General features: G+C 49.4%; 12 protein-coding genes and 1 long non-coding RNA gene across 34 annotated transcripts in view; 9 read left to right on the forward strand and 4 right to left on the reverse strand.

The window, feature by feature from the left end:
- Positions 1-5228: 5228 nt before the first annotated feature.
- IKBKE (inhibitor of nuclear factor kappa B kinase subunit epsilon) lies at positions 5229-21401 on the reverse strand. 7 transcript variants are annotated; one of them, XM_035561633.2, is made up of 23 exons: positions 20919-21089; positions 20555-20746; positions 19201-19289; positions 18939-19039; positions 18027-18167; positions 17807-17936; positions 17230-17411; positions 16801-16961; positions 16208-16318; positions 15875-16054; positions 15493-15695; positions 15036-15100; positions 14809-14900; positions 14174-14275; positions 13415-13490; positions 13215-13327; positions 12987-13063; positions 12696-12735; positions 11974-12075; positions 10155-10251; positions 9533-9645; positions 9190-9261; positions 5229-8455 (listed from the first exon to the last, which is right to left on the reverse strand). In XM_035561633.2, exons 4-23 carry the CDS (start codon positions 19023-19025, stop codon positions 8422-8424), a joined length of 2178 nt encoding a protein of 725 aa, XP_035417526.1. In that variant the 5' UTR covers positions 19026-19039; positions 19201-19289; positions 20555-20746; positions 20919-21089; the 3' UTR covers positions 5229-8421. The 7 variants fall into 7 exon arrangements, with proteins under 7 accessions (XP_035417526.1, XP_050571349.1, XP_050571350.1 ...); XM_050715392.1 differs by lacking the exon at positions 19201-19289 and adding an exon at positions 21257-21401 and having other exon boundaries at positions 17807-18167; positions 18939-19028; positions 20919-21000; XM_050715393.1 differs by lacking the exon at positions 19201-19289 and having other exon boundaries at positions 20919-21100.
- Positions 21402-23493: 2092 nt separating this feature from the next.
- On the reverse strand, positions 23494-129712 carry SRGAP2 (SLIT-ROBO Rho GTPase activating protein 2). Of its 8 annotated transcripts, XM_050715386.1 has the most exons (24): positions 129639-129706; positions 128761-128871; positions 128345-128411; positions 94382-94574; positions 85356-85518; positions 72040-72102; positions 68452-68667; positions 67226-67354; positions 62281-62505; positions 60453-60554; positions 59366-59563; positions 54804-54888; positions 52096-52123; positions 50399-50429; positions 49366-49426; positions 47292-47369; positions 45317-45451; positions 43862-43967; positions 42746-42970; positions 39512-39591; positions 35112-35292; positions 34531-34677; positions 32121-32448; positions 23494-29511 (listed from the first exon to the last, which is right to left on the reverse strand). In XM_050715386.1, the coding sequence occupies exons 3-24, from the start codon at positions 128409-128411 to the stop codon at positions 29128-29130; spliced, it is 3225 nt and encodes a 1074-aa protein (XP_050571343.1). In that variant the 5' UTR covers positions 128761-128871; positions 129639-129706; the 3' UTR covers positions 23494-29127. The 8 variants fall into 8 exon arrangements, with proteins under 8 accessions (XP_050571343.1, XP_035417214.1, XP_035417213.1 ...); XM_035561321.2 differs by having other exon boundaries at positions 62281-62502; positions 128345-128871; positions 129639-129712; XM_035561320.1 differs by lacking the exon at positions 129639-129706 and adding an exon at positions 129398-129548 and having other exon boundaries at positions 128345-128871.
- Positions 129713-130123: 411 nt separating this feature from the next.
- On the forward strand, positions 130124-135226 carry FAM72A (family with sequence similarity 72 member A). Its single transcript, XM_035561608.2, has 4 exons — positions 130124-130397; positions 131465-131542; positions 132707-132831; positions 133739-135226. Exons 1-4 carry the CDS (start codon positions 130240-130242, stop codon positions 133831-133833), a joined length of 456 nt encoding a protein of 151 aa, XP_035417501.1. The 5' UTR covers positions 130124-130239; the 3' UTR covers positions 133834-135226.
- LOC118255429 (uncharacterized) lies at positions 134647-145454 on the reverse strand. Of its 3 annotated transcripts, none has more exons than XR_004780942.2 (6): positions 144723-145453; positions 142992-143043; positions 137299-137567; positions 136841-137095; positions 136293-136597; positions 134647-134736 (listed from the first exon to the last, which is right to left on the reverse strand). It is a non-coding gene; the product is annotated as an uncharacterized LOC118255429 (long non-coding RNA). The 3 variants fall into 3 exon arrangements; XR_004780943.2 differs by having other exon boundaries at positions 137417-137567; positions 144723-145449; XR_004780941.2 differs by having other exon boundaries at positions 136841-137567; positions 144723-145454.
- A 10916-nt stretch (positions 145455-156370) lies between these two features.
- AVPR1B (arginine vasopressin receptor 1B) lies at positions 156371-158451 on the forward strand. Its single transcript, XM_050715263.1, has 2 exons — positions 156371-157340; positions 158153-158451. The coding sequence occupies exons 1-2, from the start codon at positions 156371-156373 to the stop codon at positions 158449-158451; spliced, it is 1269 nt and encodes a 422-aa protein (XP_050571220.1).
- A 1728-nt stretch (positions 158452-160179) lies between these two features.
- RHEX (regulator of hemoglobinization and erythroid cell expansion) lies at positions 160180-175123 on the reverse strand. 2 transcript variants are annotated; one of them, XM_050715397.1, is made up of 6 exons: positions 175046-175123; positions 163057-163118; positions 162370-162458; positions 161521-161628; positions 161064-161149; positions 160180-160766 (listed from the first exon to the last, which is right to left on the reverse strand). In XM_050715397.1, exons 2-6 carry the CDS (start codon positions 163071-163073, stop codon positions 160560-160562), a joined length of 507 nt encoding a protein of 168 aa, XP_050571354.1. In that variant the 5' UTR covers positions 163074-163118; positions 175046-175123; the 3' UTR covers positions 160180-160559. The 2 variants fall into 2 exon arrangements, with proteins under 2 accessions (XP_050571354.1, XP_035417378.1); XM_035561485.1 differs by lacking the exon at positions 175046-175123 and adding an exon at positions 164882-164939.
- On the forward strand, positions 169521-172332 carry CTSE (cathepsin E). The gene is made up of 7 exons (XM_035561484.1): positions 169521-169638; positions 170553-170671; positions 170764-170963; positions 171219-171341; positions 171439-171580; positions 171946-172044; positions 172168-172332. The coding sequence occupies exons 1-7, from the start codon at positions 169521-169523 to the stop codon at positions 172330-172332; spliced, it is 966 nt and encodes a 321-aa protein (XP_035417377.1).
- Positions 175124-176116: 993 nt separating the features above from the next.
- RAB7B (RAB7B, member RAS oncogene family) lies at positions 176117-179805 on the forward strand. Its single transcript, XM_035561427.2, has 6 exons — positions 176117-176287; positions 177411-177472; positions 177872-177998; positions 178099-178314; positions 178413-178538; positions 179044-179805. Exons 1-6 carry the CDS (start codon positions 176276-176278, stop codon positions 179122-179124), a joined length of 624 nt encoding a protein of 207 aa, XP_035417320.1. The 5' UTR covers positions 176117-176275; the 3' UTR covers positions 179125-179805.
- Positions 179806-195909: 16104 nt separating this feature from the next.
- On the forward strand, positions 195910-209211 carry SLC26A9 (solute carrier family 26 member 9). The gene is made up of 21 exons (XM_035561538.1): positions 195910-195986; positions 196221-196347; positions 197334-197473; positions 197783-197893; positions 198130-198299; positions 198692-198856; positions 199406-199558; positions 199952-200034; positions 200311-200458; positions 201178-201291; positions 201748-201825; positions 202135-202230; positions 204216-204322; positions 204984-205053; positions 205292-205384; positions 205804-205920; positions 206562-206879; positions 207108-207162; positions 207540-207685; positions 208472-208549; positions 209164-209211. The coding sequence occupies exons 2-21, from the start codon at positions 196223-196225 to the stop codon at positions 209209-209211; spliced, it is 2415 nt and encodes an 804-aa protein (XP_035417431.1). The 5' UTR covers positions 195910-195986; positions 196221-196222.
- Positions 209212-212722: 3511 nt separating this feature from the next.
- On the forward strand, positions 212723-224954 carry PM20D1 (peptidase M20 domain containing 1). Of its 2 annotated transcripts, none has more exons than XM_035561641.2 (13): positions 212723-212989; positions 214776-214862; positions 215449-215681; positions 216704-216790; positions 217592-217725; positions 218146-218265; positions 219055-219130; positions 219365-219426; positions 219671-219749; positions 220658-220729; positions 221468-221636; positions 222350-222449; positions 223234-224954. In XM_035561641.2, the coding sequence occupies exons 1-13, from the start codon at positions 212758-212760 to the stop codon at positions 223361-223363; spliced, it is 1581 nt and encodes a 526-aa protein (XP_035417534.1). In that variant the 5' UTR covers positions 212723-212757; the 3' UTR covers positions 223364-224954. The 2 variants fall into 2 exon arrangements, with proteins under 2 accessions (XP_035417534.1, XP_050571216.1); XM_050715259.1 differs by lacking the exon at positions 212723-212989 and adding an exon at positions 213589-213610.
- A 5359-nt stretch (positions 224955-230313) lies between these two features.
- SLC41A1 (solute carrier family 41 member 1) lies at positions 230314-247912 on the forward strand. 4 transcript variants are annotated; one of them, XM_035561642.2, is made up of 12 exons: positions 230314-230392; positions 230846-230927; positions 231319-232079; positions 237701-237808; positions 241335-241406; positions 241723-241867; positions 241965-242111; positions 242863-243010; positions 243643-243722; positions 244556-244690; positions 245723-245871; positions 247502-247912. In XM_035561642.2, the coding sequence occupies exons 3-12, from the start codon at positions 231702-231704 to the stop codon at positions 247685-247687; spliced, it is 1548 nt and encodes a 515-aa protein (XP_035417535.1). In that variant the 5' UTR covers positions 230314-230392; positions 230846-230927; positions 231319-231701; the 3' UTR covers positions 247688-247912. The 4 variants fall into 4 exon arrangements, with proteins under 4 accessions (XP_035417535.1, XP_050571217.1, XP_050571218.1 ...); XM_050715260.1 differs by having other exon boundaries at positions 230319-230392; positions 230846-230994; XM_050715261.1 differs by lacking the exon at positions 230846-230927 and having other exon boundaries at positions 230326-230392.
- Positions 247913-251886: 3974 nt separating this feature from the next.
- Positions 251887-258152, forward strand: RAB29 (RAB29, member RAS oncogene family). The gene is made up of 5 exons (XM_035561644.2): positions 251887-252350; positions 254171-254242; positions 255486-255667; positions 256791-256912; positions 257593-258152. The coding sequence occupies exons 1-5, from the start codon at positions 251963-251965 to the stop codon at positions 257708-257710; spliced, it is 882 nt and encodes a 293-aa protein (XP_035417537.1). The 5' UTR covers positions 251887-251962; the 3' UTR covers positions 257711-258152.
- A 5004-nt stretch (positions 258153-263156) lies between these two features.
- Positions 263157-279384, forward strand: part of NUCKS1 (nuclear casein kinase and cyclin dependent kinase substrate 1) — a 19790-nt gene continuing 3562 nt past the window's right edge. Inside the window, exons 1-8 of one of the 2 annotated variants that reach the window (XM_035561498.2) lie at positions 263157-263567; positions 270716-270765; positions 271811-271916; positions 274250-274305; positions 274635-274784; positions 275482-275634; positions 276427-276576; positions 277282-279384. The exon at positions 277282-279384 is cut by the window's right edge and continues 3562 nt beyond it. In XM_035561498.2, coding sequence (XP_035417391.1) covers positions 263551-263567; positions 270716-270765; positions 271811-271916; positions 274250-274305; positions 274635-274784; positions 275482-275634; positions 276427-276576; positions 277282-277481 — 882 coding nt within the window. In that variant the 5' untranslated portion in view covers positions 263157-263550 and the 3' untranslated portion in view covers positions 277482-279384. The remainder of the gene's footprint in view (positions 263568-270715; positions 270766-271810; positions 271917-274249; positions 274306-274634; positions 274785-275481; positions 275635-276426; positions 276577-277281) is intronic. The other variant, XM_035561500.2, reaches the window with a different exon arrangement.

Consider the following 279384-nt stretch of genomic DNA (forward strand, 5'->3'; position numbering starts at 1 on the left):
TGCTTGAACACCAACTGAACTGCTTGGAGCCATAAGGGGGCTTCAGACCACTGAGGTAAACCCAGACACGTGCTGAGGTGCTTTGCTGAGCCAGGTCCACGTTGCAAGATGGATCAAAACCTGACCTCAGACACAGAGACCACCAGGAGGTGGGGGCCCCGACCCCTCCTTGGAGCAGCATTGCACAACCGGCCATCCTGCAGGGCAGCACTGGGTGGCTGGGGTGGTTTTCTTATAAAAAGCCCTTTGGCCAACAGCACCCTATTTGGGTAACATCCCGGTCATCAGAGGTACGAGCTCCATCCTGTCGGGCCAGGAGGGCATCGAGCCCCAGCTGCCAGCCAGGCCCTGCTGGGGCCCCCCCAGCTCCCCACAGACCACGAGAGCAAACACACAGAGGTGGCTGTGGTCACTCCGAATGCAAGAGGCACGCCCGGCTTAACCCACCTGGGCCAAGGAAACAATTCCACGGGACTTGATAAACACAGCCCAGGAAATATGTGAGCGGTAACTCACACCCTGAGCTGCCCGGAGCAGAGAGGCCGCGGCGCAGCCCTGCCAGCACAGACACGAGGCCGGTGAACGCCTGGGGCGAGAGCCCAGTGCATAGCAGATGGTGGAAAAAGGCGAAGGAACAAGCACTGGGATGGGTCTGTCCTTGGGTTTTGCTAACGGCTGCAGTTCCAGGAGCAGGAATTTCACAGTCAGCACCTGCAACACCCGTACAGCAAGGATGGGAGCATCCTGCAGGAAGAACCGGGCCACCTCGGGGTGAGCTGGCATGGAAATGCAGTGAAGTGCTCTCAGGAAAAAAGGCAATTTCGAGGCTGCCCCGACAGATGCTTAGAGCAGAGCCAGGGAAATGGGTGGAGGGGATGTGGAGCAGGTGGGGAGGGAGGAGGAGACGCAGCCCCTACCTTTCACAAAAGACCACCAGATGTGATGTAGACACAAATATGTCAGAACTGCACAAACAAAACCCCGTGCATCCTCAGGCTACAAGTCAAAAGCAAACAAGCAGCAACCCTGCACCAGAAGAAAGAGATTCACCAAGGAAGCAAAGCATGCCCCATCTGCAGCTCTCGGGCATTTGTAAAAGGAGCCACTGCTGGGAGAATGACGAGCTCAGAAGATGTTATGAGCATTTCCACTGAAGTTTCCCTCCTTCCCAGCAATGCTGCTTGGCTGTTTGGGGAATTTTAAAGGCAGAACTACTCCCACAGCCTGGATAATTATCCACGGAACTGAAAAGGGAAATAGTTATTTAAGATTGGTTTCAATATAAGTAGGAAAAAAAGTCCTGTGAGAGAAGTCGCTCAAAACATCTATTCATAGCACTCACAGCACCACAAAGTGCTGGGGATTAATATTTTAGATCGGGATTTTCAGAACAACCACCAGGCACCCAGTGCCTCACCTCATGTGCGAGCCCCACGACAGCTTGTGCAGGATGCCTGGTGAAGGACAGGAGCCCGATAACATTTGTTTTGCTTTGAATAAAGCCAGGCTCTTCCTTTCAGCACGTTCATCGCACATTTGCTGGGGTGCAGCGGGCGAGCTCCAGCCCCAGGGAATGCACCGGCCCTTACAGCTCTTCAAGGGAGTGAAGCAGGAAGGGCAGGCAGAAAGCAAAGGTACCACTGGCAAAATGCATCTACATCCCCCCTTTCAAATAATTCAAATAACGTACCACCGAGCAAGCTCACCAGCCCCAGCATACCCCTTCACTGTGCTGTCTGGGTTCCATTTAATTACCAGCAGCCCGTGCTAAGACCTTAACGCGATGCAGCACGGCCATATGGTGCAGCCACCTCCCCGATTGCCCTTCCTTTCCAAATGGCACCAGGAGGCGTGAGTACGAGCCCTGCTCACACTGCGCCACGCAAATCCCTGCTAGAAACATTTCATCAGTTCCTAACTCCAGGAAAGCCAAGCGTAAGGACCAGAAGGGGCTGAGCGTGGCACTAACTGCCCCAGTGAGGCTGGCATTACAGCACGGACCTGGCACAGTCCCCCAAATGAGCAAGAAAATAAGCAACAAAGCCTGCTCCAGAGCTGCACAGGGGGCCCAGCTCATTGCTCTGCCCCAAATAACCACCAGCAACCTGTCATCCATGCTGACACCCAGGGAATCCTGGCCCCACACACCCCTGGTGGGGTATGGATGATGCTATGTGCACGGCTCAAGAGAAGCCTCCAGCCAGCAGCAGACGGATGGAGCAGGCAGCGAGCGGTTCCACCTCGGGCTGCTTCAGCAGCTCCGGCCCCAGCCGTTCCCACACCCACAGCGCCAGAGCAAATTTCCTTATTAATTTCTACTGTCAGCCAGCAACAGAGAAAGGACAAATGGATTCATTACCAAGATTAATTGCACTAGAAATACATCGGCATTCCTCATTTTCCAGTGGTAGTGGCGCTTACCATACAGCAGCAATCAGTGACATTTGCACTACGAAGAAGTGAAAGCTTGACCCAACCAACACAAAAACACCGATTTTTCCTTGGTTACCTGAAGACACACAGCACCTAACCCCAGCTGCTGCTCTAGCCCAGAGTGCTGTTGCCACCATGAGTTTTCCTTGCTCCCGTCCATGCTGATGCAAGTGTGACTAAGCCTGCCCGTTTTGCTCCCTGCACTGCTGGTGCTCAGCCTTTGCTGAGATGAACTGGCTCTGAAGGGCTCTTTGCTGCACCAAACCCTTCCCTTTGGGCTGAGCACACAGCTCGGGCAGGAGAAGCCCCCCGACTGAAGCACCCCACTGACACACGCTGGTAGTTCTGGGGTCGGGGCACTTTCCCTGGAAGAACTTGGCACCAGATGTGACTTTCTTGGTACTTACAGTTGATTTATGGCACCTGTGTTCCTTGTGTCTGGAGCAATCTGCTGCCCCCAAGTTATCAGGGAGGGGGCTTACCAAACCTCCTCTGCCCCAGCCCCCTCGTTCCCCCTCCCTGGGACACCGCAGGGCTGCACCAAGGACACGCAGGGCGCACGTGTGCCCCGTGGCCTGAGAGCAGCCCCAGCCCCAACTGAGCCACCCCATTTGGCGGCTGGGAGCCCCCTCCCACACGACAGAAGCGGTGACCTCCCCTGCAGGACACAGCACAAAGGTGACACGTGCCGGATGGGCACAGCACGCATCTCAGCGACCCTCAGTGGCACAAGCACTTTAACCTGGGAGTCGGGGCAAAGCAAGGTGCCCGAAAAGCCTTCTATTTCTGGAGGGATTTACGCCCCACCGTAAAGCGTTACGGACACAAACCCTTTCCACTAACCGGGGAGATCTGCTGCCCAGGAATAACACCAAGCCCTTCACAGCCCTGGCAATGAGCAGCTAACCCCAGCTTTCCCCGAAAAGCTCCGCTTCCCGCAGCCCTGCACCCGTCACCTCTGGGGCGGTCCCGGGGGGGGTCTCGCAGGGGGCCAGGGGGGTGTGGGTGGCAGCGGGCAGGGGAGTGGGGCGGCGAAGTCGGGCAGGGGGAGGGGAGGGCAGGGAGGGATGGAGACCCTGGGCAGGGGTGCGGGGGGCAACGGGGGGGGCAGCAGGGTGCGGGGGGCAACGAGAGGGGGGGACAGCAGGGGTGCAGGGGACAGCTGGGGGGTGGGCAGCAGGGTGCGTTGGGCAGCGGGGGGGGGTTCAGCAGGGTTCGGGGGCAGCGGGGGGGGCAGCACTCACAGTCGCAGCGCAGGGCGCGCTCCCGCACGGCGGCTCCGCACAGGTCGCACCAGCCGCGGCGCAGGGCGCGGGGCACGAAGCAGTGGCCGTGACCGCGGCCGCTCTCCGGGGGCTCCCCGGGGGCCGGGAAGATGCTGCGCACGTCGGGCAGCAGCCGCGGGACCCCCCCGCGCCGCCGCAACCGCCGCGCCCCCCTCGCCCCGCCGGGGCTCCCCGGCGCCCGGCCGCCCCCCGGCTCCGGGGCGCTGGGAGCGGGGCCCGACGGCCGCCGCATGGTGCCGGGAGGGGGGCACGGCCCCAAACACCCACCCCCCCCCGGCCCCAAAAGCTCGCAACCCCACGGCCACGCCACGGGCTCCCGGGACCGGGCAGCGCAGGCGCCTTGGCCCGGCCCCGGGGAGGAGACAGGGCCGGGGGGGGGGCGTGGGAGCGGCCGCCGTGGGATTCCCACGGGGAACCCCCCGCCGCGAAGGCTGCCCCCAAAGCCACTCTCCGGACCTCTCCCAGCACCCTAGCTCCCCCCAAGGAAAGGGCTCCCCCTTCCCCCGGGGGGGTTCTCCCAGCAGGAACCTTCCCCGTGGGACCCCCCCCGCACGCTCTCCCGAGAACCCTCCCCACGGGACATGGCTCCCCGTGGGCCCGATGCTGGCTGGGGGCAGCGCACAGCACCCCCGGTCCTGGTGCCACAGCTGGGGCGGGCAGCCCTCAGCACAGAGCTGGTGGGGGTGGCAGCAACCCAACCCCACCCCAACCCCAACCCCATCCCCATCCCCAACCCCATCCCCAACCCCAACCCCATCCCCATCCCCATCCCCATCCCCAACCCCATCCCCATCCCCAACCCCATCCCCATCCCCATCGCCATCGCCATCGCCATCCCCATCCCCAACCCCAACCCCATGCCCAGGTTTGCCCCCCCAGGAGCAGTAGGAGCATGTCTAAGGTGCTGCTTTATATACGGTCACTAAAACCCGGGTGCAGCCACACAGGCTGGTGCAAACGCTCTCCTAGCTCAGACTGGATGCATGGACCCGGCTGCAAGGGCAGCTGGAGCGAATTCCCTTTCCCCACTGAAATGCCAGCAGGGCTCTGGAGCGCCGCTGAGGGCTGCGAGCCGAAGCAATTATCTCTCCCAGCTGAGGCTTTTGTGGTTGTGGGAGAAGTGAAAGGGAAAATATTATGGCCAATTTCTGGAGTGGATCTGAGCAGGCTCCAGCACTGCGGTGCCAAGGATAGCCGTGTCTGGTTTGCCAAGCCCTCTGGACACCCTGGGCCATGCAGGACACGCATCGCCCAGGCTTTGGGCTAGCTGTCGAACCACCAGCACATCCCTTCTCTGCAGTGCTCAGTCACATTGGTTTGAAACATGTAGGTGGGGGCAGAATCACGCCTGTGCTCCTCCGGTTTGTGTGAGAGCAGTCAGGTGAAGAGACAGCTGCAGTGAGCGCGGTGCTGGGCTGTGTGAGTCCTGGCTTCGGGATGCTGAGTGTGGTATCTTCATGAATTCCTAAGGACAAGATGAGCCAAAGATATTTAAGTCCTTTTGGAGGATTTTAGTTTGAAGGATGGATTGAAACACTGGCTCTGAGTTACAGAAGACTAGTGCCATAAGCAGTCACCGATAAGAGCTTAAAACTAAAGGAATTATGCAGCCCGCAAAATTCGAGTTTTGTTCTGTGTTAAGTAGCATGATTAATATCTGTAAGGTCCTTTTCTTCCCTGTTCAGGATCCTGATTCACTTTCATGCATCCTCTGCTTCTGCTTGAGAACAGCAGCAGATTTATTCCTGGGCAAGTGTTTTCCCCCAAAGTCGGTATTTCGGCTTGTCCTCTTCCCTGACCATGAGCAGAACAAGGAGTCAGCCTTGATTCTGGGAGTCCCCTTTGCAGCTGCTGTGTTAGGGCAGTTTAAGCACGGCAAGGGCTGTTAGTAAATTTTTTTTTTTTTTCCTGTGCCAAGACATAAATCCCTTCTTGCTAGAGCCAAACGTGTTCCAGGTCAGATGCTCAGCTGGTCCAAATCAGCCCAGCTCCACTGAACCTGAGTGAGTGCCTGGGCTCCCTGCTCTGCGCCGATGGGGGATGTCAGTGAATTTGGGGTGGATTAAAGATAACATTAGTTATAAAACTAGGAGAATCCTAGAAAATAATTTGCAGGAGAAAAGTTTTTAAGTGATGGCTTAGTTCCACCACTTGTACAGTAAGCCGTTGGGTTTGACAGTCAGGATGTTGGTTTTTACAATTAAAATGAATGGGAACGTTCAGGCTTGGTGCCAAATACCACTCAGAAGCAGTTTCCTGTGCAGGGGCAGCTCCTGGCACTCTCAGCCTGTTCTTACAAGAAAGCAAAGCCAGGCACAGTCCCGGAGCTGCTGCTCCTTGCTCCTTCAAGCCATGGTGTGCGCCTTGAAGCCTGCTGTCCCCCTGCAAAATTCACATCCCTGCTGAGACCTGGGCAGAGGTTGGTCAGCTCCAGGGGCACGCTGGTTTTTCCTTGTGCCGCCATACGTCTCCCAGTAGGGGCTGAAAATTTTTGCCATGGTCAATTCGAGGATTGACCCACACCAGGCAGCCCCCTGCCTCTCCGTGGTGCTGCTCTGACCCCCAGCGCTGGCCGAGTTCTGTGGTCCCAGGGCTGGGGACGAGCTCAGGGGCTCGCAGGAGCTCAGGGACCAGAGCAGCCCGGCAGGCCCAGACTTGGCCAAAGGCTTTTGGCTGAGCCAACGCGTGTCACCTCCAGAAAACGTGCTGGGAAGGGAACTGGAGGAAGGGTGAAGGGAAGATCTGGGTGTTTCGTTCTCTGCCGAGGGACAGGTTCGGGCAGGCTCGCTGAGCATCCCCGCCGCAGCTGAGTCAGACGCGTTTGCTTGCCCAGACAATGGCTCAGCCTCTGCTTCCAGCGGCACCACCGGGAGCTGCACGGAGCTGCCCCTGGGCCCTGCTGGTGCCGGCGCTGCCCAAGTCCCGGCTCCGACCTCCCTGAGCACCAGCAGCCAGCGATGGTGACAAGGCAAACACACGGCCATGGGCTTTGTGCAGGGAGAAAGAATGAATCCAAACGTGTCCTAAATCCCCTTTCACCAGCACAGCCACCACCTCGCAGACCACAGGAGCAAAGGGGGGCCACTGGCTGCCACCCCACACCCTGTTAGTGCTCACCCTTCCCAGGGTGAGGAGCAGGATCTGGGACACTGATATGTGTGTGCATGCCCTCAGTGTGTCTGCAAGGGGTGGGAAGAGCCAGGGAACTCTGCCTGGTCTCTGCCAGGAACCCTCTGGGTGTAAAAGCTGCTTGGAGCCTGCCTGACCCCGTCCCCTGTGCTGGGACACGGGTGCCACCCTGCCTGGCTTCCCGGCAGCCCAGGCGCTTTACTGTTACCGAGCCTGGGCTCTCTGCAGCACCACGGGCTGTGGGATCTGTCACAAGCCATAAATCACCCCGGGGATGGGCAGGAAGAGGTGGACAAAGGGGGTGGCACACTCGATGCTTCCCACAAAGAGCTCCTTGATACCATCGCACGCTCACAGTCTGACAACCCAGGCTTCCCGTATCACTGAGCTGCAGGCGAGCAGCTGACTCAGCCGATAACCAGAGGATTACGGCTTCTCGTAACACCCAAGGTCAGAAAACAGTAGGAAATTCGGAGCATAATGCATTCCCCAACAAAGGACTGGGTGCAGCCCTGATGCAGAGCAGCAGGGCCCGTCCTCACCATTCTGGGCGCTTCCTGGCTGTCAATGAGGTGGGAATAACGCGATCCGCATCCGTGCTATTCCTCTGGGGCATAAGAGGAGAGCTTCCTGCTTGCATCCTTCCCAGGGCAGCTTCAGACAACCCCAGCAAGCCCAGAGATTGCCTGCCTTGGTCTCCTGGTCCCCTGGTCCCCATCTCCATCCCGTCCCCATCCCTGCTGCACCCTGCCACCCAGGCTGTCATCACCTCCTCAGATGAACGCACATTTTCCCCTGTATTTATTAATGAGGTGGATGTTTAGGATTTCTTTTTGTCTTTCACCCTAAAGAAATATGCCTGCTTTCTCTCAGGGGAGTCATCTTGCCTCAGCGTTTACTAACACCCCAGGTGAGAATGGAGACGTTTCAGTGAGGGCTGTTTGGAGAAGGCACACACACACAGACGCGTCCATAAACACCGATCTCAGTTACATTCATAGAAAGGCACCAAAACAGAGAAACCTCCCCCAGCTTCCTGCGCAATCTGCCATCAGCAGCCCGGGACGGGGCTGAGCTGGGGACAAGGCCGGGAGGCAGGAGGAGGGCAGGCAGAGACGGCGGCTGCACCCCGAGCCCCCCGCGGGCAGCGCTGGAGCCGTCCTGGGCCGGATCCGGCCTCTCCTCCATCGGGTGCAGCATCCCCCTGCCCTGGGCTCTGCCCCAGCCCGCGAGGCATCAGTGAGCACAGGAATGTTAATGGGGGCATCAATCCCTAAACGGGCAAGAGATAATTCCTAGCCTCTTTATCATCCGACATCGTGCTACAGAGAAGCTAGAAAACCATGAAGTCCTTCAAGCGCTTTTCAAAAGGAAAAACCCTTGCGCTGTGCCAACTTTCTCATCAAGTTTTCACCAGAGAACTGTGCAAAGTGACGGAGCGGAGAGGTAGGATCAGGGGGGAGCTCCTCAGACACGAGCGCCCAACTCGTGCACAGCTCTGGACCCGAGGTGCTGTGGGTGCTCCCTGCTGCCAGCAGCGCTTTGCTTCAGCACCTGCAAATCCGCCGCGTCCTCAGAGGCCGGGAGTGGGGGCAGCCCCGCTCAGCCTGCGGGAACAAAATCAAAGGATTTGGCTGGGGAGGGCTGGGCTGCGCTCGTGCAGTCCCAAACCGCGGCATGGGCTGGGCACCAGTGGCTGGGCTCATTCCTGTGTCTGCTGCTGCGAGTTCTTCGTGCCGTAAGCAGACCAGACCTCCCCTTGTGCCCGCTTTTATTCAGGGTGGATGTGCTGCAACAGCACGCTTGGTCCTACAGAAGCCAAGCTGGAGTGAAACACTGGTTTCCTTTTTTCTTCCAAAATACAATCTGAAGTTCTTTGAGGTTTTGATATGGATATCCATAGTGTTTGTTTGCACTGAGACCCTCAAGAGAAGGTTAAAGAGGAAGAAACCCAAGGGGGGGGGCTGCCAGCAGTGGGATTTTGCAGGGAGTTTCGTCCAGAAGCAGAAAGCATCAGCTTCTGCATGGCAGCCAGCAGCTGACAGCACTGAGCAGCACGGAGAAGGGCTGGAAGGAGGGCGGTAGGCATTGCATAGCATTTGCAGTAGATCATGCTTCAATTTCCAAGAAAGATAAAGCCTCTCCTGCTGCCAGATGATGATGCAAACGTGGTGCTGCTGGAAGAGCCGTGCCAGTGGCTGTGGTCGTGCTCGGCGCCAGGCTCAGCTGTCCCCAACACGGCACCGGGGCGCTCATCCCCCAGCCCCCAGGCAGCACCCGCAGCACCCTGCGGGGCATCGCCGCCTGCCCGCACCCTCTGGGCAGGATCCACCCCACTCACCGCTCGATGATGCTGTTGTTGAACTGGAGGTCGCACGTCACTGACTTCATCTGCTCCAGGAGCTCCTGCATCCTGCCGGACACACAGCGAGGGACTTACACGGGGGCTGCCCAGCGACCCCTGCCCGCTGGAGAAGCAGAAGCAATGGGTGACCAGCAGGGATGCCCCAAACCATGGTCACTGAGCTGGGATGACACCGGGCAGCCCCAGCCCTAGACCAGCCCTACAGAGCTGGAGCCCTCGCCCCAGCGCTGCCCCACAGCTCACGCTGAGGACGAGCAGCAGGCAGTGGCGCTGTCCCCACGGCATCAGGATGTCCGCGAGCCCTCTTCCAAACACTCACTGGAAAGCCATCTCCCGGCGGGCCTGGCTCAGGGGGATGGGCGAAGGCACCGGGGGGACCAGGGCCGGGCTCCGTTTCTCCGTCACGGCCATCTGGGGAAACGTGTCCAACGCCTGCAGAGATGGAGACACTTGGCAGCTCCAGCACCCAGCGAGCTGCTCGCTCTTGTCTCATCCATGGGTGCTGCGCATGCGCAGCCTCTCCGTGGGCACCCTGCTTAGCCGAGGGACCAGAGGTTGACCAAACGCTTGGGGAAATGACACGTTTATGGTCACACCCAGCACACCACCTCTTCAGGAGAAGCAGAATGACCTAACCAAAGGGCATCGACCTGTGGCTGTGCTCCAAGGTGTCAGATAATCCATCGTGACAACTGGAGGTGACGCATCGTCTCTTCTACCGCTGCAATTTCCTGCCTGCTGAGTACAAACTAACTCCCCAGCGCCACGCAGTCAGTTTTGGACTGATAGTGCCACAGCCAAAGGTTTACCCAACCCTTGTTCTGCTCAGTGGAGCAAAGAAAACTCCAAAAACTCCAAGCGTAACTCCAAAAATCTGCCTCAAGTTGTTGAAATGTGCCCAGTGCTTCCCTCCCGAGTAGGGCGGCAGCGCGGGGACCTACGTGCTGCAGGCACTCCTGGCACTCCATCGCCTCCACGCCGCAGGTGCTGATGCGGTTGCTGAGCCTCTTCAGATGCTTTTTTGTCTCACACACCTTCCTAGAAAGGAAAACAGCGGCAAAAATTCCGGTCAGCGTTTGTCAGCGATGGGGGTTATCAGATATATTTTTTTTGTTTTAATTTGCATCACTTTCTGCAAACCATGCTGGATCGGAGTTAAAATGCCGAGGGAAAGCAAATGAGTCACCACGGTGTGGTAGCTGCAGCCACCACAGGTGAGGCCGTCCAAACAGCACCGACAGCAAACTAATTAGGGGAAGTGTGGCTTACATGGGGGCCAGCTCCAGAGCATCGCTTCTGCCTCAGGTGCAGCTCCTCTGTCCCCCACAGAGGACTGAGCTCCTATTGAAGGTGGGCACTGGGCTTTGCACCCCACCGCTGGGCTCTCCTTTCACACCTGAAGCCCGTGAAGGCCAGAAAAATCCCCCCTCAGCCCACCCTGCCCAGGCTCCAGCCCATGGGAACCCCTTTAGGTTTTGGGGCTGATCCCCTGATCCTGCCAGCTCTGGGGCAATGGGGCCGCACAGCCAGCAGGTGCCCCAGGAATGACACAGCTGTAGTATAAAAAAAGGTTTGGTTTGGCCTTTAAAAAAAGGGAAGACTATTTAAGGTGAATGGTCCACCTCTGGTCCCCAGAAAACAGCCACCTCACCGCAAACCCTCGCTGCCAGCAGGAAGAAACTCAAAACAAGGCAATTACAACTGAAGCAAAAACAATTTTTAAATATCCAGTTGTGACTCACAATGCGTCCTGCGTAAGGACAGAAAAACAGATGCAAAAATACTCCGGGAAAACAAGCAGCAGCTTTTCTCCTTCCTCTGAGTAAAAGCAGAAGCCCTGCTTATGCACAGACGGGGCTCATCACTGCAGGGACAGATTTCATCCTGGGACAAAGCTGCCCCCGGAGTCAAGGGGAGATTTAAGAGCAGCGTGAAGGGATGTGGCAGGAGGTGAGCCCCCACCGTGGGTAATAATTTCTGTCCCAAAAACAAAACCTCACCATGGTGAGGGTTTGCAGAGAGAAACCCCCAGCTTCGCCTGCTGAGGCTGGAGAGGGGAGGGCGCAGGGGAATGGCAGCGCCGACACTGCCCGCTGCCCCTGGGGACGTTCTGGGCATCTCAGACAAATCCCCGGCCTAAAAATCCCCCCAGAAGTGAATCTAATGCAGATGCTCCATGCCAGAAATTGGGACCAGGTCAGAAGCTGGGTTCGATCCTAAGGCACTGTAGAAAATCATTCTCCTTCCACCCACGCGTACGGCCCATGGGAATGGACGATCCGCTCTACAAGCAACCTTGCAAGAAAAATGCAATTTCTGCAACACCCTCCTCTTCTAAACGCCTCCCCCTCACCCCGCTCCTTTTGTGCTGTAATAGGCAGTGGATTGTGCTCAATCACTGCAGGTTAATTTGCTCTTTGCATTATTCCCCAAATACCACTTAACATAAAAGCTCTCCTAACAGGCAGATCCCTTTGTCTCAGCAGGAATTTTGTCCTGATAAAATAACCACCAAGGAGGGAATCCAGCTGCATCAAGGGGAGCTGCAAGTTCGTGTTGGACAGGGCTGGTTTCAGCCTTAAAAGAGCCTGGTATAGGATAAAAAGTGGATACACAGAAGGTTTGCTAACAGGCACACAGAGCTTCTCCGAGGCCTGAAACCCTCACTGCTGCTGGAGGGTTACGGGAAGCTCCCCTCGCCCACCCGGTGTCCCACGGGGCTGCGGTGGGATGGGAGCCCCAAACCCCACGTGTTGGTACCTCATCCTGCTGCCGTGCAGGACCAGGACGTCCTGGTACTGCCGCACACACTCGTCCTGGAAAATCAGCAGAACCTTCCTGGCCAAATGCCCCAAATTCACCCTGAAACCAGGAGAGACAAGGGGGGAAGGGAGCAGACGTTATTTCTTGAAAGGCACGAAAATGAAAACCCCAGGTTAAGTATCAGTAGAACTGAAGCTGGCTCCCAAACAAGGGAAGAGGGACTGGACAAGTGGTGGTGCCAAGAAAATGAAACCAAAGCACGACAAAGAACAGATTTCAATTCCCCTCTTTCAACAGAAAATGAAAGGAGAATTTTTGAAGATAGAAAAGCCCCACGGGCACTGTGGCGCCAGGGAAAGTCAGGCAGGTACGAAAGCACTTTCCCAGAAGCAGACACATCCTAAATGAGCATTTCAGTGAATAAACGAGCCCCAGACTGAGCAAGCACAGTGGGAGCAGCTGGCCTGAAATGTTCTTGTCCCCCACAGGGCTCTTTGCCCCCTGGCAGCACCCCGGCCCCAGCTCCGCAGAGATTTTTGCACGGTACAGGAAGGTCCGGCACGGAGGAACCAGCACAGAAACCACCTGCCATAGGTGCTTAGGTCTTTCTCGAGACGAATGACCCAGGAACATTTTGCATCCCCTTGAGATGCACTCAGAAATGCCAAATGTCCGCCTGGCAACAGTTTGGGGCCAGAAGGGGAGGGGGTGCTGCTTACTTGTCCAGCTTGTGTATTTGCTCCTCGTTGTAGCCCAGCCCTGGGGGAGGAAAGATACGGGTCACCTGCTGGAGCAAGCTCCACGTGTTTTTGTGTTCATAACCCAATAAATGGGCAACTTCACAATGCCCAGATCATGGGGGGGGCTTTTCAGGGCTTCATTCCCTGGGACTACTGTCATGGTACAGAAACCAGCAGAAACCATTTGTTTTCCCCCCCAGGTCGGTGCAGGGACGCTGCTGCTGCAGGCAGCTTGGCTGGGCAGCCCCCCAGGTGCACCCCGGGACTCACGCGGACAGTTCCTGGCCTTCCTGAACTGCTTGTGTATGAGCTGCATCTTCTCCAGGCAGCACTCGATCTGCTGGATGCTGCGGAACGGGGACAGGGAAGGAGGTGTGAGGCCACAGGAGGAAAGCTAGGAGGTTGGGGTACCCTCCCCTGGCTACCCAGCTCGGCCCCAAAGTCACACCGAAAACAGCAAAACCTTCACGGGTATTTTGATAAAGCCGCTCTACAAACCTTTTGTCTTCATGCGCTTGTTGCCCATGCTGCACCAGCTCGGACAAAATGCCATCCAGTGCCCCCTGGAAGTCGTAGATGCTGTGGGAGCACTGGGAAAGCTCCTCCATGACCTGCAGGTGGGGAAGGGAAGTGGGAGCTGGCTGCTGCCAGCGCCGCCTGCACCCATGGGTGCTCCCAGCCCCTGCCTTGGTGCTCACCCTCTGCAGCCGGGTCTTCGCCACGGCCAAGTCCTTCAGAGCCGGCAGCCCGCTGCCTCCGGGAAGAGCCTCGTACCTGAGGAAAAGGAATATTCCTGAATATTCAGGGATGAAAATGAATAAACCATCACCTGGGCACAGAAACACGTCCCTGGGGGAGCTGCTGGGCGGTGGTCGGCTCAGGCAATAAGTCCCAGTTCAGGTACCCAACCAGAGCCACGCGATGCAAAGAGCTGATCGGTAAAAACTCACCCCATGGTGTCCCGTTTGTTCCAAAATTGCTAATTTTATATGAGCTGGCTCATGCTGGTTGGAGGGGGAGCACAGCACCCGGGCACAGCTCCCCCCCGCCCCCGCCTGCCTCCTCCTTGTGCTTACTCCGCGGTCGTGGGCTGCAACAGCCCAAAAACCCCGAGCAGGAGCCAGAGCCCAAGGACTCCTTCTGGGCTCACACAAAACCAGAGCCTGATAATTAAAAGCTGAAGCAAAGAGGGAGAAGCAGCCACGGCGGCTCACTTCCCACGCAGTCTGCACAGGGAGCAAAAAAACCCTCTTGTGCTCCAGCTGCCAGCTCACTCCTGGAATTTATTTCTGATTATCCAGGCACCTTCAAGAGCCCCATATCTGAGCTGCGATATGGGGATGACGGCAGCAGCATCGGTGCCTCCCCAGGCTGCTGCACCGGTGCCTCTGTGGGTCCTGCCTGCCCCTGGTCCCAGCACCCAGCACCCACGCCGGCAGAGCCACCCCTGCACTTACAGCCCGCGGGTCTTCACCTCCATCAGCTGCAGGCTGGTGAGCACCGTGTTCACCCCTCTCCTCTGCTCCAAAACCCTTGAGCACTCTGATTTCAGGTTCCCGCTGTCACGAGAGAAAACAGCCCGTCCTGTTTTCTGCCTGCCCCGGCAGTGCCAGGGCTCAGTTTGTGGCTCCCCCCCCCCCCCCCCCCCCCCCCCCCCCCGGCTGCTTGCTGGAAAATGAGGGGCTGGGGGCACTGAAAGGGGTGCAGGGGCTGGGTGGGAGGGTGCTGGTCGGTGGGCATTGCGCAGGCACAGCGCAAGGAGCTCCTGCCCCAGGGGAATAGAAAATATGGTGAAAATGCACAATGAAGATTTTAATAATGAAGATGATGATGATGATGTTTTCCTCAGCATCTCCCAGACTGAAAAAAGTGACCCAAAGGTAGCGAAGGGGGGCAGGAACATCCTCAAACACTGAGCCCCCACCCGGGTGCAGTCCCCTTCCAGCCTGGCACCTGCGTCCCTAGCCTGGGGACGCTGCGCTCCCTCCCAGTGCCCCCACTGCCTGCCAGAGGCTGGAAAACCCCGAGCATTTCAACCCTTAACACAAATTTCCTGGTGGAACAGGGAGGTACGGGCGGCCCCGGCACTCACATCACCCAGTGCAGGCCCCTGGCCACCAGCTCCTGGCAGCGCCGCAGCGCCTGGGCGATCCGCAGCGTCTGGTGCACAGTGCCCACCGCGCTCTGCAAGGCAAAGGGGTTGGACCCGATGATCTCTCAGGGTCCCTTCCAACCCGTACAATTCTGTGATTCTGTGAAAGGGACGGTACCAGTGGCTGGGTCCCCACTGCCAGGCTCCCTGTGGCCATCCCCACCTACCTTGGCGGTGCTGCAGTCGGCCACGACGTCCACCTTGGGGACAAACTTCGGAAAGTCGAGCGCCGCTGGAGAGATGGAGAGCAGTCAGCCAGGGGGCTTCGGGGAAGACCAGCAGGGATGGCTCCTGCCAGCCCTACAAACCCCCGAGCTGCTCAGGATGTCAGGAACGGGAGCAGCTGCGATGCTCAAGGCTTAGAGCAGCTCTCTGAGATATTTTGGAAACGTGGTTGAAGGCACGAGCCGCCTGCAAAGCGGGCAGCCACAGAGCAAACATGGTAACATCTAGGGGGGAACTGACCCTGAAACCTTCTAATCCTGCCCCAGCACCATCACCCTGCCACCTCCTGCTCTGCCTTGGACTCCATCAGGACGATCCTTTAAGCAAACCCCTCTGACATTGCCCACCCCATCCCCTGGACGGGGAACACTGCGGTGCGTCCCTGCCGAGGGTACTCACGGTCTCTGTATCTCACTCCTACCACCTCTTCTGGCTGCTCGGCGGAGCTCAGCAGGGCCAGCGGGTTGTGCTGCGTGGTTCTGCAGAAGCTGTGGGCCTGCAGGTTAGGATCCAGCTCATACGGGTGACCTTCATAAAAATATTCTTGATGGTGGGGAGCTATGCTCGTTTGTTTGAAGACAGCGTCTAAAAACTTGCTGGTACTGAAAATGAAAAACAGAAAATGAAAGGATGGGGAATGAGCTGCAAGGTTTGTGTTCAGATTTCCATCGCTTTAGCAGGCTGCAAGCATCTCCCCGTGGCAAAACAGCGCAGAGGCCAGCGGGGCCTCTCCAGAGCTCAATTCCCAAATTCACCCAGCCTCTCCTGGGGGGGTCCTTACGTGTTGTAGGAGTGGATGTAGATGCGATGCGAGGAAGCCTGCTGCAGGGAGAAGACGTCGACCACGATCCTGTGCAGAATGTCATTGGTTTCTGCAAAAAACTGATCGAACCCCCAGCATTTCTCCTGATCCGCCTCCAGGATATTGGCCAGGATGGGTATGAGCTGGTCCTTCAGCCCCCTGTGGCAGCAAGAGGAGAACGAGGAGAGGGTTTGTGCCTATCGGTGTAACCATGAGCTGTAGTAGGGGGCTCGGCAGGGGCAGGGTGCAGCTGCAGCCCCATAGGGAGTGGGGCCAGGATGCAGGACCCGCAGCACCATTGGGGACACTCACGCCGAAAGCTGGCAGGTGACGGGCAGCTCGTAGCTCCACTCGATGCTCCCGTTCTCCTGCCTCTGCACGCCCGCGATGGCCCCGGGGGGCTTCTCGGTGGTGATTTTGTACCTGGGGGGAGGAAACGGCTCGGTTTGTCCTCACGGGTGAAAGGAGCCGGGAGACGTCCGTCTGGGCACCACGGCCCTCGGGTGCAGCAAAGAGGGAAAGGAGAGTGCATGAGTGGGCTGGGGAGGGCACAATTTACAAAAATAAATCAGAGGTAGAGAATAGCTCAAGAAATAGTCAAAAAGTTTCACAGGAATGTTAACCCTAACTTATCGTTCAACTGTTTAGCCCCCGAGGAAGCATTTGGAGGGTAAGCAGGACAAATGGACACAGACCCCCACCATGCTGTGTATGCTCCCCACACCGCCGAGAGCGTGCGGCCAGCCACGAGCTACGTTTCCAGGCTCTCTGGGTTTTACAGGATCGAGCTACCCTGCAGTCAGAGGGTGCTGCAGGCAGGCACTGAGCCGCCACCAGCTCGTCCTGCAGCCCCCAGCCGTGGCGCTCCCTCCCCAGGGTGCAGCGCTGAGCCCCCCGGTACCCACATGGTCTCCTTGTTCCTGCGGGGTCCCCCGAAGGGGACGAAGGGCAGGCTGCCGGTGGCAGCGTGGTAGAAGGTGACGCCGATGCTCCACAGGTCGACGGTGACGCCGTAGGCTTTCTGCTGCGGCTTGCGCAGGACGGCTCGCTCGTACATGTCCGGGTGCTGGAGGGGCGAAGCAGAGAGCGGTGCTGCCCTGGGGCATTTAAAACTGCTCCTTTGGGCCTCTTCTGCTGCGACCCCAAAAGAAAACGTGGCCCGGGATGCTGCAAGCAAAATGCTGACCCCCTCTCTTCGAAACTCATGGCCCCTTTGACTTGGGGCTCTGCAGGTCGCCGCTCCTCCCCGTGAATCACCCGGCTGTTGGAGGGATGGGGACTGGGTCCCCCCAGGACACCCCAGGGCCACCAGGCCAGCACCGTGCTGTACTCACGAGATACTCCTCTGTCCCATAGACGGACACAAACTTTTCGTCGTCTTCCAGCTCTCGGGCAGCCCCAAAATCCGTCAGCTTGTAGATGCTCTGCCCATCTTCCCCCACCAGCCGCATGATGTTGCCGGGTTTGATGTCCCTGTGCACCACGCCGTTCTCGCGGAGGTGGTTCATCCCTGCCACTGGGAGCGAGGAGGGAAGCGTGGGCTCGGAGCTCTTTGCTCAAGCGGGCTTTGGGTGAATGCAGGGGTAAAAGAAGAACCAGAGCGGGGACAGGCCCCAGGGCTGGCTGTGCATTAATGGGAACCAGCGTGACTTCGGGGAAAGGGAAACGAGGAGCGAGCACGTGGGGAAGCACAGCCCAGTCCCATTGCTGTTAGGCAGGGAGATCCTCAGGTTTCCCCCAGAGCAGTGCTCGCTGACCCAGCCTGTCCCAGGTGTTATCTCTGACCATACAGGCTGCCCTAAATGCCCACAACCCCAGCACCGTGTGGTCCCAGCCCATCCCAGAGCCCCAGAAATGGGGACAGGGATGGGGACGGGGATGGGGACGGGGACGCGCGTGGCCCCTGCTCACCCACGCACTGCAACACGACGAGGAACTCGGGCTCGGCCAAGCCGAAGGCATTCGCTGGGTCCTCGAGGACGTTGAGCAAGCTGCCGCTCGAGCAGTACTCCATCACCAGCACCTTCTGCTTGCTGCTGCCCTGCAGCGGGGAGCGGCGGTGAGGGCGCGGGCGGCTGTCCCTGTCCCGGCACTGCTGGCACCATGGTTTCCGAGCCGCAGCCCCGCTTACCGTCTCCTCCACGGCGAATAACTTGACGATGTTTTTATGGTTCAGCTTCCTCAGCATCTCGAACTCCCTCATCTGCACCTCCTGCGGGCGGAGGTAACTGGCATTGTTGAAGACCTTCACAGCAACCAGCTCCCCTGATTTCTGGGAAAAGAGGAAAAGGAGAAAAAGGAAATGGAGCGTCACCCTGCCTGTGCCCCGAACAACTGCGTTAGCTCCAGCACTGCTCTCACAGCCCGCTCTGGATGCAAACTGTGCTCACAACAGAGCTTGCTTTCTTAACACGTTTCCTCAGCCTTTGCTGTCTACGTTGCAAAAGCCAGAGATGCTGCTCAGCTCTGTTTGCTTCCTGCCTCTGAAGCCCATGTGCTCTGTGGGAGCGTGTTTATGCTGTTGTCACAGGTTTACGGCGGGGCTGGAGGCAGCCAGCCCCCGCCTGCTCTCTGCAGGACAGGGCTGCTTTCAAAGCATCCTCCCAGCCCCGAGCCCTGCAGAGGCAGCTTACTTAATAAACTTCAAAGGCCAGTGGGGCTGAAAGTCTCTGTTCCAGCCCTGGCAAGTGTTTGCATGATGTATGCAAATCGCCATGGATGGGGTTTTCAAAACCTCTGGGCATTCCCCAGAGCAGCTCCTGACGCGATGCAGGGGAGCGCCGGGCCAGCAGCACCCGCACTGTGAGCCCCAGCGAGCCCTAAAAGTGGCCCTCACCCCACAGAGCTCTGCTGGGGGAAGCAGCCGGGGGAAAAAAATGATAATAAAACCCAAACAGCCCCAGCACTGCCGGCAGCTGCGGCTCATGGGAGGGCGAGGGCGAGCGGCGCATCCCCATACTGTGGGGCAGGAGGGCTGGGGCATGGGGGCACCGTGGTCCTGGGGTGGCCGCCACCCCCTATAACCCCCCCGGCACCCCCTCACCTTGTTGCGAGCTTTGTAGACGGAGGCCGTGGCACCCTGGCCCAGCAGGTCGTCCGTGCTCCAGAGGTAGTTGGGGGTGCTCTGCATCGCCTGCACCGCCGCTGCGGGGAAGCACAGAGGTCACCCCGGCGGCTGCTCGCATCCCCCTGCCCGGCCCCACCACCACGCCCGGCTGTTTGTCCGTCCGTCCATCCGCTCCTGGCAGTGCACGGGGACGCCGACGGCACAGCATGGCCCTGGCGGGCAGCTCCCAGCCTCCTACCTCGCCGGCGCCGCTCTGCGCGAAGGGCTGCGCATGAGAGGCAGGGACGACGCCGTTGGTTCTGCCCAAAACCACTCGGCCGCTGGGACCTGTCGGGGCCGGCAGCAAAACACTGACAGATGCAAAAAAAAAAAAAAAAAAAACACACAAAAAAAAACACAACACAAGCAAACAGAGCTGCAAGGTGGAGGGAGGCACCTCCCCGCTGCGAGAATAGAAACCTATGGGATTGCAAAACTCGCTCTGCGAGAATCAGCTGCGGCTGGAGGAGGAAATGCTTCAGCTTCCTGCTCGAGAAAAAAATTCCCAGAGTTGCAGCCAGGCCGAGTTGCAGTCCCCAGGCCGGGGCTGGGACAGCCTCTGCTGAAGGCAAACAGCGCTGGGCACCGGCCAGCACCCAGCCCTGTCTGGGGCGGGCAGACGGGAGGCAAAGGCAGAGCAGGATGCGTGCCCAGGGGCTGTGCTCAGCCTCCGTCAGCGGTGCCAGGCTCCCGGGCACGGTCCTGCTGTGCCCGTTTGGTGCTGTGGGGTCAGTGCTGGCCCCAGCTGCACGGGATGCAGTATTGCACATGGGGATGTGCTCAGGGTGGGCTGCTGGCACTGTTCTGCTTACGGAGCCACCGGGTGCTCCGGCCGGGTGCTCAAAGCCCCACCAGGGGCTTCTCCAGAGCAGAGAAGCCTGCAGCAGCTGGTCTTTTTCCAAGTCTTCTCCATAGCTCCGTGAGGAGATGGATTTATCATGACCTGTCCAGCTCCAAGAGCTGCTTTGCAGAAGTTACAGGTCCCAGAGGCTTCCCACACCCAGCTGCAAGGACAGCTCAGCTCCTCCGGCCCTGCCCCAAAACCTCTCTGCTTGTGCAAGCCCAGCGTGCTCCCGGCAGCCGAGCCACACCGCGGCTGCTGCACGGCTCCAGTGGTGCCCAAGCACCCTGGGACCACAAAATTATCCACGCAACCACGTTCATTCACCCCAGACTCTCCTGTTCCCTGGGGGTGTTCCTGCAGACTCCAGGTCCAGCTCCCTCCCGGCTGTGCCAGCACCGCAGAGCTCAGCAGCTCCCTGTCCCCGCAGGAGACACGGCCCCGGCAGCCTTTGAGCCTGCCCCAGGTAAAGCTGCCCCAAAGAAGCACAGAGAAGGCGAGAGGAAGCAGGTGCAGACAGAGCAAACAAGGCTGCCTCCCTCCCCAGCCGCAAACCCTTCCCCCATGTGTGTGAAGCACCAGATCCGGCCCGGCCCCAGCGCCTGCAAACACTGCCAGCGGCTTTCGGCAGCGAGCAAAGGGCAGAGGGGAGATTTCGGGACATTCCCCAGCCCCGGCTGCTCCCAAGCTGCACCTCCAGCGTCGCTCTCACCGTATTTCAGCGATCAAGGAGATCGAGGACTTTTCATCTCAGCAGGGAAAACCAAGGGGGGCCGTGGCAGGGCTCAGCGTCACCGTCCCCACATGCCCACGGGCTCAGTCACACAGCAATGCTTCAGCGGTGCCTCCGTGGGGTGTCCCCAGAGAGGGGCCAGAATTAGCCCCAGATGCTCAGATCCTGGCCCTGCTGGGGAAAAAGGCAGCGGGGAGGGCAAGGGGGTCACAGCCCAGGCCTGGAGCTGATGGATGAGGGGTGCACGGTGCGGGATGTGGGGTGCTCAGGGCACTCTCCCGCTGCCTGCACACCCAGCTCACTTTCCCTGCTCACTTTCTGGCTTCCAGTGCCCACACCTCACCTTGCCCAGCCTCAGCACCAGCATCCCGGGTCCCTCTGTCAGGAATTTCTTTAGGCTCACAGGGATGTGTCTAGGAGCTTTCCTGGCGGAACGAAGCCTGCATCAGTGTTTGAATCTGTGAGCACGAGACGCATGCAAAGAAAGGATGCGATGCTTCACTGCTCTGCACACAAACTCTGTGCCTAACTCGCTCGCTAATTACGGCCGAGCTTCGTTTCGCAGCCACGTGAGAGGCTGCCCCACAGACTGCGGCACGGTGCTGAGCCAGCAGGGCCCGGCGGCGGTCACGGCAGCCGCAGAAGCAAAGCGCCGCATCGCCGAGATCAAAGTCATCTCACTGCATCTCAGCTAACGGGAAGAGAAAGGGACGGATGACTTCTCAAAGTCGTTTCCAGCCTTGTTTGAGATGGGCTGGGGACGCTTCGGAAACCTTTCCCCACGCAGAAGAAAAACCACAGCTCGTTTCTCATCTCAGGCCTGCACCAAAACCGCGCCGATGAGAGCCGTTAAGGCCAGGAAGAGGCGAAGTGAAACCCGCCGAGGGAAATGCCGAAATTTCTTCCCGAGCTGCCCACGGGCGCCCTGCGCCCCTCGCCTGCTCCCACCCCGCTGCTGCCCCTCGCGGGACTCAGCTCCCTGCTGCAAAAAGAAACCGAAAGGAAGGCTTTAAGGCCATAACCCCCTGCCAGGTGTTCTCAGGTTTCTGACCCGTACGCGTGGGTTCAGCTTTCACCGACAATGAGCCGAGCTGGGCTGGTGATGGGTAAAGGCAGGCAGGAAATAACTAAAACACTTTATAACGCCCCAAAAGGATTATTGTCGGTTGTGCAGCAAGGCTCCTTGCAGTAGCAGGAAGGGAGTTGGGAAGGGAGGATTTGAGCAGGAAGGGAGCTCAGGAGGAAGGGATTTGAGCAGGAAAGGGATTCAGGAGACTGGATTTGAACAGGGAGGGAGTTCAAGAGGTAAGATTTTAGCAGGAACAGAGTTTGGAAGGAAGGATTTGAGCAGGAAGGGAGTCCAGGAAGAAGAATTTTAGCAGGGAGGGAGCTCAGGAGGAAGGGTTTTAGCAGGAAAGGGATTCAGGAGACTGGATTTTAGCAGGAAGGGAATTGGGAAGGAAGGATTTTAGCAGGAACAGAGTTTGGAAGGAAGGATTTTGGCAGGAAGGGAGTTCGGGAGGAAGGATTTTAGCAGGGAGGGAGCTCAGGAGGAAGGATTTAGCCATCAGAGCCTGCTCCAGGCGGGGGCAGCAGAGCCCCACCGATGCTGAAGCTCCCGCAGGGATCCGGCCCCGCGGCAGAGGGGGGTCGGGGGGAGCCGCGCCCTCCCCGGGGCCGCAGCCCCGACCCCGCTCCCCCTTTTTTGCGCTAAAGGTGGGGGGAAAGGAGACGATCGGAAGGGGGCAAGGGGTTACAGCATCCTCCTCTGTGCTGCTGGAGAACCACAATCATTTGTCCCTATCATGTCCCTCCACTTCCTAGCTCGTGGTTATTAAAAAAAAAAAGAAAAAAAAGCACCCCTCAGCCTGCCCCCTGCAAATCAAGGGGGGCTCAGGGAGGGGGCTCCCCCCTTCTGATCCGTTATCACCCAGGGGACTGATCCCAGAGCCTCACGGGTGGCCCAGAGCAGCCCCAAAAAGTGGGGGCCTACAGCTGGAGGTGCCCGGGTGGGGGGCACGGGGTGAGCAGCTGCCCCCAGCCCCGCTGCTGCACCCCAGGAGTGGGGGGCTCAGCCAGCCCCAGCCCACCTCCAGCACAGCACATCTGGATTCAGCATCAGCCGGGCTGTAATTAATTAATCCCCTCAAACCTAAACAAAGGGAATCCAAAATTACAAGCCCCTGATACAGTTTCCGGGCCACGTTCTGAAAAAGGCACACTGAAACGCGGAGATGGGGGGAAAAAATGGTAATAATGTCGGTGACCCAATCCCTAATCTCGATCTTAAATCCTCTTTCCCAGAGAGGGTTTGAGGCCCGTCCTCTCCAGGAAAATGAGGAAGATTAAGCATTTTGCAATCAGGTCATTGCAAGGCAAGTTCATGCTCTGCCGAATCCTGTTATGAGGTTCGCGGGGGCCGAGCAGGAGCAGGGCTGGAAGCACACAAATGTTCCCCGGCTGCCCCCTGGCAAGCAGAGGTGCCCACCGCTGGGGAAGGAAGGAGCCTTGGGAGCCAGGGGCTGCAGACACCACCCATACCCATCCCTCGTGGCAGAAGGGATCCCCACTCGGCTGCAAAACTGCGCCCGGCATCCCCACCCCTGGTGTTACTGAGGCACGCTTTGGGCTCTGGAAAGGGCAAGGCTGGACCACGCTCCTTGCCCACTTTATTCAAGTGCCCCGGCGCTATGAATGGTGACGTGGATTGCTGGATCCTGCAGATTCTTCCTCACTTACCAGAGCCAGCGATAATTCACACACCGTGCAAGGCCCGAGGCTGGTGGGGCTGCAGGGAAGGCACACGCAGGCGATGCTCACCCCTGCTCCCACTCGGGTACATGCACGCACGCCCGCGGGCACACGCACTCACTCGCACACATGCACGCCGCACATCATTTACTGGCGCCCATAGGTCAGTATTTCCACCATACCCAAAACATTTATTTCTCCAAAACTATTGCTAATGACAATGGATACATTTTGTAGCCCCAGTATGGATTTAACATTTCCAACACGTATACTCCTAATACTGTACAATACTGTACCAAAAAGAAAAAAAAAAGGATGTACCTCCATATTGTACAGTTATATATACAAAGTACAATTTTACACAGTTTAATATATACACCATATATATATTGGTGTAGAAGACATGAAACAATGGAAACTGTTTTAGCAAGAACATTCCATCCCACCGAACAACTGCTGTTAATAAAAACCAAAAAGCCAACGCACCACACGAGCCTGAGCCCACTATTGCAGGACTGAGGTTTCAGACCAACAAAGAACAAGGTTTCCAGACTTTGCAATCGAACTTTCTTACATTACAGTAGAACCATGACATCGCTGCTATTCTTGAAAATGCATCAGAGGTGGTTTCAACGATTGCCCTATTTTGGCTACATAGAGCTGGTCTTGTAAAGAACCTGCCGCTTACAAGTATTGCTCCAGCAGTTTGGCACACTCACGAGTCCAGTTCCATCGGACTTCATTTATTCAAATTACAGGGCTCTGCCTGGAGAGAAAGGCTGGTGAAGTCCACTTCAAAAGTAAAGTTACAACAGTGCCTTTAAAATGAAGGGTCCGTCTATTATTCCCATTGCAAACTGCTCAATATTTACCCTGTACGAAGCGTGGTATATCAAGTATTAGCGCAGTCAGGAGCTGCCCTCCCTCTCCGCCTTCGCCTCTTTTTGGCCCATATTCGAAAAATGACATTCTCGTCTCTAACTACGTTATAGGAAGCACAAAATAGAACAGAAAAAAAAAATCTTACATTTTCCAGGCCTTGAACGGCTGCTTTGGCATCTCTTTGTCCACCAAAATAGACTCCGAGAGCCAAGCCTGGAAAGCGCTCGCTCTGCCTCCCGGCGCCTCACCTCGGGCCTTGTGCGGGCGCAGGGCAGCGGGTCAAGTATTCGTTTCAAGTACCGGGTTGTTGCACACATAAGAGACGAGCAGAAAAGCTGATCCGGAGAGAGGATTCTTAAAAAGTGACATGTAAACTCAAACCCAAAAGTTCAGTCCAGCCCGCCAGTAAGTGCTCAACATTTCCTCAGGCCTGCAGGTCGGGAGCGTTCTGCAGGGAACGTTTCGGCACGAGGGAGCATCGCTCCCCTCTGTGAAGGCCTCTGGTGCTACCAGTCCACTACAGAACAGCTTCACGTTGGTAATGGCGGTTGTGGGATGTTCGCCAATGCCAGAGATAAGCCCACAAAAAGGCTTAATATTTTCGTGAAAACTAAAAATTTCAAAATAAATAAATCCCCAGCTTGTTAAGCTCATTTTGCCTGTTCTGTACAGCCTCATTAGTGATGGGAGTGCCCAAAAATGCTTCCGTTTTCTTTTTAGCTTTTTTAAAAAAAAATCAATTTTCCTAGCTTGTGAGCGAGTAAATGCATTTACACTTTGCAGCACACTCCTGTACACCTCGGGCTTGATCCTGCCAAGCGTGGGCACCCCAATAACCTGGTCCACTGAATTAACACAAGCCTCAGCGCTGCCTCCCACAAGGCACAGGCCTGCTGCTGTGCTGCACAGGGACCAGGGAGGTCGGCATCTCACCAAGCCCATCAGACACATCGCCTCGATGGGCATTTTCCCATCATTATGAGAAAGCTGGGCCCAGCTGAGAACATCATCGACCTTGGGTATCCCCTCCGCACACACCTCATGAAGCGGCGGAGCATTCCAGTCCACCAGGGAAATGCATGCAAAGGATCTGAAGTGCTAACTAGAGACATTTATTTCTCTTGAAGAAACTCTCTCAAACGCTTAACGAAACCCAAAACCTATACAACGTTCACTGAATTTGAGGTTCTGACACACATAGGAAAAGAAATGAGGCAGCAAACTCCATCTGCAGTGACCTCTTCTGTCTTAACATCGCTGGAGGGATCCCAAACGTGCCAACAGCCGAGCGACTGCTCGCCCTACACCCAGTGCAAGGTGAGAATTGTAACAGATGGAATTTCTTGCCAAACTCTGAAGTGTTTTGATTCTGTAAAGAAATTTATGAGAACTTGGTTATCTTAACCTACTTTTGTGCAAGAACAATCTTGCCTTAAAAAAAAAAAAAATCCAACAAAACCCCCCAAAATCAAACATATGAGGTATTCATCACAGGAAACCCAAAGACTCCTTTTAAACAGGTATCAAAATACATACATATACAACGTGTTTCTTCCTGCTGTCACAGTGCACTCTAATTATTTAATCATTTTCATTGCAACAAAATATCCAGTACAGATAAAATGAGAAAAGCTCACTCACGTCCCATTGCTTTGACATGAAGAATGAATTTACAATTTATCAACTGTGAGCCTTTGGATTACCCTAGAAAGGCAGAAATTTAGCAATCATTAAAGCACACTGCTCAATTCCCAACAAGGGAACTAAAACATAAAAGGTTAGAGCTTCAGAAACTGTTAAGATTGATCACCTAAAATTGTATTTTATTTTAAAAGTTTTGCTTTGGATTATTTCAATCCAACATTTGATGAACAAGAACTCTTTGTTCATACAAAGCACTATCAAACAGACATACGTTATTCCAGTTATCAAACACTTCTTGTCTTTATATTTGACACATACATTACATAAAAGTCATGAAAGAATTTCCATGGAAGAGCTAATATTTCTTCTGAATATGAAGATATGAATCAACAGTGATACCTCCCCAAGCAAACCACTGTGTCTTATTTGTCCACACTATGTTGGTCTCTTCTACAAGATGCCCACTGGTTTTGCAGGGTGGTGTTGCTATTTCCAGTTTTTCTCTCCCACCTCTCCTGCAACGAACGGTACCAAAACACTCACGGCAATGTCCTCTCAGCCTGGTACATTCACAGAGTGAAGCAGACGAGCTAGAATTTCCTTTTTGTGTTCTCTCTCCTATGTGTGCGCATGTGTGTGCATGTCCTGCTGGCTGGACAGGCCCAGGTCAGGTGGAAGAGGAAAAGTTCTTCACGCTGCCATATTGCTTGCTGTAAGTTTTAAGTGTCAATCACAGTGCACACCAAAATTCCAGTTGAGTTGCTCAATATACAGTTTATGCTGCTAAGCACATTCCCCTTGACAGGATTGTCCCAGAGCTGTGGATGCTAGAGATAAGCATAGTAATTCACATACAGATAGTTGCTGTTACAGTAACCTGACGTCTTTATCTCTCGATTTCCATTCATACTTCAGACCTCGAAGACAGAAAAGAGCATCTCCTCCAAATGTGCTGTGTGTGGCTGGACACTTATTCTTAGAAACGTGAATGCTAGGCATAAAAATATAAAGAAAATAAGGCATTACAAATGAGTCAAAGTAAATTTCACAGAGATCCTGCTCTTGACACAGATTAACTTTGGTCGTTCACGACCAAACAAAACAAAAGCAAAAATTCCCTACGTAAAGTAAATGCCAGAAAGTTCTGCCTGAGCGAAAAATTGCAAGTTTAGTTCTTTTTCCCCAAAAGACCAAGTGATTCCTTGGTGGTAGAAGTCCATCAGAACCTGAGAGCAAAGTTCGCTGGTCGCTGTTGGGGATCCTTCCCTGCGAGGTGATCAGGGCACGGTCCAGTGACAGTCGCGCGTGTACCGCAGTGCTTCCCAGGGAGAACCGCCACTACAGATCAGCTAAGGAAAAATGAATCGCAGAAGTGTTCTCACTGAAACCTTTCTGGTGTCCCCCAGTTGTCATAGGTTCTTAATTAAGAGCACGAAGAAAGTTGGTCTTTTAAATAAACGCCGCTAATATGGGTATATTACTGCTGTGGAGATGGGTATGTGTGTAGGGGAGGGATGGGGACACAGTAAAAACCCTGCTCATTTCTCCAAGCAACATCCTTCAATCAGTCAGAAAAGTACATTTAAGAAATTGTTCTCAGTTAAGTTTTGCTTGTTTTTAAATTACTAAGTGCCAATTATAATGACATTGCAGTCACAAGGAAGCTAAAGTGTGGGAAACCCATACATTTAAAAGAAAAAGATAAATGGAAGAGGAAAATGACTTCTCTTATCTTGTCCTTGCCTGAATTTTTTTGATGAAAACACAAGATGTGCAGCTACTTTTTAAACCCCAAAAAACCTTGGCAACAAGGTGAACTAAGGGTCAGAGTCTCCTCACTCGTGGGACCGCGAGATCTTCTTCACTGTTGTAAGTGGCACACGCCTTCTTTTTTTTTTTTTTAAATTAAATAAATGTTTGCATTGTGGAAAATTCTCAGTAGAGTACAAAAAGAGTTCATGCAGCCTGCTGGCGGCTGAAGCATTTGCTGTCTACCATATAAATACATACACCAAGAATCATTCACATGTCTGCAGAGTCCTACGAAGGCATGCCATCTACCAAAGAACACGCAGGGAAGCCACTCCAGAAGCTGCATGCTGTCACGTCACCGTCCCAAGCAGCGTTTCTTACACCACTCTATAAGAGCAGAGACCCCTAAAGCAGTTCACAGCGGTCACGGCCACTGACCCGAGCATTTACAGCCAGAAACAGGGAGAAGATACAAAGCTTGAGAACTTCTGATTGAAGTTTTACAGTGCTTGTAATTGGGATTTTGGTAAGGATCCATCTTGATATATGATCAAAACAAGAACGTGTGCGTTAGTAAATGAACTCCCATGAGAGTATGCTAGATTTCAGAAGTTAACTTGTTTTTTACATTCAGTCTCCTGAGACCACACACCACATCATAGCCTACGGGCCGAAAATTACACTGGAAAACAATAAAGCTGTTTTTAAATATGGGAGAGCAAAAAGGGGGAAAACAGCTAGATTGTCCATAAGCAACCACTGGGCTCTCTCTTATGCTCCTAAACCCCAGGAACATATTTGTTTATATTTGCACAGACACATATTACATATAACTCCACAAAATCTAAGAGCGTTCCAGAGTAAACTATTTTTCATGACAAGTGTCGTCTAAAGGATGAGGCTGGACAGCCAAGAGCTTTGGCCCAGCGGGGAGGAACGGGGCAGCAAACAAACAAAACCCAAGGATGTAATGGAAGTTGAGACAGACCCTTAACCACAGTGGCACCAGCGGGCGACGTAATAATAATGCACAAGAAACAGGCATGTCCAAGCTCCACGTAACTAGTGGCACCAAAACATGCAATAGACTAAAATCTATCCTATTGTTTCCCTGTGATAAATGAAACACAGAATATATAAGTCACTACACCAGTATTCAGAACAGGATGCCACCAAATATTTCTTTCAGTGGCCAAACACTTTGAACAAGGCATCAACAAGAAACCAAGATCCAACTCATCACTATTTTGTGTTTTCCTCCTCAGCTTCACAGTGACCCGATAGTGGATTTCCTAAGCGTGGCACGAAGCGTTTTGCCTTACAAACATCACTGATGCGGGTACATGGGATGAGGTTGTTACCACTTAATTCACTCCCAGGAAGAGCTCCCAGCAGTAAGTAGCAGTTCACAACTAACCTTCAGCTGAAGTTCAAAAATTAGTTAAATAGGAATTGTGATGTCTTTAGCATAGTCTTTTCATCTGAAACAATACAGCTATATCCACAGTGCAGCATCAAGTTTGTCAGACAGTACAGGACTTGTCAGTAGGCTGCTGAGATGCAGAGGAGGCAACGCCAGGGCTTGTGGCGTTTGATTTGGGGAAAACTGTAGGCTTAGGCCGAGTCGCTGGAGGTTTCACCTGGGTGGCCATTTTGACCGACTTCACTGGCCTGAAGGTGCAGGGTATGTCGCCGGCGGTGCTAGCGCTGCGCTGGAAAGCTGGTTCAGTGTCCTTGAGGATCTGAGTGTGCAGAGGGCTGGAAGGTTCGGAGGTGGGGGCCACCACTGGAGAGGTTTTCAAAGGCTCCAGGGTGTCGAGGACGACATCTGGCGCGTGCTTGACGCTGCTTTGCCTCTCCAGCTCCCGCAGCTCGTTCAGAGCAGAGTTCATCGTAGCTTCAATGTCCTGCAAACACAAAAGAGAAACCGAGTCAGTCACGGAACCCAGACACATAAACAGAGAGATAAAAGTCAGTCTTGAAAAACTACATATTTGTTTTCAGACTGTAAACACCAACGCTCAAATCAATTAGCCGGTTGATGACCTTCAGGTGCCAAAGTAAAACTCATGACAAACTATACGTGCTACATACCATTATATACTGAAGTGAAAAAGCAGGGAACAAAATATAATTGCTAACACTTTCTTGATGCTCATCTAGTCCCTTACTGATCCCAGGGTTTCCAGATGCTGCTTGGAATTCAAAGCTGACTCCAAGCCCAACGTGCAGCAACAAACACAAGAGCATGCTGTTAAAATGCTGGGATCCACTCCTGTATTTTAATGGGTAGGTGAGATTCAGGAGAGCAAACTCTTAAAGAACGGAAAACAAGGGCCTGATGATTTTGACACTGCTGATGGGCCACACTGAGTGCCGAAATCCTCGTGTGATGTTGCCCCATCAGTCTCCCTGCCGCCCAAGCAGCCTTACCTTCCCGGAGCAGTATTACATGGGACGCAAAACTTTAATCTTTTAAAAAACACAGAAATATCAGAAACATACACAGAAGCTCAAGTTGACACTTCTCTGTCCTCTTATAAAATATTACAGTTATTAACAACCGAACAAAAAAACCTTTGTTATTTAAAAAAAAATAGGCTTTTTTGTTCTCGGCTATATGAGGACCTACATGTCTGCTGGAGCCTGCCTGCAGAGCCCACTGGTGCACAGAACTCACTGGAGAGCAGAGGAGCTTAGCCTTTCTGTGACTCACAGTTTGGCTGCAGCTTTTTAGCTTCCTTAGAGGTTTTTCAGGGGGTGGGGAAGGTAAATCAGTCAAGGAATGGTGGAAGAAACCAGAGACAGAAATCCGACACCTCCAAGTCTATCTTGAGGCCAGGCAGATTTTACTTATGAAGTTAGGGAAAAATATGTAAAATGCATGATCATTGTTAGATGGTGTTAGAACAGATACTGCAGGGCTAAGAAAAACTAATTTAACACAGGTCTCCCCAGCCCCCTTCCCCCTTCTTCTTTTTTCCTCCCCAGACTTCTCCAGTGAAAACAATGGACTTAACATTCTGGCAGGAAGAAGAGACAGAACAACTTCAGTTAGAGCTTGATTGAAAAAACAAAAACCGATTTATGTCAACCAAAGCCTTGGAAGGACAATGAAATATGAAGACAAGAACTGTATATTATGATTCCACTGGAACATATGGGGCAAAGATATTCAGGAGGCCAAAATACATCTTTTTATCAGAATGTTGCAGATTTTTATTTGGACCTTATTTATTACTTGATGTTGCTGTCTTGTGAATAAAAACGTAGTTTAATTTTTCCACATCTCCTCTCCACATCTTTAGAAATCTACAGACTGCTGAATGAAAAGAGGCGAAGAAGTCAGGTCCCCCTGGAGCTGACTTTGTAATCTGAGACCCAGGAATTCCTTGGCTTTAGATAGATCCACCACATACTGAAAACAGTTGGTATAGCAAGCATACATGTGCAGGCACATCTAACTCTTGGGAACAGGAGAAAGGGAAGATCCTTCAGAGAACATGGGAATCTGCAACATTTACATCATTCCCCCCTTTAGTAGCTGTCATTTTTTCAAATACGTCCGACTGTCAATTGTTTTCTGCTCTACTTGTGAAGTCACCGAGGTGCAGATGCAAAGACACCATTTGTGTTTCTGTTAACAGGTCGCTGCTGTGGCAGCCTACGGTCACGAACTCAGGGATGCAACAGGTTCTGTGCGGAGATGTGCACTGCACAGAGATGAAGAATGTGTAATAGACTAGCCTGCGTCAAAACCAGCAAAGACTAAGAAAAATAATAAGCACAGCTTTCCCTTTAAGCTGCACAGGAAGAATTTGAGAAGACTGTTTCCTTGTTGTACGGTCAGTACGTGGAGTTAGTCCCAACACAGAGCGCTGTAATGTTGAAGCATAGCTGTACATGTCTTGGTAGCCTGCCCTCATGTCATGGCACTTGTCTAAATGAATAACTAATGAAATCTAGGGGAGTATTACATTCAGAGTTGGTTTCTAATCACACCGGACCCTGCAAGCGTATAAAGATGGCACTGTGAGCACCATACAACTCAGCAGCCTGCTGTTATTTTGATTGTACTACTACATATGCTTCCAATGTCTAACCACAGGCAAGTTTGCACAACTGACAGAAGAATTTAAAATTGACACTAAATACTTCACTTTTCTCATGTCTTGAAGTTATGATTGTTTAATTTTTTGCTGACAGCTTTCGAATCTGCGTAACTTTCTGAAGTGGACATTTTTATTGTTGAAACTGAATTCTGAGTAACGAACAGGGCCAAGTTTTTATGGAGCAAGGACCTGCCTGTTTATCTTCATTCATGAAAGCAGTCTCAGCGGCTAACACAAAATGAGGCTGAAAGATTAAACTCAAGTGTAGTAAGTTAATATTGCATTGCTAGAAGGGAAGGGATAGGAAATCAGTTTGGACTTTGCATTGTAACATTTAGTTGTATCCACCACCATCCTTTAAATCTATAAAAGAAAAGTGTTGAAGGCAAAGCTCTCCCATTTACCTGTGCAATCACTTCAGGGTCCATGGGCCGGTGGTTGTTGAAGCTCTTTGACCTCCCTGCTGTCACAGTTTTCCGGATCTGCGGGCTGTCTATCCTGTTCTTCAGAGATGAGTGTCGGCTGATAGAATTGAGGCTGCCGTGGCCACTGATGGAGCATTTGTCTGGAACCTCCTTGGGAAGACTTTGGCTCATTATGGGCTGAGATGAGGGTCTGGAACCGGCTATGGCTCCTGGGGAGGCTGGTTCTGCCATTGAGCTACCTAGTCCGTGGCTGTCACTTTGACGGAAGGCTCTTCTGATGCTGCCTGACTCTGGTTTCTTTCTTTGCCTTCAGTCACAAAAGCAAAACAAGTCAATAAAAGCAGAAACACGTAACGGGCTGCAATTTGAAGATATCCCCCCAAAACAACACAGAGGACAATGGGAAGAGACATAAAGATGCCCAGATTACAAATACACCCAGGTTTTTAGGAGTCACTGTGAAACAGTAAAGTTATAAACCATTCCATTTAACACATCTAATAACACGAGTCTGGCAGCTGTGCACATTCATAGCAAAAACAGAAAGCTTGGATGGAATGTAATTAACTTGGTCATGAAATAAATCTTTTATATTTGAACAAAAAAAACCCTCCGTGCCATCAACAGGTTTTGATGATGTGCTTTTATTACATTTGAAGAGCAGAGCTACAATTTTTGACTGGAGGACACAGTATAAGTCTACTAAGCTCCTGGCCCAAGGCATCAAGTTATTTTCAGAGATTGGCAAGCAAAGAACCCCATAGTTTGGGGTTAACGATCGTTTCCAGTATTTGCTGGTGGTAACAGAGACTTCTTTTGCATTGCTTTAGCAGGACCATGAGGTATTATTGATAAAGGGCTACAGACAAACCAAAATATGTCAAATGATAAAGCTGGTCCAAACAATTTAGTTTCTACCCCAGCACCATGAGGTCTGACAGCATGATTCCATTCAAATTATACAAAGGCCATCGCAGCAGAATACTTTATGCCATAGGTCTGAAGCTTGGCATCCGTTATACAGGGAAGGATCCATTTATATATAGCACCAGCCCCATGAATAACTGCAAGAAAGTGTTAACTCCAGTAGGATTTTGGCATCCAAATAATAATTCAGTGGGTGGCACAACTGTCATTGCGAAACCATCTGATTTAATTTTGCCCAAGTCTGTTCACACATAGGTCAGAAGATTCATTCCTAAAGAAAAAACAACAAAATGAGTCTTATGCTACTATTGCTAAATATCAATTTCCCTAGTAAAGGGAAAAATACTGGAGTGGACATTACCCAGGCTTCTTACAAACACTACATTTAATGCTACCAAAAATCAGCAGATGGTGAAGCTGCAAAGGTCTGCTCATTATATAAATCTTTCCATAACTGACAGCATGGCATACTTCAATGGCTCATACAATAAATATCAAAGAAAGCACAGATCCCAAGCTGAGGCAGGCTAGTACAGCTTTAGCGATATCAACAGAGCTCTGCTGACTCCCATAAACTAAGGGCCAGGCTCTGTGTAGGACATTAGCTCATAAAAACATTAACAGAAATATATCCTCTTTAAAGGTTCGGACTTGCTACAGTCTGTTAAACTAACTAAAGGTTAAAAATATCCACTCCCATAGAACTGTAACTATCATATTAATACCTTCGCTGCACAACATACAGAGGTGAGGCTTTTTTAATAGAAATGAAATAATCAAAGATTTGGGGAATAATCTAACGCAAAATAATTAAAGATCAAGAAATTTAGTCTCTTAATAAAAATCTGGGAAATTAAGCTGGTAAGTTGACTGTTGGCTAAGGTAACAATTTCTAACTGAGCAGGTAAAGTTGGAGCAACAGGGAGATGTGCTGTTTCACTGCAAGCATATGGTTAGTAACCCAAGGTGAGAAGTGCTGGAGAAACAGAATGTCACAGGCAACGCCAGATGGTGGGACTTAAGGTATGTCATTCAGCACAAAATGTGGTGCTAGTTTCTGAAAGGCTGTCCCCCCACCCCATAAAAAAGCGTGTTAAGAGTAAACGAGATGTAACAAACCACAGGAACACAACAAGGAATGGCAACACACGATTACAAGGACTTATTCCACTATTGCCCTCCGTTTCTCGGTATCTTTAGCTTATAAAAGAGAACATATTTGGGAAAACAGGATCGGATGGCACTTGGGGACGGGGAAGAGAAGCCAGTGGGATTCTAAATAAGCACTGGCCACATCAGTGAAAGAGAGAAGAGGACAGCAAAACATGAGCGAGTTAGAGGAGGCAAAAGCACAGAAAAATGGTGGAAGTGCTCATTAACGTTTTTCAGGGAAGGCAATATTTTACTGGACTCATCACCAAGATCTTTACAATTAAGTAAAATAACGCAAGGCTGTTCTTACTTGTTGATGTTTGCAAGGTAAATATCTGCGACGTGACCCCCACTTGGGCAACTGGCACCAGCTCTAGCAGTCACTTTTTCTTCCGGTGGCTCAGAATTTATTTCTATTTCAGACTTCGGACTGGATCGTTCAGAGATACCATCCTCACTAGGAAGGAGGAGGGAAGGAAATCACAACCAAAACAGGACCAACAGCACCGAACTTCAAATACAGCACTGCGTGTGTAACATACATACAAGACTACAGCACTGTGCTAACGTCTTTCTCTTAAGAATCATTACACATCTTTCAAAGGAGAGAGCCTGATGTCTTTAAGCAACTAGGAGATCTCAGCTCTGCAGCTTCAGCAGGCTGGCAGCCCCAGATCAGTTTTTACGTCACACTGAAGCTGAAGACCTCCAACGTAAGTGGACACCTACGCCTGTGCGGGGCTCTGCTTGTTTCAGTAGGATCCCCTCCTTGCAGGGAAGGCTGAAGGACGAACTCTCCCCCTGTGGTGTCAACACCTTGACACAAATACTCCATTCCACACCTGATTTTAGGCAAGCCCATCTTGCAGATGGACTTAAAGTGTAACATACGTGTCTTGAACGACGATATACTGATGAGGAATAAGGCCGTCAATTCCATTGTGGCGTCCCTCCCACCAGTCATCTGAGGCCCGCTGATAGAGTAAGAGAGAAGCTCCTTTTTTAAAGGACAGCTCTCGTGCAGTCCTGCCAATGTAGTCGAACTTCGCTATTGCTTCTATGGGCTCACACTCTAGGAGATAGAAGGGAATAAACAACAATTCACTAAACACCTGGGCTCAGATAAGTAGTCAACAGTTTACACCTACCACAAAACAGTTTATGAAGAGAGCATGGGTTGTAGGATAAAGTGTTGCTTCTTTAGGTAGCAGAGGGTGGGAGCAGTAAGATTCAGAGGGGAATCCCTAAATTAAGAGATCATTATATTTATATTTAGGGATGTTGCAATTTCAGCATTTACCTGATCTCTGCATGATAGACACATTCACATTTTTTAAGTCATAAACCCACTGCCAGCCATTCAAGTGTACAAAGATGGAAATGACAATGACAAAATTAGCACCTTATTCAAAAAATAAATCAAAACTGGGTAGCAGTAACGTGTCCCAGGCAAAAATCTGCTTTTTGAAAGGCAGCTAAATGAAACTCCATGGGCTGGCAAGCAGGATTTGTTATCAGCGTTCAAGAAGAGAAACCTCCTCTGATTCCAAGCTGCTTCAGAAATTAAGCGTCTGTTCAGAAGGAAGTTTCTGCTGCCTGTGAGGTTTGGCTGACCCAGGAGAGCAGACCCCTGCCCTATCCATCGAGCTGCTGTGGAAGCTGCCAAAGGCAACCAGCATCCAGCACAGCCACTGCGAGCCTGCCGCTGTGTGCAGCTGGGCTGCGCTCGGAGCTGTGCCACATGCCCCAGATCCGACGGTTCCTCCTTGATAAAGCTCACGGAAGAATCACAGCCATGCTGTGTTTGCAGCCGGGCACTGATCTGGGTCCCTGTAGGACTCTGATGTTATGCAGAGGAAGAATATAGGTGTTTATACGCTCAGGAAAATCAATATGAAATTCACGTGGATTATTTTTAAGACTTTAAAAAAATATCTGCTATTGGTTGAGTCCAAATATAGATTATGCCAGCTCCCAACTCTATTCTGGAATCAGGGGAATGGAGATGAGCTCAACCACATGGCCCCAGTGGACTTCAGCTGCTAATTACTTTAAAGGAGCTTTCCACCACAGCCATGGAAACAGAGCTCTTTCTCAGGGGAACAGACTTGTGGTTCCTCTCCCTGGGGAAGGGAAGATAAGCCATTTCATCCTGAGATCTCAACCAGCATTATGGGAAGCTTCTACAGTGCAACAGCCAGCCAGAAAGGACTGGAAAACCAAACAGGAGCCACAGCTTTTAAAATTATTCTTTGGGAGGGCATACGCTCAAGAATTAGGTCTTCCAATGTTGACCCAGGTAGCAGCTGGGCTAGAGAAAAATAAAATAAATAGTGTAAATCCATCTGAATGCTGCCCAAGGAGCCCCGATCAACAACTCGAGTTACACAGTGAGATGAGAGCAGTCGGCCACAGGGTCTAACCAGGCTGAACCCCAGCAATGAACTTCTTCATCACTAAACCAGGCATGCTGAATTCTCTCAAATCACACGTTTCAGGTAAGTCTGTGGTCAGCCTCACACAAATCCCATTATCAGCTCTCAGCCACCAGCAAGGGGGAAAAAAGCCTGGCCACGTTTTCAGCTTGTGATAGCCGCCCTGCTCCAGACTCCCCAAAGCACGCGGTTATCTGGTTTTGGCTCCGCTTCCCTCTCGTTTGCTTTGCCTCTGGAGCCAGCTTCTTCACAACATTCAAAGATACAATAATGCTGTTTTTTGGTGTCCCCCTCCATTTACGAAGGCGATGGGGCTGCGGTTTTGTAAATTCCGTCTGTTTCATTAAGAAGTGTTTATTGTTCCAGATGAGCGCGGCACTCAGGTTTCTTATGTTTCCAATTTGCCTTTTAGGACTCTGGCTTTCATCCAGAGAAGTGATTTTAGACTCTAATTTCCAGTAGCTTTTTCCTACTACACTCATGCCCAGAGCAGAAAGCTGTGAGAATAAAGACCAGGAAGGCTAAGCCCAACAATTAACCCTGCCAGTCTGAGAACCTGTGCACAAAAGCAGCAGTCTAAAATCTTTCCACTCATGCACCCAGTGAAACCAACACGCGACACGCTCGTCTTTCAGCATTTCTGACCTCTCTTCCCATCTCTGGATGCCGTGCCCAGCCCAGAGGCTCTGCAAAGCCCCTCAGCCACCATGCCCCAAGGGCTGAAGCCAGCAAGGGAGTTTGAGCCCTCAGACCCCACCAAGGAATTACCAAGACATTTATTTCACTTGGCAGTCACAGATCCACTCAGAATCAGTAAGGCAGCTAAGAAAGCCTTTATAAAATAATTCTTCTAAAGTTGGGTTCATTTCCCTCCATTTAGCAGTCTTGCGTGCTCCCTTGGTGTTCAAAACCCATCTGCAGATTGTGAAGGGGCTCGCATCCCCCCTTCTGCGGCCTGCCAGCCCCGCCATGCCAGCAGAGGTGGCTGGGGTGAGGCCGTACCTCGGCAGGACCAGGCCCAGCCTCACAAAAGGTCTCATCCAAAAGCGGAATGAGAGAGAAAAAACTTAACCCTGAGAGTGACCCAAGGCACTGTCAGCACTGCTGACACACAGCCTGAGGTGCAACACAGCGGAACCCCAGGAGAACGACGGGAGGGTCCTCACGGAACAAGGCCTCGCTGTTCCCGCAGAAGGGACGGAGGCCCCGCGCTCTCCTCTGCTTCAGTGCCAAGCTCTCCCTCCCAACTGCTTCCTATGGAATATTCCGTGGAGGTTGCAGAACTCCATCCAAAACGCCTCCCAGTTTTACCTTGCACAGGGGCCCCAACGCGATCCGGTTCCAGAGGCTGTAAAACAGTGTCCCTCTCTAATCTCTGGCTGCTCATTTTCCCATCACTGTGTCCTCTTGACTACTTACATGACCTAAAACCCCCCCACAGAAATAACGAGAGCACACCCAGCGGTGTTTCAGCCTGCAGATTTTAGCCCCGGCAGTTGCAGCCCTGGTTCCCTTAATTACAGCCATGAAATTACTCCTCCTTTAGGTACAAACTTGAAAAGGACATGTTTTTGTGCATTTTTTAGAAACTAAAGCTTTTCAGAAAGAACACCCTGTTCGACACAGATAGCAAACTCATGTTTCATTCCTGTATTCTTTGTGTTTCTTCCCAACAACCTTGGTGAGGAGTCGCTGCGACAGTGATTGACCTTGCTGCGGGAGAACTCATTTTCCAGCATTTCTAGCAGTGCTCAAACGGTGTTTACTTTGTTACTGGTGTGTGAACACCATTAAGCCAGCAGGAGCACAGCAATGCCATGGGAAAGGTTTGTTAGGTGACTGCTGGAGCAGAGAGAGCAAAAAGCAGCACGGGAGGATGACGGCGATGAGTAAATTACCGAAGACCAGCTCAGAAATGACACTACCTTGTTCGAAGGGAATGCCACCTTCCTCCCACCTTTACAGCTGAGACCACCACGAGTAAAACCAACACAAAACTTTAAGACAATTGCAAGTGGTCAAAAAGCAAGAAGAAAAATCTCTTTGGCCTGTTTTGGTCAGTTGTCCTTCCACGTTGGTCAGCACTCTGCTGTTTCACATCAGTACCATAACCTTTTCCTCTGCTCTGCATGGGGCTCACGTGCAGCTGTCCCCATTGTAGAAAGCAGCTTTGGAAGTATAAAAAACAGACACCCCAAGACTAGGGTGGTGTCACCCTCTCCTTAGGAAATACCAGGGAATTCTCAGGGTTGGCACCCCTTTTTACTAAAAAGACCACGAGAAGGGGAAGGGAGTTTCCTCAGGAAGACCAAAAAATTATCAAGCAGCGAAACCCGCAGAACTCTACCCTAAAGGCTGCCTCCCAGGGGAAGGCAAGCCAAGCAGGTTCTGATTTTATTTTGTTTGCTTCCGTGAAGCAGAACCGCTGGAGCTTAGGGCACTCACAGCTCCCCTGCCAAAGCTACTGAACGGGGAATTGCCTGGCACACACAGAGGGGAGTGGGAGAGCACGCTGAAGCACATCCAGCCTTTGGCTCTGTGCTTCCCTTGTGTCTTCCAACTCCAAAACCCTTCTAAGGTATAGATGAGCTCAAACAGCACTGAGTGTGCCCAGGCCTGCTGCTAAAATGACATACCCTTGGAATAAGGGATACTTTAAAAGGGTGTGGGATCAATGGGAATTTTTAGAATTTACCTGACTATTTTTACTCTTTGGCATCAAATGCTGCATGTGATGTTTCAAATGATGGTTACGATTTAAATTCCACTTTGGATTTAACTGCAAGGTACCACCTTCCCTGCCTCCCCCAGAGCAGGTTACACCAGCTAACCAGAGAGTTACTGGGCACTGCCTACCATCATCACTGGTGTGGTGCTCAGCCGTGACGTCCTGAACTGAGTCTTCCGTCGAGGCTCTCTCTCCATGAGGACTTTCACTACAGCAGAAGGAAAAACAGACAGTGCTTTACACTGGTGGAAAGTGAGTTTCCTCATTTACAGAAATCAAAGGCAATCAGGAACACCCATTTAGGAAGTCAATATCCAGGTTCCACTGTGACAGAAACGCCATGGATGCATTTGCACATATTCAAGTCAGCGTGTATAAATCAATCAAGCTAAGCCCTTCCTTGCTTAAACAAACCAAACATCTTTGTCAACCTTCTGTATGCTACCAGGAAAGCCTAACTTCAGATCTTACAACCCAGCCCTCTGGAGATATTTAGAAGTCAGACAGCAATGGCATGTTGGGTCTAGCTCCTCTCTGCCATGCCAGAATTATTCCCCCAGCTGTATTCTCCATTGCTCTAATTAGCTCATTACATGACTGATGAGATAGCTGCCACTTCCTGGGGGAAATTATTTCTAAATTCAGAGTGATATTTCCAGGTCTGAGTTTGTCATCTCCCTCCTCCCCTTTTATCACAACCGAATTGTCCAGCCCATTCCACTGAACGGCTCCCACAGCCTGGAACCTTTATTTACAGAGCACCTGAAACACCAGGAGTCCTCGTTTACGTTTTGCATTAAGAAAAGCTCTCAACAGGCACCAAGTGGCACAGGGAGGTCACGTTCTTGGAATAAATAAATAAAAAAAAGTAAAGCAAAGACTGGCTGGTCCCTGGAGACAAGGCTACAGCCCCTGTGTGCCAGACCGAGCCAGCCCTTGCTCCTCTTCAAGGCAATGTTGACTCCTCTTCACACAGTGATAACTTAATCTGTTGGTTTGGCCTTACAGTGGTAAAAGTGATCACTGATGTACAGCGCTCTCCCTTTTAAAAACCACATCATCACCTACTCTTTTAAAGGAGGGAGAAAAAAGGGAAAAAAAGGGGTAAAATGTTTGAATAATTCTGGCGTCTCTTTATGCTCAACCCATGACATGCAGCTTCTCCACCATCTTCTGAGTCAGTGCCTCAGGAATCAGCCTCTCATCCTTCGCAAAGCCTTCATGCTACTTAATAACGTTTACAGAAGAACTTAAAGCCAAAAGGGACTCCCAAGAGGAATACAGCACCGAGGGCTAAAGTTTCACGCAGACTGTGAAGTAATGTCGCACACAGCCAACGCCGGAGACCCAAGCGCTGCAGAGAGGAGGATCGAGTGCCTCCTTCTATCCATGCCTCTTTCTGTCCGTGCCTCACATGGCACTTCCCACCAACAACCCCGCGTTGTGCAGCGACTCAGCCTGCGTCATGCGAGCACCAGAGCACCGCAAGGAGCAGCGCCAGGCTGCTGGCCTTCACCCCGAGGGCTCGGTGTGAAAGCAGTATAGCTGCTGGAGGAATGCAATGCCAGCCGAGCATCTCCACGCCACCATCTCCCCTGCACGCCCACGGTCTCGCTTGCCAGGATGCAAGCTCCTGCACTGAGCACGCTGCTTACACCAAGCCGTTCTTCTGCACCGTCAGATGGACAGGCAGACGCAGCCCAGTGCCAGGCAGTGTTTCAAAGATGCCTGCATCACAGCCCTGAATTTCAGTCTGAACCTTGCCCTGTTCTCCTCTGCCTGAGGCAAGCTGCTCCAAGCCTCCTGGGCAGCTGCTGACCCACGCTGCAAGAGCCCGGGCACACGAGCCATGGCCCCGAGCCCCGGCAGCCCGAGCGCCAAAGCATCGCTTGTGAGCTCCTAGGCAAAAAGATGGCTCGGAGCAGCGAAGTGGCACGATGCAATTACAAACGCGGCAGACTTCATTTCCTGATGAATCAGCTAAACTAAACAGATTCACTCTGCTTCTCGCACACTTTGCAGCAAGGAGCCCTGTGGGCAATCGCTAGCAGCTATCTAAATACCAGGGCTGTGAGAAGGCTCGAATGGAAACCAGATGCTTCTTCCTGGCTTTATTAAGCAGCCTCCTTTGCTCGCTTCTACCCTTCTCTGCTTAATGGGTCTCAGGTCAGAGTGGTTAGGAAGGGCAATGAAAAAAAACAAGTGCCCTCAGAAAAGTGGTATTACCTTCCAGGACACTTTGCATCCTACATACTGATGCTACACACACTAGAGGTTGTGTACACCCAAGTGTTACACGTGCTAGAGGCTGTGCTGCACATTCCACGTTTTTATTCTCTTCACCTTACGTGACGAACACTCTTGTCGATGCATTTCTTGATGGTTTTAAAAATTCTTAAGTTCTTTTTTTTTCCTATACAATTCATTTATATATAACATCAATGAAAAATATCAGAACAAAAGGTAAAATTAAATAGAAGTTTTCCAAAAGAGGCACTGGCAAGTTTTCTGCACACAGCAGTTAGCAGAAAGTAGCTGCTCCTTGCTGCACGTACACGGAGTGATAGTTGGAGCTCCTCTGAAACAAGCTGGGGAACAAGGCTAGCTCTGTCACCAGAGTGACTTCATTTTAAAACATATTTGTTTTAGTGTATGAAAATAATCATTTGCATTCCTGGGACAATGGAGGAGGGAACTGGGGGGGGGAGAAGCAGGACACAATTTAACATTCCTCGTTTTCAGTGGGAGAGATCAGCCTGGCCAGTAGGAAAGAAAACACCTCCTTTCCTTCCCCCACCTTCCACCCCAGATGACAGGAGCCGCGCTAGCTGAATTGTTTCCAGATGTTGCTTTCAGACTGAGCATGCGGCCAGGCCTCCAGAGCTTTAAGCTGGATGGAAATGGTGATTTCGCATTCCTCCCTCCTCCCTCCCCCCACCACCAGCACTGTCCTGAAAATTAAACCATGCCACGGTTCTCTAGGTTCAGCTGCAAGCGACCCTACCTCTGAAGAAAGGCCACTTGAGACACGCAACAAATGCAAAAGCAGGAGGGAAATAAAAAAAAAAAAAAAAAAAAAAAAAAGGAGAACAGAATATCCAAGAAAATCCTTGCACAACCTTGTCCTTCAAGATAAGTGAGCACAGGTTGGAGTAGTCAATAGCTACTTACTAACAGCTTATTTCTTTTCAAGTTTATGACTCTCCAGGGATACCAGAGCCATCTTCTCTTGCGTGATACAGATTTGAGAGGCTAGATGCTTGAATACTGACTTAAGATAACGCAGAACGCATGACTGGAGCACGCTAACCAGTAAGAAAATATGCACCCATTCATTTTCTCCTCAGTGATATCTATCATACCAATAATCCTCAGTGTTTCCACTTCTGCTATAGACTGGACCCTCCAGCTCCCTTGGTCCTGGGAAGATGTTCTCATGTTGGATGATGATGGTTTTGATTAGTTCATTGACATGAGCTTGGCAAGAGACTTGATCATGACCTTCAGGCACAGACATCAGTGTTGGCCCAAAGCAGATGGCTAAATTGTAGGGATCCATCATATTCTCTTCACTGAACTGAGATAAACTGCAGAAGACAGAAGTGGGGAGGACGGTTAACAACAGAAAACGACGTTATCAGTCATCACCATCGTCTGCTGCAGAACACAGATGAGGGGGGAAGGTTTGTTTTGGGCTTTCTGCTGTTAAAGCTGATTTGCTGGGATGTGAATGTTCCGGATTCATATGAAAAAATGACAGACTGATGGCATTTCCAAAGAAATGAAAGAGAAACCCCAAAGGGACTTTAAAAGCCTTATTGATTTGATCCCAGCGCTACTCAAATCCCTGTTTATAGTTTAACCCCCTTATATAGATTTAGAATATTTCTTAATGCAATCTCCTTTCTTTTGTTCTCGCTCTGAAGATGAGCATGATGAAGAACAGCAGCATCGCATTTAGACTCAACACTACCAATCTCAACAGGAAGGAAAGAACATTTAAAGCTGCTAACTTCTAGTTAGGACATTTTTCCTTTTATGCTACCTCAGGTGTCAAGACCATGGTACTGGAGGAAGCTACTGATTTCTTGCCGTCAAGCTGTCCAATGAACCAGCCAGATGTGACGGACAGTTTAAAAAAAATACATTCACTCTCCATCACTCACAATACTTAGTACACACTGCTCCTTGCTGGTGTGGGACCCAATTTCTGATTCCTTTGTATCACTTTTTGATTAGTTTACCAGCACATTATTCACTTTCATTTCTGGAACTCCTTTGAGATTGCATTAATATTAGGATAAATTTCAGCAAGGCTCAAAAGCCCAGGAAGACAGATGCAATAGCAAGCTAATGACATCTGCACCTTGAACTGTTGCTCAGATTGCACACAGCAACACCAGGGATGGTTCTGCCATTTATCCCTTTACACCCAGCACTACATACAGCAGGGCCATGGCGCTCTGAAGGATACTCACTGATTGAGGAATGCGAAGAGGTATCTCATTATGATCAGAGTGGTCTTAGGCAGGTTCAGAAGCACCTTGCGGATGTGGAGCGCTCTCTCTTGCAAATTATCCATTGCTGAAAAGAAGAAAGAGCACCACAGAGTTACAACCTCACCATAGCCACAACTTTCCAGCGACTCCGAGTACAGCCAGTAAAATATGATAGGTCCTCGGCAAAATATGTATTTATTTCTTTATAAAAATATATATAAAAAAGGGGAAGCCAACGCAGTGGCATAGCAAGGAAGGGTCTGCCCATTTCCTGGATTCACCAGCTGCCTGGCATGGGAACAAAAAGGCTGCAGAACCTGCTCGTGATGCCTTTGACGACGAAGGTCCCTGAACACGTGAAGCCTCACTGCAAGCTCCTTCCTAGCGTGGGAGCACTGGATGTCATCTCTTTCAATAGCTCTGACACAATAGCTCATTCAAGTTAGCTTAGAAAGGTGGGTGTTTAAAAAAGAAATTGTACAACAGTCAATGGAAAATTAACATAGTTAAGGGGTGAGGCAAAAAGCTCTGTGTGCAGCAGCCTACTGAGAAATAAGTGGGCAGCATAAATCATCTCAGAAAGGAGAACTTATTTGGAAGCAGATTTTTCTTTTTATATAATGTGAATTCAACTCTGTAAATGCATTTATCAGGAGAAGAAAACCACGAGTCATTTTAGAAGCAGTTATCTTCTGCTTTGCTTCAAAGGCTGCTACCGCAAAAGCTGTTTCATGACTGGGACAATGGAATCATTCATTCTTTCTGAGCAACATGGCAATAGTCAGGCCATTTAAAATGAGGTTGCTCAAGTACAAAAACACAAACAACTCCTTGCCCACCATAATCACTTTAAAAAACAATAAAAAATGTTAACAACTGGACTGTGACTGCCCTCATGATTGAAATTCTTTAACAAGAGTCAATAGATGTACCCTCATGGTCACGAAGCTAGAAGGTATACGACTGCTGCCTTGCTAGCTAAACAGAGTACGCAGGAGCATGGCAGTAGACACATAGCCAGGGTATCCGTTAACTTTAGGGAAAGGACAGGGCAGAAACCCTCCTGGAGATGCTTCCCATTTCCAAGAATGCACTTCTGACACCTCCTGATGAAAGGTCTTAAAAGATTATTTTTCCAGAAGTGGAGGTTTCTATTTTATTCTTTTTAAAAATTACCGTCACAAAGCACTGTCTCAGAAAAATCCACAATACAGCCCTTAAAATCTGTTCATTTCTATCTCCTTGTTCATTTCTATAAAAAAATCCTAGCAGAATAAGGATGGCTGTAAGCAGATAACTGCCCAGCCTCTAGCTAATGACACCTGGGCAGCGCAAAGCCCACCTCAGAAGCCATAAAGACTTACTTTGGAGTCAGGAAAAAGAGTAGGGGGAGTGCAAAAAATCTCATTTCTTTTCAGATCTTCGTATACTTACTGACACAGGCAATCAGATCATGGAAGATATCCTTGGGGAAGAGAGGGTGCTCCAACCCTCGGAAATAGAGCTTCAGAACCCCTGCTATCGAATCCATGTCATGGTCATTCTGGTCCCCAGCCAACGGATCTTCACCTTGGTGCCAAGCAAAAAGAAACAGGCAAGAAAAATCAGAATACTGGAGAAAGGAATCAGACTGGAAGGATGCAACTCAGCTGGAGAAAAAGATTTATGCAGCACGACGCCGATCCCACCTACTCCAACTAAAATCAGCAGAGGGAGAGCTCCCCTGCAGACAGCAGCAGGAAGGGAAGCCTCTGACAGCATCCCAGGAGACCTGGGGTACCTTTCTACCAGCCAGCTCAGTCTGACACGGGCTCACGCCCCCACAGAGGTGCTCCAGATATTTCGGTAGGGTGTGAGCTGCACAGAGCCACCACCGCAGGGAACGGGGCACGGGTGCAGGAGCCTGTATGTCTTCGTGCACACTCACAACTGGAGCTCAGCTGATTCAGTGCACGTGCAAGAGGCCAACGAGCATCTTATACCAGGCTCAGCGGGACAGACACCTCATGCTGAACTGCAGGGAGTGTTTCTGGGACAAATAATTTGTCACTGTAGGTATGCCACTGTTTGCCTGTATCACCAAAAAAAGGTGCCCACTTAAGGAGTTGCTCCCTATGGAAAACTCCCTACCAGATATAATTAGATTTAATGGTGGGGCAAACCTCAAATTGAAGTTATATATATCCATTATGTGACTGGAATTACCAAAGCTTGCCTATTATCTTAATAACACACTGGATAATAAATGGGCCACTATAAACTGGAGCATTATCCTTGATATTAACTGCCACCAAGGGTTCTGGGCGAGGTAATAAACTGCAGAGACATTATTGTTAACTTTGTCAGTTCTGTATATCATACGCTTTCCAAAGACAAGTGAGATGAAGCAAAAAAAAAAAAATCGCCTCTATTTCTGCATGTTAGTGCTGGAACAAGTGGCTATTTTCCCACAATGAGTATTTCCTTCATTTAAAAAGGGGTCTTTCAGCCTCATATCAAGTCTCGACTCACAGACTATGATACACATTTCTGCCTGCTCTGTTCCTGAAGATTTTAATTCTCAAATAGATGGAGACAAAGGCAGATGAAATTAGATGCCACGTTATCCATTAAACTCCTCTCTTCCCAAAAGCAAAATAAACTTGCTATGCTTAATTAATTACTGCTCGTCTCTCCCAACAGCAAGCACAGAAACATAGCAACCGTATTTTTCAGAGTAATGTATTCAGAGAATTAACGTGAGCCCTGTTGTCTTCAGTGACCCAAGTACAAGTGGGGAGAGGGGCTGCAGGATTATCTAAAGAGCAAGCTCTTCTGAACCTGCTCTGCTAGGGAGAACAGCCCAGCTAGAAGTTGATGAGTCAGGAGGCTCCCAGCCATTCTTTGCCTTCGTATGGAATGGTTCTTTACACAGAAAATCAAATCTATTAAAAGCCACATCCAGTTTACTGTGTCTTGAAATTTATTCTCTCCCTTGCTGATATTTAAATGTGGCCAAGCCACCAGAAGATGGAATACACAAAATTTCCTTCTCCAGCAGCCGGTCTATTCACAAAGAGCTTGCAGAGGGTACAGGGAAATAGGTAGAAAAACACAGTTACATCCAATAATGAATTTCCCTCTATACTTTAGTGCTGCATATAATCAATAAATTATCGGACATGAGAGAGGACTGAGCTCAGAATATTTATTATACAGACAGCCTACAAGATATAAAGCCTAATGCCAAACAACACTGAGCGTTCAAGGTTAATGAGCACTAGGGAAGTGTTTGGGCTACAGCCACTTAGGAAACAAAATCTGAAGGAACAAAACACAAGTTGCATTCAAAACATGCCATTTCGGAACACTTACACGAATTAATACATTTGGCAATAATTTCTGAGATAATGGAACAGATCCTCCTTACCTCTCTCAAATGCATTTTTAATGTCGTTCACTTCGACTTGTGACCCAGACACTCTGAATATTCCTTCATGCTGCAAACCTGGGAGACAGTAAGAAAGAGATGTTGGTAAGAGGCATAAAATCAGCTGGCACCCTCATTATATATGATAAAGGAAACAAACCCAGACAAAAGCATGCTCTTCGAAAAGCCATCTTCTCTTATGTGTCCAAGCACATACATAGTATGTAAAAACAGAGCCTGGCACCAATGAGGAAACATATTAGCCCTTCCTAGCGAATTGACAGAATAACTTAGATGTAGCAGTCGTGCCTGTCATCTTTTACCCTGAAGGATCCCAAAGGATTTTACAAGCCAGAGAAAGCCATAAGCTAACAATACATCAGCCAGAAGTAAAATATGGCCAACTGCACAATGAAGCAGTTTACTTTTCAAGAGCAACGCCACAAAGGCCCAGGGCAAATCAGCCAATTGAAATGGAAACATTTAATTCCTCCAGCATGACCCAATATCTAGGGCTCCAGGACAGTCTTTGAGACACTCCTGCTAAAATGCTGGTATTAGCAAAGCCATGAAAACCAATTATCAAGTAGGCGAGACGTTCCAATGTACTGCCATCGCAACAATTCTGTTGCTATGTGTAGGATGAGCAACAACTGCCACAGCTCAAATAATGAGCAAAGTAGTCTTCACAGCTGGAAAATCAACATGTATTCATTCAAGCCTTTTAATTGTGTGCTTTCTGTAACAGGGAATGTTGCAATGTCTCTGCTTTATTTATAACGATGGCTATAAACCAATAAGCTCTCTTGAATGCATCTGTGCCCTGCTATTCCTCTCAATTTCTGCTACTGTTTTAATCACAGTGCCATGAAACCTCTGTAGTATATGGCTGCATCTAGCAGCTCTGACACAGCTACACAACAGGGAAAAGCAAATCCCAAGCACAGAGAAGCAAGGAGGAGAATGACACACATCCCACACCTACACAGTGAAACATGGCCAAACATCACTCAGGCTGCCTCCAACAAAATTAATTCCTGCAATATAATTGTGTCAGGCAGTTTTATGATTTCTTCTGTCTAGGTGTATTTGTCATTTAAAAGCACTTTCCTTTTAATTCCAAACTACACTTTTAGGCCATGATGTGACATTCGGTGCAGACATCAGTTGAGCTTGTTGGAAAATCTTTCCGTTGATGATCTAAGCCAGCCCAGCTGACCAGCAATAAGCTTCTAAAAATAAAATCTCCTGATGGCACTGTATTATCATGCTTTGGTTTACATTGCAACGTGGTTTCAATTATTTCTCTAGCAAATGTCCAATTACAAACTTAGTAAAGGCTTACAGCAGTTGGTTCTTCCAGGTGATGATGAAAATGGGACTCTAGATTATTGTTTCTAAAGTGAAATGGTAATTAAACAAGGAAAATGAAACAGGACCTGCTATCTGGCTCTATGTCTTGGTTAATGAAGATAAATTCAACCTCCTTCTACATATGTTAATTAACAGCTGTTTCACATGCTACTAACAGATGATATTGATTAAAAATGAAAACAAATTAAAATAAACCTATAGAATCTTTCACAGCTTTCAAGGCTATGAAGTCAAAGTCAAACACGGATAAATCATCTCATTGCGGCAATAAGCAAGCACTAAATTGACTACTTGACCTCCTACGTTCAAACACTTGGAGCATTTCTCCTCCTCTAGGAAAAGCATAATTATGATTGATAAAGGCCACATTTCAGACCCCAAAGCAGGTGACGGGAGGTGAGGCATGAGTGGTACTTAAGGATGGGAACCTTACTTCAGAGGAAACAAAAGTGATATTGTTGGAAGGACAACTTATTGCTCCATATTTAGTGTCACTTATTTGCAGTAACCATTTGCAAAAATCACACACACAGTACCAAGAACACAGCCAAAAAGTCAGTGCAAGATTCTTTATCGTGCAGTCTCTAGTATTATTCTGAGTAAGCATCATGTGCCAAGCTACTCAGAGCATTTCAGAAGGCTTCTATTTCTATGAAATGAATGGTGATATAAACAGGATACTTTTTGTCCATAAACTCACCGTGTCTACTAATGAATCGTATGCAGCTCTCCACGACCAGGGGAATGGCTTGCGTGGAATCCTGCACGCACAGAAAAAAAGAGAATAGTCAGAATGCAGAGCGATGGCAAAAAAGATCAGAACACACAGTTGTGAAATACTAATTCAACCATTACAGAGGAGCAATACCTTCGACTAGAAGGTGGGATGGGGTGGTGGGGTTCACTTTATGTGCACAGCCGCATTGCTTGGCTCCTGCCTCTACAGGGAGGAGGGAAGCACCTTTACCTATCTTACCCACCCCAAACCATGTAGAAATAGACAGAATTACACCCAGCAGAAGACTATCTTTTAGAAACAGGACTAGAAATTCTCATCTGGACTCACTGCAATAATTGGTGATGAATGCAAACCTCCTCAAAGCATCCAAAAACCCAGAGCATAATGTGCTCCAAGACAGCAAGTCTGGCCAGCTTACCAAAAAAAAAACAAAAAAAGGGAAAAAAAAAAAAACAGCCAAAAGGCAACAGGAAGACTGGGATTCCCAAACTACTATGTTAGATTTTTTCCCTTATTTCAAAGAAGCACATTACTAAAAAGTAATAGATTATCCACTACAGCCAGGAAACCAAGGCGTTGCTGTTTTAAGTCTTTGTCCAAGAAGGCACAAGCAAGCAGGTGCTGCTTTAACAGCATTCCAGAGAGGAAATAAAGGGAAAGGAGACAAAAAAAATACAACAGCATGAAGCCCATAAACCATGACTGTCCAGACAGCTGAAGACTGTTTGGCTTTTTTGGTTCCAGATCTCTCCAAACCACTGACGGAATAAAATCGTCTTAAAATTTTGTCAAAGAAAACGAATCAAGGCTGTGGATCCATGTTTACTGATTTCAGTTACTGAATTAGCAGACACTAGTTCCAGTTAAACAAGAACGAAATGGCTGATGTAAGGAAAGGAGGGAAGGATAAAAATACTCCTGTTTTCCAACCGTCTTCACCTGCACGCACACACACACGCATCCCTGCCTCATTACTGAAGCCAATGTTTATTACCTGCTTCCTTATCGTGGAGCTGCGTCTGCCGCTGATGAGATCAGAACAGTCGGTGCAGGAGGAAAAACAGAGAAGAGAAAAAGTCAAGACAATCCTCTACTACTTTAGTTCTTGCTCGTTTGGTATTCCAAACCATGCTGATTTTGGAGGAGGGAAGAAGTCAGATATACAAGTCAATCATAATGACTTAGTCTCAGTCAATTTCTGGAACTTCAGAAGATTTTAAGCGACTTTAAATCACTAAAAACCTGAAACAGACACGAGGGAGTCCACTGCTTTGACAAAAGATTACCCTTGACATTTTAATTCCAACCATATGGAAACCTGTTCTATGCGGCTCCTCGCTCGCGATGAAGTTTGTTATAAATTGCTCAGAGCACTTCTCGAGAAGAGCCACGCTGCGGAAAGGGGGAAGCAGGTGGGAGCAGGCTGCCTTCCTGCTGTGCTGCCAACAACTGTCACTGCGGATCCCTTGTTACAGCTCATGAGAGACTTCAAATAAATAAATAAAACCCCTCAAACTCCAGCATGCACCAGCCAGGCTAAGCCATTCCAGTTTAAACCATGATGGTCTCATTCAGTTACGTTGATAGACAGAACTGTAGAAAAAAAAAAGGAAAAAGCCTTCCTTTGCCAGGACTTCCCCTGCAAAATTTATTAATGAGGTTTAAAATTCCTATAGTTTCTGGTAAAAATGAAGCATGAGAGAGAACGGTAGAAAGGCCCTAATGTCTCTCATTCAAGCCAATTCCCTGCAAGGGCAGATGGCTGCTGAATTATAAATAAGGTGATTGGAACTGTGATTTTTAAAAAGACTGTACAATGTGTTAATTCAGGGGAAATTCCTTTTATAAAAAAAATCAAAAACACTGAATGAAAAAAAAATCAGATTCCATGGGCTGTCACAGACAATATGGTCTATTTTAAACTATTAGCAGTAATGATTCTTTGATATTTAAAATTGTTTCATGATGAATAATATTTTATTATTACAGATGTCAGGCTCTAATTAGGACCTGTCAGCTTTGCTTTGCTGTAAGGAATTTGAAAAGTAGTAATGACTCTGGATCAGCAGTAATCACCTTCCTTTTGTTAAACCGGCAGGATGATGCACAGCCCCTGCTCCAGCTCCTCGTGCCCAGTGGAGCTGCTTGAATCCATCAATTTGGAGATGGAGATTTGTTATGTTTTATAAAAACCCCACCAAGAGAAGGTTAGTTATTGCTCCGTGATTGGTCCTAATTATAAATGAGAAGTTAATTCTCCAGGACCTCTGCACTGCTGCAATCCAGTTCCAGGGCAGAGCAAGAACATCACCAGGACAGAGCAAAAAGGCCCTGGGCATCGCCTTCTCCTCCCTGGCTCACAGCAGTGCTCAGCCCTGCACGCCTTGCAGTCCCTGGGCCCACTGCTCCTACAGGAACAGCAACGTGTCTATTAAAATCCTAGGTCAAAGAATACTCTGGATGACAGTGCCAAATTAAACAGTTTCTCACTCGTGCCCATCTCCTTCCTGATTTGGACTGGATGTACCAGCGTGAGAAAAAGTGTTATGAACTAACACGAATTTGGTTATATATTAGCTATACGAATATCTTTTTCGAACACACGCATGTCCTGGGCTGGCCACCAATCTACAGCAGCAATGAATTTGCAGCAGATTTTCCTTAAAAAGTGATTCCTTGAGCCACACCTACCTGGCAAGGGAGCAGTCGGTCCTTTGACCTGTGGGGAAGATGAAAAAAATATAGTATTAGAGAGAGGAACAGGAAAATACCTTTGGCTGCTTTGTAAAGCCACTTTGGGAAGGAGGGGAAGGAGAAGAGCCAGAGGCGGGGGGCTGGACGTGGCTGTCCCCTACCCAGGGGACCACCGGAGCCCGTCTTCCTCCACAGCTGCCCAGGAAATGCAGAAAGCAGCTCGGGCTGCCCGAGGACTCTTTGGAAAGTATTGTTTTTGAAAATTGGTTCCCTGCACACTCTAATTGTTGACTTCTCCTGCCAAAAAAAGCTGGGCTTGTCAACCTCTCCCTGCCTCCCCCCTTCCCAGGGGAATTGGTAGGGAGAGAGATTATACTTTATAAAGCCACTCAGCAAGATTGGAAGCATTCACAGATTTGTTAGCCCACAGACGAACGTGCTAGCATTAGGCTATTTTGGGAGGCAGACGTTTAATGATATTTTCCACAAACATATTTATAAAAACGTTCCATTAACTTGCATTGGGTTTGTGAGGAAGCAGCCAAGCTAACAACTACTGCTAACACAGGCAGCGTTTTAAAATAGCACAGCAAGGAGTAAGAGACAGAAAACTAGTATGTGCTTTTGGGAATTGTACCGGCCAGATCATCATCAGTGAAACCATACTGATTTTACAATAGCTGAAAATCCACCTTCCCCACAATGTCTTCCTGCTCCTGGGGAGACGGAAGAATGAAGGAGGGAAACGTCTAATTGCTGACGGCTGACAATTAGTTGAACGCATCTTGAAAGCTACTTTCCTCTCCGCACGTAAAGCCAAAACAGTGCATAATTTACATGAAAATGTTATTCTGAAGCAGAATTTCCAGCCATCTGTCCCGTTTCCATCATAGAATATTCATATATATAAATTACATGGCTGAGGCAACATCAAGGGGCTCCTACATTACAGTGACAAATGTGTACAGTAGGCAGGGACATAATTACTTGTAGATGGGAAGACTTGCTGCTATTTTTATTACTGGAACTTGTCATCTTTAGATTAAGGTAATTTGCAAGAGGACTAATAAATGTCATCTGAGAATGGGGCGAACAAGAATAAAAATCTTAAAAAAACCCGCAAACCTTCCAGGAACTGAAGACACGCAGCTGTATGCACGTTTTTCAGCAAAGCTTCTAAACATGCTCCTGGGACTTGTGAAAGGAATTTTATTTTCCCATTTCCCATTTAAGTGACATTTTATGAATAAGCCTAGGCAGGGTCCAAGTTCATACCATTAACCTGCTCGCTGGATTTTGGAGATGAAATGTACCTCACTCACTCAGCTCCTTTTGATCTCCCAGATGACGGGAGTGATTTTTTCAGAAAACTGCTGGAGCTCAGCCTGACATACACTGGGTCCCTTCACAGGGTGACTAAGAAAGCCCTGGTATTGCAAAGCAACCCCACAAAAACAGAAGCAGCCTTTAAACCTACACAGCAATATAGGAATCGTTTTTAATTTCCTCCTCTTTTCCCCCCCGCCACAGCTTGAGCTCAGTTCAAGGGGCAGGCAGGTTAAGAGGAAATAGGCCTCGGTATGCAGAGGTCAGCTATGATCCAGGAATGTGATTAGTCACAGGGGCAGCATGGGTGTCATTTGGAGATATTCAGAGGCAGAAGAAAAATACCCTAAGGACACAGATCTCTGGCTTCATCCACCCTCTTTACAGGGCAGATGGAGATGAGGAACCTGAACCAACAATGCATGACGAGGTGACAACGTTCTTCCTTACCTTGTAGGTTCAGGTCTGATAAACACGAAGCTCTTAATTACTGCAGCAATAACTATTTTATTTTTATAGTACATTTTTTAACTGAAAGGAAAGCGCTTAAAAGACCACATGCTGTTTAAGTTTTCATTCAGAAGATTTACACACCATAAACTGTGGGGAGTCCAGTTAAGTTACACAACAAAACACGAGCCCTTGCTCTGGCCTATAAACCCAGGAATGAGTTGAGCCGTTTTTTGCCCTGACATTTAGGCCGTTAAACCTCCTCTGCAAACACGAGGCAGACAGGTTTCTATGGAAACTTGGATGCATAGTTTCAGCGTGTTTGGCCAACAGGATTTGCCCATACCATGAAGGGAAAGAAATCTTCCTTTGTTCTGACACTAATAGCAAATGCATATTCAAGTCTGGCCGCTGCCCCTTGCCTCATGCTCTGCAGATAGGCAATATATCCTACATGCTCTGAAAGTTGTTTGTTATGCTCCCTACAAAAGCCCATGCTCACACATGTTACCTTGGTCTGGACTGAACCACAGAGGCGAGAAGCAGCTCATCTGCCATGCAAATGAAACTTCTGAGCAGCCTAATGAGGCAATGCTTCTAAACTACTCAGTAACCCGTAAATCACAAGGTTCACCCCAATACAGACTATCAGGAGTATGGGGAGGGGACAGGATGAACGAGCGGGCATCCACTTCATGTTAACAAACAAGCGATGTGCATTAGTGACTCATTAAGCATTTTCCGTTCGCCATTCATCAAGCAGCCATGTAGGTCATTTGGCTTCTCCATCATGCAGATTGGAAAAAAATAAATTCATAAAACATGAACGTGTCCACTTTGCACCAGTAATCCAAGGCAGTTGTGCTCAGCTGACTAATGCATCAAGCACACCAGCCTGGCTAGCAGGGGCAAGAAGGTCCCAGACTTACTTTCTCCCAGGGTCTTCTGAAGAAGGTCGTGCTTGGCCTGGAGCTTTGTTATCAGGTTCCTGCCCTCCAGATATTCTTTCATTTTCTGTGAAAGTGGAAAAAAGCAAGATCAGGAGAGGACAGTGGATTTCTTTGATAGCATCTTTAGGTTACTGGATTCTGAACATAACACCAAATACTGAATTGCATCAGAATTTATACAGCACAAAGGAGGCACTAACCCCCCTGGTTTACACGCCTCGCAAATATGAAGCTCGGTCCATACATATCTGCAGAGTAATTTCTATTGTTGCACTGTGCAATCAGCTGCATGTTTGGCATCTCTCAGACATCTGAGAAGCTGTCAAGCATCTCCTCTTCAGACAGGGCGCAGTGGAAATGCACTTCCCTCCCGTGTCACAGCCAGCTGAATGAGCAATCTGTTTTAACAAACTAAAAGGCTGCTACTGTGCTTATTCTCTCACTTAACCTCTCTCACCCCACTTTACTTGTCAAATACTGCGTCTGCCTCCACTCTGGATGATACACAGGGCTGGGTGGGGGAAATGGGACACAACAAATAAAGATATTATTTACATTCAGATTTGTTCTCTCGGTGAAATATTATACAATCATACAGTCATTTTTCCCACTTGTTTCTGATTTTTCACAGCTCTGCAAATGCTATTTTTACAGCTCTTTCATCTCTTTTGCAGCTCAGAACAGCATTATTTATCTTCACTGTGCTGCAGCACACAAACTACTCCGTTGCACAGTAGCCGGCCACATTATAATTAGGATATGTTTACACTCAAAAGTACATGAATAGCACAGAATTCTGCAAATACCACAGACCACTCTTTAGAAATATGAGATATTTTTAAAAATCGAGCTAGGAAAACGAATACAGAGAAAGGATTTCCATTTAATAATGCAAGATTCTGTTCCTGTCTTATGCTTTCCCAATTCTATTCACTTCCTCCCAGTTCTGGCCTGGTATTGCCGAACTGGGCTGCAAATCCTTAAGGTAAAAAATGGCATTTTAACTATGAGAGTGCCCTGGACCATGCTTGTCCTATGCAGGCTGTAAGAATGGCAGCCTATGTGTAGGATAGACAGAATCAAGGAGCACTATGAACAGATACTGAGAAATATTGATGGGGGGAACCTTCCAGGGGCTAGTCTAGTTTCCATCGTGGGCTCCCCAGCAGTCATGTGTACCAACAAGAAAGACGAAAATGACTTAGCTGGGGCTTTAATTAACTGCTGAAGCCTGTGGTTTATGTCCCTTTGGTTGATAAAGCTGGAACACAAATTTCACAAGAATTAAGTCCCTTTGGGGAGTCTCAGCACTTCCTGCTTCCTACACTAAAACTTCAATTTTTTTTTTTGTTGTTCTAGAAGAACACAGGAAGCGTGATCACTGTGGAAAAAAAATATCACTTTTTAGAATTTCTCTGTAGAAGCTGTTTGCCAAGCCCTATGTGTTTTTCCTTAACCGGTTAAATTTTTATGTCAATTTTGACTTAAGAAAACGTGACAAGAGTAAGCTGCAAAAATAACCTGAGAATTTGAAGCGGGGATTTGAGGATAAATCTGACTGTGGAAGGTGCCGAGCGCCCTGTCTCAAAGCCAAGCTCAGGCGAAGAGATGGAAGCACTGGGAGGCTCTTCTCAAAATAGCTCCAGCAGATGCTTAAAAATCTGCAAAGCAACCTGATTTGGAGAAGAGCTGAGCTTCCTTTCGAAGCAGATATAAAACCTGGGACTGCCTTCTGCTGCCTGGGGGCCACGGTTTGGGCCAGAGAGGGCAGGTTTGGATTCCCTGCCTGGGGCTCAGCGACCCGTGGCATGTGTGGCCGCTCCTCCGCCTGCTCAGGCTCTGACGCATTTGCGGCAGTCGCATTGAGAACATCGCCTGCCTATGGAGGAGCAGCAGGAATTGGTTTTCAAGGGAAAAAGGGAGGGTTCCTTTCAATTAAGAACACATATTTCCTCTGTTCTTTATACTTCCTCATGCTTAACATTCTGTACCCTGCCAGCTAGCAGTACACTGATGAAAAAAATAAGTAATTTCAAAATAAGGCTTCAGGCTTTTTGTCAAATGAATTACGAAGATCCACTAGCATTCAGTTCATGGCTTAATGCAAAAAAAAAGTCAAAAGAAATCAAAAGACTGAAGAATTCAGGATTTCATTTCTGACAGTACTGCTGGAGTCGACGAAGTACGATCAGATAAGGCAGGAGAAGCACCCTCAAGCCACATTATTTCCACATTGTAAAGAAGAAAGAGGTGAAGATCTGCTGTTAGCTAGAGATGGTGAGTGCTTTGTACCCGCCACCTCCTCAGAAGCGTACAACTGTCACCCCTTCCAAGCCCAAACTCATTTCAGGATTTCTCAGCAAGACCAAGTGGGCAGGTGGAACGCACAACGAAGCCACACGCAAACTAGGCCTTATCTTCCTTGCAGGAAGTCACGCTTTGGGGGCTATACAGGAAAACAGTTTCTGTCGCTGTCCCACGTCCCTGCCTGCCTCCAGCCCCGAAAGCTGCGCAGCTCCCTCGGCCCAGCCCAGGCACTCGGTTCAGGGCGTGGGGGAATCGGAGCCAGCGGCTGAACGTGGGAGCAGTGGCACGGTGACAGAAGCAGGGTGACATTTCTGTCAGATTGACTAGCAGGGGAATTTTGTGTAATACTTCCTCACGTCTTAAGGGTTAGGTAATAATAAATTTATATTCATTTTTAAGGCACTTCACAGAACGAGTATTGTACCGGGTTTTAATATTTCTAGAGGAAAAAAAAAAACCAACATCTCAGCTGAGAACTAAAATCATCCCTGGCTTCGGAGGTAAGGAGAATCAAATCTTTCATTCTCCTGTTCACCTCCTGGGTAGGGTGGGGAGCCCCGCGGAGCATTGTGGCGCGGCCGCAGGAGGCAGCAGGGCTGCAGCACGCTGCCAGGCGCTGAGGATGTGTCCCCGACCTCCAGCTCCCTGCTGCATCCCCGCTGTGGCTATCTGTGATAGCTCAGCACGCAGTCAGTCATCCTTCCTGCTTTCCACCAGCACAGGGAGGTTTAGGCGTCTACTCTGCATACAAATCTTCCTTCAGAGCTCTGACAACAGAGCTGCCTCAGCACAAGTGCGCAATGATGAGCCTCTAGCACGCAGATGCTGCAGTCTGTGCTTCAATTCAGTGCCCACGATGGCACCGCCGCATTCACCTAGGAGCCCTGCCCAACGAGCAGTACAGCACAGGGCACTTCCAGCTGGGGCTACATCACAGCATGGAGCGTTCTTTCAAACCAGGATTTCCCTTTTTACTTCATATTCCCCAGCAGGTAGCATAGCATGCATGCACTGCTCGTGCACTGTGGTTTTCTCACTGCACAAAGAAAGCCTCGCCCCTGTCGCTGCTCAGCTCTGCCTCTGCTCTCGTTTATACTCATCCGAGCATCTTCTCGCATGCTGCAGTAACTGCTCCCTGCAGATCCACGGCCTGAAACCCATAAAAGGGATATTTGCAAGTCTGCCCAACAGCAGAGGAATCAGGTGCCTGAGCAGGGTGGCTAAAGCGGCCTTTGGTGGAACAGCTTTGCTCCGCTGATGGCTCTTTTCCTGCACCCTGCAGCCCCGCTGCGGCTCCAGCGCCCAGCCCTCGGGGAGCAGGGCGCTAACACGACGAGATGCCAAAGCCACGGCCAGATACAGCCCTGGGCTTGTCTCCTGCCTGAACACATAATAGCCCCTCTCTAGGGAGGGATCACTTAGAGTTCAATTAAAAAATCATTTTTCTAGTTTCATAACCATGGGCAGGCTGGTCAATCCCTTCTTAATTGAATTGGTTTCTCCACCTACTATTCTCAGTTACCAGGTTCACCTTCTAGGGAGGCTTTTTGATTTCTTTTTTTTTTTTTTATTCAAGGCCTGACATACACTAGCTGACAGGTTTAATTTGCACAGAAACTTCAGAATTGGTAGTAAGCAACACGAATTTAGAAACGGAAATGTAGAGGGCAATAACTATAGCAAAGGATGCTCAAACCAAGATAAGAAGTATGATTTTCATCTTCTTTTGGAAAGATTTTTAAAACGGAAGAGAATTCAACAGTTTACCATAAATCTAAATTAGGAAAAACAAACATACAGTCTGGTATGAAATTCAATATAAAAAGCTCTTAGTGTTTTGTACAAATGCATTGGCTCAATTAAAAGCTTATTTGAACTACAGAAATTGTAAGAGGGTAATAAAGAAAGAGCTAAACATTCTTTTTGTTTATATTATGTTTGAAATTGATATTTACAAGCTATTAAGTTTTCTCTCAGATAATTCTTGTTTAGATGGAGGAGAAATCAAATTTTACACAATTTATCCACTCTAAGTTTGCAGCAACAGACGAATGTATCCCAATATATTTGTAAAGAATTCAAAGCACCTGTTTTGAAAACCTGATATGCTAACTCTGCTTGGCCAAAATCAATTACAGAAGCATTTTTGTAAGGTGATAGCATTATTTCGCTCTCTCCTGTGAGTATAATTCTAAAAACATTACACGTGCTCACACCACAAATTAACTCCTTACTGTGAAATAGAACTGCTCTGTCTCTTGCTGGTTGGCCCGTCTCTTGGCAATGCTCGGTTTGCTCATGAACGTTTCTGAGACTGTGGATTTAACAGATTCCATAGAGTTGCTGTACTGAAAGCAGTCTGAGACATCGAAGTCCTCTATTGTGACTATATCCTGGATTGTCTGGAGTGTAGCTTCCATGGTCTTCTTAACCTGTCCAGCAAGAGTAAGAGTGTATGAAAAAAAAGAAGATATGCTGCAAGTGGAAGAAAAAAATAGTTAATGGTACCCCAGAGTGTTTTACTAATAAACAAATATTACTTGTTTCATGTCCTGTGGGCCATAAAAGAGGTACTAGTTCTGCTCACTAACAGAACACCGTTTGTATGAACAAAGGGTTGGCAGCGCACTGAACGTGCCAGCAGTGTGAAAAGAGCTGGAATCCCACAGGCTGGGGTGAGAAAGAAGTAGGGAAATTTAACCTCAAAGCAAAGAGTGCTGGAGGAAAGATGTAAACATCTTACTTCTCTAATTACATCTACTGGGTATAAAAGAAACGTTAGATTACAAAAAGGCTTTGTCGTACTGCAATTGTTTTCTGAAGGCCAGAATCAACTAACTAAACATTAAGAGTTTGCAAGTTTTGCCCAAGGATTAAAAATTCTTGAACAGAAGTGCAGATGAGGCATTTTGACATGTTCATAAACAAACGCCATTGATCTGCTCTTCTCACCCTAGATGACCAATTAAACAAAAAATATCTCTTGCTTTTGGTTATGCAAATTCACCATCTTCACTTCGAAACATTACATTCACCTCTTTCTCGTAACTATCCAAATACAACTTTTGCAACAAAGCCAGTCCTAGCAATTTAAGGATGGGGAAAAGAGAAAGGTGCACGTCTTTTAGGGGCTCCTCTGCGTGCACTCAGCTTTCATGCAAAATCACAACCTAACATACTGCTGGCCTCAGCTGCCTTATTCTTGAATTTTATCACAAGTCTTCATAAAAGAAGATCACAGCAACTCCATTCTTTCTTAATTAGTCCCCACTGCCCTGTGGAGGCAGTAAAAGGCTTGTTGATTTGGGTTGATTAGCTCACCTCTTCATTTTCAATCTTTAGCGTAGATAACCTGGACTGCAGCTGCTGGCACCTTTGCACTAACTCGCTCTGCACTGGCTGTTGGGCACACAGCTGGGACTCCTGGAAAAGAAAAAACAGCACCATTTTTAGGAAAAAAAATGTAATCAAGAACAGTTTAATTACTTCATTATTATTATACACAAACATCATCTAAAATGCCTCATTTTAAATCTTTACTAATTCTGGATTTCAATCAGTAAAAAGGAATGTATTTGACTAAATTCTAGTCCACTTCTTGATTGTCCTTAAAAGTGAATGAAAGAGAGAGAATGTGTACATCTCAAAAGATCTAGAAAAAATTACGTGCTTTTACTGATGCAAGGTAGTCATATCTTCTGGAAGTCTGAGGGTGCTTTATCACAGTGATTAGGCTAAATCACACTCTAAAACCCCAAGGAGAAGTGAGTGTGCTTGTATCACATCGAGAAGAACTTGCTGCTATTAGCCAAGCATCCTGGGGCACAGCAAGCTCAGCATGTTTAGCTGAACTACCTGTACCTACAGGAACAGGTAGAACTCACTATTTAATGAATTCAGAGGAATTTAAATAGAAAAGAATAGGTTGGGCACTTGTCGAAAATGCTAGAACAGTGGGTTGCCCTGTGCTGTTAATAATTAGCTGTCCTACACAGCACGAGGTAGCTTTCCTTCCGGATTTTTTTAAAGGAAAACATTGATTTCATTGTATACGGCTACTTTTAAAGACAGACATTGCTGGAGTTTTATCATGCACATATACAATCACATATTCAATCTGGTATAAGCAGAACCATTTCAACAAGTCTATCAGCCTGCATTTATAAACATTAATTCGGCCTTGAGAAGAAATAAGTGAAATAAGATAAATGACTCAGCGAACGTGAGCAGTTTAACTGAACGACAGTCTGCAGGTAATTTTTTCTTCCTACTATCTTACAGGATACTACCACTGTGCAGAAAAAACAAGAAATGTCATTTGCAGTCTAAGGGATTCACTTAAGAATGCCAGGACAAAGAGGAGCCTTAAGCAGTGACTGTATTTCTTAGAACAAAAGAATGGGTAGCTGCAAGAGACAATCCTTGCAGTTTTTCTTGAATCTTCGGGACAATAATCTAGAAAACCAACTAACTGACCCAAATTAATACACTGTACTTGTGTCCCTATTCAGATTTGTGAACTGGTTTCAATTTCTGTGATTTAAATGGTTCCCAGCCATGTAACTGCTATCTTGGTAAACCTACCAAGAGAGAGATTCTCTTTGCGAAAAGTAAAAATCCTGTCTGCGTTGCCCAACTTTACCTATACTACTTTAATGTTTTAACCCAAACTAGCTGTCTTCCTTCATCTTTGTGACAACAGTATTAGAAAAACTAAACAGCTCAATGCATTGACACAGATGAGACCAACAAAAGCTGGTTTCTGAAGTGTGAAATGAGTATCTTTCAGATCACACTTCACATCTCTAACTTCAGAGTCTGTCTCAGAGTGCAGGAGTTAACGGTGGCTTGAACGAGAGGCTAAAACATTGTTCCCTATCTAAATTTAGTATTATGCCTAATTAAGCATTTCTGTCTTCAGTAGCTTTGCTAATCAAGAAGTGAGAGTCACTTGTACTCAGACATCCATACAATGAGCCACTGCTTACTCTTCCTATCAGCTCCCTTTTCTAAGGATCCCTCCTAGCTCCCAAAAATAGAGGCAAACAGGTGGCCTTTTAGCTGGTCCATCTATCAAAGACGAAGGAAGTGCAGAGAGGAAGCTGCAAGTGTTTACAGAGCTAGAGCCAGAGGACGACCGTAAACTGACCATATCACCCATATGCGGCTGAAACTCGAACTTCATGGGCGGACAGAAGACATTGTTGTACATCTCCATCAGGCGCTGCTTATCACTGTTGGCATCCAGGTTCTCAACGGCATTTTCGATGGCATCCAGACCCTCGTGCTTTGACTGCTCCAGGTTTAACTCAGCAGACAAGAACGTCCTGAGAGCCCTGTTGAGGCTAGCGTGGTACCCCAGGTCACAACACTGCTGGAAAAACACACACAATTCCATATGAATAAGTGAAGACATTCTGAAATGAAAGTTAAAATGTTTCTAGAAGGCTAGACGTTATATAAGTGGTAAGTCATGGTTGCTTTCTCTTCTAGGTACCGAGCAGTCTCCCATCTCACTGATTGCAGAGACATCTCGATAAGGGATCCTTGAAGTCGTCCCTAAGCAGAACTCAGCCTATAATTTCATACAAATTTCTGTATCATGTTACGATTTGCCTCCAAGAAAAGTATTACTTTTCCAACGTAAAGTATTATAACAGTTTGGGGAGTTGTCATGGAGTACCAGAGACCTCCTTTCATTCTGTTTAGAAAAAAAAAAAAGCACCTTAAAAGTGGGCATGTTCAATGGTATAACAGTGTATTTCTTTAAATTCTGATTTTTCTTTCAGGGGCATTGATTCCCATTGAAAGCACTCCAAAATCCTTCAATAAAATTATTCTAAATAAAACAATACACTGAAGTATTATCGGGAGAAACAAGCCACAGGATTTGGATCATCTGCAAAGATTAATCTACGTGTGAATTATTCCACTCAATTTTCTGTAAGGGTAGAGAAAACTGCTTAATTCAGTGTACTTCAGGAAGCAAGAACACGACCTGTACAGTCACAGACATAAAGAACAGAGCCATCCAAAAAGCTAGCAGCGACTGGCTGGGGTGACTTCATTGCTGGGGTGAAACAGAAGAGCAAAAACTTTCAAGCATAAAGTGGTCACGGTCAAGAATTTCCTGGCTACTACCGACATGAGGATGATGTCACTGCAAGACAATCAGGCAGCTTCATCTCCACTGTGGCTGCACAGCCAAGTATTAAAGTACCAGAAGGGAGAAAGGCACTTTTCATTAGCTGATCAGAAACAGCCTGAATTTTTCAGGCATCTAATAAAGTGAGCGAGAAAGGAGCCCACCTTCTTGGAATTACAAACAAGATTACATATGCTAGGAGAATATCCAAAAAGAAAGAAAGAGACCATCTGCTTGATTGCTGTGCTGCTCTGTAAGCAAAATTCACATGAAATCTCCTCCTCACCCATCATTTGGGTCTCATCACTGTCATTGTGTGTAAACGCGGGGGAAAAAAAAAAAAAAGAGAGAGAAAAAGGAGAAAAAGGAGGGGTGGAGGGAGAGAGAAGAGAGCGCCTGACTAGCGGACCATCCCCTGCTCTCCCTGAATTTGTCTCCAAGCACTGCTAGATGCCTGGCTCCTGTGCCAACGCGCTGTGGCAGGTGTGGAGCCTTGTAAAAAGAGCAGCGCTTGCTGGTTAGACTGGAGGCAGAGAATTAAAGGACACTGCATTCAATCAGAAAGAACAAACAGCAGCCAAAAACACAAAAGAGTTGATTGAGAATTTGCACGTGTGGAGGCAGTCTTGGATAAACAGCCTTTCAAAGCCACTGGCTTTGGCACGCGCAGGATAATGCCACCCTCCGCAATAATCCAAAGAAAGCCAGTCCGAGTTGGGCCAACAGGCCAGCCATGATTGGAATCAGCTCAGACTGAAGAGGAGCAGCCTCTCGTTTCTCCCTGCTGCTGTGACCGAACTGTTGTATACCCCCACGGAGAGACACGCTTTCCTCCCTGCTCTCGCTCGCATCGGGAAGGAGAGCGGCTCTGCTGCACGAGGAGTTCACTGGTGGGACCGGAAAGTCAAATGAGACTCAATATTTTATAGCCCACCTCACTGAGCAGCAGGACTACATTAAGATGCCAAAGTATTTTAGCTTTATTTTATTGAAGCTAGTGACAGAAAACATTTTTCAGCCCACTCCCCCACTTTAACATTTTTAAAAGTCCAGCACACTCATTTATAAACCTATCAGTCTTGCCATCCCTTTTCTGGGTTATATAAATGTTTGATGGAATCGCTCTCCAAGGAAATCAATTTTTTATAAGAATTTAATGATAACTCATTCAAATTCACTTCCCAACATGACAGCTGATTAACCCTTTGCCAGTTAGAGGTTTTCAAACAGGCACCAAATTGGAAAGGGAAGTAGGAGATCCCGGAGAAAACGGCACTAATACACTCATTCCTAGAAGAGTAAAGTGAGCTCCAGGACTCATACCTACCCATGCATTTTTAAAAAAAGATCTGTCCTAGTGACCCTTCCATAAATATGAGATACTCGTTTACACAAGCTTCCCCATTACTGTAATATTGCATTAGCATCAAAGAACTGCCTCTGTCCCCAAAGTCAGGGAACTCAAAACTACTGGGCTATGTCAGTTTATTGCTCTTAACACACAATGAAGATATAACTCACTGTTATCCTTCCACAGACACTAGAACACAACGTGCTGTACAAATCTGACCAGTTTAAAGGCATTTGGCCTAACAGGATTTATAAGTAAGTCTGAAGATTGCTTTTATATTATATTTCAAGCTGCAATATCAAACGATTAGATCAAGGAAAAGAATTAAGATCTGACTTAAAAATTGCATTTTTATTTAAGTCAGATGGTTCAGATAGCCATCAACGGTTATCATTGTTAATTTTCAATCCTTCAGATCAAAGGCATTAGTAAATCTATATTCACTGTGTCTTAACGAGGAGATAACTGAATTACATACACTGTGCTCCCAGGTAAGTTCCGTATCTTTCCATGCCTTCTGTAAACAGAGCAGATAATGCTTTTCTTTTAAAGATTTTGAGAATTTGCAACATTCTGATATATCAAATGCTTCAGGGAATGCAAGGGAGTTAATGGACACAGACTCAGAGTCACGATGGCCGCTGTCGAGGAGCAACAAGAAATCAACATACCGCAGAGGCTTGGCTTCTGGTCCTGCACCACTGCCTACCATGCCCCAGACAGCCGAGAGCATTTAGTGAAGAGCACTTCACACTTCCTTCAAAGCTGGATAACCCCTATTTGTCAATGAACTACTTAAAAGATCTCAGGCCTGTATTAAAAATTGTTTGGGGTTTATGGAATCTAAATTGAGTTTTTACTATATGAGTCACAAAACTGTACTAAGGACAGTCTGTTAGCAGACAATTGAAACAAGCACATTTGCAATATTTGGGGGAGGAACTATGCATAGGATTTTCAAGAAAAACATTAAGACAAATTCCACTGATGTCAACGAGATGAATCCCCACCTTGTATGTGTTAGTACGAAGAATATAAAGTTATCATTGGCTAAAAAAGAACAAAAGCAAAAAAAATCCACCAGCAAAACAAAACAAGACGACACAATTCAAGCTGAGCCAATGTTAACCAAGAAAGGTCTTCCAAAGAGGGAGCAGGTATAAAGGAAACAGGTCTCTTTGGCACTGCAAAACATGACATTTTGAAATAACAGCATTTTTCAAGCCACCTAACAAAGGCAATCCTGACCTCCAAAGGACAGATTTTAAATATCTAAATGCCTAATAAGTACCTAGGTGTACTTCATGTGATTTTATGATTAGCTGAATAAATGTATTATATATAACGTTAGGTAATGTAACGGCTGACTGAGTAACAGTGATCCAAGTGACCTTTATTGCCTGTGACTAGACACACTTCTGTTAGCTACTTGCCCACCTACAAAGAAAGTTCCCTTCAGGCTTTAGAACCGAGTGTTTTTAGTAGTGACTGCAGTGGGCTTTCCTTGGCAAACAGAATGAGATCAAGCAGCAGTCAGTGACCCAGACACAACATGTTCACTGCATTTGGTACTCTAGTTCTGCACACTGAAGTGGAATAGTTACGTATTTGTCGGAAATGCTGGGATTCCTAGCAGGCTTTCAAGAGTTTTCAAAGAGGAGAGATTCTTTTTTTCTTTTTCCTTTCCCTTTTTTTTTTTTCTTTGCATTTTACCAAGAGTAGAATTGAGGTTCCTGGAATACTGGGGTCTTTCATTCAGCTACAAAACAGAGTTTGTAGGCAGCTGGGGAACAAGCTCCCTCTGCCTTCTGCTCCGTCACCCTGCTTGTGCAGAGAGCATTCTAAGGAAAAGGGGCTAATTTCTGTAGACAGTTTATTTCTTTGTTCCTCTGCAGAGAGGGACAGGCAAACTGCAGAGTGGCTAGCAGCAGAACTTCCATCATTTTTGACACTCTTCTGACACCTTTCAGAACTGGTCTCACAAAGTGCTCTGCAGTCCCAATGACAGAAAAATGCATCATGTTACTGTAGAGCTGGTGGGTGGGGGTATCAGAGAACGGAAGGTCTGAAAAGCAGGGAGATCCATTCCTCCTGTAAAGTATGCTACCAGAAACATTAACCTTGAAATGCATGGATTTTTTTTTGAAAACCAGTTAAAATCAGCTTCAGAAAACACTTCTGTCCTTGACTTCTTTTACCAACTGGTATACTGATTTTACAGTTAACATTCTCCTTTTTTAAAATGTGCTTTTGAGTTGAGGGTTTGCTTAAAATAGTAAATAGAAAATGTCAAGCAACAGCGTGATACTGAAACCGTTTCATTTTAACTAAGCAACTCTTCCTTCTACAAGTTTCAATGCCAGGTTTATTGTGCAAGCTTCTATCTGTGTAACAGACTGAGTGTGACATCTAAGAAAAGCTCACTTAGCAGATTAATGACAGATCATCATACTGTTGTTACTCTCCAGGCTGCCATCACTCCACAGCTGTAGAGTTGTTGCCAGTTGTGCTGGTGTGTAAGATGTTGGAGAAGGAAAGGCAGGTGTGAGGGTTAATGGCAATGATATTCATTGCGAGCACCCGAGCAGCAGCACTTACATCAATGAGATCAGACAGGTCGTGAATGTAATACTTGAATACAGACGCATTGGTGGCTTCCAGAGCAAGCAGATACTCGTTTCTTGCCTTAATAGCCTTCAGTCTATTTTCTGTGTATTTCGCTTGGCGCTAAAAGAGAAACCAAAACCAGAGCATGTTTTAAAAAGAGGTGCAGCAGCAAGAACAGCATTTTTAGAAACACCAATCAGAGTACACTGAATGAACCTCACCCTGCTCACACAGTTCTAGTTCACTTGGACTCCAGTTTCACCAGGACTCAGAAACTTAGAATTTAGATCAATTATTTAGAAGTAATTAAGCATTGCTATACAAGACAGCTTTGCATTTAAAGCCTTATCTGAAAACAGAGTCTGGGGTTGGGGAAGAATGAAGGAACAAGGTGAGTTTATCAGGTCGCAAGGTGCCTTACAAAACGCGCAGCTTTGGTTAACCTCCACACCTTCAGCAGTAACTGTACCTCTGAGCACTGTCAAAATAAGTCACAGCACAAACCTTAGCCCAACCGTGCTAGTAGGTCCCAAAGCAAGACCTGACCATGTAGCCCACAGTCAATACCAGCTCTACCCATAGCTCATCTGTTCCTGCTGGCTCTTGACTCTTCATTATGGCCCAGCTCCAACACTAGAGAGCAGCTGCTGGAAGCCCATAGGTAGCCTGCAGGCTGCCACAGGCACCCCACCTCTTCGGAGCCCAAATCAATCCAAAACCAACACTGCACCTTCTATTGGCTTGAACCTTAGCACTGAGCTACCTACCTGACTGACCAATTGCAAGGCAACCGGTTCTGCCTATGAAGCCAGTCTGGGACTGCACGCCTCCCTGTACCACAGGGAGGTCAGACATTAAGCTGGCATGAAACATTAAACAAAAGATCTGGCCCAAAATCTTGTACTCTGTACAAGAAAAAAAACATGTTAATCATGACTTCCAAGAAAGCAGATGTTACTTTCATACTCCAACCTTGTTTTAGTTTTTGTGACATGACTGCAAAACCTAGGACAATATAAATGGATATTCAATTATCCTCAAACAAACCTGGTGCTAGCTTTTGCCTTTCCTAAACCTGAATATTTAAAACTTGCACAAAAAATGAGACTTGTGTTTGAATGTCACAAAGGATGGAACTAGTCAGTTCCTGTGCTGAGCTACTACAAAGGGCTCCTCCTCAAGCACTTCACACAAGCAGCAGCAGGACTAGGAAGTACCTTCTCCTTCATTTTCTCTATTTTCTTGACAGAACTTCGTCGAACGTGTTTTTCTTCAAACTTGACGTTGGAAGTTGAGTCAGGGGAGCGTGGCGTCTGCTTGTCCTCTTGTTTCACTGACTTCCCAATCTGCTTTTCTTCCTGCTTCTCTGCCTCTTTCAGTTTGCTCTGGGCACTGATGCTGTCAGCGTTGTACATATGGTAGGTTTTCATAACCTGCAAAAGATGATACACAAGAGTTGTAGAGCATCACATTTGATTTGCTGAGGGAGAAATGAGCTTACCTAACCTGTAGAACTAATCAGGCATACAGAATTTTTTCCTTCCCATGTTACCTGCATTGCCAAGTCTCAGGGCAGAACAGTTACAGCTGTATCTGGAAAGCTCACAAGCTTGGAAGGAGGAAAAAATCCAAAGAAAGAAGTCACATGCTACAAGAAAAGAACATTTTTTGAATTTGGCCAATAAACTCCCCCAAATTAAGTTTGTTTAACTATTTCAAATGGCTGTCCATCACGTTTATATTAAATGCAAGGTACCATACTAACTAGCTGGTCACTGCCCAAGGGTCTTTGCAAGTCAGATCTGGTCGCTGGTTGGGAGTTAGAAGCATTCAAACTGGCAAAATACTCAGGGAAATTTCACATGTCAAAAAGAGCACGACAAAAGACATGAAAGTCTCTCAACACAAATTTGAAATCAAAGTGGATTATTTCGCAGCTGCTTCTTTGTTTAGTTTTGGCATGCGCCTTCTTGTACAGTCCAATAAAGGAGTCATAAAACCCAAAAAGAGAGACTAAATTCAGCCACCTTACTATTCAAAGCGAATTACATGCCAAGGCTCGAAAATGATAGCTTTTCATCACCAGGTACAGTTTCAGAAGGGATGCTATCAGTCTTTCCTCCAGATGAATCAGTCATTTAAACACCACAAGACTCAAGGAACTGTATGCAAATCAAGTCTGAACATAATTGCTGCCAAAGCAACTCTGGTTCAATTTGTTTAAATCAAATTTGATATGAAAAAGCACTTCTCATTTTATCTATTTTTTTTAGATAATTTTTTTGTGTGTCTCCTTCTGCTCAGGGAGACCTGGATCTTGTAATAAATGGACAACTTTTATTATATATACAACTTTTATTATATATCTTATTTAGTAAATAAATAGGGCCAGATAAATATGCCCTAAGACAAAACCAAAATGCATTTGTCTGAGAGGATATTCACATCTAGTTTTGTGTTAAGAAAACAGAACAAAAAAGAAAGGGCATAACATATGAAGTGACATTTTTATCCACAATTACAAGGCAATTCACTTCACACATGGACACCAAAGGAAGCATTTCTGATGTCATTTTGAAAGAGTGCCAAGAACTGCACAGTTACATAAAGACACCCCAAAGTTTCAGCTTCACTAAAGATCCCACTTGGAAATAATTCATTTTAGATGAAAACCCATTTATACCTCTACTACCTTAGCTTGAACTGTACCATAATTTTACGTAAGTAGGATGCATGCTCTCTCTCCATGCAGCGATCAGGAGAGATTCTCAGATACAAAGAGACGTTGTATTTAAACATGAAAGAGAATGTGAATGCAGCCAGTATTAAAGAGACTTCCTGAATAATTTACACACGCACTTGCAGCTACTGCATATGCTTAGACTATAAAGCAGGCATTTATAATAATAGATGCAAAGTACTTTCTTTTCCTCTGTCACTGTAAGTAGAACTGGCGGAAAGCAAGAGAAGCAGGAAGAGAAATCCCAATTTTAATGATTTCATCCTGCTAACAGTGCCACATGGGCAGCCACAACCAGTGCCTGCCCCACGCTTGGCAGCGGGGTCCCTGTTGGGGTCAACAGCACAGGTAAGGGCTCACTGATTTCATGGACATCCATTTTGCCTGAAAACAGAGATGATGCCAATAGAACGAGATTGGCTTGTGGAAATGTTTCTAAAAGTACCAATAAAAGCTGTTCCAGAAGCCCCCAGTGATAGATTCCAGCAGGAATTACTTTTAATATGATTGATAGAAGTGGCTTTTCCAAATGAAAAGGAAATTTTTGGTGAAGGGACAATTTAAAATTTTACAGCAGAAGGAATGAATAAATTTCAAGTTCCTAGCTCTGACACAAGAGAAAAGTTCATATCCCATGTCCTTTTGTTTATCAAAGGCTGAATTCTGGAAGATTTTCCAAGGATAGAGAAATTAACGTGACTCAGTATTTGGCTCGATGATCTCTCAGAACAGGGCATACAGAAATGATCATACACGTCCACTAACCAGTCACCTCAGCAACTGCAGCGCCACGTGAACCTGGACTACAAATAAATCTCAGTTCCTGACAGTCTGTCTTTAGAGACAGCTCTACATTCTCCCTTAGGATCCCATCCAAACACGACTCAGAAGTTGAATCAGATTGTGCCCTCCAATAAAGAATAATTTCTAGAGTAGGCAGAGCTGATGGCAGGTACCGATACATTTACAAAGCCACCTTCATACCCCAAGTAAATTGTCTGCCTTTCAGGAACCTGAGCACAATGCACTTTGCCCACACTGCTGTAAAACAACTGCAGTGACAGCACATCGAACCACAGTTCAGCTTTAAAGTGCCTCCAGCTTCCACCACGCTGCCGCTTCCCAGTCCTCCTTGGCTTTCCTGCCGAGCAACACAAACCCTCTTTGCCCCCAGAGGAGGGTCAGCAAGACTAAACTGGACTCATAATCTCACTGTGACTGCCCGAAGTGACTTGAGAAACACCCCTGGATCATCTTTTGAAGGAGTGAAGGAAAGAACACGTACCTCGGTGTAACGACTCGGCGTGCCATTAAGGACAGACAAAAGACAAGACATTCTGAGCAACAAAACCATGAGCAGGTTCTGCTTCTAAAACACAACTAGCCAGCTCAGTAACAGCTGCTGAAAGGAAAAATTTAATCAAACAACAGGCTCTCCCATTCATCTATGCGAGAAGAAAAATCCCCAAGCAGCAAATGAACTTTCACGAACACATTCCTCTCTGTCCCAAGGCAATGCCTCTTTCCTGAGGTCTCCATTGGATAGACTGAGAAGCAAAAAGCACAGATGGAAGACTATTACTCTAAAGGGAGCTGTTTTGCTCAAAGAGTTGAGGAACAAATAAACACAGAGGGCTCCCTGCTGCTGAAGTTGTTTGCTGTCTTTTGCATGCTCGTTTCCAGAAATGGACCACACGAAACCACTACGCTTATCCAATTCAGGCATGGGGCAACCTGACCAAAGATTTTTAGTGCATTAGGAAATAATTCTAAGTATCTCTTACTCTTTTTAAAACCAACACTGCAGCTAGTAGCAGGTGTGTGTTAAGGTGAGATCTTTGGCAAGTGAAGCCAACACCTATAGAGCTGAAACAATATAAAGGCAGAATGAAAAAGTGAGATTTATGGAGCTATATAGACTGGTGTACACAGGGTGCCTCAAATCACAAAGGCTGCAGGCATTTATCAGTCTTGACGCTTAGTCTGTGCTGTAACAGCAGGCTGGGAGAAGTCAAACACTTCTTCCTTCTGTCTGAAACGATGCCAAGAAGTCAGTTTGATTTACCGTGTAGAGTTCATTCAGGACCTTCATCAAGTCTTCCTGGAGCTGCAATCCCACTTCCTTACTCTGCAACAAAAACAGAGAAATGAAAGTTAATTGGGGAAGATGGCAAAAAGGCGGAGGAAGTGAACATGCTCTGCATCCACAAATAATCTAGGCTCAATTAAGCACCACTATTTATGCTAGCAAATCCACTAACTGCTCTGCCCAGAGCCACTTACGGCCCAATTGCGCAAACAATATTAATAAATTGAAATGTTATATGTGCACAGCCAGAAAAGCCTTTCAGTATGGAGGCAGGGAAATTTCCAAAGAACGTGAGATTTTTGTCACCAGGTCTGGAAACACCTAGATTTTCTGATCTTAGCAGGATTGGGTACGGCTGAATGTAGGACAGCTTGGTATGCACTAGAATATGAAAGGTGAAGAAATGCAGTATAGGAAAGCCATCAGGAACGAACACCCTTCACTTATCATCACAAAAGAGGCAATACTTCAATTTTGCTGGTGTAAGGCGATTCCTTGACAAAGCCAGACTCCATGGGGCTGCGAGGACAAGCCAGCCACCACCTCCTTTACACTCACATCTGCAGTACTGCTGCTACGCTTTCCTTTGACCCTGCATCTCACTCGCAGCCCTGCTGCCCCTCTGGTCCTTACCCTTGTCGCTCAACCACACGCCCATCACGAGCTGGCAGTGCCAACCCATCACAAAACTGGCTCTCTACAAAATGGGGGTTCTCAGACTGGGGCTGGCAAGCATTAAAATATTTAGAGATGCATCCAGGAGGGAGACCTTGTTGCAGTGTCCTCCAGCTCAGAGCCCCCAGTCTTTATTTGAGAGCAATGTTAAAACGTATTTAGTTGTTTTAAATGACAAGGACTGCAATACAAAACAATTTAACCATATCAATATAAATGACGCAGTCCCAGGGGACACCCGCATTAGTGAGATGTGCAGTTAAACCTCAGGCTGTACGATTCAAACTTGTTCACTAAAACGTTAGAAAAAAAAAGAAACTTGCAGATGGACGTGACTGGCTGTCAAAGCTGGCTGACACCTGAACTAGCTTGCAACCAAGTGTCAGATTTTAAAAATATATTCACTTATTTAAACTCCCTGCTAGGTAACGAGCAGCCAACATCTCTGCATTGCAGTTGGACACAAGTGTGCGGAGAGCTGGCGCTGGCAAACGTTTGGCTTCAGCTAAATCCACAAACAAGGAACAGACAAGCTTCTGGTTTTCCAATAAAGACAACTGAAATGCCCGAAGAGTCATATCCCTAATTACTGGAGGATGGCACCTCTGTATGCAAAGCCCTCTTTGAAGAGCCTGCATGCAAAGAAGGGCGAAGCAGCTTCCTTGTGAGTTCCATGGCACTATTCATCTTCTCTTCATCGCAGACACAATTTCACACTCAAACTGTTTCTATTAGCATTCTAAAGAGCTTCCATGAGAAAATTTGAGAACTTGAGGCACATCAAAAGGCGCATCGAGCAAGCGCCCAACAACACACCTTGCAAGGCACGAAGAGGCGAGCGCCACGCTCCAGCCCTGCCCGCCCCAGCCCCGCTACGCAGCGCTGCCCTGCACACGCTGCTCGCCCACAAACCTCTACAAATCCTTCCTCTTCTGTAGCAGGAGTGTCAATGATCAAGAAAAATCTCTGTATTTGTAATACGATTTACACCTCTTAGCCTCCAGTTATTGGAAGAGACTAAAGTCAATGAAGTTACAGTTAGACCCAGACAGATGTTTCCTTTCCCTGCTGTTGAGGAGTCCAAGAAGAGATGTCCCAACCATTATCCTGTTTATTCTAACACGCTGCTGAAATGATTTTAACTTACTGCTTTAACCCTGTTCTACAGTGCACATACTGGGTTTGACAATCACTTTGAAATTCCAGGGAAATCCAAAGCCACGCCGACACCGAGCTGGTCAACAATCGCTGCCTTGTAGCGAGCAGCCAACGTGGCCACATCTTATAAAAATACCAGGGCTTTTGGATTCAGGGTTGTACAATACATCCTTTAAGGTGAAAAAAGGAAGAGGAGGGAAGAGAGGAAGACCAGTCATCAACAGCTTATAAAGTTGTTGCTTATAAAGCATTGGGTGACAAATGCAATGAGAAGCTCCCTCAGAAAGCCTTTAAGGATAACAGGCAATTATTTGGTACTTGAAGCATGGCACAGGCCTCGATGAGGGGTACAAATCTTTGAGGTCCTTGAAAGCTGTGCACCAAATTAGGGGGGAAATGGAAGTGGGGAGAGAAGCATAAAACGGAGCTGCCTTTGTCAGCCATCGGACAAAACACTTCTTGGTTTGGCAGAGGGAACAAGACACCTGAACGGCTCCAGGTACTGCCAGGGAAGAGTTCCTGGGGTGAAGTCTGTCCCTAAGGCTTTGTAATGTCCACCACAAGGAAAAATTAAGAGCATCCCGACACATCTGTACGCGTTACCTTGTCAAAACCAAACAGAAATCCAACGGCACGCGACACCCCGAGGGAAAGGAGGGGAAGGACAAGGACAGACCCACCTGCAAGTGACGTTCATGTACCATGGCCCTGCTCAGGCTGCAGGAGCCAGCCCACTTTGACAGCTTTGCTCCTACAAAACATTGAACCAGCAAAAACTGCAGCAGTTGCTAGCGTTTCATGATAGACAGCTCAGAAACGCAGTCTTAGCCCTGGCAGTGCGATCTTTAACATTTTAAACCCCCTGTAAGTTAATATTTCTAATGATTCTGAGGTGCAGGAAGGAGATAAAGCACACTGAATTCCCCCTTTTCCGAGGTTTTATTAACGAAAGACATCCAGATCAGTAATCAGAGAAAGCAGGGAAGAGAACAGATGGCTGTCTTTTTACACCAATGTTTCTATTCACAAAAACCCAAACCAACAGGTAGGCTCAAACGCTGGATCTAGTATTTCAACCTTGTTTTCCCACTGATTAGAAAAGCCCAAACGCATCTACTGCTACGTGCAACCAGAATAACTTCCCCCAGTTATCGCTGCCTCTTAACGCAATACCTGCCTGATTGAACCCTCATGCTCTGCAGGTTAGGCGTACATAATAGCTACTGAGTTAAGCAAATTTGATAGGTTCCAGATTATTTATGCCTACAAACACAGGAAAAGAAAAAGATAAAAAAGGCAACGCAAACAGACAAACCCACGCTTAACCAGTATTTCTGGCTAAGATGTCAAGATATCAGTATTTTTTTTCCACATGCCTCGATGATAAATTAAAAAGCAAAAAGAGAAAGATTAAATAATTAAAAAATTAAACGATCCTTGTTTGAATGCCTCCCAGCTCAGCACTGCAGGGAGGTTTCTGAGATTGCAGGCACTTTGCTCCAGCCCCCACGGGGCTCCAGCAGCGTGGCTAAGATGCACAAGCAGGAGCATCCCGGCCAGGAGCTCGCGTGCTTTGCATGTTCCTGTGCTCCAGCCTCATACATTAAACCTGCTCCCCAGGCGGCCAGATGGCCTACTGGAAAAGCAGGAGTCTGATACAAGCTCTGGCAAAAGGGAGCATCCTCCTTCTTCTGAGTCTCTAATATACAAAAGAGGGAAAAAAAAAAAAAGAAAAAAGGGAAGCAGATCACTCCCAATCTTCCTAATTCCAAGAGACACCGCAGTAACCATTCCTACATTGCTTCCACCACCGAAAGCAGAAAACAGCTGAAGTTGCTGCTCATCATTACAGCGATCTGAGTCGCAAAGATTTTGTGACTGCCTTTTTCTCAACACTGGATGATTAATGGAAGTGACTGGCGAGGTCTGCTTGAAATGCCCCGAGCGCTGAGCTTTTCACACAGAAGGAGCTTTTCAGCAATCTGCTTCACGGTGCTGCTCGAGCTGCCTGGACTGGACCAATCATCTTCCTTTCACCCAGCTCTTTTCAGCCCATTTGCTTATTTCTTACATAAAATTGCTCATTCATTGTACAAACTGCTGAAGCATCAATTATGTGAGATAGATTAAAATGAATATTTTAATGCATATTCAGGTTGAGGAAGAAAGGAAGACGTGTAAGTGCCAAACTGTCAAAACATGAGAATTCTTTGTGTTTCCAAATGAGCTCTCAAGAAGGCAACTGCCAGATTCCTGGACTGGAAAAAACTTACATTAAGATGAACCTAAGACAAATCACAGGTGTCACGAAAACAAGAGCTAAGCAATCAACACTGTTAATTTAATGTTGCTCCCCAGTACAGGTTTCACCAAAAAATGTTTAGAAGAAAAGTCAAGCTAGCAGAGGCTGGTAAATACGAACTTATTGGAGGAAGCAGCACTGTAAGCTTGGGAAAGCCTAAAGAAATGCCTTAGACATTAGAAAAAGAAACAACAAATAAATATATAGCTTGAGAGCTTTTTAGGACGGTAGACTTGATGCACCAAGAACTCTTAGAATCACAGAATTGCACCCTGATTAAAGGCGCCTGATCTTAACCCCAGCCATACACGGGCAAGAGATTTTAAGACCATGCTAGAAGTGGTGTGCATCAAGAACAAAACGTGCACTGAGGGAAACCAACACCGCAGCCTGTGCAGTTGCGAACATCTCCCTCCGTGCATCAATTCCTATATCACGTTTCTCAAAGGCAGAGAGATTAGAATGATTAAGTTTGTAACCAGTCTTCTAGGAAAAAGCAATAAACGAGAGCAAAAGAAAATCTGATGAATTCTGTTATTATCTATGCCTGGCTGTACCTGCAACAAGAGCGTATCTGTACCCCCTTAAAAACCCCGCGGAAGGGCTTGAGCAACCCAAGGCTCATCTAGTTGGCTCCAATAATAAAACGTGTGGGGAGGGGGCGTCCCCACAAAACTGCAGGGGCATGCGACAAGGAGGGCGATGCACAGGCCTCCTTATGTGCCCAAATCAAAATGACCAGCAGCACCCAAGAGAACCAGAGTTATTTCAGCAAGGTGACAGCAGCAACCACTGCCCAGCAGCATTACCTTCCAACACCGGGATTTTTCTTGCAAGCTGCCTTTTCTCAAGCCTTTCCCTCAGCCCCCCAAAAAGCAGAAGCTGCCCTAAATGTGCCTGCACGCGTGCACACACGTTCTTTTGTTAGAGCTGCGTGTGCCCCGTGTGCCGAGCCGTGGTCTGCTGCCACCCCGAGCTGAACACAGCTCCCCACCGCCGTGCCAGCCTCTCAACGGCCTCTTTGTCCATCCCTCCTCCCCTCCACCTCCCCTCTAATTTAATCAAGATGTTTTTGGGATCTACTGCAGCACTCGCCTGGCTGTTCCGCATTCCACCCAACATTAGCGACTTCAGCTTCAAAATATTTGGGGGGGATAATAAATAAGGGAGCACAGGAATGCTGTCAATATTTTATGCCCCGGGCCTCAGGCCTTGCCAACAGAGCTCCAAGTCGGACAGAAGGATGGGACGGCCTCAAAACAAACCCCAAAGCTCACAGGGAGCTTTCCACAGAGACCCAACAGCAGCAAGGAAGGGCTCCACAGCTGGCGGGGGTGAACACACAAAACACGGTGGTGAGATTTTATCTAAAACTGCCTGAAATTACGTCAGTCTGATGGGGCTGAAGCTAACCCAAGCTTGTCGAGTCTGAGCCGTTCTCTAACAAGGCCATTTCTCTGCATCTCTTAAAAAGGATTAATTAAATTTACATTGGTAGAAAACTAGCATTAAATGCTCTAATGTTTTTTAAATTAACAGTGGGAGTAGGGAGGCAAGCGGATTGAGTTCTTGCTGAGACCAGTGATGAAATTTGCAGAAACATAGGATCCTTTTTGTTCCTGTCTAGATTGCCATTACAGCACAGCACATTTATTATGCATTAGTTAACATCTCCTTACAAAGTTTGTGAAAGAGAAGGCTTGCCAGGTACAATTTTCCAAGATCATACATGTAGCACTTAAATAAAATTTGCTAATAAAAGCTTACAATTCTTCACAGGTAGATTCTCAATAATGTACTTTTTTTTTTTCCTTTTTATACAGGCCTGCCTTGAATTCATTCGCATGCAGTAACAAATATGATTTATCATCTTCATGTTCTCATCTAAACAATCAAGCAGTTGCCCTGTACAGAAGCACTCCATCACCACCGGCCCAGTCCATTTGTTATGAACGTCACACTTCTTTTACAAGGGCATCCTCTCGGTGAAGCTCATAACCTATGCGAAGCCAACGTGAGTTTTATCCAAGTTTCTCCTACAACTTTTATGGAGAAAGTGCTCAGCCATGACTCACATGGCCCTACCGAATAGGAGTTCTGTAAAGACTTCTAAAGCGGCAAACACTCTGGAATTTAAAGAAAAGCTTGGAAAATGAGATCTATGTGATTCAGTATACATGCATATTTTGGGCAACAGATCATCAGTTTCTAGCTTAATGATCCATTATGCACTGGTCAGTCGCATTTAAATTACAGTTGCATTATCTAGTTTTCTCCACCATTTCACTAGTGATTTGTTTCACCACTATGTCAGTAATAAGGAATTTTCTCCACACAGCAGAATATTGTACTGGGAAAAAGCCATTCCTACATCAAACCCTGTCGCGCTGCTGCCTCCCGTACTCTGGGTTTAAATACTTGCTTCCAAACAGCCCCCAGCCCTTTCTTCTCCTTTTTTTTCAGTATTCTGAGCCAATGTTATTGAATTTGGGGCTTCAGGCACTCACTGCCAGCAAACCACACGATTTTATGGCTGGGAGCACTCATTTTTGCTGCGAAGCCAGCTATATTCTCACTCATTGAACGGGGCCGTACGTGAAATGGGCTTCCAAGGTGGCAAGACCTACCTGAAGGTGGCCAGACCTACCAGCGAGCAGCGAAGCCCTGTCAAACACCAGATGCAATGTCCTGCAATTCTGCTCATGGCGTTAGGGCTCCACCGGCAGCTCTCTGCTGCCTGTTTCCCTCAGCAGCCTCTCGCAAAGCGCCGTGGCGCATCTCCAGGACAGACCGACCGGAGGGATCAGTGGGAGGGACGGCTCAGAGTTTAACAGGTGCTGGTCCCTTGCTCCTGGCTGACCTGAATTCAGACTGGGGCAACACACGGACAGGCATTGTTGTAACAGAACACAGCGTAAGTGTAGAGTAAATTGTAAACAAAATGCAGTAACTACAAACAGCTTTCACGCTATTACAGAGGGCCGAATGCAGCATATTCCTTGCCCTACCTATATGCAGAAGTGATATTTTCAGCCTGAAACCCAGGTAAGGAAATTACTCCAGCTGCACCTCCTGTATTCGGTCTGCCTTGCCGGGCTCTGACGCCACCTTACATCGCCCCGGCACCAGGTGCCAGCAGCCCGCCTGCAGCCATCGCGGCCGTCAGGGGCACAGGGAGCCGCAGCCCCACAGGCACGCACGCTGCCAGGCACAGCACAGGCTGCCCAGGTACCCAGCACCACGTCGTCTCGCTCCAGCTCCCTTCCCCCGCACCATTTGCTCTAAAAATATGCAGGTAGGGAAGTGGAGATTTTATTTCACCACCGAGAAATCAGAGAGCATCGTCTCACAACAGGCTTTTGTGTCCTTTAGCTTTTGGAAAAAAAGGTAAGAACTCAGCGTTACTATTTCCTTATCAGAAAACATTCACCGCTATACCTGATACCGGTGAGGATTTGCACGATAACATTGCCTCTTTTCTGGGGGGAGGCACAGAACTAGATTATCCTTGCTACTAATAGATGCATGAAATTGCACTTGCTTTCCCTCAAAGCAAATAACAATTCTACTCCTCAGTGACATTTTATTTATGGCATTTGTGTATTTACCTGTTTACACTGGTCTAGAAAAATATTTTTACAGATGCCCAGCATTATGACCAGTGCATTTTTTTAAGCTTAGTTTTTCCATGTGTGGTATATTTTTAAATTTTTCACATTCTGCTAAGAATGTGGCAAACGAGACATACTGCAGCTGTAAAGTAGGTCATCTTAAGCAAGGACCCCTTAAGAGAATTAATAATTCTTTTTCCTTGATTACTGCCAGGCTTTTAACGAACTCATTGTAGATTTCTCATTTCACATCAAACACTGCGCAGTGCACTACAGATAAACTGATTTTTTCCACAATGGAAGGTATTAATGAGGAAGCAAATTTCAAATAATCATTTTGCTTTCTCCATTCCTTCTTACAGGGCTTTCTCCCCTTAAACATCATTAAGGATCTCGAAACAGTGTACACCAATGCTCTGCTGCCAAAGCAAGACCTGTCTGCAGGGCACGTAGCCCTTCTTGCTGCACCAAGGTGCATGGAGGATGCACCCGCTGGCGTCACCGCTCCAAGCATCCCCAGCGAGCCTCCCAGTTAGCGCTGCTGGAGGCAGCCCAAAGTTAAATATAGAGCGGAAGATAAATGCTTTAAATGCAGGAGCACCAACACGGCGTGGAAGGTTCATGTCACAGCCAGGAACACGGACGCTGAGGAGGTTCTAGAAAGGCTGCACCATGCAGAGAAGTCAAGGGTCACGTTAAACAAAAAAACAGGGCGACAGGAAGCGTAGAGTGAAAAGGGAGAAAAGGGGAAATCAAAAGGGGAATCAGCTCAAACGGAAGAAAATTTTGAACAGATTTATATAAATATATAAATAAAAGGGCCATGCTTAAGACGGATAAGCAGAAAGAAATCAAAGGAGCGCTCCCTACAAAAGCAGATCGAGGAACCAAAAGCAGCGTGCGCAAGAAGAGGAGCTGACATCAAAGCGCTGCAGGCTGCCAAGAGAAGGAGAGGTGACCGGGACTGCGAAGCTGGGCTGCGCACCCACCGGCTTAACTCCAGCCTTGTATGAAACCCAGGGCCAAATCATTAACTGCTGGACAAATAAAACATCATCGTCCCCTTCCCAAAGCGTAACAGTTTGTTACTAAGGCATTTCCACCAGTTCCCCCTGGTTCTGTTTGCACAGGAGAGTGGTTGTTTATTTCTCCATTTATCTTCCTTTTCCTTTGTCCCAGCGCAGACTGCTCCGACCTCGCTGCTCTGCCAGCAGCGCCGCTGAAGCCAAGCGTCAGGTTCCCACTGGTGCCAACAGGACTCATCTGCAAGGCTGCTACAGCCAGCGAGCCCTTTAGCAACAACATCTTTCAGTGCAAGCCGAAAGTGTTTCCTCAATAAAAAAAAAAAAAAGGGAAGCACAAAGTTCATGGAAGGAGGACAGCGTTGGAAGGAGACCTACGACTTCGGCAGCAGGTTGGAAGAACGGCGACCGACACGCACAGTACATCCACCACCACTTCAGAGCTGCCTTTGGCAGCACGCACAGCTTCTCTTATCAGCAAAGATAGCTTTGAAGTGGCTGGCCAGCCTCCAGCCAACACTCAGAACAAATAAGCCCCTTCACGTCGTGACACAGCCCTGCAGAGGGATCTCTTCATCACAAGGCACGGACAGAAAAACTGACGGCGTCAGACCACGCGGCTCTCCTACGGCACTGCGAGCCCAACCACCACAGACAGGAGCAGCCTGAAAACCCGTCTGCGATGCAGGCACGGCCCCGGGGCTGCAGCAGGTCGCCCATTTCCAGGAAGATGTCCTGGCACCGCTGTGTCCTCGTGCAGCACCTGCACTTGTCAGAGGCGTCCAGCAGTGCAGCACATGGGAATCTGTCCCAGCCTGAACATCTTCCACCACAGCTGCTGGAAGGGACAAAATCCCACAGCTCTAACACTACAGATGCTCTCTCATACACAACTCCCAAAGACAGCCCCGGATTTCCCACCGGGGGCTCGGCGCTGCTCCAGCGGCGACACAGACAGCTCCCACCCTGCATCCTCCGCGAGGACGCTTTTCCCTCCAGTGTGGTCCTTATCACGGCCATCCAGGCCCTCTGTAGCCTTCAAGGCTGGATTAGGGCTGCATGCTATACTTAGATCTCCCTCTTGAAAAAGCTCACCACTTCCAACAGTGCAAAACACAGCAGCTCGAGTCTGGCAACCAAAGGGATCTCGAGCGCATCCATTTACCCTGCCTGTCCCTCCTCGCTCACCTGTTTAATCCCAGCAGGATACAAAGCACTGACTCTGGAAAGCCTTAAATCACAAACGGCTCAAGAAAAAGATCTCATGCTTCAGGACTTTATTTCCAGCACCCTCAGCAAAGGAGGATCTCTGTATCACTGTATTTTCTGTATTTCATAGGATTATTTACAACCCAGCCGGTGCGTAGTTCCTCAATATAAGTTACTGTACCCACCTGCAGGCAGCCTGATACCTGAATACCTTAAAAAAAGTATTTTCCAAATAAACGTAAAAGAGTCATTTTTCCCAGACTTTCAAATGACAGGCATTAAATCAGAACATTTCCAGACCTAGCTGGGCAATTTTTCACACAAGGTTATAAAAATAAGGTTTGCGTTAAGTTTCTTACATAAAATAAAATTTGCAGGTTTACTATCAGTATGACATACGCAGCAGAATTAATAACAACAAAGATCTTTCACCAGCAATACTAGGAAATCAGGCTGTACTTCACAACCAGCTTTGCCAGCAGGAAAACCCTTTGGTCCAGCTGGAGAGGGTTCAGGACACAGGGCTGGCTGCAAGCACGGGCAGTCGTAACCTGCTCCTAGCTCTGAAAGTCTTTCTCGACACAAGAATGGGGCAGAAATGAGTCCTTTAATGAAAACAGGGAGGGCTCTAATTACTCTTACAGGAGCAAACGGCATTTAGAAAAGAAGTGGTGCCAAAATTTCCTATTACGCTTTAACGATAAACTGCCCTTGTTTTTAACACAGATTCACTGTTACCTGAGACAAGGACAGAGAGCTCCCAGCTAAGCAGCAAGGCTGCCAGTGCTGTCCCACCAGCTACAATTTCCATCGGTAAGCAGCAAAAAAACAGAGCTCTTGGGTTGAGCCAGACCTGGATGTCCTAAAAGCACTGCAGGGACGGCTCCTGCTCCGGCAAGCTGCTGGTACCTACCATGTGCGCTGGACCAGACAGAAGGTAGCGCAGAGAAATGCTGAAACGACGGCATGGCACATCAGAGGCAGGAAACTCAGGCCTTCGAAGTAATAAAGCCAGCTATTTATTTCTCACTGATGCAGCCTGGCTCGCTAGGTCTGTTGAGAAGCTGCCTGAGTTTGCCGACACGCAGCATCGCTCTGATTCAGCCGCGCTATTCGGAGCTCGTTCGCTTAAGACAGGATGGGAGATGCTAAGGGGAGCGGGAGGAAAATGTTCTCCTAGAGTTTCTCATCAATAGGATTACGCCTTTCATTCAGGCTAGCTTGCTTTCTAGCCTATGGTTCAAGGCCCAAAACACGTGCCAACTTTCTCTATTTATCAGCTGCTATCTCATTCAACTACACGACTCTAGATAAGACAGGATGCAGTTTTGGTTTTTAACCACCCAGCACAAGTGGAAGAGTAACCTAATACCTGTCCTGGCCTTCAGCCAGGTTGGTACGCCTGGCATAGCGTCAGACAAGCAGCTGGGATTTAGTAACCAGCGCCTCCTGCACAAATTCATACGGAGTTCCCATTTGGTCTGCGAGAAAGAAAGCAAAGGGCTGGTGGTAGTAGCTGGTTATTTCTTGGTTTTCTTTTCCCCTCCTGTTAAGAGTCCTAGTGCCCAACACAAAATAAAACAAACCAAGGTAAGACTGTGCTTATACAATGGGCTGAAAATTAAGACGCGAGTTTCCAGCCCAACAGGAACGGTTTCCATTTCCATTTCCATTTGCATCCTTTGCTGAGGCATCTTCTGAGCCACCTTGCTCAGACACAGCCCTTGTTGAAATTCAGAGGAGAGATTACTTCTCCTTTGGAAGGATTAGTGGAATTGAAGAGTAGCTGCCATTCAATAATCCCATGTAAGTATCTAATCAACTGTAATGTAATTACCAGAAAGTTTTAAAAGGTCGAAAAGGCCTTGGTATGATGTTACTTGAAAAAGAGAAGGTTCCTCCTCTACTTGGACAATGGAGAAAAAAAAATAGAATGTAGCATTTCAGTATACTCTAAAAACTCTGTTGCTATCCATTAAAAACTCAAGAAGCAGACACAGCAATGACAGGGAACGCAACACTGCACTTATTTTCATTCTCCTACTATAAATCATTTGCCGACACACACAAACACCTGCTGTAAAAGAGCAAATACACGCTGTCCTCCAGGTACCACACAATGCAATGCTGCTCCTTCAAGTGCATCTTGACATGAAATTCCCTGTGCAGTCCCAAGCAGCGTTCCTTTACCAGCAGTCTAAACCGACTGCAGTACACAGAATCTCTTTATCAGTCAAAGCAACACAGGGATGTTAAAAATATCTGAACGCTTTTTCCTCAACACATTTCAAAAGACTGTCAAAGCCCAGAGAAAAAAGCCAACGAGGCCTCCAATTACTGTCAAGGCTGCACCTTAAAGGATTTTAGTTTTGAAGTCACACACGCTACTCGTGCGACCAGTTCTTAATGCAACAGCAACAGAGACCAACCACCAAAGGCAGACAGACACACATGAAAGCAGCCTAGGAAATTTTAATCAGGAGTGTAACTCACCCACGTCTCTCAGAGGCCGTGTGATTTAGGATGAGTCCCACACCAGCGCTCTTTAGGAAGCTGGAGTCATTTTCCAAGCCCTTTCCCTAAGCAGCACTACTGCAGAAATAACTCTCCGAGATCATGACACATTGCAAGGGGGTGGGCAGTGGGGGAAGAGAAACGGCTTTCCAAGTTTGAATCGCAATGTTTTTAACATGTTAACCAGCAGATGTTACAGCCATTGACAAATCTCTACAGAGACCAGGCATTACTGTTTAATAGGAGTTTCAAAGCTTCCATATCAGGTTTCCTCAACTGGAAGAACAGACTCTTAATAGAAAAATACCCACCCACACTGTCCCACCTTTTTTTTTTTTTTCCAGGTGGAAATCAAGGGGAGAGAAAAGGGAAAATGCTAACCAAAGACACCTCAGTTGCATTCTTTTATTGTCTGGCATAGTAGAAATTCTCCCTAATTTGTCTTTTAACAGTAGTTTCTCCTCCACTTTGGATACAAATTTGTCTTTGGAAGGTTGTTATGGATCATAGAGTTGAAAACCTGGAAGATTTCTGTTTAAAGAAAGTCTCAAAGTGCATACAAATCTGTGAGCAGGCTAAGAGGAAAAACATTGCCTGAATTTAGACTAATCTCAATTGATCACCTTCAGGAAAATCCTAAGATACTAGGGCAAGAAAACTATTAATCAAAGATAAGTCGAGCACAGTTATCCACAAAGAGGAAAAAACACGTTAGGTACAGGTAACAATAAAGCCATCTGCCAGAAGTAATATCTAAAACTTTGCATTTTGGAAGGGCCAAACAAAAAATCCATCAATTACCTTCTTGAAGAGGCGCCCAGAATCCTCGCTGACCTGGACAAAGCGCGGGATGATGTTGTTGAGATAGATATCGCTCAGGGTCGTGTGGTCCCTGCTCTCCCGCTTCACTTGATTTAACAGGAGGTTCCAGCAGTTCACTGGTGATAGCACGTTCTGGTCCTTCCTACAGAGGACGTAAAATAGAAACAAGAATTGGATGGCACTTCACCTCAGGCAGACAAAATGATTCTGTTAATGATGTTCTGTATCTACACACACCAGGAACATAGCTGCAGTGCACATGGATTGGATGAGGGAGATGGGAGCAGAGAAAGGCTCTAAAATGGCATTGCACGTACCCAAAATATGCCCTCAATTACACACGGCCACAGGCTTTTATCCCCCAACAAACAGATCGGGCAAGTGCAAGCTACAAGGATGCCAAATGTAGACTCTAATTCTTCTTTTGAATCCACGAATTTGAGCACAAATTGCAGGGCCTGACGATAGGTTGTGCAGCGCTGTCTCAAGCGTTTGTGCCTTAACCACAAGCAAAAGATTTCCAGCATCCAGTTAGCTAAATAGCATCTGCATGGGAAACAAAATGTTATGTCTCGTATAAAACCAATTCTGCACAAGCAGCTGTATCTGTCCTGACCAACAGAGAAAGCACTATTGGTACAGCAAGCTTTATGCTCTCACCTCCGAACTTTCCCAACCTTATTATGGCTGATTCCCCTCTGCACCCTGCAAACAGGCACCACAAAGGGCAAAACGGGAGACGAGAGGAACCTCGGCTTATTTGGATCAGCCAAACAAACACGGTAAATCATTTTATCTCCTGAAAGGAGTGAGCTGTTTCTTTAGCCACCATTTCATACTAGATGAAAGCAAGGACGTTGGCAGTGAGCGTTGCTGGTCCTCCCGCAGCAATTTGGGGCTGGTGGATCTGGGAGCGCTGACTGTAACGTGCAATTCTCTCCAGATCTGCTTATCATTAGGTTACACTACAGCAATACAGATTTCTAAAAGAGTAAGTCAAATCTCTGGTGGGAAGCCAAGGCTCATCTTGATTACTGGATGACATTCTACCAGATTTCTTTCCCCTTAAAAGAAAGGAGTTTCAATTTCCATTCAAAAAATAGCATATTCTGCACTTGAAAGGACAGCAACCTCTGCTGTAAGAAACGTCTGACATGGCAAAAACGTGAAAAAACTGGCAATGACCGTTTGCCACGGCTTTTCTCGTGACATCAGCGTTTGCAGATGTAGTGTAATATGGATAATTTTAGAGAAAGAAGAACAGTTTCAAAACAGCCGATCCTGATGCTTTATTTCTTTTCCTTGAAAATAAATTAATAAATCAATGAAAAGCTCAGGAAGCCACTGCAGCTTGTCATCTGGATGTTTTCAAGGTTTGGAGTGAGCACGTGTATGTGTGTGTATATATATGCGTAGTGGGAGAGGGTACAGGGAGGATTCTGGGCATTGGGTTCTGGTGTTTTGAATAAAAACGTAGAAAATAAAATGTGAGAAGGCATAGATTTTATTTAGACAATATTTGCCTTTGTACTCCAATGTCCCGTACTGTGGATATTGCTGACACAGGCAAAACCAGATGGAACGATCAAAATGCAGAACTGCACAAGGCTGAAACTGCCAGATGTTAAGCTATATAAATCAAGCACTTGCCCCCAGATCTCCTGCAATCAGTGTTTGCAGCATACTGTTTGTTTTGTTAATATGCCAGATAACTAATTAGTAATTGAAGACCAGGCTAAGAGAGCTGTGAATCTTCCCACACCCACCACGCTGCAGCCAGACCCCCCCCAAGGGCACACACATGGAGCGGGAGGGGTCCGACTCCTGCTGGCACCCGGGGCAAAAGCTGCCACAACAGACGGTAACGTGCACTTAAGTTGTGTTGGTTTTTTTATGATAATCTATTTTTTCAATTTAGACGAGACCAGAAGCAACATCTGACTTCCTTCCAACAAAAAAGGGGGCCGAAGGAGGAAAGGCATCCCCGGGAGGAGTTCCTCCGAGGAGCAGCACTGGCAGGAGGTGCGTGTGCCATCCGCAGAGCCACCACCTCCGCCACCAATTCCGGCAGGAGACGGGAAGCGAGCTAAGATGGCATGTGAAGAGAAGTGTATAAAGGGCAGTATGAAGAGATGTTAAAAGCTGCTTGGTTTGCTCCTTTGCACCAATGCTCTGCAAGTATCTTGCACACTGATTTTTTACCCTCAAAGCTGGAAGGGCCATAACCAATGTCAGTGATGCACTTACCGTAAGAAAGGTTGGGAACGTACCTTCAGCACACAAAGCTATGACTCCTGGCTAGCTGGTCTTGCTGTAGATGTTCGAAATCCTATTGCAATCCCTGAGCAGCCTGTTGCTGCCCCACCACTTCCTAAGAGCAGTGCAGCCCCCCAGCTCACCTCTTTGCACTCCTCCTTGCAAAATGCCAGCCCAGAAGCACCCGGCTGCTTTGATCCCAGATATCCCCCGTGATGTTTTCTGTCTCATTATGCATTTTTGCTGCCCATACCACCAAAAGCACCTGAAAAACCCTGGATGCCTCCGCTCACAGAGCCTTGCCTTGAGCAGTTTGGAGCCCTGAGCACACGGAGCAAGGGCTATAAACGCAATAAGAGCAGGCAAGAAGGTTTGCACGTGAGCAGCCTGGTGAGAGCGCCCTGCTTTTCAAAGAAAAGCAAGGCATAAAATGGGAAACAGAAGAGATGCAATAGTTAACCGGACAATTCCCAGCTGTCCAAGCTGCCGCACCACAACACCCGAAGCTATTCTAGGGCAGCGCATAGCACGAATACCAAGAGCCCATGAAAAAGTATGGTGAGTAAAATTGCTGGTGTCTAATGGCGCCAGATAGGTTGTTGACACACTCCATGTGGTTAGACATGAAAGGCCATCTTGCAGGAAAGACCGATCCCAAAGCCCACATGATTCTAATTTGCGACTGGGATTGTCACCTTAAGGTCTGCGCAGTCAGTGCCGCACCCTAATCTCAACCTCATGCAACCACAGCTCTGTGCTCTCTCAAGTTTTTTCTTTTAAATTCCTTTAATTTCTTAGTGTCTCTCAGTTTCACTAACCCCTTCAATACTTTGTTAAAACAGTCTGCCTCGCTTTTGTACGGGTTTTCTATTGTTATTGCTCGGTTTTTACAGAAAGCGAGAAAAAACTCCCCTCCTTTAATGGCCAGTGACAATTTTCTTAGCCCTGGTGAAAAAAAAGACAGAGGAAGGCCTTAAGACAAGCTGCACAGAAACGAAACAGAAAAGGAAAGAGGCAGTTACTTGCTTCCGAGCTTCCAAATAGCCTTAAAGACTGCACATACATTAACTGTTAAACCACCTCCGAAATGCAGCATTTTCTGGGGTGGAACACGGCAACAGTTTTCACAACACAGAGCAGAAGTTATACAACTGTTTACAACAGACCATTTTCTATCATAACCACAAGCAGATGGCAGAGAAGCAAATTGTGATTTTCATTAACCATTTCAATTCTCGGAGGAGCTGGCAAATATATTCTGTTCCAGTTTCACATCGCCACAGAGAAGGAATGAAAAAGGGGAAAAAAAAATGCAGCAGTGAAGGCTGGGTGTAACTGAGAGCAAGCTCGATTTCCACAGATTCTGCAGAATGTCTGGAGTCGGTATTCTCCCTGATGTAGTGAATTCAGGGAGATACCCCGAGACTTTAGGGGCTGGCTCTGAGCTTTCCAGAAACTGGGGATTTCACATGCAGAGCAACTGTTCGACTCCAAGTTCCCCTCCAAGAGTAGGGGAAAGAAGATGCCAAGCTCCAGGTTTATTTCAAGCACTATTTATACTAGTTTAAAGATCGTGCAATGATAGCGAATCTCGAGAGTTTATTTAGGTTAGCCTAAATTACACCAGATCACAGCAATTGGGGGTGTTTGGGAACAGGAAGAGGAAGTTGTGCGCAGATTTTTAAGGAACCACAAAGTATGAAGCGCTGTGGTTTTTCGAGTGTTATCTTGATCGAGTCCTGTGCAGCTTCCACTTCAAAGGTTTCAGTTGATCTCAAAAGATCAGAGGGGGAGATTGAGTCCAAGTATCTGAAACTTCTTAATTAAATTACTCATTCATACAAGGAACTCGAAGACCAGCAGAGATTTATCTGCTCTACGGCAGGCAGGACAGAGTGACAAAAGCCAGGGACATGTAATTGCGTATTGCAAGGTAAACCCCATTCAGGGCTACAGCACAAAATCTGTCTTAAGAAACAGCCTCCTCCTCTTCCCATGCGAGATAGAGAAGAAAAAACCCACGCCCACAGACCGGGAATGGGAATGCTGCGTTTCCACGAGGAGCGCAGGATGAAGGGATGAGTCACAGGCAAATGAAGAAATTACGAATAGAGAGAAATGCTGAAATTAACATCGCCCCGTCACATCATCTGTGTGAAAAGAAAACTTCTCCAGCTGTTCTTCCTTCCAACGGAAGTTTTTTCGGCAAGTTTCATGGGGTCGCCGGGTGTTAGCATGCTCCAGCAGTGGACAAACAGCAGTGTGCAGGGTTTTACAGTCAGACGAGGCACCAGAAGTCCCCAAGCAGGGTGAAGACATCGATAAGCTGTCCTTCTCCTGACATTTCCGTCGTAGCACTACTGACAAGTGCCTCTCAGCAGCAGCACGACTCCAAAAAAGCTGCTTGTAACCCAGGGCCACCAACAACCTCTGCCCCAGAGTGAAACTTTAAACACTGCAATGGAGGGAAAGAGGGAGACATCACCTCCTCAGAAAGCCGTGGGGCTTTACAGCCCACTGCTCCGGTCCTTGTTGTGACAAACACCACCACGGTCCTGCCCAGGGCTCGCTGCAGTTTGTGCTGGCGATGCATCCCGAGCTCTCCGGTTCAGTGAGGTCACTGAATGAAGAATTCTTCACGTTCAGAAAAATCTTCCAAATCATGTTATTCGAAAGACTCAGAATAAATGTTCCAGACTTCATTCCATCAAAAGGAATCACAGGCCAAAATAGCCTATGAGGACATTTATCTATTACCACTCTAATAATATTGTAAATGAAGTCCGCCTGATCCAAGTGTTTTTGCTGATAGCTCCCTCACAGCCTGCATAATCTCTCCTTTAAAGAAACCATTTCACTTCTGGAGAACTAAAGCTGAACTTCTCTGCAAAGTGCTGATGCGAACCGATGTTTGATTTCCCCTTAAAGTCGTCCTGACACTGCTCAGTGTTAACTGTAAATTTTGAGAATCTGAAGCATGGACATACACGCTGCTCCCTGCCCTTCTCTTCCCAAAGATTCCAGTTATGAACATCTGTTGTTTACAAGTGCTCAGCCTGAAGGTTGCCAGACTTATTCTGCATCTTCAGCTTCAAGGCAAAGGCTGCCAGAAAGCCATCTGAGTTTCACGCTGGGATATCCTGGACACTCTGCTCTCCAGCTGACAATTGCTACTCTGATTTAAAACATGGCCTTGAAATAGCATCTTCTTCCCCCACCCTCTTTAAATTTCACCCTCGGAAGGGCTCACCGAAGATTTTCTAGGTTTGTTATATTAACTGACACGTCAGAAGATGAGTGCCTTTAGAACAAAATGACATGATGCAAGAGCCTGGAGGGGCAGGTGGCAGGGGCTCGCTGCTGGCAGGGACCCGCAGGTCCAGGAGGGAGATGCTCTCTGCTGACACGGACGCTCTCATCTAACTGCTCTGGAAGAGGCCTTCAGTTCATCAGATAGCTAAGGAGCGATGACTATGCCAAATTTTTGACCAACAAGCTCTTGTAACAATAGGAATTATAAGAATCGGGCTGTGGTATGCATTTTTCCCCTCTAGCCCTTATGTCTTGTGTGAGGATATTTTCCAAGGGGTACTGAAGAAGCCTTACCAAATAAATGTTTTATTCTCTTTAAGTCTGTTCTAATTGAAAAACCATTTTTAAGAAGGAGTAGGCAAAGCGAGGTCTAACAGCCATGGTAGAGCAGTTAAATGCAAGTCAAACCTGGGATATATCCAACTGTCATCAACTCGTGTGTCACCTTGGCTAAACCAATCTGTTCCCCCTCTTCGAGGATATAAAATGAGAAAAACATACACCTACCTCTGTAAATCACGTTAAGATGCTTCAGTGAGACTAGCTTCAAACCGTGCAACGTGCAAGCACCCTTTAAGCCCACCGCTGGCTGGAAGCAGCTTGCGTCCGAGACCCAACCACCCAGATTTGAAACCTGACGTGGAAAACAGCCACCTGAGCAGCCTGCCCTGTGATGTGGCCACATGTAAGAAAAGTAAAACCCGTGCCATGCATTTGTTACACCTCACACTGCTCCTTCCTTTACGTGTGTGCTTTTACCCATGCATGCTGCAGGAAGCCGCACGATCCCATTTGCAGGGTCGGGCTGAAGCCTCTCGCCCTTGACAGCGCTGCCTTAAACGAGCGCATTTGGAGCAGCTCGGCAATTACATAATAGCTATCGAGTATGAAAGCACACGCAAATTACAGGGTTACTGCCTGACAAGTTTCCTCCTTGACAGCGTGTTATGAGATCTAAAAACTGCAAGTGACATGGTAAGCAGTCCCTGAATGATATGGTACTTTCCGACATAATTATCACGTTACCGAAAGAACATGCTATTACTGTGTATTTATAGGGTCACAGCCATGCAATTACAGAGTAGCCACCAGCCTGTGCACATCTCAAAGTCATATAATACCAGATCCCTAGGTGGAGAGATCTGATGGCTGGCTTCGATCAAATTGTCTTTTAGGGGGTTCCAGATTAGATTACAGCTTCAGCATCTACAGAACAGATATCGGCCAAGTTACTCCTCACTGTTCAGACAGGGCAGTGTTTGGGATGGGTAACTATCATTGGAATTGCTTCCTTACTGATCCCTGTGGTATTTTGACATATTTCTGAATGTTAAAGCCCTCTGAAGGAAGTGACCAAGCAAGCAGTAGACGGAGCTGCCCAGGGCAGCTTTACAACTGCTCCACTGCTGTGACAAACTCTGCCCGCGGACCCATCGGCCGTACAAAGCTGGGTTTTCTTCCCCTCCTTCCAGCTCTTAACCAAATGAACATATTGGAGAACTGGGACTCAAACCTTGCAGGGTAACGTATTCCCCAAGTGAGCCGCTTTCCTGCTAGGAGCCATCTGCTGCTAACGCAAGCAAAATCGGAAGAGCGAGCCCTGCCAGTCCCATGCAAAGCAAAGCGGAACGATGCTCAGGAACAGGTTCCAGAACATTTTGGGCAGTGCCCCGGACTTGACCAGGACAGCACGGACATCTAAATTCAGAAAATCTGTTGAAAGCTTTACGTGGTGATAACAAAATCACCTGTCCAATTCAGGCTGCACCCAATAGCTAGAATATCTGAGGGCAAATGGATCAAAAAACAGGGCCAGGGTTCAGTGAGGAAACTGCATTAGAAAAAAATGTCTTTTAAATCTGCAATACCACTGCCAGCATATTTAATTAACATGAAGCATGACACCACGTAGCATTCTGCTCCACTGTGGTAACAGCTTCCATATTAAAAATTCAGTCTCAATCTCAAAATAGGAAGTAAACTTCATATGCCTTTCCCAACACTAAAAACTGAACACAAAAGCGTTTCTGCTGGGATGTTTCATATCGTGTAATAGAAATGAAATCACCACAGCAAAATACACTGAAAAGAATAATGTGGTGGAAAATCACAGTTCAAGACATTATTTATTTAGTGCCATCCTAAAAGTTTGTGCAGAGCATGCACAGCTTATAGTTATAAGACCAGTTTCGCTGTAAAGGAAGAGACAAATACCTCAGACAATTACTTTCTGTAGGTATGCAGAATAACTCTGCTCCGCTTCTCAGAGAGCTGCACTTAGGAGTCATGCTTTCCAGGCAACTTAGCACAATGTGCATTTTAAATGAGAACTAAAGCAAATGGCATCAAAGCTGTACAGCAAGGAAACTAAAATGGTGCCTTCTTGATGGTTTTCTCAAAAAGGGGTTTAGCTGAAAGGGAGATCTGATCTTCCCTGCCCCACCGAACATCACAGCCCTCCAGACACCACTGCAGAGATAAAGGCACATCCCCACTGGGACGCTGCACTCTGGGTGGAGGCAGATGAGATGGATCCTGCCAGAGGACAGACCCATCCACCCGGAGCTGAGCTGATTCACATCCTGGGGCTAATCACATTATTCCCCAGCTGCTACCCAACGAGGGAGCCCAGCGAGCCCCAAAGCTGGTGGCTTGCTGCTGCCCCGTAGCACCCCACAGCCCTAAACCCCATTCACCAGGACAGGCACGAGTCTGTACTAGAACAGGAGACCTGATTCCACGGAACCACATCCGACGGGCATTACTCACCCCAGCCCTAATAGCTACGTGGGGAACGACCGAAGCAATACTGCCAGACCTACCTGTACATAATGTTTCCAGCAGGTGAGACAACTGATTGCCAAGGAAGGTACCTTCAGATTGTGATGAAGTCCCATCCAGGCATCCCCCTCCCACCCCCCAAATGGCACAGCTTTATTTGAAAGCATTATTGGCCTTATTTCTCTACTGTTTTAAAGTGACATTCTTTTAAATCCTACACTAAGTACATGCAGGATATTAAAAACAGAGTGCTGCTATGGCGAATTGCAACATGTAACAGATCAGAAACACTTGAAAATCAGAACAAAGCCCCTGACTCTGAAGGAAATTCTGGTTTTGTCCATCAAATTTGGTGTACAACTTTGCCCACCTTCCCAAGAAAATTACGCCTTTCAGATTGTGCCAATTTTTACCATTCTGTCCCCTATGGACAACATATGACCTACTAGGAATTGCTGAAATGAACCTTGCAACCAGGCTAGGCAGAAATGTGAAATGGGTTGTGTGTTTATAATGAACTTGGGAAACACTTTCTTCTGACATTCACAATGGTGCCGATACCTACATTTGCTGTATCGGCTCTCTTTTTGCATTCCTACACTAGCAACCACATATGCGAGAAACAAAAGGACAAAAACAGAAGGCAAATACTCTACTTGAATTGCTGGTCTTTGGTGCTCCTAGTTTTAGCCAGGAATCTCTCAGCCAACTTCTCCAAATTCCTTGAGTAATCCATCTCAATCTCTGCCTTCTTGCGGAAGAAATCCTGCAAGTCCTGCAGTAACTGGACCCGAAGCTCACACTGTTGGTCGAGGCATTTCAGCTGCTCTACCAATTGGGCACGGATCTCTGTAACAAACAAAAGCACTACAGATTAAACAAAATCCCATTAGAGAAAACACCATAAAAATTTGCCAGTAAAATACAGTTAAAAATATGCTCCCTCTTTAGTAATACGTCAGCAAAGCTCCGTTATGATTAACTATATCCACAGACAGAAAATGATTGCAATTGCAGCTCGGATGCACCGGTCACAGGAAAGCCATCCAGCAACCTGCACTGCGGTGCGCCCATCTACAAGCAGAGCTTTACTGCTGAAGAGTGAATCGGTTACAAGTGTCAAGTGCATTTTTGGCATTAAGAAGAAGTGGTCACTGCCTAAAAATGTACTGAATCTCAGTCTGGAAAAAGGACCGAATGCTGCAATCCCCCACGTCAGCCCAGAAAATCACTTCAGGGAATTTCGATCAAATTCCTTTGCAGACTCCTCTTGATGCAGAAACAAGATGCTGTGCGTACTGGGGCACTCCCCGAAGGCACCAGTTTGGGATTATTCAGTTAGTTACCGAGTCCCCAGCTGCGCAGCTCTCATCATAAGCCAGGCCATGAAAACAGACAGACACCCCTTTGGAGAGCCAACGTGATAGCACTTCCCGCTGGGGAATTACCGCCGGGAAGGCTATTTTGCTTTTAAAAGATCTCCAAGTAACATATTTATGGCTAAAGGACCCACAAAGCAGAAACAGATCCAAGTGTTAGTACTATTATACGTAATTGTTACTGAAGACTGCTTTTGTATTTGCACGGTATTTTATCAGCTGTTTTGAAAACATTTTACAACCACGGAGGTTTCTCACGTTGGCCAGTTAGGACAGGCTGTTAGTTTCCTCATCTCACTGATTTGGGATTGAGGGACAACAGTGAAACGATTTCCTCACGGTCAAACAAGGTAACAAAACACAGCAGAAGTGCATCAGTCCCTTACTCTAAAAACACGGAAATGTTCAGTGTTGCAGCTAGGAGAGGTTACTTAATAGGCAATAAACTCAACAGGAAAATAATAAGGTATGCACTTTCATCTAAAGATCTTTGAGCAGCTAGAAACGCCTACTATTGCTAGAGAGCTACTGCTGCTCTGCCCAAGGCGTCTCCCAGCTGTGCTGCTCCAAGTGGAATTCGGTCAGCAGGGAAGAAACCGGAGCTCGTGGCACTCGGGTGCACAGCATTGTCCATGGCCATGCATCCCAACTGCACGCCCGGCTTTGACCACCACCACAACTGAAGATGGGGAAGTATCATTTTCCAAACGCAACTTTTTAATCAACGACTCCACTGCTAATCCCCAAAACACGCAATGACAGAGGCAGCTCGGCATCCTTGGGATGCCCGTCCCTTTGCCCAACTAAAACCACGTTGACCTCTGAGCACTGTTCTCTTTGCCTCGGATCGTGCTCACATCTGCAGGACCAAACAGCTTCAGGGGGTCAAGGATCTTCAACAAAGGAAGCGTGCATCTTTATTTTAGGGACTCAAAAACCCCAACCACGTGTACACAATGATGGCTGCTAGGCAGACTGGCCAACAAAAACAGTCTACAGGAACGTGGGTTTCTCAAACCTGAAGATGACCTTTATGAGCACTTCAACCCGTGCTTCTGAGAAGACCACTTCTCCTTTAGCGCCCTACCTGCGGCCACGTGCAGCCCTCACAGCACGGAGCAAACACAGGTGGCAAAGCCTTCACAACAAATCCGAGCAGCCAAAACCGCCACGGGTGGGCAGAGCTCGCCAACTTCAATTCCTTTCTTGGGAGAGAATTTTAGAAAACAGGAAACTTCTGTCCCCTCATCAGGAAATACAACTACGGGCGAACACACGAGCCCGAGCTGTCCGCATACTTCTTTAATGAAAACCACTTCGGCACATTCATTTCTCCCGGGGAAGGGAAGCGCCAGCGCCACTTCCCCTCCTGCGCGGGCGGCTGTGACACAGGGACGTTGGCTCACTCCTGGAGCCAGGGGGAATCCTCAGCCCCACGGTGCTTGATCCCAGTGGCGTGCGAGGAACCTGCTTGGGAGCGCGGGGGGCAAAGGCTGCAGCACCCAGCTCCCGGTGGGTTTGTCGCCCAGTTCCAGCTAGCAGAAGTAATTCGGGACTAACAGGGGCTGGGAGGGGCACAGGGAAAGAACAAAGGCTTACGTTGCATTAGATCTGCTAGCACTTACTTAAAACGCTTGCTGCCCGATGCTGAACATACGCTGTATACATACAGACACACGACCACGGTGGTGCCACCCCTTCGGCTGCTGCTGGCCCCCGGCCGCCCCCAGCCCTGCAGGGCAGTGAACCAAAGCCTGACCACGAGGGAGACCCCAGCCCCAACTCAAACCGAACGACCGACCCTCTTCAGACCCTTCTGCCCCAACCCAGAAACCGGCTACCAGCAGAAAAAGCACAGCTTCCCAGACACCAGTAGCTCTCAAAGCCCGCCAGGTCAGCAGAGCACACGCGCCGTAGTATTAAAATCAAGTCCCTGGCTCTCAGGGCGCAATATTTCACACACAGCTTTGCTGCTAAAGAGCAGCAAGAACTAGTAACCTTTTCCTTTAGGAAAAAATGTGATATCAGCACTTTCTCGTCATAAATAAACTCACTGTTGGCTTTTTTTTTTTTTGAGGGAAACAGCAGCAGCTGATTGGGCTCCCTGGGGAACAACGCGCGATTCAGCTCCAGCGCATCGCAGCCCCTGGTGCCGCGTGGGGAAGGGCAACCTTGCTCATCTTTCACACACACACCACGCAGGACCTCGCCGCAAAATAAAATCAAGAATGCAGGAATTTCCTGAGGCTTACTGGGCTTTCTCGAGTGCACAGTGCCTGCTTGTTTTCCCGCTGCTTACACAAGCAGAAGATGTTTTTTTCAGACCCGCTCCAGGAACGCAACGCAGCGAGGCGCAGAGCGGGGCCGGGTGCTGCAAGCCGCGCATCGCCCCTTGCACTGCGCCTTTACACGTCTGCAGTCACCAAAATCACTCCGATTTTGAATTCACTGCTTCTCCATCTTTTAATTTACCTGGGCTATGAGGTTAACAGCCGCTTTAAACCACCGGAAAGCCTTCCACCTTTGCTAAAGCTCGCAGGCCTTGGGATCACTCAATCCCACCCGCGGCGAACATTCGAGCCCCGGAGCGGGGGGCTCAGGCTGCGCGGCTGCTGCCAGCTCTGCGGGCCGGGAGGCGAACAAGCACGTTCAATTCAAGGCCAAGAAGCCTGCAGAAGAACTGGGATTAAACATCAGGTATTATTCTCACAGTAAACCTTGCTCTGTATCACAGAGTCCTTGCTATCGTATTTCAAGCCCACGTGCCTGACGAGGACACAATTAAGACGTCCCTAGCAGCAGCAGCGAAGTTTTCCATCCACTTAAAACAAACGCGTTTATTCGCTTCCAGCATCAGATCATAAAGTCACCTAGGTCACGGAAGGACAGAGTATAGTATAATCTGAGACAATTGCGTATTTTATTTTTGTAATCCTTTTTGCAATTAGCTTTCCAGCATTCCCCGTAACATTCAGCAGGCATGTCTAGTTATTAATGAATTTTTTGGTAAGAAATATCTTCTACCTTCTGTATTTTAGGAACATTTGTCATTCTCAGTATTTATAATCTATTTCACTTTTATTTTTCCTCATTTTAAACAAGACAGCCTATGAAGTATTGATAGGCACAAGTGATACTGCATTATCATTAAGGTAATTGTCCCTGAATTAAATTAGAGGAACTATTGCTTAAATGGTTCCTCTAATACTTTCATGCAAAGGTCATCACCGCTAGTTTTCCATCACAGACGCTACATCTCCTTGGGACTTTTACAATACTAAGGTTACAGCCAACAACAGTCAAAAGACTGAACTTGATACCGAATAAAATGCAGACTCCATTGCAAAGTCTGCAGAAGGTAAAATTAGTTCTTTCCCTCTTATACGCATGCTATGGATGACGAGGGAGAACAGGGAAACCAAGACCAAAGATCTCACTGGTGAATCAGAGCCCCCACCAGAGCGGGTACCAGGAGATGGCACGAGAAGCCCAAGCTGCTTCGCAGGACCTCGTCACAGCTCCGCGCATCCATGCGGCAGCTTTCTCAGGACATCCCCACCCCGCTCCCAAACACCCCGCTGCTGAGGAAGGTGACGGCCTTGGGAAAGGAGTGGGATGACAACGAAGCAGACCAAGCCGCCCCCAGCTCCCGCCCAGCTTAAAAGCGATCCTCTCGCCCACACAGCTCCCAGCCTCGCCGCGCTCTCCCCTCGGCTTGGTGGTGCCCTGGGACGGCCCTGGAGGACCCGTCCTCCTCCTGGCTTCGTGCAAACCGAGGACAGGCAGGAGGCACGTCAACATCGAGGCACAGCAGAACCAGGCCACGAACAGGGCGGTGGGAGGCAGCAGGCTCGGGGCCTGAAGGTGCAGCTCCGTGCAGAAGCTGCGCTTACACAGAACTGAAAGTCACCGAGCATCAAACCCCCGGCTCGGCTCTCATCTCAGGCTCCTCAGCAGCATGTGGAAGACGAAGCAGTCCGAAACGAACAAAATCTCCACTTCATACAGAAGACTGGAGCAGTGATTTTAGACCTGATGCCTCGTCTGCAACAAGTTGATTAAATTCCTGTCTCCTGAAATCAGAAGTTTAGGCTAAGAGCACAGCTCATTTTGAAATCAGACCTCCACTTGGTTTCAAAAATTAAAAAGCAACCAACACTACACCTTTGAATAAAAGTTATAACCATCTAAATATACAAATAAGGTTCAGAAAATGCTTTGGAGTACGTATTTTGAAATATTCCCAGAACACTACTCCTTGCTAAGAGCTGTTCACATTTCCCCTACACCATACACAAGAAAAGTTGCAGTCCAAAACTGAACAACTTCATAGCTTTGTGAAAAGGGTCTCAATTACTTTTTTTTTTTTTTATTATTATTTACTTATACGTATTGCTGTGACAAACGACGGCCTGAGCAATCCTGGCTATGGCTAGGAGGCTTAGAGATTTAGAAAAGCCTTTATGCTGTAACAGGGAGAATGTCACGGAAAGAACTGCTTTGCTAGCAGAAAGCTGTTGATCATCACAGACTTAAAAGTCTCACTGGTAATCTAAGAACTCACCTTTGAGGTGAAAACGATAAGAGGAGGAAATACAGTCTTTTGTTTAAGACCAGAGCCGGGAGGGAGATTTAGGCTCAGGTTCATAATCCTGTCAAAAACTGCACGTGCTGGAAAAAGGTAAATTTTCCTTTAAAAATGTGATACTCATTACCCATTGGAGAAATATTAACATTGGGTAATTCACATTATAACTGTAGAGGGATTCTTGTCAAATAGATATAAACATAATTATAGGCATTAGTCACTGAAATTCTTTCTAATATAGGTTGTGGTAAAATTGCTCTGAGATGTAAGATGAGTGCTTGAAGCTTCGTGTGTGTGAAGGAAAAGAAGAGGGTACAAGACATGCCAAAAAGCAAAAAGTAAGGCTAATTTTTAGTCTCAGTGAACTACCGAGGACACTCACCTTTTATTTGCATACCTACATCCTAACATTTGCATCACTAATTACTTGGGTCTGCTCGACTTCCTAGGCACGACAAAAGAGTCACTGAAGGGAGGGAGGCAGCTGGTGCTTGCTGCGTTCAATCCGGTTGTGTAACACCTCAATCACAATGGTGGCTTGGAAATTTTATAGTTTTAAACACTCTTCAACTAGAACCCCATTGAACGCAGCAAACCTATGTATCCTACGTAACCTATGTATTTCCATACCTGTACAAGAGAACCACTCATCTGCAATTCACAGACTGCAAGCTGATGCAAGGCTTCAGATCTACGAAGCTTTAAATCAAATGCCCAAAACTAAGCGATTAAACATGTTGACTAAGTTACCAAGACATTTAATCCACAAAGAATTCAAATTAAATATTTAGATTTTTTGTCTACTGGAACGGTCATGAAAGCCTCTTCTGCTGTTATCAAAACATAGTCCACGCTGTTGACTTTTCAGGGAGGATGTTTAAAAACAGGATCCAGATTAAAGTACCCAGGGCAGGGATTTGCTGCCCTGATTTCAACTGCAGAGCGTGGATATCTCCTCCTGCGGGCAAGCACAACCAAAGTCCTCCTCCCTGTGCCTAACCTCTGCTGTGCATAAAAACCCTGGTAAGCATACCATGGCCTAGTACATCAGGTCTGTTACTTTTTTAGGTCCTACAACCATTTATTCTGAACAGATAAAAGTTAATCAATAGTTTTCAAATGAGTACAAAACAAAAGTGCAGACTGCAAGGAGCAGGAGCCTTACCACGACTTCTGTCTGCAGGAAGTTTCACAGCTATTTTAGGATCCTCTGTACTCAGTTAAAGGTCTCCCCCTGATGACATCAAGCCAAAAGAAGCCTCGGACAAACCTCTGCTTATACTTTCTAAATGCTGGATAAAATACTAGAGACAAGTAGTAAAACTACTCTTTACTGCTAATTTTCAGCTTGGATTTCTAATATAAAAAAAAATAAGGGTCATTTTGACACGTAGACCATTAGCATAAGCAAACCACTTGCACGCACACCAGTTCACGTCCTCAGTACTCAGAAAATAATTCCTGCTGACGAACTCCTCGTAGCCTCCAGCACCGAGCATCCCAAGCCCTCGTGCTCCAGGAAAAGAAATTGCTTTGGGCCCATGAAGCAGCTTGAAATAACATGTTCTTCAAACAACTTTTTAATAGTTATTTGAACAGCTTCCTCTCCTGCACGGTGCTGAATCCAATGCTGCATAGACGGCCAAAGATTTGGAGAACAGTTTTAAAGCGCACACACAAAAACCCCTTACATTAAATACTCCCTCCTTTTCTGGCCCAAGCAAACCAGTCTCGTTGAAGCACTGTGCTCTCAGATATTTTTCATCCGATTCTCCTACTGACCACTCAAACCTTTCTCCCAGAATTTATCACAGGAAGAAGAGATTCCTTCCTGAAAGGCTGGTGCGTTAACTACACAAAAAGGCAGCTAACAGTGCAAGGAGCCTGGGCGTGTGCTCCCCAAAACAGCAAGTCAGCACAAGGGAACAAAGGCAGCGAGGAATAAAACGAAGTGCTTGCTGAAAAACATTTTCAACCCAAGATACTCCCCACGTCTCACGAAACCAAGGCTGGCCACTGCTGAAAGCCAGCGCCTGGACCCGTTCTGCCCGGGGAGAGGGCAGCGGCGGGGATTTCCACGGGGCGTTGCACGAGGCGCTGACGCAGAGGAAGCGATGCTGAGCTGCTCCCGGCTCCCAAAACCCCATCCCTGCCTTCAGCCCGCCCTGCCACCGGCCTGCACCACTGGAGAAATCGCCCTCGATCGCGGCCGGGCAATAAATCAGCCTGCTGTCTGATGTTGGAAGGAACTGGGGCTCGAGCAAATGTTTTTTAAAGTGACAGAGGTTTTTTATCAACAGCTCGCACAGATCTATCAGAGCCACAATTAAATTCTGCTTTGCTCAGTTGTCGGCAGGAACCAGAATAATTGCATCAGAGACTTTGGATCTTCACCAAGGTGGCTTAGGGGCAGAGGGCTCCCAAGGGCACAGGCCCCCCCAGAGCAGCACAGCATCCCTGCTGGAGTGCAGGGCTGCACACGGCAGCTTCCTTCCTTTCATCTGCTCACTAAACCACCACGCTCCTTCAAGATGTGTTTCCAATAAGCACGGGCAGGGTAGAGCAACACTAGAAATAATTAAAGTTGGCTGATGGTCTCAAAGCCCAAAGACAGACTGATTTATTTGAAAATCTCACAGTCCAGAAGCCATCATGGGAGCATTCTGCATCGACCCAGGTTGTACAAAATATGATAGGATGCCACTTCGCCCACCCCTGGGATGATCTGAGAATTTTGTAACACCTACACTGCTAACATCAGTGCCAAGAGAAGTTTTCCCACTCCTGCCCTGTTCCCAATAAGAATAATGCCTAAAAGCTGTGCATCTTCCCAGGGCATGGGGGGGGTGGAAACTCTCTCTACAATCCCGTGTTTGACAATGTTGGCAAGTGCTCAGTCCAGCATCGAAAGCAGATTTCATGCTTTGACAGGTTTACTTCAGCAAGCCGTTATTCTGCATCTTGCAACCATTTAAACCAGGCGTGCTTTCTGTGCATGCATCATGGCGTACGGCTTAGGTCATATCAGTTCTCAGCCCAGAACTTCATTTCAGTGCCTACTGATATAATCACTGCAGGGGCAGAACAAAAACAAGACACACTAAATATACAGTATATTTTCAAGAAAACTGCGAGTCTGGGGAAGGCTCAGGAGCAACAACACTCCTGGGCTTCCCCACGGAAGCATCCGAGTGCAAGAACTAATCAGGCCGACCAGAAAGTGTGGGAAATTCACAGGAATACACTTCAGAAACTACATTAATTCATTTGCGAGTGATGATCCGGCTGGGCGTGGAGAGGGAGGGAGAGGAGCCAGGTACTCACAGCTCTTGTTTCAAAACAGAGAGCCCATTTGAATGAAGAATGTTGTGCTGCAGTGTTTCAGGCAGCACAAAGGAAGTTAAATTCCTGCGTAAAGGGAGAGGCTGGCACTTGCTTTACACAGAAACGTTTATTTATGCTAGAATGGAAATCCAGCCGGAGAACAGCAGAACAGGTCCCGCAGAGGCAGTGGTGGAGGTGCTGCCTGGCTGGGCACGAGGGCTGCGGGACTCCGGTCTGGTTCTTCTCTCGTTCCTGTCCTGCATGCTTTGCAGCCTGCTGTTGGAAACCTGTGCCTTACCGAAGCAACTGGGGGGAAAAACCACGAGCTGAAACTGTCCAACTCTATCTTAAAATCTCCCCATAAAGCAGGAGATGTGGAATCCCTATAGGATTCCATCATTCATGTACGGTGCTGCTGCCTCTTCTTATTGTCAAAGCAGGACAACTAATTTCCATGCCAAACACTCCTGCTCTAACAAATAATTAAGCTTCCGCCTCATTTTGTTCATTTATAAAGCTTGTTCATTTATACAGCTACTGTGGATACCCGGTAGAGGCCATAAAACTAAAGCCGAAACAGTGTCCCAAGGTTGCAGGAGCAATCGCCGCCTGCTCCCTACAACGTGCCCCCACAGATGTGGGTGGCAGAACTTTTTTCACGAGTCTGAAAATATTTGTGTGTCACTGAAATGCTCCAGCACGAGACATTCATAGGTCTTCATTCAAACCGAGCATTAAGATTTCATCTACCAGTGGTGATTACAACAGGAGCATAACAACTACTCATTTTGCCTTCCAGAAGCGTGTTTTTTCTTTTCTTTTCTTTTTTAAAGTGTTTCAGCTACATTATGTCAAACATTGCAAGGCTTTTATTTTAATGGTGGAACGTTACTAAACTGAATTGAATTATTCATCAGAAATGTGTAATGTGATCATTATTTCTGGCATTTGCCATATATTCTTACTGCCTCAATTCACTTCAGGAATTCCAAATTAAACTCACCATTTCTCTATACAGCTTTAGACTACTGTGCTCACATGCACAGACATGAACACGTACAGATGAGAAAGGGACGTACTGACACACACAGCCTCATGAAATCCTCTGCAGCGCTAAGCGTTTCTTTGGTACAGACCAAATTTCCCAGACCCAATCCCCACCTTTATCTTTGGTCCTTGTGCAAAACACTTGGATAATTTTACATGCTAATCTTCTACTTCTCTGCCTTTCGAGAGTACTCCAAAGGTTAGGTAACATTTTGAAGTGCTAGAAGATACTCAGAGGCAAGAAACCAAACGTGAAAAATTATTACTTCTTCCCAATTTGTAAGACCAGGTATTTACATTTTTACACACAGATATTTCATGCAAAGTAAAGTTAAGCACATTTTTCTAATCAATAAAACTGCTAAGAACAAAAGCAGCAATTAATGAGTTACATGTTTTAATCTCTTCGATGAAAGGAAAATCCTTCAGTGAATTGTGTCATATATTTAGACATACAAACAGAATGATTAATGCTGCTGTCTAATTTAATTTCACCTCAGGATTTCTTCTCCTCCCTCTCCTCTTTGGTAACTAACACATTAACATGCATAAATGATCAAGAAATAAATGAAGAGGAACAGAAAGGGACGTGTAAACACTCCTCAAGCACAGCACAGTAAACTCCATTTCCAAATCCCTTCCAGTAGACTGCCAACGTCCACAGCCATCTCCGACAGTGAGGGGCAAGAGAAAGCAGGGCTTGGTTTCGTAATCGCATCAGCATTCTTCATCCTTTCGTAGCGTTTAAGTTGACATTTTGAAGAACCATCACCATTTCACCCAGAACAGAAGAGGCTCCAGACCCACCTGAGCGCCCATGGCCGTGCGGCGTGGTGACAGAGCCAGCCGCGGGCCAGCAGCCCGGGAATCCGCGCCGACGAACCATCCAGGGTGGCCACGGCCTCGGGAGGCCTCAGCACAGTGGGGAGGCCGGTGGCCAGCCGGAGAAGCCAGTGCCACCAGCCAAATCCCTGCCAGAGGCCCGGGCTGGCCTTCGCCGCCTCCCCGGTCGGTCCCGGCGCAGACGCTGTCGCCGCGCGCCTTGCTTTTGAGATCTATTAATTAGCCGTAAGCATTCCGGGAGAGGTGAATAATGAGCATCCTTGCAGATGGCTCACAGATGACTTCAACAGGATGAAAAAGGCCCAAGTCATCTGCCCAAGGCAGCAGTGGACACTAATGACAGTGCATTTCCATTCCAGCCGCCTCTTGTTTTCCTGGGTGCAGTAACTAACACCTGCCATTAAACCAAACCCATTACATAAAATCAAAGTAATGCATCTTTAAACTGGTACGAACGTTTATGATAAATCAATCTTAACTGGTTACATAAGAAATCAAATTGGAGCATTGTTTTTAATTCATCTGTAGCACAGCTAAAATAAGAGAAGATAAGCCTTATTTAAAACCACAAAAAAAAAGTTTACAAAAATTTTGCTCCAGCCTCCCTCTTGTTTTCTTGCTCGGTCCTTGCTCATATTCATAAGAAGCTTATGCCAGGAATGCTCAATGAAAGCAAAGGTAGCACAAGCAGGCTTTTTCAATGCCACCCACCACAGGAAACACGGACGTAATTCCATTAGTGTTATAAATATTCAGCAGTGTACGTGAAGGACTGCCATCTTTAAATGAACTTACATTTCACTCCATAGCACCTCTTGTAAAGATGGGAAATGAATATTTGACAGAGCCCTCAAAGCACAAATTACGTGAATCCTTGTTTTTCTATCAGTTCTTCCTCAGCTGTAGCAACACCCATTCATCAGTGCAGCTTAGAACAGGGCAGGAATAAGGATGTGCTCATTTTTCGTTTGCCTTTGTCAGAAAATTGGCATCAAAACTCTTTTTTGTTAATAAGTTATTCAGAGTTCAATAAAAGCAAACTGTGTCACATCTACGTTGTGGAACATGAATAAGGTTCTATCTATGTTATTTGCACACTTGCAAATATGTGCAATAAAATTAAAATCTTCATCTGAAAAATTGTTTCTTCTCAGCTGCCCCGTTCCCCTTGGCAAAAGTCGTTCCCCTTGGCAAAAGTCACTTGTTTCCCAGAAAAGCATTTCCAAAGATACACAAATGCAACCCAGCAGACAAATTGCAGCTATTCATTAACATGATCACGCAGAAATGCAACAGTGGAAGGAAAAAAAAAAACAGGAAAAACACACATTTTTTGTATATCTTTGAAGCAAATTATAGCCAGAGTACAAGACATGAAACAAGGTCTGATTCCTAGCACTGACTGGATTACAGAATCAGCCTATTTCATGCAATCAAGCATCCCATGCAGCAGGCACCAAGTACGTGCTCACTGAAGTGGGATATTGTCCAGTGTCACTTCCTGCCACTCCTGAGAAGTCAAAAGGATCCTTTTCATCAAACAGACAGAAGGGGGGGCAAAGGGAAGGAAATAATCTTGCTCTTATACTGCGTTTGAAAGACAAGACAGCAGACTGCAGAGAAAACGCGTTTGAAATATCTGAATAAAGCTGCACACGAGTTAAAGCTCTGCAGGATTTGATGTCCCCAGAAAAATTCAGCCCCAGACTATCCAAAGAATTCCGACAAAGTTCTCACTACAAGAAGAAACACACGAGGACCTGAAGCCCTACAGTGCCCGCCAACATCTCCATGCAGGAGCCAGCCCCAAGCTAACCACAAACGTGTCCCAGGGGGGGCACGAAGCCCAGTGGTGCAGCAGCAGACACCCCTCCTCGCCTGCCTGGAGCGGTGAGGGCACTGCTGCAGCTTCCCCAGCCTGCCTGCGACCCCACACCTGCGGTTTTAACTCTTTAATCTGTGTCAGGGGGGTTTTAGCACCCGCCGTGGATATCCAGGCGGATGAAAGGCCTTCACAGCACCTGGTGAAACGTGGTCGGTCTCCCTGCAAGGCTGGGGGCAGCGCAGCAGGGCTGTCACCACCAGCATCTCCTCCTGGGGTTTCACTGGAAGAGAGGAAAGACCCACTCGGCCAAGCATTTCTGACTCTTGCTTCACTCCCTCGCTTCTCCACGTGCTCACAAGCACAGACACCGTTCCTGTTTACTGTGCTGTGCACAAACAGCTTCTGTGCCTGGCCACACTGTTCGGCCTCCACTCCCTCGCACTGCACTGTGCTGCCTTCAGCTGTCCAAAATCCCACAAAATCTGCTCAGCAAACCAACTCCTCCCTTGTTTTTTGGATTGGAGCCCCAGAGCACCTTGCTGCATGTGGTCACATTTCTAATTTGTGCAGAGCGACCCAGGGAAGTGCCGCGCTGGGTGCCCTCCGCACGGCTCACACTGTGCTTGAGGCTTGGTTAGCCACACGCTCCATTTTGCATTTGCTTAATGCGACTCCACAGAAACAATTCAGTCCCTAGAAAACGCACCAAAAAAATTAAGATTTATTAAAACCATTTGGACAGGAGGAAACCAAAGCACACGTAACCCATTCACTGTTGCAGTTCAGATTCTGGGTGTGACTTATTTACTCTTGCTATTTGAAGCTCCAGCAATCTGCCAAAATGAACGGCTGAAAAAGCCCCATACAGCATAAGCCAAAGTCAACACGGAAGGCAGGAGCTAAGCCTTCAGCTTCAGCTCTTCTGCCAGGCCTCGTTAAAAGGAATGTTTATGTTGGTTCATTTACCAGGGACTTAAAAAAAAACACGCCCAAATAAACCAACTAAACAAACAGCCCAGCACTGAAATACTAGAAATAGCTAGAAGGTCTTTAAGTGCCAACTATTTTATGGGCCTGTCATTCTCCATTTCAGTGTGAATTCAGGTTCCGGTTACTTCAAGACATCTCTTCATCTTCCCTTTGAAAAAAACACTTTTGCATTAGAGAAAGGAAACATCGCTCTATAAAGTGCTCCAGTGGCTCTCCTGTTATCCAGGGAGGTCAGCCAGCCCAGGGATACCCTTGTTTCAGTCCAATTAAAATGTCAGAGATGGTGCTCTGATTTCAGTGGTGTTTTTTTTAAACACACATACTTAAAAAGAAGCTATGCCAGGAAGGGCTATGAATAATAGCCCTTTGCTGTCTTAACAACATGGAGCAAGAAAATAGACATTGCAGTAAAAAAATCTGTTGATGAAGCCACATATGTAACTTTCAATGAGACTTGATTAAATTTGATTTACATGTTGACAACACCTCAGGTAACTTATAAAATCCAGTAATTGACATTCCTGAATTATGAATTATCAATGCAAGACATTTTACTTTATTGCTCATTACACATTTAAATCATTAATGGCACAGACCTATGACTGACATGCACAGAAAGACAACACAGAAAAGGGAAGATGGTATTTATTCTTTTTCTGAAAAATCAATAGAACAAAATATTTATATATAAACTGGATTTCACACGTTACATTTTGGAAGGAGATAACATCCATATTCTTTATGGTGTTCTACAATTTGAAGTTCCATACTTATTGAGGCTGCTCCTAGCACCATGTGCCCACTATGCAATCCTAAAGGCATTTCAGTGGGCACATAGCATTTATACGCAGCCCATCATTTCCCTTTTCCTGCATATGATGAAGTGTTTAAGAGGAGAAAAGAAAAAACAGAAAAACCTTATAAAAATGAAGTTTCACAAAAGTAGACTATCATAGTGGTGAACCATTATTATTGAGAGATACTACTGTGAAGAGTCAGGACAGATGGATCTGTTATCACTATTTAAAATCCAACACTTTCACAGGAACATCAGAATAACTTAAAGTGGGAAATGAGCAGTGAAAGCTTCAGACGCTCTGCTCCTATTTTCAAGAGACTGAATGGTAATTTCCCATTAACATGAAAGATCTGTTCTTTTGCTGTTGTAAAGTCATCAGCTATCTGAACAGAATGAGTAACCTTATCAAAGAAAGACACTGTACCTTACCGTGTGACTCACACCAAGACCATCTGGACAAAACATTCAGACAAGAGCTTTGAAGAAACCTAACATCTTGAAACAAACTGCCAGACAAAAATTACACAAAAATGATGTGTCAAATGTGTTAGAAACGGCCAGAAACTCTTTCAAAATAGACAGATGATAGGAAATTTGTATCCCTTTGGCATCAACTGAGGACCCTTCTTCTTTACATTTCAACATTTTCAGATAAGAAACCCAAGTGCACGTAATGCACCAGGGATTGAGGAGCCATGTCCTCGGAGGCACTGAAAAAAACAAGTCACCCTTTGCCACTGAGAATCAATTCCCTGTAGAGTTACTGCCATACAGAAGCGATTCTGGGCAGGCTGCAGCCCATCCTTACCAGCTGCTTTTCCAAGTTAAACCAGCAATCTCAGTGTGACCAAAGCTTAACAAGCACCTAGACTAGGGTATTCCTGCTTATTTCCTCCTCATCTTCCCCAGCCACCATCAGGGATGGCTCCAGCTACTAAGTAAAATACAAAGCTGAGACTTGATTATCCAGGGTAGTTTTTTAATCCTTCATATCCAAGTAAATTACTTAGATTCCCATAAAATGCCAGTCTGACTTTGTCACTGCATATAAGTTATCATTTTCAAATGGCCAAAGCAGATGCACCAATACAGATAAACTCCTGCACATTTAAGAGCTATTTCCCAGTCCATTTCACATTTGCCCTTCCCATTTGCGAGTCCACACATCATTTGCCAAAGGATGCACAGATAAAGTCAGCTGAACTTTCCACTATTCCCCTACAACTCCCTAATTACTGCCTCAAATTTGGAGCAAGCCATGACAGCTTTGCATTTGTTTCTACATTTCATTTTTATGACACTCCAACATCTGCAGAGGATGCTGTAATTAAAAAAAAAGGAATAAGATTAAGTTTAAAAATAAATGGATACAGTCAGCTTGTTTGCCTGAAGAAAATGGATACACAGCAAGTGAGCAAGTATGGATGCTCTCCAGCAAGAGCAAGTCGTAAGTTAGCAAACTTTAAACTCTTCAATTGCACACACTACTGCAATTCCAGAAGAATAAAGGTTGTGAGAAGCAAAGTAAATATTCTGTCTTGCTCTTGTTCTCATAAGAAGTGTTTCATTACTTTAAAAACCCTGGGCTTGTTTGACAAATTCCAGTGGTTGCTTCGTAAGCTGCTTTCAGGGGAAGGGGTCTGAGTGCAGGGGAAGGTAAACGCATGCCACATAGAAGAAAGATAAAAGAGGAAGGATAAATCCATGTGTATTTTTGCTGCTAAACATCCAGCATCATCTCAAAATAAAAACCAGACATTAAGAACTGCAGTGAAAGGAAAGAAGCAATACTGCAGTACCACCATAAGGGCAGCACCAACACAAAGTAAAGCAGGTGGACACCCCCAACCTTGCCCTGCCCCGTCTGCTTGGGGCACGATGCCTATCCCCAGCCTCGCACCCTGCAGCTGCAGATGGGGCAGGTCAGGGAGCTGCAGAAAACCCCTGCACTGAGCCGCACCGGTGTTCAGCACACTGCTGATGTTCGGCTTGGCCAGCACACTGCGTGGCTGGAAGTCGACTGCGTTAGACCAGGAATACCAATACCATCACACTCGGGATGAGCATAAGGCACCAAGAGTTGTAGCATTCCTCCTTACAAGTGACTCGCACTGTATGCCAGGAGTGCAAAACCTCCTCAAAAACAGGATGCCCAGCTTTTAATCTCCTTTTAAAACACAGCTAACAAGTGATTGCATTTGAAGGCTGTCAAGTCGATCCATCTGCAGCCAGCCTGGTAAACCCACCTCACCCCAACCTGAAAAGCCTCATTTTTAGTCACTGTGACACTGCAACGCTCCCGTGCATCCCACAGACAACACACAGGAGGACCGAACCAAAGCAGACACCTCCACGCTCGCAGCTTGCATCAGCGGCACTCAGCAATGCAAATCACCTTCCTCAAACCAAGGAGCCTGATGAGGAAGAAGCCAACGTGTCCGGGGACAGCGGCTGCTTCCGCTGGGGCCGAGGCTGACGGCGGCGGCAGCTTCGTCACCGCCAGCCCTGTGCTTAATGAAACGCAGGAGGAACTGCTTCTGCCCCGCACCTGGGAGGGGGTCCGGACAGCCATCCCCCCAGAGGAGGCTTTCAAAGCAAACCGACATCCCTACAGCATGCCATGAACCATGTTACTTCTGTTCGAGGCCCTCCCGCAGGGCAGATCTGTAACGGGATTTCTCCACGGGTAAGGAGCTGTTAGCACCAGAGCGCCCAACAGACACTTTCTCCCGCTCACCACACATTTCACCCTAAGCGTTAATTCTTGCTGCAGCATACACAGTTATCTAAAGCTCAAGTTTATCATTAGATTGTACTTTCCTTGATTTCACAATGTAGTTAAAATAGAACGAACAGAAAATTATCTCCTCAAGAGGTTTCAGTTCCCTCTTTCCGAAAACTGCGTCAACTGTTTACGACAAAACTGTTCCTCGTCCAACGTGGTCTGATCTCCAGCAGCAAGCAGTAGCCACCTGATTGTTCTTTGGGGTTCAATTTAATACTTTTGAAAGTCAATGATCAATCTTCGTTAACCATACAAACCTGCACACCAAAACAAAGAAAACAGGATACAACAATGGTGGAAAACAGACCAAGATTTTACTCTTGACAAGTGAGGTAAAGGGCTATTAAAATTATATTCAAACATCAAAACTGCATTCAGTGCTGAGGGACAGTCTGGATTGCTCACTAGGTGCCAGATGTGTCCTTTCAGCAGACCCTAAACATCCAAAAGGCCTGCAGTAGAAAATGTTCAACCGTATAGCATCATCATACATGAAAACTGACTTTATTGACCCGAAAGTGGACGGTTTGCCTTTCAGGACTAGCTAATGCCATCAAGAGTTATGCTCAGTTTTTATCACTGCTGGGCTTTGTGCTAAAGCTTGGGAAGGGAAAGGGGAAAAGGCCGTTGTCTATGGCTTCAAATAAAATTTTATGTTGCTATATAAACATTAAAGCACTCTCCCCGATTCATACAGTTTTCAGGCGGTGCATGCCCCTGAAACCAATGCTCTCTCTTATATAAGACACATGGTTATTGAAGGTACACAACCTGCGAAACCTGTGACAAAGAGATTTGAGACGAGCAACCTGCTTTCTTGCAAAGAAGTTACACCTGTTTGGTCAAAAAACCTGTTCCTTAAAAATTCAGGTTTTGTTACTGCCAAGGAGTGACGGGCTGAGCCAGCAAAGCGCCAAGAACCCCTGTTCATTTCTGCCATCAGTCAAGGTTGGGACGAACTTCACTCAGCCACACCAACTTCGCCCAGAGCCCTGGCAGTCACACACACAGGGGATCAAAACCTTCTATTTGCATGCCTGAGCCTCCTTTCGAAAACAGAAACTTTAACAAAAAAGAATCGAGACAGATGTGTTTTGAACATACAGTTGACTCATCTTTGCAAAGACCGTCACCTTCCAAGCACTCGATGGGTAAAATATATACAGCCTATTATAGTCACAAGCATTATCCTAAGCAAGAAGAATTTGCAAGTCTGCTTTAAGAGCCATTTTGCTTCCTAACCTCTGCTGTCTCCAGCAAAGAAAAAGAGCACAAGGTCTCAAACAGGGAGCTCAGGAGAAGGAGATCCTGGAAGACCTCTGGCTCTGCGAATTAAAAACATCGCGCACACAATGGCTCGGAGGCGATGCAGTGTCTATGGCTTTTCATTCCGGCTATTGTCAGCTAATAATAGAACTGCAGAGCCCACATAATGGAGCAGCCGCCACCGTATTGTGCGCCCTCGCTATCCACGTTACCATCTGAGAGCTATTTAAAGTGTAAAACAAGCAAGTTTCTCTTTGAACGTCAGCCCGACATGGGAAGTCGGAGCTGAGGCAGCCCTGGGATGGCCGCACTGCCACCAGCCCGCCCGCACCTACGCGGGGTCGGCCTCGAGCGGAGGAAATCCTCGCGGGCCTCCCGGCCGCCACGGCCTCCGACCTGCGGTAGGCTTTAGAGCACCTGTGGTAAAGGAAGGCACAGAAAGCTGTCAAAGGCAGACTGCAAATCACTTCCACGGGGGTAAATATATCACGATTATAACCACTACTGGCTGGTGCACCTGCAAGAAGCCAGCAATTCAGTAACTTTCTATTGAATTTTACAAAAATATTTGTGAAAGTACCAAACTCCCACTCCGCTCCCCAATTCAGCATTGTCCTTATACTGAAAAAAGGACAGACACTACATGAACTGGTCAAAACTACACAGCACGTGTGATTGTCAGGAGCAGCCAATGCTTTCCAAGAAGCAGAAGACACAAACTCCTCGCCCTATCGTTTGTAAGGAACTCAAAACATATCAAAACCAGTAGGCACACACTGGGAACGAAAGCCATATCCTAGGGACAGTGCACATGTCTCAGCATGACTTCGTAATTATTTATGAAGTGACACTGCATTCACAATATAAAGCAGTGTGCTCAGATTACTTCTATAAACATCCAATTTTTTGATTCAAAATCGACACTGATATCAGCCTTTAAAAAAAAAAAAAAGTTACTTTCTTAAGCCCCAGGAGCCCAGCCAGGACCTCGGTGCTGGTCAGACATCTGCAAAAATCCACGGCGGAATTCCTCCTTCATCTGGAGCCAAGAGCAGCTTGTGCTCACTGGACTTCCCCCTCACCTAGAGCAACGCAGCCAGAGAATTGAAACCAACCTCTGCTCAAACCAAAATGACACCAACTGAGCCATCAACAAGTTGCTGGGCTCGGTGATGAGTTCGAGCCACCTGGCTGCAGCAAGGAAGGTGTTTGTAAGGCGGGCACTCGTGTGCAGCACCCGCGTGCAGGAAGGGTGCATCCAGCTGAGCTAAAGAACTAATACTAAACCTGAAAAGCCCACATCAGAAAGTTAACAGTAGTCATATAAAAATATTAACTCGGGTAACAAAAGAAGCAGTGTCTGCACTGCTAGTTTATTTAGCCTAACCACACCATTAACCAATTTGCCATCGGTAATAATAGACATACCCGCTGTCACCGCTACGCAGAGAATATCCATTTCGTGAAACGTGTCAGCGTGAACGGTCTAACCTCAAACCAAGCTAAGGCACGTCGAAAATGAAATCACCAAGGAGCTAGGCCCTTACTAAAATTTTAAGCCCCTCCTAATTACCTACAAGGCAAAGCGGATTTTTCTTAGCTCGATACACTTTTCCCCTTCCTTCAACATGCACGATTGCTTTGTAGCTTTGTCTGTTCTAGTCCCAACAGACAAGAAAAAAAGAAAGCATTAACATGTTCGAGTGGATTAACAGCATTTGGGAGCATCGAGAAAGCTTCCTAAAAACACAGCTTTGGAGGCAAGCAGCCCCGCGGCAGCCTCGCCAGCCTCCCAGCCCCAGATGGCCTTGCTCTGGGTCGGCTTCCAGGCAGCCAAGCCTCGGCTCGCGCCCCCCAGAGCTGGGGTTTGGGGCTCCATCAGCAGACGGACTCCTCACGGCTGTCCCTGCAAATTCTGGCACACGGATCAGATCGCAGACCTTTGATGTGAATCCCAGGGCTTGCCACCAGAAGTAAATCATGTTTCCGTTTCCCTTTGGCCACCTCAGTAATATACACATGAAATTCCTTACATTCACTATTAAGTTAGCTATTAAATCACAGAAAACCCAAGCTAACACAGACCTTGGCGAACGCTCACTCATGCCATGGACACCAAACCAAGCCAGAATTGAAACAACTGAACTCCACAAGAACTAAAAATCAACAGGAAAATAAACAGCAAGGGTTTTTTTATTATTATTATTTTTAATTACCTGCAACTGAAGACTGGAAGCTGGGAAACGCCCGCACCATACCTCACACAACAAAACAGGAACACTGAGCGAGCTCTGAAGCTTTTCCCTGCATCCCCGTGCTCTGCCTGAGCACCCGGACAGGGAGCACAAGCGCCCACCCACTGAGTGGGAGCCAGGAGGGTTTGTGGGGTTTGCTGTGGCACCGAGCACTGCTGACACCTCCCTGTGTCCCCTAGAGCAGTCCCAGTACAAGAGGCAGGGGAATGAGCATCTCTCTATATTCTCAACTCGTCCATCTTTGGGGCAGTTTAAAGATTTAAAAGTTTTAAAACAAATTTGATATCTAGGACTGTCAATCTAATACCTCTGCCTGCACTTTCACATAAGCCTTTAACTCCTAAAAATAAACCTCAAAGAAAGCACTCAAACTCATTCCCACTGAAGCAAGAACAACCTTGGAAGAATCATAAAAAAAATGGCATTTAAAAATAGCAAACCTATTTATTTGCATTAGGAAAGTTCAGTGGAGTGTTTATTTCCTATTTATTGCCCAGTCCATTTCCCAAAGAGAGAAGACAGACGGGGGGGGAAAAAAAAAAAAAAAAAAAAAAAAAGGAGCCAAAAGAGGGGACATCCAGACACAACGCAGCTCCATGACAATGCAATTCAGGATGGCACAAACTCATTCATGGAATTGCTTTTGACTGCTCTTCGTAGTTCACTTCACTGGGTTTCAGTTGGGTGGTGAACTGTATCCCCCACTCTCCTTCCACCTAGACCTGCGAGCACCTCAATTCAACACCCTCCTCACTTACACAGAGCTGGGTTTGTCACCGCCACCTCTGAAAAGACAAAGAACAAGATATAGAAGAGGACAAAAATAGATAGACAACTATGCAATAGTAGCCTTAGCCTGAGTAGCTTTTCTTGAAAAGAAGAGGCACGTCCTTTCCAACCACACAGGCTGCACTGCCAGACCAAAAGAAAAAAGGAAAAAAAAAGGTTTGACATTCTCTCAACACGTTTCAAGATCTGTAACTGAATCCCATAAATCTCACTGGAGACCTTGTTTTAAGGTCATTTCAAGTAATTCACTACCCTTTAATCTTTTTACCCACTTTCAGCCTACTTAGAACACAATGCCATGCGCTGGGGCTGCTGAGAGGCTGTAACTCAACAGCCACAAGAACAACGAAACTCTTCAAAAGAAATCTGAATTAACAGCAGCAAACTCTGGAGGAAGACCCAGTGGAAAACAACACCCAGGAAGCTCTAAGATCAGCAAAAAGGCTAATTTAGAGTGGATGTTCTTCCAATCACCATAAACATATAAATCCATTTAGAAGGAAAATGGGTGGCATTTAAAAGAGGAAAGAAAGTATATTATTATATACATTTTATAAATACACAGCCAGTTATACCCACAAATTGTTTACTTTATTTAGCTTCAAAGTAACCGAGGAGTAACAAATATAATACTTCAAATATACTACGGGAAGTTTCAGAATCAGAATTCTGCAAGAGTAATCCTCAAAAAGAAATAACCCCCCCTGCCTTTTGGGCTTTTTTTTTTTTTTTTTTTTTTTTTAATATCAAAGATGCAAGAGTTCTCACTTCTCCATAAGAAATATTATGTGAGTGTCCTCATTTTCATTGATAGACAAGGGGACATCGCAAAGACTGCAACCTAAATAGAGTTGAGATGTTGGGTGAAGCAGGAGGTTGGAAAGTCATGTCGAAATAAAACATGAGCTGTAACAGATTTATGACAGAGATGTATTTACAGTATTGATAACAGGCATTTTGTTTGGGTTACTGATGAACACTCACCTTCCCCAAATAAATAAGTGTTCCATACATTGCAAGATGTAAAATAAAAGCTTTTGACATATCTGGTAAAAGCCACTCAAGACCCCTAAAAAGGTAATGGCCAACAGATTTTAGTATTATTGCCATCAAGCTAAAAGCGTGTGTAGTGAGTCTTTAGGGAGGGGGTGGTTTTGTTAACAAAATAAGCTTTGAGGCACACAAGAAGCCAAAAAAAGGAGGCAGGCAAGGAAAAGGAACCTGTTCTCCTTGTACATCAGAGAGCCCTGCACAGAGCTGGATGTCAAAGGCTCAAAGCAGCTCTGTAGGCACAAGGTAGCCTCTTCACCACAGCCAACCCAGGTAGGGTTAGCTGAATACCGATCACGTTCAAAGAAATAAAATCAGCTTACTCCTTCCTACAGATGCACACAGCTTTCATCCTCTGCTTGCACTTTTCCATGCAAGATCTGAAAGTAATCTCCTCCTTGAAAGGAGAGGCGTCGTTCTTTCAGAGCTGATAAGGGTGTTTGAAGAGTCAACACACACAGCTTCTTCGCAAGGACAACCACAAACCTTTCACAGGATCCAGAACCCTTAAGCTCAAGGTAACAGCGAATGAGCAGCGCTTTCATCGCAACCACAGCAGCTGGTCCTTCTGCTCGGGGTTTGGCGGAGGGTGTGCCATGAATGAGAACTACCTGCACGAAGCCTAATCATAAAACCACTGAAACGATGCTAGTGAGCTGGAAAAGGCAACAGAGCACGGAGAAAAGCAGAGCTGCTCTTCCAGCCTGCAACAAGTGTTTGTTATGGAGCTTCACCAGTTACGGGCGCTGCTTTCTGGAGCCACCTTCAGCAGCAGGACACCACAACGTCCTCGTCCACTCCCTGCGTTGGCTCTGCAGGTCACAAGCTCCTTCCCAAAATGCCGACAGAGCCTTCTCTCATTGCCAACTGGAATGGTCTCACCACGGGTGCTCCCCCGATCGAGCCAGGAGCTCATCAGTAGCAGCGAAGCAAATTTATAAGTTTAATAGCGCGGAATCACAGCAAGAAGGACCAGCTGTTCGGATACGTTAACTAGAAAATAACTCGAAGTGTTAATTCTAATGTTTCAGAAGAAAGAAATCAACCCCCCAAAACCAAACCAAAAACCTTCTCCCGTGGCAGCAACAGCTGTCACTGCTTTCAAGGCGCAGAAGAGGAATCCGCCTATAGGTATTTTCCACAGAGCCCGGTTCTGGGATTTATTCCCTTGTTTCAAATCTGAAAGTAACCCCGCTACCTCAGCCCAGGGGGCATTTATAGACAAGATTTCTGGGGAGAAGGAGATGAAAGGCATTTCATCAAAAGATGGATGCAACAAGCTCTTTACGGCTATTAAGTTCACTCTGATGGATAAAGGGGGAAAGAGATAATTTGATTTAAAGCCTAAGTAAAGATGAATTCCTTATGAAGTATGAGAACGATGAATGCAAACACATTTTCATTAGATAACCAGGCTAACAAAAGGATTTTACACTTCTGAGTAAAGCAATTCATCATTATGGGCAGAAGTTAATCACATAATGGAAGGTAACAACAACACATGTATTGATAAGGGACCAAACCTCACAAAACTCAGACAAGCTGGACAGGATTAGAGCACACGGAGGGAGGAAAGGCGGAAGGAGCTCAATGCTCAGCACCAGAGCCTCACGCTGTTCAGGAGTCACAACCCATGTTCTGCTCTGGGGCTGCAGGAACCCCTCGGCACAGCTCCATGCTCAGCACCTTTGTCGTTTGGAGAGGAAAAACAAAACCCAAGAACCCTCCATTGAAACTAACCGGCATGCCTCTTGCAGAAAATAAAGTATTACAATTTAGGTGTCAAAACCTTTTCCACTGACGTTTAGACAACACAACGCACACTTGCCTTAAGGAGCAGTGCTCAGCCCGTGCTCGGAGCTCCCCTGGCACCAGCAACCGTGCCGCTGGCAGCGCAGCAAGCTCGCTGCAAAGCAACCCTATGAATATTTTCAGCACAGAGCAATCTCTGACTTTCAGACAGTTGCACTAGATTAGCCAGGAATTAATAACGCCACAGCTTCGGTTAAAGCAACAGAGATGTGGCATTGGAGCCTCTGCCAGCAGCTGTGTGCTGCCTGCCCTCCATGTTTCTTATTTCTATAGCACAACTCATGGAAGCTCATGAGAGCCAAAAAGAGAGTAAAAAAATAGAAACGAAACAGAACAACAAGTATCCAGAGTTTTCAGACATTCAGCTCCAGGGGGAAAACACAAGAGCGCATTTTCATTCATAGCAAGTTAAGTTTCCATCCAAACATCATTACTATATCCTGTGACCTTTGTAATGTTGCATTTGTTCCTCCCTCTGTAGAGCACAGAAACTCGTTCCCCCTCCCTTTTCCAGCTGCAGACTTTTAAGTCGTTTACTGGCAGCCTTTTGTTCATGGCTCAGCATCCTTCCTCAGTGCTGGGGAGTCGGTCCTGGTGAGCTGGTATGGGTGCAACAAGCCCACTGCAAGGCAGAAATATCGGTGGTTTACCGATTTTAAGGGGTAAATGGGATGAAGCAAGCCTCTTTTTTCAACAGATGGAAAGAACACAAAGTTAGGAAGAGTTATTTTCAATAAGGAGACCAAAGCAAACACAGGCTCCTGTCCAAAACCACTTCACAGAGACGTTCATTTATTAAGTTTCTGAATAACTGGTTATCGAACGCAGGGGAAAAGCCTCCATGTCTCCCTTCAGAGCTCTGTACTGGTACACTTCATAAAATATTTAGTATGCTATAGTTTGTCATTGTTGTTCCTTAATATATCCAATGCACATATTAATAAAAAGGGAGACAACTTTTTTCACGGTAATAATGGCTGCTTATGGACATGTTTCCTATCCTGAGCTTTCAAAGCACTTCACATTCATCAGATATGACTCTTCAAAGCAAACCTGTAATAGAGCTGGTGCTGAGAAGCGTTGCTATTCCCATTTTAAAAACACAGGAGTGATATTTTTGTTTTATGGCCCACAGACCTGAATTTCCATGTACTGAAGACAGAATAAATAAATAAAATGAACCCTGTCACTAGATGTGTCAAATGCTGCCATTAGGAGAGAAACCCTTTAAGAAGGAAGGTGCACAAGCGTTTTTATTAAACTTCACTCCGCCCTTCCTTTGTGCTGCACGTCCAAATCCAGCTTTATAGGCACATGGTATCACTGTGGCTTTCCAAGAAGGTGGAAGAGCATCCATTTTCTAGAAAGCTTCATTTCGGTTCATTAATTGTAGTTTCCCAGATGGTTATTCATAACGCCATCAACAGCTTCAGAAGTTCAGTCATCGCAGTCGCGATTTCCACCAAGAAACCCCCAGATGGATTGGGATGAGGCAAGGAGAAGGGCACCGCACCGGGGAACAGCACACGGTATGAGGCACGAGCTTCATCGACCCATAACCGTGCCCTTGTGTTAGACTTCTTTATATTTTAAGAACAATCAGTGCTAATGAAACATGAATAATTGCATGTTTTTTTTCTCCCCTTAAAGCACAAACATCACATACAGCACGTTTTAGATACCAGGTACTCCTAGCAGTAGAATAGCAAGAGCATTGCCCCAGTGCTAGCCAGCACAAAGGAAAGCATTTTGTGGAATTTCCCATACCATCTAACTTTGCAAATTAAATGCTAATATGCAGGAGCATCCTCAAAGACATGACATTAATTTATGCCGCTGTATTTAAACCTCATCCAGTAGGCATCTTAAACAGTCCCCAAATAAAGGTATAATCACACGTAGCACACCACAGCCCTGAAAGTTCCTTGAAATTGTCCTTCAATTTGGTTTTCTCCTGCCCTGCACGGATCACTCGCTCCCTCTTGAGAAGGGAAACCAGGGGATCAACTAATGCCTAGACGACAGCCCCTACCCCATTTCAGCCAGCTCACTAAGCCAAGGAAGGGCGATGCCTGCGAAGGGCTAGCTAGCACAAGCCGCTCTTCCCCTCTAGGTTTCCCACTGCTAAGCCTCCATCCGCAGCAGACAGCATCATATTTTATTATTGCAATATCCAGACACCCTCTGAACAAAATTGAACAGGCTGGTGATTAAAAGATCACCATTCGCCACATTATCTGCAGTGCCACTGCGACTGCTTCTGCCCCTCAGCAACAGCACGGCGGGGAAACGGGGAGGGTGAGAAACGGCCAACAGAAAGGAGTCCCATCAATCATTACCAAGTCTCAAACTGCCAATGCAGGGGGAAAAAACCTTCCCGTCTTACAACAAAAGCTTACAGCCACGTGCTGCTCTGCTCCAGGAACGGATGAGCCGGCGCAGACAGATCGAACACACAGCACCGTGCACCAGCCCCAGAACACCAGAGGTCTCCTCAGTCCTGGGTGATTGCTTCAGCACAGAGGCTAAAACCAAAGGAAACAGAAAAACATCTTTCTAAACAATCAGCTTATAGAGTAAGTGCTAATTTTTGGGCTGCTCATCATCCTATCCCTCCTCAGCTAGCAATGTATTAATGGCCATGGCAAGAAAGCCAGGTTCAATTACTCCACACAGTTTGCCTTACAAAAACATGACGGTGACATGGAAATATTTTGATTGACTGAGGCTGAGGATCTTTGCTCAGAAAACAATTGATCCACTTGTTCAGAGAGGACAGTTCAGCAATTCTGTCAGCTACAGGTCTGTCAAACAAAACTTGCCCTCCTCCAAGAAAAACGAGAGCACATCATTCGAGTGGGACCGGAGAGCTACCCAAAGAAAGTCAGGGACTAACTCCCGGGCAACTACTGCCGGTATTTTAGGTAGATTCAATTTGCGAGCACTCATCATCTATGAATTGCATTGCTCCATGGCTTACATCTGCATGAAAACCTTTGTCCAACGACAGCGGTACAAAAACAAACTGAAAAAACCTTCCCTATTTAAAAGAATGGAGACCAAAAAGCTCTTCCTGGAAAGTCCGACAATAATAAAACTTCAGAATTAGTAGGACTGACCAAATTACCCTGCTGCAGCTCTTCACTAATGAAAAAAAAAAATCTATGCTTGGTTTAGAGCTAATCTGTTTATTTGGCTCCTTCTCAAGAGCCCAAAAGCTGGGAGCTGCTTATGTGCCACCAGATAAATCAGCTGCCGGCCTCATTCAGCTGGTTTCACAGAAATAAATTTGTGCAAAAATCATTTCGTGGCTTGTTGAAGGCGCTTAGGACCCAGGAATTTTTGCACCACACTGAACAACACCTTGAGAGAAAATGTTTGAAAAAACACTCGTTGAACGACAGGGGAGAACCCAGCGAGCAATTTGTAAATTTGCGGCTTGTGTTTTACGCCAATGATTTCCTGCAGTATCCTTTGGAACATGCTGCAGCATACAAAAAGTGTGCACACCAGACCAAACCATGGCAAAGGAGCTGCACAGAACACCCGGCGGGTTTACATCCAGAATCACAGAGGAAACAATCAATTTATTTACTTATTTTCAAATTCCCAAGCCCCTCAGATTTTTTTTGGTCAAGCACCAATCAACTTTCACAGCACCAGTTCAAAGTAAAATGACTGGGTCAGAAGCTTTACAATTTAACAGTAGTGAATAGTTATTCTGATGGCAAGAAATAACATTTAAAATGGCTCAAATCCACTTGCAGCATCTACATGGAAAAAAATACAGGCTGAGCTTCCTCGAAGCAGTTATTCTGAATGCATATGCGTTTACTGACTTCAAACACTCAATTCAAGAGTTTTACTGCCCACTACCTAGAGATTTCACAAAAGGAAAGATCTGCTTTGTCTTTTGTAACATTGCCATTTTGGAAGAAAAGAAGAAAGACAAAGTGGAAATGAAGAATAGACTCTAATTATGGAATTTCTGTGAAGTCAAGACCCTTTCCTCTCGTTTTCCTCACTTTTTTGTCAGTTGGCAAGTCAAATCATAACGCCACTTGCCTCCATCACCTACAAATTGTTGACAACCTTCAGAGAGCAGGAATCCCATGATGCTGCAGCTGCACAGAAATCTCAAAAAAAAAAAACCATGAAATCTGCAAAAGTCACACAAAAATGAACTGCATAAAGTAATAAGTAATGAATCTAAACTGTGCGTGGCGTAACAAAAGCTATTCAAAAGAACGTGTTGAGACATACTTTTCATCTCAAAGATTTTGACTTTTCACTCTTCATAAAGACAACTGAAAGTTGATCAGGCAAATAGGTTCTTCCAAGTAAATTCCAAAAAAGGGCAAAAAAATAGTACGCATTAAAAAAAAAAAAAAAAAGAGAAGTCAGGAGGTAACTGAAAGAAAAAGGGAAAGATACTCATGTGTACCCTTACCACAAAAGGAAACCAGTTAGAGCTAAGGAAAAACGTAGTGGGGCTCTTTTAGTTAGAAATTTAGGAAAACTCTGGCTACTACTAGTAAACTTTTTATAGAAAGCCCTCCTGGAGTTCTCTGACAATTTCTTCTGCTTTTGGAAGAAATGGCAGTGCATGGAGGTCTCACGGTCAGCTCTGGTCTCTCGCCTTGCAACACTCAGTGGATCTGCAAGAGACCCAAGGGGAATTTAGGAGAGGAAAGGAGGAAGAAACTGAATTCTTTCACCTCTCTGCTGCCTCGTTAACAATCCTCACTAATAATCCATTAGTAGGAGCCATACACAAGACAAAGAAACACAAACTATTGCTGTAACATCAAACCAATCTCCCAACAGCCCCTTCCCCCTTTCCTGGCAGCAGGCAGCTCAGTTGGCCCAATCTGAGCAGCTCCAAAACTCGAGGGATTTGCACTATCAAGAACTGCAGAGAAACAGATGATTCTGAAGCACTTCCACAGCCAGAGCTTGGAGCAAGTCATTGTTGCAAACAAATGGAATCACTTACACACACAGAGTAATGATTAACTGTAAAAAAAAAAAAAAAAAACCCTTAAAAGGTAGTTTTACATTTTAAATGTCAATGGTAATGCAATATATACAAACTCTCAATCTCAAAATTAGAAATATTCCACCAAACCACACCAGGGTGCGTGGCTGAAGAGCCTATTTACCCTCGGTATTAAACAGGCGTTGCCGAAGCAGTGGCCAGGAGCTCACCCGTAGCACACGAACACAGCGCTAAGATCTGCAAACAGAATCATGGTGGGCAGGAACCAACTCCGCGACCTCAACTGAAGACCTGCACAACAGAAATCACCTTACCTATAAAATGTCAACAATTCCTAGGTCATAACAAAAGAAATTGGTTATTTGAATTGATTTATTCAAAGTATTAACAAAAGAAAGCTTAAAACAGTTGAGAGAAATCCCAATTTTCTTGTTTCAAATCACCACCAAAAGCGGTATATTTCCTATCCCCCAAATTACAGCTGCTTGACCCAGCCACAGCTGCTTTTGTAACCTTCGATAAAGAAGCTCAGCGCCACTTGTCAGAGCTAAGGCTGTCTAAAATCACACAGGGCAGCCAGGAGATGGAGAAGACAAACGAGACACCTGCTGATTGTGGGCAGCACTCAAGGCAAAAGATCAGTCAGCTCCAATACACCACCAGCCATTCGATCCAGAGAGGAAAAGGGGACTTAACTGGAACATACCAGCAATTTGGGGGTAAGTTTTAGATGTTACAGTACCGTGGATTTGGTAGCACCTGGAAGGAGGCTTGCCTGAAGTTCCCCTTACCAGGCATCTCCCCTTAGCTCGAGATGCTCTCAGCTGGACAAACACGCAGCCACCTCTGTGCCGGGCTCGCTCCTGCTACGATGAACTCATCTATTTTTCATATTCCCAGCGATTCTTGAACTGCACTGCAAGATTTGCAGGAGATGCGTTTTAACCTTTGGTAGAGCCTGCTCAAGGACAGAAGCGGCTCACGAACCCTCACTGCGTAAAAAATGTCAGTATTAAATTTCTGGAGCCCAAACCATGAAGCTATTTACTGGAGCTTTATACAAACTAATTAAATATAATGCTCTCGTGGGACACGACGAGAAAGAAAAGAAGAATTAAGAGATAAATCACTGGCTCTTCTTTCCTCAGCAAATGTACACTCCAATTTAATATGTTAACCCAAAAAACAGCCTGACAGCCCTCGGTCAGGCACAGATAGGCAGCGTCCAAATCGCACATGGAGCACACTGCACAGCATAAATTAATTATCACTGCCTTACCGCAACTTGCACAAAGGAATTGGGAGAGACAATCCAGACAAGGGGATGAGCTTGAGCTATCAAAGGCTCCATATGGAGACCACAGAATCTCACTTTCCAGCTTCACAGAACTCATAATCTTTGCGAGCACATGGGACAGAAACGTATCAAAGCAGCACTTCCCTCCCCTGCTGACCCCATGTCATCTTGTCAAGAGAATTCCTACCGCATGACACAGCCATTTCAGAGGTTTTTTCCCCTCAAAGAGCAGTGTTTGTGGCAAATCTTTCAAGAAGAGCGCGCCCATGCCTGCAGCCTCTCCTCTCTTCACCACCGGCGTGAAACGGCGAGCGGCGCAGCCCTGCAGCCAGGCTTTGCTGCAACCATTAAATGCAGGAGACTCAGAGGAAGAGAGGTAAGTCAGAGCAGCTGTTTAGGAAAGCCACCCTGTCTGGACACCTCCACAGGTTAATTCACTTCTGCAGAAGACAGCAGTTTGTAATTGAACCTCCAGATGCAGGAGAACAGGGGGTCATCAGGCAGCCACAGCTGGAAGGAAGCTCATAAGAAACATCGCTCTCTTCTTGCCTCCTAGTCCCTGGGCAAGAAGTTTTTAGTGTAAGAAGGAATTCTGAATCTTCAGAAATTCATCTCAACCTACCGTTGATCTCCCTGCCCTCATTATCTGCATGTACAAACCACGAAGAGCCAGCTTCATCGCAGAAAGCAGGGAATTGGCAGCTGGAAGAAGACAACAAATACCCATGGGTCAAGGCCACGGGAGAGCAGAAAGTCTCAGTCGCCAACACCCTGTGCCCCCCATGCACCTTTTACAACAAAAGATGCCAAGTTGATTCAGCAGCAGAAAAACAAAGTTTTGTGGAAATGATCCATTAACCATGCAGCAGTACTATTCTTTAAGTGGTCTTGATTAACTTAAGGCTATTAAATTTTTAAACAAAGCTCAATCATTCTATTAGTAATAACTTGAAGTGCTTGAGTACGCTAGTGGATTAATGGTTTCAAACGATGCCTGTAAGCACAGCTTCCAACACACAGCCTGGAACGGCGCGTAGCAAAGAACACAGCAAGTTTCTAAATGCCAGAAAAAAATATCAGAGGATTTTCTCATCTGAGAGAAACAGATGACACCTTGCAGCGTATGGAGCACACCAGCACCTGATTCATCTCACTCCCACGGTGACCGCTTCACGGCATCACTTCGCAACACAAGAGAGAAGACACCAAATAACCCACAATCAGAGTTAACACCGCTTCTAGACTGTTCCTGCGCGTAGGTTAAGAATCGGATTGGGACACCAAAGTTTTTCCGTAAGGACCATGTTTAATGATTAGGCAGCACCACACTTTTAAGCGTGTTTAGAACCACCTCAGTGGAGACCAGCATGCCTCTTGAAGTACATGCTCAAGAGGCCTTCCCACTCCGATACTGCTAAATGGGTACCTGACTTGGAACCAAAGCATCTGTGAGACATACGGCAAGCCTCACGAAGCCTAAGAAAGAGCTTGTAACCGTGAAGTCTCCCCCAGCCCTACTCCCAGAGGACAAGTGCTGAAGATGCCCACTGCCCAGTGTTGGAGCCCGGTGGAGAAGAGGAGCTCCCTGCTGCACTCAGAAGCAAACAAGGCGATGCACCAAGCTTGCAGCCCTACCTTCAGGCGTGGATTCAAGCTGGTCAGCACTCTACACCTCCCTCTTGCAGGAAGGGTACGAGAGGGCCCAGCACCTCCTGCCAGCCACTGCTGGCCCTGTCCATGGCCCCGCAGCACCGCTGGGCTTGCCACCGGGCAGCCCCTCGCCGCTGGTGGGCATCAAGGGAGCGCAAGGGGCATGCCGCCAACCAGCATGGCCCTGCTCTTCTTCAGCTCATCTCAGTTAAGACAGGAACGTTTGGTAAGGCAAGAAGCCAAACACCTCGTTTTTGGGACCACGTTTACAGACTGAACTGACAGGCCTCTGCTGAGTACCTTCAGAGGTGGGCAGCAGCGGTCTCTGCACGTGGGCAAGGCCCGACTCCATTGTACGCATGCTGCTGGTCTCTTTTTGGGAGAGGAAAGGTGGTTTGTCTTTTCTAACACATCAAAAAGCAAGAGATAAGATAAGCCCTACTAATTCTCAAGCCTCGTTTGGCGTTATTGTGTCCATTCCACCAGTTACAATCAGCATTTCTTTGGTTTAAATCCAAATATTGTGGCTACAGACTATCACGCATATTTTGATGGGGTAAACAATGAAAGAACATATAAGCCTCTAATTTTACACTGGCTTCAATTCCCATTTCCATCAACAATGGCGAGAAAACAGGAACAGAAACTAAACTAGTAAAAAAGAAACCCATTCTTCTCCATTTCTGACTTTACGAATCCAAAAATTGAAAAAAAAAATCAAAATGAACCCCTATCCAGCTTTATATTTGCTCAGATATACCTGCCCTTTTTTTTTTTTTTTTTAAAACAAAAATGTCAAAACTTCTTCTAGATACACAGCACTAAGGTCAGCGTAGGACATGCATCTTGTAGAACAAGATGTTTTAATGATTTGCAACCAGTGAACACCTGCCAGCATGAAAAATAGCCAAGTACATAACGGCAAAATAATATTTTGTCAGTTTTAATCTACTTTTCCTACTCAGATTTAAATCACATTTTTTTAAATCGCATCGATTTAACTCAATCAACCCTGCCCGAAGGCCATCTTTCTTGCATGCTACAAGCATACCAAGCAAGTTTTAACCAATTAGATAAATCATTAAATCTCATAACTTCCTAGCAGCGATACATCAAGCCGTACACGAGCAATAATTATTTTTAATAAGTGCTATATTGAAAACTTTGCAAAAAATAAGAAGCTAAGTAGACATTTCACCATTTTTTTTTCAACCCAGAGCACATGATAGCCTGAAGCCCAGCCAGCTGAATCCTGCAAAAGACTTGCATGATCATTGCAAACATGCTTCTGACATTTTCTTCCCTTCCCTGCGACGATACTGGAATAATACTGACGCGTTCGCTTCATCCAGTTCTATATGCATGCAAATGTACGTGTGCATACCCACACTGCAACCTTGAGGAGTTCTACTCAAGAGCAAAGAATGAAAAAGCAGGCAGCAATGAGGGACTCACCAAGAGCAAAATCCCGAATAATGGAACTTTCTAGCACAAACAGCTTTACAGGGACCCTAAGCAAGGTCCCAATTACTGCCGACTGCAATATGCTCTTCTGACACCGCACAGATTTTAAAAAGATTCCTACGATCGGAGGATTAAAAAGCAATTAACCGGCTGTCATATTTCCAACGCAAATCCCTATTTTCGAACACCAGGCAGAAAAACATGGATCTCTCAGCGCTCAGAGATCCGCTGCACTCGGTAAAACCGACGAGATACCTTAAAATAGCACCGCCACGGGTGGAACCTACCCTGTGGGGGCCACGAAAAAGCACTGCAAACCCGCCAGGGCGCTGCATTATGAGAAAGCCCTGCGGATTCCAGGCGATCTGCAGCCCGTTTCCCCCTTCCCCACCCAAACTCCGCAGCCGCCAGCCAGGGCTGCAGCAAGGAAGCGGAGGGAAAGAAAGCGATGCCTTACCTTTGACTTGGGTGTCGTACTCAGCTATGATCTCCTTATCCTTTTTGAATTTGGCTGGCGACGTCATGTTTTCTCCCCCAAAAAGGCTCGCCCTAGGAGCGGATCCAGCAGCAGGCGAGCCGCGCAGCGCCTCGCTTTTCCTCCTACCCTCTCCCCCAGGCCAAAAAAAAAAAAAAAAAAAAAGGGGGGGGTGGGGAAACCCCAAAGCTCAGTCCATGGGGCGTGGGGCGTTGTGGGGGGGCAGAGGCAGGCAGCAGCGGGCACCAGGGGCGGCCGCTCGCACCGCAGCCCCCCGCAGCAGCATCCGCGCTCCCGCAGCCCCCGGGGGCTCCCCCGGCGTTAGCAGCGCGGCGGCGGAACGGGGCTCGAGGCTCGCATGGCGGGGCCGGAGCGATCCGGGGTGGGGTTTTTGGGGGGTTTTCTCCTTTTTCTGCTTTTTCTCGCCTTGCAGACGCTGAGAACCAAACCCCAGCCGGGCGCAGGGGCAGGGGGAGGACGCAGCGGCCGTCGTCCTGGGGTCTGTCCGCCTGCAGGGGGGCGACAAACGGCGGCGTTAGGGACCCGCAGCCGCCCCCAAACCGGCCCGGAGCCACCCCCCAAAAAAAAAAACCCAAAACCTGGAGCCCCCCCCCCTGCAACGAAGAAGGGGCGGTGGGGGGCAACAGGGGCCGTGCCCATGTCCCTAATCCCCCCCATCCCCGCGTCCCCATCCCTGTCCCCTCCATCTCTGTCCCCCCCCATCCCCGACCCCATAACCCCCCGTCCCCATCCCCGTGTCCCCCCCGTCCCCAATCTTGTCCCCCACCCCCATCCCCATCCCCATCCCCATCCCCGTCCCCCCATCCCCCAAGTCCCGTCCTCCCCACCCGCCAGCCTGCAGGCAGGGCTCAACTTTTCCCTTTTTCCCCCTTTTTTTTTTCTCCCCTATTTCCCCCCCCCGTTTCCCTTTTTTCCCCGTTAAGCCCGGGGGGGCTGCGGAGAACGGGAAGGGAGGAAGGCTCCGAGCTCCCCCCCCCACCCCCCCCGCGGGACACGACCCGAGAAGCGCCGCACCCGGCGGCCCCGCGTCCCGCCCGGCACGAACAATGCGGCCGGCGGGGGAAGGAAGCCCCGGGGGCTCCGGGAGGAAGGCGAACGGAGACCGGGGCTCCGCCGCGGCGCCCCGAGCCCCGCCTGGGGGGCGCACGGCGGGGAGGCTGCGGCTGGGGGAGGAGCGGAGGGAACCGGGGGGGGCTCCACCGGGGGCCGGGAGGGGGCTCGGGGGCCGGGAGGGGCTCGCCCCGGGGCCGGTTACCTGGGCGCCGCGGAGCCGCCTCCCTCCCGCCCGGCGTCCTCCGGCCGCTGCCGCCCGATTCCCCCCCCCCCCCCACTTCGCCCCCCCGCCGCCGTCGTTGTCGCCAGCCCACCGCCCCGCCCCGCCCCTCCGTCCCCGCGCCCAATCGCCGCGCGGGGATGGGTATGAGCGACGGGAGCGGCGGCCAATGGGAAGGAGCCGCCTCCCCGCCCGCCCCGCCCCCCGGTGGGTAGCGGTGGCACCGCCCCCTCACGGGGGGCTGGGCGGGGCGTGGAGGAGCGCGGCGGCCTCCGCCCCGAGGACTGCGGAGGGGCGGGGCGAGGCGCGCGGAAAGACGGATGGACGAACCAATGGGAGCAAAGCAGGGCGTGCCTCTCCGCCAATAACCAAGCGGCGAGGGCGGTGCCACTAGACTCCTCCAACCGCGACGGGGGAGGGGGCGGGGCTTTCCCTCGGCTCCGCCAATCAGAGCAGGGGGCGGGGCGTGCGGCGCCCAACGGCCGGCCGCGGCTGGGGATTCAAACGCGCGGCACGAGCGCGGCCGTTACCGGGCCGGGCCCGGCGCCCCCCCCCCCCCCCCCCCCCCCCCCCTCACGCCGCCATGTCGGGGCCCGGCGGCGCCTTCGCGGAGCGCTGCGTGGCCGTGCTGTGCTGCCGCTTCTGCCGCCACGTGCTGAGCTCCCGCGGCATGCGGGCCGCGCTGCTCGCCGCCCCCGGCGCCGCCCCCGACCTGTACTCCACAGACATCCCCCCCGCAGGGTGAGTCCCCGGGGAGGCCCCGCGGCCCCGTCAGCGCTGAGGGGGGGGCTGGGAGGGGCTGGGGGGGAAAAGGATGGGGGGAGAGGAAGAGGAGGATGGAGGAAGAAGGGGAGGAGGGGGATGGGGATGGAGGAGGAGGAGGAGGAGGGAGAGGGGGAGAGGGAGGGGGATGGAGGAAGAAGAGGAGGAGGAAGAAGGGGAGGAGGGGCAGAAAGAAGAAGAGGATGAGGAGGATGGAGGGAGAGGAAGAAGACGATGGAAGAGGAGGAGGGGGACTAGGAGGGAGATGGAGGAAGAAGAAGAGGGGGATGGAGGAAGGGGAGAGGAGGAAGAAGAAGAGGAGGGGGACACAGGAGGAAGTGGAAGAGGAGCAGAAAGAAAAGGAAAGGGATGAGGAAGAAGAGGAGGAACCTGGGGGAAGGAGAACGAAGAAGAGGAGGAGGCGGTTGAGGAAGAATAGGAGGAAGATGAGAAGGAGGAGGAAGATCAGGACCCTCCTGGCCTCCGTGGAACCTGCCTGGCTCTGGTGCTGCCCCCAGGCCCCGTGCTGCCGGTGCTGCCTGCTTCGTTCTCACCACAGCATTTGAATGCCAAGGAAATGAGGTTGCAAAGCAGCATGCTGATGAGGGAGTAGGGGTTAAAGAGGAGATAAGAAATCAGAGGCTCACTTTTAAATGTCCCAGCCTTTGAGGTACCGGGCAGGAGGCTTAGGTGAGACCCGCCAGGAGCCAGGGCGACATCTGTAATCAGATCTGTGGCTGGTGGAGTCACGGTGAGAGCGGCAGGGCCCCAGCGTGTAGGTGTCAGTAAGTATCAAGAGAACTGGTGCTTACTGGTTTACGTTGAGGTGACTTGTGACGCATTAACGTAACGTCTTGGGGCGCTTTCTTGTTCCCACATGAGCACGGCTGCTAACTGACAGGTAAAGGGCACTGCGTGCTCTTGAGAAAGCACAACACTAACACCAACATCCCTTCGCTGTGACTTCATGCCTGTGCTGTCAAAACCTTGCAGTTGTGATCAGGGATGTATCTAAACTTTGATATTTTTACTCTCTTCCCACCTAGTACTGTTGACTTCATTGGCAGCTGCTATTTTACTGAAATCTGCAAATGCAAGCTGAAGAACATCGCGTGTTTAAAGTGGTAAGAATGTCACCCGATGACACTAGCACCTTCTCAAGCACGCATGCACTGCTGCAATGCTGTTCAGCCTTCTCACTGGAGGCTACTGCAGTGAGAAAGTTAAGGGATGAATGAACAGATTGCATACTTTATTTCAGATTTAATGCTGCCTGATAGAAACTCAGCCCACTACTTCTGGGCCTGGCTGCCAGTCTATTTCTGTGTAAGTCCCAAGTGGAAATGTGACAACCTTGTCAGTCTGAGTATATGGGAAAGCTTGCATGCCACCTGCCTGATTAAATGTCTGCTTCAACACTGAGATAATTGTGTGAATAAGGCCACAGTAAGAAGTACTTACTCATATTCTAATTAATAGAACATCCTCTTGGCAGATCTGCTTGTCGCTAGCAGATGGAAGATGCTGTCACTAAAGTTCTTGGAGTTCTTTTATCCTCTTTACTAATGTATGATATTTAAGACTAAAAACAACTCTGGTAACGCATTTCTTGTAGCGTTATTTGAGAGTATCCTTTCAGCTTCTTAACTGAGACTTTTACCTCCTTTGGATTTAAAGGGGAGAGGGCAGGTTATGACAGGAACACAGCATTTTAAATTTTATGACAAAAGTAGAGAAATTGAAATATCTCACTGGAGTGCATGACTGAGAAGGGAGAAAAAACGTCATTCAAGGTTTTGACCTAGAAGAGCAGATAAAGCTTCCATATTCTTAGTCTTAAGGTTATTAGTTTTGGACTCTCTCAGAGATATTACTCTTAGTCTCTCCCTATTCCTGACACGCTCTCATGCACAGTGCTGCGTTACAGATGGACTGTATGTTCGTGATGGATTTGATTCCAATGGACTCACTGGCCTTCAAACTAAAGATACACCGCCATTGGTGATATAATACCATTGTTATGTAAACTAATCAGGATTGCACAATTCAAGTTACTAAATAGTTCTCTGTGCCAAAGATCTAAAGCTTAGATATTCTGTAACTCCTGACAGACGTTTTCAAAACACTTAAGATGCTTGTTTAATTACGTTCCCTTAACTTTATCAAAATAGGAGCATCACATAATGGGCTTGTACCCTGGCTATTTAATGTTAATTTCAGCTAGAAAAAACAACATCGATCTTTTCATCTGGCATTTATGTTGCTCATGATTTCACTTGTCTTTCTAGCGGTAACGTTGTTGGCTATCATGTGATTTCTCCCTGCAAACCTTGCCTGCTGTCCTGTAATAATGGCCACTTCTGGATGTTTCATAGCCAAGCAGTCTTTGGCATCAACAGACTAGACTCTTCTGGTAAGGAACACATATGTTTCCTTCTCTTCCCTGAAATCCTGAATTCCAAATCCTCTTTCTAATGAGGCATCTCAATATAGTTAAAGCATATGGAGAGCGTATAACATATGGAGGCATACGGCAAGTGTTGCTGTGTTGCTAATCTAGCAAACTACTTTGGGGGAGGTAGTTGTAGCTACTTCGTAAGTTAAAATTTCTACTAGAAATTTTAAATTTTCATCAGAAAACTTAACCTACCATTCTTGTGGGTGAAAGTCAGGATTTTCTGGAGCAATATCATAACTGCTATAAACAACACAGCCACCAGCTGCTATTTATAGCGGTATGTATAGCTTTACTGTGCTATCAGGCAGCTGTCCGATGGGCACTCTTTTTGGGTGAGTCATGTTGTCACTTTGACCCTATATAACTGAGTCCCCATTAGCTCAAGCTGAAATTACAGCTCATGCTAGCTCCTTTATTCAGCTAGGTCTTCTTTGGATGCCAAGTGTCTAGCATAATTTGCCTCGAGTCCTCAGGAGTGCATAGCATTCTGACAAATCACTTCACCTCCTTGCACACGAGAATAACTTGTCTAAACCTTTCAGTGTCACCTGTGTTTCAGATCAATGCATTTAAAAATAAATGAGCCATGAGGGGATTATCAATAGCTATGTGAATTAGCGATATGAATACATCAGTAGACAGGGACTTACTCTTTGAGCTATGCTGTAAACAACATTTACAAGATCACTTTGGAAGAAAAACAGGAAATAATCTTCATATATTTAACGTGAATGGGACTTACCAGTTTTTGCTATAAGAGTACTTTTACTGAAAATAGACAGTTGAGTGACTTAAAAATAAGGTCACCATCCAAAAATATATATTTTTTTCTTCCTCTTCTGTCTTACCTCCTTCCCACCAGGTGTGAATGTATTGCTCTGGGGCAACTTGCCAGATTTGGAGGAAAACACAGATGAAGATGTGTCATGCATCTCTGAGGAGGAGTATATCAGATAGCATTTATCTACAACATACTACAGTATCTTCCCTAGATACCTTCCATTGCTGTTTGTTTTGGACTCTTCTTCCTGCTGGCCCATCACAGCCTAAACAATAGAGAGAACTACGAAATCTGGAAAAGAATCATGTAAGATGTCATCTTCTGTCACTGTAGTGTTCCTTAAACTCTTGCATCTGCCTTGCGTGTATCATTCTGACTGGAGACGTGCCTTGAACAGATCTGAATGTCAGATATTAGAGATGCAGATGGCAGGTGCACTTACTGAGGTCTAGGTCTGGTTTGTTCTTACACATAAGTTTCAACAGTTGACATGCCGCCTTAACTGTATTTTTCTTCTTTCCTAAAACAGTATTCATGGAGCAAAGTCTTTCACATGCTGTAAGTAGAGCTTTAAAATCTTGAAAAATAGTCAGTTTTGTTGATGGATGATGCTCTGAAGCAACATTGCTTAAGTAGTCACACAGACCATTCATTGCCCAGAGCTTTCATTCTGAGTATACAGTCACTGAACAAGTGTCTTGAAGCGTTATAGCTTTGGCTCTATTATCTTGGTCTCTTGCTTTTAGCAGCTTGTTCTCTTAGCATCTAAGGCATGTTAGGACGCTCCTGAATGTGGACTGGGGAGCTGTCTTACTGAGTCTTCCGGTCTTCATCTTTCAGTACTTTCAGGATCATGTTTCTGCAGAGATCAAGTTCCATTTTTTTTTCTCTCCCCTTCCCCCCACTAAAATCAAAATACTGAAGTTTGTTAATGTCTAATGTAACTTTGGGACAATTAACTACTAGAGTAGTTAAAATCAGCAATAAAATCCATCCAGATTTGTGGTTTTTTTTTTTTTTTACCTTATAGGATAGGCATTCTTCTAAAACAGGATTTACTCTTCTGATTGTGTCTTCTTCTAGAATAAAAAAAATCAAATAAAATATTCAGTGTTTGTGCCTAGCCTTACATCCTGAAGCATAGAGACAATCTCATTCCTCTAAGCAGTAATGGATTTAAAGTTCATTACCGGAGTTGTTACGGTCATAGTATTTAATTTATGAACTAAATACTGTCCCCTTCAGCTAGTCTCCTGAAGGATCATCTTTGGAGAATTCAAGTTACGGTCACATAAGAGAACTGGCAACACTTTCAAATTTGGATTGATGTTGAATAAATCATTCTATAGCCTCTCCTGATACTTTGAAGAGGTGCAATGAAGACAAATCTGACTTGTCCTAGTATTTTTACTGCACGGTACATATTTCCTAATGGTGCTACCTCTTCTGCATTGTTTAAATGTATATTTGTGTGTATATATGTGTGTGTGTGTGTGCGCCTATGTATAGATGTGTCTTGTTTGGATTTCCTGTATTATGTCTGCTCATTAAATAAAAGGTGTGGACTATGTACTTTTCTATGGGCTGTAATAAATATGGATATCTAACTGATATCATTATATAAAGAAAACAATGGAACAGTATCTTGTATCAGAATTAGGTTGAATTATTAGGTTCTTCCTACTATGATTTTGTTTCAAAGACCAAAAAAATCCCCTTCTCTTGGTTGAGAAGCTTGTCAGCTTCTCAGTCTTAAGGGTGTTTGGTTAGTTAACTCCTGTAATAACCAAACATCCCACTTCTTGCCAGTTTTCTATGCTGCATGAATTAGACCATGTTGTAACTACAGTAGTAAGCTGGCAAGGTGATGCTAAACACACAAATTTTTCCAACAGAATTCATGACCTAAAAATACATCTGATACCGTTTGGTTTTGTATAAAGAACATAATAGTTCAAAACAAAAATCCCATAATAGAATTTTTTGTTGCAAGCTCACGACTTTCAACATTCCAAAAACTCACCATTTGTCAATGAGTCAATTCTGTGTCAATGGCAGAGTTGACTGGAGAGCTGTTCTCACTCTTTACCCATAGAGTAGTGGAGGACTGTAATTTCTTCACAACAAGTCATTAATTCTCAATTTGCTCTCTATCTGTTCTTGCACATAGAACTGGAAGTTCTACTGTGAACTACTTTAATTACACAGGCCTGTTTGAGCTAGTTCTTCGCAACCAGACATCAGCTTGAAATAAAAAATGAGCCAACTCTTAAGTTTTTTTTCATCCTTTTTTGGGGGATAAAGAAGTTGTGTGTATTATATGCAAAGTAAACAAACATCGTCTATTGCTCTACCTGTTATGAATGTTGCCAAACAAACCACTCATATCTAGGGCTGCTTTCTATGTGAAATTTAAAAAAAACTGACTAAGCCGTTTGTGGTGTAGCCACTACTCCACATTCACAGGGCCCTAATATTTTGGGTTAAGGTTCTAAGACCCTGTATAGGAGAATACTTTCCAGCTTGATAGATACCGCTAATACAAAAAAGCTGACGCAAAACTAGATCGGTGCTTCTAGAAACCTTCCCAAATACTTCAACCCAGCCAAAGCTTTGTTTGAAATAAACAACTCACGTCTCTACTTTGCCAGTCTTTTGCTTTCTCTGTACTCGTTGACATTCGAGATACGTTACAGCAAAGCCCTGGAACCTCATGAATCACTTGGAAGGGTACGGTTGTGCGGTACGTGGTATAATCATGCTGCACAGTAAGGCAGATAGCTTCCAGAATGAATGGATCAGCAGGGTTCGGCTTCTTGCTGGATCCATGGTCAGTAACACAGAAGAGCTGGGTAGCTGTTGTCCTTGCTAAGGGTTTTACAGTGAAAGTTTACGTGGTCTCTGCTGCGCAGCCAATGGAGTCAAAAGCAGAGCACAAAGCTGAAAAACAAGAACCCAGTCCTAAGGCCTTTCTCTTCTGCTCATTAAGGTACACACAGCAAGTAACTGTAAGAACTTGGGTGTCTCTAATCAGATCTGGTTTTATTCAGAAGAGATTAAATGCAGGCAAAGTCTCTCAAATTTTAAACTCAAAGTCAGAGCTACCGCAAGACCGTCAGAGTCTCCTGGCACCAACAGCTCAGTTGAAATCAATGCAGTCAGCCTTAATGCCCGTAGCATTACCTCTGCCACAGGGCGCTCGTCTGTCACACGATGTACCAGGCCCGTGCACAGCAGCTCTGCAGCTATGAGTTCTTGTGTAATATGGCCTTGTAGGTTCAGGGTCACTGACTTGTTTGGATGAAAACATTTGAAAGTAGAACTCCAAAAGCCGCTGAGGATAAATAGCTTCAGTTTGGATCACGGGGCCATTTGCAATTATGCTGCCATCGACAGCCAACCGTTTTCTTCTCTGCAATTCACAATTTGCAATTCTAGCTGGAGGGGTAGGAGAAAGTCATAGCAAGACAGTGATAAATTGATTCCCCTTCACATTAAATAAGACTTACTGGAAGAAAAAGCACATTTAAATATTCTTCATTATTTCGGTGCAGATTAATGCCTAATCATAATCTTACATTTATGTAACACCATTCATCCCAAAGTGCTTTACAATGACAAACAGTTAAGAATTCCTTTACCATTGAACTGCAGCCAACTCCAGGATGCAAAGCAGCTGCCAAGTAGACAGCATGCTGCAAGGACCACGGTAAGCATCACTCTAATGAAATTCAGTAGGTGATCTCTATCAGTACAAACCGATATGTTGATTATTGAGGGAGGCTCAACTTGAAAGGCACTCTCTTCTTAGCCTGGAATGCAGTTCATCCACTTCAAACCCAATGACAGATGGGTCACCTCTCCTAGGACTGGGACCAAGAGACTCAGGGTTTGAATCTGAGGAAGAGACCTACGGTAAGAGACAGAAACAACTAAGCCGTCTCAGCTCCTTTCTCTGGCATACAAGAGCCGGCGCTCTCTTTTAAGTCAGTTAAAATGGCCTATTATTATAAATCACCTAATTACTTTGTCGTGAGAGGTCATTGTTACATAGTTTATTACATTTGCAGCCTGTGTGGTTTCTGAAAGCATACCCCAAGGAACAGTGCATATCCCAAGTAAACAACCTTTGTGTACTATTATTTGGATTAAGGGAGTGTCTACAGGCTAGTATAGTATAACAGCTGTGGGTGCCTGTTGTGCAAGAACCTGTACAAGCACGGTGACTTGTAGTCTCCAAGAACGTACACTGTAAACAGAATAGCCACAGGATGGTAAGGGAACGGCACAACTGGCTCTATCAGAGCGGATCAGAGGTAAAGCCTGAACTGCGTAGATCTGAAGAGGAGCCTCCTTTGTTCTGAAACTACAACAGAGACCTGAGCTGGGCCTGTTCCTGCAGCTATGGATAAGTTCTTCCTATTCCAACGTGCATTTGCAAGTTTATGAATATATTCAGCTCTTCCAGCACGTACTCAATCATCTCATACTTCACGCAAGAAGCTGTCTCTATGCCAGCATTTCTGGAGTTCTACTGCATTATTAGGTTTCTCTCTTGCTCTATCATACAACGAGGATATACCCTATAGCCAAATACCCATCAAAAGCATACATGGAAAACGGGTTATTCCAAACCTGTATGAATTCAGAATTCATGGAACTAAGAGAAGTGCTCTCGAATTATGCAGTATGCAAGAATGACAAGAGAGAAAAGCAGGATGCCTGCCTCAAATGTCTCCTGTGAAATTAATTCCAAGTTGCTGATGCACCACCCAAAATTCCCTCTCATCAGGAAATATCAACCGTGCTATGCTTTGAAAAAGCATCAGCATTTTCCGAGCAGCTATTAGCCAGGGGGACATTTTAGCTGCTTTGCTGTCTGCAGTGTTTCTTGTCATCTTGCATGCGTGACACAAGCTTAACAAAGTGAGTCTGCACTCTATTGATTTCTCATTAGAAGGCATGCCTCACATTTTGGACACCAGTGAGGGGAAAAAATAACAGGGAACAAAGCCAGTCAAATATAAGCCAAACAAAATCTCTGGTGCTTCACTTCTTATGTCATCTGAATGCTGACAGCTTGATGTCTCTGGGTAATGCCACACAAGGGAAATTAGCACCATAGCACTCTTATGCACTGCCATCTGCATGTCAGCGTATGTAGAAATTTGTGCAAGCCGTTATAAAGCAAGATTGATAAAACAGGCTTGATCTTTTGCATTTCTCTGACTATGCTTATTTCCTGGAGAAAAGTGCTAATTAAAAATAACCCAGTATCGTCCCAACGTAACTGCAGCCACACTAGGATTCTTCCCTGCTGTGCTACAGCAGAAGCTTATTAGTTCATCCCACTCCAGCATATGGCCTGGTTTGGGATAGGAAATTTCCACTAACAGAGGAGACAATGCCAGAAATACAGGTGTTTGGGGACTGTCTTCCTAAGTAATTTAGGAACGTAAAACCAAAAGGGAAACAGGTCTTGTGTCTACTGGGCACATCTGACAGTTCTGTATACAAGGCAAACTAAAGAGAATTTAAAATAAACTAATAAAGTCATGTGATTTTGCCTCTTCTTACCTATGTCATGCTCCAGCAACAGACTGCCCAGATAAGCAAAGGGGTTTGGGGACCAAAGGACATTGAAAAAAATGGGAATACGAAGCTCACACAGAGTTTGTCTGCACCTTTTGGAGCTTTTCCCAGTAGCTGCTCCGTTATCAAAAAATTATTTGTCTTAGTTTTAAAAAATACAAATATCCATTTAGCTCTGAGACTATAAACTGTTGTTTATATGAAGCTCATGGAACACGCCCGGACAGCTTTTTCAACAGACACCGACAAAGGAAGAGGCACAAGGTGGCGTGCAGTCAGTGCTCCAGCACCAAGCAAGCTGCGCCGAGTTTGAAGAGTGCCAATCTTCAGCATGAAGATGACAAGAGGACTTAGGCCTAAACTAAAGCACAACGTGTGAAGCTAGAAATCCCAAAACATGTGAAGACCAGCATAGATAGGATCTGTGCCCAAAACGGGACTAAGAGTGCACCTTCAAAGACTATGTAAGCAAAACTGTGTCACACTGCTAGATACAAAATCTAGGTCCTTACACGTTTTTTAAATGACTTCGAAGCCACTTCCTTTGACTGATTCAATTAATCTCTTGCTTCATCACTGCATAATTGGAAATAGAGAAAGAAGTAGATTGTTTTAGGCCACCAAAATACCAAATAGTTTCCTCACAAAGTGGCCAACGAAGCCTACACCAGCAGAGAATTATTTGGTTAAAAAGACAGATGGAATAATACAGGGTCACATTTGAGGGATGATTGTGAAAGCTATTACAGATTCACCCCAGCATTCACTCAGATATTAATGCTGAAAATGTTTGGAAAAAATGAAGCAATCCGCTCTTGTGCAAGGGTCCATCACAAGACTTTCCACAATGTTGCTCTGCTCTTGTAAATTTTTATTGGAACACAGGTTGGAAGTGAATTTTACTCAGTGAAGTTTACCCCCCACAAATAATTGTGTAGCTTAGAAGTGAAAATCCAGATAGATACATTTTTTCCCCTCACCTGTTACTAGGAGGCAGCATTCACAAGTGTCAGGAGGTACAAATTCAGCAGAATGTGCCCGTTTTTTAACTCCAGTCATCGTGTGGAATCACAATTCAAACACTGCTTTATAAAACTGGTCCTGGCCACTATAAAAAAACCTTTCATTGTGATAACTAGGTGCCCACTGATTTGGTACAGACGTGCCAGTGACAACACATGCCTCTGAATCGCTCCTTACCTCTGGGCCACTCCGATGGAAGATTCCCAGCGAGCTGAGGGCACTTGCTGTAATCCAGCCACAAAAATCACAGGACTTAACAACAAGAAGATTTTGGACAGTGGCAGGCACTTTGATAACAACCTGCCACTCAGCCTGGATCACTCGAGCCTCTGCCAGCTCCTGCCAGGGGGTTCAAAATGTGGGCACGGATGATTTTGGCACTAATTGTAGTGTACACTGCCAGACCTGACAGGAGAAGCAGCATCACTTTCCCCTCTCGGTGCCTTGCTACTTATTTAGGTCTGTCACGTCTCCTCCTGTGCTATAAGGGCTAGTAAGAGCTACCAGGTGAATCCACGCCTGACATTTTCCAAAGCCCAAGGGAAAGCAGGGCAGTTATCCCCATGCTCCATCCCTAATAAGTTTGATCTTACAGTCTCTATTCTCCTGAGCCTCCCTGCAGAGATCAAAGACAGCTATGTTTGGGTGTGTGCAAGCACATACATGCAAGGAGAAGACACGTTAATTATGGTCTGAAAATTTCTCTGCTAGAAAAAGAACTCGTTCCCTCTTTGTCGTTTCCCTCACCTCTCCCCCACAGAATTTCACGCTGGCCTGATTTACTCCCTGAAACCAGCTTTGGATTGCAAATGGCCTAGGGACAAGAGACATGAACCAAGTATTTCTTGGCTGGAAGATGTGCACTTTGAAGAGCAGACACTCAGCACCAACACAGGCTCTGGTGCCACAGCACGGAGCCAGGGACTTGTTTCTTAAGCTTTACTTTCCCTGTTCGCTGAGTTGACAGGTCAGCGGTCACTGCAAAGGGGCTGGTGGAAGGGGAGGTATTTAGGCAGAAATGACTGTTTTATTTGGTTGCTACCCTCATACACACTGCTGATGTGGTGCTTAGAGAAAACAATAAAAATAAAAATGAGGAAACTGTAATCTTCATTTTGCTGACCCAGGCTGACATTGAGTACACCCTTGTCTCTTTTGCTCCCACAAGGGAGGTTGCTGTTTGCAAGATGCGGCCTCCAAAAGGGTGTAACAAAGGCTGTGGGAGGGAAAGTGTAAAGTACAGGCTCAGCCTGGTGCATCTATCTATCAGAAGCCTGCAAGGCCTGTGCACACCTTCGCAAACTGACCCCAGGTGCTGAACCAGCTGGAATGCGCTCAGGGGAAAAAGGTGTATGCGCGGAGCTGACAAGACTCACCCTTCCTCTCACCAGAAAGGAGGGGAGGCTGGTAGCAAGTGATGGCTTGCCAACCTCAGCAAGGGAGCACATCTGGGCCACTCCAAAGGTGGGTCTGTTGCTGTGCCAGAGTAGACTGCAGGTCCCTCCAGCTCAGATAGGTCCCTCTGCCTTGGCCAGCTCGCCAGGAGACAACCGTCTTTGTTCCTGCAGTCTGAATACCCCAGTATCGTGCCAGACAGCAATCCTTTGCTTCCAAAGCTCTAGGAACAGTTTGGGGATATTTTTGTGAGCCAGACAGGAGCACCTCCGCCTCCCCCAATATCTTCCAAATTCCTTTGTAAAACAGATAATCTGATTCCTTCCTCTTCCCATTTTTAAAAATAAAACATTATTTTTTTCATGTTAAACAGCATGTGGTTTATGTTTGCCAAATCTTTTTTTTTTTTCCCTGCCATTATAGTTTTGCTGATGTAAATTGCTGCTAATCTGTTGCCCCAAAATATCCGTTTGTCAGGCCCTGCAGACACCCAACGGTACCGTGATCCCTGGTGCTGATGCACACCCAAGGTGACAGTCTTTCCTATTGCTGAGGTCACATAGCTTAAAAATCTGCTGAAGCTACAACTGGAAAAGCATCCTGCTAAGATCACCGCAAGGACAAATTGCGCCCCACACATCAAATGTCTTCCCCAGCTGGTAAAGTCCTACGGCCAGAGCAGGACAGGTGCTCTTCCATCTAACCAACGTGGTCCCTACAGCATGAGGCTGAAGCACACAGGTAAGCAGGAGTGGGGGCGTGGGGGTGTTAGTGCTGCAAATGCATGCACGCTTCGTGGTGAGCCGGGAGTCTTTGAGCTCTGGGTCTCAGCACGATAACTGTCATCACCCATGGAATAAGAGACACTGGCATTATGCTCAACAAATTTGCATTCAGAGTGATAACGGAAAATCCAACTGAATTTATAACTTCATCCAAATCTTAAGGCCGAGAGGTTCCTCAGCAAAGCAATAAGTATTTAATTCTCTGCTAATAGAGTGAAATAGAGATAGCAGGGAAAACGCAGGAGCTCACTATCAATGGAAACAGAGAAAGGGACACTGATATTTTAAGGCATCCACCTTTGGGTTATAAGCTGCTTATCTCAGACTGCTACATATGTGGTCTCCTTGGGAACGGAGTCAGACAATAAATCAGATGTGCCAACAACATTTATCAGAAGCTCCAACTAGCCAAAAACATCAGCTCTCCTAAGAATGCCAAATCAGTTTTGCAAGATGCACGGCCAAACCTGGAGTCACTCTTGAAGCATGCGGCAGGGGTAAGAAATGCTGCTGTTAAGCTCAAAAGAAATGTTGCTTACATTACTGTTCCTTATTGCTGAGACCTCCTGGAGCCATGAGCTGCATCAGAAGCTTCAAAGAAAGGTAAAAAGACAAAAATCAGTCTGACATTATGTAGGCATGGCTAACACACAGGCAGGACAATGTCTGCGTATCGTGTGCCTAATCGGCCACAGAAACAACCCAATCCACTCTTCTCACAGTTTGAAGCATGCAAGAGATTATTCTTGTCTTATTCTGAAAAGCAGAAAAAAATAAAAAGGCAAAAAAAAAAAAGCACCAATACAGAGATAGAAAATGATAGGAATAAAAACAGCTTGAGAAAAGTCAGCAAGATAACAGTATGAATATTCTCTAGCTGTAACTCCGCTGCCAGACACAAGCAAAAAATCCAGACATTTCATATGTGCAAAAACAAAGCAATCTCAACCAAATCTCTCTTTGAAAAATGGTGAAAATTTCCCAACCAGTTCCAAAATGCTTCGCTGCTTATGTGTAACCAAAAGAATGTCATGGCAGGCATTCCCGGGGCACAGACCTCCATCTCATTTGCAAGGGATTTGGCCTGGGATTGACAAGTGCAAAAGAAATGCCAGCAGCTCTGCTTGGCAAGTCTTGTTCATCCCGAAACCCTGACCTCCAGTGGCATCAGACATACTTTGGTGGGCACGCGATCTGATAACTGACCCACAGACTGGGAGCAAATGTCTCTGGCAAAAGTGTCAGGGGATCGGGGTGAAAACGCCAGCATCTGCTCGGGTCACAGCTTTACCTGTGGCCACAAAAGAGGAAGAAGTGGCCACCCTTCCCCTTAAGCGTTGTGAAGTGACTTCAGCAATGTAGGGCTTCTTAAAAAAGCAGCTTACACCTGGTCTGGCCACAGGCTGGCAGCTCACTGACCTCCTCCATGGTGCAGACATGGTACCTGCTCCCCGGCTGTCGCAGCCCCTCAGGTGAGGCGTTTTGGAGCGTACCTGAGCACAAACACTGTCCTCACACAAACACACACACACACACACAAAAAAAAGATGAGAAGGAATGGCACGGCTACTTGAACTGCAGCACCGCCAGGCTCTGACCTTGTCCGTGCAAGCTGTGGTGCTAATAAAGGAGAAAATTATACTGCAGGCCCTCCCCTGATGCCGGCGCTTCCAGAGGCTGCAAAAACGATTCCCAGCAGCCGGCACCCGGCGCAGCCACGTCTGCACGGGGAGCAGCAGGCCACGGGGTGATTCCCACATCACTTGTAACAGAAACCAGAGGTGCCTCCAGGGCAGCACCGGAGCTGGAAAGGCATTTCCCTGCCTGGCAGCAGTGCGATCAGCCAGCTTCGGCCCAATTTCACATCCCCCTGCTTCTGGCACACTTTTGGCACACTTCTGGCACACTTCTGGCACGCCTGGCTCCGTCACGGAGACACCCACCAGTAGCACGGCACCTCCTGAACCCCCGGCCTCCAGCACCCCTGGGGCACCCCCGGGACACCCCCTGGCCCTCCTGGGGCACCCCTTGGCCCCGGGCACCCCAGGCCCCCCCAGTACCCCCTGGCCCCGGGCACGGTGCCTGGCGCCCTCTGCCGGAGCGCAGCCCGGCGTGGGGACAAAAAAAAAAAACAACAAAAAAAAAACAGAAAATTTCCAGTTAAAATCCAATTATTGGCAGTGGGGTACAGAAGGAAGGAGGCCTGCTCAGCATCTGTTTTCTCCTAGTGGAGACAACAGGAAAAAAAAAAAAAATAATCCATCTCTCACCTTTCTGGGGGCCGCAGCAGCCCCCGAGCACTCCCAAGTAGCTGCCACGGCACTGCAGCACAAAACCACGCCGTGCCTGCTTGGTGGCCTCCTGGAGCCACAACGTGCCTGATTACCATGATCAGCTTCCAAAAAGTGCCCCGGAGCTGCAGCTGCCCGGACAGCACAGCAAATAGCCAGGCAGCCCCCTTTTCCACTAGAGGACAGTGCCACACTGGAAAGGACAACTGTGGCCCTTGCGACAGGCCGCCAGCACTGCCTGCTTTCCAAAGCACCCTCTCTGAGTCACATCTGATAACGCTGGCGTGCAGTAAAGCAGAGGACAGGCGGTGAGCCTGCAGCCAGGGGCAGAGCGACGGGAAGGACAGGACAGGACGTCCCGTCCAGCTGCTGCACAGCCTCGTGCTCTGCCTCTGCGCAACGACATCCAGCAGCCGCGCAGGAAAGGTTTTCTGATCTGCCAGACGTTAGCTGCGTTACGCTCCTCGTCTGTTGGATTTTCTTGCTCTGCCACCTTCTACACTGCATTGTGCTGGGAAAGAGATTTTGGCTTGAAATCTTTGCTCATCCCACTGACGGCTGAATGGCACTAGATCAGTTTCCATCCACTTTACTTTCATTCCCTTGCCCCGTGAAGGCAGCCAAGCCCTGGATAGAAGGTTGCTGTAATGACTGCTTTCAAGCGGGTGTTTTTCTGCCATTAACCACTGCTTTTACTGTGAGGATGAGGCAGAGATATGGACTGATTGGGCAAGCATGCTTGCATGGCACTTCTGCACAAAACACAGATCCAATATCTGATAATGCCAGGATGGAGGGGAGAGCAGAGCTTTCAAGAAAATCAGCAGTCTGGTTTAGGCAGGCAGTCTAATTCATGATCTGCATCTTTCCCTTTCTTCTTCTGATGTCTTTCTCCATTAGCAAAGTAAGAAATGAGGGAATGAATAAAGTCTGTAGAGTCTCAGAAATGGTTCATTTAATGCCTTTGCTGACGTTTTCCTCTGGTTAGTCTTTAATTTGACTTTACAAACTTTTTTTTGCAGCTGTGTTTTGTCTTTTGGTGAAAGGCAGATTTTCCATAGCCACAACCAGCTTCAAATCCCGTAACTGCCATTGCCACTGGCCAAACCAAGGTCATCCCAGGAGATTATGATCGCTGGGACTTGGCTGCCCATGGGCAACCCCTTTGTCAGGGAACCTGTGCTGAAGTTCGGTGCATACTTCCTGCTCTGTTTTTCCTCAGAAGCATTATCAAGTGACTAATGGGTAATGGAGTGCCATTTAAATCCAATTAAATACTTCCTCACCCGCTCGAGACTGCTGAAACAAAAGAAAACAGCTACTGAGGTGTCATCCAGAGGGAAGGCCTTTAGCAGCGGTAGAGATGGGCATCAGTATTTAAGAACATCCAAGAAACGCTGTTCACAACAAGCAGGATTGTGGAGCTCATTCACTTTGTTTTCCCCCATTAACAACCAGTCTGCCCAAAGTGAAGCAAAGCTAAACAAATGAGGTGAGGAACGAGATTTTCAGAGGAGGCAGAGTTGGGTTCTGATCATTAACACTTTTGTAGCTTTTAAACATTTCCCAGTGCTGTCACTGGGTTTCTCTCTGTGGTGACAAACACTGCCACCACCTTGCCTTTAAGCTGAAGTCCAAGACAAAACAACAATAAAATCCTACATTTAATCTAACACGGCCTCCCAGAAGCATACACTTTGCTGGAACTTATTAACCAGCTCCCAGCTTGTTCCCTGCATAATCAGTTTGTACTTCAAAGTCTCCTCTAGCAGACAGAGCTAAATGATGGTGTTAAATTCACTCATGTATAAAATTAATTAGTTTTGGGGCAGGACAGTGGATATTGGTTGTCAGAAGTCGAGATATTAGCTGAATGGGGTTGCCCAGGGCTCTGGGGACCTTTGTAACTTCCCAAGCAATATCTCATTCCCTTGCACCCTGAGCGAGGTCTTTCAAGTGGGGCGGATGAGAAGAGCCCTGGTGGCTCCCTGCAGCGCATTGTTCAGCGGCATGAGAATTATCCCCGAGCGGAGCAAAAGGCTGCTCGGTGCTCACAGAGCATCTGCTCCCAGACTTACACAGAAATACACACTTGCGAGACCAAGACGTAGCCCAGTTACCGGTTATTGCCACAGAAGTCACCCAGCATTATAAATCCCCTCCCAAACTGCTGCACCGCTCTCTGTCCGGGGCAGCCGAGGCACCCAGCGGGATGCCTGAGGCCAGGTTCCCCATGAGGCTGGTAGCCAAGTGTGGGGTTAGGTGAGGCAGAGACCCCAGGCTGGCTGCGGTGAGGAGCTGGGCATTTTGTTACACACAAATCACCCCAGAGAGAAAAAAATGTCTGGCTAATCCCTCGCTCAGGCAGTAGGCACAGGTCACATCAGGGAGCAGTACCTCTCCCTCTGTATCTCTGTTTATTTCTGGAATAAAGCTTTCCCAATTACCTTTAGGACTTTGAATTTCATTTAACTATTTTTAAGTCTCACCATTGAATCTCCCAGTCCAAGGGACCCTGGACTCACAAAGCATCAGGGCAGGTTCAAGTCCCCCTGCCTTGTTTGGCTCAATACAAGGGGCTTAGCAGCGATTTTCACATTTCACCTGAATCCAACAGTTAGCTGTAAATCCACCCCGCTCCCTGAGGCTGTGCTTGCTCTCACATCTGCGAGACAGGCGAGATGCTTTGCTAAGCCTCGGGGTGGAACCTGATGAATTGAGATGAATGATACGCAAGGAAAGCCAACAGTTCTCTGGGTTATGGACCTAGATTGTGCCAGCCCCAAACTCCTGCCACAATCAACAGAGAGCTCTCTTTGGTGCTCGACAGCAAGGCAAAAGGTCCTTAGATATAGCCAGGTTAAGACTATCTACTAAATGTAAGCAAATGCAGGGCTTTGAAAGGCCCTGGGGCAGAACTATGCACACAAACCCCTGTCTAATTTGGAAACACCAGGACCACGAGCATGCCACCTCTTGGTTTTGTTTTGTCAAACAAAACCCTGTAAAACCTCGGGCAACCAAAGTATGAGAAATGAAACATCTGTCCTTCCCACCTTCATCCCGTCCTTTGATTCCCTACATTCACACACCTCTGCAGGTGACAGGGAAAGCTCCGGCGTGTGAGCTCCCCTGAAGAGGGAACAGAACAGACACAACTTTGGTTGCTGCTACAGCAATATCCATATCCTTGTGCCCATACAGAAGCCTTAAAGAAAGATCGCCCCTTGATGCTTGACCTGCATGTTAATTTGGTGCATTCTCTAGACAACAGCAGCTCAGTGAGACAGGGAGATAACGTAGAGGCCAATGAAGAAATCCATCGATTTCAGTCTGCGGTTTCCCCACCAGCAGGCTCTCACTACAGGCTGTGATCTGCTTGCATGATGAAGTGATAATCCATTACAGCCAAGAATACTGGTCCGCAGATCATTTGAATTATAAGTGATAAAACTACGCATTTGGCAGGTTCCAGAATGTCATTATTGTGAAACATGGGGCAACATTTCCCATTTACAGCAGCGCTAAGTACATCCTCATGGCCTTTCAAATCTGTTGTGCAAATGCATATGAAAATAGCTTTTAGGAGATGCCTTGGCAATTAGCACTGTACATGCAGGGAAGAGTCAGCGACAAAGAGATTGCCTGGTAATGCTAAATGGTGTTGTTCAGAGACACGCAGACCAGACTGCTGCAGACTAATCCAACCTTCAGCTGAAATATTCCCTTGAATCTGGGATCTGCCTGAAAAATATGAGTTATGCTGCTTACATGGCTTTTAGCTCAATGTGCCACTATCAGGCACTTAGGGACACCAGGTCAGGGGCTTCCTAGAATCACTTTCCGAGGAGGGGGCACAATCATTTCTAATCCACGTTGCTCAAGTACCTTGTTTCACTTTACAGTGATTGCCCAGTAAGTTGTTTTTATGAGGGCTCTGGATTGTTGGCTTTACCATCAAAGCCACAAACCATTCTACAACTGCTGTCTCTCCGGAGGAGTCCTGCACTACAAAAAGTTCTTCAGAAATAGATGGACAAATTTCCTACTTTGTAGACTGAAAATATCAATTTCTGCCTGTTCTTCACAAGAGCTGAAAAGGAATCAGAGGTTGAAATTGAGTTTTGTTGTGTTTTTTTTTTTTTTTTTTAATAAAAATAGAGAGATGCAGAATAGTATTCAAGCATTTACCATGGATCCCTGGGACCTGAAGCCTGGTTCCCCATTGATTTGGGTAATGCCCTGCACACTGGGGTGCACACCCGAGTCAGGTCACAAACATACCCAGCTACAATGCCACCATTATGGTCATAACCCTAAATTCTCATGGCAACAACTGCCCCCTCAGCATCCCAGATACTAGGGAATGGTATCCATGGGGTCTTCAGATCCACTATGGCTAGGACAGCGGGACCGCAGGGCTCAGCACCCTGTGCTACAGCTGCTGCTCCGTGCAGAATACACCCCGCAGCGCCTGCCCAGCCCGCAGCACACGCCAGCACCAAGCCATGGTCCACCAGGCAGCTTCCTGAGCACCTTGGTCGAGCTGTGGTTGCTGCAGGATGTGACCCTGAATGCAGGACACAGGGGGACAAGGCAGCCTTGCCTGCCGGGTCCCGAGGCTGCTGCTGGTATCAGCCCTCGGCTGCCTGCCGTGACCCCAGCCGTCTCGCAGGCAGGCGGTACGTTCTGTGCAGCCGCTGTACTTTGTCACCTTCTCCTCACACACCTCACGTTGGGAGAGGATTAAGCAGCATTAACTGCCTGCCCGAGGCTCTCGTCCTGCTGCTCTGCCTGCCGGGGGACCGAGATCAGGGAGAGGTCCAGGATTAGCTGCTCTTGTCCTAGCCAAAGGACAAGGAGGTGCTGGCTGCGTGCTAGCAAAGGGAAGGACTCCCCATGCTTGTGTAAGCCCTCGTTAGCTGCTGCCCGCTTCTAAACGAGACGTGGCAATGGTGCCAGCAGCCCCCAGCCTCGGGCAGATGGGTCCAGCTGGAGGAAGGACCCCCCAGTGGGGAGTCACAGCTCCCAGACCCACCGCGGATGTCAGGCCAAAGCTGAATCCCCCTGTTCATGCCAGGAAAGGCTGCTCCCCTGGGCCCCAGAGCTCTGTGTCTGCTTTGCTGTGCTTTTGTTTGCCTTCATGCCTGGGCCTCCAGCCCAGCAGGTCCTGGGACAGCGGGGACACCCAAAGCACGATAACAAAACGCAGATGCTCGAGAACCCAGACCTGCAGCAAGAAGCTGCCAAACAAAGCCATCACTCCCATGCTGTACCTCCATCAACATTACGAGCATCCTCTGCCCACAGCCGTTTAATTAGGAGAACCAGACAGTATATTTAGAGCACAGCTTTCTGCTTCATTTGCAGGAACTGTAGTGCGGGGAGGAGGCAGACCATTAGGGCTATGTTTCCTAGGAGATTTTCACACACTAAGATGGGAGAGAGAGGGAGGAAAAAAAAAAAAAGACAAAAAAAAAAAGAGACATTTCATGCAGACTGAAAGTAGAAATTCCACTGGCACTTCTGATCTTTTAAGCATGCTGAGCAAAACTACGAGTGCAACTACAGCAGTGCACTTTAATTGGGCTTATTTTGTCCTGTTCTCCACGTCACATACACAAAAAGACAACAAGGAAAGGAGAGCACACTGCTCAAACAGCTGAAGAGATGCAGCACGCCCAGCAGCAGTTCTAGTGGCCAAGTCCTCACCGTGAGCTTCTCTCTCAGCACCCTGAAGTCCCATGCCTGGGCAGTCCGAGAGCATTTGGGTAATAATGTGAAGCGATTGCAGGTAAGTACACCCAGTATTGCCCATTTTAATTGAATGAAATAAGCTGACCTCAGGACTGGTCACTTTAACAAGAAGTGGTCTCACAGGGGTAGCTGCATAATCCCAAACAAATTTCCCCAATGTGTTGGCATAACCTGGGCCTGACTGTCAAATAGGGAAGAACAACCTTTAATCACAGAGCCTTGAACTTTGCTTTGGCAGGGGGAGTGCAGATCACTGCAGACATCCTTCCTATTATTCATCATCTTCTAATATATTGTCCTGAAACAGAAACAGCTGCTCCTCTCCTTTCATCATCCTGATTGATGCCTCTCTTACCTGGAAGGCAATGGGTTCAGAATAACTGCAGTACTTTCATCAGGCAAGAAGGGGAACAAGTAGACAAAGCAGATCGGAGGTCATGGAAAGGTCCTTGGTCACTTCTCCTTTCATTGAATTAAGCACATCTTAAAGCCTCTGCTCTTCTTTGTGAGAGGCGAGGGAGGAGGACGAGAGGAGCTGTTCCCCTCCCACGCCGGAGCACAGGCTGCCTCCTGCACCCCCTTGCAGCCCCGATTTCAGCCCTGCCACAAGCTGCCTGCAGGACCCACACGGACTCATCCCCACGCAGCCAGACCAGGACTGGAGCCCAGCGTTATCCGTGCCACTGGTGCAAATTGCCTACCACGGTTTCTGTTTAAAATAACACCTCGTCTTTACAGGCTGTAAGGTCTGAAAATCACATGCACAGATCAGACCTCCACTGATAAGGCAAAATTCAGGACCTGAAGAAAGTCCCTGTCCCCAGCCAAGGGGAGACTTCCAACCCGGTGCCTGTCCTGGCGCTGCTAGCTCCCCCTCTGTGTCCGTCCAAAGCTGGCCAGGCATGGATTTTCCCTACAGCAGCCTCAGGAGGACAAGAACAAGTCATTTGTTTCCAGCCTTGAAATGTAATTTTATTTTATTTTTTTTTCTATTATTGATTTTAAGGTTGTAAACGCTCTGGCTGTGTCTGTTTTTTAAATGCTAATGATGATAACAGCAAAAGGAGATGAGGGAACGGGGAAGGAGATTGAAGCATTTCACAGCTACCAAAGCCTTTTAACATCCCTGGCTCTACAAGGGAACCAACAGGGAGAATGCAAAGATGATAAACAAGTAATTTGCTGTCTTGAAGATGCCCGTAGCCTCAATTTTTCCTCTGGCAGTTGCCTCTGCTTAAGCATCCTGTTTCCACACATATGGGTCAAATTAAAAGACACGGCAAAACAACCAGGAAAAAGTAAACTGTAATAGAGTTATCAGCTGCAATAACCCCCCAGGGCTGGATTTATTTTATCCAGCAGAAATCCCCTGGTGCTATTCACAAGCCCGTGAGGCATTTCAGGATCACCCCTCAGCCCTTGCTTTGGTGCCAACGAAAGGTAAGAAATTGATTTCAGCTGAATGCGGCGCAGTTTTGCCCTTCCAGAGCACCCATCCTTCCCTCCTACCACTACTACCAGCATCACCACCTGCCCTGCGAGCTCGAAGCCTTCCCCTCACCCCAAAAATGGGGCCAAGCCCAACTCCAGCTTCTCCATCAGGTGCTGGACCCAGCCGTTCACTGTCCCAGGAGGCACTGAATCCAGGTCACGGTGGTGCTTGACAATGTTTCCTCCAGGTCAGCCCTCCACGTTTATATTCAAGGCAATGTTTTTAAACACTGACAATTTAAGGTTTTGTTCCTTAATGCCATATTCTTATTTTTTTAATTAAAAAAAAAAATAAAAATTCACATGGATATTCCACTATAATCCAAACTGCTCGTTCTGCCTAGTGGTGTCCCTGCGAGGTTTCTCTTTGGGGTATTTGCCATGCATTTAGCATATTTATTTATGCACCCAGTCATGCTCTCTAATATTAAGCAGGATCGCAGGTTTTAATTAAAAGGGAAAAAAAAAAAAATCTGGATGAGGGGAAGGGAGGGGGGGAGGAAAAGAGGAGACTGACTGACACATCTGGCTTATAATTACCTTAAAATTATAGAAGCTCCTGTCTCCAGATCCTGGAGCTGTGTGACAGATAATGTCGCCCAATTATAAAGAGATTTTTTCCCTCTGGAGGGTAATGGTAGTCACAGAGTGAGCATGGAGCCAGGTGTCCATTTAGGGCCAGTTAAGGGTTTGGGGCATCTCCCATCGCACCAGCATGGAGCTGGGCTGTGCCCAATTCTTCAGCACTCGGTAACGGTGCAGTCAAACCCGCTGCCTGGGCACTTGTTTGATAAGAAAGGCACCACAGCCACTTCTCTGAGAGCTGCTCACAAACACTGCAAGCAACAAAAATTAAATTATATCATGTTTACCGTTTCCAGCTTCCCAAGCCTGAGAAAAAGGATGGTCCTACGTGGAGTTAGGTCAATGGGAAGACTGAGCTGAGTTTTTCAAAGTCCTCAGGTCTTTAGGAACAGGAAACCCTCAGCAGTTTATATTTTCAGGAGGTGGAGGGAAATCATTTGTGGCCTAATTTTGACAGGTAGCTGGCATTAGAAGCAGCAGGCCCCAGACAGCCTTTCCAAGATGATCCGAAACTGCTGCATGCCGTTGCAACACCATGAATTTTATAGCAGTTAGACCAGCATGAAATGACCCAATCTTGCTTTTCCTGACCTGAACGATAAAAGGCATTTAAGTGATTAAGTGTTAAAGACAGAAGACAGACTGAGTATGCTTTGTGCTGTCAGCAATACAAGTTTAACACCATCACGTACCACAAATAAAAGATTTGTTCAGAAGAGTGAGCCAGATCAGTACTTAAACCCAAGCCAACAAATTTTATTTTGTTGTGTGTGTTTTTTTTTCCCCTATTAATTAGCTACCCACAAACAAAGTGACCAGCTACTGTGCCAAACGACTTAGCCACTGTAAAACCTCCATCCCTGTGTCCTACAGAAGTGCTCGCGGGCTGGTAACAGAAGCGGCACGCTACTTGCTGTGCTTCATGGTGCATTGATGCTACCAGCTGCCAGAAATGAGCCATGTAATACTGTGTTACCTTGACAAACCAAACGTTAAGAGCTTAGGAATTGCCTTACACAGTCCCATATCTCGGCGTCACACCCAGGAGGAAGAAGGAAACGCAGACGCTGTGGCTGCAGCTCTCAGCCCTCCTGGCTCCAGGCACCCTGCAGCAGCAGCACGCCGAGCAGCGGGGTCATCCCAACAGCACGCAGGCTCCCTCCCTTTGCAGGGACACAAACCCTTATCACCCAAAAAGAGCCATCACCAGCCCACAGCAGCAGCGACACCGCGACACCTCCAATTGCTGCTCCCAGCAGCTTTGGGAGCAACCCAAACAAGCTGCAGCTGGGGCTGGTCCCACTGCGGCACAGCTGGGACGTTGCCCCCACAGCACGAGCAGGACAGCAACGTGCCGGGTGGGTGATTCCTGGGCTGCTCAGCTCTTACAGATGGCTTGTGGCTATTCCGAGCTCGCTACAACCACTGCATGCAGTGGCTGAAGAGCTCGAGGCAGCAGGAGCACAGCCAGGTCCTGAGGGTCCCAGAGGCACCGGGCAGTGCTGGGCTCACGGCTCTGGTGTAAAAGGAACTGGATTGCATCACACCACTGTTACCCCTCGAAGGAGAAGCAGCTCTGGTTTGGCTGCAACAGCCTGGAAATACTAGCAGCGTGTTCAGAAACGTGCAGGAAACCAACAAAAAGCAAAGGGGGTTATTTTTTAATCCATCTTCTTGAGACAGAGCCTTGCTGTGATAATCTTTCTCTGAAGAAAAGGGATTTCTATCTTCCAAGGATGAAAGATTTTTTTCTTCTGTGAATTAGCTTCCCTTTTCTGTAAGCATCTTTGCAGAAGTATTCTCGGTGCTAAACTTATGGAAATCTGGAGCAGAAGATCTGACTTGAAGGGAATTGCTCCCAAATTAAACTGGTGGCAGGGAGAGCTGAGGCTGTCCTAAAATGCTTTAAATGCTTCTTGCTCTCTACAGAACCTGCCCTTCCATCTCTGCCTTCATCTTTGCTTGTTATTGCTTTGTTTTTTTTTTTTTTATTGCCCTCTATTAATCTTCCAGAAAATCAGCTGTCTGATCACAACTATAGAAAATTGCATTATTCCTGAAATGTCTTCCTATCACTGCAGCACCTCGGAGAGGCCCTTTCCTGCGGTGGGTAGTTTATATCCACGGGGTCTCTTATAAGGATGAATGTCTTTTAATTAGACACAAACTGTGCTCATTTATGGTTATTAGAGGTGATCTGCAAATCTTTATTCAGCAAATAATAGCCTCTCACAGGCAACTTAATTGTAATATCACACCCAGTGAACCAGAGCAGGCTCTGCGAGCAGCAAAGTCGGTGTCAAGCAGATAGCTGCTAGGAAGAAACCTGTCCCAGTGCTTTTCTTTTGTTTGCTGCTGTCTTTCCCCAGTGAAGAAGGGCGAAAACTCTGGAAATAAATGCATGCCTTTACTTCTTATTGGCATAAATTAATAGCCAGTAGGGGAAAACCAAAGCCCTAATGTTGCAAAACAAAAGTGAAATTGTGCATGTATACATGTATATTTATATATGCGTGCAATGAAAATGTTTTGCAATCAGACACTGTGTGGGAAGACACACCAAAGGCTTGAAGAAGTGGGAAGGGAAGATCAGGAGAAGAGGCAGGACGGCAGGTCTCCCGTGCTGTGCTTGGCCCCGGCTGGGCTGGTGCAGACAAGACCCGTGCGCATTTCAGCTATTGCCCCATCTGTATTGTCAATTTACAGTGCGTTTGTCTTTTGAACGAGGCTGCTGTGTTTCTCAGCCTCCTGTTGCCTTTCCACTGCTTCAAACTACACCCAACACTTTACATGAAGCCTGCAACTGCCCTGCCCTTTGTATCTCACTTCTCCCCCCCAGCTTTTCCTTTTCTGATCTTTTTTCCATGCTCTGTGCATACGAGAGATGGGATAAATATTGACAATACAAAGCAGAGAGCGCTCTGCTGTCAAGTGGGGCCCTGCTCCCTATGTTTGGGGTGGGTTTCTGTTAGATGGAGTAAAAAGACAGCATTTAGGCGAGGACTAGGCAGGCAGACTCGAGCTTTTGTCCTGTCCCAGGGACATTCTGCATCCCCTTCCTACACAGGACAAAGAAAGGGGCAGGAGGCAGCCTCAGGACATGGTGCCGGTGTGTTCATGGACTTTGCTGATGCAGGGAAGAGGGAGAGCAGGAGCAGGGGAAGGTCCCCAGCAGAGCCCGGGGCTGCAGCTCTCAGCCGGGGCGGGGAGCTCCCGGCTATAAAACCCACCACGGGCAGCGCTCAGTGGCAGCCGCTGCTGGCACACGGCTGCTGCGCTCCCTGGGGATGCTTGGACACCGCTCACCTGCCTTCCTCACCACGCCTGGAGTGAAAAGGCCAAAGAGATGCATTTTCTATTACTTTTACTGCACTGAAAAAAAGCAACAAAGAGGATTTTTCTTCGATACCAGCACAAGGGAAAGAGGTGAATGGAGAGATGAGCAACCCAGAGAGAAACAGGGATTTGGGAACGCTTAGTGCAGCCGAGAGAGGGATCAGAGGCTGAGCTGGGCTCCTGCACCCCTTTGCTTAACAGGAAAACCTGCACGGAGCAGCCCAGCAAAGAGGGGACCTGTACAGGGTAACAACCAGCGCAGAAGGTGACAACCTGCACCCGTGGCGGGGGACTACTGGAGGAGACACATCCAGCCCTTGCTGCCATGGGAGCTGGTGCAGCAGGGCTCTGGGGGAGCGCAGCCCCCAGGGATGCAGGGAGGGGTTAAGAGCCAGAGCTGAGCATCTGAGCATTCACCCCGTCACAGTCACAGCCTCCTCTCCGCTCCTCCCGCGGGGATGGAGCCAGGCTGGAACAGCTCCCGTCGTGGCTGGGCTGGGCACGGCAAGGGGGTGCAGAGCCCCCAGGCCCTGGCTGGGGACCCCAACGTGACCCTGCTGCACAGCCGGGATGAAGAGCTGGCCAAGGCAGAGGTCGGGGTGCTGGCCACCATCCTGGTGGTGGCAACCGTGGGCAACGCGGGGGTGCTGCTGGCGATGTACCGCCTGAGGAGGAAGATGAGCCGCATGCACCTCTTCATCCTGCACCTGGGGCTGACTGACCTGGGTGTCGCACTCTTCCAGGTGCTGCCGCAGATGATCTGGGAGGTGACGTACCGCTTCCTGGGGCCAGACCCTCTCTGCAGGGCTGTCAAGTACCTGCAGGTGCTGAGCATGTTTGCCTCCACCTACATGCTCATCGCCATGACTCTGGACCGCTACGTGGCCGTGTGCCACCCGCTGCGCACCCTGCAGCAGCCCAGCCGCCGGGCCTATGCCATGATCGGGGCCACGTGGCTGCTCAGCTCCCTGCTCAGCCTGCCCCAGGTCTTCATCTTCTCCCTGCGGGAGGTCCGGCAGGGCTCGGGGGTGCTGGACTGCTGGGCGGACTTCAGGTACCCGTGGGGCGCCCGAGCCTACATCACCTGGACCACGCTGTGCATCTTCATCCTGCCCGTCGGCATCCTCACCGTCTGCTACAGCCTCATCTGCTACGAGATCTGCAAGAACCTCAAGGGCAAGACCCAGAGCTGCGCCCCCAGCACGGGGGGGCCCACAACAGCCCCCCCAGCCCCCTGCTCCTCCGAGAAGGGCGGGCAGTGCCCCGGCGGGCAGCCCTCGCGCGTGAGCAGCATGCGCACCATCTCCCGGGCCAAGATCCGCACGGTGAAGATGACTTTTGTCATCGTGGTGGCCTACGTCGCCTGCTGGACACCCTTCTTCAGCGTGCAGATGTGGTCGGTGTGGGACGAGGATGCTCCCGACGACGGTGAGTAGCGGGGGGGGGGGGGGGGGGGGTGACGAACTGCAGCCCAGGTGCAGAGCACCGTTGTGCTTTTAGCAAGCAGGATCAGACTTTTCTTGTAATAAAAATTAGGGGAAAAGCTACTGATTCACTCCCCAATAGCATTTGTAGCAAACAGCTTGCAGAGCCAGAACACTGCTTTTCACCAGAAAATCTGCTGGAAAGCAATGGCTTCTGACCAGCAGCTGTAGGGACACGTGAAGGTGTTCTGCGAACGTCTTAACCGTGTGTGTCTCTGCCCTCCTGTGGGAATCTGCTCCAGAAGCTGCTGTGCTGTTCAGCGTGTGATGGCAGAGAGGATTTAATTGAGCCTGCTGCTCCCAACGTCCTGTGGGACTGCCTCCAGCAGCAGCTGTGCCGCCGGAGCCGCTCTTCTGCTGCAGCATCCAGTGCCCATAAGGATTTTGCTGAGTCAGCTGCGGGGGGGTTGAAAAGTGGGTTTTGATTCCATAATTTGACCTTTATTATTATTTTCTGGGAGCATTATCCCTGATCAAAAGGCCCCTGGGAGATGCTCTGGCCAACTAGGGCTGAGGGAAAGCAGCAGGTCCAGGAGCTGCTGGGTGCCATTCCCAGCACCCACCCCCAGGATGTGCTCTAGCACATCCTGATCCTGCTCTGCAGCAAAGACGCCAGCAGGCGGGCTGGGGATGGGACAAGGGACACGTATCCGAGCCAGGAAGAGCCCCCAAAGTCCTGTGCATGGCCCACTGAGCCCCCTGCCTGCACCATGTCCCCTTGGGGGGATATTTGAACTTTCTCCTTTGCCTTCCCAGAGTCCACCAATGCGGCCTTCACCATCACCATGCTGCTGGCCAGCCTCAGCAGCTGCTGCAACCCCTGGATTTACATGTTCTTCAGCAGGCACCTGCTGCAGGACGTGGGGCGCTGCCTCTCCTGCTGGTGCAGCCCCCGGCCCAGGCTGCGCAGGCAGGTCTCCAACGGGAGCCTCTGCAGCAGGAAAACCACCGTCCTGAGCCCCAGCCAGCACGGCGGCCTCCCCCTGCGCGGGGGCAGCTCCAGGAACCTCGACCTGCCCAAGGAGGAGGCGGTGACCGAGTCGGGCATGCTCTAGGCTGTTGGTTTTGCTGGAAGCTGTGTGCTTAACCCACAAGGCATCACTGCCCTTCTCGTCCTCGTGGGCTCGCTACTGCATGTGCTGCGTCTGTCGCATGCCTCGGGGATGGACAGAGCCCCAACAGCCCCAGAGCAACCTTCATCTCCCTTGTGCGCCGTGAAGCCTCCCGCTGCCAGCCTGCTGCCCAGCCCAGGCATGCTGGGGGATGCTGAATCAGCGCAGCTTTTAGGAGAGACCTGAGCTCTGGGGGCTTAGCAGATGCCAGCAAAGCAGCCTGAGCACAGCAGGAGGCAATGCAGCTGCATCTGCCTGAGAGCTCCCTGCCCATCTCCCATCCTCAGGGCTTTGCTGGGGGAGCAGCCGACACAAACAACTTCCCCACACCCTGCATGTGTCCCCAGGGCTGCAGCACACACAGCTGCTGCATTGCACTGACCCCTGCAGCATTGCACCCAGGTGCAAGTGCCCCAAATGCAGCACGGACACCGCTAGGAGCTGCTCGGAGGAACCCTGGCCCTCCTCCAGCTCGCCCAGGCAAATCCTGTCTCCCTCCCATCAGGTTCACCCTTCCTGTATCACCAGTTATTGTGCAGGGCTGCTCTGTGCTGTTAAACAGCTGCTGCATCTCATTAAAGAGCTGTTCTCAAATCGCTGCTGCTGCTGCTTCTTTTGTTTTGTTCAGCCATGACTGGAGTGCCAAAACCACCCAGGGCTCAGGGATAGCCTCAGAGCACCCCAGCAGTGCTGGGAGAAGAGAGGGGTGGCTGGGAAGAGCCACAACCTTATGGCCCCAGCCCCTCTCCCCACCTGCTGTGGGTCTCCCTGGAAAATTTTGTTTAAAAGCAAAGCATGAGCAAGGCTGGACAGAGCATCCCCACGCTCTGGGGCAACACTGTTGGGGGATATACAGGTGCCCCAAGGGCAGGGTACCAAATTCCCTGCAAGAAAGATGCATCATTCCCTCCATCATCACTAAATCTACAAAAATAAGAGTAAGAGTAAGCTATAGAGAAAATGCTTTCAGATTTCAAAATCATAAAGTATTTGAATCAGTTTTTCCAGCAACTTCCCCTGGCTGGCTTTGACCTCACCCCTAACTCCATAAACCCATTTCTGCTGGGCTTCAGCAGCACTTCCCAGGGATGGGACGGGTTTTGAACCTCTTTCTCCACTCATTCTCTGAGTTGGGCTGGTTCTGCACAGCAAGACCATTCAGACAGAAGTGCCTGACCCCAGAGCCCAATACCACCAGCACCAAACAGTCAACTCACAGTTCCTGCAGGGCAGAGTGAGACTTGCCTATAAGTAAGTAAGGGTAAGACTTGCCTGTGCTCCCACAGACAGCCATGATCCAGTCCCGCACCTCTCACAGCCCCAAAGGAGCAGCAACCAGCCCCTACCCTAGGAGAGGGGATTTAAAACCCCGGGAGCCCCCAGCCCAGCCAGCTCTGCTGATGCTCACGGCTTTCAGCTGGGAGAGGTGACACCTGCACCACCCCGCACCCAGCTCCAAGGGCGATGGAGGCTCGGAGAGGTTTTCAGCACCGAAGGAAAATGGGGTGCAGTGGAGGATGGGAGACCGGTGCTTGGGCAGGAAGGGTGAAGCCGGTGAAGGAAGTGTGTTTAAAAGGATTTTATGACAACAATCAGCAAAGGAAGCATGATTCAGAGGAGATGCTAGGCAGTTCAGATGGATGTTTTGGAAATGACTGTGTTTTCCTCCCTGAACAACATCCCATGGGGGAACGGGAATTCATTTGCTTTCAGGAGATGAGAAAACCAGCCTTCAAGTACAAGTGCAGAGCACATTTTGGCCTGGGGAGGGAACATTTCCCTGAAGCGGGGTGTGGGGCAGCCCCGCACCGTCCCACATCCGCAGCCCTGGGGGGCGGTGGTGCCAACACGTACAGCACCAAGCAAATCTCTCAGTGGGCTGCGGCATCACAAGGGATAAAAACCATCAGGCTTCAGACCGTGCCAGGTCTGATCAGGGCGGTGGGAAGGGAAATCCCTGGCTGCTTGGCTGCCGGGGGCTGCAGGCACCGTGGGGCAGCGGCAGCGGAACCCCGATGGCACCGCCATGGCCCCCAGGGGTGTCCCGGGAGTCACAGCTTCACCTCCGTGTACTCGATGGATTTGGAGGCGACAGGGCTGGAGCAGGCCCAGAAATCCACTTTCTTCTTCTTTGGGTCCACGTTGACGTAGTCCGCGCCCGTCTTCATGTTCTCGTAGTCCCTGGCGGAGCCCGGCCCGTGGCCCTTCCCCGGGAAGAGCAGGGACGTGTAATTGAGGTTTTCAGGCGACCGAGGGCCCTGGGGAAGCAGCCACAAGCCCCGGGTCAGGCACCGGCCCCCACGAGGTGCCTTAGCCCTGTCTGTGCCCCAGCACCCCCCTGCCTGTGGGGACGTTTCCCTCTGAGCACTACACGAGGCAGGTGACAGCCACCACGTCAGTGCCATCGGTTATTTCAATGCATTTGCCCTCATTTCGCTGCTCAGGGGGTCTCGAGCAGGGCCAGGAGCCCCTGGACATGGTGCGGGGCACCCTCTCTGCTGCGGTTGTGGATGTTTTTGGCAAAAACGCTCTGCCCGTGGCGTGGGGCTCGGTACCTGTGTGCCGGAGGGGCTGCTCTCCGACTCCTCCGAGGTCTCCGAAGATGTCTCGCTGCTCCCGTCCGAACAGGCCACGTCACCACCTCCATGGTTAATGGAGGTTCAAGGGGGGAAAAAGCAATTAGAGAGCGACAGGTGAGCGGCAAAAAGGCTTCCTTCCTGCCACCTCTGGGCTTCCTGCTGTCAGCGGGGACACTCGCCCAGTCCCCAGGCTGCGGATGGCTCCCACCGCTGCCCTGCGATGCCACCAGCGAGCCCGGGGACAGCCCGGGGTCCCTGGGGAATGGTGCAAGGAAAGCCCGGAGGCAGCAGGAGACAACCCAAGCTGCGAGCAGCTGCTGTGCCTGCCCCATGCTCCCGGCTCCATCCTCTGCACCAGCACCCTGAGGTGCCGGGCTGGGCAGCCCTGGGTGAGCGCGATGCGACCCGCTGCCGTGCCGCCGCCCCCCCTCACCTGCGTAGGCCGGTCGTTGCGCCCCTTCCCCTCCGGCCGAAGAGGTCGGCGGCTGCTGGGGCTGTGGTGCAGGACGGCTGCTCGCCTCCTTGCTGCAGGAGTGGCTGTCTGCGACGAGGGGACAGTCAGCTCTGTGCTCCAGACCCGTGCCCGCTGTGTCCCCCCCCATCTCTGGTCCCCTTTTGGGTGATTTCTCTCTCCAGTTCTCTCCCCGTCCCCCCCTGCTCCTGGTGCCAGGGAACCCTGGAGCAAAGCCAGTGTGCGGCGAGCCCTGGCACAGCAGTAATTATTATTTTGTATTGGCGTGGGCAAATATCTGTCAATTCAATTACTGCACTGATGGAGTGCTTCCCCTGGTCTCCCACGATGGAAGACTCTGGAGTTAAATCACTGCATCAAGGACTCTTCCCACACACGGTCAAAACGGGTTTGACCCACGGGGCCAGGCAGAGAGCATATTATGCATAATGTGGGCAGCATTTCTGCGAGAAAGGTTTTCCTGCTGGAAATCGTAGCTCCATCTGGACTAGGAGTTTGCAAATTGATTCTGATGCTGTCTTCCCACCACATAACTAACCAGAGCAATAAAAGAAAATGTTTTGGGAACGACGTGGCATTCTGGGCTGTATAAACTGGGCATGGTTGCTCAGCCCTGCCATAACTTGATTCAGCTGGGCATGGGGTCTGGTGAGAGTGAGAGCAACAACAAGAGCCAGGACAAGGACCTGGGTGTGCTTTAGAAACAGGGGGTGTCAAGGCTTTGGGCAAATCCCTTCCACTCTCTGAGCTGAAGGGTTGCGAGGAGGAAAGAGGGATGCAAGAAGTAAAGGCAACAAGGGAGTAAGTTACCTATTTTCCTGCTGAGCATGATGTAAAGGAGCAGTAAGAGCAGAGCGTATAGCACCAGGGCTACAGCCGAGGTGGCAACAGGCACCCACCTGAACAGGAGAAAAATATTTTGCCTAAATTAAAGGAATATCTGAAATATTCTAAATCTGTCAGGAACAGTTTGGCTGACACGGCTTCAAAGCATGCTTTAGACCAAGGTTTGCTGGTACAGTTTTTGGGTTTGCTTTTTGTTTTTAAGGAGATGTGCCCAAAAAGCTGGGGCTTCATTTTCAGAAATGACCAGTGGTCCTTGCAATTCATTTTTGGGTGTCCACCTTGAGAAGGGATTTTGAAAACCCCACGTCTCGCGGAGGGACGCATGGTGCTTTCTGCAAACCCGAAGCTACAAACATGGCTTCCACCATGTGCTCAGCCAAAATCGCAAGCCGTTGCTGAGCCTCAGGGCTGCATTTCTGCCCAACACAGCCACACAGAGAGCACCAACCTGCCCCAGCAGAGGCAGGAACCAAGCGCAGCATCGCCAGCCCCAGGGCCGGAGCATCCCCACACGCACGGCCGCTCCCGCACACACAGACCAGACCCGAGCTAGGGCTGAGAATTTAGCAGAAACGTGCCCCATAGCAGCAGTTATCCTCCAGTTTTAGAGCACTGACCTCGCTCCAGGTCTGCATTTGTCTCGGTACTCACCACTCACAATTGGCCATCCTCGCTGCGAGGCGTCCCGGCCGTCAGTGCAGCACCCAAGGTTCCTGTGGGGCAGAGAGAGGCAGGTGGGCCGTGGGTCCAGGTGGGTGCTGCGGCACCAAATCCAGGCCCGCTTGCAATGCACATCGCCCCACAGAGCTCCACGCTGCTCCCCACCAGCTGAGATCGGAGTCGCCACTTGAAATCAGGGGTCCGATGCTGCAGACAGCGCTCACATGAAATACATGTGCCAAGGTTCCCGCTGCACAAGTATGTTACTGTGTGTGTGATTCCTCCTCATGTTTTTTGTTGTTTTTTTTTAATCCACAAAAATATTTGATAATTATGATCTAAATATTTCATAACTATAATCTAAAAAAAAAAAAAAGCGTGCCAGGATGCAAAAAAATAACCAAAAGAAAGCATGAGTTTGGTGCCGGGCTATTGCGGCAGACAAGTGCCCGCAGCCCAGTGGAGCCACGGCTCCCAGCCCTCGAGAAGTGGGGAGCTCCCATGGGGTGTTCGCTGCTGCCTGCTGGGTGAGCCCCGACCCCGCTGGGCACCCAGGAGAGGGTTTTGCCTGGCGCCCAAGTAACTCCTTCCAATCCCACTGGAAATGGAGGAGCTGGGAGTGTACTTCCCTTTAGCTGCACTTGAACCACCTCAGATTTAATGTTAGGTGAGCGTTTAAATCCTCTTGAAGTTAAGGCACGTAATCCGAAAATGTATATGCCTGAACCAGGCCTCTCGGCTTGGAACTTTTGGCCATGATATTCAAGAGATTTACAAGAAAGGACAGCAATCAGGCCATTCATTTTGTGAGCTGTCACTAACAAAAAAAAGCACTTTCAGTTTTCACTCGATGCCTATACCCTTCCTTCTTATAAGCAGCTACCGTAGTGAGGTATCTCCAACAACAGCTTTGATAGGATGATTAAAGGAGCCATAATGATAGGATTGACAGACTGATAAATAGATAGATTGCTAAAGAAAAGGCACTGTCCACCCTATGGATCAGATTCGGCTTTCCCTTAAGACATATTCTAAGAGTAACGCATCAAAAAGTTTTCAGAAAGCCTCACCAGCCCCCTGTGAAATTCCACTTACCAACCACTTTGGCAACTGCCAAGCTAAAAGTCCATTTCTTGCTGGATTTTTCCCCCTCCCTTATTGAACTGATCTGTCCTCAAATATCCTTCTTGAGCAGCTGTCATTTTTGAGTGGCTCATTTCCTACTGTGGTGCAGGAGATGGTGCAGCAGCAGATAACAATCTGAAAAGTGAGCTGTTCAAAAGGAAATTGCAAAACAGGACCCAAATCCAACTATCAGTCGCAGGCAGCGTCTTTGCTGCGATGGGGTACGGTGAGATGGAGGAGATTACACACACACATGTGCACTGAAACACCTATTTTGAAGATAACAGCTAGTGAGCCGCTGGCAGCACATGTATTTTTTTGGTGTATCAGGTGGCTGTGAGCCTCCCTCCTGCCAGCCCCCAGGATGTTAACCCTGTCTTAATTAAGATGCCCTATTGCAATCAAAGCTCTTAGAGCGCTCATACTTGGCTGGCGACTGAGTAGTGAATTCAAGACATCTAAGCTCAACCTAAAGGTAAGGCAAGCTCATGGGAATGCCTCAAATGACTCCAAACCCACTGAAGATTTGCCTTGGTGCCCAGGTTTAACGCTGAAGTTTGGGCTGGCAGCGCTGGGGCACCACCCCAGAGAACCCAGCCCTGCGAGCCCGTCGCTTCCCCCAGCACTGCGTGCAGGAGCCAGGGACGCCCAGTGCCCAGTGGTGTTTTACATCAAGAAAAGTCTTCCTCACCTTTGTCCTCCACAGCCGTGGATGGAGCAGACCTCAGGGACGTTTTGGGAGCATTTTTGGCAGGGGTCTCCCAGCAGCACCGTGCCGAAGCGCTCGCTGGCTCGGGTGCCGGATGCGGTCTCGCTTTACCCCTAATGGTGATGGCAGAAAGGAGCCCACACTGGGTTCCATGACGCTTCCCACATGTGAGCAGGCTCATTTAAATATTTTGGGGTGTTTCTCTGCTGTTGGGCAGCCCCCTCTGCCCCCGGGCTGGGGATGCTGGAGCCCCTGAGCTGGTGATGCCCTGGTCCCCAGAGGGACTCAGCCCTCAGCCGTGCAGCTGGCACAAAAAGCTCTCCATGTGCTTCCACCTCACAGCTTTCTATAGGTCAAAACATTTTAAATCAGAAGGGACATGGGGCCTAACGCCTGCTGTGGTTTTCTGCCTGCTGGGGTGTGAGAAGGGGAATGGAGGAAGGGATTTGCTGGAGGAAAAGCAGAACTGAAGGTAAGGGCCGTGCATTCCTGGCAGCACCAACGCAAGGAGCCAACGTTGGTCTGTAATGAGATGGCAGGAGGGGATGGAGGGTGGCTCCAGAAATGTCTGTGAGCCCCCCAACATTCTACAAGCAAGGATGTGGAGGATGAGATGGGCTCTTAGGAATCACCAGGTGCACTGGGCTGCCTGGCACCATTGGGATTCACCCCATCAGCCATGGGGCTGCTGCTTCATCCACAGCTGCTGCTGCCATGGGTAAATACTTAACTGAAGTTTGCTTGTTTTTATTTTTTTTTAGAGAGTCTGCTATTACAGCATTTCACCCTTTCAAGTGCTCTTTGATACACAAGCAGATTAACAGGTAGAAGATGTATTTGATAATCAGAGAAAAAAGGCTTTTCAGAAAATGGTGCTTCGGTGAGATTTGAATCAGTCACAGCTAATAGTGGAAGTGGCTAAACTAAAGGAAATATAAAAAAGAACACAGATAACCTATTTTTAGCCTAAGAGCACTTTTCTTAAAATGAGTAAAGTGCCATGATCTGAGCTGATGGGAATCATGTTTTCCACCTAAGGTGCACAGATCATTTGTGACGTATCTGAAGGCGAGCATGTAAAGCTGGATGGGCTACAGGGCTTTTTGTGAGAGCCTCTGCCTGGAAGCACTGTAGGACTATAGGGCCAGATATTACTCATGAGACCCGGGGTGCTCCCGTAGCCAGCAGCTACATTTCGTTCCATTTCTACCGAATACAAGCACTCGCTCTGCTCTTCTTCTGACAACACGATCCAAAGGTCCCTGCCTCATCTCTCATCCCATGGGAGCACCCGTGGGCTTGCAGCCCGTGGGGATGGCCAGGCAGAGAAACCACTGGAAGCACATATGAAGCCAGGCCTTTTTGCCCATAAATATGGCACAGTCTTGCTCTGACTTCCAGAAGAAAGAAAAAAATAATACGTTTTCTTCGACTTGAAATAAAACCTTTAACATTAAGGGTGTGGCTTTCCAAAGGACTAAATAGAAGTAGAAATAGCTGGGTTTAACTTCAAACATTTCTAACTGAAAGGTTTGGCCTCTTTATTTCCTTCATTTTCTCATTTTAGTGCTGAATCTACTGTCATGAGTTTGCAGATTATTTTGATCCAGCTGGGGATCTTTTCCAGTAAATAAACTATTTCACTTGAAGTATTCAGTGTGTCTGTACTACAGCTCATGCTCACACTTATCTCTGAAACCCGATGACCCTTCGGGCTAGATTTTATTGCGGGATTTTCAGTTTATAAGCCACGTCTGTAGCAATCGAATTGCTGCTATCTCGCCTCAGCTGCAGATGGCTTTCAGCTGATCTGGCATTTGGTACATTTGTTTTCCTTTTGGGAAGGTTTTTTAATCCCTTTTTATGAATATATTATTAGCAGAAGGGAGGCTGCTACTTTAAACTGTATCTCGAGTGTGAAGGGGATAATGATTTCGTGTAGAAGCTACTTGGTACAAACACTGCAGTGGCGAGTCTGGGTGTAGGGACGCAGGAAATTTGCTCATGACTTGGAAATCCAGCCCAGTGCTAGGGAAAACAGCCCCATCGCCCATGAACCCTGCTCCCGCATGCCTCTAAGGGGATGTTTTAAGCCAAAGCTCCCCACGAGGCCATGGGGTGGAGGAGCCCAACTGCGGCTATGGGACACCCACAGCAGGAGCAGGGTGAGACCCCAGGAAGGGGAGACAGCGATTCAGATCTTTTGGGGGTTTTTCACCCCATTAGACAGTGTGCTGGGTATTTCAGGTGGCCACACTGGGCTGATGGACTCCCGGTGCCAGTCATTTTCCTAGGGAGAGGACATTAATTAAATAAGATGGACTAACCAGGATGAATGGAAAATTGATTAAGGGTAGGAGCAGTGTTAATTACATGAACGCTACTTACTGAGTAAGGCACCTCTCCTTGCGGCACCCATCATCGTTATTGCCGTGCCACAAACACGGAAAACAATCCCAAGGAGCACAAAGCATCATCGACTGCCTCCAGCATCCTGCCGGGGAGATTGCGGCACCAAGAAAGTCCTCACCTCCCCCGCTCGCCTCCCTGGTATCTGAAGGCTCTGTTTGTTCATTAGCCTTCTTTATTTGCATTCGCAGAGGCTTAATGAGACGGCTATCCGGTGTTAAACAGAAAGCAGCCACAGAGGAAGAGCCCATTAGGGGCGGTAAGGCAACATGTAACTGTCTCTAACGCAGAGCAGCTCCTTCCAAGGACCGTGTTTTGATGACACCGGCTCTGTGTGAACAGCAAAGGCGCAGATTCCTGAGCAGTTCATCAAGGCTAATTAGTTCTTTGCCTTTTAAGGTTAGTTCAGCAGCTGTCGGGTGCCACCAGCACATCCCTTTCCTGCAGCCCTCTGGCCAGTTTCCTGCACCACTGCTGGTCCTGCTGCAGCTCCGATCCTCACCCAGGTGGAGATTTGGGATGGGGAGGAAAAACCCCTTGGTCTGCCCGTGGGGTCCTGGCGGGATCCCCTCCACCCCCCTTGGCCACCCCATCACCCAACGTGTCCCGCAGCCCCGTGGGCTGCCGCCAGCCCCTCGCCCTCCAAAACAAACTGGCGCCCGGCGCGCTCGCTCTGCCTTGACCGGAACGTGCCCAATGATTCATTTCTAAAGCAAAAGCCCAGTGTTGACGTTGAGAGGGGTGTTATCGCTGATACCGCGGGGCGAGGGTGTACCTGTTGGTATAAGAGCCACGCTGCTGCGCAGCCCGCACCCGCAGAGCCCCGCCGAGGCCAGCGCTGCCGCCGCCGCCATGAAGCACCTCTTCTTCCTCGCCACGCTCTGCCTCGCCCTGGGCAGTGACTTGAAGAGGTAAGGGGGGACCCCAGGGCGCTGGGGTGCTCATGGAGGGGCTTCAATACCATCACTTAGCAGGGCAAGGGCTCATGGGCAGGGCTGAGCCGCCCTCGTGCAGGCACACAGGGCTTTGCGGTGCTGCTGCCGTCGGCCCCTCTTTGTGGGCACCTCCATCCCTGGGGTGACCCACGGGAGGGCTGCAGGGGGTGGGCAGGGTGGGGGCAGCACAAAGAGCCAGAGCAGCAAACACCAGCGTGAATTAACCATGCTCCGCTCCCCCTCTGCCACGGGGGAGGCAGGGAAGCAGCTGAGGACCTGCGTCCTGATGGCACTGGGGTGCTCGGAGTGGATGTGGGGGCTGCAAGGCATCAGCATCCCGCAGCCTGCCCCGTGCCCCGGGGGCATCCCCAGTGACGAGGACCCTCACTCCCCCAGGGTGACCCTGACGCGGCACCGCTCGCTGCGGAAGACGCTGCGGGACCGCGGGCAGCTCTCCCAGTTCTGGAAAGCCCACAAGCTCGACATGGTCCAGTACAGCGAGGACTGCTCTGCCTTCACGGCAGCCAACGAGCCCCTCATCAACTACCTGGATGTAAGTGTGGTGCCGGTGGTGGCACCAAGGGCTGCCCCACGAAAACCCAAAGCACATTGTGCTGCACGAGCCATCCCGAATGCCCAAATTCTTCCCATAAAGTCCACACCTGTTATCAGAGCAAGTCTGGGGACTGCAACAGCGTGCCAGGGCTGGTGTCTGCCTGCTCCTGGCTGGGCCTTTTCTCCTGCAGCCGTGATGCTGAGCACAGGCAAGGGAGTGCGTTCATCTGCCAGCCCTCTCCCTGCCTGTTCCATGCCCAAGGCTGGGGGGACCAGATTCCTTCCCAGGCTAACACACAGGGCAGACATCAGAGAAGGCCTCACCACATGGGACCAATGGGCAGAGGCACAGAGATTCCCCAGACTCTTCCCACTCGCCAGCAGAGGAGGTTTCTGCCCCCAGTGCTCCAGCCACTGTTTGCATCCCTATGGTAGGGGTCCCCCTGGGGCCTGGCCCTGCTGCCCGACCCCGCAGGAAGAGGCTCACGCCCACACCCGCTGTCCTGCCTTTGTTCTCGGCTTGTCTTGTAGTTCCTAAAATACTTGGCTCCTTTATTTCACCTGGCATGATGCAGCTGTGGCAGATAAACGCTGCCCCAGTGCCAGCCATCCCACGCACCGAACCCAGTCTGTGCTGTGCACGCATCCTGGCACAGCCCCCCTCTGCCAGGACCTCTTGCAGCACCAACAGCCCCAGGTAGCCTCTTCTCTACCTTTGCTAGATGGAGTACTTCGGGCAGATTTCCATCGGGACCCCCCCCCAGAACTTCACGGTGGTATTCGACACGGGCTCCTCCAACCTCTGGGTGCCATCCATCTACTGCACCAGCAAAGCCTGCAGTGAGTAGGGGCTCCCCAAACCAGCCAGCGGCGGTGGGACCCTGGGTGTCCCCTCCACGGTGGCCTCACTGAGGCCATGGGGTCCGGCCAGCACCAAGGGCACAGGGACCACCACCAGGGCCACCTCCCTGCCCAGCCTGAAGCCCCCAGCTGGGATGAGCCCCCCTGGGCACTCTCGGATAAAAGAGGTGCTGCGTTCGCGTTCGGTTTGGAGGAGCAGCCGGAGGGGAGAGGCAGCTGGGACAGGAGCAGCGTGGGTTTGTTTGCTCGCCAGCACAGGCAGCGATCACACCACCAGGACCTGGTACCATCAGCCCGTGGGAGATATCGGCCGTGCTCTTTAGGCCATTCTTGTGGGAGAGCCTTTAAGCAAACAAGGCGAGATTATAGCGCATAATGCAGACGATCAGCAAGGAGCTGGGAGCAGGAACAAGGCGGGCACAGAGGCCACTGCACGGCTCTGGGCTGGCTGCCCGGGGGGTCGGGAGGGTGACAAGCACAGCGCTTGTTCGGGCTGCCAGCGAGGAGCTGAGCCCAGCTGGGGCGCACGGCGTGGGGCACATCTTGGAGCCGTCCCTTCTCTGTGCCCTGCTCCCAGCACAGCCCAACGGGGGTTGGGGAAAAAAGCCAGGAACAGCAGTGCCTGCGGTGATGGGCTGGGAGAATCGCTGCTGTCTGTGGGATGGGAACAGGAGTGGTGATCATTGGGTCTCATAACAATATCACACGAGCTAATCCTTAGCAAACCTCCCACCATTTGGGCAGGTTGCTGTTGTGCCTCCCCAAAACAACCCCAGCACATCCACTTTCCTTGTGAGCCGCTCTTTCCTGCAGCAGCCCCCATGGAGCAGGTGTTGGGGTTTGCCCCGGGGCCGTGGCAGGGTGATGCTGCTCATGGCCCCGTCCTCTCCCAGCCAAGCACGCCAGGTTCCAGCCGTCACGCTCCAGCACGTACCAGCCCGTGAGCATCCCCTTCTCCATCCAGTACGGGACCGGCAGTTTGACAGGGGTCATCGGGTCTGACCAAGTTACCGTGAGTCACGCTCGGTTTCTCCCGCTCTGGGTAATTTGCCCGGGACTCCCCTGGGGCCGGGGAGCCGGCAGCGAGCCTCGTCCTTCCCGCAGGTGGAGGGCCTGACCGTGACGAACCAGCAGTTCGCAGAGAGCGTCAGCGAGCCGGGCAAAACCTTCCTGGATGCCGAGTTCGACGGGATCCTGGGGCTGGCCTACCCGTCCCTGGCCGTGGATGGGGTCACCCCCGTCTTCGACAACATGATGGCCCAAAACCTGGTGGAGCTGCCCATGTTCTCGGTCTACATGAGCTCGTAAGGGCACGGCGTTGCTGCGGGGCATGGCTGTGGCTCGGGCACCACTTTTAGGGAGCAGGAGGGGCTGCTAAGGAGGCTGCAATGAGATAGTAAGGAGGGTTTTTTAAGCATGCTGCAGAGCTCAGACCTTACAGGAGCGAAGCTAATGCCCCTGAGCATTTGTGGGAAGCAAGCAGGTATAAATCCATTAGTATGAAATGCAACATGCAAAGTAAAAGAGAAGAAATCTCTCACATCCCCTCCTGCCCCCAGGAACCCGGACTCCTCCCTGGGTGGAGAGCTGCTCTTTGGGGGCTTTGATCCCTCTCGCTTCACGGGGACCCTGAACTGGGTGCCGGTCACGCAGCAGGGCTACTGGCAGATCCAGCTGGACAAGTGAGTGGGGCTGGGGACCAGGAGGGCTTGGAAAGGCTGGTGGGGCAGGACACAGGCCCTGCACGGAGCTCCTCACCTCTCCTGCCTTCTCCTGCAGCGTGCAGGTGGATGGCACCGTGGCTTTCTGCAAGGATGGCTGCCAGGCCATCGTGGACACCGGGACATCGCTCCTCACAGGCCCTACCAAGGACATAAAGAAACTGCAGAAATATATCGGTGCCACGCCTGTGGATGGAGAGGTGAGGGCGAGGGTGGTTTGGGCAGGGGGCAATGCCCAGGGCATGGCTGTCCCTCTGCGAGAGACCCCCGCTGAGGAGCATCGATGGGTGAAATAGTTCACCTGGGAGGTGGCACTGCTCGTGCAGGCGTGCGGGCTGCGGGGCTGGGGCAGCCCCGAGGAGATGCCAGCAGTCCCCGCAGAGCTTCCAGCGCTCGCTGCTGCTGCCAAGAGCTATGCTTTCCCTGTGATAACATCAGAGTGCCAGCTGCTGGGGAGGGGACATGTGATGGTGCTGGCTTCCAGTGCCAGCAGCTCGCTGTCGTGGGGCTCGAGGGCAGTGTCTGTCCCTGCCGTGGGGTCAGAGCCGCCCCCGCTGCTTGGCAGTACGCCGTGGAGTGCAGCAACCTGAACGTGATGCCCGACGTGACCTTCACCATCAATGGGCTCCCCTACACGCTCACCTCCCACGCCTACACCCTCATGGTAAGTCCCCAGGCCCACCCCCAGCTCCCACCCGCCAGGTGCCGGGATCAGAAATCCCCGTTTCTGCCCCAAATCGGGTGGGCTCAGCGCTGGCCTCAGCTCTGCAACTTCTCCTCCCCACAGGAGTACAGCGATGGCATGGCCTTCTGCACCAGTGGCTTCCAGGGCATGGACGTTGCCCCTCCTGCCGGTCCCCTCTGGGTTTTGGGTGATGTTTTCATCCGACAGTTTTACTCCGTCTTCGACCGTGGGAATAACAGGGTGGGCTTGGCGCCCGCCGCCCCTTAGGGCCGCCGCACCCCGCGGGACGGGAGCAAAGCGGAGCCACCGGGCTGCAGCCACAGCCACGGCCTCGGGCCGGGCAGGGAGCACACACCAGGGTGCCTGGAGGGATGGAGACACCCCGGGACCTCGGCTGCACAGCACTCAAAAGTACGGTCCGTGCCAGTGAGTGGTTTCATAACGAGTATAAAGACGTCCTGAGCAGCTCTGCGAAATCTGCTTGCGGATTCTCCTTTTTTAAACACGGGTCAATAAATGCTTGAATGAAACAAACCCCATTCTCGTGGTGCAAGTCGTGCAGCAGCGATCCTGCAGACCCCAGCCGGGGGTGCTGGTGCCAGCCCCATGCACAGAGGTGCCGACCCCCCCCCCAGCCCCTGCCCTCCTCCCCGGAGAGCTGCAGCCTCGGGGCACCCACAGCAATGTTGGCTCTGGAGGGATCCTTGGTGGTGCAGGAGGTGCTGCTGTCCCTCCACAAGTGTTTGATCTGGAAGATTGGCCTTCGTGGTCTGTGGCTAGGATTTCTGCAGGGGCAGAAGTGGGAAATTTGCCCAGGCAGAGCAGAAAGCCCCCGAGTTGGTTCTGCACAGCCCATGGCTGCGGGCAGGGCAGGGCAGGGCAGGGGCTGGGGGAGCAGCGGGATGGGTGCAGAGAGTTCACGGAGAAAATGCCTGGCTTCAGCAGGCTGAGCCCATGCCAATGAACAAGGAGATAATTATGAGACTGAAGAGACCCTGGGGCTCTTTCTGTGCCGCAGAACGCCCTGAACAACAGGTGATTTCCACTGAATTTTCCTTCAGTCCCCCGGGGTGCTCGCAAAGGCACATGGTTTGTGAGCGCAGAAGCCAGAGCAGGCAGAAAAACTGCCAGGTCTCCGCAGCTGGCAGCATGGGCTGTGGGACTGGGGGCTGCAGGGGGCTGGGGGGCTGGGGGGGGCCTGTGGGGGGCTGCAAGGGGCTGTAGGGGGCTGCGGGGGGCTGCGGGGGCTGCTCCCCCCCCTGGAGTCACCGCGGCGCATGTGACTTGCTGATGGTGCAAGAGACGTGGTGGATGCGTGAGCCACGATGGCTCATGCATGATGCATCCCGAGGCACGCATGGAAGGCAGCGAGAAAGGGAAGCGAGGCGAGGGGTTATTTTTATCCACGCCTTCACTCCGTTTTCCTCGCAGAGGTGGAGGCTGAGCTCAGAGCGGGGCCGAGGCGCCTGGGGTCCCCCTGCAGCGCTCCCGGAGCAGAGCAGAGCTCGGGGCTGGCTCTGAAAGTGCTGCAAAACTCAGGCCCGACAGTAAATATTGTGGCTTAGGCTTGTTGCTTGTCATTAAAGGAAATATCTGCCTTGCTCAGAAACATTGATTGTGCCACTGACCAGCATACGGTTTCTGTAACCGTTTCCTGTATTGACTTCACCTTTAGCTGTGCTTTAACCAGGTGCCGCACAGATAAGGTGCAGGGGCAGCTGGACAAAGGTCTCCTCTCCTCCTGCAGGTCCCAACAGCTTAACTCTTAGCACACTGAGGTGTGCCAAGCACCAGTGGACACCTGCCCGTCGGCACAGCTGTAGGCAGCGGGGGAGCCTTCGTGTCCCCCAGCACGATGAGGGACTGCCCGGTGTCCCCAAACGCTGGCTGGAAGGTGGCACAGCGAGGACTCCATCAGGAGGACCTCCCCGGTGCCATTTGCTCTGGGATCCTGGAGGATCCCACATCTTCTCAGCGGGTTTCGGGGAGGGCAGACGAGGGAGGTGGACACGGGTCCTCCGCAGCCCTGCTCCCCACACACGGCTGATGCTCAGGGGATGTTGCCCCAGCAAAGACTGACCATCCCGGTAGGGAGCACCCGGGCTGTCCCTGGAGAGCAGGGGTGGCTGCACAGCCCCTAGTGAACAGCTCAGTCACTTGGGTGCCTCTCGCTTTCTTCCCCTTCCCTCACTCTCACCGGCCTCTGCTGGCAGCAGCAGATGACCTGTCCTCTCCTTGCCCACATGTGCCCTTTGAACGCAGCAGTCCCCGGCCCGTGCCTCATCGTTTCCTAGCTGCAAGCCCTTCCTCCTCGTCACAGGGCACACAAACCACGCTTTTCCCTCAGAATTGCTGACCGTGGGTGAAGCAAGCAGGAAAGTACTGCAGCTGTGGCTGCAGGAGCCCCCGAGCAGCCGGGGAAGCTGCCAGGGCGTTCGCCACAGCCTCTGCTCTGGGGCCCGCTGCGCTCTGGGGAGCGGTGGCGAGAGCTGGAGCTGGGGAAAATCCCTTTTTAATGGGAAACCAAACAAAAGCCGGAGCTGACACCGAGTCTGGGCTGGGCCCCCCAATCGGTTTTGCCCCTCCTGCCTGAAAGCAGAAGTGGAGGGGGGCATCGGCTGGGGCCATGCACCACAAACCCGTCTCCAGCGGCACGGAGGGGGCATCCAAAGGGGGAGCCTCCCCCATCCTGGGCTGGGCGGGCACATGGTGAGGGGAGCACAGAGGGACCTGGGGCAACGGCTGCTGCAGGGTCCTGCTGCAAGGGCAAAGGTGAAGCAGCACAATGAGACTGAAAACAGGGATTAGGAGAAGGTGGGAGAGAGCTGCTCTAGGGGAACATCAGCCCTTTTATCCACCAGCGGTGAGAAGTGCCCACAGGCTGGCTCAGGTAATTCTCCCACCTCCTCCTCGCTCCTTTCCGTGCCTACCCCATGGGGGAAAAGCAGAGTTTCTGGCCAGACAGGTCCCAGAATTATACCTGGGAAGGAGGAGGAGGACTTGTCCTGCTGAGCACAGCGATCTTCTCGTAGATCCCATAAGGGACATCTGCAGCACCTGCAGTTAGAGGGGACAGCAGGTTAGGGGCTGTCCCCTGATTGAGACCCTGCGAGGCTGCGCGTGGGAAGCTCCTGCCCCACTGAGCATGAATCACTGCAGAGCCCCGACCAGGAGACACCTCCCGAATTTACCCTGACCGCGTGAGACAGCTAGCAAAGAGAGCCAAAACATGAGGTCAGGCGGCAGAAATGCAGGAGCTGGTGGCTGTTGTTCGTGGTGAGGGAGCCAGGAGGGTTCACGCAGGAGGGTGGAGAAGCCCTGAATCCTGTTGCACACTTGGCAAATGCTCGGGACCTGCCCTTGCACGCCTGCACCCCTCCCGGCAGCCGAGCAGGGCTCTACAGCCGCGGCACAGTGGGGTTTCTCGTGATGTCCCTGTAGGACACGTCTCATGCTGAGGAGCTGCAGCCACCAGCATGATGCTCGTGGGGAGATGTCTCAGTGCTCGCAGAGATGCTTGGATGCTCCCTCGGTGGCAGCTCTGTCTGGCTGAGCAAGGAGAGCCCCAAAATCTTGCTTGTGACTTGCACACACGTCCTGGTCCAGGGGCCGACACCAGTTTGGGTCCCTGCTGCTGTCCCCTTCTTCTGGGGTGTGCGTGGGGTGGCAGCAGCACCCGTGGGTGCTGGCTGATAGCCCCCAAGTGCCCAGCGGGCTGCAGGGACACAGCACAGCAAGCAGCGCTGCGACCCCTCCTGCTCCAAACCCTGCCCCTCTCTGCTTCCCTTCGAAAGGAGACGCAGCCGCACAGACCCCCCCCTAAAGGGGGGCCAGACCAGCACAGACCCCTGCCCCTCTCCCACCCCCACCAACCCCAACCCCTCCGCATGGCCCAGCCCGTGCTATCGGCGGTGTCCGAGCAAAGTCCAGGCTAGCTCTCGTGCCGGGGGCGATGCTGCAGGGAGCTGCTCACCCAGCGGAGGGGCCAAGAGCTGGCTCCAGCAGCCAACACCGTGCCCGCCCCGCAGCTCCCAGGCGGCTCCCGGCCCCTTGGTGCTGATGTCACGGCGCGGGGGCCCGTAGCCGCCTTCCAGCAGGCAGGAGGAACCAGCTCCGGGGCTGCCTCTGCTTCCTGGATCCTCTCCTTTCGCCTTTTCCCAGCCTGGGCGGCGGCGAGAGGAGCCCAGCGCCTTGGCCACCCGAGCGGGCGATGCCCCGGCAGGTGGGTGCGTGGCCCCACGGCCCCCCGGGAGCGATGCATTGGGCCAAGAGCCAGGATGGGAGAGCCCAGCCCCTGGGAAGGCTGGTAAAAAGACGGGAGGGTTGTGCGTGCCAAGGATCAGCGAGGAACGAGGACGGGGTGCCAGAGGGTGGGTGGGAGAGCGGGGGTCCGGCTGGGCGACGTGCCCCCCCGGGGGGCAACGTGCCGTCCGCACCCCGTGCGTGGGGAGCAGCGCGGAGCCCGACAGCGCATCGGGGAAAAATGCAGGGATTTGGCTGCCGGTGGGTGAGTGGCGCCAGCTGCTTCCCGGCAGCGCGGGGCCTGGTGCCGCTGTGCAAATGGGGCTGGGGGGGGCTGCGGTGGGCTTTGTCCCCCCCCCGGGGAGGGGGTGCTGGGGGGCTGGGGGGCGCAGGAGCTGGTGCGTGTGGAGCCGTGCTCCCCGCTCGGGCGGAAACGTGCAGAAATCAAAAGCAAAGCCCCAGCGCCTGGTTCAGGCCCTTCCTGTGGATGCTGAGGAAGCAGCAAAGGGCACAAACCCCTGGCGTGGGCTTTGCCTTGGGCAGGGTTTGTTAGCCAGGACCCTCGCTGTGGACCCACATCGCCCCCCCAGGCTCCTGAGCAGCCGGACCCCCCGGGGCAGGTGTGGGGGGGTCTCTTGTGGTGCTCCTGAAATGCCTGGGGCACCCACGCAAGGATTTATGGCCACGGTTTCCCTTCATAATTCTCCCCAGGACCACATCCCCCCCGTTTGTCAGGTTTCTGGGGAGGGGCTGCACTTCAGAGGGAGGCAGAGGAGCCGGGGAAGTTTCCCACAGCAGCTTTTCATGGAAATGAGCTCGTGCCCTGCTGCAGCGTGTCCGGGCGTGCTACAGCTCCTGGGGAGCCGGTCCCTGAGCAGTGACATGGGCCAGGCTGGCATGGGGTGGGGGGGGGTTCTGTGCCCAGCACCACCGGGGCCATGAGCACAGCACCCTGACATGGTTTGGGTCGCACAGGGAGGTACTGGGGGGTGCAGGGAGGCTGCAGGGACCAGCGGCTGCTCCCACTCCTTGCTGGGGTTCGCTGGGCTCCCACCCCCACAGCCCCTCGTTGCTGCTCCACGGTGACCTCTCTCGTCCCGCAGGGCCCTTCCATGGATGCCAGCAAGAAGGTGGATCTGAAGATAATTATCATAGGAGCTCTGGGGTAAGGAGCTGGCTCCGGGGCTGCTGAGTCCCTCTGTGCTTTTAAACGATGCAAAATCCTCCTGAACACCGCGTGCCCAGCCCCACGCTGCCCAGTGGCCGGCGGGACCTGCAGGACACAAACCCTAACCCTCAGCCCTCAGGCTGCAGGGAGGTGAAAACCTTGGGCTGGGATGAAGGGGAGCAGAGGAGGCTCACCATACCTGGACCCCCCCATACTCGCCCTGCATCTGGCAGTGCCTGAGGTCCCATCCCTGTGTGGAAGGTGCTGGGAGGAAGCCCCGTGCATGCTCCAGCCTGGGATCCCCTGGGTGTGCAGCCCCCATGCTGGTAGCCACCAACTCCTCGAGCCCGGCTTCACCATGCAAAACCCTCACCCGTGTCCCTTCCGTCCCCCCAGCGTGGGCAAAACCTCCCTGCTGCACCAGTACGTGCACAAGACGTTCTACGAGGACTACCGCACCACGCTGGGCGCCAGCATCCTGACCAAGGTGATCGCAGTGGACAACACCCCCCTGAAAATGCAGGTGAGGTGCCCTGCCACGCTGATCCCCTGGGAGCTGTGCGGCAGCACCTCCCGGTGTCCCCCGATGCCTGCTGGTGTACCCATGCCCTTCTCTGCCCCAGATCTGGGACACGGGGGGACAGGAGCGATTCCGGTCCATGGTGTCGACCTTCTACAAAGGCTCTGATGGCTGCATCCTGGCCTTTGACGTGACGGACAGGGAGTCCTTTGAGTCCCTGGACAACTGGAGAGATGACTTCCTGGAGAAGGTGATCCCGAGGGATCACGACTTCCCCATGGTCGTGCTGGGGAATAAAATAGACCTCTGCGATCGGCAGGTAAGGTGGAGAGGAGAGCACAGCGCGAGGATGGGGACACCGTAGTGCCCCGATGGCTCATGTGCGTCATGGCTCTGATGTGGCTCCATCCTTCCTAGGTATCCAAGGAGATTGCCTCAGCCTGGTGCAAGGAAAAAGACATCCCTTATTTTGAAGTCAGCGCCAAGAACAACATCAACGTCGCGCAAGCTTTCGAGACCCTCGCCAAGCAAGCTTTAACTACGGTGAGCGTCGCCCCGCTCCGAGTCGCTCTGCTGGGGATGCGCGTCCTGCGGGGATGTGGGTGGCAGCAGGACCCAGCCGGTCAAACAGCTCCAACCGACCCTCACAGCCCATCCTCTAACACAGAACATCTATTCATAAGGTTTAGGATAGCCGCGGGAAGAGAAATGCATTGGGGGTGATTTTCTAAAATAGATGCGAAGCAGCTCCGAAAGGAGCAAGGATTGCGGGTTGTCACGACAGAGCAGGGCGTGCGGTGCCGCACAGTGCGCCAGCACTGTCCTCTAGCGGCCGTCCCACGGGGACCTTCGTGTCCCCACGCCAAGCGAGCGGGGTGGCCTCGCTGCTGGCTGAGCAGGGTGGCCTCTCCCTGGGTCTGAGCCTTCAGCACCAAGCGGAGCGAACCTGCGCTGCCCACTCCCTTGGTCCCGTTACCCCACCTGTGCTCAGGCTGACCCCAAGCTAGCTCCACTCATCCCTTCTCTCCTCTTTTTTTTTTTTTTCCAGTATAAAGGGATATTTGAGAGTTATTTAACCGACTCCATCAAACTCACTCCTGATGACAAGCCCAAGGCAAGCTGCTGCTGAGCCCTGCAGAGGAGCCGTGCTCCGAGCTCTCCTGCACCTGCACGCATGTCCGAGCACCCCACACGCTGTGGGGAGCAGTGCCCGTGGCCGGAGCCTGCCTGGGGGGGTCTGTGCCCCCCGGCCGCACCAGCCAGCTGTGGGGCTTTGCCAGGACGGGGCACAGGACGGCCACCTCCAGTGCACCCCAGGTCCTGCTGCTGGCCACATCTCCGGAGCTGCTCTCCCAGGTCTGCGGCCGCTGAGTCGAGGTGGCCCCTGGAGACCTCCGTCCCCCGGCACCCGCGGCCACCTGGCACCTGAGCAGGAGGTCCCCTTGTGGTGACGGTGCTGGGAGCCGAGCGGTGCTCCTGGGACATTATTGAGAGCATCACCCCAGCCACAGGGGGACCGCAGTCCTCCCTGTGCGCAGGCCCCGCATCCTGCTCACGGTGTGTTTGGGGGGAGGAGTGGGGTCGTTGGCCATGGCATGGGTCTGAGAGCACCAGCTCCCCTCCCGGGGTCAGCCAGTGTGGCCATTACCTTTCTGTGCCTCAGTTTCCCTGGCTCACATGCACATATCCTCTTAAATACCTTCCTCCTCCCGCCTCACCGGTGAGGATCCTCTGTAAAGCATTTTGTAAGGCTTTTTGTAATTCCTTATTTATAAAAAAAATTAAAAATAAATACATTTTTATTTCTATATATGCGTTGCAAAATGATCCTGTGCTCTGGCAGCGCAAGGATGGGCTCTGGGTGCTCTGTCCCGCTCTCGTGCTGCCCCAGGGGTCGTCTCCTCCTTGCAAGGCCGGCGAGCTCTGAGGCTGCAAAGCCCTGCACCAGGAGCTGCGAGGATAATTTTGGGGGCTGGATTTTTTTTTTTTTTCAGTGCAAATTTCAGGTAGAAGGTGGGAAAGTGCCTGGGGCCGCCCGTGCTGGGGCAGCTGTCAGCAGAGGGAGCCCGCAGGGAGCTGCACCCAGCACCCTCTTCGTGCAGCACCCAACTCCTGCTCCAGCACCTTTGAGCAGTGGCACCAAGGCACGGCTGGGGCAGGGGTTGGCCAGGTGGCTGCAGCCACCCTGTGCCACCTTCCCTGTGCCACCTTCCCCAGCAGGGACCCTACCTCGTGCCTTCCTGGGGAGGGTGCCAGGGCCTCAAGCATCCTCCAGACCTGACCCGGGCACCCCGCAGAGCTCCCCCAGGGCTGTGCCCAGCACCACCGCACCTCTCCCCTTGCACCAGCCCCGCCGGGGCTGTCCCCCACCCAGGGACCCCGGCACCAGCCGTGCCACCAGCTGGTGACAGCACCCACTGCACGCAGGAGGCAGCTGGGCAAAGTGAAACCTGAGCGAGGGCTGGGTGTGGGGATGCTGGGGGCGCGGGGGGGCTCCCAGCTCCGTAAGGAGGCTGTGCTGGTCTCCAGAAAGGCACGTAGAGGTGTTCCCATCCCCCCCACCCTTTACGCAATGCTCTCAGCCTGTTTATTCGGGCACCAAGCCGGGGAGAGGATTTGTCCCTTAATATTCGGAGGAGAGGGGCATTAACTATTTCCTCCCTGAGCTCTGCACTCCTTTTCCCCTATATCACCAGGGCAGATGGACGAAGGCACCGTCCCACAGCAGCAGGCTGTGCTGCTGCCCCTCGGCTGGGCTCTGCAATGTGCTCAGAGCCCCCCCAGCACCCAGCACCACCCATGAGTGCAGCCCCCAGCCCCAGGCCGTGCACCAGCCAGGCTGTTTGTACAGGGGTGTTAATCACCACCCACATCAATAGTGATACCTGATTTTACCCTTTCTCCGGTGGCTCACGATGTCGGAGTCAGATGGGAGCTGGATCCCTTTTATCCCAGCGAGGGGTGACCTGGATGCCTGGTGCTGAGCACATCAAATGCAGTCACTTGCCCAGGGGCGAGTGGCCGCTGCTGCGTGCCCCAGACTGCCACGGGCATTGTTGGAGCCAGGCTTGGCCCGGGGTCAGCCTGCACACGGGGCCGTCCTGGTAGAACACGGCCAGGAGTGTGTCACAGTCGAGCAGGATCAGACCTCCCACCGCAGGTACAGCTCACCCCAGGTTCCTTGTTCAGGCCCCAGCTGCGGGCGCTGGGCACCTTGCAGGTGAAGCTTGCGATGGCCGGACATGATTCAGCGTGCTTTCGGAGGCAGAGAAGCAGGGAGACCGGGGCCATTTCGGAAATGACGGGCTGAACTGAGGGGGATGGACAACAGCAGGCTCCAAGCACTTGCGTGTGGTCCGTAGCTGCAGGAAACAATTCCCCGAGATGCAGATCACAGTCCTCCCCGAGCCAGCCAGAGCCACCCGGACCTGGCCGCGGGGTCATTCCCAAGCTGTCTGCCGGGTGGTCGGGGCAAGCAGCTGCCTCCCAGCACCGGGGGCAGATCAGGCACCTTGCAGATGTGCAGCACCACAACGGAGCTGCCCGCAGACACCCTGATCCTGTGCAGGCACTGCCCCGCGTGGGTCCGGGTGCCCTGGGATGGTTGGGGTGCCCCAGGAGGGTTGGGGTGCCCAGGAAGGCTCCCTCCCTCCAGGAAGACCTGGAGACTGCACGGGGTGGCACCGCGCCAGGCAGGATGCTGGCAGGAGCCACCAGAGGTGCTAAGCTGGTAACACTATCCCCTAGCCGAAACGTGAAAAAGGAGGGGGGAGGTTGGTAACGCGTAGGATTAACAAGGTCAGCTCTAGATTTTTTTTTTTTTTTTCTCAGGGTGAGAATCAAAGGGAAAAATATTTGCCTTGTGTGACTCAGTGAGTTCCTGTGCGGTCAGTGGTACCAGCTCACCCCACCGGAGCGCCTTGCCCATGGAGGCAGTGGAGAAACCAAACCGAACCGAGGTCTCACCCTCCCTCTGGTGCAGCCCCACGTTGACTTGGTGTCTGAGACTTTCTGGCCCTGATGCTGGGCTCTGTGCAGTGTCCTGACGCCCACCCTCAGTCCCTGACCCGCGGCTGCAGTTTTTGCTGCAGCACCACTGAGTTTTCACTGCAACACCACTGAGTTTTCATGCCCCCAGCAGCTCTCCCACCGACGTGCTCTGAGCACGCAGAGAGCTCCGTGCCACCCTGCGCTTACCGGTCTGGCTGGGCTGGGGCTGGTCCCGGGCGCAGGGATCCGGCCAGAGCCTGTCCCTGTCCCTGTCCCTGTCCCTGCACCGCGGCCGGCAGTGAGTGGCTGCCCCGGCACGGCCCCGAGGTGCCCGGGGGCAGGCGGCGGTGCCCACGGCGCTGGCCCAGCCGCTGCGGGGAGCTCAGTTCTCCTACTGAACGCGTGGGAGTTAGAATAAGGGTGCAGGAATGTAGCTGAAAACCCTGCAAAGTTCATGAAAAAAAATTAACTTTTCCTGTTCCAAAAGAGAAGCCCCGCTAGCCCGGAGCTGGGGTTGAGAGCAGGCACCGGCAGCGCAGCAGTTTCAGCCACTTGAAGATATTTCAATTGGTTTTAAAAGCAAACACGGTTCAAAGTTACGGGCAACCTTTCAAGAGCTTCAGATACGAAAACTGAAGTGATGGCACCAGGCAGAGCCTTACCTCCGCCCTCTCGTGCTGCTGGCAGCAGCCCCTGGAGCACGCCGGGCTCGCCCTGGCTGGCAGAGCAGCGCCGGGACAGTGGCATTTGTTTCCCTGCGTGGTGCTGCCCTCCCCACCACGGCCAGGGATGTGTGATTAGCCCCTGCTTGAAACACACTCGGGTGCCATACCCACATCCTCCGCTCCACTGTCCATCTACTTACAGCAAATATCGATGCTTTCCTTACAAACCCATCCCAGGGGACCCCCACAATGGCTTTCACTCCTGTGTCCCAGCTGCAGTGAGCGTCCACACGCGCTGTGTGTCAGCGTGGGGCTGTGTGGGGCTGCAGGGCTCTGCCCGGCCCTGGGGACATCTGCGAGCCGGCACGCAGGGAGGACGATGAGGGGCTGCGGCCAGGCCCCCACCAGCTAAGGGATGTGCTGAGTCAGCAGCATGCTGGAGCCTCGGGCACCCTTCCTGAGGCAGCAAAGTGCTCCCTGCTGCGCCTCAGCTGCTCTGCCCCCCCCAACTCTGCTCCCATGGGGCACAAGCTGGAGCAAGGGTCCCCTGGAGGATTTCCCACCTCCTCCAGAGGCAGTGTCCATGTGGTGGGCAGCTCAGTGGGAGCCGAGGCAGGGCCCAGCACAGGGTCCCAGGGTGAGCACCGGGAGCTGTCCTGCCCTGGGGAGCGTCCTGCCCCCAGCTCCACGTGTCCCCTGTGGGCTGGATGTGGCCCTTTGCACGCGGTGGTCGTTGTCTTTGCTAAGGAGCTTCGATGCTATGGTTGGAGCAGCATCAGCCTCCAAGCATCAGCTATGTACATACATTATTTATATATATACATATAAACACACACATAGATGTGTCTTTGCTGCCAGATGAGGTGCTCGCTGCTTCCAAATTCCCTCATTTTTGGCTTGCCACCAGTCTCTGTCCTGCATGACCGAGCAGCTCCGCGGAGCACGGGCAGATGTGATCCACGCTGACCTGCAGCCTTTTGATTTAACCCACCCACGCTGACCATAGGGAATGTACAAAATGCTTCCTCTTGCCGTCCTGGCTGGGCACCCTCGGGCCAGGTGTGGCAAAGTGCAGCCAGCACGTGGCCACCAGCGTCCCCAGGGCTGCAACCAGACCAGACCACGAGCGTCCAACGCCAAGCCACTGCCGTGGCTGTCAGGGTGGATTTCACGCAGGTAAAGCATCGCTCTGGCCTGAAATGCTTTGGTTTTGGTCTGCTTTCAGCACACACTGCCAGGCGGCTCCTCGAGGCAGGCCGGCAGCCCCAGCTCGCTCCTGGCCTCTTGCCGCTGGAGCCAGGCCATGGGCTGCGGCACGGCCACATCCTGTCTGCAGCCTTGGAAGAAGGCAAAGCGGGCTGCCAGCTCCTTAATCTGAGGGCTGAAAGGATCCTGGTCTGCCTAACCAGGGGCGACAGGACCTCCATCACGGCCCTCTCCGTGTTAAACACCTGAGTACTTTTGAAGATATTGACCTCAGAGCCCTTAACAAAGAGAGGTTTTATTTCGCCGCTTATCTCCCATCGCTTAGATTTGAGCATTTTGGCCTTAATGAGTCGCCCAAGGCCACGTAGCAGGCAGTACGAACATGGTGGCTCCTGCCCTGCTGCAACCACGTTGGTTTTTCAGCTGCAGCCTGCATGCCCTATCCCCAAACTCCCCCCTGCTGCTCCCAGTTGCGGCCGAGGCTTTGCACTGCCTAGCACCACGGTGTGCCTGCGGGACGGAGGGAGAAGCCGAGAGCTGCTGGGCTGCTCCCCCCCCACCCCTCCGCATTTAGGGGGGAAAATTCCTCTTTTTCAGATTGGAAAGCCTCCCTTCGCTGGAATCCAATCGTTTCTGCAAAAAGCCTGATGGCTCTCCTAATTCAAAGAGCCTCAAGCAGGGAGAGGGGCGCAGCGATGCGAGCCGGGGGAGGCAGAGCCTGGAGCCAGCCCCGAGCCCAAATTCCTCGGCACAAGCACCCACGGGGACCGACCCCGCCGCACCTGAGCCCACCCAGCCCCGCTGCCTGCGGGGCAGCTGAAATGCAATGCATTTTTGAGGGAAGGTGTGGGTCGGGGCTGTTCCCCGCTCCCGGCGCTTCTGCTGAGCGCTGCTCACGTTCGCGCCCCGCAGACCTTGCCGAGCGCGTTTGCGTTCCCTCGGAGGCAGTGGCTATCTTGCACCTATTTTACAAATAAGATAACAGCCCTTGCTCAAGGTCACTTGAGGCAGAGCTGGACAGGGGCTGTCAGGAGAGCACAGCTTCCAGCCTCTGCACAGCACCGTGCTGCCCGCTGCCACTCTCCGGACCCTTTCATCAGGTGAGTCTTGCTCGGGAGGTCTCTGCTCTTCTCCCAAAGGAGAGCAGAGCCCACCAGTTTGACCCAACCAGCAGGACGTGCTCTGCTCCTCAAGCCATCAAGTCTTTTGCTGCCAACCTTCAGTCTGGGGATGCACTCGTCTGGATCACACCATGCCCGCCCTGCTACTCCGGCCCTGGGTTTTCCTGTGAGAAGGCCAAGCTCAAAGACAGGTGTCAGCACCATCTGTGTGTGATAGGGCTCGTGCGATAGGGCTCGATTTGATAGAGGGGACATGGTCTCATCAGGAGGCCACTCCTTCCCTTGCCTTTGGAGATGTTCCTGCAGGGCTGAGGCAGGCTGTAAAGGCCACGAGCGCATGGGACACGGTAGATAACCAGATAACCAGAAAGCTGTTCTGCCTCTCCCCAGCTCACAGTTCACACCATGGAATAAACTGCATGAAATGTTCTACGTGGTGCTGAGCCATGGGGCAGCGCCGAGCCTCCCAGCACCATGCTGCATTCCCTTCTTTATTTTGGTGCTGTAAATGCTGTAAATAATCCCACTCTCTCCCTCTAGGACACTGTGTTCCTCATTCCTCCCCAGATAAAGCCTTTGACCCCTGTGCCAGCTGCTGGTCCTGCAGGGAAGGGGAGCCCTGGGACAGGCTGGAAGCTGGCGGCCGCCTTTCAAGAGAGACCCACGTCTCCATCGCCTGGCACCGCGGAGCCAGCGGCTGCCGCCGGGTGGCTCAGCCAAGTCTGTGTACGAGGAAACTCCACCAGAGAGTGTGGCCAGGCCCCAGCGCTGCATTCCTGGCCTGGCAGGGAACGGTGACAATGGGCCCTGGGATGTCTGTGCTCCAGCCGGCTCCCTGCGGTGACACCCGGCCCCATGGGTGACACTGCTCGCCACGCCGGCACCGCGGGCCACCGGCACCACTGGGCAAACCAGGGATCCGTGGCTCTACCCTCCCGTGCCATGAGAACAGCCACAGCAGTGGAAAAGATAAGCCTGAAAAATCCCAGTAACAGCCATCCGTCTTCCTAACGGCCCGGAACGCTGCACTGCAGGGCGCCGCAGCCTGCTCCGACACCGCCGAGGACACGGTGTGCCCGCGGCACCCAGCCGGCCGGCCCTGCGCACCGCCCCGCTCCGGGACCAGCCGGGCTGGCCCGCTCCTCGCTGCGCGCTGCAGGCATTCCCGCAGCCTTCTGTTTCGCCTGGAGATCTCTGTTTTACACCCGTCCTTTAGATTTCTGAGCAGCAGGAACCAAAACGCCTGGTGCTGGTTCTCCAGCTTGCCCAGCTTTTCATTCTCTACTCGTTGCTGACCCTTGTAGGAGTTTGGCAGCCTGGATCTCTGTTTTTTTTCCCTGGCTGAGGTACATCAGTGATTTGAAAAGCTCCTAAAGGGTTAAACAGGGAGGCAGGATTGCCCCCGCCTGATTCAGGTGTCTCCGGAGCAGAGTTGAAGCCAGGTTTCAGCCCTTCTGCACCTCCAGGCCCAGGAGAACTCCCACCTTCTCCCTGCTGACCGCAGCGGCTGCCCCGCTCCACCTGCAGCATTTCCATCCCCTGCACAAGCCCTGTTCCCTTAGCTAGGCTCTCTGAAAGCAAAAATAAACCCCAGCAGCAGGTCGGAGGGATGGGGAGTGGGATGGAGGGAGGGAGGGATGGGTGGGGGGTGCCCACAGGTCCCACCACCGGCAGCAGTCCCAGGAACAAGCCCCATCTGCGCCGGGGGCCGTGGCACCTTTCTCCCACTGACTCGGGGCTCCAGGGGAGCTTTCCCATCATTCCCAGCAGTAAATTATCACTGAATTATTACCCTCATTAAATGCAATATATCTGCTAATATTAATCATCTGCAAATAAATCCACACATCCTGGTGCTTGGTATGCTCTTATCAGGCCCAGAGATAAGCAGCTCAGCAGCTTGTGCACCCAGGACTCGGTGCTGGGTTTGGGGAAGACCCCACAGTTCCTTCACATCCCCCGGTGCTTCCTCACTTTGTGGCAGTCCCACTGCTCCCAAATTCTCGCCCGCACCCTGCACATGGCCCTGGCCGGGCTGCTGGGGGGCCGCATCCTGGCAGAGCAGCCGGGGCGGCACGTGGCGAGTGTGGCTGGAGCGGAGAGGGGCCGAATTGGAGATTTATTTATAGTTACATGAAACTGGAGTTTGCCCAGGACTCTGGGACTGCACCTCCCATTGCAAGAAATGCCAAAGGACCATCGGTGGCTGTACGGGGCTGGTCTCCTGGAAGTGCAAGGCCTCGTGGCTCCCTGATCACACCCACCGGGACTTTGGAATGGCAAATGTGGCGAAGGGGAGCCGCCAGCCCTCCCTTTGGGCTCGCTGCCATGCAGAAAAGGGTGTGAGGCTGTGGGTTGGAGGGGGACAAAGCAAGCCTGAAGGTCTCATGCGACTCATCATCTTGCCCAGGACTGCTCAGTGCTGGGTGAGCAAGAACCATGGCTGGGGAGCTTCTGCCCAGCCAACATCTCAGCCCCAGTCCCAAAGCACTGCGCCACTGGGGCCCTCTGCCTGCTTTGTTTCTGCATCCCAGTGTAAGTGCATTTTACTGTCTGCTTGCTGGGGATCCCCAGACATTCCCTTGGACCTGGCATCCCCACTGCTGACCATGCTGGGTCCTACACAAAGTGCGTCCAGGCGCCCAGAGCAGCCCAGGAGCACCAGCAGCCTCCTGGCCCGGAGCTGGTCCTGGTCTCTTCTGCAGTGAGCCCCTGCACAGGCTTTGGAGTTTCACTGTCCTTGCCAGCTGGATTTAAACAAAGCTGACGTTGCTCTTAAAGCTGAGCTGGGCTGGTCCCTGAGATGAGATCTGTCCCTCTGCCACCCGCCTTGATAAGGACACAAACATGCCAGCCTTGCTGGAGCTCTGGATGCACAAGCTGGCTGCATGGTCTCTGCTTGGCAGCTTGTTCTTTCCAAAGGCAGGTGGCTGTGATCACTGGACACTTAAATTCAGGGCTCTGGGGTCCAATTCCAAGCTCACATTGTGATCTCAGACAAGTCATTTACCCCTGTGTCCCCAACCACTTCTTCAGCCCCACACTGGGATGTTGATTTAGGAACACGAGTTAGAAGAAATCTTTCAGGTACCTGCTAGGAAAAGTGCCCACCTCGGTGACATAAAAGAAGTCCCCTTTAGCACTGGTTGCTTGTACAGGCAGTGTTGCGATGCCAGCAATGCCTCTGCAGCAGAAACTCCGTTTCCTCTCCCTGTATGCGTTGTGCCTGTGGGACCCCCGGCTGGGACCCTCAGGTGCTGTGCCCTGGGCTGGCCCGGCGGCAGGGACCACCGAGTGCAGCGGTGGCCTGGCCGTGCTCCTGCCATGTCACGCGGTTCCGTTTCAAAGGGCTCCTTGCATATCAGGCTGCCCTTTTAAAAAGGAGTTGATATGAGTTATTAATGATATTTACAGGAGAAGTGCTTGGCAATTATTACCCCTGTCTGCTAGGCGGCAATGAATCAGCCCCCGTTTGCAGCACCCTGCGGCAGGGTGTTGCTTTGGCATGCTTGGGACATGGCGATTGATTCCCATAAGATGAGGTTTCGTGGCAGGAAACGCAGATGCCTAGCTCATGTGCAAGGTACCAGAGCTATTTGCTCCGACGGCCTCCGGGAGCGAGCAACAGCCACGCCGCTGCCCTCGCCCTTCCTCGCCTTGCCTGGGGGACAACGGGAGCGCAGGAGATGAATTCCTCCCACAGCAAATGTCTCCTTGCCATTCTTCTGGTGATGCCCCTCTGCCCAGCCTTCCCCTCACCATCATGTCCTGGCTGGCTCCTGTGCTCATGAGCACGTTAAGAGGAGAGGGGACCATGGGGCTGGGCACGGCTCCACACAGCAGTGCCCATGCGGGTCAGGGACGCGGTGGCAGGAGGGGACGAGCCCTTTGCCCTCGCCCATCGCATCCCACCCCGGCCCACTCCTCTCATCCCTTTGAACCTGGAAAGGAGAAAGAAGCTGCTGTCCCCTACCAATCCCGCCTTCAAAGCTCCAGCTCCGGGGTCCGGGCCCTGGCACAATGCAGGCCATTGTCCGTTTTGGAGCACAAAGGCCGGGGGACGCTACCCAACAAAAGCATCTTCTCCCGCGCCGCGTGCGGACGGGGCGAGGGAGGGGGCCCGGGGTGCCAGTGAATATGAGCTATTGTCACGGGGAGCCCAGAGCACCGGGGACCTGCGGAGGTGATCAAACGGCCCAGGCCCGAGCGGGAAGGGGTGGGGTGAGGGGGGACATCCAAAAAAGCCCTCGTCCCTCTTCAGATCTCTCCTTATCTCCCCAGCTATCTCCTGGGCTTAGCCCGGGTGTACTTGCTGGCAATTACCTCCGAGAGGCCAATCAGGCGCCGAGCACAGCCCTCGGTCCCCTTGACTGAGGTGATTTATAAATGACTCACGGGCTTATTTGAGCACAGACCTCTGCTCGGCTCGCGGCAGCTCCGCTCTGCAGCCTCCGCTGCCACCTCTGCGGCTCCCTCGCAGGATCGGCCCTTTCTTCGCCCGGCGAGGCGCAGGTAACCCAGCGCCAACAATCGTGCTCTTTGTCTGGGTGGGCGTGGGGGATTTACACTCTGGTTGCACAGCCACTGGGTGTGAGTTTCAGTATTTGGAGAACTGGTACTTTTTTTTTTTTTCCCTTTCTCTTTTTCTCCCTTCTTTTGCAAAAGGGATTTACGGCAGCAGATTTACTCAGGAATTAGCAACACCAACCATCCAGGAGCTTGATTTATGAAGAGAGGCTGGAAGAGCCAAATATGTGAATTAATTATTGCTAGAATAAATCCTGCCATCTTATCTTGGCTGCCTCCTGCTGAGATCTGTGGGGGAATTTGCCTGCTATAGGGGCATCAGTACTGATGAGCCCCTTGTTTTCACGATCCTGGTTATCAGCAGGACTTTCTGTGCATGGGACTGCGTAACGTGGTCCCTGCCCCGAGGATGTCACAGCACAGGTTAGACTTTGCACATAGAGGTGTAGCAAGAAGATGTGGAGCTCTGGGCACACAGGCGGTGGGAGAGGAGCACTCACTGTGCACAGGAACCTCACCTGGGCGGGAGGGCTGTGCTGCCCAGGGTGCCTGGCACGTGGATGCATGGCTGTGGGCATGCAGGCAGATCCAGAGGGGTTTTAAAGCTGGGAATGAGGAGCACTCCCAGGCTGAGACCTGCCAGGCGGGGTGTAGGGCCCCCAGATCCTCCCGGCACCACTGTACGGGGTGTTGAAGTCCAGTTTGGGCAGTCTCCCTCAAATACAGATGAGCAAATACCCCCGTAAGCCTGCCTCTTGGCTGCAAACTGCTGCTCACGCAGCCAGGATGCTTTCTGCTCTGCCTTGATAAAACATGTCCACACCTTATTTGCAAGCACGCTGAAAATGAAGCTGGGACCTGTCCTCTCCCTTGGAGAGAGGTCCTTGGAGTGACATCTGGTGCTGGCTATACCCAGCATTTCTGCCCTGGATCAGAGATTTCTAGCAGAGAAACTCTCTCCCACCCTGCACCCCTGGGGGAGGACGGACCGGGTGACCCACGAGGTGTTTTTCCTCTCCGAGAGCGAAGCCGCAGGGGCGGGGAGCGTGTGCATGCGAGAGCTCTCGGCAGGCATCCCGGATAAGTGTTCGCAGGCAGTGCAAGAATGCTGCAGTCTGCAAACTTTTTAATTCCTTGGGATTTGCATTGCCCACCTGCTCTTCAAAGGCCGAGGGCAAGGTCTGTGTCAGAGGCATGTGGTGCGCAGAGACTCACGGCGCGGAGGAACGCCGAAGTTTCCCTTCTGCTTCTTCTAATTCCACCCGCAAACCTTTCCTCCTCATCATCCCAAGGGCTCCGTACGCAGAGGGAGCAGCACGGGGATAGGGAGGAAGCACATGCCTACAAGGAGCTGCCACCCAGCACCGTGGTGCTGCCCTCAGCAAGGTGACACCTTCGGGACCAGAGACCGGGGCAGTGCAGGGAAGCCAGCAGCTTCTGGAGGACTCTGATGAAGCCCAAAATGATGACGATGCATCCCAAATGTCAGTTTTCATCCTGGCACCCTTGCTTGCTTCCTGGCAGCGAGGCGAAGGGCAGAAGATGTCCCTGCTGCGGGGCTGGGCAGAGTGGGAGCAGGCGAAGAGACGGGGCTGTAGATGGGAGATGCTCTGAGCCTCCAGAGCCATCGCCCAGCAACTTTCCTTTGCACCAAATCACCTCATTGCTGTTCTTTTTCCAGCAGAGGCTCTGCCCAAGGATGGGCTGGGTGTGGGGGCTTTTTGTGCCCCTGGATGCTGCCTCCTCCGGCCCCGGGGCATGGCTGGGCACAGCGCTGGACGCAACTGCAGAAGCTGTGGAGGGCTAGGGTGGGGTTGAGAGCAAGTAGGCTGATCAAACAAATCACAAAAAGAGAGGGCCAAATCTGGGCTCGTTTAGCCTGGTGCCAGCACAGAGCAGATCCCGGTGTCCGCGGCATTTTTCTGCATTCACAGTGGCATTAAAAAGAGCAGAAGCCAGCCTGCTGGATCTCGGCATTTTCCTTAATAAACTCCCTTTGAGCCAAACACTTTGGCTTCACCTTCAGTAGCTGGCAGATGTCTGCAGATCTTATTATTCTGGTTACCAAGTGCAGAGCTAGTTTGGTTAGAAACGCATGTGAAGTGGTACATCAAACATTGGCACCGGCCCAGCGCCGGCAGAACAAGAGCACAGCGCTCCCCTGCCCGCTGCCTGCGCTGGGCTGGGTCGCTCGAAACAAGAAGAGGGCCATCTGCCTTATGGAAATCACCTCCCGAGCACTCCAAATATTTAAGCTAAACAAAAAGAAAACATTGGTCGAATGCCTGGCTGCTCCGTGGTGAAAGTGCAGGCGTGGAGGGGGACGTGAGAGCCGGGGCTGCAGCGTGGGGAGAATGCGGGACGGGGAGGTGGGAGCTGGGGGGAGCGGACCTGCCTCCTCCTTCCTTCCCAGCATGTTCGGCTCCGTCCCTGCCCCAGCACAGTCGGACAGGGCCAGCCCCTTCTCTTTCTCTCCTTCTCCCTGAGTTTTATTCCCCTGGCCATCACGACGGTACCTGCATGCTCCGCGTGGAAAGCTGTTTACGAAGTCGTCTGAACTTTGTGGACTCTGGCATTTTGCCATTGCCAAGGCTAAAAGCCCTCTTTGGGGTAGGATCTCTCTCATCACTGAACTACACGCTCCCCTAGCATCAGCCTCTTCTGTTTGTAAAGGGGGGAGGTTAAGAAAAGGTTGCAAACCCGTACCCACCGTGTGTCCCTGCATGCTGCTGCCGGCTCAGCCCCTGCGACACTGCCGCTGGCTCCCTGCATCTGCCTGCTCCCCTCCCAAATGAGCTGTGTCACGGGGCGAGACATTTCTACCGCTATAGTTACACCAAAAACAGGCTATAGCTCTGGCTTTACCGCTGTGAGGTGCTTTCTTCCCGCATCAGTTCAGTTGCAGATGAGCCCAAAGGTAATTCAGAGCTAAAGCCAAGTCGGATCAAAGCGATTTTAACTGCAAAAGCTCTGCCCAGCCAGACGGCCCTGCTGAAGGTGCTGTTCTGGTGACAAGCTCCCAGCACGGTCCATCAGCTGGACTCAGTCCTGGCCTGTCCCCGATGCCAGGAGGCTGGAGGGAGTGAAGGATGTGGGAGCAGAGCTGCGGGGCTAATCGTCGCTGAGAGTGGCGTGAATTACACCACATCCTTCTGCAATACCTGAGCTGCCCGATGGCAGAAACCTACTCCTCCTGCCTATGTGTTTGGCAGGCCCAGCTCCACATCAGAGGGGTGGAAGGGAGAAGGTGTGAGAAGGAAGCGGGTGGGAAAGGGAGGGTGAGGCAGAGCTCAGCCTGGAGAGCACCGCAGTACCCAGCACCGCAGCATCCAACACTGCAGCATCCAGCACCACAGCCACCCTGTCCTTCCCCACGCCCTGCTGCAGCAAGCAAGCATCCCAGGGATTCAGGGGAGGAGGTGACACATCTTCTCTGTCCCTGTGAGATGCGCGCCCTTTCACCGTGTAGCCCCAGGGCTCCCGTGGCACCTGCATCCAGAGCTGCAAGCAGGAGGCTGGGGGCCGTGGCGTGCACTGTGCTGGGAGCATCGATCCAGAGCAGTCGGAGTCAAGACCTTGTCCTGGTGTCGCAACCAAAGCCTTGCACCTGTGCTTGCCTTCTGAAGGCAGGCCTTGCCTCCTGGGGTGGGGGAGAGCAGCTTTTTATAACCTGTTCTTCGGCAATGGAGCTGGGAGAGAGATGTTTGCAATGAAGATTCACCCAGGATTTGGAAGGGGCAGAGCTCTGAACTCCACCAGCTGAGCAGTCAGCGGGGAGATCTGGGTGTGCTTGTGCAAGGAGAAGGGGGACAGAGAGAGGACAGGCAAAGGAGGAAATGGTGTTTCCAGAATACTGAATTTTTCTCCCTAAAACACAGGGAGGCATTCCCCGAATGTCCAGCTCTTATACTGGGATGAGTTCGGGCCCTTATGTTGTGCACAATACCGCGACCACAGCTCCAGATCAGTTGCTTTCCCACCAAATTTTGATTCCCATTCCCCGGCCTGAAGTCCCTTTGCTGGGCCCGTGTCAGCCCAGGAAAGCAGCGTTACGCCAATGGTTCCTATCAACGCTCACCAGAAACCTCAATGTGACTTTTCCCAAACACAGCTATCACCAGCTCAGGCAGAGAAGATAAGAGCTCAGTAAGCTTGCAAGATGAACACTAGGAAAAAAAAATCCATGATAGGCAGTCGCGGGGCGGTTTGAGACTGGCAGGGCAGGGACCGGGCAGCCGTGACCTGATGGGACTTCAGCTGTGACCTGGGACAACATCTGTCACCCACATCGTACACTCGGAGCGAAGTGGTTCTGCCTTCATCTGCTGCTCACACCAAGTATCACACCACAGTCACGCTCTCGGTGTTTCTCCAAGATGCCAGGCTCAGCAGGTTTATCAGTGAGGCCGAATTTCACGTCTCAGCATCACCCACCCTGCTGACACACGGAGGACTGCGCTTCCTGAAATCGCAGCTTGGAATGGGGGCTCAGCTCTTGGAGCTCTGCTCTGGGAGCTCCTCCCCAGACCCTTCCTTAATTTCCTTGCTCATTCTGGAATAGAGCCCTTGGGAGGGCTGCTCCCTGCAAGGAGCCACGCGCTGCCCCTCTGCTTTCCTTCCCACACACCGCATCGCTTGCAGGATTTAACCCAGCCTTGCAGCTTGCCGTGGTCTTACCCCATCAACCCCGGGACAGCTGGTTCTGCCTTTTGTTCAGGGAGCAGTCACATGGCTCATTCTCTTTAATTCCGAAATCTCAAAGGTTTAACCTGCTGTTTGATCTAGGGCAAGGCCAATGATAAGCCAAGTCAAGAACCTGACTGTGTCTGAGACGCTGACATCATCAGCCTGTTTGTTTAAGATGGAATTTAATCATGGGGGTATTTTCCCCTCTATTCTTGCCTTGTTTGTTATTTTTCCTGATTGCCAGCACTTTCGCTCTGCAGGAGAAATTCATTAAAAAGCCGTGATATAATTGGCTGGTTCAGTCTGTCTGATGGCAGGCAGGCCGCTCAGCAAGTGATGGAGCCCAGAAATTAAGCCGAGGGACCTCGTGCACCAGAAACTCTGCTGGGTGTTGTCACTCTTAGAAGCCTGCTGCAGGGTCTGGACCAGGGCTAGAAAATATTCACGAGGTAAAAATGGAAACCTAGAAGAGAGCAGAGGGGCTGAGACAGCGAGGCTGGGACAGGACTGGCGCAGCCTGAGATGGTTGGGAAGCAGATGCAGGGATGCCAGCGGGTGCGTGCCTGCAGAGGGCACTGGACCAAGCGCCTGCTAATGCCGGAGGAGGGGAGCACGGCCTCGCCTGGCACCTCGCGGGGCCTTCGAAGCCAGCCCCAGGCTGGACGCCCTGGGGACCCTCCCGAATCAGCGCAGCGTGGCTCGGAGCCTGCGTTCACAAGCACACCATTGCTGGAGCTGTTTCACAGCAATGTGCACTCGGCGCCCCTGTGATCACACAGGCACCTGCGGCAGCAGTGGGGGTGATGACCTCCCTTCCCTAACATCAGCTCCCATTACCATAATGATTCTGCTGACCTAAATTCCCCCCGAAAGAAGTTTCGGCTGCGTGCATCATGCTTCCCCGCCGGCCCTGCACTGCAGGGCTGCTCAGCTCCACGCTGCTCACACCCCCAGCCCCTCGGAGGGAGCTGAGCTGGGTGCTGGTGCTGCCGACGAAGGCTCACCCATCCTGGATGTGCCCTGACCTCGGTGGCACTCGCTGTGTCAAAAGGAGAGGGAGGGATCCGGCCCGTTCACGCTCTCAGAAACCTGGATGTCGTTTCTTGATACACTCTCCTGCCTGAATCACCAGCTTTTTCCACCCCCTCTTCTGCTCCTGTGTTGGGCAACGACCCACTTAGACGCATGCCATACCACAAATAATTACCAATACCCTTCTTCTGTGCCTGACCACTTCCTCCCTCCACCCCCAGACTCTCCGGTTTGCAATGATTCTCCCTCTTCCCAGGAGTTGCTGGTCATGGTAAAATGAGGGCTCTCTGAAGTTCCTCAACTTCTTTGGCAAGACCCAGATACTGCACAGGACCAGTCCATCAGGATGCTTTGGCATCATCATCACTGAAATGGATTAGCAACGGTTATCTTCCTCCGCATCACTTCCTAGAATAGATCCAGGACTAGTCCACAGCCTTTCATGGCAAGCGAGAAGTTAGGAAGGCTGCTGGATGCAAATGAATGCAGTGGGCAGTGAAACAGGAACACCTCGGGTGGAAACTGCCTTTAATCTCAGTGCCAGTATCTGCTGGCACAAAACTGCGTCAGGGCTGCCCTGCGTGGCACAGCCTGCTGGTGGATGGTGAAACTGAGGCACGGGAAAGGTCAAGTGACTTGCCCGAGGCAAAAAGGCAGTCACTGGCAGAGCTGGGATTAACACCCATGCTCATCTGCCAGACAATCCAGGGCACTCCAGTCCCCTCCAAGCGGCATCGCTCATTAGCATCACCCCGAAACAGCTGGTGAGGGCTCGCAGGGCCGGGGAGCAGCAGCCCCCGGTGCTGGGAAGCCACTCCCAGGGCCTGCCTCTGCGCCACGGGGAAACTATTTAGGGTGGAGATGTTCGGGGAGGGCTCCCACACGCTGGAGGTGTCTGGTCTGTTATACTGCAGGTGGGGCCAGCTCCACTCACATTCTTGGCTTTGCTTTTTCCTTTTTTTTTTTTTTTTTTTCTGGGAAAAATTTAAATGATCCAGGGATGAGCCACACCAGACCCCGCTATGTCATCGAACGTCCTGCATATTCGGTCAGCCTCTTTGATGAAGAGTTCGAGAAGAAAAGCAGAAGTTACCCTGTTGGGGAAAAGTTGAGAAACCTTTTCAGGTAACGCAGAATCCTATAGCTACTCCTGGGGCAACACTAAACCAGATTGGGTCTGGAAATGGGATATAATTTGGACCCAGGGACATAGTTCCCATTTTTATCCTGGGAAACCTTCTCCATGGCCTGCAGGGCTTTGATGGATGAAAGACACAGGAGAAATGCAAATTGTGCTGCAGCAAGTGAAACTGGTTGCTCTTTTCACCGCCCCAGCTGTTACGCTGTAAGGCAAACAAGCGGAACGCTTTGCACTGCGTGCATTTGGGATCTGTGCTTCTCTTCTCCAAATTTTATTTATAATGAAAAAAGTATAAATTGTGATGTAGGCATGGGTGTGTGGACTATTTCTCGAATCTTTTCAGCTGGGATTTCCTTTTATCAGCTTTCTGATTAAAAATAGTACCAGCTTTCCTTAAAGAAAGATGAATAATCCTGCTGATAGCTGTCCTGGAAATCTAGCTCCACTCCCTGGAAAACGAAGGCAGCGGTACAGGGAAGGGGAGAGCTGCAGGTCGGCAGGCAGCGATGTGAGAAGCCGCATGCATTGGCTCAGAAGCAATATTCCTCTTCAGACACACTTAGTTTTTTTTGACCAAGCACCTGCAAAATTTCACCTTTGGTTCTGTGCAGCTGCCCCGGGAATCTCTGAGCTGTGGTTCAGCTCACAGCTCCCCTACCCCTTTGTGCTGGAAACAAAGCCTCCAGAAACTGGGCAGCCAAATCCTTCAGAGCTGTGGCAGCAGCGGGGACTTCCCAGTGAGTCAGGAGTGGCCCCACAATAATCCTCCGTGGCACGGGCAGCAATTAGCTGCAAGAGCCTTGCACTTGCAGGGAAAGGCTGTGCCCCAAACACAGGGCTCGGGCTTTGGTGTGGGAGAAATGTTGAGACATTCCCAGGAAGATCATTCCTTGCCTCCTTCCTTCCTTGCTCATTTCCCTGATTGCTTGCTTCTTTCTTTACTTTGCATATTTTTTTTTGTCTCCTCTAGATGTTCAGCTTCCAGATTGAAGCTCTTCCTCTTCAGCCTTTTCCCAATACTCGCGTGGCTTCCCAAGTATAAAATTAAGGACTACGTTTTGCCTGATGTTCTCGGTGGGCTCAGTGCGGGGACGATTCAAGTGCCACAAGGTGAGGAGCAACAACTTTCTGGGTCTCCAGGAGAAGATAGCACATTGCAGACAGGAATGGACACCCAGTTTGTGGGGGTCACCTACTTTACTGCTGGCACGTACAAACCCAAGCTCAGCCTCCCACCTGCTGGTCCCTATATATCTCTGTGGAGGCCTCCCTTGCCCTCTCTGTCCCATGCTCTGCCTGGAAAGCAGCACCTGAGCTGGCCACAGCACCTTCCTGGAGCTGATACGCAGCTCTGGGGCTGTGAGCATCCTCAGTCTGCCCAGACCCGGCTCACCTGCCCCTTCCCCTTGTGTTCCCCAGGGATGGCTTTCGCACTGCTGGCCAACCTGCCTCCCGTCAACGGGCTCTACTCCTCCTTCTTCCCCCTGCTAACATACCTCTTCCTTGGCGGTATCCATCAGATGGTCCCAGGTAAGAGGCTGCAGAGCAGTTATTTGCACGGGGCAGTGGATAGGATGGGAACACTCGGTGTGTCCTGGAATAGAGATGTTTGGGCAGGGTCGGTCCTCGGGGGCTCACGGTGTCCCCGGTTCCCGTGCTGCGGTGACGGGCTGGGAGACTCGCTCTGGACAGCCTGACATGTCTGAGTGCTTTCCAGGGCAGGATGCTCCAGAGCAAAGCACTGACCTCACTGTGTTGTGCTGAAGGTACTTTTGCAGTCATCAGCATTATCGTCGGCAACGTCTGCAACGAGCTGGCTCCGGAGTCGGACTACCAGTACTTCACCCACAACGGGACCAGCATCAACACCACAGCCCTGGAAGCGGCCAGACTGGAGATCTCTGCCACGCTAGCCTGCCTGACAGCCATCATACAAGTAAGGGCTCTGCACCACCCCTGCTGTGTCCCCTGGCCAAAGCTGACCCGCAGGGACTCATCCGAAGCAGAGGCGAGGGGTGGGAGCAGGAGCTGGACGTGGCCCCACTCCACCGGGGGTGATGCCTGGGGGGGTCCTGCCCCAGTTGCGGTCTCAGTGTGAACTCTCCCAGCAGAACAGCCAAAGGCTGGCCATCCCTGGGGGCAGAACCACAGCCAGGGACAACATCCCTACAACATCCCTACAACATCCCTACTGTCCTGCAGCAATTCTCCCTCCCCACCACCCCACCCCGCGCAGCCCGGCGGCGCAGCAGGGATGCCCTGCATGCTCTGCACCTTGCGCTTTCGGGCTGGCACGTTTCTAACAACTCCTTGTCTGTCCTACCCTAGCTGTGCCTGGGATTCGTGCAGTTTGGCTTTGTTGCTATCTACCTCTCAGAGTCTTTCATCAGGGGCTTCATGACAGCAGCAGGGCTGCAGATCCTCATCTCCGTGCTCAAGTACGTCTTCGGCTTGACGGTCCCATCTTACACCGGGCCCTTAGCTATCGTCTATGTAAGTGGGTGCTCTGGGCAGGGGCCTTCCCTGCACCTCTTTCCCCCGTGACCACCACACCGCAGGCACCACGGCCACCTCTGCTGGGGAAACTGGGACAGGGAGAGGAGGAGAGGGTGGAGGGAGGGGGAACACGGCTGTCTGCACTACGCTGCTGCCCCTGCATCTCAAGTGCAGTTGTAGCTGAGCTCCTGCCCGGTAGGGCAGAGATAACAAAGTGGGGCTGAGATTTGGGCAGAATATGAACCATGCTGCATTACGGCAGGAGGTTTGCCCAATTGATAGCAACAGAGACTTCTTCTGTGGGTAGGTTTTTCCATTCCTGGGCTTTTCCTCCATGCACGCAGCTAGAGCTGCATTTAACCAAACCGCACAGAGCCAGGGCTGGCTGCTGATCTCCCAGTAGCAGGATTCCTAGCACTTCCCTCACCCCTCACATCTCAGGGTGTTTTCAGGTGATTACAGTAACGAGCATTCTCCACTGTGCTGTCCACGCTGCCCAGAGCCTCAGGTTCCCCGTGACACCTTCTTCTCTTCTCTCCCCTGTAGACATTCATTGATATTTGTAAAGGCCTGCCCAAAACCAACGTGGCCTCCCTGATCTATGCCTTGGTCAGTGCTGTGCTCCTGATCGTTGTCAAGGAGCTCAACCTCAAGTACATGAAAAAGATCCGGATGCCCATCCCCATGGAGATCATCATCGTAAGTGAGGCGTGAGCTGTCCCTCAGACCTCTGGGGGGTTCCCAGCCCCTCCCAGCCCCGGGACACCAGAGCCACCCCTGGGACACCAGAGCCACCCCTGCACAGCATCTGCCAGCTCAATACGCTGTGACCCCACATGGCTTGGGATCACAAACTGGGCCACCTTTGTGGAGGATGCCTCCAACACCTAGCTCATCCCTCTTAGACTGTACCTGCATCCTGGCAGTGCCAGGGATCAGGAACGTAACCACTTCTGGGGACGTTCCCTCCTGTCCCAGCCTGAATTTGGTGCTGATTTTCTACCGTCAGCCCCAGGAGCAGAGTAGGTGTAGTGCTTCCGAGAGAGTTCGTGCTCTTTCTGCTTACCGCTTGTTTATTCTCTGTATGTTCAGGTAATAGTTGCGACTGCAATCTCTGGCAGCTTTAAGATGCCCGAGAAGTACAACATGCCAGTAGTTGGGAAGATCAGCATGGGGTAAGTGCACATGCACCTCTGACTCACCATCCAAATAATTTCCCTTCCTCCTCCTCATTCTGCAGCCCGGAAAACACCTCCCTGCTGTATGACAGTCCCCTTCCAGGACTGCCAGGCAGCGCTGCTGTGCCGTGTTACACAATGCCACCATCCACTAACCCCAGCCACAGTTCAGATGTGTTCAGACACCAATCCTGAACCCATGTGCTTCTCACCCCCTGCGTCTGCCTCCAATGCTGGCACCCCAGCCGCCTCTCACCTCTGCTCTGCGTGCAGGTTCCCAGCCCCAACCCTGCCCATGGTGAGCAAGTGGAAGGACATGATCGGCACAGCCTTCTCGCTCGCCATCGTGGGCTACGTGATCAACTTGGCCATGGGGAGGACCCTGGCAGCCAAGCACGGCTATGACGTGGACCCCAACCAGGTAATGCTTGCTCTGGAGGGACGTGGGTGAGGAATGTTCCCCTGGCTCTCAGGCGTGAAAGGAAGACCTCCCTGCATGAGAGGGAAGCTTGCAGATGCACTCTGTGTAAAACCTACGTGCTGCTCCTGTGCACGTGGCGGCTTGCCAGGCAGGGGGCGAAAGGACGTGGTGGATCCATTTCCCACAGGTGGGAGAGAGGCTGCCAAAAGGTAGAAAGATGTAGGTTCAGCTCTCTGCTCTGCCTTCCTTCCAGAGCTGAGGCTTCAGCCCTGAGTGCTGGCCCCGATGGCATTTCTGCAGGATGTTGGGGCACAGCGAGGCACATGTACTGCTTTCTGAGCAGAGAAAGACCTGGATTCCTGGTGTGTCACCCAGATACTGCGACAGGCAGGACATTAAATAATCCTCTCCTGTCATCACTGGCACAGTGGTAGCTTTCAGTAACAGCCATGAAGCCCTGCCCTTAGCGTGTCAACAGATGACAAGTGTTCATGCGGCACGGTGCTTCCAGGTTTCCCTGCCATAGCAGCACCATCCCAGCTCTTCCTGGAAGGAGAGAGTCTGGGACACTCCGCAGAGAGCCGGTCCCCGGGGGCAGAGCGCTGCCAGCAGGGCTGCTGGAGGCCCTGGAGAGCTTCTGCCATGCAGAGCCCAGCCCGGGTTCATCCTCTCTTGCCTGGCAGCTCAGCCACCTTCACCGTGTTCCCCCATCTCTGCAGGAAATGCTGGCCCTGGGCTGCAGTAACTTCTTCGGATCCTTCTTCAAAATCCACGTCATCTGCTGCGCGCTCTCTGTCACCCTCGCTGTGGATGGGGCAGGAGGGAAATCACAGGTTGGTTCTTCCCCCTCTTCTCTTCCCTGCGTGACCTGGTTTGAACACAAACCCTGGCAGAGATGCACGCTGCCAGCCTGACATCGCTGCTGCAGGTCTGGAGAAGCTCCCTGTATGAGTGCTTCACATGGTTATCAAATGCAAAATGTGCTCCCCAAAAGCCCCACGTTTTGCCTGGCTGGTTTATTGGATTGGTCACGGATGTAGGGCTGTCAGTTTGCATTCCCAGTCTGGCTCCCCGACTAAGCAGAACTACCAGGTGAGGGAAGCAAGGGCTTTCCCAGATCTGTGAAATCCCAGCCTATTTCTCAGAGGCAAACCACTGCTCACAACCAGTGCTGCAGTGCCCAGCTCCGGTGCTGGCTGAAGCAGCGGGAGAGCAAGGACCAGGAGGGGGTTTTGGAGGACCCTGACTTTTAATGACGTTGTTTCTCTCTTTTTTTTTTTTTTTTGCAGGTGGCAAGTTTCTTTGTGGCAATGGTGGTAATGGTGACTATGCTGGCTCTGGGGATCTACCTTGAACCCCTTCCAAAGGTAACACGAACAAATGTGCAAACAGCGCAGCCACGGCATCACATCCCCTACCTGCTGAGCGAACGCTCAGCCTTGCTTAGAAAACCCATGACACAAACCTTTGCCCGGGGGGGTTTGCTACGGGCTGGGGTTCTGTCTGCAAGAAACAGAGGTCTTCTAAACCGTTATGTTCTAAACGTGATCTCTGTGAGCTTCACCCTTTCCCCTTTCCTTGTGGCAACTGGGACGAGGGCGGGAGGTGCTGCATGGCTGGGAAAGCTGCTCCAAAACGTGGGGCAGCCGGCTGACACCGTGCCCTCTCCTCCGCAGTCTGTCCTGGGAGCCCTCATCGCCGTGAACCTGAAGAACTCCCTCAAGCAGCTGGCCGATCCCTTCTACCTGTGGAAGAAGAGCAAGCTGGACTGTGTGAGTGCCCGGGGCTGGGCGGGGGACCCCTGGTCCCAGCCGGGGGAGGTGGGCTTCGCGCCGGTGCCCCCAGCCCCTCGCTCTGCCTCGCCTGGCCGAGCTGCTCGGCGCACATATCACGGAGGCCTGAACTATTACCTGCTCTGTTTAAATGCCAATCAAGTGCAGGAGCCTGTTTGCCCAGAACTAGCCAAACCGGCCCTGCTCAATATCTAGGAGTCATGACTTAAAAACTCACACAATAGCCCTCCAGGGCGAGGAGAGCCCTTCGCTGTGATAAGGACTCCAGGCACTGGTTGATGTATAAACCCAGGCGGGGGGTGTGGGGGAGTGAGAACGGAATTTGGAAATGTCTGACATAAAAAGACAGTGTTTGAACAGGGCTCCCACGGCTGAGTGGTGTGTGTGGACACTGAGCCAATATCCTGTCAGGTCCCGACACCCCGCCTTATCGGAGGAATCAGGAGTCCAAAGGGGCTGACCTGACTCATCAAGAGCCTTCCCAAAACACTGCTCAAACAGCTGCCGGAGGAAGCAGTCCTGGCTGAGCTGTGTGACTGTGGCGTGAAGGCACGCTCTAGCTCAGGACACGAGCTGCAGAAATTCGGTCGGTGCTGAGGAGGTGCCGCAGCCAGGCTGGAGCAGGGATGCGCGAGGGCCCTGCTGGATGCACGAGGGCCCCGCTGGCACCATTACTGCAGAGCAGGCCCGGCAGAGAGAAAGTCACTGATGGGAAGATGCTTTGGGGCAGGATTGTGTGTCCAGCCCTCCGCCAGGAGCCGTGCTCAGCAAGTTAAACACTGCAGGTTTTGCTGATGCCTGGCGGGGAGGCTGGATGTGTGTCAGCCAGGCAAAACCCTGGGGAGGCTTCTCCAGAGAAGCTCTGGCACCCCATGTGCAGGCAGCGGAAGTCGCTGCCTTCACCAGAGCTTGCAATAAGGCTGCACAGCGATGCATGGTGTGCCCAGGACCCACTGCCAGCATTTTTGCTAGCAGCAACCACGAGCTGCCTGCAGGTGCAGAGAGCGCAGGGACCGGGCAAATGCCATTGGGGTGAACTGCATTCCCCTGACCTTAATCTGCCTGGTATTTGAACTAGATTCAGTGTCCTTCCTGTCCCAAACTGAAGACACTGCTTCTGGGTGATGTCAGGAGATCGGTGTCCATTACCTCAAGTCGTGTTTCAGCATGAACAGTGGGGACTGCTCCACAGACAATGTCCAGTGCCAAGTTTGGATGGAGAGAAGCCCTTACTCACATTTATATGCATCATCTTAATCTGATATTAAGATGCTGAAGTCATCAAAATTACCCTGATTTGACCGAGGTCAAAGTTAGCTGTTAATAGTCTTGAGGATGGGTTTATAATCCCCTGATAATAATTCTCAGAAGGCATGTTTATACACTCAGGCAGGACTAATTTCATGTGGAGGGAGATGCTCAAGTGCTAATAGATAAAAATGACAAATGACAGGGCTCTGAGCTGAGAGGTGGAGCAGGTTTTGGTATGCTCTGTCATACTTTGTCATCAAATCTGCTCTGTGTTCAGGTCATTTATAGCAGGCGCCCCGATGGTTTCACGTAGATGCTCATTCCTTCTGAAATGCTCTGACTGACAGCAGGAGCCGTCCTGGGGGTGGGAGCAGCTACTGAGCAGCAGATGGTCTGATCTGCAGGAGCCTTTTCTTGATGCTTTTTGAACCGAATGAGTGACGGGAGGTCACACAGCTATGAAGAATTGCACCGGCTGCTTTTACAGCTGAAAAACTGGGGCTTCTGGCAAGCTTCCCAGCAACGATGCTTCACACCGAAGCATGCAAAATAAGCTGCACAGTTAGAATAACTGCAGAATTCAGGCCCCGTTCTTCTGATCCTCAGCTGGGTAGTTCTTTGGGTCCTGAATATCGGCACGAGCCATTCTCCGTCCATCGCTGTGCTGCAGCCCGTGGCCCAGCAGGACGTGCCATGCCCTTCTCTTTCTGCAGCTGGTCTGGCTGGTGAGCTTCCTGTCCGCTTTCTTCCTGAGCCTGCCCTACGGAGTCGCTGTGGGCGTGGGATTTTCCGTGTTGGTTGTGGTTTTCCATACCCAGTTGTAAGTATTGCCCTCCAAAAACCTAAAGAGAAGGAACATCTCCTAGGTACAGAATAAGCTATGGGTTATTTTTATAAGTGACCTCTGGCCCGTGTTTTGAAGGAACGTGCAGCAGGAGCCTGGGGGAGTGCAGGTGTCCTCCCTGGCCCCTGGAATGTGCAAACAGGAATGGCAGGCGCTAATTTACTGCCTGCATTCCCACTCCTGTGCACGGTTAGCAATGTGCACATCCCAAGGCAGGGGGGCGTCGGACAGCATTTACCTCAACAAGAAAAGCTACCTGCATAGTTCCCAGCAGAAAATTCTGCCTATAAGAAAAAAGAGCCCCATATATGTGCATAGCCACACCATTCTTAATAGATGAAAGCCCTTTATTAACAATCTCAAGTGCAGCCAGCCAGCCCCAGGGTGGACCAGAAGCAAGGCTTGCAGCTGTGGGACCCATCTGAAAGCCCTGCAGCCCCATGCCAGGAGCTTCACCTGGGGAACAAGACTGTCCCAGGGGCTGGCTCTGTTCTGCCAGCATCCACTTGGCCTCCACAGGGCTGAAAGCTGAGTGTTTTCATAAAACAAAGTTTCAAATCCTGGCGGGGGGTATGAAGTGAAGCAGTTTTCTTCCTCTGTGACTTCTACTCTAATTCTGGTCGGATTTTTCTCCCAGCCGGAATGGTTCTGCCCTGGGCCAAGTAACCGCCACGGATATCTACAAGAACCCGAAAGCCTACAACAAGGTAAGCAGAAGCTAAAATATCCTCAGAGAAAATGTGTTTCTCTGCCTCTGGTACCAACACAATCAGGAATCCCATGTCCATGTTTTTGCCTTAGCAAGGCTGTTTGCTGCTGGTTTCGGGGCTGCAGGAGAGCTGCTCCCCAGCTCCCCTCCCAGTTACCTGCTGTCCAGACCCCCAGACACCCAGCACCCCATGCATGCCCCGCCAGGCCGGGTTTGAGCTCCCATCTCTGTTGCAGGTACATGAGCTTAATGGGATTAAGATCGTGACCTACTGCTCGCCACTGTATTTTGCCAACTCAGAGATATTCCGGGAGAAGATTATAGCCAAGGTGAGTAATGCCCTGAAAGATTTTTGCTTGCAGCCTATCCCAAATAGCCCTTGCTCTCTTCTGCCATGCCAGGCTGAGATAATTAAGCCGAGGATCATCATGAAAGATCGTCATATCCATGCTCTATTCTTCCACACTCTTCTCTCTGATCTTCTGATTTTGGATCTCATTTTAGAGGCTATGCCTGAATCTTGGCAAGTGTCCTCCTCCGAGCTCTGCCAAAGCAGAGTCTCCTTGCTGCATGTGTCCTCTCCCTGCACGTGCCGGCACCCTGCGCCACTGGGGCTGTTGCTGTGTGGTTGCCACCACGATCACCTCGCGCCGGTGTACAGCTGCTGCCAACCTGCGCCACGTGGGGAAGACTCCCTGCCTCTGGGGCTGAGCAGGCTTTTTCAAAGAAAACTCTCTCTTTTCCACAGACCGGGGTGGATCCGGGTAAAGTGTACTTAGCCAGGAAGAAATATGTGAAGCGGCAGGAGAAGGGGACAGCGCAACCACCAACAAAGCTACCGAAATTCTTACTGAGGCAGAACAAGGTAACCCCGTTTGGGTTTCCATGTTGCTGAACAAGCTCTCCAGCTCCACATCAAATAGCTCCTCTCGACATAGGGTTTGCACCACCTGCATCCTTCCCTTCCCACCCACAGCTCCATTCCTCCCAACAGCCAAACCTGAAGGTGCAGGAGAATTGGAAATGGCTGGGAGCGGGAAAGCTGTAGAGATAGCTAGAATGGGAACAGGGTGAACAATTTACTGGAAACCAGGGTTTGCCCTGTTTGTCTAAGGATGTACCTGTTTCTCTAAGGATACACCTATGCCAGCTTCAGAACCCTTCCCTTGTGGAACGCATTTCCCAGTTATCCCAGCTTCATTGGTTTGCACTGCTGAGCAATCTTGAAGCTTGTGAACAGGAATCATTTCAAATTAGCCTGGTGCACTCCAAGCCCAAGGGACACTGAGTCTAGCACCAGGCTGGAGTTAGCCCAGATTAAAACACTTCATGCCACTGAATGCTTAAGGTGTATTCAGTGTCTGGATCTCAGCCTGTGCTGATAGCTGTGCTCAGTGTCTGCAGAGGTCCTGCATGTATTTGGGTGTAAGAAAAAGCATTTCTTGCAGCACTGGTTCACAAATAGCAGCAATCCTACCTTGACCGTGCGCCTCTGCTTTCCTCTAGACCTTGTCTTTGCAAGAGCTCCAGAAAGACTTTGAAAGCACCTCTCCAACAGATACCAACAACAACCAGACGACTGCTAACGGTGCCAGCATCTCTTACGTCACGTTCCGCCCGCCTGCCAACAGCGCCGGGCAGGTGCACAGCTCCGGGGAGCTGGGCAGCACCACCAGCCTGCAAGGAAGCACCTTCAGCATCATGCCCACAGCAGACGCTGACCCTATGGCCATGGCACCGCCCTATGTCAGCTTCCACACCATCATCCTGGACATGAGCGGGGTGTGCTTTGTTGACCTCATGGGCACAAAAGCACTGGGCAAGGTTAGTCCTCTGCTGAGAACACAGACAAGCTGCTTACCACCCAGGTACCTTCCACTCCCTTGTGCAGTGCAGATAAAGGTGTTTACCCTCCTCAACAGAAGGTTTGTGTGGGTTTCTCCTTCAGCATTCCCAGGACACATGTAAAGCCTTGGATAAGACTTTATGTACAAACACAAAGCTGGAGCAGCAGTGTTATTGATCCTCTCTCTCCCCTCCCATCTCTTCTAGCTGTGTTCCAGTTACCAGAAGATTGGGATTAAAGTGTTCCTGGCCAACGTGCATGGTAAGAATCCATGAAGAGCACATTTCCATGTGACCTTCCCTCATTTTGGTCTTTTTTTTTCTTTACGCAAACTATACTAGCTGTCATCCCCTTTTTGGATCAAATCAGAACAGATGAAAGAACGGAAGAAAGAAAGGAGAAACACAGTTCTCTGTCTGTGAAATAGGTTTTTTCATTTGGGAAGTGATATGATAGCAAAATCTCCATATTTAATATATAGAAAAACAGACTAGAAATAGAATAATTTCTGCAGCAAACCTTTCTTCCTTATGCATCCTGGCCTTGCTTTAGCTCAGAGGACCACCATCAGCCATGCTCTTTATCAAAGGCTTCCTTCTTTGGTTTCATCCTGGTTCACGTACCCTTCCTTTCTTCAGCCCAGGTGTACAACGACATTAGCACAGGTGGAGTCTTTGAAGAAGGAGGCCTGGACCAAAACCATATCTTTTTGACGATCCACGACGCTGTTTTGTTTGCACTGGAAAATATCAAAGAAGTCGTCCACCCACCCATCTTAGAAGAGGTAACATTTGCTCCTGGTTTGCTCCTTCTCTATCTCACAGTGCTGTACTATCAGGTCCATACACCATGCCGGCACAAAGGAAGAATAACAACACGTTATTGCACATAGTAAAGTTTCTTGTTTATCTCAAGTGGCGAAGGTTTAAATCCGACAACGTTTCATATCCTAATTCTCACAAATGAGCCAAGCCCCTGCTGACTGAGTTGCTTTCAATGGAAACTTGGAAGTGTAAATGTTTTCTGCAAAGCCCAAGCTGGGAGATGGACATTGTCCCAGCCTGTAGAAGCCAAAAGAGCCATGCCAGGTCTATGCCCTCTGTTTGGCATTGGCTGGAGTGTGCAGCTCCACCAAGGGCAGAATGTGGCCTTCGGAAATGGAGGCAAAGCACGTGCACCTTGAACAGCCCCAGCATCCAGGAGTGTTTCCCGTGGAGGGAGGAGAAAAGGCCAAGGAATGTGGCACATGCTGACAACACAGGGTCAGACAGGTTATTTCCCCAAACATGGATTAGTTTATTGCGCGATAACTGGAGCAGGAACCAGGGCAGTGTTAGTCAGTTATCTCGTCAGAGTAAGTTAAGGTATCCCATATCTCTGCGGAGTGATAGGTAAGCACCAGCTCAGTCGGAGGAGATAAGGAGCAGAAACGGGATTCTCCCTGTGCCCCTTCTGCCTGGGCATTTCCCTCTGGGCACATGCAATGGTTCTAAGCCTGGCTTAGTCATTTCTTCCATTTCTTTTGTCCCTGCACTCCGCTAATTTGAGAATTTGATTGTTTCCTGCACAGAGGCCGACCCAGACAGAGCTCTCCATCTATGACGAGTCTGTGGATGAAAGCAGCTCAGAGTTCAAGAACTTGGAGGAGGTTAGTCCCAGCACCAGGGGTCCCTTCTTCTGTTGTGGACATAAGGTGGAAGCCAGAAGTGGTGGCTGGGATGGATCAGATGGGACATCCCCTGCACCGCTGCCAGGCAAATTGCTGGCAATAGTAATTCTTTGAAAAACTAGTTTCAAAAATAATTGAAAATCCCTGTCATGAGCAGCCCTGGCAGGAGCTTTGGTGAACAAACAACTAGGCTAGGCCCTCAGGGGAGTCCTTTAATTCTGGGCCATACAGCTCAGACACAGTCAGACCCATGGCCTGCACACACTGGGGAGAACTTGGAGAACTGGGTTTAGCTCGAGCCCATAAAAAGGGTCACCAGTCAAGCTTTCAGCACCAACATTACTAAAGCAGAACTGACCTGCACTCACTAGAGGCAGGTCCCTGGGAGGAGACCCCTTCCAGTGCCGACCTTCCCCATGCCACCTTGACCAGCAGGGAGCAAGCAGCTGCCCCACGCCAGCCTCCCCTGGAGGAGGAGGGCAGGGAAGGGCAGGAGCTCCTGCTGGTGTTTCTCTGTGTGACTGAATCACTTGCTGGGTTCGTGACCTGCCGTGGCACCAGCCCTAACGCAGCGTGCCTTGTGTGCCCTACAGGAGATGTTTGGAAGCATGTTTCGCTCAGAGACGCAGACAGCGCTGTGAGCCTCAGAGTGCCACAAACCCTCCCGGACAGCCTCCTTGCTCCTACCCCTTCACGAAGAGCTGCGCTCCCACCCGGGGATACAATAAGCTTGCAAAGCAAGAGGCCTTCACACCTCTTGAACTGGTAAATTCCTCCCTCCTGCTCTGCCGCTGGTGCTCAGAGAGGCGGAGCAGACAACGGGACACTATGGAAGCAGGAACTCAGGAAACGCCATCCCCCTGATCGCGGAAGAGAAGCGAGTTCACTTGATGGCAGGTGCCTTGATAATGGGATGATTAGCTGTTTTTGCCAAGTGCTCTCCTTTCTCACACAACCGCACTCTTTGGCCCACACAGGCATTACATAATTTGGGCATCCCCCCTCTTTCTTCTCCTTCCTCTTTGTTTTCCCGATGAAGTGAAATTAAGCAATGATTACGAGCCTTTCAGCGTTCTGAATCATGAGCAAAAGCAACTCTTGCAATGTGCAGCTTTGTCAGGTAACGTTGTTTTAATATGTGCACTGGTCATTGGGGTGTCCTCACCGTGGGTGCAAACCTTTGAGTTCCCCTGAGCTTCTGCAGCACCCCCTCCACCTTCTCTGTGCCCCTGTGATGCCCCTGCTCTGCTCCCTGTGCGACCCAGCGACCCAGAACCACTGCCCCAAAACACTGCTGTACTTCTCACACCCTAAAGACCTTGGCATATTATCTTCGTTGGGCTACTTTCTGGGTTACATTTTTTTCTTAATAATATGAATAGTTTGTAATCAGATGTAAGAATTCCTTGTTACTGTGCGCTATGTGTGCCTGCCTGCCCAGTAGGTTGGGTGCATGTTCCAAAAACCCAGGGACCAGTTCAAATCCCCTCTGAAGTTTTTTAAGCATCTTTCTGCTGACTGAGCAGGGCTTCGCATATGGTTCTTAGACTGTGAATGTCATGAAAGCATTAATTTCAAGGGTGTTCGGCATCTCTTTCCATCTCCTTATAGACTGCAGTAACTAAATGGTTCAGTCCAGCACATGGATGTGTGTTTCGGGAGATATGCTTTTTCCCAAATCACTTTGATCACAAGCAGGAAATTCAGGGACAGGGAGGATGCCCCTTCTGCACACTTCTCATGATGTCCTAGATCCAGAGCAGTAAAACTGAAATGTCAGTGCTTTTTATGCCTGCAACTAGGAAACAGCCCAAGACTATCATTTCTGATATTCTTTTATATTTGAGTGATGCTAATAACAAGTGCTATTTTAATTCCCCTTCCTGATGCCTTCCCTTCTTACCCAGTGCTGATGTTGTGACAGTAATGACAAGATAAAAATATAAAGCCTGAAAAAAATAAGCAGAAGCCAAGGGTTAAAGGAACCCTTCCTCAGTGCATTTCAACCTCAAATGTGGCTTTTATGAAAATAAGGTTATGAAAAATTTAAGACAAAGACACTTCAATTGCAATGAAAATAACTTCTTCTGTCTGAATTTCAAATCCTCCTACAAAGTATTTCCAGCACTGGGATAAAATACAAGAGTCAACAAGCAAAACCAAACAGTAATGGAAGTAAAACTGGTCAGTCTGTTATATTTCCATGAATGCAAAAAAATAAAGAGTGGCCTCAATAATGAAAGTAAATTATATTTTTAAAGGTTATTTCTATTTTATTACTCAAATATATTAAAAATTTTAACAAGCTTTAATGTACAAATAAAGTACATATACATTATTGAGCTGATTCATTAACACATTGCTGGAAAGCTTTCTGGGGAGAGAAAGTGGAGCTTCCCTACAGCTCCCAAATGTCCCATTTTTAAGGAAAATAGAGCTTCATGAACCATCATAGCTAGACAACCATTACAGGTAATAGCATCAGAACCCTGCCGGTTTGGTTTTATGTAACACCTCATTAAATAAGTCACCATTTCTCTACCTCAGTTTCTGATTATGTGGTGCAGGAGAGTAATAAAACCAAAGAAAGTTAGTTTCCCAAAAGAAAAAACCACCTACTAATAGTACTTATTTTGATCTGAGACAGCAGTGATTCTTCCAGAACTGTGTTTTGTTGTACAAGTTAAAATCAAGAGCTGAATTATCTTAAACTATCTCTGAGGGTGACTACTTAAGGTCTTTTTGCTACTGCCTGAGCGTTTCTTTTATCTGTTCATTTAAAAAAGGCAACAAAGAAATTGATGCAATGGAAGAAGTTATTCCACAGTAAGTAATCAATATTTCTGTATCTCTGAGGTAGCATTGCTTTACATGAGGAAAAATTCCAATTTCCCGTTCCTCATTCAGGGTTAGTAATAGGAGACCGATTTCTCAGGGCCTGCCAGACCTAACCCAGGAAGCCTCAGAGCAACAGACCATGTATAAAAACAGATTGTATTTTCTGAAGTTCTTGCAAGCGTAATGGGTGGAATGTCAAGAGAGATGGCTTGCAAGTAGCAGCACTGACTACACGCTTTGCAATTGTGATGGCCCAGGAAGAATGATACCTCATTTCTGTAGCCATGGGCCAGTTCTGGCAATAAATCCAACATCAGAGGACAGATGATATTCCTGGAGGCACAATGTAGCCAGCTCCAAGTCTTCATTTCTATGTGCCTGGACAAAAGAATTAGGGAAACTCAAATTTATGCTGGGGTAGAAAATTTTAATTTCCAGTGTCCCTTTACTGCTCTTAAAATAACAGTTATGTTTATGTGTAACGGCTCTGAAGCCTTACCTGATAAATGCATGATGTATAACCAGCTCAAAATGTTTGTAATTTATTTAATTTAATATTGGTTTTGTTCTTTTTTTGATAATAAAGAATGTGTGAACAATCACTTGCTTCTTCTGCTATTTGAGCACAGGCTTTCCGTGGCAGCTTCCAGCTGGCGTTTAACCCTTCAGGAATGCTTATGCCATGGAAAGATGGGATAAATCTTTATATTCAGTACAAGACCATTGTACAGAAGGGTGGAACAAATGTTCTTGGTGAAACCAGGTGAGACGTAATGCGTTTACACTGCTGCAATGAGATGGGTCTGAACATCAGGGAAAAACTTCTGAAGACAAGAATTGCTAAATCCAGGGCCATGTTGCTGGAGCTGGTTGTGGTGGTTTTGAAACCAGGTGGCTTGAAACTCTGTCAGGAGTGGGCCTGTCCCTCGGTGAGAGTTACTCCTCAAATCACACTTTTTTTTCCCCAAACGCCTGCCTTTTTGGGAGCAGCCTCCTGGCACTGCCCAAGGCTGGGTGAGGAGACACCCCCCATTGTTTGCTGCAGCGTGCCCTCAGCACCCAGCGAGCAGCAGACACCCTTAGCCACAGCTCCGAAACATCCCCTCACCACAAAAAAATACCACGTTTCACCGAAGGAAGAAAGACTCAGACACCCCACCCCACCCGCCGCCATGCCACACGCCCTGCGGCGCAGAACTACAACTCCCAAGCCACCTCGCGGCAGGCTTGGGGCGGGACAACCCCTCCCATTGGCCACCCTCTGGGGCCGGAGCGTGCCGATTGGCCCGCGGCCACGCCCATCCTCCCCTCAGCGAGGCGGGCGGCGGCAGGGCCGCAGTCCGCCGGTAATGGCGGGCGGCGGTGGCGGCGGCTCTGGGTGGAGGAGGCGGCGGCGGGCGGCGGCGTGGGCCGCGGGGCTGGGGCTGTGCGGGGCCGTGCTGGTGCTGGCGGCCGCCGTCCTGCTCCGCGCCCACCTCCGGCCCTCCCCGGCGCTCCCCCGGCTGTGGGCGCGGCGTGGAGGCAGCGGCCCCGCCGCCTTCAGCGCGGGCGAGCGGCTGGAGCTGAAGGAGGCGCTGCGAGGTGAGGGGGCCCCGGCGGCTCCCGGCTGCCCCCCGCGGCCCGGCCCGGGGCAGGGGGTGGCGGTGCTGCCGCTCCCCGGTGTCCCGAGCTCGGCCCGGGGCCGGGGGGAAGCAGTGCCCGTGCTCGGGCCGCCTGCTGGCCCTTCTAACGCCAGCTTTCTGTCACCGTGGTGGTTTCCTGCAGCGCTTCTGTGAGAAGTGCCTCAGCAGTTTTCTCAGGCGGGGTCTTTGCGGAGCTGTTTTATTCGCGATTGCAGTGGCGAATAAAAAGCAAAAGTAGATCATAAGCTTGTATTCCCAATTGCCCGGTGCTTGAGTCCTCCCCTGGTGCCTCGTTGGCTCAGTACTGCAGCTTCACAACCTACTTGATGCTTATTCCTATACCATATATGTACAATTCTATTTGATCAACCATTAACTTCTCCTTTTCCTTTTTTTTTCCTTCTTCTTTTGTGGCTAGAGGGCCCATGGTTTTTGTTTTTACTGATTTCGCACTGCTTGTCCTGTTTTTCTTAGTTTTCCTCCTTATTTTGGGACAGTGGGACCTCCCCCTCGTCTGTTTAACATCCTCCCCACAGCCCTGCCCCTGCCATGCCTGCACAATCACTTTCGAACATGCAAGGTTAGTGGAAATTTGCACTGCAAAAAACACCTTCTATTGCAAAAACACAACTTTATTTCTCACACTTCCCCCTCGTGCCTGCTCCAGGCACCCCGTGGTGGCAGTTGCTAGACGTCTCCTTGTCCGCTGGAAAAATCAGTCTCTTCTTTTACTTTTTAATTATAGTCTCTATTATTTATTTATTTATGGTTCAGATCTCGCACACCCCTTCCCGGCACGCAGCCCATCTGTAACGTCACGGTGTATTTGTTCTCCCCACCACGCTGCCTTCTGCAGAAGAGTTTGGGGATATTTAGCTGGCCATTCTGCAGAAAGCTGCAATCTGGCGTGAAGGGGGTAGTCATTGGCTGCTCAAATAGGGGTTGGGTCCTGTCAACCTGGTGTGTTATTGATTTGGAAGATCTATTGCCTAGCAAATTCTGTTTACTTTTTTTTTAATCAAGAAACACAAGAGTACAAGAGGGATATTATTTTTGTTCTGCTTCTTGAGTAACACCGCCTTGAAAAGAATCTGTAACCACCCTTGGCAGATACTCTTACGAAAGGCAGCTGTGACTGGGACAAAGTTACGGCTGCGTTTTGTAGGACAGGGACTTGGTGCTGGAGAGCAGCCTTGTCTGGCCCTGGTTAAATGAGAGAGCAGGCTAGTCAGAGCACCAGAAGACTTTTCCGTTTATATATCACAAGGGGTTAGAGCAGCGTGAAAGAAGGCGCTGTAACAATCTTGACATCACCACCTGACTTGCTATGGAAAATGAATCTTCAGCTCCCAACTAACCTACTTCTTTAGCTGCCAGGGTAATTTATGACTGCGGGATCAGTTCACCTTACAAAATACAGCTGCTTCTGGACAGTAGCATTCCTAATAATACCATTCAGCCCTCTGGGATGAAAAACTAAAGTGTTTTTCACTTTAGAGAATAAAGTATCTACGCAAATACCTTGGCTGGAACTGAAGGGAAATACCCGTGTGCAGCATGCCCACAGCTCAGCTGAAGTACATCAGTCTTTTTGATAGTGGTAACCCTTACTACCCTATGAACTAATATTTAAAGCCTCAGAAATGCTCCGGAATGTAAATATTGCTTTTCCTTTTGAAATGCAATTCAAGTATTGCTTGACTGATTTCAGTGTCAAATGATTTCTATTTTCTATTTCCTTGAAGGTGCTGTTAAAATCCCAACTGTTTCTGTGTCTCCAGACGACTTAAATGCAACCGCCATGGCAGAGTTTGGGAGGTACATTCAGGAAGGTACTAAACTTTCATTCTTAGCAATGAAATTCTTTGTTTTAGTGATGAAATCAAAGAGAATATGTGTGGTTCTTGAATAAATATAGTGGAGCAGATTTTTATTTTGTTTTTCTCCTCAGGAAGGGACTGGCAAAATGGCATGTGTAGGTCACCTCTGCAGCAGTGTGGTTGGGTGCAGCAGTCGCCAAAGCTAGAACAGAGAAGGTTCAGATGTCTTTCAATGTTGTTTTTTTGGTCCTTGAGATGATTAAATGGCTTTGCCATTAAAAATACATAAGTAAGAGGAAGGCTACCCCTTTTTCAGCCTATTTTTTTTCAGTGTCATCATTGCTGCAAAACAGCTGCAGCACTGGTGAACAACGGTTCCTGGTTTTGCTTAGGAAGGTCTTCAGTATGAGCTTAGATAGATTGTTAGAAGTGTGAAAGCGAAGCTGTGTGCCTGCTTCCTGAAACAAGTTTGTTGTGGTCATTGAGGCTAAATGGATAACTACTATGTGGACTACATGGTGATAAAATTGGAAATTATTGCTAATTTTTCTTTTTCGTGTGTTTATTTATTTATTTATTTATTTATTTTTCTTAACAGTCTTCCCGGCCGTGTTTTCATCAAAGTTCATTCGACATGAAATCGTTGGGGAATACAGCCATCTCTTTACTGTGCAGGGTTCTAACCCTGAAATGCTGCCGTACATGCTGCTCGCACACATGGATGTTGTGCCTGCTCCCCCCGAGGGCTGGGATTTCCCTCCTTTCTCAGCTGCAGAGCATGAAGGTTTCATCTATGGACGAGGAACACTGGATAACAAAAACTCTGCCATAGTACGTCATCGTGGTAATGTCATTTCAGAGGGAGAAAAGGCCTGAAAAAGGCAGATTGGAGGAATCTGTTTTCTTGAGATTTACCGTACTGTCTCTCTTGCCGTTCTTTAAATGCAGGCTGTTAACTGCAGGGCTTAGGAATTTATCATTTCCTCCCACTTTTTTTTAGAGATGGGGTGATCTTTTATTATTGAATAAAACAGAATTAAATCAGATGTTTAGCAAATGAGCTTCACAGATACTTTGGCTGCTTGTTATGATGTCATACTGCTAGAAAGTTCCTTCAAGTTGTTTAATTATCAATTTCAAGGCCTTGCAACTTAAAGTTTTGTTTTCATACTCCCTTCCACTGTGAACGGCACAAGTAACCCTGCAAATGGGCAATAAAAATCAACAATTTCAATGAACAAGGCAAAATGGTTGCTGGCAAGATAAAGGTAAAGTATATATATATATACCCTTCTAAAATGTAAAAAAAATATCTGTAGGTTGAGTTGAAAAAAACAGATGAAATAGAAAAATCCTGCAAATGGTAGATTTAATTTCTTATTCGTCAGGGTAAGTTTCTCATTCTTCCGTTTCTGCATTGGTACTTTTTGTACGAAACATGCTGCTCATTAAAATGAATGGAATTGGTAGCTCAAGTCAGCGCTAGGCTGTGTAGGATAGAGAGCTTAAAGGAACAGTGAGCTCCCTGGATAATTATAACTCTGTCATGCTTCCTGTGCAGTTTGCCACTGACTTTGTGAGGAGCAAGAACAAGCCCGTACTGTATGTTGTGTATGCACGCTGACACTGTGTAGCACACTGTCTTAAGCGTTATTTGAGAATATGAATATCACCAGTAGGAGTTGTGGAAATAAATGCTCAATTGTGAACGGGACAGAGTCTCCTTAAGGGCTGGGAATGCATCATATTTCTTTTCTGTTACGTTACATTCTTTTGCATTTATTCTCCTACTAACACCAGAGAATAGTAAAATACTCAGTGGTTGTTGTTTTTTTTTGTTTGTTTTTCTGCAGGGTATTCTGCAAGCTCTAGAATTTTTGCTGAGAAGAAATTACAGACCCCGCAGATCTTTCTATGTTGGCATTGGACATGATGAAGAGGTATTTTCTTTCATTTCATCTAAATAACTGCTTGTTTGCATTGGTCATGTACATAACAAGGCTTATTTTTTAAACCTTGTTCACTTGTAAAGTCGTTCCTGGTTTTCTTTGTTATGCGGATAGATACTGTCAGGCACATGCTTGTAGTTACATATTGATTGTTTGGCTTTAAGTGACATTGACAGAGGATTTGGTAATGAGCAAAGAACACAGTGGAGTGTTACTTCAAGTTCTTTTCTGTTGCAGACATGGAAGGTGAGCAGGAGTTGCATTTTGGAATGCATTTAAGTCATGGCAAGCTGGCCCAAGATTTACTTGGTTGTTCTAAATGATCAGGAAGAGCTAAGAAAAATACTCAGTTTTTGTTGTGGGTGTACCTGCTAGTAAATGGTACAAAGAGACAGATGAGGATGCTTCATTTATTCATTGTCATGATATGAAGACAAAAAATTGTCAATAATTAAAACAAGAATCTCTTTAAAATTACAAGTATCTCTAAATAATCTGTGGAATTTATAGCTGTGGGATACCATTGTGTCCAAGAGCAAATAGGATTCAAAGCAACATTAAGTGACTAGTGAATGAGAGAGTTCCTCAGTGTGGATAGAAATCCATTAGCAATCTCCAATGAAGTTTGCTAGTAAGAATCTTATTGACAGATTGCTCTAGAACTGCTCATTAGGAGTTTTCCTGCATTCTTTGCATTATAGCACTGGTCACTGTCAACAGCAAGATGTTTTCCAGTATTCTTCCCAGTGGTGTGGCTTAACCTGGCCATTTCCCCTGACTGGATTCTCACAGGTGTTTGGTCGGAAGGGAGCAATGAAGATTGCAGCTCTGTTGGAAGCTAGGGGAGTGAAACTTTCCTTCTTACTGGATGAGGGGAGTGCCATCCTAGAAGGCATCATTGCAGGAGTGAAGAAGCCAGTAGCTCTGTAAGTAAAAGAGAACAACATTCATGATGATGAAAGCGATCCATTTTGAAGAATTAATTTGTGAGAAATGACCTCTCTAATGTCACCAAAATGTTTTCAAGGCATGTGGTAGTGTTGGTGTTGCCTGAACTACAGCAGTCAAAGGACCTCCAGTTTGCTTGCTGTCCACCACAGCTGTGCTGAGAAAAGCAGAATGTTCTACTTAGCTGGTGCAAGCGTGTTAGTTATATGCTGTAGAGTCTGCCGGAGAAGAAGCCAAGACATCAGACCTCCAAATGTGTAAAGACTTAAGAATTTGTGGCTGCTTCTACAGTGTTTCATATGACACTAAAAAATATGCAGACTAGTTTGCTTTTACCTGTAGTCTGTGCATGTGTATTTGGAGTTGCATTAACCATGCATTTATTTATCATTGATCAGAATTGCTATCACTGAAAAGGGTTCAATAACACTGAACTTCACTGTGGATAAAGAGCCAGGACATTCATCATTTCCTCCTAAGGAGACGAGTATTGGCATTCTTGCAGCAGCAATGTCCAGGTGAGAGCTTCCCTGTCATCTAACAGCAGACAGTCAGGCGGGTTCCTAAGGCACTGATACTTGACTTGCTTTTGTAATATTTGTGTTTAGAGTATTTTACAAATTCCCCTTGTGTATTTGAAACTGAAGTTTGTAGCTCACTTTGAAGAGCAGAAATGCAATCCCCAGCAAAGGGACAACTGCCAAATGTCTGGAGTACCTTTTCACTTCAGCTGCGCCTAGTATCTCTCGAGCCTTTAAAACTAAGGCAATTGCTACATCTTGATGTCTGTCCTAATTTACTCTGTAACTGTGCAGATCACTTTGTTTGGGTTGTAGAATTTCTCTGGAATTTATTCTTGCATATACCTGCTGCCTCTAGCTGGTAATTATCCAAGCCAATGAATATGATGTAGTGTCAGAATGTTGCATCCTGAAGCTGACTAAATCTTCTCATTATGTGTCTCTGTAGATACCAAACTGGCTAGTAAATATATATTTCAGAAAAGTCTTGTATGTACAGGTATAACAGAATTCGGTGTCATTTTTTTCTAGATCTCCATGTATTCTTTATAAGAGTCAGGCTTTTACATTTTTTCAGCTGATCATGAACGAAAATCTTTACGTGTGACTGGAATGCTCAGAAATCTATAGTGGAGCTGTACTCGCAGATGTACTTGCCAGGAGAGGAATGTGTGGTTACATCTCAAGTACATGGATGCGTTTCAGAAATCAAACTCCCCTCAGCCTTCTGGAGCAATAACAGCCAAAGGTTTTCTAAATTTCAAATGTCGATCTGCTTTGCCGTAGACTGGAGCAAAATCCTATGCGCAATCTGTTTGGCCATGGGCCAGAACTCATGACTATGGAGCACCTTGCATCAGAGGTGAGGAAAGAACTATAATTTCGTTCCCAGATTTTCCTATTAATAAGTGAAGAGTAACCCATATGAACTTAGAGCATAGTTATGTAATTCTTGGAAAGGAGAAGACTTACGCTGGCATTTCTCCCGTAAAGAGAGTTGTTCCTGTTGGCTTTGTTTCAGCCATAGCAAAATGATTGTGTTGTCTTCTTGAAAACCAGAAATTTACTGATTTCTGGTTTTGTTTCTTCCATTTAGTTCAATTTTCCTCTCAACATCGTCATGAGCAATCTATGGCTGTTTTCACCTATTGTCAGCAGGTAAGAAAACGTATCCTTGCTGAATATTCCCGTAGTCTCACCCTTAAAAGATGAAAGACCAGCAGCTATTTCTGGTCTTCCCAGGAAAACAGTTACATCATTTCATGGTATAGACAAAGTCAGTGCTTTACAGTTAATAACCAATTCGATAATTGAGAGTAGGCCTTATTGCCTGCGTAACTGTGGTGCTTATGTTGTGTAGAAATTAAATGTCTTTGAAAAATGGTTCTTTTCTTTTTGTAAGAGTTCTTGCCTGGAAACCTTCCACCAATGCCTTGATTCGAACTACTACAGCAGTCACAATGTTTAACGCAGGAATCAAGGTAGCTTCATTTTTATTTTTTTTGTAGTTTCTGCAGTATCTGACATCTGTCACAGAGAGACTTCTGTAAACCACTATTAAATTTATATGGTTTTTGTCCATCCTAAAATGTAAACAAAGTACTGTTGGCAGTAGCTGAAACCGTCACAGTTGTAAACACTTCCCTAGCCTACATGGGGTCTTGCTTTTGTGAGCATAGGTCAGGCTTACCATCATTTGAGTAGGGTTAGCATGCACCTTGGACTGAGAGAAAACAAGTTCTGGCTGATAGAGCCAGATCTTGCCCTGAGAAAGAGGTGTAGCTGTCCAAAAATACTATAACCCCGGAAAATAAACAGGCTGTTTGATGTGTCCCTGAATAAATCTGTTGCTCAAAGCAATGATACAGTGGCTGAAGAGTGACACTAAGTGGCTGGGAGAGAAGTAACACCCTGGTTTATTTATTTATTTTAAAGATCATACCTTTACAATTTGACAAAAGTATAAATATTCGTTCTGTCGAAAAGAAGAGTTGTGTGTCCTTAGTAACATACTAAAATGACTTAGGTGTGTCAGGCTTGGAAAAGTAATGGAACAATAAACTAAAAATATTGTTTCAAAAAGTTCCTAAAATTTCTCAATATAAGGTTTCTGAAGGGAGGTGTCTCATCTCAAGAGGAAGGCTTCTACATAACAGTTAACTTCATTTTTGTTGAATCAAGGAATATTGCTTTTTGTAGTTATCTGCATTATAAATGAGATGTGCAGTATTTGAATATTGAGTACAGGAACGTGTCACAGTTATGTTAATGGCAACAGTGATGCATCGATCTATGGGGCCTCGAGTGGTTTGAGCAGTTTCTGAGTTTGCAGTTGGCATTTTAACCAGTTTTTAACTTTCTTTTATGTTTTGGTATTTTTTTTCCCTAGCCAAATGTCATCCCATCTTCTGCAAAAGCAACTGCGAACTTCCGGATCCACTCTGCAGAGAAGGCCACTGAGGTAGTTACTGCCTGCACAATTATTTAGGTTTTTCCTCTCATCTAGGATAACTTACTTTTTTGTTTCCAAGTGCAATAGAGTTTATTCAGAACAACCTTCTTAGAAACGCTCTATAGATACCAAGTGTCTTCTGACTGTGGCACAGAGCAAGAGGCAGACCACACTTGGAATTGTGCCTTGCAGTTACATTGAGTAGATTTCAGACATTTTCTTGTGCCAAAGAGCACGGTTGTGATTATGGAATGGAACTAAACTGAAGGCCTGGGATCTGTGAGAATATGGGGGTCTTGAACACTTCAGTAGGAATGGTGTGCCTGTCCAGCCAAGTATAGCTGTGATACGTTATCAGTAAACAATGTCTTTCCTTTGGAAACCTTTGAAAGTTTCTCTTCTCTGGAAGCTTTTTCTGGATTGTGTTTACTTAGGTGACCCAGCTACCAAGTTGGGCAGGTTGACAACATGCCATTCAGGGCTGGAGCAGTTTAGGAGCACCTTGAGACAGTGATGTGCGTCTGATTCCACTGGACCAAAAGTATTAGATGAAGTATCAGCCATCCACTGAAAAAGAACAGAGACTGGCACACAGTTTCAGTTCTAATTATGCATCTGTATTTGGAGCCAAAGTTGGCAGTTCATAGACAAATATTTTCTGCAAGGTGGAACTCATGCTGATATTTAGAAGGGGTGCTCTCTCATTTCTTTTTTTTTATTATTGTTAATCTCTGTGGTCTACCCTAGGTGCTAGAGATAGTTAGAAACACTGTTGCTGATGACAGAGTGAAGATTGATGTAGTAGAGGCCTTTGACCCGCTTCCCATCAGTCCGTGGGATGACCAGACGTTTGGAGTCCATGTTTTTCAAAGAACCATTCTGGACACTTTCCCAAATGTTGACAGTGTAGTTCCAGGTAACAGCAAGCACATGATGATTATTGTTTCCTCTCCAGCTTCCGCCCTGCTTTTCTCTGCCCCCACCCCCCAATATTGCCTTGTTTCCATTTGCTGTGTATTTCTCCACCCCAGCTGTTAACTGCTGGAAACAGTTGTTTTTTCCTCCTTTACTCAGTTCCCTCTTTATGTTTTAGTGTTTTATGTTGTTTTTTTAGTAGTGGAAGTAAAAAAGCAAACAGGAAACTGACAGAAACAATGAGCCTTGAATTTAACTCTCTGCAGATACAAAGGAATCTCTTCAGAGAAGAAAGGAATTGTGAGGGAAAGTAGGAGGTCGTCTTTCTTTAGCTCTTCTTTTATTGTTTTCTTAGCTGGCAAAGCCATTCCTGCCTTCCTGTATTATTCCTTATGATCCCAGCCCCTTCCCTTGCTCGCGGCTCCTTCCTATTTCTGTACTGTTTGTTGGGCTGCAGTTTGAAGCTTAAACTTCCATGGAGGCTGAGTATCATAGCTGCTCTGAGCATGATTGAATCGCATGCTCAGCTCCTCCTGTTCATAAAGGAGAGAACGTTCTTCCAGGGTGTCCCAATAAACTTGTTGGTGATTTTGCTTTTGGTGTAGCTAGGGGTCAAATAGAACAGTTGTCAGATGCCTTTCCTTTCTCCTGGGAAAAGTGTGTGTCATCGAGTTGCTGCTCTCATGCCCAGTAAACCTGAGGTTTGTTTTCCAGGCACGTGTATCGGAAACACGGACAGCAGGCATTTCACTAACGTCACAAATGCCATTTATCGATTTAACCCACTGATCTTGCAGTCAGATGATCTTCCCAGGTACTGTATTCTTTCTGCATGTGGGCAGCTGTTAGGGGTGGGGACTAGTGAAAGAGAAAATCGATATGCGTTAGGCAGAAGGAAACCCAGCCTTGTATACCTTGGCATGGTGTTGTTGTTGCCGCGCCTTCTGTAAGGCCGCTCGTTTCCTGCATGCTTGGGTGCTGCACGAATAGGGGATGATAATTACACTGGGAGAGTGTTAGCCCTCACTCTTCTTTACTTCAGATGTGAACAAGGCCTCATTCAGGTGTCCCACTGCGTAGCGTGGCGATGCAGTGAGGCTGACTGGATCTTTTATGTGGTGTGAGAGATTTATCCCTATGTTTGGACACATGGCACCATGAATTTGTTTGCTCTTTAAAGTTAGAAATTGAGTTTCCTGGGGTAAAGAGGTAACAAAGAACACCAACGTGCAAGGCTTTGTTTCTTTGCTTACTATGTAAGAGAGTCCTCATTTTATTGAGGTGCAGATGTTACTGGAGTGCTTTGGTAGCTGTACAGGACCGTGACATAAAGGGCCAAGAGCTGGACAGAGACTTGAAATAATGTTTTTTTCTTTTTCCATGTATACCCCTAGCTTAGTTTTTGTGCTCTGAGCCTTAAAATCAGTAAGTTATTTTGATTAGCCTGAGGAACAGACATAGCAGTAGCAGTATTTGTCATATATTGCTGCATTTTTATGCTGTGCATTTATTTATTTACAGGTAAGTAGGATGCTGGATGTATGCAGGTGGGTCACAAATGCACACTGCAATGAAAAATGTTCTTCTCTTTCTACCAGGATCCATGGGTTGAATGAGAGAATCTCGGTTGAGAATTACGAGAAACAGGTCGAGTTTCTCTTTCAGCTGATTAAGAACTGTGATATTGACAAGCTTCCGGAGCCTCACGCAAACTCCCATGAGCTGTGAGACAAAAGCCTGAGAGGAGCAGCTCCTGAGGTGGACTCTGGGATGACAGAGGTCTGGGCCATGAGCAGCAGTTGTGCGTTGCATATCGAGCAATGTCAGGAATGTGTTTTTACATATTGTGGTTGGCACACAGATGGAAAAACTGCAGGTCGATGCTTTAGCCAAATGTACGGTTTGCTGTAAAGCCATAAGAACACAGGTAAAACACAAGAAATAACCCAGATTTCTGTGCCTCCCTGATCTTACATGCAGCCGTTAATCTGAAGGTATTAAATTTTTCAGCACTTTCTTTAATCTTTAAGCCTGTGAAATAGGTAGTCACTTAAAAATCGAAGCTATAATTTGCAGTCACTTGTACATCGTTATAAGAAGCTAATCTTCCTGTGTGTGCTTTTGACAAACTCCTCTTTTACGGTTAATTGATTTTCACAAATGATACGTCTGTCAGAAGCTCGTGTAAAAGGTACACGAAGGGGTGTAGGTTTGATGTAACTGGGTAGAGTTGCACCAGGTTTGTTGCGCTGCTGATGGGGTGGGCTTCTTCCCCAGGTGATTCTCTCAACCAGGATTTACAGTGTCAGAGTCGACTTGATACTGTTCATTTCTCCCATGCATGCACTGATTTCTGACTGGAGCTTAAAATACTGAGCTTCAGGAGTTCTAGCTATGTTGCTTTACAATATGTTGCCCTGATCTCAGAGGTGCTAAAAACTTTTCTTCCTGTCTTTTCTGTGACTTTTTTCCTCTCCCTCTCTGGTGAGACCCCCAGGGTGTGTTGGACAGCTGTCAGAGCAAGGAATCGTGACTTTAAAAAAGAAACTAAATCAGTCTTGTCTGCTCATACAAATTCTTTTTTCACTGAATCAGTTTCTGTAGCGTACATTTCTCTTTTCTTCCTCTGAGGACTTTGCTGGGAAGAGGGTGAAGCCCTTCAGTTTATTCCTGTTTGGTGGGAGCAGAGTTTTCTCCGTTCCTTCACGGCCTGCTCTAACAGTTTTCACTTTGCCTGCCACTTCTATTGACTCAGCTCTTTGGGAACCCTAATGCCAACATCAATAGCCTGTCTACTCTGTTTTGTTTCATCTTGCACTTCTTGCACTAGCACGCCCATCTTTGTTAGCGTTAAAGGGTTAAGTATTCTTTTGGTCTTGATAGTGTCTTTAGGTAGAGTTACTGATATTCATTAAACAGTTAAGAACTAGATGTTAGCCAAAGAAAAGACTGCGAAAACTGCTTTGTTGCACTGACATGCAGGCTCTGTGCTAAGGAAGGAGGCAAACCTTGTCCTGTTGCACTGTTGCAGAGAGGTGTGTATTTTTCAGTTAAACACTGGAATGGGTGGTTATTCTGCTTTCGATTCATACTGTAAGATGTGCTGGAATGTACGGGAAATACCCTGAAATGTATCCTGAAAAACAGTGGTGGAACTGTGATTCCTATTATTTCCATTCACCATTCTCTATTTATTTGCTGTCTGATCTTATCAGCGTGGCCAATGGGCTGAAGTTGTATCAAGCTACTAAATAATTGAAACCAGATTAGCATTTTTGTCTAATAAAACAAGGAATGCAGATTCTTTTCTTGATTATTACTTAGTCTCTTAATGTAACTTTATAATTGCAATGAAGTCATTTCCACACCTGATTCTGCACTGGAGCAAGCCATAAAGTTTCCATCAAAACAAACCCACATATTTTCCAGCCTGCTTTAATCTTTGTACCCTTCCTGGTGTTCTTTATTTTCGTACAAAAATTAACTAACTGTTTATGCATTACTGGGTAGTAAATAGCTTGGGTCTTTCATGGTTTGTTGCATTTGGTTAGTCTGTGTGCCCTAACGTCGCTAATTTGTTTAGCCACATGTCTACAGCTCTTTTGTGGAGATGTCATTTCTCTTGCAAACTTCTGTTGCACACACAGCAAAAGTGATTTGTCAGGCTACAGCACAGAATGAAATACATCCCCGGGAGTGGGAGCTGGAGGGAAGTTTCCCTCTGACAAGTCTCAATAAAGAGGGCCGAGTCTAAAGCCTTCGCTTTGACCATGGCTGTAGGGGGCCAACGCTGTTTAACATCTTCGTTAACGACCCGGATGATGGGACAGAGCGCATCCTAATTAAGACTGCAGATGATACAAAATGGAGAGGAATGGTTGATGCACCTGAAGCTGGTGTTGTGGGCAACATCTCTTGTGTTTCGGTGAGGAATGTTTCTTTAAAGGCCGTTCATTTGAAGATTCATTTTCTGCTGAAGGAAGAGAGAAGGGCAAACAGTGCTGGGAAGGCATAATTGTTTTTGGCAGGTACCGTGCAAATGTGTGCCATGAGATTTCATTAATGCAGCTTGTTGCAGAGCCTCATTAAGTGCTGCTCATCAGCCAGTGCTGAAGTCATGCAGTGCCTCTGCAGCGAGCGAATGTTCAACAGAGCTTTACTGCAAGCTGAAGCCTCTAAACTCAGTGCTTTAAGCAGGCCTTGTCCCCCAGGATCCAATGGTGAAAAGCACATTCCTCACCTCTCCTGATTTTTCTCAGTCATTTCTGGTAATGATCTCTGCTTTCACTTCTGTGCAGCAGCTTTGCCCTTTGTATTCCTGTCTCACTTCACTAGCTGCCGTGACATGCTTGTCTGGCGCAATTCTGAAGGGTTGCTCAGTGGTTTGGTAGCTGCACACCTCTCCTGACAGAACGGTTTTCTTTCCACCCCATTTTATTGTTCCTATGGTATGTCCTCAAAGAACGTCTCTCATCTTGAGTGGTATTTGAAATCTTAGTGTCATCATGTGAATAATGTAAGGATGATGCACGGGCCTTTTCTGGTAAGATCATACACAACTTTGCCTTGCATGAGTAGTTACTTGATAATGTCAAGTACATCATGACAACACGGATTGCTAGCTCTGGTTTATTCGCTTTTTGCAATGAGTCACTGTGTTCTAGGCATGTAGAGCAATTACCTCTGATTCATCAGAGAAGTAAAAGCCTGATTTTCTGCTCTGGAGATGCCTAACTTGGCATTATATCCGAGAGAGTTTTGAACATTGCTATCAGTAGCCCAGTTTGAGTGTGTTAATGTGTTCCTGTGTTAAGTCAGAGCAACTTCCTTCTTCACCTTTGTAGCCAAGTCCACGAAGCTGCCATTCTTCTGACAGCAGTTACTCAAAGTAACAGCTCTGGAGCTGGCCAGCCGCAGCGGCCTGCTTGCTAGCAGCCCAGCTGATTGGGGGTCATGTGGGTCTGTACTAGGATGGAGAGAAGGTCACATTCCACACCTGCATTTTCTAAAGAAAGCTCTGTTGCCAGCATCTATTTCAAAGGGCCTGGTTTATTTTGAGGCCTGGGGGAGTTCAGGCGCAGCGCTGGAGGAGAAAGCAGGAACAAGGTGTTTACAGAGTTGTTTCCTCCCCTCTTGTCTATGTCACTTGCATTCTTGGCTCCTCTTTGGCTATTTTGTTTGGTATTTCATAGAACTGGTGAGTCCATTCTCTCGAGCAGGTGCTGTGAAAGCTCAGGCCGTGCTACCAAGCTCTAGTTTTAGCAGTGCCACAGAGCAAGATGTTCACTGAGGAGCTTGGAGTATCCCTGGTCGCTACAGAGAAGCTGTTCCTCACCTGCAGCTCAGCCTCTGTCCCTCAGTGCCGACCTTCAACAGGCTTCAGTGCACGGATCCTTGCCGACGGGTGCAGTCCTCATCTGCAGCTCCCCTGATGAGGCTGGCACGCTGAAGCCTTTACAGGCACGTGTTTGTCACTTTGGTCCCCGAGTTCAGGCCCTCACGATAACTGCTTGAAGAAATGCTGCTGCCGTGACCTCTGAGGGCTCTGGTGCAGCACCGAGAGATGTTGGCATGCAAATATCACTGCTCGTAGCAAGGCCTAGAGGCGTTCAGCAGCGCTGCCCGGGGAGTTATTGTCCTTAGCTGAACGCCACAAGGAAGGCTGTGTCATCGTGAGTTGCCGTGCGGGGGGCTCGGCTCCGCTTTCCGGTTCCACAGCAGGGATAAAGAGCTCAGCGTGGCGGGGAAGGGAGGGACCTGCCTCGCGCAGCAGAGACCGCTCCGGCTGATTCAGAGCTGGGAGGGGGGGCCCCAAAGGAAGCTGCAGTCAGGTCTCAGCAGGAAGGAAAATGACCACATGGAAGGGTGGTTATTGCGGGGAGGGGGGGGGAGACAAAGAGAGAATGTGCTTCGTCCTGATGGATTTACCTACGTGTTGCTCCAGGCCTGGGCAGGGGGATATGAGAAGCGACATGCAGGCTGTGAAATATATCCCGGGTGGCTTTTCGCGCATCTTTTCTTTTCTAATTTTAATCCACCATAATTGCGTGATTTACTGTCGGCCTGTAAACACTCAGATCGCTTGAACGCTGGGCCTGAGCTTGCACTACAAAGCCAACCACATGGAGGAGCCTGGCTGCAGTTCAGTTATTTAACTGAGCAATCATAAAGCTCCTTCTAGCTCGTGGCAGTAATCCTTTGCTTGGTGACTGTGCTGACTCTGTCAGTGCAGAGGCTCTCTACATGCTCTCTGTCCAGTTACCACAGCTACACCGTGGTTTTTTTTCATGTTTTGTTTGATAAAGATGATTAGAGAGAAAAGCAGCAGCAGGCTGTTACCACAGCCTGATCCAATGGCCTGAGTAAGGGATATGAATTCTTCCAGAAAGCCCACAGGAGAGAACCAGAAGGTTTTATCCACGTCCTAACTATTTTAGTTGTGCTGCAGTCACTACAGCAGGCATGTACCTATCTAAGCTACCTGTAAACCTACTGGCTTACCTACTGGTCTTAGTCTCGTGTCGGTATGGGTCTGATTTCAGCCCGCCTGATGAGCTGTGTAAGCACTCAGGAGTGGTAATGAGCCCCGGAGCACTTCTGCCTTTCTAAGTCACCTGGATAATTAAGCAGTGTTATTCCTGTACTGCTCAGTTTTCAGACACCAGCATTAATCCAGTGTCTCATCTTTCGGGAAGTGAAAGGATCTTTGCGGAGCAGGATGTAGTGGGGAGTTGAGGTGAGTCTCCTTGATCCATCCCAGCAGCCTCGTGATGTCAGTCCTTTTTGCGGCCCGACCTCAGCATATAAATGAGCTTACAGCTTACATCCGGAGCAAAGCAGCAGTGCGAGGCATGTCCTCGGTCCCTCCGTGACAGCTGTCCATGCTATCGCTGGGGCAGCAGCTGGTGACACAGGAACCGCTGGCCTCCCGGAACGCAGGAAGTGAGGACTTCCAGCTCCCCTCCGCCAGGTGCCCTCACGTGGCAAAAAAAACCCAAACCCTAGGGACGTACCTGACTGGGGATGACCTGTGTTTGCTGCAGCAGACACAGCGTGTGGGTGACACGTGAACGCAGCTGCGAGAGGTGAGCATTTGGGCCTGGGGAGAAAGGATGGTGATGGGTTTTGTTTGCTTCCAGGCCGGTAAAACAGAACTTTGTGGCTCCCAGGTCAGGACCAGATTAGGGTCGGCTTCTGATGTCACCTGCCTTCCTGAACTGCTTTGCTCAGGACTGACATCTGTAGGGGTAAGGCGTTATCCATAACTACTTGGTCTCAGTTTCTGTGTTGAGATTCCTGGTTACAAGAAGTTAACAACTAGGTTCCCCTGGCATCCTTGGTCAGAGGTGGCTGGGATTCGATTCAAGTCAGCATTTGGATCTGTGACAGACAGCGGTGGAGCTAGAACAGGCAGCAGAGGGTCTGGACTTCTTAGGACACTGTCAAACTCCATGATAGGTTTTTATTTTGAATGACTTTGGCCAAATCACTTTGTTTGGCTGGATCCTTCGATGAAAAGGAGAAAATTACGCCGTACACCTTTGGGCCGTTTAGGCCAAAACTGTGCTCTGTGGCAGCTTGGCAGTGCCAAAGTCATGTGGCTGCTGTAAAGCACACGGGCACGCAGTTCCATGACCTGCTGCAGCTCAGCGCTGAATTTTTTCCTTTCCAAGGACTCGTTACCTTTGGTACCTGCTGCCCCGCAACTGGAAACCCATTTCCTGCCCTTTCATCCTCTGCCTCTCTGATCTCTGCGCGTCAGCTAGCTGGTGGGGATTTTATCTATTTCTGTTTTCTTGTCTCATGCGGCTTTTGTCTTCACGCTTCCACTTCCTGAGCGTGCAGCTGGCCGAGCGTTAATCAACAAGGTCACATTTTGGTGGGCCTTGTTTTCATGGGGGTGGGGAAAGAAGGGCTGCTCCGGGGGAGGTGTGGATTTTCCAAGTCAGGAAGGAAAGATGAAGGCGGAAAGAGAGCCTTAGAGACCAGGTTTGTTTGGACAAAGGAAAACAGAGGGCAGGGTTGGAGACGGGATTTGGGACTGCGCTCCCAGCCTGCTCCAGGAGTGTGGAACTGTGCTGCCGCTTTAGTGAAGATACCATCTCTGTATGTCCCGAGTTTTCCTCTGTGTCTCTTTGTCAGTGCCTCATCGGGAGGTTGTGAGGGTTAAATTAATGCCAATGCTCGTTATCCTCTGAAATAATGCATTCAAGTGGCCTGGGCAGCAGCAGACAGGTACAAAACCCAGTGCGCTTCCGCCAGTTACTGCGGCGCGGTGAAAGCGGCGCTGCTGTCTGCGCCAGGAGCTCAGCTTCCGTGGGGGAGCCTCACTGCAAAGGTTTGAGGGCCTGAGGGGGTGGGAGCACCGCAGGGGGTTTAGCGGAGCCACCTTCACGCTGCTTTGCTTGAGCCAAAAATAAGAGGAAACCACAGGAAAAGGGGGCGCGGGGAGCCGCCGTCATTCATTCGGAGCCCCGCGGCGCAGCCCCCGCTTGGCGGGACAGCTCGCGCCATAGGCCACGCCCCCCGCGAACCACGCCCGTTTAGGCCCCGCCCCTCGGGCCCCGCCCACTCGTCGGGCGTTCCCTCCCCTCTGCGCGGGCAGCAGCGCCGGGAGGAGGGGGCGGGGCCGCTCGTGACGCCACTCCCGGCCGGACCAATGGCGGCGCCGCGCGGCGCGCGTGGGCGGGGCCAGCAGTGGCGGGCGGTGATGTCAGGGCGCGCCGCGGCGCGGGAGCGGAGCGGAGCCGGCGGCGGGTGCGGAGCGGGCACCGGGGGGCACCGGGCGGGCTGGAGCACGGGGCAGTCCCGGGCTGGGGGCCGGGCGGGGCCGGGCAGCGCTCCGCAGCGCTCCCCGGGGCCGCCGCTGCACCCCCGGGCCGCCGCTCCCCGGTTGCGGTAGACCGGGGGGGCTGGTGGAGGCTTACCGCTGCCCGGTGGTGCTCGGGGCTCTGCCGGGGCTGCGGCAGCCAGGCGGGGCGGGGAGCTCCGGGCCGAGCCCGTCGTCCCCGGGGGGGTTTCGGCCCCTGGCACCGCATCACGGCTCCCCTCCCGGTGCCTGCCGGGGCTGCGAGAGGAGGCCCGGGCAGCCCGGGCAGCGGCGCGGCTGCCGACGTGTCGTGTGTTGAAGGGGAGTGCTGCGGGATGAACGGGGCGTTGTGCTGACAGCCGCAGCGCCCAACAGAGCGTTTTTTTCCCCCCGTGTTTCAGGTGAAAGACGGGCTGCTGGAGAGGGATGTTAGGTCTGAGGCTGTCCCAATGCCAGCCCCTGCCCCGCAGCCTGCTCGGCGCAGTAAGTAACCTTAACTGGGAGCTTGCTGTTACTTTAAATAAGAGCTCTTCTTGCCTCGCGCTGTAAGGTGAGAAATCCTTCTGGAAGAGGAGGATGGTTGTGACGCTTGGAGCTTGCTAGTTTTGCTGGCTGTTCTGGCAGAGAGCGCAGAACAGGCTGAAACGGAGCAAAACCCCGCAGGAGCCTCCAGACTCAAGTTCTGCGGAGGAGAAGTGCTACCGGGGAAACTAACAGAGCCCTGGTAGTAAGAAGAGCTTTTCTGGATTGGGGGAACTTCATCTCTGAAAGCCAGTCCCTCTTGTATCTACCCTCTGGTTCCTTTAAGCTTCCCTTTTCTTCAGTGGTCTTTATTTCAGCTGTTTTTCTCTCTGCCTTGTGTGCCCCATCACAGCAGTCTGCTGGAAGAAGACCTGGAGAAAGATGTGCTAAAGGGTCACACATCAAAGAAGAAGAGCTTGGATCCTACCTCGGTGGCTGCTGTGCCGCACAGCGCTGGAGGGAGGGAGACCTGGAGTGAGCTTGCTGAAGCTCACAGCTCCTACTGCGCTCTCTGCTAGCTCAGTTGTTGGTGTCCCCCGTTCCTGGACTTTGCTTGATGGGGATCTCTGCTGCGGGAGCAGTCTCTGCACTCAAAGGCGGGCGAGCAGGGATAGGAGAGGTGGCCTCTAGATGCTGGAAGGGCCATTTGTGTAAGGCCCTGGCCGAAGATCTCTCCTGGAACAGCTGCTGGCTGTAGGCCCACCAAGCCGAGGGTCAGGAGAGCCTCCCTGCAGCATGTCTTCCAAGCCGGAGCAGAAGGACTCCCACCAGGCCAACGGGGCTGTGCTCCCCACGGTGCCCATGAACTGCCTTGCCAGTCCAGACCGAGGGCAGCTGGTGGAGCCCTCGGATTTCCTGGGACCTGACGGTGTCGGGGTGGAAGTGGTGGTGTTGGAGTCCCGCGCCAACGCTAAAGGGGTGCGAGAAGAAGACGCCCTGCTGGAAAACGGCAGCCAGAGCAACGAAAGCGATGACACCAGCACAGACAGAGGTCCTGAGCCAGCCTCACCGCTCAAGGAGACCTCGTTTTCCATCGGGCTGCAAGTCCTCTTTCCGTTCCTCCTGGCAGGCTTCGGGACAGTTGCTGCTGGAATGGTGCTGGACATCGTGCAGGTAGGACTGGTACCTCCCCGGTACGATGCTGGGCTCCGAGTCCCATCTCTATAGACCACAGCTTCCTCCCGAGCCAGGGGATACTCAAATACCAAGGCTAATTTGGCAGCTACAAGGGGAAGCAGTGTGTGTCCTTGCAGGCTGGTTGGGGTAGGGGGGGGATCTTGGTGGTGTCTGGAGCGAGGGGAGGAGGGGCTGCGGGGACCCCTGCACCGCTGCTGCTCTGCTCCAGCTCGGAGGACGTCACGGATGTGCAGCCAGAGCGCCTGCCTGGAACTGAGACCGCTCCACGCGTTGCTGCTGGGAATGAGGCGGTCGTCGACCCCTGACGGTGCCCGTAGGCGTCCCAGCCCTGGTCCCTAGTCCTGCACGTGCCCTTTCCCCTTACCGCCCGCGATGTTTGCTGTACTGTTCCAGCACGCTAGGCTCCTGCCAGCCAGGTCAACGATTCCCCTGTTGCAGTGTGTGCGGGGCGCTGCGTGGTGCTCTGCAGGTTGAGGGCTGGCTGGGCGGCCCCTGCTGTGCCTCCTCGTGGGCTCGAAGCAGCCAGGAGCAGTTGGGCCAACAGGATTATTTATTCTTCCTGAGAGCTGCGTGGAGCTGATCTTTGGGAAAGGCCAGGCAGGGAACTCGCTGTTACCTCTGGCTGAAAACTGTTGTGTTATCAGGCAGATCTCTCTTAGGTCTTCCGAGGTGGGTGGCACTATGGGAACCACACAGCTGGCTTAGTTTTCATGTGGGAAACGTGACTTAGCAGACTGTGGCTCCTGTGCCTTCTCTCTAGCGGTGGTTTCCCAAGCAGGTGTCTCTGGCAGCTGATGGGCTCTTAACCCCTGCTCCTCTGCCCCAAAGGACAGGCAGTGCAGAGCTCCTTGTCTTGAGGCCCAGCCAAAGCAGTGAGTAAGGCACGGAGCTCAATCGTGCAGTGTGGCTTTCTGGAACTGTTTGGACGGAGGCAGACATGTTGGAGCTGTCGTCAGCCAAAAACGCTCTGCTTGCTGCTCCCCCGTTCACCTACGTGCCGTAAACAAGCCGTTGCAGTGAGGCTCTAACGTCAGCCGCTCGCCCGTGCCGCTGGCGGTGAGTGTTACCTCCAGCCGAGCTGTGCCAGTGGGGCCCTGGGCATTTGTCTGTAAGTGCGGGTGGTCAGGCAGACATTTATTTTCCTTTATTGCCCCTGATGGTTCTTCCCTGCATGCCTTTCCACGCTGGTCATCCTTCTGGTTTCTCTCGATGCAACCTATCGAGAGAGTTGTAAGGTTTGGGTTGTGACTCAAAACAGGAAGGGCTGGCTGCACTAAATTAATCCAGGGGAGAGAGAGATTTAGTGGAATAACTTTCTTAAAGGCGTTTCAAACGTGTTTCCCTCCGCGAGCTCCCCGTAAACTCCTGTGTGGCTCTTCTGGTGGTTTGTACCCAGCCTAAAGTCCGTCCTGGAGAAGGAACAGCCCTCCTGGCTGGGGAGGAGAGGGGCAGGGGTGGGATACTGCGGCGTGCTGCTGTGTTCTCTTGCCTTTTATTTATGGCCATTAGAAATAAAGCTTGATAATTCCTCTGTTCCGCAGCAGCTCAGCATGCAGCTATGCAGCGTGTCCTGCCAACTCCTTTAACTCCCTTTAGCCTTGGGATTAAATGAGGCATCTAAATGCCATGGGGTGGAACAGGGGGAAGGGAAGCGTGTGGTCTCGGCTTGCCTGCCTGCAGAGTCCGGGGAGCTGCTCTTGGTCACGGGCTCCCCAGAGGCTCAGAGCCTTGGGTGAAAGGAGGGGGGCATGGGGAGCAAGGTGCTGGGGCAGAGGGGAGTCCCACTGCTTTGGATGTAGCCATGGGTTGTGATGGATGGAGAGCTCCATACCCTTGATTTCCTCTGCTTTAGACAACCAGACTAATCAGCCAGCTGTAATTAGTCTCCCCAGTGTGAAAACCGGCCTTTGGCCGTGCTGAGCCATTAACGTGTCCCGGGGAATTTGCCTCCCGGGAGGGGAATTTGCCTCTGCTCCCTCTGGGATTGGAGAGCTCCGCGCCAGGTGACGTCCAAGCGTGCCACCTGCCTTTTGTGTGCAGCAGAGCGCTGCTGGCACGGTCCCCTCTCCCAGCAGAGCCCTGGTGGTTGTTTTCCAGACTTGCCTGCTCCCCGGAGATGCTTTGGATGGTATTTAACGTGGAGGAGGGAGTCTGCTCGCTTCCCCCGCCTGGCCACCTCTGGCATTAGCATCCCCCTTGGGACCGGCAGGGGATGCTGACCCCGGGCCTCCCGGCCCCTTCCTCCTCTGCCCAGGTGTGGCTTCCCATCCTCCCTGCCTCCATCGCTGCCCTCCTAGACAGAAGGCTGCTTCCTCAGACCTGTGACAGCACGGGCTGACGCCGCTGAATGCTGTGGTCGAGCTGCCCCGGTGCCAGGCCTGGGGGAGCCCTACGGGGCTTCTCACCGAGCCTCTACTGCTCGCTCCCCAGGGAGCGCGGGGCTCTGGCTCTCCTGACGCTGCTCGCCTCTTTGGGGTGCGACGGCTTTCTGAGCGTTTGCAGGAGAGAAACGCAGCGTGCGGCGCGGCCACGGCAGCGGTTGCTGTAACCTGCTGCCTCCTCGGCACTTCCTTCCCCTGCGAGCTGTCGTGAATCACCATCCTGCTGCGAGCCGCCTGCAAGCGCGCTGCCGCCGCGAGCCTTCACCCCGCGCACGGGGGCTGAACGTGGCAGGGGCCGAGAAGCAGCTGCTGCCCTGGAAGTATCGGACGGCTGCAGGTGCGAAGCCTCCGAAACGCAGCGAGCCTGGAGGAAACAGCAAACCACCGCCTGGGGCTTGGTGGTTCTTCCAGAACCTGTGAGAAGCCGGGGTCCGGCCTCAGCTCTGCACGGGAGAGGCCGAGCCCGGCGGCTCTGGCGCTGGGAGACGCGTGCCGGGGGACCGCCGGCTGAGCAGGTGGAGGTGCAGAGCGTTAACCTTGGTGGCTCGCAGTCTCTGCTCCCTCTGCGTGGGGGCCAGGGGGTGACAGCGGACGTGAAGAGCCTCCTCCTGCCAAAAACCAGCCGTTCCCCTTCGTGTGGGCGGTTGTGGGGGGATCCTGCAGGCTGTTACGCTCCCTCCTCACCCCTGAGGACAGCTTTGTGTGCTCCTCAGAGAGGGCTGCTACAGGGGGAGTCAACTTAATCTGATAATATTTCCCCTTCTCTTTCCCATTTTTGTCTTCCCATTGCGCTGTGCTTCTCCCCTTGAAGCCACATCCGTGGGCACGCATTTCTGCAGGAGCTTTGTGCTCGGCAGGAGCCCTCTGAGCCGCACGAAGTGCCCGCAGACCAGTGTTGTATAACATCTGATATTAAGAAAGTTGGCAGGAGCCCACAGGTCCTGCTCTTTGCAGCGAGCGAGCTGCTGATGTCTGCAGAAATCTTCTTGTTTTCCCTCCCCGAAGATGGCTTCTTCTTTTTTTTTTTTTTCTTTCCCTTTCTGCAGGAACACCCCTGTCTTGCTTGGGGAGCTGCTCTAGCAGGCTCCGGTTGCAGCAGCTTGCAGCTCAGCCTCCTGGAAAGGTTAACACCCAAAGCTGGTGCTGGGACGAGGTGCAGGAGGGCTGCCGGCACGTGCTGGCTGTCTCCTGGGCCTGCCTCTGTGATATCCCTGCAGGAAGAAGGAGCCAGGAAGCTTTCGCACGGCGCTTCCAGCCTGCGGTCGGGCTGCCGACAATGTTCCTTTCATTCCGTGCCTCTGGTGACACCCAGCTCGTCCCGCTGGGAAGCGGGAGCGTGGTGCCTGCTGATTGATTCGGAGATACAGCCAAGGGAAGTTGTAGCGAGGGATTCACCGGGACAAGTAGCAAAATAATCGTAGCGCCTGCCTAAAAATAGAGCCTGAGAGCAGAGCTCAGCTGTTCCTAGGTGTGACCTTAAAGGAAGCGCAGCCTGACGTGCTGCTGTGTCGAAGGAAATATTTCAGACTGATTCTCCTCCTGCCTCTCCTGCCCTGCTCAGCACCAGATGCTGAAATGAAACGTCTCTGCAGTGTCAGCTCAGGTAGCTGTGCTGAGCCGCAGCCTTTCGGAGCACCTCTGGCTGTAGCGAGGTCTCTCAGGCTCTGTGTGCGAGGTGTTTGGGGCAGGGGCTGCAGGGTTTCCTTAGGCACTGCCCATCACAGCAGCTGGGCAGGATTCCTCGGTGCAGGAAGGGATGAGCCTGGAGCCTGGGGATCCTCAGCAGCTGTGTTCTTGGGCAGCGAGAGGCTCGTAGGTGTGCCTGAAACAGCTGAGCAGCTTTCATCCGTGCACCTGGGGGCTGGGGAGCATTGTTAGCTTGTCTTACAGGCTGTCAGAGACATTACAGGGATTTTTCTGAAGTGAGTGGAAGGCAGTTTTTCTCTTTTAGGGAAAATGGTCCCAGTTCATCCCTCTTAAGCGCTTCCCTGCCTCCTGTGATCGTGCTCCTCTCTCAAATGGTTCTCCCCGTGCGTGCAGCTTGGACGTGGCGTTGCAAAAGCCCTAGCAGGAAACTGGGATTTGTTGGCTCTTGCTCTCCCGGTGCCGAAGGCAAGCATCACAAAGGGTGGAAAAATAAACAAAAATACCCAAAGTCCTTCCCCGCGGGAAGGCATTAGTCATCAGGTAGTGACCTTTACTTGCTGTAAGGTGCTAGCTGCTCGTGCTGCTGGCCCAGCCAGCACCGCGCATCCTTTTGGCCGGTCGGCGTGGCCAAGGGGAGCGCTGCGGGGATGGAGCCGGCCGCAGGTCCCGTCAGCAGGAAGGAAGCAGCCGGAGCCGCGACTGCCAACGTGCTCAGCGCCGCCGCCAGCTCCCCAGCGCCCTTCCAGCAGCGCTCCGTTTCCTTTAAGGAGCGTGCCAGTCAGGCAGTGTGGGAAGCGGCAGCTATTTTGGACACGGTGCCTTCTTGCAAAACACGCATGAAAGTAAGGCGTCAGGCAATGGCACTCGTGCAGCCTGTGTGGTTTGTTTTTTTTCTTTTTTTCCCTGACACGGTTGTGAGGTTTTTGGGGTGGTTTTGGGTTTTCTGGGAAGCCAGCTGCTCTCCTGTGGGATTGCTCACCCTACACTTGCTCTGTTTTTTCCTAAATAACCACGGCTGCCTTGATCCTAGAGGCGGGGTGGGCAGTAAGGACCGAGTGGTGCACGTGCAGGGGTGAGGGAAGCAGGGACAGAGTCCTGTGGGCTGCTTCTTGGTGCTGGCAGCATCAGGGAGCAGCGGTGCCGTGCTCTGCAAGGTATCCGCAAGATGCACGTGTGGGGAATGACTCTGGGCTGAGACTGGCCAAACTTCGGGGCTTGGTTCCGCCAAAAACTGCGTGTATTGGGCAAAGTCTGCTCGTCTCTCCCTGTTTTGGCCCCTGCATACGTAAGTGTTTTGTCAGCGGGGAAGCTTCAGGGGATTTTTTTAACTGAAGGTTGCAGGCTGAGATCCTGTTTTTAAGCTCAGCAGGAACGTGTGTTTGCTACTACACAAATGGCAGGAACAGTAAAGTTGCTGGGAGGCGTGATGCTGGAGCTGGAAGCGGAACTGGGCTCTGCTCAGGGCAGGCAGCGCCGGAGCACAAAGGCAGGGGAGCAGGTGACAACCAACCAAGAGCAGAGGTTTCTAACACCTGTGATTATTTTGTTGTCTGTTTTTTAATCTTGCAGCACTGGGACGTCTTCAAGTATGTGACAGAGGTGTTTATCTTGGTGCCTGCGCTGCTGGGCCTGAAGGGGAACCTGGAGATGACTCTGGCATCTCGCCTGTCGACAGCTGTGAGTACCCAGGGGACGCCTGCTTCGGGGGCAGGCAGGTGGCTGGGCAAACAGAAGTCTCTCTGTGCATGGGTCTCTGAAGGTAGCAACCACCCAAACCAGAGGCTGGAGTTTACCTTCCTAGCCAGGTGTTCCCGTCCCGTTTGATCGGATTTAAAGGCTCAATAGTCCTTAAGCTTTGCTGACAGTTCGCTTCCTCGTCAGGGCTGCTCGTGAGCCTGGAGGCATGGTGCAGAAGGCTCTGGCGGTTTAGGATCTGGAGTGCTTGGCTCTGCTGTTTACAAGGAAGCTGGGTGCAGGCATGCACCCAGAGCACCCAGAGCAGGCCAGAACACACCAGGTTCAGCAGGGCTGGCAGATAAGAGAGCCTGGGGAGAGCTGTATGGTTAATGCTGAAATGGAAGGGACCTTGCAGGGAGAGCAGGTGGATGGACAGCCTCTCCAAGAGGATGGAGAGGCATGGCAGGGCGTTTCTCTTGCTAGAATTCAGTCCGATTCATGTGGAACAGTGGGCTCCCTGTGAGAAACGGGGACAAGCTCTCTTAGCTCCTCAGAGTGCTGTGGTAGTCCAGCAGTAAATGAATTGCTTTGTGTTTAGCTGCTTCTCTAACGCAGCAGTTCCTCCGAAGCTGAGCGGTGCTGGCGAGAGGCTGACGTCCTCTCCTAACAGGCACAATATCGCTCCTGCCTTCTGTAAAGTGTCTTCTACTTGAACGCGACAGCCTGATGTTTCTGTGCTTCCCGTGGTGAGAGTACAGCTTTGTGTCTTCCATCTGCAAGGTGTTAGCTACCTGCTGCCAAGCTTTTAACTCTGCTGGCTCTCTGGTGCGTGTTGCTGGAACAGAGAGCCCTTGCAGCAAGCAGCCTGGGCTTGGCCTTGGCATTGCAGAGGAGCTGGCTTGCCTCGGCCTGAGAGAGCTGCTCAGGGAGCATTCTCCAAGGAATAGGACTGGAGAACTGTCTGGATGGATGACAGCAGCAAGCACAGCAAGCAGAGAGCTGCCTCTTAGCATGCTCCCTTCTTCTCAGCCTTCCCCTTCTGGTTGCTGCAGGAGAAAGCACAGGAGTGTTGGAAAGGTTTCTGTATGTTCGTTGTTCTGGATCTTCTTTCTTCCACCCTGAGCCGTGGGGTGGTGCCAGCTGTGACCCTTTGCTCTCCAGCAGCTGCTGCCCCACTGAACTGGTGGCAATGGGCATTGTGTTCTGGTCAGCACTGGTTACAGGACTGGAATACTCTGCCCTCCCAGCTCCGTGTGGGGTTGTCCCTGTGGAGCCAGAAGGCAAAGAGCACTTCCCTGGAAATACTTGGCCTGGCCCCAGCATCCCCGGCCCCTGCCCGCTGAGTTGTGCTGCGGGGACCACCTGGGAGCCAGCCCTTGGTCTCTGAAGGTGCTGAGCTGCCTGGGAGGCTCTGGCTGCTCCCCCTCGGCACCGGTCTCCTCCCTCCAGGTGCTGCCGGGCAGCACAAAGCTGCTGTGCTCCTGTGCCAGGGCTTGCGGCGACGGAGGCTGAGCACTGCAGCTTGTGGCAGGCTGAGCTTTGTTTGCCCCTTCGTTCTGGGAAACAAACCCCTTTGTTTTAGTTGTTCCCTATTGTTCAGATCATGTCAGGATCCTCGCTGACCCAGACACAGGCCGTTCTCCCTCTCGGCCTTGGCTTGGCTTTGGCCAGCTTTCTGAGCACGGGCTTATCAGGGGGAGTGCTCAGCTCTCCTGGGACAGCAGTGCTTCTGTGGCTGTGGCTCTCTCCATCTTCTTCCCATATGGGGCTGGCCCAGAGGAACTCCGGGGCAGCTCTGCAGGGCAATGAGCCTATCCTGGCTGCACAGCAAGTCAGAGGAATGCAAATCTTTCCCCATCTGCTCTGGTGACTGCAGCAGGGTCACTGGGAAACTGGCACAGAGAGCAGCCGTCCGGCTCGCCTGCCTGTCCAGGCTTCGTCCTCTGCTTTCCTCGGCCCCAGCAGGAAAGGAGGCTTTGCCTCTGTGTGAATCTCCTAGCCTCACAGGCTACCTCCTCGTATGTGTGTGCAGTGGGGCAGGGCAATCTCTCTGGATTTCATTTTTTTCCCTTGGCATGGGGGGATCCACGTGCAGGTGTGAGGAGCAGGCTCTCCTGAGCAGTGCTTCACGATGTCCTTCTCGTGCTCTCGCTGCAGGAAAGCATCTGGAAGGGTTTCTCAGACTGCGGGTTTCCAATTAGTGCTGCATTAAGGCACCTCAGAAGCTCCTTTCACAGTTCAGAAGCAAAAGTCTCCCATTAGTTAGGGGATTAAGATCCTGTTGCCAGTGACTACGGCTAGGTTATGTTAATCCCAACCTAATTGCCATGTGGCAGGAATGCTAAGGTCAGGCTTCATACGGAGCTCAAATTCCTTGCTGGATGTACCCAGTGCTACTCTACAGTCAACTTCTTGGTTTTTTCTCATTTCTTCTTCCCTTCCACTAAACTGACTGGACCCCCCCTAGAGCTGGGTGCATCTCAGTGCTGGTAAGCGTGGCTCGGCAGCTTTCTCAGGTGTGCGTGTGGCAAGGAGAGCGGGAGGACTGGCTGATCGCAGGCTGCTTTTTTTTGCAGAGAGCAGAAAGGAAAGCTGAGAGGCAGGAATTGCTGCTCTGTCACTTAGCAGTTTGATGCTGCCAGCCAGTGACTCTGTCATGCGAATACCGCTTGAGATTTCTTGAGCCTCTCCCTTATGATTTCATAGTGACAAACTCGTTTCCTCTTCTTGTTCATCAGCTTCTTCTGCAAGATTGGATACGAGTCTGTACTCTCTGCCTATTCTTTCCAGCTTCTACAAGGACCTAGAAGGTGCTGGGGAGAACAGAACTCCTGTGTTCTGCAGAGACCAGTAACCTGCAGTGATTCTGCTGGGTTGGTGGTTGGTTTTTTTGGTTTTTTTTTTGGTTTTTTTTTAGCATGTAGGCCAAGAAATTAAAGCGACTTTCCGTCTGTTCTGCTTATTCTGATTAGCATCTCCTGTAGTGATGCCAGATGACCCATGTGCCATGGCTGCTTCCTGCTACTCAGTAGGTCTCCACGTGGCACTAGCCTTGTTTACTCAACTTTTATCCCCAAAGGAGATCCTGCTGCCAGCTCCCTCTGCCCACGTGATGCTCTTCTGGCCTTGCTCCGTATGAGAGCTGGGGGCACTCAGATAGCTGACCTGGGAGTCGCTGCACCCCAGGTTCCCTCCTGGCTGGCTGACCCGAGGGGCACCATGACCCAGCTGGGCCTGAGCCAGGCTTGGCTTGATCACCACTAAAGTGAATTCAGTGGGTAAATAAGCAGCAGTGCATGTTCCTGCAGGAGGGCAAAGTATATCGTGTTGCTTTTGCAAGATTTTCATCAGAAGCTCCATTGAATTCTCCTGAATTGCTCTCCCAGAAGAGGTGAGGATTTGAGGTCACTGTTCTCACCTGCTCCTGGCACAAACCTCTGTAGACGGAAGGCAGGAATCTGACCGTTATCAAGTGCAGACTTCCATCGGTCTTTTAAGTCTTTAATGATGTCGTGATGTCTTGCAGGCTAATATTGGCCAAATGGATACACCCAAAGAGCTCTGGAAGATGATAACAGGGAACATGGCGCTGATACAGGTAAGGGAATGTGAAAGGGGAAAAAGTGGGAATGTTGGTGTAAGCACAACTAGAACAAGCGTCAGAAGGCCTAAATGCATCTTCTTTGGTATTGACTGTCAATATTACATGTCTAGTGGGGAGGCAAATGGCACCTTCATGTCCCACAGTCACCTAACCATGGCAGTTTGCCCTGAGGGTGAAACTTGGCATTTCCCTGCTGAGTGCTAATCTACCTGAGATGTGCTAATCTACGCTGGGTGGTGCTCCTCTTTTTTCACCCCGGGACCATTTTTCCCACTAGTTGCCTTGGTGACTGTCTAGTTTTTATTTTCAGGTTCAGGCTACCGTGGTCGGCTTCCTGGCCTCAATCGCAGCGGTGATATTTGGATGGATCCCAGATGGGCACTTCAGCCTTGACCATGCTGTGCTGCTTTGTGCCAGCAGCGTGGCTACTGCCTTCATTGCTTCGCTTGTTCTGGGTAAGAGGCAGATCCTGTACGCCCTCCATGCACCTCTTCCTCAAATGCTGAGCTCTCCTTACCATCATCCTGTTTTCTTCCTCTCTTTCACTTATAGGCATGATCATGATTGGGGTCATCATCGGATCCAGGAAGATGGGGATCAATCCTGATAATGTAGCCACACCAATTGCTGCCAGCCTAGGGGATCTCATCACCCTAGCTCTGCTTTCAGGAATCAGCTGGGGCTTATACAAAGAGCTGGGTGAGGAGCAACAAAAGGCTTTTGTGTTTCCCTGGTCCTTCCATGTGCTGCAGCATCTCCCTTGCAATTCACCCTGTTCCTGTTCCTTTACCCTTACTGTTTTCGGGGTGTATAGGATGCCTGGCCTGGAAGCTATCCCAGTTAGCAAAACCTAGTCAGAACTGATAAGGGGAGGAATTGGACCTTCTTACTGTCTTGTAGCTGCAGACAGTCTTGGCAGTGATCTGCATACATCCTCCTTACCAGGTAAAGTGTTAAGGGAGAGGTTGCCACCTTCCAAGCACCAGGGGCTTGATCATGGCTGAAGTAGTGGGGGAAGGCAGCTCTGGATGTGATCATTTGTACTGTCAGCACCAGCTGGGGGTCCTCAGTGCAGAGCTGCAGCTGCACACTCTAGACTTCCTCCTCCCTCCCCTCCACCTTCCTTCCCCGGCGGCTGGGATGCAGAGGATGTGACTCAGCCAGGTTCAGTCAAAGGTGAAGCAATGCTGGGAGGTCTTGCTCAGGAATGGGAAGTGGGAATGAGCAATTAGGAAACCGAAGAGGTCTCACTCGAAGCTGTTGATAAAGCCCCTGAGGGTGCATCAGAAGAAGGAAATGCCAGGTCGTGTGGAACCGAGGCTGGCCTGGTTGAGTTTGTGTGTGTCTGACTCCATAGGTGGCAGCAGTTTGCAGGCAGGGCGGATGAGCTCAGCTGAATTTGTTGAGAAACGTGTCCTTGATCTGCTGCCTCTGCTTATTTCCCCCTCAGAGAGCAAGGCATACGTGAATCCTCTGGTGTGCGCCTTCTTTATAGCTCTGCTGCCCATCTGGATCATCATTGCCAAGAAGAACGCGGCGACACGGGAGGTGCTGTACTCCGGCTGGGAGCCTGTCATTATCGCGATGGCAATTAGCAGGTAGGGGGGCACGGAAGAGTTCTTCTCCCCCAGATGCAGACAGATAACGCGCCCTTTCCCCCAGCCCTTTCAATCTGTCTGCCCTTGGTAGATTCCAAAAGAAGAGAGAACCAAACCTCTCCCACTTCTCCAGTTTGCTCTGCCAGGAAACACAAAATGACCTCCACGTTTTGTGTTTGCCAGACAAAGACACTGGGAGCTAGGCCCAGAGGCACAGGAGCGATTAAGCACCTGACTGCTGGAAACCAAGGCCTTAGCCATGTGTCTGCTGCGGCACAGGAGGACTGACATGGCCACAGAGTAGACACAGATCGCTTTTAGCAGTCCTCCTCACAAAAGCCCTATTTGCCCTCTAAAAAGCAGGTTTGCTTTTGATTAATTTGTAGTAGTAAACTGTATGTTGGGGGATTTAGTCTTTTGTCTTTTTGGCAGCAATGAGAGAAGATTCTCCTAAAACTCTTCTGTTAGAAAATATTGAGGTCAAAAATCACGTGCAACAAGCACAACTGTAGGTGCATGTTAGGTGGATACATCGCCCTTGGGTGCACAAAGTGCAGCAGAGAGAACCTGCAGTGCTTTCTGAGTTACCTACTGAGCTTTCAGCACTGACCTCTTTGGTCTTCCCTCTGCAGTGTTGGCGGTTTAATTTTGGACAGAACGGTCTCAGATCCAAACTTTGCTGGGATGGCTGTCTTCACACCAGTTATTAATGGTGAGTTTCTTTCCACTCTGGTACTGCAGCTTTTGGAGATCTTGGCAAACAGTGAGTTTGGCCTCTGAGCCTCGTTTCAGGCAGTTTAGAGACTAATTCTCCTGGATCACCAGTGAGATACTGTGTCTAGACCCAAGCTTTACAGCAGCATGGCTCCCTCTGGTGCTGGCCGTTCACCAGAGGGGTAATTGGCCTGGGAAGCAATTGCCTAAAAGACAAGCTTTCTAGATCTGGGGCCCAACAAGAACTGTCTTCATTTCTTGGTTCCTCCTGGCTGATGGAAGACCCCTGTTCCGGTATATGTGCTTTGTGGTCACCTTGTGACATGAAGACTTGGCTTTGCAATTCAGAGTCAGAAAATCTAGTTTCTTCTGGTATGAAGCTTTGACCTCCTTTCTGCCTAATGAACCAAGAGAACTCCACTGTGTGATAGTTTTCAGCCTTGCAATAAATGGAGTTAGTCCTGTGGCAGTGCATCTTGCACTAGTGGGTTCCAGTTTCATTACACCTCACGCAAAAAACAGTAGCTCAGTAGCTTTAAACTTCCTGTGTCTGTTTTGGTGGCTGACTTGTCTTTTTTTTTTGTTTCGTGTATTTCTTTCAATAAAAGCTGCAGTAATAGAATTGCATGTACTTTTCTAGGGGGCCTAAGGGGAAACTGTAGAACAGTGTGCTTTGTCTCAGCTTTTTACATCCTGCAAAAGTGGAATTTGGGTCAAAAATAGACTGTTTTGCATTATTTCAGCAGCTGGCAATTCCAGGTGTGCTGGCTATTGAAAATGACTTTCAAGTGTGTTTAAGATCTAATCTTGTTGCTCTCTCCTTATCTGCAGGTGTGGGTGGCAACCTGGTGGCAGTGCAGGCTAGTCGCATCTCCACTTACCTGCACATGAGTGGGATGCCTGGAGAGAGCTCCGAAACAGCCCCTCGCAAGTGTCCCAGCCCTTGCAGCACTTTCTTCAGCTCAGGTATTCAAGTTGAGGCTTGACATATATTGAGTTCTGCCAGCAGCAGTTGCTGCAGATGGCTGGCTAAACTCATCTGTGACAGTCACTGCAGCACTGGTATGGGGAATGGTGGCTAAAATCTGCTCAGAGGCAGCTGTCAGCTCGTGGACGTGGCTGGTCTTCTGGCCTGCCCTGCCCTCTAGAGACAGTCGGACCTTCAGCAAAGCTGCCGTGTGAGAGGACGTAGCCCTGCTGGATTAGGAAAACATGGTGCAGAAGTCCTATGCCCTGACTGCCTAATACTGTAAATCCCCCACCCACTAAATCTCTTCCAGATGTCTAGGACACTAAAACCTGCCTTGAGGCTTCAGCTTTGCAGCTCTGCTGGGCTTGTGGAGCTGCAGTTACAGAACTTCTCACTTGCGAAGGCTTCTTCAGAGCTCCGTAACTTGGAGCAGTTGCGTAGCAGAGAAAAGCCCAAACTTGCATTCCGACATACAGCGTGGGCAGAGCTGGTTACTTTCTAGAATCCCTGGGGGAGGCTTGATACCCTGTAGCCTGGGCCCCGGCCTTCTGGTAGAGAGCTGTCCCTGCGAAGGGAGCTACGTGGTGCTCTGTTAACATGTACCAGCTGTTCTCTATAGGGTTTGGGGAACAGAAGGGGAAAGAGATCTCCAAAGTTACAGTCATCTGTCAGAAAACTGATCACCGGACAAGGTGCGGACAGAGCTCTAAGGAAATTCAATGTTCATGTTAATTCCTTGGCAGCTCTGTACTGAGCTCTGTCCGAGATGGGACGTGAGTCCTTCTGGCAGCTGTTTTTGCTCTGGGGGCAGAGTTAAGCTCTCCTACCGAGCTTGGCACAAAAAGTCCTCGGGTGTCCTGACAGTTAGGTCATCGCTCAGGGTGCTGTTTTCCAGCCTAAATCTGGAGTGCAAGGATGAGTCCAGTGTGCGGTTGTGCTGCCTTCTCCCCTGGAGCCCAGGTAGGCTGCAGAGGTGCTGTGTGTTCCGGCCACTTTTAATCCTGAGCTCCACCTTTGTTTCCTGACAGATGTGAATTCCCGCTCTGCCCGTGTGCTCTTTCTCCTGGTGGTGCCTGGACACTTGGTGTTTCTGTACACCATCTCCTCCATGCAAGGAGGACACACTACGCTCACCCTGATTTTCATAGTCTTCTACATGACAGCTGCGCTTCTCCAGGTAAGCTGAAGCCCCTCCGGTTCTGTAACTGCTCAGGCTGGAAGGGGACGCTGCTGTGCCATCTTCAGTGGGAAGCTGCTCAGCCAGCTAGGCTGTAGCGCATGCTGCTGTGCTCTAGGTAACAGGTCCGTGTACTGGAGAGAGCTATGCCAAGAATATTGTTTGTCAAATGAGCTGGTATCAAGCTAAATAAATCCTTCTTTGTTGATACCTGTACGCGCAATTTTTCCTTCCTCCCATTCTTGGCAAGTTTTGAATCTCTCTTTTGTCTGTCTTTTCCTTTTTAAGTCCTCTTGACAGCAGAAGAGTTTACCTCTTCTGTGTTAATCTGTTCTATAAGGTGCTTTAGCGATTTTAAAACTGCCGGTGAAGAAAACAGGACGTCGAGTTTGCAGGAGCCCTGCACCTTGTGGCTTTGGCTGCCTCCCCGTGCAGGGTAGAGACCTGGCAGCTCTGCTGGCACCGGGCTCCCGGCCCCTCGCAGAAGCCGTGCGAGCCCGTAGCAGTGGTAGTTCTGGGGGACGTGCACAGAGCAGGGTGCTCCTGCTGCAGAAACACAGCAGCCGTTTGCATGAGTGGCTGCCTGCGTTGGAGGGAAGGAAGAGATGGCCTGGTTGGGGAGTTTCCTGCCAAGCCCAGCTCCGCTCCCCCTGCTTGCCCCCTCTGCTTGTGGAAGCTGCGCCTGGTTTCAGCGTTCCCTAAAATCAACCCAGGCCAGCTTGAGGAAGTGAGTCAGAGCATCCATCAGAGGCAAGAGCAGAGTGCTGTCATCCAGGAGGCTAAACTTAGGTTGTGAACTCCTGCTGGGCGCTTGGGCACTCGGAGGGGGCTTCCGCTTGCAGCCGCTCTGCGAAGCCGCTGCGGTGAGCAGCCTGCAGGCTGGGGGGCACCGGGGCTGCAGGGGGGCCGCAGTGCTGGCTGCTGGGTCCTGAGCTCTGCCATGTCCCGAGTGAGGCCCTCCCAGTGCTGGAGCCACCAGAGGCATGAGCCGAAGGCCTGTGGCCACTTCCAATGCTTGTCCCAGACCTAAGGCTTGAGAAGATCCAGCGTGGATTTCTTTTGATGTCTTCTAGACACAGGTACAGATCTTCTCGCTGCATTGAAGCAGGTAGAACATTGCACTCTGGTGGTTTCTGCTGCTGGGAAGAAATTGCTCTTTTATTCCTGGAATTCAGATGTTGCTGTCCTTTCCCAAGAGAAAGTGTGCTTCTCAGTCCCCTCTGCCCCGTATCTCTTTGTGCTTTTTTCTGGTTAGATCTAAAAACTGAGATGCAAAATGTAGGCTTTCAGGTGTTCGGGTGCCAGAGCCCTTCTAAGCTGAGATGTGATGGTGACACGTGAGGCTAAGAAGGATAGGGTAGAGACAGTTAAAGAGACAGGGAACTTGCTCAGGACCCACTGAGGTTCTCTAAGATCTCTGTGCTGTACTCCCGTTGCTTTGGGGGGACAGAATGCATCGAGTGCCTGGGCTGCAGCGCTCAGCAAGGTGCTTGGATGTGCCACCAGCTCCGCTCCTGGGGCTGAGGGCCGGCCTGCCCAGCTGGAGCGGCCCCAGTCGGAGCTCTGTGGAGGTCGGGGCTGCAGGGTCGGGGTTTGTGGCTGACGTGGCTCTTTTCTTCCTGCCTCCCAGGTCCTCATTCTTCTGTATATCGCCGACTGGATGGTGCACTGGATGTGGGGCAGGGACCTCGATCCTGACAACTTCTCCATCCCCTACTTGACAGCGCTGGGGGACCTGATCGGAACAGGTCTCCTTGCTCTCAGCTTTCACATCCTCTGGCTCATCGGTGACCGGGACTCCGATGTGGGAGACTAGCTCTCCCTGCCGCCCCTCCCCGTCTCACAGCTCGCCTCCTCCACTGATTTTGTTGTTTCTTTTCCTCCACCTTCCTTTCCTTTACTTCCTCCCCCCGTCTCTCTCGAGACTTCATCTTTGATACTGGATTCTCATTATTTTCAATGGGAATTTTATGTGGTTTATATTTCAAGCCAACTTTGTACAGAAAATAAATCTAGTTTTAGGAAGGACAAAAAAGTGTAATGAGACAATCACCAAGTGCAATTTCATAGCCGTTGTCTGAAGCGATGTTACAGTGAAGATACTGACCCCTCAGATCATACATGTAGGAAGCCCGCCCTGCGCATGTCACTAGAGGTGAAGGGTTGCTTTTTTCGCTTCATAAGCGTCTCAAATGTTGGAGGTAAGGTTCAGATTTATTTTACTGAGCAGGCACCTTCTAGCAGAGTACACCTTGTGGACGAGGGCATGGAGTTACCTCCTTTCCTCTCTACCCTGTCACCTTCCTCCCTCCTGTTTGCTTTCTGAATCCCTCCTGTGCCTGGCCTCCAAAGCACACAGAGGGATTAGTGAAGGTAGTGAGGAAGCATCCTCCGTACCAAAATGCCCGTTCCTGTGTGCCCACAAGGAAAGTGAGCGACTGCAGAGCCCTGAGATCTGGCTGTGAGCAGGCTGCTCTCTGCTGACAGATTTAGGCTCCCTTTGCCAACCATCTGGCAGCATCTGCATCTCGGAGACTGCAAACTGCTCGTGCACCAAGCTTCAGCTCCTGCTGCATGCAAACTGATGTGCTCTGCGCTTTGCCTGAAGATGCTTTGAGCTCTCCCATCCATCTTCCTCCCCTTCCTCCTGCTAGTGCTCTGCGGGAAGATCTGCTGGAGTCGTGGTGGGTGCCAGCCTCTCCTTTGTGCTGGTATGGGCACTGCGATATTCTTCTGACAGTCTGCACAGTTCAGTTGGCTTTTCTTTTTGGGTGGATGGAAAAATAAATCCTATTTTGTGCATTAAGGCTTTCTTTCAGCTGCTGCGTGCTGCTGACGGGCCCATTGCAGCTGGGAAGAAGCCACTCAGTACCTTTCCCTGCAGAGCCTGAGGCATTTCAGACTTGGGAGCGTTAGGATGCTGGTGTCCCTTGGAAAACCACTTCTGCGTTCGGCTGCTGGTGTTCTCTGTGGGTGTAGGAACCAGCTGGAAAACATCTCAGTGGGTGCAGTCTGACTTTTGAAGCCCTGGGTTCTTAGTGCAGCTCTGTACTGGCCCGTAGAAAAGGAACCTGCTTGTCCTTGAGCAGGCCCGCGAAATCTGCAGTCAGTGACAGCCCAGCACGTGAGCACTGGCTGAGCACTGTGAGCGCAGGGTTCCCTGCTCAGTTTTCCCACCTCCTTTTTGTGCTGTTCAGCTGGGCGATGGCTGAGGCACCTTCTGTTGCTCTGCTTGTGCAGCCTGGAAGGACTCGCGTGCAATAGTCAGTGAAAACCTGTTCTGGCTGCGTGACCAAGGTATTTGTAAATGATCCTCCTGAACGCTGTTGGCACTTGGTGCTTTTTACTTTTCCCATCTGGATATAAATCAATTCAGTAAACTGAGTGCAGTTTGATGTAAGCAGATCTTATTGACTTGGAAACTTCACTCAGTTACACCGAGTTTAAATGATGTGCTGAAGCAGACAGCGCTATTAAACAGCCTCTAATGCATGAACATAAATTGAATGCATGGGAGCAAGCTCTTAACATCTGTCAAGGATGGGAAAAATACAGTATCCCATGGAACTTAACTTCAGTGCTGTGGTACCCAAAGCTTGGGGAGCTGCCAGCATGCCCTCAAACTCTAGGGAGATGCCTACAGCATTCAGCATAGTAGCACCTTGCATCCCGATCCTGAAATAACAGCAAAAGCTCTCATTTTAGTTAGCTCTGAAGGCCTGGAGCACAGCAGTCCTGCTCCGGGCACTGCCTGTCCTGGTTATTCGCAGGCCCAGACCGTAACCTGAAAGCTGTTGAATTTGTGCCTGCCTGTAGGCTGCTGCTTCTCTTTTGTGCTTAAGCATGCTCCTCACAGCAGAACGCAGCCATCCTTGCTTGGCTTAATTTCCTCAGTTCGGTTAACTTCTGCATTTCTTGTACAGGCCTTACTGAAACCAACACTTGTCTTCTCCTTCTGGTTTTCCATCCCAGCAGTGCTGGGCATCTCTGTGCTGAAAAACGGTGCAATGTGGTGCTGGGGATGCTGAGCTTCATCCGAAATAAGGCCGGGTTGGAAGATTTGTTTGTTACTGTGGACAGCACAGGAACTAGCTGAGCTTTACAGCTCCCTGCCCAAGTGCAGACCGTTTTTCTTTCTAGATAAGGAACAATGCAGTAACAGCACGTCCCAGCCCAGAGCCCTGCTTGCAGAGTTGGTCCTTTCTCTGAAGACAAGCATGCTGGAAAGGGAGCTCAGGGTTAGTGCGTGGGAAGCCAGTGCTGCAAAGCCCCAGAAGCAGCAGTATCTAAATCAAATGTAGTCAGGCTCTTGTGCGCACTAGAGAGATTGCTGAGGGACCACTCTTAGTAGAAGAATCCTTCTGTGCTTCAGTGTGTGAGTGTGCTTCAGTGTGTGAGCACAGAGTTCTCCCTTCTCTACTGCCTTAGCTGTTTGCAGTGGTCAGCAGGCAGAGAGCTGGCCCTTGCCCCATCAGGCTGCCCGCTCTCAGACCCTAAGAAGAGCAGGCGATAGATTTTTGAAAGATTAGAAAGATTCCCCTTTCTACCTTGCTGATGTAGGGCTTGCTTTCCCCTTCTCCATCTTTGCAGCATATCGCTTGCGGCAGTAGCTCTGAACCTCGTACTCTTCACCCTAGTGACTTGGCTTCTCACAGGTCTAATTTGGCCACGGCTCTGTTTAAAAAACAAACAGAAAAACACCAAACAACCAAAATCTCACACCCACGTATGGAAGTCTCAGCCCAGAGACTTCTGGAGTACCCTCTGCTGCTCACCTGATTTCTCTGCCTAATGTTGAGGAATAGATATAAGATTTCCTTCCATTAACATGTAAGCTTTTACATATATATATATATAATGTATGAAACTCTGCCGGTCTTTTGTGTGTCACATCGCTATTTAGTTCCCCAAGAAAGGATTTGTGCCCGAGGAAGAATCTGCTGCTCGTGGTCTCCTGTAAGATGCAGAGACCCAGAGGTGATGAAGAGCTGTCATGCTGCTGGGATTGGTGGTGCCTGTAAAATTCGTATAAGGTGGGGTGAATAGATCAGGGAAGACTCTAACTTAAAATTTCAGAATGTTGATGGACAAAATGTTTTCCCACCAGTTGCACTCAAATGCATGCCTACTATACAGCTGACTGCAAATGAAAAATCCTGGTTTACTCTTTTTATTAAAGGAAAAAGACTGTCTTAATTATTTATAGTTCCTATAACTGAATTGACAGATGTCAACTTAACTGATAAATTATATTTCGTTAAATAAAGATGACATTTATTTATGTGCACTGTGGTGTCTTTCCTTCATAAGCCTCTTTACAAGGTTGAAAGTTTCTCTTGTGTTTTGCAGCTTGTTCTAGCTTATCCTGGAGGCCTTGTGGTAGGTGGTGCAGGGAGAGTTAAGAAAATAAAACGAATTGTTGTGTGTTAGGCAAAACACCATTAGTCAAAGTGACAGGTTAGCGGACGGGCTTCTGCCTTGCCTGTGGTGGGGTCCAGGCAGCTGCGTGCAAGCTCCTGGCAAGAACGGCGGCTGTTTGCTCTTCGGCCTCTCGCTGTGTACAAAAGCCCTTCCCTGGCTCCGCAGGCTCGGCCTCTGGTCCCTGGGGGCTCCTCGCCTGCGCCTTGGTTAAGGCGAGCAGGACACGGGGCTTCTGTGCGATTTGGGGGTGTGTTAAGCAGCCCCCTGGCTCTGGGGGAGTTGGTGGCCCTCAGAGGGCTCCATGTTCCCTCCAGCTGTGGGAGTTGCTCCCCGTTGGCATGGAGTGATTCCCCTGTGGGGCTGTGCCTGGCCAGGGCTCTGCTGCCCCCCTTCTTCCCCATGCCCCAAATACCAGGGTATTCGGGCACGGGGTGGCCGCCTGGGGCTCCCTGGGGGGGATGGATTCTTTTCCCGCTTAGCTTGCGGGGAGGAAAGCAGTGGGGGATCCCTGCGGCTTCCTGAGGGGGGAAGTGGAGGCACGGGGCTCAGCAGTGCGGGGTGTGGGGGAGCTGCGCCAGGGCAGCCTCAGCCTGCACAGCCGGCAGCATTTCTTCAGTGTGAGGGGGGTCGGGTGCTGGTGGCTGCCATCAGCCCCATGCCTCGTTAACAGATGGAGCCCTCGTTAAAATGCTTTAACTGGCTGGCCCTAAAGCGCTCAGGCCCTTGGCTGATCTCCGAGGGTCCCTTCAGGGCTGTTCCACTGCAGAGAGGACCCTTGGGGCGTTCAGTCCCAGAGGGAGAAGCAGCCGCAGGCCTGCGTGGTGGCGAGGCTGAGTGCCACGGACTACATGTCCCGGCAGCCCTGCGGCCGGTGGCGGTTCCGCTGCTGCCACCTGACCCTCACATGATCGCAGCGGGCGGCTGCAGGGCCGGGATGGGGCACCGCGACCGCATGTTCAAGGTGCTGGTGGTGGGGGACGCCACGGTGGGGAAGACGTCGCTGGTGCAGCGCTACGCCAACGACAGCTTCAACCGGCACTACAAGTCCACCGTGGGAGGTGAGCCCCGGGGGCCCGCAGTCAGGAGCCAGCACCCTGGGGTCGGGGGCTGAGGTGGCGGTGGATGGGGAGAGCCCCGCGGCCTCCCTGCAGCCTCCTGCCTGGTCCAACACGGAGCTTTGTCCTCTGTAAAGTGCGGTGGGGCCCTCGCTGAACGCGTCCTGTGTTTGTCTCCAGGCCCCTGGCCGCAGGGAGGACGCTGAGGTGCTGGGACGCGTTCAGAGAGGAGCAGTGAGAGAAGCTGTTGGGAAACGGGGAGCGGGGTTGAGGGGCTGGGGGTGTTTGGTCCGGAGGCTGAGGGCAGAGCATGTCACTCCTACAGCTGCCTGCAGGGAGGCTGCAGCGAGGAGGGGATGGACTCTTTTCTCAGGTGACAGGAAATAGGACACGAGGTAATGTCCTCAGGTTGTGCCAGGGGAGGTTTAGTGTGGATGTCAGAGAATTTCCTTGCAGAAGGGCACCGGGACGGGCTCCCTGGGGTGCTGGTGGAGCCCCCATCCCAGAGGTTGTTTCAGGGGTGCGTGGATGTGGCACCAAGGGACGTGGCTTAGTGGTGGACCTGGTACTGTCAGGTGATGGTTGGACTTGAGGATTTTTAAGGCTCTTTTCCAGCCTAAAAGATTCTGTGACTATCACGTTTGTTTCTATTCAGCATCCCTTGCTGGTAGGCTGTAGTGGGAAGCTTGCCCCTCTCCATCCCTGCAGACATGGGAACCCTGCAAGGACGTGTGACACAAAAACTGCCCCTCCGTAGTCACCGCGTTTTGCAGCAGAGGTACAAAATACCGCGTTTTGCAGCAGGTCTCAGCCGCAGCTTCTGCTGTGCTCCCGCTGCCTGCAGCGACCTGTGGCACCCCTGCAGTCCAGCCGTGCAGGCTCGGGGTCCCCGTCCTGCCTGCCCCAGGAGCAGCCGCCCCAAACACCCAGCCTGCGATTGCTGCCTCGGCTCCTCAGCAGCTTACTGACCAGCACGAAGTCACTGCTCTGAGGTGGAGCACCTGGGAAGACGATGGGGGAAACACCAGCTTTGTAACAAGGAGGCTGGGAACAGGATTAAATAGTTCTTTAACATGAACGTAAATGAGTAACCTACAAGGAGCAGGTGCTGAGGCTTTACCCGGTGAACCTCTCTGAGGACCCAAACTAGTGGGGGCTGTTTAAAATTTATTCATTAATCCAGAGGGGATTAATTAGTCAGAAGCTGAAAACACCGGAGAGCCACAGCCCAGTGGGGCAGCAAATTGCAAAGTGCTTGGGGTCACGCCTGTGCTCCCAGCAGTAAGAGCTGCAGGATTTTTTATTTCTGCTTTTTTTTAATGAGGTCCGAGCTTCAAAACGTTCCAGGCCTGCTGAGCATGGAAGGCAGCATTGCTGGGCAGTTTCCTTCTGCAGTGAAAACCTGATGCATCGTAATCCGAGGAAAATGCAGTGGTTTCCCTTTCTGCTCTCTGTGTTTGTTAAGGATGAGCTGCAGGTCGTGGTGAGCAGCACGCGGGAAGGAGACACCGGGCTCCACATACCTACCAGTGGCTGAATGGTTTAGGCAGTGCAGAAAAAAACACAGACAACTGCCACAAATCCAGCATTTTATTGGCATTTTTCTGAGCTTCCTGTAGTATTAGGAATTTTAAAAGGGGGCATGGCGCATGGTTAGCTCTGATCCTTTCACTTCAAACTCCTGCTGGTGCGGGTGCTGGGCCGGTGCGAGCTGCCACAACCGGGACAGCGGCGCTGGGAGGTGGTGAGGGGCTGTGGAGGAACGAGCCCCGTGGTGCAGAATGCCCCTAATGAGGTTTCCTTTCTTTTGGGGGGTTTTCCAGTGGATTTTGCTCTGAAGGTGGTCCAGTGGTCAGAGTCAGAGACAGTGCGACTTCAGCTCTGGGACATTGCAGGTACGTCACGCGAACCACGAAGCTGTTCAGGAGTAAATTTAAAGCTCTTGAGTGCTTGGCTTTTTTATTTATTGTTATTAGTATTATTTTCCTCCAGTAGGAGTCTGCTGCAAACATAAATCCTAAAAGCCTATGGATTCAAGGGACAGGACTGTCCTGGTTTGCAGTGCTGTCTCTAGTTTGCAGCAGTAGTTTTAATATTTAATCAAAAACTCATCTGTAAAGAACACGGAAGCATAGACGATAAATTCTATCAAACCTTTATTTTCAATTGCAAAGGCACAGCAGATGAATGGGGAGAGAAGCTGATCTGTAACTGGGTGTATAACCTCCCGGCTCTGAGTCTGGTGTGCAAATTCTGATTTCTGGCACGGCAGCCAGGCCCTATGCCTGCATGTGTAACCCCACTGAAGTCTCTCCGGTCTGGCTGCCGGGACCAGAGGGGCCCGGGCCGTCGCTCCCTGGCTGCTCAGTGACCTGTGCGAGCAGGGCTGGGGGTTTCCTTGGGAACAGGCGTCCACCCCGGAGCGGAGCGGCAGAGGCCAGCGGGCAGCGGTCCTGGAAACAGGACGCCGTGCCATGCCGAGCCGTGCTGAGCTGGGTTGGCAGGCCTGGGTCAGCAGTGGGGCACCTTTGGGGGGGCCTTTGGGGAGAGCCGGCCGTGCAGCCCGCTCAGCCGTCCTCAGCTGCCCTAGTGCTGGAGGGCAAAGGCCAGGTCGGTGCCGTAGCAGCTCTAAAATGGCACCTCTGGATGCAGGGAAGCGAGAAAAACAGGGCTGTGGGTGCCTCTGTTTTCACCGTTCAGGCGTGCGCGTCTGGAATCTCTAAAAAGAAAACAGGAAGGAGAAGTTTGCTGCAAGAGGATTGCAGCAAGAAACTGATTTCGATTTCAGTCCCCAAAAGACGTTTAAGATTTGGAAGGCAGTACGGCTGCCCTTATCCAGGGGGTGCGCATCCAGGGGATGCGAAATTTAATTTAACTTGTTACACTGGGAGTCAGGCAAAACATTTCTGGGACACCTGAGTGGCTGGGTCGGGGTTACGAACTCCCAGTTTGTCGCAGTTCCCTGCACTGCTGAGGCTCCGAGGCGGGATGCATCTCAGTGCCCATTTCCTCGTTACTTAGTGGAGGTTGATGGTGTGAGCTGAGGAAATGAAGTACCCTCATGGGCACGTAATTTCCATGAATAAGTCTAAAAAACGGTAACTTCTGGGGGGATTTCTTTTCCTTTTGATCCTGAAGGGCAGGAACGCTTCACGTCAATGACGCGGCTGTACTACAGGGAGGCGTCCGCCTGCATCATCATGTTCGATGTCACCAACGTCAGCACCTTCAGCAACAGCCAGAAGTGGAAGCAGGATCTGGACAGCAAGCTGACGCTGCCCGACGGGAACCCTGTGCCTTGCCTGCTGCTGGCTAACAAAGTGAGCAGCTTGAGACACGCTCCGTGTGCGTGTACTTTGCGTGTGCGTGTGCGTCTGCCTGGGCTTTCCCAGCTGCAGAATGGAAGGAGACACCTTCTGAGCCTTGCCCTGAGCTGTACCACAGCCTGTGGGCTTTTAATCCTTTCCTTATGTCTTTTGAATTTTCTTTCTCTAGCAAGGATTCTCCTCCTTATTTAGGAGACTGGTAGGACCTAACGCTGGATGGCACTAAGGAGGTGTGAGCACCTGCTTTGTCCTAGGATGTTTCTTCTGCTTCTGGAGCTAGAGATCTGTACCTCCGGCACTGAAAGCTTTTCTTCTTCTTTCTTGGTCTTTAACGTGCCTGGGGAAGTTTGTGCGCGACAAACTTGAGCTGCCAGAGGGATGGCTACTTTTCGTTTGGGTGCAGTGTCAGGTTTCGCCGTGCAGAACGGGTGCTGTCTTTCAGTGATTTATTTCTCATTCATTTAAAAAGTACCTTTCTGTTCCTCGCGTGCCAGCGTTGGCTCAGCAGCCATTTCCAGATTCAGTTTGAGACTTGCCTGGTTTGAGAGAGTCTAAAATTGGAGACGAATCAAAAACATGAGAGGTGGGTGGGAGAATGGCTTTTCTTCTCCACTTCTTCACAAGCAATGAACTGCGATAGCAATTTTACAGTAACATTTGGGCCTGCGTTAAGGAAAGCCGTGTGACTGCCCGGGCTGCACTCCCACCAACACGAGCTCCCTGGGGCAGGTTTTCTCACTCTCTTTGTGCTGCCCACTGACATCCATGGCATTGCCTCGGTGGCACCACGCCGGTAAAATCCCCTTGGTGCTGCTAGGCCTGGCAGATTTTGGACGAGTGACAGTGCTTTCTTGTCCTGCTCTGGAGGAACCTCCATTCCATGCGTGCTTGGCTGAGGTGTGTCAGTGAGATGAGATAAATGTACTGCTGCTTGCAACATCCCATTAAGAACCTTGCCCTAAGAGCGCTCAGATTGTGATCTCGGAGATGCATGGGGCTGAGCCCTCCTGCTGCCTCGACACAGGCACTGTTTGGGTGAGGGGAGAGGTTTTTTTTTTCCTCTCCCAGCTTAAAAATTAAAAGGCTGAACTTAAAATGACTGACTCTCCTTTTACAGTGTGACCTTTCCCCATGGGCAGTGACGAGAGAAGAAGTGGATCGCTTCAGCAAAGAAAACGGCTTTTCTGGCTGGGTGGAGACGTCTGTCAAGGAAAACAAGAACATTAATGAGTCCATGAGGTAGGCACAATGCCTCGTGATGCATCTCAAGAGTTAATTCCCTCTCTCAGACACCGCCATCTGAGGTGAGGGGAGATGCTGTCAGGGAGTAACAAATAGCAGCAATAACGTGCAAGTAAATCTCCTGGAGGGAAACTGAATTCTAAAAGGTCAGAAGTTCTGTCCCTGGTTAAGCTCCAACATGCTTTTCGAAACAGAAATGCTTTAATCGGTACCAGGGATGGGTTTTTTTCCGTATGCTGCCTTCTACCAGGAGGATGGGGCTTCTTGTGCAAATATATTAGAAATTCTTTTGTGATGCACTAATCCTTTAATAGAGAATTTGGCTTGTTCTGAAAGGTGAGAGGCAGCAGCGATGGGCATTCAGACCGTACCTGAGGTTGGGCAGTTTGTCCCTAGGAAGCTGGTTGCTGCGTCCCAGTCCTCAGGCATCAGTTATCATCACTGCAGCCTCCCGCTGCTGCCAGGTAGTAGCAGCGGTGCTGCTGTCAGTGCGGATCAGGCTCCTTAACCTCACTCTTCGGTCCTTAAAGTTCTGGAGTTGTGTGTTCTTCTAAAAGGAGTTATTTCTATTTGTTTTATTTTATTTGGTTCTATTTTTTTGTATTTCTTCAAAACTGTGTGGCCCAATGCTGCTTGTTTAAGAAAAAAAAACAAAGTCACATATGTTTGTCTTCCAGAGTCCTGATTGAAAAGATGATGTCCTCGTCCACCCGTGATGGAAGTTCCTCTGCTCCTGGGAGTGGGGATTACATTAACATAAAAGAGTCATCCCCACCAGGCTGGGCTTGCTGTTAGGTGCACTGACTACACCATCTGCTTGGGTCTAGCAGCAATGTCCTTTTATTCTTTCTTGTATTTTTTATTTTATTTTTTTTTCTCACTTTTTTTTGTTGTTGTTTTTTTACGTGATAGTGAACTGTCTTCTCTTTAGTGCATGTTCATGCTCGGTAAAGCATTGCTGCAATGACTGGGAGAGAGAAGTGGAAGAAGGCTGAGAACAGGATTCCTCTTTCTTCTCGTGTAGCAGCATCTGGAAGCTCTGCTGCTAGTCATGTAGCACAGCCTGTGTTCAAGCACATGGCTTGGATTAATATTTTTTAAATTTTAGCACTTATCTTCATCTTCTCACGTGTGACGACCTGTCCCGGGCAGAATGAAGGATGTGGAAAGTCTATTTTTAATATCGCTGCACCTTTTATTCCCCACAACCCGCACCCACTATACACAGTGGCACCACTCCAAAGCGTTACAGTGCCCTTTATTTCATGCACACGATGTTCAAGCAGTCTCTCTGTGCCCGTGGATTCCCAGTGCGGGATTGCAGCAAACTCCTTACTTCGTGCTGTGGAACTACGTACCTGTGCTGGCACGTCGCGGAGAGACCAACGCACCTCAGCCTTGTCACCAACTGTCCTTAAGACGTGAAGCCAGATGTGGGTTGTGACGGTGTCCCACTTTACCAGACGTGTAAAAATAACCGGTGTGTGAATTGAGAATTTATGCAGCACAGCCCTTACTCACGTGTACACCGACTGGGGGGGCTTAAAGCACAGACCTCGACTTTGTGCCAAGAATTGCCCAGTTGCCTTCTGTTCGTTCATTCTCACTCACCCTCTGTCTAGCACAATCCTACATATTCTGTTCTGCTGCCACTTTATTAGGGCACTGAGAGCTGAATGAGGAATAGGTTGTAAACTCCTTTGTATGACAGAACAACAGTTCTTTTCACTTTTAGAACACCCTGTATCCTACAATCTCAAATAGCTTTGCAATTGCTGATGAATTGCCTTCGCACAATTATTCTGTAGCGATGAGTGAGTTTGGTAGCAGGGATGGCGCTGGAAACACAGCTCTCTGAAAGCCCACCTGCTGGTTTTAGTGGTCCAAGGGGGAAGCAAAGGAGAAGACTTTGCAGGGCAAAAGGAAATGAAGAGAACCGCTCCCTACTTGCCTTTTGATGCCAGCTTTTCCTAGCACGTCCCCCAGGTATTCACTGTTGTTGAGAACGGTTCTTGCCAACAACAAAAAAAACGGGTAAAAGCACACTAGATAGTTATCTTAGAGGAGTTATTAGGAACCTCAGTCTGCAAGGCTGTCGTTACGTAGCGTTGTATGCACTTTATATAAGCGTGCGATGCCGTAGAATTGTCTTGCCTGGGTTTTGGGTTAGGATTTAAACAAGTGCTCTTCAATTATGTTTTCCCTTCCCTAGCAGTCTAAATAACCAGAGTGCTGAGAGATGAAAATATTGGAAGATATTGGAAAATATTGGATGAAAATATTTCCCTTCAGAGCATAATTTGAAAACAGGACAATAAATCGGTTAGTCCTGATTCATGCTAATTTGGGACTGATTCTCTTTGGCAAGGTATTCCTGTCTGTCTTTTCTTACCCTATATAATCTACGGAGGCAGAAGGCAGTGAGAACAGGAACTGATTACCTTCACTGAGCACAAAAGAATGCTGAGTTTTTGTTATCTGGAGTTGAGAAGGACAGGTAAACGGTAAGGGCTATGAAATTTAGGCCTAATGTTGTGTTACGACTATTTTATTAAAAGCTAAAGTAGCTGGGGTAGGATTCTGTTGTGCAAAAATTGACAAATTCAGCTTTATAAGCACTTAAACATACCTTTTCCTGTGCCACTGGATTCACTGTAGAAATACATGAAATGTGTAGAACTGGTTAGCAACAAAACTGAACTGTCTCGTTGAATTCTACTGCCTAAACATGGTAGGCAAAAGGAAAAAAATCTTATTTTTTTTAATCATCCTGTCAGTATTTTTAGTCCTCTGTGAAATATGGGGAAAAGGGTCTAATTTTTAAAAAGATACGTCATGAAGCTGTTAATATTCGTGTGTTATTTATTGATTTCTGTATGTGCACCTCAAAGCGTTTGAGCAAAGAGGTCAAGTGTTAGAGCTGCCTTAGCAGATGAAGAAATCGAGGCGGTGGAAGTCTCTGCCCAGGACCAACTAACTACTCAAGTCAGTAAAAGCTGGGAAATGAACAGGAATTTTGTAACATGGGTTAAAATGGCTTATTTATACCTTTTGTATATCGGTTTGTTACATACCAGTGTCTCTTTAGTATCTGGACCTCTTGATTTTTCATAAGTGCCACTCAGAAACAAGCAAAAAGCCCAAGGAAGAGCTTTTATGATTTTCTTTTATTATGCATAATTTCTGCTGGGCCCAGAGGTTTCCGGTACCAGTGTATGCCTTGGCGGTTTGTTTGTTTTTTTCCCACACTGCTTGTTAACATCTTAATAGACACAGCAGACAAGTAAGTGTAGAAAACCAAGCCTGCACAACAGAAACAGTCGTTACTTGAGATCGCTACAAAAACCCAACCAGACAGGAAAACGATTTTACTGTGCAGATGTGTGTTTTTTTTTTTTTCAGTTTGCTCTGTGGCACATAAGGTGCTTAAAAAAACCTGACAAACCACCCCTCGATTTAGTCCTGTAAAACAAATGGATTCAAAAGCCCCATCTAAACATGATTTTTTTGCTGTGCTAATTTGTGAAGAATGGTTACCTGTGAAATTGATTCTGCCCAGCTTGTGCTGGTTGAAATAACACATTTTTAAAACAACCGAAAAGGAAAAGTAAACTTGAGAGAAGCTAATTTTTGGAGAGATATTGTAAACAAAGTTAAGTCTGGTTCATACAGACCAATAAAAACTTGATCTTTCAGTATGATGCAGAAAAGCATAGGCTTTATTCTGATGAGTTGTGCGTCACTGGTGTCTCTGTTAGGAACAACCTGTTTTGAAAACGACGCTTGATTTTTCCTTTCTGCAGTGCCTTTTTTGACTTTGTACTCTTTGTGCGACTCTGGACCAACTGTACCTATTTCATTCCCTTCCACGTGTTATTTCTCATTTCTATAACTCTAATTTGCAGTCATGGGACACAAAAACACAACAAGTTTAGCTTTATATTTAATATGTTGATGAAAGCAATCTATGGGTCCACAGAGCTAGGAATTTTTGCTGTAATAGAATTTGAAATCATGAGGGGAGACTACAGTTCAGAAATAAGTCAGCAATATCGGAATGGAGCTTTTATTTAAAAACAGTTTGCAGTTATGCACAAGTATTTTAGAGACAGGGTTCTGATTACTGTAAAGTTGCAGTATTATCGTGTTTATATAGAGAGAAGAAACTGCTGGGAGGTTTTCTCCATATCAATCAGTAACTAATGCACTATTGCAGAAGTTTGAAATAAAAGAAGTTTGACACTGCTCGTGTAGTAGTTGTTGTTTTCCTGTCTCAACAGTCCTAAGAAATGGGTTCAGGAGTCCAACACAAAAACAGTATTGCTATCAATAATAGGAGATGTATAAAGCATACAATGTGAACTGCTCTGTGCTGCCAGCAAAACAAATTAGATCCTTTTCACTGAAACATCTTTCTGTCCCGATTATTGTAGTCTTATTGACCTACGAGTGGGACATAAGTATGCAAAACTTTTGCATCTGCGAGTCAATCATAGTGGCTTTTAATCCAATATATCCAGCTAAGAGGAGAAAGAAAAGAATTCCTTGATGTGGCTGTCTGTTAATACGCCTTCCTCCTTATGGCTCATTAATTCACACAGTGCATTTTGAGGCTGGCTATGCAGGCAGGCAGTTGCTCTGAATGCCTCTCTTTCTTTCCTGATCAGCTTGATTTTCATGAGTATTGACTTGCACGAAGGACAGGGCACATCTGAATTGATCAGAAAAATGGCAGTAATTCCAAAGGGGGCAAATTAAGCTCGGGAAAGGCATTAAATGAACTCAAATTACTCCTATGATTAGGTAAAAGCTGACCATATTTCTAGTGTCAAACCAGTCTTCTCAGATAACCCCAGATCTAGTAAAATGTTTTTAAGTACTGTTTGTAGTGAAATTGAGCAATAAGTCTCTGTAAACATTGAAGTGTAAAGCAAAAGCAACTTGCTGTTCCCGAAGCTGCCATTTTCACGGGCAATGGAGTATGTTTTATTTTGCCATGGCAAAAAGCAGCTCTTTCTGATCATAATGAATAATTGTGGGTTTCTAGGGGATTAAAAGCATAATGAACCCCAAACCTTCCATGGACTTTCTTGTATTTTACGTAAGTTGTGCATGTTTTTTGGATCTGCTGACCGGTGCGGGCAAACGTGGCGGTGCTAATGCAATCAACACCGATAACGAAATCCATAGTTGCTGAAAACAAGAAAAATAAGAACTTCGCACTTCAGTACTGTCCCAAAGAGGCAGGGCGATGTCGGAGCGAAGGCCCGCAGCCTCCCCGCATCCCCTGCTGCACACACAGCCTGGGACCTGCCTCAGGCCTCGAGGGGAAGCAGCGAGGGTTTGTTTCCCGGTGCCCCGGGGCAGCCTGGCGGAGCTTTCCCAGGTGAGCATCCCTCCCTCCTGGCCGCGGGCAGGCTGCCATGACAAAGGGGCCGCCGCCTTGCTCTAACCTCGCTGCCTAAGCTGCGCCCAACCCCGCATCGCCTCAGGGCCGGGGCCCCGCAGCCCCCTAAGGCACGGCGTGAGGCGAGGGGGGCCTCGGGGCCGGACCCTGAGGTGACGGGGGGCTGCGGGGCCGGGTCCTGAGGTGATGGGGCTCCGTGAGCCCGGCCCTGAGGCGATGGGGGCTCCGTGGGCCCGATCCTGAGGTGATGTGGGGCTGCGGGGCCGGTGCCTGAGGTGAGGGGGCTCCGTGGGCCCGGCCCTGAGCTGATGAGGGGCTGCGGGGCCGGTGCCTGAGGGGACGGGGGTCCTCAGGGGCCGGTCTCTGAGGCGAGGGGCTCCGCGGGCCCGGCCCCGAGGCGCTGAGGGGCGGCGGGGCGGCGCGGCGCTTCCCCGCGTTTTCCCTCCAAAACCACGCCACCCCCCCCTCCCCTCCCCGCGCGGCGAATCTGCCGATCCCACCCCGCCGCGCCTCGCAGCCGCCCGCGCCCCGGGGAAAAAAATAAAATAAAAATTAAAAAAAAATCGGGACGGGTACCTCCGGCGGAGGGGCGGCGGGGCGGCGGGGAGGAGGAGCGGGGGAAACGCGGGGAGGCGGAGCCGGTGTCGAATCTGCCGGCGGCTCCGCGGCCCCGCCGCGCGGCTCACAGCAGCTTGAGCGTGTGGGGCGTCCTCGCCCCCCTCCCCGCGGCGACGAGAGGGGCGGGGCCTCCCGGCCGTGATGGTTCGAACTGACCAATGGCGCGCGGCGGGGCCGCGCGGGCGGCCAATGAGCGGCGGAGGAGGCGGTGCCAGCGGGGTAGGCTGCGCCGCCCCCCCGCTCGCATCCTCTCGGCGGTGCGAACGCGACCATTTTGCGGGGGGGAGCGGCGAGCGGCGGCGGGGCCGGGCCGGGCGGCGGCGGGGAGCGGGGCGGGGGCGCGCGGCCCACGCACGGCGGCGGCGGCTCCGGCGGCTCCCCCCTGAGGGGGCTGAGAGAGGCGGCTCCGGCACTGTCGGCCTGAGGCGCTGGGCCCGGGGCTCCCGCTTCAGGGAGGGGACGGGCGACGCGGAGCCCGCACCGAGCGGCCGGTTGGGTGGTGTTTTTTTTTTTTTATTATTATTAGTTTTTCGGTTTTTCCCTTTTTTTTTTTTTTTGCCCTTCGGTTGAGGGCGACGTCCCCCGGGCCGGGCCCGAAGCGCCGGGGAAAATGTCGAGGCCTGTCAGGTGAGTCCTTGGCAGCGCGGAGGCCCCGCTCCCGCCTCCCTCCTCCTCCTCCTCCTCCTCCTCCTCCCGCCGCCGCCCTCCGGGGCCCGGCCCCGCCGCTGCCCGGCCCCCCCTCGGCTCCCTCCGGGCCCCCCCGGCCCCACGCCTCGCCTCAGGCCCGGCCGGGCCCCGCCGCAGCCCCAGGGCCGCTGCCGGAGGGGCGGCGAGGCCGGGAGGCTGCAGCCAGGGCTGGGGGAGGCCGCTCTACCCCCCCCCCCCCGCTTTTCTCTCATATTTTTATTTCTTTTTAACTTTATTTGCAATTATTGCTCGGTAGCGCGGGCGAGAGGCGCTGCTGTGGTGGGGGGGTTGTGGGAAGGGGAGGCCCGCGGCGGGCGGCGTCCCACATTTTGCGGTGGGGGGGGGTAAAAAGGAAAAAAAATTAAAAAAAAAAAAAAAGGATTTTTCGCCGTGACCCACTTGGGGCCGGCAGCGAGCGGGGGCCCGGCGCCATTTCGGAGCCGCGGGGCTCGGCGGCGGCTGCGGGCCGGGGGCTGCGGGCAGGGGGAGCGGGGCTGTGCGGGCCGCCTGGACCACGCTGAGGGGAGGAGCCGCGGCGGCCGCCGCCTCCTTTCCTCCTCCTCCTGCTGCTGTCCTCCTCTCCCTCTCCTCCTCCTCCTCTCCTGCTTCTCCTCCTCCTCAACCGGGCGCCCCCCTCCCGCTGCCCCCCAGCCCCACCGCCCGCTGGGGGGCTGCGGGAGGAGGAGGAGGAAGGAGAAGGCAGCTCCGTGCCTGGAGTTTGGGGTTGAATAGTGGCGGCGTGCAGAAGTTGCCGTGCCCCAAGCCCGGAGCGCGTTCGTCTTTGCTTTGCCCCGGGGAGTGCCCCGGGAGCGAGCTCGGGGTTTAAATGCTCTTTGCAGGAGAGGTAAGATGTGTCATAATGTGTGCTCTGTTAACTTGTTGCAGTCCTAAGGCTTATGTTATAACTAGAGCCTCTTACCTGCTTAAACGTACACGTGTATATATGTGGTAACTCTGGATTTAAGTCATATCTCTAATATGTAAGAGTTTAAATGTAGATTTAGGGCTACTTCACAAAATCAGGAGGTTTGGCATGCTGATTAGTGAAACAGTTGTTATTCGATAGCTTTTTTTTTTTTCTTTTAACCAGTAGTGTATTCCTGCATGCTAAAGTAAGGGGTGGATAAAGCTCCAAGTTCCACTCCTAGGGAATTACCTCGGGTTTAAAAGGTGATGAACAGGACTGTGCATACCGTGCTCTGAAGCATCAGTTTTTGGCCTTTTGTAAGACAGGATGTTGGACTAGATGGACTAGTGGTCTGATGTTGAATGACAGTGCCTGTGTCCTGAAATGCAGTGGTGATGTGACTTTGCTGCTCACTGTGACACTTCAGTGTACGGTCTGCTGGTGATTTACTTGCCAGCACTGGAGTCTTGCTACAGGTAAGGAAAGTGTTGTATCTTTAAAGGTATAGTTCGTAAGGTTTCTGGTGTCGCGTATCTTTGTAAGCAACCTTTTCTAAACTAAAAGAATTCTGTAAAATCCTGCAGTGTTGTGAAAGACCTGGCTTGTCTTGCTTGCAGTTGACAGGCACTGGCATACAGCAAAACTCCGTGCCAAAGTCCAGCGTGTACTTGTAGTAGCAGAATACCTGTTGGCACGTGCCAGCAGTAGATGTAGCAATCCACTATCTAGCTGGTTTTAGTAGCCCTTTCAGGCGAAAAACGTAAATCTTCAGAAGCTATTACATTGTGCTGCTCTGCTTGGTAGAAGTAGAGAACCTCTAGTGCAGAACTGGAGAACTCTGATCAGAGGTGAAAATCCAAAACTTTTAAAATTACGCAACAACTTTTTTCCTGGTTATCTTACTGTTGATAATAGGGGAGTCTGGTGAGAAGTTCTCCATCGGAATCAGATTTGGTGATCTAATTTAACTAAATTAATTCAAAAGAGTTAATTTAGTATGTCCACTGGTTTCTAGTGAATATATATGCACTTAAAACAATGGGCTTTATAAAACCTGACAGATACCCCTAGTTTCTACTCATCATTAGAGGACTGTCTTAAGACTGAGTCTGGTTGTTGATTTCAGTTTCGTGTAATTAAGTAGCAATGAAGCCCAGGTATTTACAGGTTTCTTGTGTGTTAATTCAGAACCAAATACTTTTTATGCAATTAGACTGCTCTTCGGTGGATAATGATGGTATCTGCACTATTGTTAGAAAATGGCAAGTAGTGAAAAGGAAAGGAACCTCCTACAGCTACTGAACTTCTGCACCATGTGGCTAACTTCTGAAATGCTGCCATGGGCATTTAGAGCTGCTGGTTACATTACTATGTCCTTATCTATTCCTGAATACAAATGAGATGAGAATGTTGAGCCCTCATTTTTATACACAGCGTCAATTAATGTATTTTAAGTGAGAATTTTGACTTTGAATTTGGGGGAGTTCCCGTTTGCTGCTCCGCACTGGTCACTTTCACTTGCTGGTGCTCCTCTCCTGGAGGCACTGCAAAATGAAACTGTGGGCAGGTATTGAAATCAGAGTGGTTTTCTGTTTGTTTGAAGATTGAAGCCAGTTATGAATGGATATCTGTCTGTATTTCAGGGCTTTATAGCTTTATGCGCTTAGCTCTTTATTAGTAACTTCCAGTCTTGCATTGGCACTACAGTGGAAGGGTGGCTCTTTGAAAGTTTAGTTGCAGGGGAAAAAAAAATATCTATTAAATATAACTTGCCTTGTTGCTGCTGTTGTACCTGGGCAACATAAAATATAAATAGTGAGATTCTGGATAACTTTCGTGGGCTAGCAGGAAAGGAAAACTTCCTTGGGATTGGCATTTGACTTGAATAATAATGAGTGGTAATGTCCAGGGATGAGCAAGATACTTCGCAGATAAATAAAGAGGCATGGGCCTTGCTCTGAGAACTTTCAATCTAAAGAGAAACAAAGAGCAAGGGAGAAGTACAACAAAAATCAGTTTTCCAGGAGCAGTGCAGGTTGCAGAATTGGCTTTTTTTGTTTTTTCCTTTGTTTTTCCCCTTTGCATCAGAATATTTCTATATTGTATGTTAAAATCTTCTCATTTGTAGTTAAGTTCAAATGGAGGATGGATGGGCACAAAGCTGCTAAAACTGTTGCTGCATAAATCATTTAATTGTTTTACGGAGTTTCAAGTCATGTGTATCCCTAAAAATTCTGCAGATACCATGAGCAGTGCCTAGTCTTACAGACGTTTGGAGTTACACCAAGTCCAGACCCAAACAATGACCTCTGTAATTGGGAACCTCTAGTCGGTGAGTCCTGTCTGAGTACAGTTGTGCCAATTTTTAAATAGACTAACACCATAGTGACGTGCTTTAGGTACATAACTGGCACTAGGCTTCAATGTTTCGACTTCTGACACGTAATTATAAGTTAATGTCTGTTTATTTAAGGCCTGAGTCTAGCGCTGCCTATTTGTTTTGCACAACTTTGAAAACACCTATAAGAAATACTTCCTATCTCTCTTTTTGCTATCTATATAAAAAGGCACCAAAGCAGTGCTTTTAAGGGCGGTGTTTGTTGGTAGGCTGTTGCCCGTGGAGCAGGACAGCTTTACCCCGGAATGAGAACCAGAAAGTGAAACTGACCACTGTGTCTGTGCCAGGCCCTGAGCCGGAGGGAAGGTCAACAGCTTCTTCCACAAATTGGTTTGAGAGTTACATGCTGTAGTTAAAACAAAACAAAAACCTCTGTAACCGTTTAGTCTCTCGTTCATTTTACTTCTCAAATTGTGTAAGAGAATAGATTATTTCTGCTGATAATCACTTGACCTAAACACTCTTCTGCACTGCATGGTGAGCCCAGTTACTAGCTTTTTGAATACTCCTCTAGGCTTTGCTTAGGATGTGTATGTATTTTTTTTAAACTTTAAACTGTGTGGTTTACTGCCTGTGGAAATACGCAGGGATCTAAACATTCCCTTTTACATATATATTTTTTAAAGAAAATCTTTCTAACTGATTATTACTTTGAATTCTGATATGTTAATTTGTAAACATGGTTTTTGAGGGACTTCATTAGCTGAAGATGAGATGATGTACAGTCCTTAACCGCTTGTATAGGTATTTAGCGAGCCTTTTGAATGATGATATTGCTTTTCATCATTTTAAAATTGATTTCAGTCTGATAAGCATCAAGCATGAGCTGTAAGAACTCCTGTGCTGTTTTGAGTTCTTATTAAATTACTTGAGTATTACTTGAGTTAACCATGTGCTTCCAGCGTAATGTGTTAGTGGGTTTCTGGATGAGTTACTCTTTATTTCAGAAGTACAGGACTGTCAGCTGGTACCAAAACTTAAGCTCTCAGGACTTCTCTCTGTACCTTTCCTCCCCCAGTATCCCTTGCGTGCACACTTTACATGTTAGGCTGAATTAGCAAGTAAGTTATTTTACAATTTCAATGTGTTTTAAACCAGATTGAACAATATCCATCCCAAATGTCTACTAGACTGTCTTTTTATGCTCAGTCTAACTGAATTTTTGCAGTTTATTTTCATGTCTAGTTGCTTGCCTTAACATCTTTTAGTGTCTGCTAGGGGCAAAGAGGTGCTCCTCATTGAAAAAACAGCAAGGGGGGTTTTCTGTTTTTTCCCTTGGATCTCAACTCTGGTGAACTTACCTGTCTTTATCACTTGGGTTTAATGAAGCATGCAGTCTTTGTATGCTTGTAGCCGTTAAGCATTGCACCACAGTGCTGCTCGCAGTTATAAAGAGAAATGTAAGTAGAACTAAATGGGGTGAATGCTGAGCAGAGTGAGAAGAATGGCAGATGGAAAAGCAGTTCTTGTTTCATGTTTCTGCTCTTGTGAGCTTCTCTGGCTCTGGTGGGAAGACTTAGAGATTTCTGTGTTCAGTAATATCAGTGTAGGCATCCCTTCTTTCTTTCACCCTACTCTTTGTCCTGCAAAATAAACTCCAGCCAGGTGGCCTTCCTTCTTGTTTGCTTCTGCCGTAGTGATTTTTCTGTATGGTACAAGCATCCCTGATCCTCTAGACCAGATTGTGAGAGCGTAGCAGAACTTGCTCTCCAGCTGAAAACAGATAAGGTACAGTGCTGAGAAAGAGGAGGGACAGATTTTTTTTTGTTTTGTTTTATCTTACTGTGTCACACTTTTAGTATTTGATTTAGTATGGACCTTTAACGGAAATCAGGAAGATGAAGCTGTGTATGACCAACGTACTGCAAGGTGACAATATTGCGATTCCCATTTTGCTTGTTAGTGAAGTGATGTCCAAAACTATTGCTTTACAAAGCTGCTAGGACAGAATAGGTAGCAATTCTACCTCATTTTCCCTGCTTAAACTTTTAGAGAAAAGCATAATACCCAAAACCTTAGACCAAATCAAACATCTTATTTAGGAGCTTTATTATTCTTCAGATGCTTACCAAAATAAACTGGATTTTCTGTTAGTTTTCCACCTGCGGGCAGGAGGCGGTCTTCAGGAAGCCTTCCTGTTGGAAAGGAGGCCGCGTGTGAGGCCTCACCTAGATGGTACACCATGGCGAGCCTTTCTGAGTCGGTGCTGTACTGAATTTGGGCTGCTGGTGAGCGGGCAGTGCTCTGTAGCACGGTGCTGTTGTACTTTGTTCTGCTCACGTTTACCCTGGAGCTTGGATGGGATTCAACCTGTGGAAGTCGAATGACTGGTCTTGCCTTTTGTTAGCTGTGGTTTTTTGTTGTTGTTTGGAGCTGAAGAGGCTTTATGTAGGCTTGAAATAAAGTAATTATGCTGCTTCCTCTTCTGAAGGCTGCTGCTGTAAGCCATAAATAGAGGTGCTTGTACAGGAGGGAGGCTTTTAATTGGTTTCTAATTGGTCAACAGCCAGCACACAACAATGACTTTTGCGTATCATTCAGCTGGGCAGTCTTATCAGCAGTGGGTGATGATAATCCCGAAATGCAGCGCAGTTCGGCAAAGTGCACGTGGAATTCAGCAGGCTTGTTTAGAAGGGAAGGCATCGTGGTTTGCGTGTTGCCTTCTGCTTGCAGCGGTTCTCGAGTCTGTGATGCTGGGTAGGTCGCTTCACCTCACACTTGCCCAACTTTTTTCTACGTGTAAAAGTGAGCTCATGTGTTGGAGACTTCCAAATTTAGTTCTTCACTGGCCTTGGGTCAAAGGGATTGTTTTCAAAAAAAAAAAAAAAAAAGCAAAAGTGGAGACAGGAAGGAGGGCTAAATCTCTGATGCCTTCAGCTGCTCTTCCTCCTTACATTGCACATCCTCCAGAAGAGGAGGGTGTTTGGAATCTGCCCCTGACCCAGGTGTTGCCAGCTGGATCTGCAGTGCAGTGCTGTCTTGGTTCCCCTGAGCAGCTGGACCACGGGGCAGTTAAAACTTGTCAGTAAAGCAAAGGGTGCTGAAAAACTAGCCAACAACTACAGAAACCTAAAATATTAAATGCAAGTAAGTTTGAGAAGCAGGTTTTGTTGGTGAGTGAGGCATTGCTTTCAGTAAGAGCTGCTTATGTAGTTGCCTAATTTTGTCTGTCATCAGCCGTTGTATTTGCCCTGTTAAGGGTACCTGGTTACCTGGGGGACTTGCAGCTTGGTTAGGGAGCAGCGAAGCTGCTGATGCAGTAACAGAAGTGTGGGTCTGTGCACAGCTTTGAAACAGGGTGAGGGGCAGCTCTGTCTTAAGAAAGTTGAGGCCGATGCATTCTTTAAATGCATCTTTAATCTTTGGGTGCTGCTTTTCTAAAATGCTTTTTAATCTTTGGAAACTGCTTTTAAAGAGTGCTTTCTCTGCTGTAGTTGGAGCAATGATACATGTATAGTTTGAATAATGAAAGAACCGCGTAACACAGGTTAAGGTGGCTCTTTGTCACTGCAGTCATGAGCCGTAAGAGTGCTGCTTATCAAAAATCACCTTTGAATTCTTAGACTATAATTCAGTCTGCTGTGATAGGTCCCTAGGAAAATGCTTGAATATACCGTGTTTTCTTTTGAGACTTCAAAGGTGGAGATGGCTTACATAAATAAGTTTTCTTGGGCTACAAATCCTACGCTGGAAACAAGAATGTGGTGCGTTCTTACTTTAAGAAAGCTTTTGTACCTCTGAGAGTACGAATTGCTGATTTATTTATTCCCTTCATTTTAACAGGAACAGGAAGGTGGTCGATTACTCCCAGTTTCAGGAATCAGATGATGCTGGTAAATGACTTTGTTCTTAACAGTATAATATCCTTGGGCTACAGCTGTTCATTTATGGCTTTGCATATTAATTGTGTTGCTTCTAGTCACATCTTTAACCTAAATTCTAAAGACTTTCTGCTCTTCAGTCTCTGAACCGTTAATGAACATTTGAAAATATAATGATTCTCGTATGTTTTGTATTAAACAAACAATGGTGATAGAAATCTTATTATTTAATGCTTGCATTGTTGTAGTGCCTTTAGGCTGTTGGCAGCAACTGTATTCTTCCTTGGTCTATGTTATGTTCTGTGGTAAAATCCCCCTGATGCCACTTTTTTTTTCTAGAGTAAAATATGTTTTCAGTTTATTTAGTGGACTTTAGTTAATTCCATAATGTCAGGCATTTTCGTGAATTGCACGAAAAATAATCTTTGTATATTCTGTTCTGCGTGAATTAATGAAATATTTCTGGAAGCCATATGGAATATGTTTTATGTTCTTAGAAAATAGACATACTGCTACTGTTTCCTAAGGGAGATTACATTGATAATTAATGGAAACAAATATGCATAGCTCTTAATTGCAGTCCTGTTGCTTGTATTGTGTAATAGTTGTAAAAACTTACACCGTAAATTGCTCAGTAGTGATATACTGTTCCCATCAGAGGACAGTAAATAAACTTCTTGTTGTTAAAAGCATAGAGAGGTGTGTACAAATGTCAACTGCGAATAGGTTTTCTTAATAACTTTGTGTTTCTAACTAGCTGTAAAATTAAGATAGTGTCTCTTGTGAGGCATTTTGGTACGTTTCAGACTTGATTGCGTGCAGCATTTTTATTATGCTGCTGCTGGAAGAAAAGGTAAATCACTAGTTTAAGACAGGACTTCTGTAAAGTTTTCTTTTAAGATCTGTGATTGTTTATTTTTTTAAGGGCTGCTTTTTGATATGCCTGAAGTGGTCAGTTTAAGATATAACGGAGGAAGTCTTTTTGCTGTGGAGCTGTGAGTCAATTTGCTGGGAGCTAAGGGTTTGATTCAAAACCATTTTCTGCTGTCCTATCCAGATGAAGATTATGGAAGAGATTCAGGTCCCCCATCCAAGAAAATCCGTTCGTCTCCCCGGGAGGCTAAAAACAAGAGGCGATCTGGGAAGAATTCTCAGGAGGACAGGTAAAAGAATCACTTCATCTGTTAAGAACATGTCTGCAAACCTTTCTTGCATGTGGGGAGCAGTATCTTCTGAGAGGAGTGATTGTAAGTGCAATTCAGAGGCTGCAGTGTAAGAGCTCTCGATCACAAAGCTTGCATAACCAGCTTGGACATTGAGGTGGTTCGTTCTTATTTGAGTTGGCAGGGAAATCATGTGTAAAGTACTTGTCACTAGTGCTTCGGCATTAAAAAAAAAAAAGCGCTTTCCAGATCTAGGCAGTTGGAATGGCAAGGAACATGATATGAGTTACAAAAATTGGCAACTGGTACAATTATCCAGGTAAGATAGTGCGTAGATGCGTTTAATTTTCCATGTTTTTTTGGTATGCTCACAGCATTCCTCTGGTTAAAGATTAAATGGGGCAAGTACAATGGCAGCAGTAGTAGGGGCCGTTTGTTAGTTTTGTGGTTCTTTGTTTTTCGTTTCCTGTTTTGTCAAATTCAGAAACCATCTTGTTTTGATAACCAAGTTGCTCTGACAATGTCAAGTGACTGAATTCTAAGCGACATCCTACTGCAGGAAAGACTTCCACTATTAGAGTGAAGGTATCTAACGTTTCACAGTAACTACGATCAGCAAGTGGTTGCCTAAAGGTGATAAAAGCAGGCCTATTAAATAAATTGACTGCTTTCATGACAGACATCAACATGGAGGGTCTGCCAGCTGGTTCTTACTATACAAACCCAAGGTATTTCTTAACTGTCTCGGATTGTTTGGGTGGAATGTAGCAAACTTGCCAGGGGGTATGCTTAGGAGGTTTCTCTCCATCTTTTTCCTTACGCTCCTGTGCTATAAGGTGAAAGCTGAATATAGGCATGGGAATGTTTGAATGGGTTCCTCGCTGTTGTGAACTGAGAGGGACAGGCGATTTTCACCCCAGCTTTTAATTGCCCTGAAGATGCAAACACTGTTCTTATCTTGGAACTGTTTTCAGGAAAGAAAAGCCAAGCAATTGTTTCCTGTTGCCACTCCAAACACGCATTGCACTGTTTTGACACAAATGATGGATAGAGATCTAATGCAAAACTGATGTTATGCAAGTACTTCTGACATCTACCTACGTTTCTGGATAAATCTAGTTCATCCATAGCTTGACAGATTGACACAGTTTGCTTAGGCCAGTGTATGTGTTCTGCTCGTGCAGCACTTACGGAAATTCTAGAGGTCAGTCTGCCAGAGAAGTGCTCGCAAATGCTGTAATGCCAGAAATAAAAACTTTAGTAGGTATGACATTGTATAAAGAACGAGGCTAGGGAGCTCCCAAAGTAATGAAGTAGTTGACCATCATGTCCCGTTAGCTTTGGGGGTATTTAAGTAAGAACACTTCTGTTTGTATTACAAACATTACGGAGGGCCTGAGTGGGACACAAGTGTGCGTGTTTAAGTGATTTGAAATGCACAGTTGTCTCTGAGACTGGAAAACAAATGGGCCTACAGGGCTGTAGTATAATATGTTATCTAAACTATTAGTATTCTTCAGAAATATCGTGTGTCAGCGCCAACTGCCAAACCTGAATGTAGCAAAGCTTTGGTCTGTTGTGTTTCCTGACCTTTGCCAGAACGTGCAGTTCAACCATTCCTGAAACATATGTTGTACATCAGTGGCCTTCGACACAATATTCACCATTCCTGTTTAAAACACTTATTCTCTGACAGTGTGCTGGGAGGAAAACCTTCTCTGGACAGCGCTAATGACAAATGATGGGGATTTGAATAAGAACAAACATTAGTACTTCCTTGATGGTGGAAGCCTCTAATGAGGATTGAAACCACTAGAGGGGGTTGGGGAAAGTCTGTCAGAGATCAGATCATCTGAGAGCTTGCAGACCAACTATGTGCCAGGTAGCTGGTTAGGCAGAATGAAGAACTCCAAAGAAAACAGTGAGATGAAGACAGGTGATGATTCTGTAAATCTATTCAGAATAAAACTTTACTCCATCTATAGACTCAGTCATGTATTAGCATATAAAACTTCAAAATCCTAATTGTAAAATGGACGATGTCTGGATTGTTGGTAGGTTTTGGATCAAAATGCATGGTTCATCTCATCCTTATTACTTCCTGGTTGATTCCCTTGACTCTGCTTAAATATGTACGTGATTAGGAATTTGAAATTTCTAACCATAGTAACTACATATGCTTCTGAGTAATGCTGAAGTATAACGTGGTAATGTCCAGGAAAAGTGCATATTCCTGGCCTAGAGATCAGTTTGCTCTCAAAAAAATTCTATTTTCTGTACAGCAAATGACTGGTTAAAGCACCAGTTAAACCCTCTCTTTTTTTCCTATTCAGTGAGGATTCAGAAGAAAAAGATGTGAAGACCAAGAAAGATGATTCACACTCGGCAGGTAACTAACTGCGTTGCACTGGTAACGCTACCTTCAAAATAAAGACCAGTTTTTAAGAAAGTTATGGGGGTAGGATTTGACATGGGAAATAAGTTCTTCTGTTTAGGGAGGCAAGCACTCTTCTAACCCATTTATCTTAAGCTGGATGCTGCCTCTACTGCTTGTTGTTTCCAGCCCTGGTTTGGGATAACAGGTATGTTTTGTGTAATATGATGCTGCCATAAACTGTCTTCACAGGTAGATAGATGTAGGTTAATCTCCTCTCTGGGGTTCTCATCAATATTTCAGAGTGATAGAAGAAACTTCATATTCTCACTTTTTCCTTCCAGATGAGGATTTTGGCAGTGAAGATGATGACTTAGGAGCAGATGATGGCAAAGCTGACAGTGACTATGAGAGTTCTCAAAAAAGCAAAAAAGGAAAAAAGGCTAAACCAGACAAGAATAAGAGAGCCTCTAAATCCAGGAAAAGGCCTGCAGGTAAAGAAATGATTGCTATGATTATTTTAATTTTTTGAGAAAGTCATTATGATAAGTACAGTATTCAATCGGTATTATTATTGATTGATGCATTCAATCCCTATATTGGGTTGCGGCAGTTCTGCACTGTGTATGCATTCATTTCACGTATTTTGTAAAGTAGCATGAAGAGGGTAATAATTCATCATGTCTCTTAAATTTTAAGAGGGAGAAAATAATTCTTCAGCTGCGGGCTTTCACAGTTCTTAGGTTCTTTAGTATTGTGGCTAAAAATACCAAGTTACAGATTGCACAGTAAGGAGCTACTGTGTTTTAGGCATGTAGTGATAATTGTGCATTTTAAGCATAGTTTGTGATAGATCTGATTTAAATAATGTTTTGCTTCAGAGATACTTTAATACTCTCCTTGGTGAGTAACGATATGGCTGTTAATATTGATGGCAGAGGAATAATGCTCTAGTAAAAAGGGTTGCTACTCTCTACAGTGGAAGATGCTGCACTGGGTCATTGTTGGATGACCCCAGAAACATACTTGATTACTTGAATATGTTCTCCTCAGCTCAATTATTCACTGAGCACCTTGATTCACTTTTTCATGAAGGACTTGACTTTTGTCTTGCTCACCCACTACCTGATGAAGACATATGGTGGCCTGTGTTTTGTGTCTTCGTTATAACATGGTGACTTTGTGCTGCAGAGGACAGTGAGGACGAGAAGGAAGACCACAAAAATGTGCGTCAGCAGAGACAGGCAGCATCTAAAGCAGCTTCCAAACAACGAGAGATGCTTATGGATGATGTGGGTAGTGAGGAAGAAGAACAAGAGGATGATGAGGCACAGTTCCAGGAGAGTGAGTAACTGGGATTGTACTGGAACATGTCATAAAAAGTTGAAATCAATGTGGCATGGGTATGGTACCAAACATAAGTTTATGGGTCGGGCCAAACAACAAAAGGAACAGAGTTTGTTTTTTGACTTGACAATGAAAACACAAATTGTCCTTAGTATGTACTTGTTAATGAATATCTGTCCAGCAGACCAAGCTTACGTTTTTGACATCTAGAACTTTTGTTCCAAATTTGCAGCAGTATGTCTCTTATAATGCTCATTTAGGGTTGCTTATCATATTTTAATGTTTCTTGCTCCTTCTTGCTACCCCCATCGGTTTTGAGGTATGGCTGCTACTTCTGGAAAGACGTCAAAGTACTTTATCCTTGATTGATCAAAGTAGGACAGTTTCTTTCACGAGAACAAATAAGTCTAGCATGTAATGAATTGCATTATGAACTGCGCTTTTTCAAGTTCTTGAAATAGTGCAAACAGGATTTCAGAAAGGGGTAAGAGTACCATTGCATTAAGATCACTTAACTTCTCCCTGTCAGGAGATTCTTTTTATTTTCGAATGGGTTACTTAGAGCATATTTTGAGGTCCTCAAAACACTTACCTGCTTTGTTATAGTACTTTATCCCTACCAGTATGACATCTGCTATGTCACATTTCCTTAAGACCGCAGATGGGTGGAAGCTCGTAAGGTCACAGAGTCTTGGTCTTCTGACTGCTCTGTTTAACTGGCATGTATATCAGCTTTTTGTTCTGCTTCCTTTCCTTGACTTCTAAAGCTTAATTTTGTTGTTGTTTCAGAAGATTCAGGAAGCGATGAAGACTTCCTCATGGAAGATGATGATGATAGTGACTATGGCAGTTCGAAGAAGAAAAATAAAAAGGTCTCCAAGAAATCTAAGCCAGAGAGGAAAGAAAAGAAGATGCCTAAGCCCAGGCTAAAGGCTACAGGTGGGTCTAAGCAGAGCTGTGAAGTTTGTTTTAGAGACTAGTATTTATTTTTCTGCTGTAGAAGACTCGGTGGAAATTTTGGGCCAGTAGGCATTAACGCATAATATTGAAGGGCTAGTTCATGTAACCTAGTAACTTACCATGGTTTAAAGCAATGCAATAAAATAATAATGTGGCTTTAATTCTTGCTTAATGAAGAGGTTGAATTAGTATCTATGTCCCATTGGCAAAACCCGTGTAGATTAAAAACTTCTATTGAGGTGCTGCAAGTCTGACTTTCTGTGCATCGCAGCCAAATAATACAATTTGTGGCTTTGACAGGAACTCCTGGTCTTTGTGATGTTTTCAGGGTGGAAGAATGTGGAGAAATTGGAACCAAAGGAAAACTTGATAGGCTGTTGCAGGAAGCTCAGAATCATAGGTAGTGGCATATATACTAGTATGACGAGAGGCTAGCTATGTTAGTTTATAACATCATATCTAGTAATCAGTCAGGACTTGCAATTAGATGGTTCTAAAGTCTTGTTAGCTGTTTTCACTCCGTTCAGTTTTGAATGGAATGCATAAAACACCCTGCGTGTGGTTTGGTCAAAGTAAAATGAAACCTGTTACTGCAATGTCTTGTAAATCCTGTTTGTATGAAGCCATGTCACCTTCTTGTCTTGGTAGCCGATAATAACTTATATAAGCCTTTTATTTTTTCAGTGACTCCCAGTCCAGTGAAAGGCAAAGGGAAGGCAGGCCGACCCACAGCTTCCAAGGCAACAAAAGAAAAGACCCCATCCCCCAAAGAAGAGGATGAAGAGCCTGAAAGTCCCCCAGAAAAGAAAAAATCAGCCAGCCCTCCACCAGAGAAGTCAGGGGATGAGGGATCTGAAGATGAAGCACCCTCTGGTGAAGATTAAATGGCAGTTGAGGAAATCTTTGTTTAAAAAAAAAAAAAAAGAAAAAAGAAAAAGGAAAGAAAACATACTTAGGGGTAGAACACGGTTTTGGCTGTGGCTTGACTCATGGGCTTTGAATGCTGTCTTTACTTTCAGCTGTTTAATACAGTGTATCCTTTTTTTAACAAGAGGAAACCCTTATACAGTAATATTTTGAAGTCACTGTTCTCTGTTGGCCATTCCGTTCTCCCTCCCCCCCACCAAATCTGAAAGCCATTTGAGACAAATTAACAGACCATTTAAATATATATTTTTTTCAAGGGATACTGCAGTTGTGAAGCAATAAGGTTTGAGACTGATACGTGGAAACCATACTTACAAATCGTTAAGTAGAATAGATTTCCCAGTGCTGGTAAGAGTCCTTTAAAACTATTATTCTGTATTTGAGTATGTGGTTAAAAAAAAAACAACAACAAAAATCTATGCTTTAACAGTTTTGTTGATACAAGTACATTCTCTCAGAAAAAAATGTAGTTAATAGGAATTCCAGTTGAGGAAACATGGGGAGGAAACCTGTGTTTCGTGGATTCATGCAACTTTTCAATGGAAAACAATCAAGAGACTTATAGATGGTCCACTGTCCTTTATTGAGAAAAAGACCCTCAAGTTAGGATGCAAGATCTCTTTGTCTTTGCTGGATAGAATACTATTCTGCTTTAGGCAAATTGCAGTTTGTTCTATACGATTTCACATACACAGCCTACAAGCTGCTCACATCCATAAATTCTGTTTTACTTCCAGGGATGGCTATAGATGGGCGGAATAGGAAGAGAAATTGAAAACAATTTTTAAAGCTCTGGTTTCCATCTGGTGTTGTGGAAGTTTTCTTTAAAGTTGTTCCAAGGAGAAAAATAACGGACAACATAAAACTAAATTCTTTAGCTTTTGGGGCAAGGGATGTCCTTTTATAAATGTGAAGCAAAGGATTCCTGTAATGCTCTGGTCAGTCTCGGATCCCATGAGTCACGCTGAAGTGCTTCTCTTCTCTCCCTCCATCTGTCCTCAGAAAGGCTATGTAGTCGTGTCTCTCAGCCTCTCCAGCTACAGTGTTGGACAGCAGACTTCCATCGCTAGTGACATTACCCCAGTATCACTTCCATTTCTTCATCCCTCCATCTGGCAGCATGGGGGGCTTTACACTCATTCTGTTCCCACATCGACGTGTCTGCCTCTAACTGTTGGTCGTCATTCTGCTCCCTAAGCCTAAAAAGAACGGAGTAGGGAACAGTATTAAAGGGTGAAGCTGGGAGGAAATGGGGTTTGGAAGCAGTGTAGCAGGGCTATAGTTTTATAACAAAAGCAGGATGTCCCTCTAAATGCAAGAAACTTGAGATGTGTGTGGTGGCATTTTAATGTGTTTATCAAAGCAGCCATATCCTTTTTTAAAAAAGTACAGAAGTCTTGGTTTTCAAACCCTAATACGGAGGTTGCTGCCATGTTGGTAGAGATATTAAAAACTGGACCTGCCATTTTTTTTCTTAAACCCTTTGTGCTTTCTGTATGTTGCTCACCGTTGTTTTATAGCTGACAAGTTTTGCATCTTTTTTTTTGTCACTGAAATACATGTTTTGTAACCAGCCTCTTGAAGGTAACATAAGGCAGCTAATTAGTTGGATTTCTGGTGCACGAGCTACCAGATTTTTAATCCTGTTTGGATTTTAGAGAGCTTTTAGATATGACACACTAATATGACCAGGAAGGACACTTGGCTGAATGGCATAGGGAGCCTGAAGATGCTGAGCACAGTGTGGAGCCTAAACTACGGAACGGAATATTAATATAACAGCCGAGTGATTGTCTTGTGTGATTCATAGCCATGGATTTTATGGAGGCTGGTAAATTACTTTACCTTGGCTTATTAAAA

This window comes from Cygnus atratus, chromosome 24 (assembly GCF_013377495.2).
Source record: "Cygnus atratus isolate AKBS03 ecotype Queensland, Australia chromosome 24, CAtr_DNAZoo_HiC_assembly, whole genome shotgun sequence".
Taxonomy (NCBI): Eukaryota; Metazoa; Chordata; class Aves; order Anseriformes; family Anatidae; genus Cygnus; species Cygnus atratus.

Excerpts from the sequence above, each read along its gene's own strand:
- RHEX (XM_050715397.1), bottom strand. Across the intron at positions 161,150-161,520 it reads GCAACGACCGGCCTACGCAG|GTGGTGACGTGGCCTGTTCG; the intron begins GTGAGGGGGGGC and ends TTAACCATGGAG. Across the intron at positions 160,767-161,063 it reads GCAGCCCCTCCGGCACACAG|GGCCCTCGGTCGCCTGAAAA; the intron begins GTACCGAGCCCC and ends CTGCTTCCCCAG.
- SLC41A1 (XM_035561642.2), top strand. The coding sequence starts at position 231,702 with ATGTCTTCCAAGCCGGAGCAGAAGGACTCCCACCAGGCCAACGGGGCT. Across the intron at positions 232,080-237,700 it reads TGGTGCTGGACATCGTGCAG|CACTGGGACGTCTTCAAGTA; the intron begins GTAGGACTGGTA and ends TTAATCTTGCAG. Across the intron at positions 241,868-241,964 it reads CATTGCTTCGCTTGTTCTGG|GCATGATCATGATTGGGGTC; the intron begins GTAAGAGGCAGA and ends TTTCACTTATAG.
- CTSE (XM_035561484.1), top strand. The coding sequence starts at position 169,521 with ATGGAGTACTTCGGGCAGATTTCCATCGGGACCCCCCCCCAGAACTTC. Across the intron at positions 170,672-170,763 it reads TCGGGTCTGACCAAGTTACC|GTGGAGGGCCTGACCGTGAC; the intron begins GTGAGTCACGCT and ends TCCTTCCCGCAG. Across the intron at positions 171,581-171,945 it reads CCACGCCTGTGGATGGAGAG|TACGCCGTGGAGTGCAGCAA; the intron begins GTGAGGGCGAGG and ends GCTGCTTGGCAG.
- RAB29 (XM_035561644.2), top strand. The coding sequence starts at position 251,963 with ATGGAGCCCTCGTTAAAATGCTTTAACTGGCTGGCCCTAAAGCGCTCA. Across the intron at positions 252,351-254,170 it reads CTACAAGTCCACCGTGGGAG|TGGATTTTGCTCTGAAGGTG; the intron begins GTGAGCCCCGGG and ends GGGGTTTTCCAG. Across the intron at positions 255,668-256,790 it reads GCCTGCTGCTGGCTAACAAA|TGTGACCTTTCCCCATGGGC; the intron begins GTGAGCAGCTTG and ends CTCCTTTTACAG.
- FAM72A (XM_035561608.2), top strand. The coding sequence starts at position 130,240 with ATGTCGGGGCCCGGCGGCGCCTTCGCGGAGCGCTGCGTGGCCGTGCTG. Across the intron at positions 130,398-131,464 it reads ACAGACATCCCCCCCGCAGG|TACTGTTGACTTCATTGGCA; the intron begins GTGAGTCCCCGG and ends CTTCCCACCTAG. Across the intron at positions 132,832-133,738 it reads CAACAGACTAGACTCTTCTG|GTGTGAATGTATTGCTCTGG; the intron begins GTAAGGAACACA and ends CCTTCCCACCAG.
- RAB7B (XM_035561427.2), top strand. Across the intron at positions 177,999-178,098 it reads ACACCCCCCTGAAAATGCAG|ATCTGGGACACGGGGGGACA; the intron begins GTGAGGTGCCCT and ends TCTCTGCCCCAG. Across the intron at positions 178,315-178,412 it reads TAGACCTCTGCGATCGGCAG|GTATCCAAGGAGATTGCCTC; the intron begins GTAAGGTGGAGA and ends CATCCTTCCTAG.
- IKBKE (XM_035561632.2), bottom strand. The coding sequence starts at position 19,771 with ATGTGCAATACTGCATCCCGTGCAGCTGGGGCCAGCACTGACCCCACA. Across the intron at positions 15,696-15,874 it reads TACATCCACTCCTACAACAC|TACCAGCAAGTTTTTAGACG; the intron begins GTAAGGACCCCC and ends TTTCATTTTCAG. Across the intron at positions 8,456-9,189 it reads AACAACAGCATCATCGAGCG|GCTGAGCGGGGCTGCCCCCA; the intron begins GTGAGTGGGGTG and ends TTGTTCCCGCAG.
- PM20D1 (XM_035561641.2), top strand. The coding sequence starts at position 212,758 with ATGGCGGGCGGCGGTGGCGGCGGCTCTGGGTGGAGGAGGCGGCGGCGG. Across the intron at positions 214,863-215,448 it reads TGGGAGGTACATTCAGGAAG|TCTTCCCGGCCGTGTTTTCA; the intron begins GTACTAAACTTT and ends TTTTCTTAACAG. Across the intron at positions 219,131-219,364 it reads TGGAGCACCTTGCATCAGAG|TTCAATTTTCCTCTCAACAT; the intron begins GTGAGGAAAGAA and ends TCTTCCATTTAG.
- SRGAP2 (XM_050715386.1), bottom strand. The coding sequence starts at position 128,411 with ATGACGTCGCCAGCCAAATTCAAAAAGGATAAGGAGATCATAGCTGAG. Across the intron at positions 45,452-47,291 it reads TAAAAATGCATTTGAGAGAG|GTGAAGATCCGTTGGCTGGG; the intron begins GTAAGGAGGATC and ends CTTGGCACCAAG. Across the intron at positions 32,449-34,530 it reads TACCTTGCAAACATCAACAA|GCAAAGAAAGAAACCAGAGT; the intron begins GTAAGAACAGCC and ends TTGTGACTGAAG.
- AVPR1B (XM_050715263.1), top strand. The coding sequence starts at position 156,371 with ATGGAGCCAGGCTGGAACAGCTCCCGTCGTGGCTGGGCTGGGCACGGC. Across the intron at positions 157,341-158,152 it reads CGAGGATGCTCCCGACGACG|AGTCCACCAATGCGGCCTTC; the intron begins GTGAGTAGCGGG and ends TTGCCTTCCCAG.
- SLC26A9 (XM_035561538.1), top strand. The coding sequence starts at position 196,223 with ATGAGCCACACCAGACCCCGCTATGTCATCGAACGTCCTGCATATTCG. Across the intron at positions 196,348-197,333 it reads AAGTTGAGAAACCTTTTCAG|ATGTTCAGCTTCCAGATTGA; the intron begins GTAACGCAGAAT and ends TGTCTCCTCTAG. Across the intron at positions 208,550-209,163 it reads AGTTCAAGAACTTGGAGGAG|GAGATGTTTGGAAGCATGTT; the intron begins GTTAGTCCCAGC and ends TGTGCCCTACAG.